The 242673-nt window shown below is 49.3% G+C and overlaps 7 protein-coding genes and 1 non-coding gene across 22 annotated transcripts; 2 read left to right on the top strand and 6 right to left on the bottom strand.

Annotated features, from left to right (window-relative positions):
* The first annotated feature begins 14472 nt into the window (after positions 1 to 14472).
* C5AR2 (complement C5a receptor 2) lies at positions 14473 to 25367 on the top strand. 3 transcript variants are annotated; one of them, XM_066271695.1, is made up of 4 exons: positions 14473 to 14611; positions 14783 to 14889; positions 15033 to 15113; positions 23776 to 25367. In XM_066271695.1, the coding sequence occupies exons 1-4, from the start codon at positions 14563 to 14565 to the stop codon at positions 24802 to 24804; spliced, it is 1266 nt and encodes a 421-aa protein (XP_066127792.1). In that variant the 5' UTR covers positions 14473 to 14562; the 3' UTR covers positions 24805 to 25367. The 3 variants fall into 3 exon arrangements, with proteins under 3 accessions (XP_066127792.1, XP_066127793.1, XP_066127794.1); XM_066271696.1 differs by lacking the exon at positions 15033 to 15113; XM_066271697.1 differs by lacking the exons at positions 14473 to 14611; positions 14783 to 14889; positions 15033 to 15113 and adding an exon at positions 18805 to 18946.
* DHX34 (DExH-box helicase 34) lies at positions 14786 to 69159 on the top strand. 5 transcript variants are annotated; one of them, XM_066271694.1, is made up of 17 exons: positions 14786 to 14889; positions 40704 to 41694; positions 44472 to 44783; positions 46541 to 46795; positions 49475 to 49577; positions 51104 to 51321; positions 53789 to 53963; positions 56243 to 56436; positions 57081 to 57182; positions 58858 to 59097; positions 59285 to 59452; positions 59826 to 59949; positions 61347 to 61453; positions 64009 to 64290; positions 65091 to 65267; positions 65471 to 65609; positions 66219 to 69159. In XM_066271694.1, exons 2-17 carry the CDS (start codon positions 40993 to 40995, stop codon positions 66350 to 66352), a joined length of 3432 nt encoding a protein of 1143 aa, XP_066127791.1. In that variant the 5' UTR covers positions 14786 to 14889; positions 40704 to 40992; the 3' UTR covers positions 66353 to 69159. The 5 variants fall into 5 exon arrangements, with proteins under 5 accessions (XP_066127791.1, XP_066127787.1, XP_066127786.1 ...); XM_066271690.1 differs by lacking the exon at positions 14786 to 14889 and adding an exon at positions 15040 to 15113; XM_066271689.1 differs by lacking the exon at positions 14786 to 14889 and adding an exon at positions 23812 to 23830.
* Positions 18296 to 18371, bottom strand: TRNAA-UGC (transfer RNA alanine (anticodon UGC)). Its single transcript has one exon. It is a non-coding gene; the product is annotated as a tRNA-Ala (tRNA).
* A 6892-nt stretch (positions 69160 to 76051) lies between the features above and the next one.
* On the bottom strand, positions 76052 to 87076 carry MEIS3 (Meis homeobox 3). Of its 5 annotated transcripts, none has more exons than XM_066265300.1 (14): positions 86671 to 87076; positions 84770 to 84951; positions 84397 to 84556; positions 84252 to 84302; positions 83249 to 83299; positions 82922 to 83071; positions 80622 to 80733; positions 80289 to 80437; positions 79363 to 79439; positions 79085 to 79143; positions 78894 to 78977; positions 78620 to 78718; positions 78478 to 78547; positions 76052 to 76490 (listed from the first exon to the last, which is right to left on the bottom strand). In XM_066265300.1, exons 1-13 carry the CDS (start codon positions 86680 to 86682, stop codon positions 78498 to 78500), a joined length of 1236 nt encoding a protein of 411 aa, XP_066121397.1. In that variant the 5' UTR covers positions 86683 to 87076; the 3' UTR covers positions 76052 to 76490; positions 78478 to 78497. The 5 variants fall into 5 exon arrangements, with proteins under 5 accessions (XP_066121397.1, XP_066121398.1, XP_066121399.1 ...); XM_066265301.1 differs by having other exon boundaries at positions 82922 to 83020; XM_066265302.1 differs by lacking the exon at positions 78620 to 78718.
* Positions 87077 to 101554: 14478 nt separating this feature from the next.
* SLC8A2 (solute carrier family 8 member A2) lies at positions 101555 to 131138 on the bottom strand. Of its 3 annotated transcripts, XM_066271686.1 has the most exons (10): positions 130893 to 131138; positions 125354 to 126044; positions 119560 to 120224; positions 114121 to 114543; positions 109932 to 110035; positions 109764 to 109781; positions 108384 to 108508; positions 107984 to 108083; positions 104296 to 104574; positions 101555 to 102922 (listed from the first exon to the last, which is right to left on the bottom strand). In XM_066271686.1, the coding sequence occupies exons 2-10, from the start codon at positions 126026 to 126028 to the stop codon at positions 102546 to 102548; spliced, it is 2766 nt and encodes a 921-aa protein (XP_066127783.1). In that variant the 5' UTR covers positions 126029 to 126044; positions 130893 to 131138; the 3' UTR covers positions 101555 to 102545. The 3 variants fall into 3 exon arrangements, with proteins under 3 accessions (XP_066127783.1, XP_066127784.1, XP_066127785.1); XM_066271687.1 differs by lacking the exon at positions 109764 to 109781; XM_066271688.1 differs by lacking the exons at positions 119560 to 120224; positions 125354 to 126044; positions 130893 to 131138 and adding an exon at positions 114957 to 114983.
* Positions 131139 to 131510: 372 nt separating this feature from the next.
* On the bottom strand, positions 131511 to 140471 carry KPTN (kaptin, actin binding protein). The gene is made up of 12 exons (XM_066271685.1): positions 140204 to 140471; positions 139749 to 139831; positions 139549 to 139633; positions 139404 to 139458; positions 138338 to 138413; positions 138170 to 138243; positions 137824 to 137933; positions 137665 to 137742; positions 136873 to 136948; positions 135963 to 136098; positions 135683 to 135874; positions 131511 to 133435 (listed from the first exon to the last, which is right to left on the bottom strand). Exons 1-12 carry the CDS (start codon positions 140424 to 140426, stop codon positions 133307 to 133309), a joined length of 1317 nt encoding a protein of 438 aa, XP_066127782.1. The 5' UTR covers positions 140427 to 140471; the 3' UTR covers positions 131511 to 133306.
* Positions 140472 to 143975: 3504 nt separating this feature from the next.
* NAPA (NSF attachment protein alpha) lies at positions 143976 to 172251 on the bottom strand. Of its 2 annotated transcripts, XM_066271682.1 has the most exons (11): positions 172011 to 172250; positions 157562 to 157641; positions 155315 to 155431; positions 149853 to 149899; positions 148344 to 148421; positions 148089 to 148144; positions 147903 to 147987; positions 146969 to 147073; positions 145931 to 145999; positions 145461 to 145511; positions 143976 to 144714 (listed from the first exon to the last, which is right to left on the bottom strand). In XM_066271682.1, the coding sequence occupies exons 1-11, from the start codon at positions 172106 to 172108 to the stop codon at positions 144613 to 144615; spliced, it is 888 nt and encodes a 295-aa protein (XP_066127779.1). In that variant the 5' UTR covers positions 172109 to 172250; the 3' UTR covers positions 143976 to 144612. The 2 variants fall into 2 exon arrangements, with proteins under 2 accessions (XP_066127779.1, XP_066127781.1); XM_066271684.1 differs by lacking the exon at positions 155315 to 155431 and having other exon boundaries at positions 172011 to 172251.
* Positions 172252 to 177178: 4927 nt separating this feature from the next.
* Positions 177179 to 234627, bottom strand: ZNF541 (zinc finger protein 541). Of its 2 annotated transcripts, XM_066265296.1 has the most exons (18): positions 234500 to 234627; positions 227050 to 227087; positions 214821 to 214906; positions 212945 to 213346; positions 208187 to 208430; positions 204176 to 206063; positions 201309 to 201367; positions 200882 to 201041; positions 200504 to 200671; positions 199198 to 199510; positions 193080 to 193143; positions 192350 to 192492; positions 191851 to 191954; positions 190094 to 190169; positions 189523 to 189611; positions 177812 to 177952; positions 177439 to 177620; positions 177179 to 177344 (listed from the first exon to the last, which is right to left on the bottom strand). In XM_066265296.1, exons 4-18 carry the CDS (start codon positions 213249 to 213251, stop codon positions 177179 to 177181), a joined length of 4104 nt encoding a protein of 1367 aa, XP_066121393.1. In that variant the 5' UTR covers positions 213252 to 213346; positions 214821 to 214906; positions 227050 to 227087; positions 234500 to 234627. The 2 variants fall into 2 exon arrangements, with proteins under 2 accessions (XP_066121393.1, XP_066121395.1); XM_066265298.1 differs by lacking the exon at positions 214821 to 214906 and having other exon boundaries at positions 234500 to 234621.
* Between the last annotated feature and the right edge of the window lie 8046 nt (positions 234628 to 242673).

Raw genomic sequence — 242673 nt, 5'->3', positions numbered from 1 at the left:
CTCCACCCTCCTCAGCCTGTCCTGAACTCCTGGTAACCACAGATTTGCCTCTATCTTTCTTTTTTTTTCTAGGTGAGAGGAGGGGAGATAGTGAGGCAGACTCCCACATGCACCCTGACTAGAATCCACCCAGCAATCCCTGACTGAACTCAATGCTGGAATCAATCAAGCTATTTTTAGCACCTGAGGCTGACATGCTAGGACCAACTGAGCTATCCTCAGTGCCTGGGGTGATGCTCAAAGCAATTAAGCCATTGGCTGCAGGAGGGGAAGAGGGAAAGGGAGAGAAGCAGACGGTCATTTTTCTTTCTTTCTTTCTTTCTTTTTTTTTCTTTTTCATTTTTCTGAAGCTGGAAACAGGGAGAGACAGTCAGACAGACTCCCGCATGCGCCCGACCGGGATCCACCCCGGCACGCCCACCAGGGGGCGACGCTCTGCCCACCAGGGGGCGATGCTCTGCCCATCCTGGGCGTCGCCATGTTGCGACCAGAGCCACTCTAGCGCCTGAGGCAGAGGCCACAGAGACATCCCCAGCGCCCGGGCCATCTTTGCTCCAATGGAGCCTTGGCTGCGGGAGGGGAAGAGAGAGACAGAGAGGAAAGCGCGGCAGAGGGGTGGAGAAGCAAATGGACGCTTCTCCTGTGTGCCCTGGCCAGGAATCGAACCCGGGTCCTCCGCACGCTAGGCCGACGCTCTCTTTCTTTTTTTTTTTTAAGTGAGAGGCAGGGAGACAGAGAGACAGGCTCCTGCATGTGCCCCAACCGGGGTCTACCCAGAAACCCCTATCTGGGGCTGATGCTCTGTCCATTTGGGACTGCTGCGCCATTACTCAGCAACTGAGCTATTTTAGTGCCTATGGTGAGGCCATGGAGCCATCCTCAGTGCCCAGGGCCAACTTGCTTGAACCATTTGAGCCATGGCTGCAGGACAGGGGAAGAGAGAGAGAGGAGGAAGAGAAAGAGGAGGGAGAGGAAGAAGAGAAAGAGGAGGGAGAGGGGTAGAAAAGCAGATGGTTGTTTCTCATGTGTGTCCTGACCAGAAATCAAACCTGGGACTTCCACACACCAGACCAAGGCTCTACTGCTAAGCCAACTGGCCAGGGCTGATCCACCTCTATCTCTATAATTTTTTCCTTTTGCGAATGTTCTATTAATGGAATCATACAGCATGTAACCATTTGACTTTTTAAAAAGCTAGGGGCACAAAGATCATGGCTTTTCAGCATTTGCCATATTGCCCCCTTAATCTATAGACAGACAGCAAATATTTACGTATGGTGTTCCCACTATAAACACTGCTGTCTTAGGGACAAATGCTGATAAACTATTTCAGCAGTTCCTCCTTCTTCAAAGACTTATATGTCAACATAGAGCTCCATGTTTCATAGGACATACTCAAGCTCATTCCATGCTCCCTGGAGCTTTAGCATAAGGGAATGCCCCCCCCCTTTTTTTTGTAGTATTTTTTCTTTTATTTATTTATTTTTTGTATTTTTCTGAGGATGGAGATGGGGAGGCAGTCAGACAGACTCCTGCATGCGCCTGACTGGGATCCACCTGGCATGCCTACCAGGGGGGAATGCTCTGCCCATCTGGGGTGTTGCTCTGTTACAACCGGAGCCATTCTAGCGACTGGGGCGGAGGCCATGGGGCCATCCTTAGTGCCCGGAGTGGCTTTGCTCCGGTGGAGCCTTGGCTGCGGGCGGGAGGAGAGAGACGAAGAGGAAGGAGAGGGGGAGGGGTGGAGAGGTAGATGGGCGCTTCTCCTGTATGCTCTGGCCAGGAATCGAACCTGGGAATCCTGCACACCAGGCCAATGACTCCGACGGGTCTACCATATCATGCTTTTTACTTAAAAAAAAATTTTACATTTCTTTTGAATGCTGATGAACAGGAGACACCAAATCTTTTTCACCTGCAAACTACTACCTTTTTTATTAGATCTAGCTAATAACACTGTTTTGTCTTTTTCCAAATAGCTCCAGATATATGGAAAAGATTTATATAGGCGGATTGGGATCCTCAAACCCCTCAGGGAGATCTTCTGAGAATGGCTTTTAAGATACCTAGAGGCAGAAAAAGCCCAACAGAGATCAGGGGAACTACCAGCTTTTAGGATACACCCTTAAAGGCTCCAACGCCCCAAAGGGGTCTCATAGGATGCCATCTGGGTCCTGCTTCAATAGTGGAAAGGAAGGTCATTGAGCTAAAGCCTGCCAGGCTTACTTGCCTCTGCTGTGAGGAAACAGGGACACTGGAAGGTGGGCTTCCCCCTCGCTCCTCTAAGGGAGGGTTCAGTCTCTTCCAGCCCTGCTCCAGCCACCTATGACCTAACCCTGCCCAGAAAGCTGGGGTTTGCCACTGAAGGCTGAAGGTGCCCAGGGTCGTTGGCCCCATCTGCGACACTGTGGACGAGCCTAGGGTATTTGTTCCAAGAAGCAGGTAAACTGATCTCATTTGCACAAGGGCCACTTAACTATGTTTTGCCGGATTAGTCAGGTTTTTTATTCTTCCCTCAAAGATCTCTGTTGTGGGTGTTGATAGTCCTATTTTCTGATGCTTTGCTTAATATATAGTGTTTCCTTTATCCCTCCTACCTCAATGCCCCACTCATATTTCAGGCTGGGACCTACTCCTAATTTAGAGCTCTCTTTCCTCCTTTTGCCAACTTGTATTATGAATTTACCTTTGCCACCCAGCTTAGTGTATCCCAAGGTTCTCTTTACCATGCCATAGTCACAGAGCTCCAGGGAAAAGCAACCTGGTCTCAACTCTCCAGGCAGAGGAGAACAGATACTCCATATCCACACATGCTGCAAATGGCTTTTTCCAGTCTACCTGAATCATTACCAGCTAGAAGCAGCGGTCATTGGGACTTGGACATGAGCTGCAAAGTATAGAATGGTGACAACAATTCCAGTGCCATGCAGACTTTTCCTGTGGGGAACTTTCCTGGACTCCTGCTCCCTGTGACAGCTCCTAACAGACTGAACTGTGGTTGGGTTGCATTTTTCAGGGATTTGGCATGGTGATGGGGCCAACTTGGACTTGGTGAACATGTTAAGGACACTACTCTTTTATGGATTCTTGCTGCATTGGCCAAGAGTTTGCTTAAAGGCTTTTAATCACTGTAAAAAAAAATAGAGGTCTGGATGAAGAAGATGGGGCACATATACACCATAGTATACTATTCAGCTAGGAGAAATGATGATATCGGATCACTTACAGCGGAATGATGGAGTCTCGGTAGCATTGTGCGGGGGTGAAATAAGCAAATCAGAAAAAAACAGGAACTGCAGGATTCCATACATTGGTGGGACATAAAAGCGAGACTAAGAGGCATGGACAGGAGTGTGGTGGTTACGGGGGGTGGGGGGAGGGAAGGAGGGAGAGGGGGAGGGGGAGGGGTACAGAGAGAACTGGATGGAGGGTGGCGGAGGACGATCTCTCTTTGGGTGATGGGTATGCAACAGAACTAAATGACAAGATAACCTGGAAATGTTTTCTTTGAATGTATGTACACTGATTTATTGATGTCACCCCATTAAAATAAAAATTTATTTATAAAAAAAAAAAAAGCTAGGATGCATCACTTGAATAATGAAAATAAAATAATGTTGAAATGTTATGTATATTTGACTTTAAAACATGTCTGTGGCCCCAGCTAGTTGGCTCAGTGGTAGAGCAACGACCCAGAGTGTGGAAGTCGCAGATTCAATTCCTGGTCAGGGTACACAGGGGAGGCGACTACCTACTTCTCCCCTACTCCTCCTTCTCTCTCTCTCTCATTCTCCCTTCTGCAACCATGGCTCAGTTGATTTGAGCATGTCAGCTCAGGCACTGAGGATGGCTCTGTCAAACCTCTGCCTCTGGCACTAAAAATAGCTCAGTTGCAAGCACTGACCCTAGATGAGAGTTCCTGGGTGGATCTTAGTCAGGGAGAACGTGGGAGTCTATTTCTCTATCTCTCCTCTTCTTACTTAAAAACAACAACAACAAAAACATAATCTGTTTAGTATTTTGTGTGTGTGTGCGAGTGTGTGTTGACTAGAAATTCTGTACAGACAAGCACTGGCCAACAGAAATATAATGTGAACTAAGTAAGTAGTTTTAAATTTAATTAAAAATTAAAAACCGATTAAAATAATAGTAATAGACTGAATAATGTAATAATATGTTATATTAACAATGACAAATGCTGTATTCATTATATATATATATATATATGGATATTGTATATTATGTGATTATACAGTGTGTCTGTAAAGTCATGGTGCACTTTTGACCGGTCACAGGAAAGCAACAAAAGACGATAGAAATGTGAAATCTACACCAAATTAAAGGAAAACCCTCCCAGTTTCTGTAGGATGATGTGGCAGCATGTGCGCATGCGCAGATGATAATGTAACACCGTGTATACAGCGGAGCAGCCCACGGCCATGCCAGTCGAGATGTGGACGGTACAGAGGAAAGTTCAATGTGTTCTGTGGCTCGCTAAATTTGAATCTGTGACCAAAGTGCAACATGAATATCGGCACGTTTATAACGAAGCATCACCACATAGGAATAACATTACTCGGTGGGATAAACAGTTGAAGGAAACCAGCAGTTTGGTGAAGAAACCCCGTTCTGGTAGGCCATCAGTCAGTGACAAGTCTGTAGGCTATACGGGATAGCTACCTAAGGAGCCCTAAAAAATCTGTGTGTGAGTCCACATCGAATTGCACTGAATAGGTATGAAACTGGGAGAGTTTTCCTTTTATTTGGTGCAGATTTCACATTTCTATCGTCTTCTGTTGCTTTCCTGTGACCGGTCAAAAGTGCACCATGACTTTATGGACACACTGTATATTATATGAACATCAATATAATATATAATTATATTAAGGATCAAACTGATGACCTTGGGCTCAAGCTGAAAACTTCAGCACTCCAGGTTGACACTCTATCCACTGCACCACTACTGGTCAGCACATTGGTTGATTCTTCTTCTTTTTTTTTACAGAGACTGAGAGAGAGTCAGAGAGAGGGATAGATAGGGACAGATAGACAGGAACGAAGAGATGAGAAGCATCAATCATCAGTTTTTCGTGGCGATACTGCAACACCTTAGTTGTTCATTGATTGCTTTCTCATATGTGCCTTGACCAAGGGGCTACAGCAGACCGAGTAACCCCTTGCTTGAGCCAGCGACCTTGGGTCCAAGCTGGTGAGCTTTGTTCAAACCAGATGAGCCCACGCTCAAGCTGGCGACCTCAGGTTCTTGAGCCTGGGTCCTCGGCATCGTAGTCCAATGCTCTATCCACTGCGCCACCGCCTGGTCAGGCTGGTTGATTCTTTTTTAAAATAAATTTTATTTTATTTTTTTTAGAGAGAAAGAGTCAGACAGACAGGAAGAGAAAGAGACAAGAAGCATTAACTCATAGTTGCAGCACCTTAGTTGTTCATTGATTGCTTCTCATATGTGCCTTGATGGGGATGGGTTTTTTTTTAGCTGAACCAGTGACCCCATGCTTAAGACAGTGACCTTGGGCTTCAAGCCAGAGGACTTAGGATAATTTTGATGATCCCATGCCCAAGCTGGAGACCCCACCTTCAAACTGGCAACCTTGGGGTTAACCTTGGGGTTTTGAACCTGGGTCCTCAGTGTCCCAAGTCTACACTCTATCTACTGCGCCACCCCCTGGTCAGGCCATTGGTTCATTCTTGTATGTGCCCTGACCAGAGATTGAACCTGTAGCCCTGGTGTATTGGGACTATGCCCTATTGAGCTACTGGTCTAGAGCCTTTTTTTTTTTGCACAACTTTTATTCAAAGATGCTGTCTGAGCAACTAGGAGGCCAGATACTCTGCTGGGCTTCCAGAAGAAGTGTGTGTGGTTTTGTTTGTTTGTTCTTTAGCGAGAGAGGCAGAGAGAGAAAGACAGAGAGAGTGACAAATAAGGACAGACAAACAGGAAGGGAGAGAGATCAGAAGCATCAATTCTTCGTCGCAGTCCTTAGTTGTTCATTAATTGCTTTCTCATATGTTCCTTGACCAGGGAGCTACAGCAGAGCAAGTGACCCCTTGCTCAAGCCAGTGACCATGGGGTTATGTCTATGGTCCCACACTCAAGCCAGCAACCCTGCGCTCAAGCTGGTGAGCCCATGCTCAAGCCGACAACCTTGGGGTTTTAAACCTGGGTCCTCTGTGTCCCAGGCTGACACTCTATCCACTGTGCCATCACCTGGTCAGGCATGATAGTAAATGTTGGTTGCTGTACAGATGCCCTGGCAGCAAGTTGTTGAGGGGAAGACCTGCGCCAGCTACTTTGTTTGGGGGCAACTGGTTCCCCCAGAGAAGATCCTGCATGTCCCTTCTACCTCCATTGTCAACATCCCTCCTCTGCCCTCTGCCCAGGCTGGCTCCAGGGCTGGCTAGTTCTCTGTGTGTGTGTGTGTTAGTGTGTGTCTCTCTCTCCCCTGTCTCTTTTTCTCTGTGTGACCCTTCCTCTGCAGTTTCCTCCTCTGCCCTTACATGTTGGCTTTTTGGAGTTCTCTCTTGAACACACTTCTCACTTTTGCGATGTCACCCAACAACTTCACCTCTCTCTTCAGGGTGTGGCTTCCACACCCACTCACCTTGCCCAAATTGACCTCAGCATCTTCTCCTAATCCTCCCCCTCCCCTTGCATCCCCATGCTGGATGCCACCCCCTTCCCACCCACTCCCTGCCTGTTCCAAGTCCTCTGTCCTCTCCCACTTGTGTCCCTGCCCCTCTTCCTGCCTGGTCACCCAGTTGCTGGGACTCTTCATTAAAGACCATCCCACCTGACCAGGCGGTGGCACAGTGGACAGAGTGTCAACCTGGGATGCTGAGGACCTGGGTTCAAAACCCCAAGGTCACCGGCTTGAGCATGCAGATGCCAGCTTGAGCGTGGGATCATCAAAATGATCCCAAGGTGGCTGGCTTCAGCAAGGGGTCACTAGCTTGGCTGCAGCCTCCTCCTCCCACCCCCCAGGTCAATGCATGTATGAGAAACAATCAATGAACAACTAAAGTTCCGAGATTACAAGTTGATGTTTCTCCTCTCTCCCCCTTTCTGTTTGTCTGTCCCTCTCTCTTGCTTAAAAAAAAAAAGACCACCCCTGTCCTTATTCTACCTTCCCTCCTCCAGGAAGTCCTCCTTGACTTCTTTTCTGCCTCCCCAACCTCATGCCCCATCTCTGTTCCTGGCCATTCTCTAGCTTTCCTGGTATGGGTAGTGAGCTGTAAGCAGTGAGATATTTCCCTCATCCTGATCCGAAAAGGAGATGCTGTCCCAAGAACGGGCCCTACAACAGTCTTCTAGAAACACTTGGAGGCCAATGAGTGGGATTTAGGTGACTTCTCTTCAGCCTCTGTTTGGTGTTGACCAGCACTGCCCAGGAGGGAAGTAGGCTGAAGGACCAGGCCATTGCCAAATTTGGGGCTTAAGAATCTGCTGGTTCAACAAATTGGAAGGGGAAGTGGTGGGAAAAGGAAGTAGATGATGGGTTTGGCTGAATCAACTGTGTTCTCCCCCACCAAATCCCCTGCCACCCACCCTCCTGTTCCTCAAACCCGGCTCCCCAAGGCCGGGTCAGGGCCTCCCCCGAAGCTGAGCCACATTACCTTTTCCAGAGATTTCACTTAAAAATTTTTTTTTATTTATTCATTTTAGTTAGAGAGGAGAGAGAGAGAGAGAGAAAGAGAAGGGGGGAGAAGCAGGAAGCATAAACTTTTTTTTTTTTTTACAGAGACAGAGAGAGATTCAGAGAGAGGGATAGACAGGGACAGACAGACAGACAGGAAGGGAGAGAGATGAGAAACATCAATCATTAGTCTTTCCTTGCGACACCTTAGTTGTTCATTGATTGCTTTCTCATATGTGCCTTGACTGTGGGGCTACAGCAAAGTGAGTAACCCCTTTCTCGAGCCAGTGACCTTGGGTCCAAGCTGGTGAGCTTTGCTCAAACCCGATGAGCCTGCACTCAAGCTGGAGACCTAGGGGTCTCGAACCTGGGTCCTCCGCATTCCAGTCCGACGCTCTGTCCCCTGCGCCACCGCTTGGTCAGGCAGGAAGCATCAACTCCCATATGTGCCTTGACCAGGCAAACCCAGGGTTTTGAACCAGTGACCTCAGCATCCCAGCTTGACAATTTCTCCACTGTGCCACCACAGGTCAGGCTCACATTTTTTTTTTTATACCAAGTCTTGCAAATCTGGTGTGTATGTTACACTCACAGCAGCTCTCACTGAGATCTACCACATTTCAAATGCTCAGTAGTAGCACAAATGGCCAATGGCTACCATATTGGAAATCTCAGAGGTAGAATTTCTTTTTCTTTTTTTTTTGACAGAGAATGAAAGAGACAGAGAGAGGGACAGATATGAGAAGCATCAATTCTTCATTGAGGCACTTTAGTTGTTCATTGATTGCTTTCTCATATATGCCTTGACCGGGGGGCTACAGCAGACTGAGTGACCCTTTTTTCAAACCAGCGACCTTGGGCTCAAGCTGGTCAGCCTTGCTCAAACCAGATGAGCCCGCGCTCAAGCTGGTGAACTTGGGATTTTGAACCTGGGTCCTCCACGTCCCAGTCTGACGCTCTATCCACTGTGCCACTGCCTGGTCAGGCAGAGCTAGAATTTCTTCACTAATGTTTAGACCAGGGGTCCCCAAACTTTTTACACAGGGGGCCAGTTCACTGTCCCTCAGACCATTGGAGGGCTGGACTATAAAAAAAACTATGAACAAATCCCTATGCACACTGCACATATCTTATTTTAAAGTAAAAAAACAAAACGGGAACAAATACAATATTTAAAATAAAGAACAAGTAAATTTAAATCAACAAACTGACCAATATTTCAATGGGAACTATGCTCCTCTCACTGACCACCAATGAAAGAGGTACCCTTCCAGAAGTGCGGCGGGGCTGGATAAATGGCCTCAGGGGGCCACTTGTGGCCCGTGGGCCGTAGTTTGGGGACCCCTGGTTTAGACCATCTACAAAATTCTAACATCAAACAGCTGGAGCCCTATACTTCTAACACTCTGAAATTCTGTTGAAACATTCTAGAATCCTGTGATTCATTCTATAACTAACTTTGTAGGATCCCTTGGGTCAAATAACTTATGATTCCATCGTTCTAAGAGTCTGTGATTCCAACACTCTTCAGAGACAGAATCTTTGACCTAGATCAAGGATCAGCAAATTCAGCCTGTGAGCCAACTCCCACCCACTGTTTGTTTTTGTAAATAAAGTTATTTTCTTAAGGTCCTATTTATTAATTTTACAGAGAGAAGGGGGGGAATGAGAAGTAAGTGCCTCACTGTAGCTGCTCACCGGTCACTCGTGGCATGTGCCTTGACCAGGCAAGCCCAGGGTTTTGAACCAGTGACCTCAGCGTTCCGGGTAAGCACTCCATCCACTGAGCCACCACAGGCCAGATTGTAAATAGTTTTATTGGAACACAGCCATGCCCATTCAGCCTGTGGCCACTTTATTCTACCAGGAAGAGTAGTTGTGACAGAGACCATGAGTGACCTCCTGACCAGTAAAGAACTAAAATATTTACTCTCTGTTCCTTTACCAAAAAAATTAATGACCCCTGATCTGGATATTTGAAGATGTTAAGACGGATGATGGTTTTTCAGATGTTTACTTAATTATTATACTTCATATGTTCCATTTATTCCTTTCCATGCGTCAAACATCACATAATAGTATATATTGTTCAAAAGCGACTGGTTTCACCATTTTAGCCATTCACCCTTTCAGGCTTCTAGAATTCCAATAAATTGCCGAACTTCATCCTATTTCGGTGCAGGGGTGTAAAGTTTCATTTATTTATTACTTTAAAAAGTTGTAAAATATGCATAACATAAAAGTCACCATTAGTGGCATTTAGTATGTTTACAATGTAGACAACTATCACCACTATCTATTTCCAGAACATAGTCATCAACCCCAAAGCAACCCCCCATACCTGTTAAGCAGGTATCCTTCCTCCCTGCCCCCCCCCCCAACTCCTGGCAACTGTTGATCTATTTTCTGTTGCTAAAGATTTGCTGTCAGAATTCAACCTGATTTGACTCACAGGCATGTCAATTTCATACAAGTCAATTTCATAGTTTTCTAGGGTGTACTCACTCCAGGTTTCTCCATGTGTGGGTATGTAAAGACCTGTCCTTGGCCCACAATATCCCCTAGACCCCCAGGAAAGGGTCCCCAGCTTCAGGGACACCAGAAAACCTCAGCTTTCCAGAACCTGAGAAATGTATGCCCTGGGACTCAGTGGCCCAGGAGTTTATTAGGATTAAGTGAGCTGAGAAACAGTTTTATAAACTTATCAGATCAAAGAAAATTTGAGCTGATAAAGTCCCCACGTCCCAACCCTCAGCTTCTTTCATTCTAATTATTTTTTCTGGCCAGAGTGGGTTCCCACAGAGGAGGCCTCCCAGAAGGTGGTGGAGGTGGGCAGATGGAGTGCTCATCTCCACAGGGCTCCGGGGCCAGTCTCAGCCAAGACAGGGTCACCCAGAGAGAGGCCTGGAGATGCCCCAGCTCACATAGCAATTTCCAGTCTCTTTTATCAGAAACAATTTTCTATAACAGCAAGATCTTATTCTCTAAATCAGTGATTTTCAACCTTTGTTTCTCACGCACTCATAAACTAATTACTAAAGAAAAAGGGGCCCTGACCTCTTCTTCTTTAGTAACTAATTTATTTGTGCCATGAGATGAAAATGGTTGTATTTAGTCAGGGGCACTGACCTTAGTAATTAGTGTGTGTTTGTGCCATGAAAAAAAAAAGGTTGAAAATCACTGCTCTAAATGATAAAGGAAGTGTAGAAATGTGTGCCTTCCACTTGTGAAGCACTATGGATGGAAAAAGGGCCACATATTAAACCTGACAAACTCAGGGGAGGACTGCATGGAGGCCCCCTTACAAACTCAGAGATGGAAAGGAACCACATAGGATGGTCTGAACATAAAAATTCCTAAGTAAAGCCCTGGCTGGGTAGTTCAGTTGGTTAGAGCATTGTCCTAATATGCCAAGGTTGTGGGTTCGATCCCCAGTCAGAGCACATATAAGAATCAACCAATGAATGTATAAATAAATAGAACAAATTTTTTTCTTTCTTCTTTCCTTCCTTCCTTCCTTCCTTCCTTCCTTTCTTCCTTCCTTCCTTCCTCCCTCCCTCCCTCCCTCCCTCCCTCCCTCCCTCCCTCCCTCCCTTCCTTCCTTCCCTTCTTTCTCTTTCTTTCTTACTCTCTCTCTCTCTTTCTCTCTCTCTCTCTCCCTTTCTCTCTCTCTTTAAAGTCATTAAATAAAAATAAATAAAAATTTCAGGCCCTGGCCGGTTGGCTCAGTGGTAGAGCGTCGGCTTGGTGTGCAGGAGTCCCGGGTTCGATTCCCGGCCAGGGCACACAGGAGAAGTGCCCATCTGCTTCTCCACCCCTCACCCTCTCCTTCCTCTCTGTCTCTCTCTTCCCCTCCCGCAGCCAAGGCTCCATTGGAGCAAAGTTGGCCCGGGTGCTGAGGATGGCTCTGTGGCCTCTGCCTCAGGCACTAGAATGGCTCTGGTTGCAACAGAGCGACGCCCCAGATGGGCAGAGCATTGATCCCCCTGGTGAGCGTGCTGGATGGATCCCAGTCGGGTGCATGCGGTAGTCTGTCTGACTGCCTCCCTGTTTCCAGCTTCAGAAAAATACAATAAATAAATAAATAAACAAATAAATATTCTAACCTAAAGCAAGTCACAACTGGTACTCACATCCTAAGCCCATAGATTCCTTGGCCAAGGTCAATCTTTACCTTAAGTGAATCTATCTATTGTCTTTTTGCATCTAAGATAATATGTCTTTGAAATATCAGAGTGATCTCTTTTTCCAGACCCCTCAGGGCACACCCACCCACCAGAGCAGAGAGACAGAACCCCTTATTGTTATCTTGTTCCCCAAATCCCATCTCTGTGTGCTGAGAATGTAAATTAACTTTCTTTACCCACCAATGTAAAGAAGTATGTGTCTGTTTTACTTTTTATCCAGTCCCAGAGATTTTCCCTCTTCGCTTTCTTCTGCCCCCTTAATCTACCATCAGTAGATTCCATGTCACCTTCTTAATGCCTCCTTCTTTGGTTGTAACATATAAAATAAACTGTGACCCTGGCCGATTGGCTCCATGGTAGAGTGTTGGCCAGCATGTGGATGCCCTGGGTTTGATTCCCACTCAGGGCACACGGGAGGAATGACCATCTGCTCCTCCACCCCTCTCCCTCCCTCTTCTCTCTTCTCCTCCTGCAGTCATGACTTGATTGGTTTGAGCACATGGACCCCAGTTGCTGAGGATAGCTCTGTGGAGCCCCACCTCAGGTACTAAAAAATAGCTCGGTTGTGAGCATCGGCCCTAGATGGGAGTTGCCAGGTAGATCCCACTTGGGGTGCATGTGGGAGTCTATCTCTCCATCTCCCTTCTTGTCACTTAAGAATAAGAATAAGAATAAGAATAAGAAGAAGAAGAAGAAGAAGAAGAAGAAGAGGAGGAGGAGGAGGAGGAGGAAGAAGAAGAAAATATAAGCTGACATTTTTGGGAGCATTTTCTCAATCCTTTGAGAGTTTGCTTCTTGGCAATTGTCGTCAGTTTGGCTCAAAAAAACTAGTAATAAAAATTCTCTACAGGTTTGGACATTTCTAGTTCTTTTAAATTTAAATTATTGATTAAGAGAGACAGAATGAGGAAGAGAGAGATAGAGAGAAAGAGAAAGAAAAGAGAGAGGGACAGACAGGCAAGAAGGGAGAGAGATGAGAAGCATCAATTCTTTGTTGTGGCACCTTAGATGTTCATTGATTGCTTTCTCATACGTGCCTTGACGGGGGGGGGGGGGTCTCCAACAGAGTGAGTGACCCCTTGCGCAAGCCAGCGACCTTTGGGCCCAAGCCAGCAACCATGGGGTCATGTCTATGATCCCATGCTCAAGCCAGCAACCCCCGTGCTCAAGCTGGATGAGCCTGTGCTTAAGCTGGTGACCTTGAGGTTTTGAATGTGGGTTCTCTGCATCCCAGTCCCACACTCTATCCACTGTGTCACCACTGAGCTATCTGGCCAGGGGAAGAATTTATATTATATTCTTTTTGTCGCTAATTTAACAAGCATTGAAGAAGGAGGGGCAGGCCCCCTCTTCCCTGAGAAGGAAGAAATGAAAAGAATACAAGGGAAAGAAGCCAGCAAGGGTAACTGAGTCAGCCAGTAATAAATTAACTACATCCCGTAGTTCTCTAAATGGGTGGTTATAGTCACTTACAATACAAAGCAAGAAAAGCAGGATCTGTATGTAGCTTTGACCGGTTATCTGGAAACCCTTTCCCCCTTGCTGACCCCACTGAAACTTTCCCTCCCCTCTGCTTGAGTCCTGGGAAATCTTGAACAAAGAAATCACATGCCCATTGCTTAGACTCTGTAAAGGTATATAACCTGTAAGAAAATCAACTTCGGGGAGCATGTGTCTTTGGAGCTACTAGTCCCACATGCTCTGTCGGCTTTTAATAAATTTTCTTTTCCTCTAATAAAGTTATATGAGTGTCTATCCTCTGTTGGGCCATTTTCTGCTACAGAATATCCTTAGCATAGTCTATGAACCAGGCACCATTGTATGTTTTAAATCTCTTCACCCATTTAATTCTTGGAGCAAAACATCCACTTTATAGGTGCGGACATAAAGTCTTTGGGGGATGCTTAGTCCTGAAACTTGTTCCTGGTGGGCCTGGAATCGGTCTTATTCTTCTGGCTCTTGAGTCCACGTTCTCAGCCTCTGGGCTATGCTGAGAGGGAGCTTGACAACCACTACGGTCAACATCTTCCCATTTTATTTTATTTAAAAAAATTTTTCCACTGATGAGAGAGAGAGAGAGAGAGAGACATCAACTTGCTGTTACATTTAGTTGTTCCACTTCAGTGTGTACTCATCACTTATGGATGGCTTCTTATACGTGCCCCAACCAGGGAACAAACCTGCAACTTTGGTGTGCCAAGATGACACCTGATGCACTGAGCCACACGACCAGGGCCCAACATCTCCCCATTTTATTTATTTATTCATTTTAGAGAGATAGAGAAGGGGAGGAGCAGGAAGCATCAACTCCCATATGTGCCTTGACCAGGCAAGCCCAGGGTTTTAAACAGGCGACCTCAGCGTTTCAAGGTTGACGCTTTATTCACTGTGCCACCACAGGTCAGGCTAACATCTTCCCCTTTTACAGTTTAAAAACTGAGGCCCAGGCAGGACAGCTTGTTTGTGTTTTGTATGCCTCTGAGGCCTCAGGCTCTGTGGTCAACAGCCTTGGCATTTTTGTGGAGGACATGACCCTGAGCTGTCTCCCTCAAAACATGAGAGGCAGGAGAAATATTTATCTGTCCTCCAGACTCTGTAGAGGGCAGACAGGAAGGGCTGGGCACATATTTGGAGTCTGGAAATGATCCCCAGGCCTCCTAGGTCAAACCACTCGCAGGTCTGGCTTCCGGGAAACTGGTGACACTGAGATTGTGGTTGGGAACATGGTCGGCTCTCCACCCACCGAGCCCTCTCTGACTTCATCCCTGCCGGGTAATTTTGGGAGGTGTGAGTCATGAGATGAAAACAGGACACACACACACCGTGGGAGCAGGAAAAGGCCACTTTCCCTGGTTATGAAGATTTGCTGGGGGCTGTGAGGTGGCAGGGCCCAGCGGTGTCCTAAGGCTTGGCAAATGGGACACACTTCAAAAAATCCAACAGGTGCCAGACGCTCCGGAGAGACCTCAGACCTCCAGGGTGGTGGCTGTGGATGCAGATTGTGCTCCAAAGAGGCATTTGGCCAAATTGGGACCCTCTTGCAAGAAACGGTAAGGATTGAGGGAGGTAGGGAGGGAGGAAGGGGAGGAATTCCACAATCTTGGCCTATGAGACTCATTCTTTTCAGAATCTGGGCATCAGAACTCGAATTTGAGAAAAGGAATCTTAATCACTATCACATTGAAATCCTCAGCTGAATCCCAGGCTCTCGGATTGTCTCGGGCAGCCCAACAGAAGAGTGTTCCAAAGGCTCCAAATATATCATCACACCCAGGTATCTAGGAAACAGTCACTCTCAAACTGCACCTTCTGGAAAATCCACTAAATGGTCACATGGCCCGTGTACAAGCCTTTCAGTTCAATGATTCCACTTCTTAAGGCCATTCAACTTTCTTTTCCTGTCTAACGCACCTCAAAGGCGCGCACATAGGGACCGGGCAGTAGAGCATCTTAGGCGCCGAGCACTCAGGTAACTGGCACCCGGGGTCAAGAAATAGTACGAGCCCAATCCCAGAGTCCCTTTAGGTCCCCAGCCCTTGTCACTACCCATTCTTGCATAGAATTCTCCAGCCTGTTTTTGAACTTTATGTGAATGGGGTGATTCAGTAAATTCTCCTGTGTGTCTGTCTCTCTCTCCTCTGTATGGAATCCATCCGCGTTCATTCTCATGGTCGTAGACTGACTATTCCACCACGTGAATAGCCTAGGTATGTTTATTTATTCTTCTAGGGGTGAAGATTTGTACACCTTCTCGTCTCGGGGGCTGCTACGCACATTCCAGGGCGTGTCTTTTGGTTTCGTATGTTCCGCCTTGGTAGACTGCCACGCGGTTTCCCGGAACAGCGGGTCTGGCCAGACTGGCACACAGACACGCTGGCTTGTAATTGCGAGGAACTGATAGAAACCCAAGTGACCCTGGCCCTGGCCGGTTGGCTCAGCGGTAGAGCGTCGGCCTGGCATGGGGGGGACCCAGGTTCGATTCCCGGCCAGGGCACATAGGAGAAGCGCCCATTTGCTTCTCCACCCCCAGCCCCTCCTTCCTCTCTGTCTCTCTCTTCCCCTCTGGCAGCCAAGGCTCCATTGGAGCAAAGATGGCTCGGGCGCTGGGGATGGCTCCTTGGCCTCTGCCCCAGGCGCTAGAGTGGCTCTGGTCGCGGCAGGGCGATCTCCTACCCCCCCACCCCTGGTGGGCAGAGCGTCGCCCCTGGTGGGCGTGCTGGGTGGATCCCGGTAGGGCGCATGCGGGAGTCTGTCTGACTGTCTCTCCCCGTTTCTAGCTTCAGAAAAATACAAAAAAAAAAAAAAAAAAAAGAAACCCAAGTGACCCCTTGGAGTATCTGTTCTTCAGCTTCCCTCTTCATCCTTTTACTTGCCAAATAACAACTAAGCACCTGCTGTGTGTCCGATGCCGCCCTGGATGCCAGGGGAGATCTGACACTGAAAAATGGGGATGATAATCATAATCTTGACTGACATTATTGACAATGGGAACAACAATAATGACTTATTTCATGGGGTTGGTATAAGGGTTATGCCTAGTGGTCCATACATGTCATCTATTATGTGAATTATTATAAAATAATAATCATGGTAAGTATGTTTCATATGTAGATATAAACATACAAATATAATTTATTGCAGGGGTTGGGAACCTATGGCTCACGAGCCAGATGTGGCTCTTTTGATGGCTGCATCTGGCTCACAGACAAATCTTTAATAAAAAAATAATAACGTTAAAAATATAAAAAATTTTCATGTGTTACAATCCATTCATTTCCTACCGCTCATGTTCATGGTTGCGGGTGGCTAGAGCCAATCACAGCTGTCCTCCTGGACAACACCAAATTTTTATTGGATAATGCGTAAGGTACATGGGTCATTGTATGGCTCTCACGGAATTACATTTTAAAATATGTGGCGTTCATGGCTCTCTCAGCCAAAAAGTTTCCCGACCCCTGATTTATTGTATAAAATAATAGTGCTACTCATTGATTATCATTAAATATCCTTTAGTTTGAGGCTGGTGAATGAGCATGACATGCCCAGACAGTGGACTGACCTTTTATTTTATTTTTTTAAAATTTATTGGTTTTAGCGAGAGAGGAAAGGGGAGAAAGAGAGAGAGAGGAACATCGATCTGTTCCTGTATGCGTCCTGACTGGGGGTTGAACTGATAACCTCTGCAATTTGGGACGATGCTCTAACCAACTGAGCTATTCAGCCCGGGCATTGTGGACTGACTTTGAAGCCATTGTGAAGACAGGAGGTGATGCACGTGCAGACAGGGACACAGACCTGAGCCACATTAATTGGACAAGATTAAGGGATTACAGTGGGTATTGAATGTTCCCATTTCTGTTTAATATATAGGGTGGGGCAAAAATAGGTTGACAGTTGTGAGTATGCAAAACAGTGTTTATTCTTTTTGTTTGTTTGCTTGTTTTTTGTTATTTTTTATTTTTTATTTAGAGAGGGATAGACAGGGACAGACAGTAATAAAGACAGATGAGAAGCATCAATCATCAGTTTTTTGTTGCGACACCTTAGTTGTTCATTGATTGCTTTCTCATATGTGCCTTGGCCGTGGGCCTTCAGCAGATCTAGCAACCCCTCGCTCAAGCCAGTGATCTTGGGTCCAAGCTGGTGAGCTTTTTTGCTCAAACCAGATGAACCCGCGCTCAAGCTGGCAACCTCAGGGTCTCGAACCTGGGTCCTCTGCATCCCAGTCCAATGCTCCATCCACTGTACCACCTACTGGTCAGGCAACAGAGTTTATTCTTGTATTATCATTTATTAATTATTAGTAATTAAATATTTTCCATACAAACAACTGTCAACCTACTTTTGCCCCAACTTGTATTAAAATGGAAATAACATACATAAACTGACTGAATTGCTTATGCAAAGAATTTCCTGGAGCTGGGGAGAGAGGGGACAGAGGGTGTGTCTAGATAAGCAGACAGTGGTGACAGCCACTAACACTTAGCTAATGTGAACCAGGTGTGGTGCTCAGCTCTTCACTGTAATTAATTTGGTGAATTCTCAAACACTCTCTAATGTAAGGATATTATTATTACCATTTTATGGATGAGGCTGCTGAGGCACGGAGAGGTTAAATGATTAGCCCAAGGCCACACAGCAGGTGAAGGTTTGAGGGTTTTTTGTTTTTTTTGTATTTTTCAGAAGTTAGAAGCGGGGAGGCAGTCAGACAGACTCCTGCATGAGCCTGACCAGGACCCACCTGGCATGCCCACCAGGGGGGTGATGCTCTGCCCATCTGGGGCGTTGCTCCATTGTGGCCAGAGCCATTATAACACCTGAGGCGGAGGCCAGGGAGCCATCCTCAGCGCCCAGGCCAACTTTGCTCCAATAGAGCCTTGGCTGAGGGAGGGGGAGAGAGAGATAGCGAGAAAGGAGAGGGGGAAGGGTGGAGAAGCAGATGACGCTTCTCCTCTGTGCCCTGGCCGGGAATCAAACCCGGGATTTCCACACGCAAGGCCGATGCTCTACCACTGAGCCAACTGGCCAGGGCCTTAAGTTTTGAGTTTTTAAAGTCTGCACATGTTTCCTCCAGGGATGACAAGTGTATGAAAACACAGTGCAAGACTTCAAACACATACAAAGTGGTTCGGCATCCCAGCGGCTACTTAGCTTCTACTTCACTTTAAGTAGGGTGGAGGACCAGAGGGAGTGCCCCAACTTCCCCTTTGCCTTTCCTGTTGTGCCAGCCCTGGCTGGAACTCTGGGCAGTGCCAGCTTGCCTTACATCAGCAGAGAGCCTCAGGCTGGTCCCTCTGACAGGTCCCTGGGCCCTTGTTCTGTGCCACGTGCTCTCCCTATATTATTCAAGTCTTCCCAGACCGGTAAGGTAGGTTCACCTTTGTGACTCACATTTGTCAGACAAGGACACCAAGAGAAAGACAAGCTAAACTGAAACTGAGTCACAGAGCCTGCGTCTGCTCAGAGCCACTGGCTGTGCTGCCTTCTAACTCTCCTGAATCTAAAATTTTTGGACAATAATATTCTGGGGCCCGGAGTCCTGGAGTGGGCCTAACATAACACAGTTTGAAACTCAGCTCTGCTACTTGCTTAGCTTAGCGATTTTAGGTAAGTTACTTGACTTCTCTACATCTTAGTTTCCTCATCTTTAGAACGGGTGTAACCATGGCATTTAAAATCAGAGGGTTGTCTGACCAGGCAGTGGCACAGTGGATAGAGTGGCAGCCTGGGATGCAGAGGACCCAAGTTTGAAAACCTGTGGTTGCTGGCTTAAGCATGGGATCATAGACGTGACCCTATGGTTACTAGCTTGAGCCTAAGGTTGCTGTCTTGAGCAAGATGTCACTTGCTCTGCTAGAGCCCCCTGATGAAGCATATACGAGAAAACAGTCAATTAACAACTAAGGTGCTGCAACTATGAGTTGATGCTTCTCATCTCTCTCCCTTCCTGTCTGTCTGTTCCTCTCTCTTAAAAAAAAAAAAATCAGGCCCTGGCCGGTTGGCTCAGTGGTAGAGCGTCAGCCTGGCGTGCAGGAGTCCTGGGTTCGATTCCCGGCCAGGGCACACAGGAGAAGCGCCCATCTGCTTCTCCACCCCTCACCCTCTCCTTCCTCTCTGTCTCTCTCTTCCCTTCCCGCAGCCAAGGCTCTATTGGAGCAAAGTTGGCTCGGGCGCTGAGGATGGCTCTATAGCCTCTGCCTCAGGCGCTAGAATGGCTCTGGTTTCAACAGAGCAATGCCCCGGATGGGCAGAGCATCGCCCCCTGGTGGGCATGCTGGGTGGATCCTGGTGGGGCGCATGCGGGAATCTGTCTGACTGCCTCCCTGTTTCCAACTTCAGAAAAATACAAAAAAAATTAAAATAAAATCAATCAATCAATCAATCAATCAATAAAATCAGAAGGTTGTTATAAGAATGATATTTAGCGGTGCTTGGAGCACATAACACAAGTGTTCAATAGATGATGGCTTTTAATAATAACCACACCAACAGCAATAATTATTATCATTGCTCTGATAGATCAGGTCACTCTCTGCTCTGTACCCTCCCATACCTCTTATCTCACGTGAAATAAAAGATTAAATCTTAAATGCCCCAGGTGGCCCCCAATATCTCTCTGTTCCCATCTCCCCGAACCTCTTTGTCTACTCCACTCTGGCCACACTGATGTTCTCAATGTTCCTTGAACATGGCCAGCATATTTCTACCTCAGGGCTTTTGCACAGCCTGTTCTTATTGCCTGGCACTCTCCACCCAAGTCCCCAGACAGCTCCCTTCCTCACCTCCTCTATGGCTTTCTTCAAATGTCACCTTCTCAGAGAAGCCCTTCTTGACCACTCCTTTATAATTTCAACATAAGGAATTAAAATTTCCTGTGTGATTTTTTTTTTCTTTTGCCATAGAATTTGTCACTTGGAAATACTGGATATTTTGTTTATTTATTCTTTACTGTCTGACTCTTCCCACTAAAGTGGCAGCTCCAAGGGTAAGGGCTTTTTGTCTGCCTTGTTGCCGCTGTGTGTCCAGTGACTGCTGTGGAGAAAGTGCTCAGGAGCTACGTTAAATGAATAAATGAATAAATGAATTTATAAATCATTTTAGAGAATTCAACATTTTCTCTTCCTGTTTTCCTAATACTATCATTACTTTAAAAAATTGCTCCAGTGGGATTCTAGAAATGTTCTGTTTCTTGACCTGGCTGCCAGTTACCCAGTTGTGTTCAGGTTGTGAAACCCAGTGAGTGTTAGCTGTGTGATAAGTGTGCTTTGACGTCTGCATGTGTCACTGTGATCTCATTTATCTTTGGAAAAAGATAAAAAAATTGCTCCAGAGGCACATTTCCTTTGCACTAAGATTTGAAGATACAGATGAAGAAGAACCAAACACTTTTGCTGTAACTACATGGTAACCTTTACTTCTTTTTTTTTTTTTTTTTTTAGTGAGAGGAGGGGAGGCAAAGAGAGCCTGGCAGGAGCCCCAACTGGGATCCAGCCCACAAACTCACTAGGGGACAGCGCTCTGCCTATCTGGGGCCCTTGCTCTGCAAGTGGAACTATTGTTTTTTTTAGCGCCTGAGGCAGAGGCTATGGAACCATCCTCAGCACCCAGGTCCAACTCACTCCAATCGAGCCATGGCTGCAGGAGGAGAGGAGGAGAGAGGGAGAGATAGAGATATGCCACGGACCAGCGCAGCTAGTAATTCTGGGTCATGAGGGAGAATGGGTGCAGAATTAAGAAAATAGACTCACCGAGAAAAGAAGATGGGATCGGGAGACCTCTTCAATGCTGATGCAATATCAGAGAAAGTGAGCTCCCGGTCTTCACTTTATTATATAGCATAGAAAATTAGAGCCTTTAATCCAATATACAAATAGGGAAGTCTCTGATACAAAGCCACTCATCTGAGGCATAGATTGGATTTCTCATAAGAGTGTACCACCCTACATCATGCAACAGTCAAAGGCAGGAGTCCCCAAACTACAGCCTGAGGGCCACATGCGGCCCCCTGAGGCCATTTATCTGGCCCCTGCGCACTTCAGAAGGGGCATCTCTTTAACTGGTGGTCAGTGAGAGGAGCATAGTTCCCATTGAAATACTGGTCAGTTTGTTGACTTAAATTTACTTGTTCTTTATTTTATTAATAAATATTGTATTTGTTCCCGTTTTGTTTTTTTACTTTAAAATAAGATATGTGCAGAGTGCATAGGGATTTGTTCATAGTTTTTTTTTATAGTCCGGCCCTCCAACGGTCTGAGGGACAGTGAACTGGCTCCCTGTGTAAAAAGTTTGGGGACCCCTGGTCAAAGGTGTGGAAAAGCTTAGTGTTGAAAAGATCTTAGTATTAAAAGATCTTAGTATTAAAAGAGTGGGAAAGGCTCAGTCCCAAACCAAGCCTTAGGCTACAACAACCCTGCCAGCCTACAGCCTGTCTTCCACAGAGATAGAGATAGAGATAGAGATAGATAGATAGATAGATAGAGAGAGAAGTGAGAGGAGGAGGGGTGGAGAAGCAGATGGGTGCTTCTCCTGTGTGCCCTGACCAGGAATCGAACCTGGGACATCCACAGGCCAGGCAGATGCTCTACCACACCAACTGACTAGGGCTGCCATTTCCTCTCCTTTAAAAAAAAATTATTTATTTAGAGAGAGAGAGAGAAAGAGAGAAACATCAATTTGTTGTTACACTTACTTATGTACTCATCTCTCTCCCTTCGAACTGCAACCTTGGCATATCAGGACAATACCCTAACCAAATAGGCTACCCAGCCAGGGCTTTATCTTTCCGTCTCTTGATGGATATTCAGATTCCAGTATTTCAAATTCTAGAATTTTATGTTGTTAATAGGTGAGTGTTCTAACATGTCAATGCTTTAGAAATTCATTGTCCAATAAGGTAGCCACTAGCCACCTCTAGCTATTTTTTTTTTCCTGAAGTTGGAAGTGGGGAGGCAGTCAGACAGACTCCCGCATATGCCCGACTGACCGGGATCCACCCAGCATGCCCACCAGGGGGCAATGCTCTGCCCATCTGGGGCGTTGCTCTGTTGCAACCAGAGCCATTCTAGTGCCTGAGGCAGAGGCCATAGAGCCATCCCCAGCGCCTGGGCCATCTTTGCTCCAGTGGAGCCTCGGCTGCGGGAGGGGAAGAGAGAGACAGAAAGGAAGGAGAGGGGGAGGGGTAGAGAAGCAGATGGGCGCTTCTCCTTTGTGCCCTGGCCGGGAATCAAACCGGGACTTCTGCACACCAGGCTGACGCTCTACCACTGAGCCAACCGGCCAGGGCTGCCACCTGTAGCTATTTACGTTACTGAAAATTTAGTTTCTCAGTTGTCCTGTCCCCGTTTCAAATGCTCAGTAGCCACCTGTAGACAGCACAGGTCCAGAACATTCTCATCAACACTGAGAGGTTGGTAGGGCAGTGCTGCTTTAGAATTCCAACTAAGAATTGGCTAGGGTTCTAATAGTTGAATATTTTGGAATTCCAAGATTTTTGACATGATTGTGTTCTAGCATTGTAATATTTCAGAATTTCGAGATGCTAATAAGCTGGGGTTCTAACACTCATGTTTTAGAATTCCAGTGTATTTACCAGCCAGTGTTCTGACACCAGTATTCTAGAATTCCAGTATTCTAACTTGGGTTCTAGGTTGGAATATTCTAGAGTTTCAAGATGCAAATGAGCTAGTTCCAACAGTATTTCTAGAATTCCAATATTCAGAAGTGCCAAAGTTCTAACATTGTCATATCTTAGTATCTAAGATACTGATTGGCCTTGGCTGGGTGGCTTAGTTGGTTAGGGTGTCATCCTAGTAGGCCAAAGTTGCGGGTTCCATCCAGCCAGGGCACATACAAGAATCAACCAATGAAAAACAACCAATGAATGAATGCGTAATTAAGTGAAACAACAAATTGACGTTTCTCTTTTTCTCTCCTTTCTCTAAAATCAATTAAAAAAAATACTGATGACCTGACTAGGTGGTGGTTCAGTGGATAGAACATCAGACTGGGATGCAGAGGATCCAGGTTTGAAACCCTGAGGTTGCCGGCTTGAGCACAGGCTCATCTGGCTTGAGCGTGGGCTCGCCAGCTTGAGCACAGAGTCACTGGCTTGAGCCCAAAGGTCACTGGCTTGAAGCCCAAGGCCAATGGATTGAGCCCAAGGTTGCTGGCTTGAGCAAGGGGTCACTCACTCTGCTGTATCCCACCCCCCATCAAGGCACATATAAGAAAGCAATCAATGAACAACCAAGGTGCTGCAATGAAGAACTGATGCTTCTCATCTCTTTCCTTGCCTGTCTGTCCCTATCTGTCCCCCCCACCTTTGTCTCTGTTGCAAAAAATATATATACCGATGGGCTGGCATTCCTATAACTGAGGATTCCAAGGGCCTGAGAGTTTTCATCACCAAGGTTTTATGGCTTTTGTCTCCCATCCAGGTGAGTGGGGCCTCGATGGAAAACACGTCACTCGTATATGATTATGAGCACTATGGTGAGATTCCGGACTTCCCTGTGGACTGTGCTGATGGCACCTGTGTCTCCCTCGGGCCCCTCCGCATGGCCTCTCTTTTGCTATATGCTGTGGTCTTCCTGATTGGGGTGCCGGGCAATGCCATCATGGCCTGGGTGACCAGGAAAGAGGCCCGCCGGAGGGTCAGTGCCACCTGGTTCCTCCACCTGGCCGTGGCAGATCTGCTCTGCTGTTTGTCTCTCCCACTCTTGTCGGTCCCCATCGCCTGTGGGGGTCAATGGCCATACGGGGCAGTGGGCTGCTGGGCCCTGCCCTCTGTCATCCTGCTGTCCATGTACGCCAGCGTCCTGCTCCTGGCCGCTCTCAGCGCAGACCTCTGCCTGCTGGCCCTCAGGTCCACCTGGTGGACTGTGGACCGACGAGCGTGCAGGGTGCGGGCAGCCTGTGGGGCAGCCTGGGCCGTGGCCTTGCTGCTGACCGTGCCCTCGGCCATGTACTACCGCCTGCACCAGGAACACTTCCCGCCCCAGCTGGAGTGTGTGGTGGACTATGGCGGCTCGGCTCTGGCTGAGAACATGCTGGCTGCCACCCGGTTTATTTTTGGCTTCCTGGGACCTCTGGTGGTCGTGGCCAGCTGCCATGGTGCCCTCCTGTGCTGTGTGGCCTCACGCCACTGGCCATTGGGCCTGGCTGTTGTAGTGGGCTTTTTTGTCTGCTGGGCCCCCTACCACATTCTGGGGCTGGTACTCACCGCAGCTGCCCCGCACTCTGTGCTCCTGGCCCGGGTGCTGCGGGCTCAGCCCCTGGCTGTGGGTCTGGCCGTTGTTCACAGCTGCCTCAATCCTGTGCTCTTTCTGTATTTTGGGCGGGCTCAGCTTTGCCGGTCACTGCCAGCCACATGTCGCTGGGCCCTCAAGGAGTCACAGAGCAAGGATGACAGTGTGGTCAGAAAGAAATCTACCAGCCATGACCTGGTCTCGGAAGTGGAGGTATAAGCTAGAGAGAAACCGGTTTGTATCATCCTATCCCATTTCACAAACTGGCTTCAGGCATAGATAGATCCAGGGGCTCAATGATATTGTCATGTATTCCTTTATTCCAGGGGTCGGGAATCTTTTTGGCTGAGAGAGCCATGAACGCCACATATTTTAAAATGTAATTCCATGAAAGCCATACAACGACCCATGTACATTACGCATTATCCAATAAAAATTTGGTGTTGTCCTGGAGGACAGCTGTGATTGGCTCCAGCCACCTGCAACCATGAACATGAATGGTAGGAAATGAATGGATTGTAATACATGAGAATGTTTTATATTTTTAACGTTATTATTTTTTTATTAAAGATTTGTCTGCGAGCCAGATGCAGCCATCAAAAGAGCCACATCTGGCTCGTGAGCCATAGGTTCCCGACCCCTGCTTTATTCACTCAACAAACATTCATTATGCACCTGCTGTATGCAAGACCCTATTATAGGCACTGGAATGTAGCAGTGACCAAAACAGACACAAATCCCTGCCCTCAGGGAGCTGACATTCTCGTGGAGGAAGACAGACAATAAGCAAAGAAATAAAGAAATATGAAATATGCCCCTTGAGTAAGATGATGTTTGAGCTAAGATCTGATAAAGGGAGGGAGGAGCCATGCTTAAATCTGAAGAAAAGCATTTCAAGCAGAGGGAACAGCAAATGCAAAGGCCTTGAGGTCGAATGTCCTTGGCATTCTCTGAGAACAGTGAAGAGGCCAGTGTGAATGGAGGAGAGTGGGCAAGAGGGAGAGAGGTGTGAGACACAGAGGGAGAGGTGAGGGGGTGAAGGGGGATGAACTTTGAAAGCCTTATAGACCATAGCAAACGTTTGGGAATCCAAGGGACAGTCCTGAGCTACCGTTACCATATAAAATACAAAACGCCCAGTTAAAGTTGAATTTCACATCCATAACAACAAAAGTTTTTAGCATGAGTGTGGCCCATGCGATATTTGACATATACTTATGTTAAAAAATTATTTGTTGTGGATCTGAAGTTTAAATATAACTGATTAGTCTATAATATTTTTGTTTTTTAAATCAGGCAACTCTATTCTGAGCAGAGAAGGACCCTGACTTAGATTTTTTTGTTTAGGTGAGAGGAGAGGTGATAGAGAGACAGACTCCAGCATGCACCCTGACCAGGATCCACCTGGCAAACATTGTCTGGGGTTGATGCTGAACTGAACAGGCTATTTTTAGCACCCGAAGCTGACGTGCTTGGACCAATTGAGACACTGGCTGAGAGAGAGGAAGAGAGAGGGGAGGGGGAGAAGGAGGGGGCGAAAAGCAGATGGTTGCTTCCCATATGTGCCCTGACTGGGAATTGAACTTGGCCTTCTGCACACTGGGCTCTATCCATTGAGCCAACCAGACAGGGCCAACTTAGTTTTTTTGTTTTTATTTATTTATTTTAAATAAGAGATAAAGATAGACAAGAAGGGAGAGAGATGAGAAGCATCAACTCATAGTTGCAGCACTTTAGTTGTTCATCGATTGCTTTCTCATATGTGCCTTGACTGGGGGGACTCAAGCTGAGCCAGTGACCCCTTGCTCAAGCCAGTGACCTTGGGCTCAAGTCAGTGACCATGGGGTCATGTCTATGATCCCACGCTCAAGCCAGCACCCCTGTGTTCAAAGAGGCGACCCTGTGCTCAAGCTGGTGAGCCTGCACTCAACCCGGTGACCTTGGGGTTTCAACCCTGGGTCCTCAGCATCCCAGGCCAATGCTCTATCCACTGCTCTACTGCCTGGTCAGGCCAATACACATTTTTAAAAATTTATTTATTTATTTATTTAATGGAGACAGAGAGAGAGTCAGAGAGAGGGATAGACAGGGACAGACAGACAGGAACAGAGAAATGAGAAGCATCAATCATTAGTTTTTCATTGCGCATTGCGACACCTTAGTTGTTCATTGATTGCTTTCTCATATGTGCCTTGACTGTAGGCCTTCAGCAGACCAAGTAACCCCTTGCTTGAGCCAGCGACCTTGGGTCCAAGCTGGTGAGCTTTTGCTCAAACCAGATGAGCCCGCGCTCAAGCTGCTGACCTTGGGGTCTCTAACCTGGGTCCTCGGCATCCCAGTCCGATGCTCTATCCACTGCCCACTGCCTGGTCAGGCCAATACACATTTTTATAAAGTTAAAAATTTAGTCCTCGACTGCACTAGCCACAGTTCAAGTGCTCAGTAACTATATGTGGCTGGTGGCAACCATGTTACGCAGAGCAGATAAAGAATATTTCCATCGTCATGGAAAGTTCTATTAGGCAGGGTTTCTCTGGAATCTCACCTGCTCAGATCTTTCAGACCACACAGTATGGCGCCTATGTATAGAGTCATTACTCCAGAACAACACATTATCCATAGTTTCTCCTTTCAAGTGATTCTTACAACAAACCAAGGAGGTGGGGGAGATGCTTCACTGTATAAGCTGAGGCCCAGCAAGGTGATGTCATTTGCCCAAGATCACACAGCAAGGAAATTACAGAGCTGAGATCTGACCCCACATTTACCTGACTCCAGTGCCCAGGTTCTTCTTTATTATGAAATTTTCCTTCAATTCCTTGTTCAAATGACACTTTCTCCAGTGAGCCAGCCCTGATTCAACCTCTTCCCATTTTCTCTTTTCCAAGTTTCTGGATCACAAGTTCCCAGCTGAACTGTAAATTCTCCAAGGGTGACATCTGGGCTGCTTCAACTTCTTTGATTGAGAGATAGATAGATTTTTTTGGAAGAGAGGAAGGGAGAGAGACAGAGACACACACAGAGAGAAATATTGATTTGATTTATTGCTCCACCCATTCATACCATCATTGGTTGATTCTCGTTTCCTGACCTGGGATGAAACCCACAATCTCAGTATGTCGGGATGACGCTCCAACCAACTAGGCACTTGGTCAGGGCCTCAACTTTTTTTGTGTGTGTGTGACAGAGACAGAAAGAGAGAGAGAGAGAGAGAGAGAGAGAGAGAGAGGGAGAGAGAGATTATTAGTATAAATTACTAAGTGATTTAAACTACCACTTTTTATACTATTTATACTATTTAAATAGTATAAATATTTATACTATATATTTATACTATTTATATTTATCACTTAGTTTAAATTACTAAGTGATTATCCTGATAAATCTCATGCCAATCTGGCACTATACATAGTTATTAGAATATTATTGAAATATATATATATATTTAGTGAGAGAGAGAGAGAGAGAGAGAGAGAGACAGGAAGGGAGAGAGATAAGTATCAATTCTTCATTGTGGGTCCTTAGTTGTTCATTAATTGCTTTCTCATTATGTGCCTTGACCACGGGGCTACAGCAGAGTGAGTGACCCCTTGCTCAAGCCAGCGACCTTGGGCTCAAGCTGGTGAGCCTTGCTCAAACCAGATGAGCCTGCGCTCAAGCTGGCGACCTTAGGGTTTCGAACCTGAGTCCTCCATGTCCCAGTCTGATGCTTTATCCACTGCGCCACCGCCTGGTCAGGCTCAATTTGTAATTCTTAATCCCTTCAGTTTTTCATTAATACCCCCCAACTCTCTTCCCATCTGGGAACTGTCAAAATGTTCCCTGTATCTGAGAGTCTTTTTCTGTTCTGCTTGTTCATTTCTTTTGTTTTTTAGATTCAGTGGTTCATAGATATGTATTTATTGCCATTTTATTGTTTATATTTTTTATTCTTTTTAGAGAAGACTCCAATATTTCATGTAATACTGGCTTGGTCATAATGAACGCCTATAACTTTTTCTTGTCTGGGAAGCTCTTTATCTATCCTTTGATTCTAAATGATGGTTTTGCTGGGTAGAGTAATCTTGGTTGTAGGTTCTTGTTTTACATTGCTTTGAATATTTCTTGACATTTCCTTCTGTCCTGCAAAGTTTCTGTTGAAAAATCAACTGACAGTTTTATTGGAGTTCCCTTGTAGGTAACTAATTGCTTTTCCTTTGCTGCTTTTAAAATTCTCTCTTTGTGTTTAAACTTTTGTGTTTTAATTATGATGTGCCTTGGTGTGGGTTTCTTTGGGTTTATCTCATTTGGTAAATTGCACTTCCTAGACTTTTATGTGTAGTTCCTTCACCAGGTTAGGTAAGTTTCCCATCATTATTTTTTTCAAATAGCTTTTCATTTTCTTACTCTTTCTCTTCTCCTTCTTGCATCTCCAGGCTGTGAATGTTGATATGCTTGAAGTTGTCTCAGAGGCTCCTTACACTATCCTCATTTTTAAAATCTTTTTTATTTTTGTTATTCTGATTGGGTGTATTTTGCTTCCTTATATTCCAAATTACTGATTTGTTTCTTAGCTTCATCTACTCTTCTATTGATTCCCTGTAAATTATTCTTAATTTTAGTGTATCCTTCATTTCTAACTGGTTCCTTTTTTTTTTTTTTTACAGAGATAGAGAGAGTCAGAGAGAGAGAGAGATAGGGACAAACAGAAACGGAGAGAGATGAGAAGCATCAATCATCAGTTTTTCATTGTGGCACCTTAGTTGTTCATTGATTGCTTTCTCATATGTGCCTTGACCGTGGGGCTACAGCAGACCGAGTAACCCGTTGCTCAAGCCAGCAACCCTGGGTCCAAGCTGGTGGCTTTTTGCTCAAACCAGATGAGCCCACACTCAAGCTGGCGACCTCAGGGTCTCAAACCTGGGTCCACCGCATCCCAGTTTGACACTCCATCCACTGCGCCACTACCTGGTCAGGCCTGACTGGTTATTTTTTTTTAAATTTTATTTTAGAGAGTAGTGAGAGAGAGAGAAGGGGGGAGGAACAGGAAGCATCAACTCCCATAGGTGCCTTGACCAGGCAAGCCCAGGGTTTTGAACCAGTGACCTCAGCATTTCAGGTCAACGCTTTAACCACTGCACCACCACAGGTCAGGTCTGACTGATTCTGGTTTATGGTTTCCATGTCCTTTTTTATGCTGTTGAAGTTCTCACTAAGTTCATTGAGCATCCTTATAACCAGTGTTTTGAACTCTGCATCTAGTAGATTACCTGTCTCTATTTAGTTTAGTTATTTTCTGGAGTTTTGTTCTGTTCTTTCATTTAGGACATGTTCCTTTGTCTCCTTATTTTGGCAGATATGAATTAGGTACAGCTGTTAAGTTTCTGGGGCTTGGTAGAGGGGCTTAGGGCTTAATGTAGTAGGTGTCTTATAAGGTCCAGTGGCACACCCTCCCTGTTCACCCAAGCTGGGCACTCCAAGGGTGCCACCCATGTGGATTGTGTACACTGTCCTGTTGTAGGTGAGCCTTGATTACTGTTGATATTTCAATGGGAGGGATTTACCCCTAGACTGGTTGGTTGCAAGGACTGGCTGTGATCATGTGGAGAATCATCTGTTTAGGGCCTCACCCCATGGAGCAGGACTTCAGCAGGGCTCTGGTGCCCAGTGAGTCCACCCCTTGAATGTGTAGCTTGTGGAGGTTATCGGATGGTGCTTCAACATGGTAAGAAGCTATCCACCAGGTGAGATGTCTCTGGAGCCTCCTGGGAGGTGCAGGCCAAGGTCAGCTGGTGCCTTTGTCCTGCCTGGGATACCCAGCATGAGCTACAAAGTGATCTGTAGGTAGCTACTACATGTTCTGGACTTGGAAGTGGCCAGGAGAGTCCAAGCTGTGAACCAAGGCTGGCTGCCACTAGTTCTAGGGGCTATTTAGCAAGAAATATGGGGTACATAGAGGACAAATGCTGCTTGATTGAGAGATATTAAGAAAGTCTGAAGCATGAGCCAAGACCAGCCATTTGTATGGGAAAACCACTGGAAGTAGCTTGGGTAGGCCTACAAAGTGGATAGGGTGGGGTCTTAGAGATTCCTCAGGGCAGGGTGAACAGTAATTAGGTTAATGGAGACTCAGACATGGTGCCCACCTACTGGCTCTGTGGAGAAAGGACACAGCAAAGGAACAATGGCTTCTGCCAGCACTTCTGTCTAGAGAAAGCTGCCTCTCCAGCCCTCACCTTACTGCCAGAGAATTCAGTTCTTCCCTGTGTGTCCCTGGTGCTCTTCAAGCTGCTGCCCCAGTGAGATGCTCTGCTGCTCAGAGAGAGTGAATCTGAGTAAATCCACGTGGCAGTCCTTTAAGGGGAACTGCCTGGGACTCAGGCAGCACTCCGTCTCACTCAGTCACAAATCGTCACTGGTTTTTACAGACAGAAGTTGTGAGGACTTCTCTTACAGACAGAAGTGTGGGGCCAGGACCCCTCGATCCTCAAGGGAGACCTCTTCAGCTGAGATATCCCTCTCTATTTTTATCGACCACACATGGGTGTAAGGCCAGCCCCCTTCCCGCCTCTGCCCCTCCTACCAGTCTGATCTGGCTTCTTCTTTAATTCCCTAGTTGTAGGACTTCCATCCATCCAGATTTCAGGCAGTTCTGAATGATGGTTGTTCTGAAGTTTAGTGTGGCCATGGCAGATGTCAAGTACTAAATTTACCTATGCTGCCATCGTGACGGGATGGGCCACTTTAATTTCTGTCTTTCCTCCACCCATCTCAGGTCTTAAAAAGAGCCAAACTATCTTAATTTGTCTACCTCTTATTTTCTCCCAATTGAACTGTGAGTTCCCTGAAGGTGGGGATCTCTATCTTGCTATCTGTTTTTTCTTTATGGTATTTTTAAAATGCTTTTATTTTTTACAAACTTACTTAATTGAAATGAACATTGAGCATCTACTATCTGTGATACTGTGCACTTCATTATTTGACAGCTACAAATTATGAACCTGGCTGGGTAGCTCAGTTGGTTAGACTGTCATCCCAATATGCCAAGATTGCAGATTCAATCCCAAGAACAACCAAGGAAGGCATACATAAGTGGAACAACAAATCGATGTTTCTCTGCTCTTTCTCTCTCTACCTCCCTCCCCTCAAATCAATAAATAAAATTATGAGAAAAAAGAAACAGCTATGAATTAGTCTCATATAATACACTTATGAGGTAGGTAATCCCATGTTACAAAGGAGGAAAATGAGATGTGACTATTTGCTAGTAAAAAGGCTGAAGTTTAATTTCTTAAAGATCATGCTTTCTTATTAGCCTGCCTAATTTCTTTCACAAATGAATAGGTCTGTTTCAAGTGGGGGAAGAGAATGGGGTATCTGTCATTCGGGTACATCTCAGAAAGCAAAGAGAAGTACCTTCTCTGTTAAATACTTAATTAAAAAATAAAAGTGTTGCCTGACCAGGCGGAGGCGCAGTGGATAGAGCGTCGGACTGGGATGCGGAAGGACCCAGGTTCGAGACCCTAGCTGAGCGTGGGCTCATCTGGGTTGAGCAAAAAGTTCACTAGCATGGACCCAAGGTCACTGGTTCAAGCGGGGGGTTACTCAGTCTGCTGAAGGCCCGCAGTCATGGCATATATGAGAAAGCAATCAATGAACAACTACGATGTTGCAACAAAAAACTGATGATTGATGCTTCTCATCTCTCTCCATTCCTGTCTGTCTGTCCCTATCTATCCCTCTATCTGACTCTCTCTCTGTCCCTGTAAAAAAAAAAAAAAAAAGTGTTTGCCTGGTCAAGGCACATATGAGAGTTGATGTTTCCTGCTCCTTCCCTGTCCTCTCACTCTCTCTCCTCTCTAAAATGTATAAATAAAATTTAAAAATATTAAAAAGAGAAATATTTAAAAAAATAAAAATTAAAAAAAAATAAAAGTGTACCTGACCTGTGGTAGCTCAGTGGATAAAGCATCAACCTGGAATGTTAAGGTCCTCAGTTCAAAACCCTGAGCTTGCTGGGTCAAGGCACATATGAGAAGCAACTACTATGATTTGATGCTTCCTGCTCCCCTCCCCCTTCTCTCTTTCTCTCCTCTCTCTAAAATCAATAAATAAAATCTATTTTAAAAGGGGGTAAAATGAGTGTTATAGATTACCTGAATGCATCTACCTAATAATCAATGGAAGTAACTAACAGAGAACTGCGAAATCCTCCAGCAACATGTTATTTCTTGTTTTTTTCTCCCTGAGGTCCAAACACTGTATCTATTTTCTTACTCAAAGACCTAAAATTATGATGTGAATTATAATTCTGATGACAAACCAAGATGAAGTCTTCAACAATACATATTTTCTTCCTTGGGATTTTGTTCTGAATTCTCATACATAAATTATTAAGACTAAGCCTGCCTTATAGAATGATTTATGTTCTGGGACAATATATGTAACTTCATAAAAAATGTGTGCGTGGGATATCCTGCTGTTAGTCCAGTGGGATGTACTTTATTTTTTTATTTTTATTTTTTTATTTTTTTCTTCTTTCTTTTTTAAATAAAAATATGTACTATGTCATAGCCCTATACCCAGTAATCGAAGACAGTGACATTCAAACCTTTTCAACCCACGGCACATGTAAACGAATGACTAAAATCCTGCAGCACACCAAAAGAATATTTTGTTTCTTGAAGATCTGACAACAATTATGTCTAATGTTAACTCATTCTCACCAGATTTATTGATTTTAGTGAGAGAGAGGAGGAAGGGGAATAGAGAAGAGAGAGAGAGAGAGAGTCAGGAACAATGAGCTGTTCCTGTGTGTGCCCTGACCGGTGATCAAAACAGTTAACTGGCAAGGGCGGGCAGTGGGATGTACTTTAAAAAGTTCTTCTTTGATACATTTTATTTGTTTTTAGGAAAGCATTTTATTTATTTTTTTTTAAATATTTTATTTATTCATTTTTATTGGTGAGAGATAGAGAGAACGGGGGGGAGGAGCAGGAAGCATCAACTCCTGTATGTGCCTTGACCAGGCAAACCCAGGGTTTTGAACTGGCAACCTCAGCGTACCAGGTCGACGCTTTATCCACTGCGCCACTACAGGTCAAGCCTTTGATACATTTTATAAAAGGTCTTGTGTTTTTAAAATTTTACTTTGATTTCTTGTTGCATCAGCCTTCCTTTTAGTTGAGAAGAATCCATTTTATGAAAGCTTTCAAGCATATTTTTGTGCAACTTTACATAGAAGTTCCTTGATCATTAAAAATAACCTTTCTTGCCTGACCTGTGGTGGCACAGTGAATAAAGCGTCAACCTGGAAATGCTGAGGTCACCGGTTCAAAACCCTGGGCTTGCCTGGTCAAGGCACATATGGGAGTTGATGCTTCCAGCTCCTCCCCACCTTCTCTCTCTGTCTCTCTCTCCTCTCTCTCTCCCTCTCTGTCTCTCTCTGTCCCTCTCTCTCTCCTCTCTAAAATGAATAAATAAAATTTTAAAAAAAGAAATCTTAAAAAAAACACCTTTCTTTTGTTTTTTGTAACTTCTGCTTCCCTGTTCTTAAACTTCTTTGTTTACTTTTTTTTTTTTTTTACCACAAATGTATTGTTTTTCTTAACTTTTCAAAGAACCTGGTCTTAATGTTTTTTCCAAGAATTAGTTTCAAGTTTGCTACTCAATAGTAATTTTGGAAGTTTGTAACTTTTTTCTTGATTTCATATTTGTTGTTTACTTCCTCCAAAAAAATTTGTAGTTCTCTTTTGCAGATTTGAAGCAGAGTGTTTAGTCATTTCTTTTCTATCTTTGGATAAAGATGTGGGAATTGACTTCTCTATATTCAATCTGCTTCCCAAAGTTTTGATATTTACATCTGTCAAAAGTTCAGAAACAATAGAAGTGAAACCAATAAACCACAGAAGGAGTAATTACTAAAAGCTTATAGTACACACATTAGAAATCAGTTTGCAAGGAAGCACTCGAACCAAACCGTGGAATGAGGCTTAGATGTATAGTCTCAGCGACTTGCTTATGATATTAGAATTGTCTTAAATAATTAGGAGCTGGTGAGTGGTTACCTAATACCCACCTTGGGAAATAGTTCAACTTTTGCTTAAAATTTCCGGGTGTAATAGCAAGAAATGATTCAGGTCAGGTTAGCCTTGCAAAATAAGCTCAATTCAGCTTTGTTTGTGTGATGAAACTGGTTATTTCTGCTTAGGGGATTTTCAAGCTTGGTCTCTGTTTTTTAATTTAATACATCCAGCTTTCCACTTGACACCCCAACTTGATGTCCAGCACATAACTTAAACTTCATATGAAGAAAATGGATCTCTAGGTTTTTCTTTCTCAGCCCTTCTCCTGCATCTTCCCCATCTCAACTGATGGCAACTCCCTATTTTCAGGTGCTCAGGCCAAAACCTTTGGGATCATCCTGATGTCTCTCTTTTCTCTCACATTCCATGATGAGTCTGTCAGCCAATCCCTTCAGGCTCTACCTTAAAATATCTTCAGAATCAGCCGCTTCTCACCATCTCCTCTGCCATCATCCTTGTCCAGCCACCACAACCTCTTGCCTAGTCCAGCAGCCTCCCCCCAGCCCCCCTTTCTCATCTTGGTCACCTACATCTGTTCCCATCACAGGAGACAGAGGACTCTGATAGAATCTAAGTCAGATCAAGTCTCATGTTCCTCCTCTGCTCAAATCCCCCCCCCCAGGGCTGTCACCTCACACAGGTTGGAAGCCAAAGGCCTGGCCACTGTGTCTGATCCATCCTCTTCCTCTCCTCATCTCATTCCCTACTATTTCCCCACCTTCACTCCAGCCACACAAACCGCTTGTTGGTCTTTGAACCAAGCAAGTTCATTGCCATCTCAGCTTTTTAAATGTTTATTTTATTGATTTTAGAGAGAGCAGAAGGAAGAGAGAGAGAGAGAGAGAGACCAGAACATCGATCTGTTCTTGCATGTACCCTGAACGGGGATTGAACTGACAATGTCTGTGCTTCGGTAGGATGCTTGGCCAACCAAGCTGTCCAATCAGGACAATCATCTCAGTTTTTTAAAGATGCTATTTATTATTTATTGACTTGAGAGAGAGAGAGAGATATCAAATAGTTGTTTTGCTTATTTATGCATTCATTGGTTTATACTTGTATGTGCCCTGACCAGAGATGAACCCGCAACCTTGGTGTGTGGGGAAAAGGCTGCAACCAACTAACCTACCCGGCCAGGTTGGCCACCATCTCAATCTTTGTATTTGCCGTTTCCTCTACTTAGAATGCTCTCCTGTAGGGGTCCTCATGGCTCCCTCCTCACTTTTTCCAGCTCTCTGCTCAAATGTTACTTTCTAGTTGTCTCTAACCATGACACTTAAAATTGCCTGCTCCTCACACCTTTCCTGCTCTGTTTTGCTCCATAGAGAAGGCAGTAGGCCTGAGAGTCTACTTACTTTGATCTCTGTGTCTGTCTCCCCTACAAAAATGGGAGATTCACAGGAGGAAGGCCTTCATCTGTTTTGTTCTCTGTGGTGTCCTTGGAGCCTAGACCTGACTCCGGAACTGAAGGCTATATCTTCTGAACAGCAATATTAAAAGAATAAAAATTTAACATTGGCCCTGGACCAGTGGCTTAATGGCTAGGGCATCCCCCTGTTTGCCAAGGTCGCAGGTTCCATCCTAGGTCCGGGCAGGTATGAGAAGCAGCCAATGAATTAGTGCACAACTAAATGGAACAACCAAGTGGAACAATAAATTGATGCCTCTCCCCTGCCTCCTCTCTCTTCTCCTCCCTCTCTCTCTTCTCCTCCCTCTCTCTCAAATCAATGGGGAAAAAAACCCTAACATTTCTTGAGCACTTATATGTACAGTAGTGAAAAAAGTGTATGTACCTCATGTATATTTTCATTTATTTTTCCCAACAATCTTGAAAAGAAGGTATAACTCTCGTTATAAATAGCGAAACAGGCTGGCTCTGGCAATGACTGGCACATCTAGGACTAAAGAGGACTCACTTTTCTCGTTCACTTAGTTCTTCATTCAACAAGCACCTGCTATCTAATCCCTATAGTGGATGCTGGAGAACACGGGACCTCCAAGGAAGAAATGGCCCCTGCCTTCAGGGAGCTGGGGAGTTGAATTGGGTTATTCATAGTTATTCTATACAATGAATAAATCCTGGGAGGTGTTTTAATAGTGTCTGGTGTCCGACAACCTCCCTCGTTGGGTTAAAATTCCAGCATCTGGTCGATCCCAAGATGCAAGTGGCTATTCAGGGAGCCGGTCTCAGAGCAGGTCTCCACCGCGGTGCCTCCACTGGCCTCTAGAGGGCGCAGCGCCAATTGAGGTTCCGCCCCAAGCTAGGTGAAGCAGGCGCGTGCGCAGGCGCAGGCGCGGAGAGGATGGCGTGCGCACGCGCAGGACCGGTTTTGGTCGCCTGAGGCGTGCTGAGACCGGAAGTTCAAGTTTTCCCCGCGGTTATTGAGGTGAGCGGGGCAAGGCGGCTGCGTGCGTCCGTGGGAGCGGCGCCCGGTTGTCGTTAGCTTTGGAGTGAGCTGAGGGGTGGAGGGAGATCCCGAGGTGAGGAAATGTATTGGAGGAGCCCGAGCGTCCCTGAGAGAACCTGGGGGGCTGAGAGGCTCCGGACCGAAAGACATGGAGTCACGAAAACCTGCGGAAAATTGAGAGACGGGGAGGTTCAGACTGGAGGGAAGCTGAACACTAGAGAGATCGAGGGCAAGAAGCGGATAGGCTCCACCGAGGGTCGCTCACAGAGACCGCAAGAGAAATGCGATTGCACCGGGGACTTGGGAGAAGAGGGGAGGACCACGGTGGAAACTAGTGAACCGATAGAGACCGGACAGGACGACGGTTGAAACGGAGGAACAAGAAGCCGAATCATGGGAACAGACCCAATAAGTGTAGAAGGAGGGAAATAGTGAAATAGGGAAAACCTGACATGAGCGGGATTGAGGGAAAGAGATTTGGAGAGAAAGCAAGAGATGAGAGTGGAATGAGATGGATGGGAGACGGGAGGTCAGGGTAGACACGTGGAGTCATCCTGTATGAAGGAATGGAGAGTCAACAGAACTGAAAAGACAGCGTGGAGTTAGAAAATGGAGGGATAAAGCCAGGCAGTGGAGAATCCCATTGAAAAATACAGAGAAAGGAGTAAAGGAAGCCTGAATTACCAGATTTGAATTTCTCACCTGCCACTTACCACTTATTCCTTCTCTGGCTGTGTAAAATGGTGACAATAGTACCTTTTTATTTTTTATATTTTTCTGAAGCTGGAAACGGGAAGGCAGTCAGACAGACTCCCGCATGCGCCCGACCGGGATCCACCCGGCACGCCTACCAGGGGGAGATGCTCTGCCCATCCAGGGCGTCGCTCTGTCGCGATCAGAGCCACTCTAGCGCCTGGAGCCATCCCCAGCGCCTGGGCCATCTTTTGCTCCAATGGAGCCTCAGCTGCGGGAGGGGAAGAGAGAGACAGAGAGGAAGGAGAGGGGGAGGGGTGGAGAAGCAGATGGGCGCTTCTCCTGTGTGCCCTGGCCGGGAATCGAACCCAGGACTCCTGCACGCCAGGCCGACGCTCTGCCACTGAGCCAACCGGCCAGGGCCAATAGCACCTTTTTAGATTGTGAGGAAAGTGTATATGTGTGTGTGTGCATATAACTGTATATGAGTCATTCAGAGTATACAAATAAGCACTAAGTAGATGTTAGCTATTATTAGATCTTCAGACAATTGGGAGACAAAATTTTAGATGGAGAAATGGAGAGAGAGGAAGAGATAGTCATAATCGAGGAAGAGAGTGATGGAGAGTGAGAACGAGAGAGACAAAAATAGGAGAAAAAAAAAGATTCAAACCGAGAAAGTCAAATGGAGTACAGAAGAGCAATAGGGTTTGTCAAATGGAGAAAGACCATTGGATGTACAGAAAAAAATCAGACTAAAATGTAGGAACAGTGGATCAGAATCTGATAAATGAAATGGGACCAGAGACTGAAAAAGGGAAGAGAGGTGTGGGTGGTGAACAAGAGGTACTGAAACAGACATGAGAGGCCTGAGGATGGAGTGCCAGAGAGGAGAGAAATAGGGAAGCAAAGAAAAATCTCTAAAAGCCATGAGCCTAGGAAAGAAATCAACAGATGGTCAGAGAAACTAGTAGATCCAGAAGGTCTGAAGAGTAGTTTAAGAGAGTAGACTCCTTTGGAGCCATGGGGATGCTCTCAGGCCCACATGTGTACACAGGCCTTCATTCTGAGAACCACTGGTTTAAGTATCGCAGGAGCCCTTCAAGGTTCCTTCTTCTCCCTAGAATAGGAATTGCTTCAAACCTGCTCTGGAATCACCTAGTCCAGGTGTTTAATAAGAAGTAATGTGCACCTGACTAGGCAGTGGCGCAGTGGATAGTGTGTGGGACTGGGATGCAGAGGACCCAGGTTCGATATCCCGAGGTCACCAGCTTGAGCGCGAGCTCATCTGGTTTGAGCAAATCTCACCAGTTTGGACCCAAGGTCACTGGCTTGAGCAAGGGGTTACTTGGTCTGCTGTAGCTCCACGGTCAAGGCACATATGAGAAAGCAATCAATGAACAACTAAGGTGTCACAACAAAAAACTAATGATTGATGCTTCTCATCTCTCTGTTCCTGTCTGTCTGTTTCCCTATCCCTCTCTCTGACTCTCTGTCTCTGTAAAAAAAAAAAAAAAAAAAAAGAAGTAATGTGCACTCCCCACAGGCTATGGCTCTATGGGAAATAACTCAACCATTCACAGGTTCCTCAGTTGAAACCCATGTCTGGCTCTGATAACTCCCAGGGTTGGCCTGCGTTCTTTTTGAGACCACAGAGAGCGAATCTTAGCCCTGTTTCCTGATGGCCCTTGAGGGACTGAATGCAGAGTAGGTGGAAGCATTGCTAACACCATTATGAAGGCGAATGTTAGTCATTATTGGGAGAAAGCACTGAACTTGAATACTAATTACCATTAGCTTTTCTGTACCAGGCTAGGTGGTAAACATTGCCAGGTTTTGAACTGGGTTGTGTCCCCATTTTATAGATGAAAACATCCTCAAAGAAGTTCATTTGCCAGTGGCCACACATCTAGTAAATGATGAAGCTGAGATTCAAACCCAGATCTGCCTGACTCCAAAGGTTTTACCATGGAGTGCTCTGGACCCTTTTAAGATCATAAACCCCTTTAAGAAACTGAATGATTGATTTACCTACAGTAAATTACACATACGAGGCTATGCTCTTTATTACTTAGGACTTATGCCCTGAGAGTCAGAAACCCAACTGTAAGCAGAAAGGCATTTTCTTGTACAACTCAGAAGTGGGGGGTTAGGAAATGAAGCCTCAAGCACTAAATGGTGTTGCCAAGCTTCTCCCCAGCTCCTTTCACTTCTCTCCTTATAGTAGCTCAGTGTGGGCCTTGTGGGTGCTTCATTGTGCCTCCATAGAGGTGTTTCTAGGATAAAAATCTAGGATTCATGTTCAAGAGCTATCGCAAATAGCTCCAAGTTTATATTGCATAGCCACAGTAGATAAAATGAGAACTTTCCTAGCAACCCAGTGTAAATTCCACAGAGAGGCCTCGATTGGCCCTCCTTGGCTCATGTGTCCACTTCCCAAACCAATCATTGGTTAAAGGGCAATAAGGTACCATGATTGGCCAGGCCTTTGTCTTTTGTCCAACCAATACGAGGTCTCTGACTTAAGGCCATTAGGAAGTTATGGAGTCCAGGAAGGGCAGCTCTCTGATGGAAGGTGTGTACTGTTAATCAGAGAAAGAAGGAGGGAATGTGTCAAGCAGGCAAAAACAATATATAACACTTAGAAAATTGTGCACTTTGTTTCAAAGGGCTCCCAAGGTGTCCTGAAGCTCACTAGCCCCCAGATTAGCAGCCCTTGCCTGTTCTTCATTATACCACACCTCTCGTGTGCTTTTGGTCAGGGAAGGCTCCCACAGCCCCCATCATGGATTGTCAGAGTTTGGTGACATGTCTCTCTTGCATGTGACCATGACCACTTGTGGGGGTTCAGGGTGGTCGTTACTCTCCCATCTAGTTCAGTGACTGCATCCAGCAGGCTTTCAGCAAATGTTAATAAAAATGAATGTCTTCTGTCTTTTCCCCAAAACATCAGGTCCTGAAAACCCAGGATGCACTTGTGTCCATCTCAGAGATTGCTGCAGGAATCATGAGGTGCTCTGTGTGTCACCAGCTTCATCCAGGCCCCTGGGCACTTACTCTGCCATCGCTTGCAGGGGGCCTGTGCCATCCATGAGGAGGAAGATTGGCTCTTTGAAGAGAAAGCGGTTCCTTATCGCAGGCACTGGCCTCTCCCTGCAGGAGGTGGGGAATGGATGAGGATGTTTGGCCCAGGCGATCAGAACTGAGGCGCATTTTGTGACGGCATTGTGATCACGTCTAACATGCCTCCTCCCAGAACAAGGGAGGATAGGGATCACCGGGACCGACACTGGGCTCCCAGTGAGGAGGAGGCCCCAGAGAAATGGGACTGGAGTTGTCCAGAGACTCGGCGGCTCTTCGAGGAGACCTTCTTCCGTGATGAGGACTACATCCGCCAGGGTTCTGAGGAGTGCCGGAAGTTCTGGACATTCTTTGAACGCTTACAGAGGTTCCAGCATCTCAAGACCCCTAGGAAGGAGGAGAAAGACTCAGAGCACCCCAGACACAGCATCCCTGCACTGGCCGACCTACCTCGCACTTACGACCCGCGTTACCGCATCAACCTGTCCATCCTTGGCCCTGACACTCGGGGCTCTCGGCTGGTCAGGCATCTGCCCCCGGAGAGAGTGTCCGAGTTCCGCCGAGCCCTGCTACACTACCTGGACTTCGGCCAGAAGCAGGCATTTGGGCGGCTGGCCAAACTGCAGCATGAGCGGGCGGCCCTTCCCATCGCCCAGTATGGACACCGCATCCTCAAGACCCTGAAGGAGCATCAGGTGGTGGTGGTGGCAGGTGACACGGGTTGTGGCAAGTCCACTCAGCTGCCCCAGTACCTGCTGGCTGCTGGCTTCAGCCATATGGCCTGCACCCAGCCCCGGCGAATCGCCTGCATCTCGCTGGCCAAGCGTGTCGGCTTTGAGAGCCTCAGTCAGTATGGCTCACAGGTGAGGGGGAGCTCGCACACCGACATGACCTTGGGCAATAAGTTGCTTGCCCTTAGCAGTAAAGATAAAGTTACAAAGCAGTAACTTTGACCCAGCAGTGATTGTTCTAGAAATTTATCTACAGATTGGCCTGGATATGGTCCCGATGATAAAGGCACTAGTATTATCCAGTACGGGCAGACGTTGTTTTATTGTGTTTCACTTTATTGCGCTTCACAGATGGTGCATTTTTTACAAATTGAAGGCAAGATCCTCCGCCAGCAAAAAGATCACAGTTCGCTTTATTGCTATATTCACCTTATTGTGGAGGTCTGGAACTGAATCTGCAATATCTTCTGCATAGCGCTTTAACAGTAGAAAAATTGGAAATGTCTTAAAGGTTCATCAATCTTTTTTTCTAGACAGCCATAAAATATGAATGAGGACACTTCCTAACTAATGATTTCTAGGGTTCTAATCCTGGCTGAACCATTTAAAAATTGTTGTTATTGAAGTTAAAATACTCTTAACCTAGAAGAATGTACGTATTATAAGTGTACAGCTCTGTGAATTTTCACAAGTTGAGTGTATTTGTGTAATCAAACTTACCAGCACCCCAAAAACCCTCCTTTTCCCCTTCCTGTTCCTACTTTGAGGCCCCTAGGGTCATCACTAAGTGCTAAATGATCATCTTACTGCTAGGTCATCATGCCTGAGTTAATGATAGACTATCACAAATTAATTTTGCCTTTTTATTTTACTTTTTTTTTTTTAAGTGAGAGGAGGGGAGATAGATTCCCGCATGCATCCTGACAGGTATCCACCTGGCAACCCCCATCTGGGGCCGATGATTGAACTAATTAAGCCACTGGCTGCGAGAGGGGAAGAGAAAGAGAAGGGGGAGAGGGAGGGGAAGAGAAGCAGATGGTCACTTATGTGTGCCCTGACCAGGGATGGAACCTGGGATGTCAGCACACTGGGCTGATGTGCTATCCACTGAGCCAATCACCCAAGGCCTTATCATTTTATAAATGGGATAATAAAATAGGTTCTCTTTTGGGCCTGGCCTCTGTTGCTCAATATTAATTTTGTGAGATTCCTCCTTAGTATAGCGTGCAGGTGAGCACCGTGTAGTCATGGTGCTGTATGGTGTCCCATTGTGAAGGCCACATGTATTTGCTCCTTCAACTGTTGATGGGAATATAGGGGCTTCCAGTTTTAGGCTCTTGTGAATGGTGCTGCTTTAAGCATTTTATAACTTCCCTTTGGTGATTCTTGGCGACTGTTTTTGTTGGGTATATATTTAGGAGTGGGGTATGTTTAGCTTTAGCGGGATACTACCCAACCAGTTTGCAACACGGGTGAACCAGTTTGCACTCCTACCAGCAATATGGTCCTGGTCATCACCAGCACTTGCTACAATTAATCTTTCCTGTTTTAGCTGTTCTGGTAGCAGTATAGTGGTATCACATTAATCTGCACTGTGGCCTGACCAGGCAGCGGCGCAGTGGATAGAGCATTGGACTCGGACACAGAGGATTCAGGTTTGAAACCCGAAGTCACTGGCTTGAGTGCAGGCTCACCAGCTTGAGCATGGGGTCACTGGCTTGAGCGTGGGATTGTAGACATGACCCCATGGTCGCTGGCTTGAGCCCAAAGGTCACTGGTTTGAAGCCCAAGGTCACTGACTTGAGCAAGGGGTCACTCGCTCTGCTATAGCCTCCCTCTACAAGGCACATATGAGAATGCAATCAATGAGCAACTAAGGTGCTGCAACGAAGAATTGATGCTTCTCATCTCTCTCCCTTCCTGTCTTTTCCTATCTGTTCCTCTCATTGTCCCTGTCACACACACAAAAATATCTGCATTGTGCATTTTAATTGCATTCCCCTGATGACTAAGGACATTGAGCACCTTTTCATTTATTTATTGGCCATTTGGAGGGCCTGTTTTATAAAGTGTCTGTTCCAAGTCTTCTCCCCATTTGTCATTTGTGTGGTCTGTCCTTTCATTCTGGATTTACAGGTCCTTATCGGTCCTGGATCAGAGTCCTTGGTAGGCTTTATGTATTGCAATCTGTTTCCTGCTTTGTGAGCTGCCTTTTATTTTCAGAATGGTGTCTTTTGATGACTGTGTCTTTTCATTTAAATAGAATTCAGCCTGTCTTTTTCCTTTTATAGTTGGCACTCTTTAGGCTCTGTTTAACAAATCTTTGTCTGCTAAGATCGTGAAAATGTTCTATTTTTTTCTAGTAACGTTTACATTTAGAACAATAATTCACCTGAAATTGTTGTGTGTACAATAATTCCCTGAAATTGTTGTGTTTGTGTATATGTGTGATGTGCAATACCACTCTTAAGCTGTGTTAGCTTGGTTGAGTGACCTCAGTTTCCGCATCTGTGAAATGAGGGTAAGAATAATTTTACACCCTGTCGTGCTTGTGAGAATGAAATGAGTTGATGGACATAAAGCGTTTATAATAGTTGGTAGTACATTGTAAGGTTTCCTAGAAAGGTTAATTGTTAGTATTACAATTAATTAGTGTCACATACCAGGTTCCATGCCAAATAATTTATGTGCATTGGCACATATAATTCTCAGAACAGAAGAACATAAGAGGGATGGAACTGCTTGCCCGACAGCCCACAGTGGCAGAGGTGGGATTCAAACCCAATGCAGCCTGTTGGACTCCACAGTCTGATGTGGGGCATTTGCTCAGATTTTATTTTGGGCAGAGTGAGGGGCTGGTGCTCAGGTCCAGGGTCCTCTCTTGACCACCCTCCTCCACTGCCCCCCAGGTTGGCTACCAGATCCGCTTTGAGAGCACGCGCTCGGCGGCCACCAAGATTGTGTTCCTGACAGTGGGGCTGCTCCTGAGGCAAATCCAGCGGGAGCCCAGCCTGCCCCAGTACCAGGTCCTGATCGTGGATGAGGTCCACGAGCGGCACCTCCACAACGACTTCCTCCTGGGCGTCCTGCAGCGTCTGCTGCCCCAGCGGCCTGACCTCAAGGTCATCCTCATGTCGGCCACCATCAACATCTCGCTCTTCTCCAGCTACTTCGGCAGTGCCCCCGTGGTGCAGGTGCCTGGAAGGCTCTTCCCCATCACGGTCAGTGCTCCCCTGCCCCCACCCCCGTCCTCTCCGCTGCTCTCTGGCCAGACCTGGACATGTCCCTTCTCTGCTCTGCTTCCCCTCCCTTCAGTTAAGACTGTACTCTTCTCTCTCTCTCTCTTTCTCCCTCCCCCTTTTTAGAGCTGCTACTTCTGACCATTTACCTGTGCTGGGAAGAGGGCTAAATGCTTATTAGGGTAGACCCAAAAAATGTAAAGGCTCAAATAACATAGAGGTTTATTTCTCTTATAGGACAGTCTTGCTGGTTCAGGCTGATGGGCAGCTCAGTTCCATGTGATCATTCAGGGACCCAGACTCCTCCTTTCTTATTGCTCTGCCATTTCGTAGGTCAGGTTTCTCAGATTCAGCATTGTTGACATTTTGTGCTGGATAAATCATTAGTTGCAGGGACTGCCCTGTGTAGTGTGGCATCATTAGCAGTATTCCATCCTTCACCCCCTGTTGTGATAACCAAATATATCTCCAGATGTTGCCAAATGTCCCCTGGGGGCAGCACCCTACCTGGTAAAGAAGCACTGTCCTAGGGGTTTGTCCTGGGCTGTATGGTTAGAATTTGTGGGACGAGGGAAGGAGCCCAGTTGTTTTGAAGTTGGATGTGACCTTGCAGTTGCTTCCATTCTCATTTCTGAACGTCCACCTAGCTGCAGGGGAGGCTGGAAAACATCATCTCTCTTTCTCTCTAGGTGACAGTGTGTCAGGAAAGACAAGAGCAGACTTTCCGGGGACCACTGTGGGTCTCCCACACCACTTGACATACACACTCTCATCCCATTCTCCCCGCAGTCCTGGGGGCAGGCCTGACTCCGCCACATTTCATTAGGTTTCATTCGCCATGCACCTGAGGTGCAGCTCTTGCTGAAGAAGCTGAAAATCAAAGGGCAAACCTTTTAGGTAAAAAAAATAGGGAGTTTGGTATTCATGAAAAATCTTTTTTTTTAGGTCCTCTTACATTTGCCCTCCTCAGGCTAGGTGGAGATTATTTTCAGCATCCCACCTCTTAGTCCTGAACTTTCAGTCAGCAACTTTTTTTTTTTAATTTATTGATTGATTTTAGAGAAAGGAAGGGAGAGAAAGAGAGACAGGAACATAGATCTGCTCCTGTATGTGCCCTGACCAGGGACCGAATCTGCAACCTCTGCACCTTAGGACGACGCTCTAACCAACTGAGCTACCGGCCAGGGCTCAGTCAGCAACTTCTCTCCTGAACTTCCCCCCGTTTCTCGACCTGTCTGCTCTGGCTTGGACATGGTGTTTGTCCATAACATTAATGATGCTCACAGCTCTGAAGCTCCTAGCACCAGGAAACTGCACTCCCCTTGTGACTTCCGGTTCTAAATGCCCATCAGTCTATCTTCTAAGTAGTCATAGAAACAGAGTGAAGGCGCTTTCTGAGAAGGGAGTTCTAGCTGCACTCCTTAAAAGTTTGTTAAAGTGAAACTCCAAACACAAAAGAATGCACGTATCCTGTGGAGAGCTCTCTTGATTTTCACCAGTTAATACCTGTATGCAGCCAGTGCCCAGATTAAGAAACAGCCCGCCTCGCCAGCGCCCCAGGAGCCCTCCAGCTACTCTGATACCTGTGCTTTCAGTACATCCTTCTCAAATTGTCCTGTTTGAGGTTGCTGTCCGCCTCCTGACTGACTCGGTCCTCCCTGTCTGTCTGCGGTCCGCTGCCCCCTCACTCTGAGCTGGAGTGACAGGCTGTGGTGACGCCTAGGGCTGTCTCCTCACAGGTTGTGTACCAGCCCATTGAGGCGGAGCGGACAGCGTCCAAGTCAGAGAAGCTGGACCCACGGCCCTTCCTGAGGGTGCTGGAGGCCATCGACAATAAGTACCCAGCTGAGGAGCGGGGCGACCTCCTTGTCTTCCTCAGCGGCATGGCGGAGATCAGCGCCGTGCTTGAGGCCGCCCAGACCTATGCCAGCCACACCCAGCGCTGGGTGGTGCTACCCCTGCACAGCGCCCTCTCTGTGGCCGACCAGGACAAGGTACCGGGGGCAGCCAGGCAGGGTGCGGTGTAGCTGCGTGGGGGGGGAGAAGGCGGGCTGGAGGGGATGTGACTCCAAAGATGCAGGGCTGTGAGCTGTGGGCTACAGAGGGCTGCTCACATCTTTTGGGTGGGGGGCACGTGCCAGGGTGAGCTTCCTGATGCAGTAGGAGGCATTGGAGCTTAGCTGTGAAGGGCAAGGAGGATTTTGAGTGAAAGGAGGAAGGCAGTCCAGGCAGGGGGACCAGCTTGAGCAAAAGTATGGAGATGGGAATCTGTGAGTTGGGTGTAGGCTGGAATGGAAGGTGTCAGCAGGAAGGCCTTTGTGGCTATTTATGCCCTGGAACAAATTACCCCAAAATGTAGAGCTTAGAACAATAAACATTATTTTACATAATTTCTGCACATTAGGAGTTTGGGAGTGGCTTTGCTGGGTGGGGGGTGGTTCTGGCTCAAGGTCTCTCCTGAGGTTGTAGTTGGCTGGGACTGCACTTGTTTGAACGTTTGACTGGGGCTGGAGGGTCCTCACTTACGTGGCTGGCTGTTGGCTAGGAGCCTCAGTTCTTCTCCATGTGGGCCTCTCTAGGGGGCTGCTGTATGTCCTTGCAACATGGTGGCTGGTTCTCCCCAGGAGACCAAAACAGAAGCCACAATGTCTTCTGTGATCTAGCCTTGGAAATCCCAAACCATCATTTCTGTAGTCTCCTATTAGCTAAGGCGGGGTGCCTTGTTCAGTGGGAAGGTAGTGGATGAGGATGGGAGTCCCAGGAGGTGAGACTCCCTGGGGCCATCTGGAGGCCGACTGTGTGGTTACCTTGGGAAAAATCCCTTCAGGTCACAGTCATTGTTTATTGATTGAAGATACAACCCTTGAGCACCTGCTTGGTGCCTCCCCTGGTGCTGAGTGGGCTCTTTGGGACACAGTGGGAGCCAAGATATGGCCCTTCCCCTTAAGTGGCTATTGGTTTGATGGGGGAGATAGACAGGTAACTGACAGTTTTATAAATGGGAGAGGAAAGTTCCTGAACTCTGAGAGCGGAATCTTGGTGGATTCAAGAAAGGCTTCCTGGAGGAAGGGACTTTCAAAACTGAGACCTGAGAAGCGGCTGAAAGAAGTGTCCCCCGGCGTGTAAGGAGCATTTGCTGCAAGTGACAGGCGTTCTGGGCTGTGCATGCTGGCCTCCGTTAGCCTTCCCTGCACCCCGTCTGCCAGGTCCCGCTGTTATTCCCCCTTCACAGATGCAGAAACTGAGGGGTAGGCCCTTGTGCTAAGTCACGTAAGTGGCAGAGCCAGGCTGTGGATCTTTATCATTTGGCACCAGTCCCCATGCTCTTAACTAGAGGTTGGCAAACTTTGCAAAGAGCCAGAGAGTCTGTATTTTTTGGTTCTGCAGGCCATATGTCTCTGTCACATGACTCTCCTGTTACAGTGGGACAGCAGCTGTGGACTGGCCAGATGAGCTGTGTGCCAATAAAACTTGATACCCAAAAACAGGTGGCAGGCAAGATTTGGTCCCCAGGCTGTAGTTGTTGACCCCCACTGTAAGCCACTTTAGTTGATTGCCTTTTGGGTCCCAGAGAAGGGCCTGTGCAAAGGGCCTGGGGTGAGAGAAAACAGGGCAGTTGGGAAACTCTATACAGGGTGGTTGGGGTCCAGATTATGAAGGGAAAGCCGGAAGAGATCAGATTGGAGAGGTACGCAGGGTTAGAGCACAAGGGTGCTTGAGGACCCAGTGTGGTGCTTGGGCTTTGGCGCAAGCGCACTGGGGAGCCGTGGGAGGGTTCTGAGCAAGGTGGGGACAGCGCCAGTTGTATTTTAACAGACCCCTCTGCTCTGCATGAAGAATGGACCGGAGGGAGTAAGTGTAGAGGCCAGGGACTGAGGAGGAAGCTGGAGCAGTGTCTGAGTGGGAAAGGAGGGGCCTGGGCCAGGGCAGGGACAGTGGGTTTGGGGGGGAAGTGTTTGAAATCAGGATATGTTCAAGATGTTGAGATGAGCCTGGCTTGTGGTGGCACAGTGGATAGAGCATTGATCTGGTGTGCTGAGGTCGCTGGTTTGAAACCTGGGGCTTACCCGGTCTAGGCACATATGAGAAACTATCAGTGAATGGATAACTGAAGTGAAGCAATGATGAGTTGATGCTTCTCGCCATCTCTCAATCTCTTTTTCTCTAAAAAAATCAATAAATAAAATCTTTTCTTTTTTATTTATTTTAAAGACTTTATTTATTGATTTTATGGGGTGGGGCGTGGAGTGAGAAGTATCTACTCATGGCTGCTTTACTTTGGTTGTTCATCAATTGCTTGTCGTACATAGCTTGACTGGTCAAGCCCAGGGTTTCGAACCAGCGACCTCAGCGTTCCAGATTGACGCTCTATCCACTGCACCACCACAGGTCAGGCAAATCTTTAAAAAATAAAAAAATAACGGTGTTCACATGTGTCTGAAGTGGGGAAGGAAGAGGGGAGGAAGGGGAAAGACCCACAACGGCCCAGGTTTCTGGTCAGGATGGGCCATTCCTCCAATGGAGACCTGAGGAGGAAAGGGTTTGGTGGCAGGCACTGAGGCTAGTGTAGACATGTGGGTGTGAGACAGCCAGGAGGTGTCCAGGAGGCCCCTGGTCACATGGGTCAATATGGGCTGAGTGAGCCCTGATGTCACCTATTTATTTTCCTTCAGGTATTTGATGTGGCCCCCGCTGGAGTCCGGAAATGCATCCTCTCCACCAACATCGCTGAGACCTCAGTCACCATTGATGGGATCCGCTTTGTAGCAGATTCTGGTAAGTGCTGCCCGGCCGCTACCCCAAGGACTTGAGGGAAGGGTAGGGTTTGGAGGTGTGCAGGTGTAGCAAGGGAACGCCAGACCTAAGCCCGGGAGTAGGTGGCATAGGGCTGTGGGGTGGTAAGCAACAACTTAATCTTTCTCAGATATTCCAAGGTTGCTCCTGCCTCAGGGGCCTTTGCACTTACTGTTGTCCCTTTTGAGAGCTGTCTTTCTCCAAATATCAACAGGGCTCACTCCTTCATCCCATTCCGGAGCCTGCATAAATGTCTCCTCTTTAGAGGCCCACCTTGTCCACTTTATCTCAGTGGCCGCCCCCTTCTCCTTTGCTCTCGCTTTCCTTGTGGGGCTTTTTCTTCCTAGTATGGACATCATGTTTTATACCTGTTGATCTGTTTATTTTCTGTCTTCCAAGTAGATTGTTCTCTGGAAAGTCAGCAGAACATAGTGGTTGAGGACACTGGTGACAGCCTGGCCAGGTTCACTGCTGGCTGTGTGACCAGAGTGGTGTCACTGACACTCATTTGTGGTTTTTTTGTTTTGTTTTGTTTTGCTTTTTTCAGAGACAGAGAGTCAGAGAGAGGGATAGACAGGGACAGACAGACAGGAACGGAGAGAGATGAGAAGCATCAATCATCAGTTTTTTGTTGCGACACCTTAGTTGTTCATTGATTGCTTTCTCATATGTGCCTTAACCGTGGGCCTTCAGCAGACCGAGTAACCCGTTGCTCGAGCCAGTGACCTTGGGCTCAAGCTGGTGAGCTTTGCTCAAACCAGATGAGCCCGCACTCAAACTGGCAACCTCTGGGTCTCGAACCAGGGTCCTTGGCATCCCAGTCCGACGCTCTATCCACTGCGCCACCACCTGGTCAGGATCTGACACTCATTTGTAAAATGCCAGTAATGTCAGTGCCTCTCAGCTTGTAAGGATTGAATGAGTTAATACACTCGGATACTTAGGATGTACCTGGCACAGCGGGAACACTCAATAAATGTTAGCAGTTACCTTATAGTATTGCATCTGGGATGCCAGCGATAAAACACTCAATAATTTTATGTACCATTAAGATTTTAAAACGCTGTCCATTAAATATGGGTGTGCTGTTGATTTTAAAATACATCAGAGACAATGCAATTTGGGAAAAGTTGATTTGAGAATTGCTGAGATACGGTGTTTGTTCAGCGGGGAGACCAGGAACTTGGTTTTGTTCATAGCTGTCTTCCTAGTGCCGTGTACAGTGCCAGACACACCGTTCTTAATATTTGTCAGATGTCTGAACCTCTGAATAAACAAAGGCTTGAGAAAATAAATGAAAAGATGTGTGAATGAGGAAATGAAAGATTACATTGACAAAATGTCGGGGTTGGGCCCGAATGGAATGCACGTGGGTCTGTCTGTGTTCCCAGACTCAAGGAGGAAGTGAGGGTGTGAGTGGGGTAAGGGTGGGGAGAAGGCCAGGCTCTCGCAGGCCCTGTGGCAGCCGCCCACTGAGCCTTCCCTCCCTGCGCACCCCTCCCCTCCAGGGAAGGTGAAGGAGATGAGCTACGACCCCCAGGCCAAACTGCAGCGGCTGCAGGAGTTTTGGATCAGCCAGGCCAGTGCCGAGCAGCGGAAGGGCCGGGCGGGCCGCACAGGCCCCGGCGTCTGCTTCCGCCTCTATGCTGAATCGGACTATGAAGCCTTCGCCCCCTACGCTGTCCCGGAGATTCAGAGGGTAGCCCTGGACGCACTTGTCCTGCAGGTGAGGCAGGGGCAGGGAGGAGCTGGGAGCATTTAGACAGGACGCAAACTAGGTTCAAAGCCCCTTGGAAATGTCAGATCCGGTGTTGAGGGGGAATTGTTCCCCAAATCCACAGGATCACAGGAAGAACCTCACGACCGAGAGTGCTTTCAGATGTAGCGGAAAACCCAACAGGAAGTGGCTTTTAAAACTGAGGTTTCTCGACAGCTGTGATGTCACAGCTCATATCTCAGTCGTTAGTTTCGCCTGGATTAGACAAATAGACCCATTCCCATAACAGCCAACTCAACAGACGTTTCTTTCACAGGTTGGCGGGCAGTTTCCTTTATTCGAGGACCCAGGTCCCTTCCTTCTCATGGCGCTATCATCTCCCTGGGGCCTCTTCATCATCTGTCAGCGTCGGGTGGGGAAGGAGCTTGGGCCATAGGTTTGGGGGCTTTCAAGGCCAGGTCTGCAGGTGGTGTCCTTCTCTTCCACTCCCCCTGGCCAGAGCTCTGCCCTGGCCACGCCTCACTGCAGGTGAGGCTGGGAAGTGTAGTCTCAGTGCTCTGGGAGGAGAGGCAAAGGAGAGTGGAGTAGAGGATGGCGTCCGCCACAGGCTCACATGTATATGCCTGGTGCACGCCTGGCACAAATCAGCTGCTTCCTACGGGTAGCACATGCTGATTGGTTCTGTGTTTGATTTCATTTTGTAAAAATGCTGGTTGTAACCCTCTGCATGGAGTTCCTGACCTACGTCATCTGCAGTTAAAAAAACACTGGCTTCAACAATAAGAAAAAGTACTGTTTCCGTTAACAAGGATCCCAAGAAGGGAAAGTTTCTGGCTTGGTTATTAAATGGGTCAGTAATGTTGTAAAGGACTGGAGCTTTTTCTGTCTTTGCAGCCTCAGTTCATCAGCAGCCCTCCTGAAAATAATGAGGATGACAATGATAAAATATACTTACCTAGTTCTTACTGTGGGCTAGGCCCTATCTTAAGTGTTTTATGCATATAACTGTTTTAATCCTCACAAAAACTCTGTGGGGTAGGTAATCTTATTCTGATGTATAGATGAGGAGTGGATGCACAGAGAGGTTAAGTAACTTGACCCAGGTCACAGAGCTGGCAAGGGGCAGAGCCGGGATTCCATTGAGGCTGTCAGGCTCCAAGCCTGCTTCCTGAATGCCATTTGGCTCTTGTAGCCGTGGGCATCACCTCCTCCTCCTTCACCATCTAAAGACAGAAGCAACCAACCACTCCTCTTTGTGGGCCTCATTTTTAAGTCCGAGGAACCTTTCCCAGAAGCCCTCTGGTCAATTCCTCAACCTGACTTGTCAGCAGAACTGGGTCACCTGTGCCCACTCTGTGACCTATAATTGTCCAGGGTCGTGGCATTATCAGACTGGGCAGACTGGGTGGTAGCCCTAATTCTCTGCCCTAGCTACACACTGGGTCACCTGGAGAGCTTTAAAAAAAAAAACCCATCCCTTACCCAGGGCTTGTGTGTGTGTATGTGTGTGTGTGTGTGTGTGTGTATGTCTTGTTTATTTTTAAATTAAATTTAACAGGCTGATATTAGTTAATAGGATTATATGGGGTTATTTTATTGACTTTAATTTATTATGTTTACATCAGGGCTTTTAATTTAAAGGTCTTAAAGGGTATTGGGTGGTCTCCTAGACAACATTAGGGTTTGGTGAACAGGGAGGAAGGTGGAATAGCTGGTTCCTGGGTGGATGGTCAGATGTTTGGTGGCTTCCAGATCGGGGCCAGGTGAGCAGGTCACCTCCCTGGGGGACTTGGGCTGAGCCTGCAGGCCCTCTGAGCTTTTTTTCTGTCTCTCAGAGTCACGTGAGTTACCATGCCAGGCCTCGTGATGGGTGTGTGTTTCACTTCATTCTCCCACCACCTGCTGCCCCTCTGGCCTCTGAATTAATGGGGATTCTTTGGTCCAAAGTGAGAAACCCAACTCAAACTCTTGTAAGCAGGAAAGGGGATTTTATGGATTTGTGTATCCATTGTGGGGGGAGGTCCAGCTTAGGAACAATTAAGGATTTCTCCATCTGTTTGGATGGGCTAATTTCCAGGCAATGAAGAGTAACCACAGTGGCTCTGAGCTTCTGTCCTGGCCCCTCATAACCAGAGAGGATGCCGGAGTTTCTCTTTCCCAGCTCCAGTTTGCAGAGTCCCAGGAAAAGATTCTGATTGGCCCAGCTCCTTTCATGTGCTCATTCCTTAGTTGTTATGACCAGGGACTGAGAAACCTCGGTTGGTCCAGCTTAGATCATATGCTCACTCCATGGTCAGGGTCTGGGAAAAGAGGTCCTAGTCAGACAGACAGACAATGCCCCCACCCCCTGCTCTGTTCAGTGGGCCTTGCAGTTGGTGGTTTTAAAATATCACAAGTTTGTGATCCCTGAGCCCTCTCAGTGCTCCACAGTAGCTCATGTGTCCCCGCTTCCCTGGGGCTTTGGTTCTCATTCCAGATGAAGAGCATGAGCGTGGGGGACCCCCGAACCTTTCCCTTCATTGAGCCCCCACCACCAGCCAGCCTGGAAACAGCCATTCTCTACCTCCAGGACCAGGGGGCCCTGGACAGCGCGGAGGCCCTCACCCCCATCGGGTCCCTGCTGGCCCAGCTGCCTGTGGACGTTGTGATTGGTGAGGACCCCCCCCCCCCCCAGTGACCATGCAGCGCAGGCACTGCTTGCTCTTTAGTGACTTGTGGCGAGCCTGTTCCTTCTCTAGGCCCTGTTCACTCATTCACAAGTCCTCTGTGTCAGGCACTGTTCTAGGCACCAGGGATATAGCAGCAAACAAACAGGCACCTCCCTGCACAGCCTGTCCCCAGCTCTACCCTGGTGCTGTCCTTGCGGTTGGTCATAAGGATTTCAAAATCTTGTCCTCTTACTCATTCTTGTGTCACTCCTGCCCCTCCTGAGGACCTTGCAGACTCAGGTGTATTCATTTTACCTGATTCTCCTGACTCAAGACATTTTATCTCTCCCAAAAACCCACAACCCACAGAAGAGTCCCAGCAGAACACAATCACCTGTGGCGTCATTTCCCAAGTATGACACTCAACAGAACCTTCTGCCTGTGCTAATGTTGTTAAAGCCCCATCATGGCAATACACGGGGGCTTTGTGCAGGCGTGTGGTGGGGGAGACCTCTATCTCTGAGGGCTGCGAGGTGGTTATTTCTGTTTATTTTAGAAGGAAACAGGGCTAGAGCGAGGAAAACCTAGTCTGAGAAGAAAATGAACGCTCCCTGAGCATTTCCTGTGTGCCAGTGAGAGGCTTTACAGACCTTGTATCATTCCATTCTTACATAGTCTGGGTCCCCATGTTGTACAGCTGAGGAAACTGGGGCTTGGCAGGGGTGGGGGCATCGGTCTGTGCTCAGGGAATGGAACAAGCCGGTGGTAGAGCCTGGCTTTGCTCCAGCAGGACACTAAGTGTATCGGGCACCCATCTCCTGCAGGATAGGAATGTGACACTTGCTTTCTGTGAGGAAGTGAGGCTCAGAGAAAGGCTGTCAGCCACCCAGGGCCATGCCGTGGGCAGAGCTGGGAGACACCTCAGGCCAGGCTGACACTGCTGCTTCCTAGGCCCTGCCCAGAAAAACACCGATGACTCAGTGCAGGGTGGCCTTGGGCCCGATGGCTCAATCCCTGGTCAGGCACAGTGAGCACTTGATAGTCTGAAACCTGCTTCATCCCCACAGCAGGTGGATGCCACTGTCGCCCCTTTCACAGATGGGGAAATGGAGTCATAGCGGGATGGAGGCACTTGCCCAGGGTGACGGAGCTAGGGGATCCTGTTTTACTGCCCATCTTTATCTTCCAAGGCTACATGTGGAACAGGAACTTTCTGGAAAGGCAGTCAAGGGGACCCATGGGGATGAATCAGACTCATGATGTACAGGCTACTGACCACAGGGCGGCCAGGAACAGCCTGAGCATCGGGAACTGGTTGTTCAACAGTTGAGATACTGTTCCTACTGCTTTTCTTCCTTCTCTCTGTCCTTCCCTGTCTCCCTTCTTTCCCCACTTCTGCTATGTCCCCTTCTCCTCTCTCCTTCCCCCCTCTTCTCTCCCTCCTGCCTCTCCTCTTCCCTCCCCCCTCTTCTCCCCTTCCTGCCTCTCCTCTCTCCCTCCCCCCTCTCTTCTCTCCCTCCCATCTCTCCTCTCTCCCTCCCCCCTCTTCTCTCCCTCCCACCTCTCATCTCCCCCTCTCCCCTCTCCTCTATCCCTCCCTCTCTCCTCTCTCCCTCCCCCTTCTCCTCTTCCCTCCCCCCTCTTCTCTCCCTCCTGCCACTCCTCTCTCCCTCCCCTCTCTTCTCTCCCTCATACCTCTCCTCTCCCCCTCCTCCCTCTCCTCTCTCTCTCCTGCCACTCCTTTCCCCCTCCCCCCCTCCTCTCTCTCTCCTGCCACTCCTCTCTCCCTCCCCCCTCTCCTCTCTCCCTCCCCCCCTCGCCTCTCTCCCTCCCCTACGCCTTCCCTCCATCTTCCCCTGCCTCCACCTTGAATTAATAAAGATGGCAGGGGAAGGTTTGTACTGACATAGGGGCAGCACTCAGCATCTGCTGTGTGCCAGGCAGACCAAGTTACAGCTGGCATGGTGGTCACATTTGGGGGAGGACAGGACAATACCAGGGCAGGTCAAAGTGAGTGCTGGGAACAAACAAAGCCAGGCAGCGGGTGAGGGGTGCGGGGAGCCGGCAGTAAAGAGAAACGCAGTCGCCAGTGCTCATAGTGCCCACCACAGGCCCGAGGAGGCGGCACCGTACTTGTCTCCAACCTACAACTGGGGAAACTGGGGCCTCACCCAAGGTCACATGACCAAAAGCACCATGTGTCCTTTTGGCTCTAGGGGCCCTGTGTGGTTGGGACGGAGGGAAGGAGGGTGGGGAAGCTCAGCTGGCTGCCCGCCCCCCAGGGAAGATGCTGATCCTGGGTGCCATGTTCCACCTGGCGGAGCCCGTACTCACCATCGCAGCCGCGCTCAGTGTCCAGTCGCCCTTCACCCGCAGCGCCCAGAGCAACCCAGAATGTGCGGCTGCACGGCGGCCCCTGGAGAGTGACCAGGGTGACCCCTTCACGCTCTTCAATGTTTTCAACACCTGGGTGCAGGTGAGGCTGGCAGCGGGGCTACCCTGTCGGACTGTCATTCAGTGTTCTGTGCAGGGTTGTCACGTGGCTCCTCATGCCCCACCAGCCTATGGCCTCTTCCATGCTCAGGGCCAGCGGTTGCAGAGCTCAGGCTGAGGGGGACCTGGGTTCTAAAGACCAGTTACAACCAGTGCCCTCTGAGGAAAGTCCAGGGTCTGAGGGTAGTGCCTGCTTATCCCACAACATGATCCCTGAGCCCCACTCTGGGCCTGGGCCTGTGCCGGGTCATGCTGAGGCCCTGGTCGTGAGCAAAAACCCTGGCCCTGTCTTCCCAGGGCTCACAATCCAGTACAGGAAGTCAGACTAGTGCCTGGACAGTAACCTCCCAGAAGGGCTTCAATGGGGAGTCCAAGGGGCTGAGAGAGCCTGGAGGGGAAGTCTGACCCAGTGTGGTCTGGGAGGGGTTCCTGTAGGAAGGGGGCAGTGAGGCTGTAACTTGGAAGATGGAAGAAAGCTGGTGTCAGGGAGGGCTGACAGGTCTCCCACTGCCTTGCACCCTCCCAGTGGCTGGTATTCAGACCCATGCTGGGTAGTCTGGCTGGGAGTCTGCGCCCCTTTCCCAGGCCCGATGGCCAGGACCTGACACCTGTGTCATCTCCACTCAGGTGAAAGCTGAGCGGAGCAGAAACTCACGGAAGTGGTGCCACCGCCAGGGCATAGAGGAGCATCGGCTGTACGAGATGGCCAACCTGCGGCGCCAGTTCAAGGTGAGGCTTGGGAGCAGGGCAGAGGGGAGGCAGAGCGGGTGCACCTGCACACACTCCGGAATACAGCCTCCTTCCTCTCTAACAGTGGTCAGGGTCCCAGCCTGCACCCCCCTCCCACACCATCTGATGGCCAGGAGTGGGGGTGGAAATCCAGGAGGGCGGCTGGAGGAGTACCGGGTCGTGTCCTGTGCTGTGTCCCCATGAAGGCCTTCGCCCTCTAGAGCAGGAGTGCTGAGATGGCGCATGGGCTGAGTGTTGGGAAGCAGCACAGGGCAGTAGTTAAGAGGATCAACTCTGGAGCCAGACGTCCCAAGGTTCTGTAGGCAAGGTTCTGCGCCTCTCTGGGCCTCAGCTATCCTCTGGGACCAGGGAAGGTGGTAGCGATCCTGTGCAGACTTACTGAGCACACATGGGAGTGTGTGCAATTTTCTTGCTATTGTTATGTGGTTCTGTGCCTTCCTTGTGTCGTTAATAGCCCGTGGCCATCTTTTCACTTGAGAACGAGAAGGTCTGCTACACACTTCTCAGTGGTTGTGTGTGTGCCATGGGATGAAAGGAAAATGCAGGCATCCCTGGGTGACCCGTTAACCTTTGGTGGCAGATGGGCGGATCGAGGCCCTGAGTAGGCAGGCACCCGACCAAGGTCTCCCATGCAATTTTAGGGGTCCCCATGTTGGGGCCCAGTGATGTCCTGACCATTCTATTTTTTTTTTCTTTTTAAGATTTTATTTATTCATTTTAGAGAGGAGAGAGAGGGGGGGAGAGAGAGCAAGAGAGAAGGTGGGAGGAGCAGGAAGCATCAACTCCCATATGTGCCTTGACCAGGCAAGCCCAGGGTTTTGAACCAGCGACCTCAGCAGTCCAGGTCAACGCTTTATCCACTGCGCCACCACAGGTCAGGCCTGTCCTGACCATTCTTGTATCTTTCAATGTCTCTGGCTTTTTAGAGCTGGGGTTCAACCTTCGGTGGGCCCCAGACACTGAGAAGCTAATGAAAGGTGGGGCCCTTTCTCTTTGTCTCTCTGTCTCTCTCTCACACACACACACAAAACATCCTACATCCTTCACTGGTTGAGGTTCAGTGAGAAACGAGAGGGTTTGATCCAGCAGCGTCACTCGGAGACCGTTGACAGAGGTGTGAGCCCAGCGAGGGGCGGGTGTCTCTAACTCAGCAGAATCCCCACAGGGGGTCTGGGTCTGTTAAATCCAGGTTCCCAGCCCCACCCCCATGGCCCTCAGTTATTTTCTGGGATGGGGCCCAGGGTGTGGCATTTTGACAAGTTCCCACTTGCCAAATGGTGCTGCTGGTTTCAGGGACAGGTCAGAGCCTCACCATGGGATCCCAAGGCAGACCCTGGGTGATAATCGCTGGCCTCCTCTCCTTCCTCCTTGTCCCCTCCTGTCCCTGGCCCAGGCGCCATCGGCCAACAGCAGCGACAGCACTCTTTCACAGAGCGGTCACCTACACCTGCACCGTGCAAAGATCGGGCGCATCTTAGCCTGCAGCAGCCTCAGTGGGGAGGTACTGGGAGCATCCCTGCTTTCTGAAAATTGTGGCTCAGAAGGGTGACATTGCTTGCCAGAAAGTGGCAGGCCACACTTGTACATGTGTAGGTCCAGAGCCCGCCCGCTCGGCCTGCCCTGTGTTCCTCATGCAGGCCTTATCTGTCCCCAGGAGCTGTTGGAGGACCACGGGCTGCTGGCCGGGGCCCAGGCCCGGAAGCCTGCAAATAGCTACAGCCGGCTGCAGCGGCGCCGGGAGCGCCGGGAGCTGTACCAGCTGAAGCGCCGGCACGAGGAGGGTGGGGCGCGCAGGCGCAAGGTGCTGCAGCTGCAGGAGGAGCAAGGTGGCTGCTCCAGTGATGAGGACGGGGGCCCGGCCTCCCGGGGGGCCTGCGACAGTGTGGACATCCAGGTTGGGCTCCATGGGGCCATCTGGGCCTGGGGTGGGTGGGGGTGGAGTTTACCAGCATGGGGACATGACCTGGCCTCACTTCGGGAGACAGGTTTCTGTGGACAGGATCTGGCCCCAGCAGTCTACAGAGCTCTGTGGGTCCCTGTGTCCTGGTACAAACCCCCACCTTCCTCCATGTTCCCACCAGGATGTGAAGTTTAAGCTGCGGCATGACCTGGAGCAGCTGCAGGTGGCCGCCAGCTCAGCCTGGACCCGGGACCAGGTGGCCCTGCTCAAGCTGGTGCTGGGCCGGGGCCTCTACCCCCAGCTCGCCATCCCAGACCCGTTCAACAGCAGCCGCAAGGACTCGGACCAGGTGGGCTCCGTCCTGCTCCCAGGCCCCGCGTGTGTTCTGGCATTCAGCACACTTTCGCAGCACCTGCTTTGTGCTGGGATGTGGCCCGGACTGAGACAGCTCTGGCCCTGCCTTCATGGGGCACTCGGTCCAGTGGGGGGAGGGGGGCAGACCTGTCCTGGATAGGAGACCCAGAGTGGTTGGCACTGGGATAGGGAGCCCAGAGGCTGGGGGAGCACAGGGGGCCCCTGACCAGCCTAGGGGGGACCTCTGAGCTGAGATGGGTAGGGGGAACCATGCGAAGAGGGTGGAGGGAAAAGTATTGTGGGCAACACTTGCGGGAAGGGCAAGTCTGAGGGCCTCTGTCACCTGGCGCTGCCTTTGGCCTCTCCAGATTTTCCACACTCAGGCCAAGCAAGGCACCGTGCTGCACCCCACCTGCATCTTCGCCAGCAACCCCGAGGTGCTGCACGCACAGGAGCAGGAGCCCAAGCCCAAGGGCGGCGGAGGGAGCCGAGGTACTGATCCTGAGTGGGGAGACATACCCCTGCCGTCTGCGGTCACCCCTTCATTTCTTCCCACACTCTGCTTTTGCTGGGGTGGCCGAGGTGAGAGCAGCAGGTGGGGAGGTCCCAAGAGCCAGGTCTGGCTGGGCGGCCTTGGCGAGTTCACCTCCACGGTAGCCTCGCCCTCCCCCTGGTTGGCGTGGTTGGACCTGAGTCCAGTGGCCATTCCCAGGACTGAGTGTTGAACCTGTCACGAAGTCTGTCCATGGGCTCTGTGAACTCTGGCTCCATCCTGCCCCGGCGGGGTGTGCGCTGGGTCTGAGCTCTGGAGCGCAGCTCATTTTCTCCCTTGTAAACAAAGGAACACACGTTCCTTATTGAAATGGTAAATATTAACTCAAAAAGATAAGGTTTATAATTTTAAACATCAGAGATAGAATTGGAAACTTTCCTAATGTTTAACTACTGGAAATTCCTAGCTAGTTTACCCTCTTTCTATTACATTGTTTTCCTTTGTTTCAAGCATGAGAGAGACAGACAGAAAGGGAGAGAGATGAGAAGCATCAACTCATAGTTATGGCTCCTTAGTTGTTCACTGATTGCTTCTCATATGTGCCTTGACCCGGGGGCTCCAGCCGAGCGAGTGACCTCTTGCTCAAGCCAGCGACCTTTAGTCTCAAGCCTGCGACAACGGAGTCATGTCTATGATCCCACGCTCAAACAGGTGATGTTGGGGTTTCAAACCTAAGCCCTCAACATCCCAGGCCAACAATCGCACTATCTACTGCACCACCGCTTGGTCAGGCTTTCTTTTATTTTTTAATTTTGAAAAACTCTATGCATCATCCAAGTAGACAGATCCTTACCAGCTTCTGTAGCTGCATTTGCCATCCTTACCTTTACTTTTTTAAAAAATTATTTTTATTTATTTATTCATTTTTTAGAGGAGAGAGAGAGAGAGAAGGGGGGAGGAGCAGGAAGCTTCAACTCTCATATGTGCCTTGACCGGTCAAGCCCAGGGTTTCAAACCAGCAACCTCAGTATTCCAGGTCGATGCTTTTATCCACTGCGCCACCACAGGCCAGGCAGTTACCTTTACTTTTTATTCTTTTCTTCTAGAGTACTTTAAATCATATTTCAGACATCATATCATTTAGTAATAATAATAGTGATTGTCTTTAGCATTACTGTAATGCTGTTATCACTCCTAACAAAATTAACAATATTTCTCAATATCACTGAATCGCCCAAGTCATATTTACTATGACTTTAAAACTAAGTCATAGACACATGTAAGTGGGTAAGTGGTCCTGGGGGACAGGCAGCCCCCAGGGGACAGATGGACATAAGGGGTCTGAGTGGGACATCAGCGGGCAGGTGGGCCTGAGCCATGCTGTTCATCTTTTCAGATGACAAGGACAAGATGAGCAGCAGGCACCAGCTCCTCGCCTTTGTCTCCCTGCTAGAGACCAACAAACCATACCTGGTGAACTGTGTCCGCGTTCCTGCGCTCCAGGTGGGTCCTGTCCCACCTTCCAGCTCCGAGGTGTGAGGACTGTTGCCAGGGCCGTGTGCATGGTTCAGGCCTGCCGAGATACCCCACCCCCACCTCCACCTCCACCGGCTGACTGCAGGCATCAGCCTCAGACTTGGTGGCTGGGGTTGTTTCATTTCACGATTCCCTGTTGAGTGCCTGCTGTGTACCAGGAGCTACTGAAGGTGCTGAGAACACAGCAGTGAGCTGAACAAGGCCCAGTCCCTGCTTTCCTGGAGCTGACATCTGGCAGGAAGGACAGAAAACAGCAATAAACATAGGACAGTGCTTAGTGAGGGTTAGAGGGTGGTAAGTGTTCCAGAAAATGAAAAGAATAGGGTCAGGAGATTAGGAGAGATGGGATGAGGGTGAGGATAGGAGCAGGTTCTAGTATGAAATAAGGTGATCTGGAGAAGGTACAATTGAGCAAAGGCCTGAAGGAAGAGAGGAGAGAGCCATAGGGATCCCTGAGAGAAGACTGCCCTAGGCAGCAGGAACAGCAAGTGCAAAGGCCCTGAGGCACACACATGCAAGGCTTGCATAGGGAACAGCTGAAGCAGTGAGTCGGTGGGGGAAAGAATTGCTGGAGATAAGGTCAGAGAAAAAGAAGGTCAGCAAGGCAGGTGGGACTAGAGCTGCGTCCTCCCTCCCTCCCCCCAGGTTTGGAGCAGAGCTGGGACAGGGTCTGACAAGGGGCTGAAACAGGGAGGTGGGAGCAAATGGTTGGACAGGGCTGGAAGCTGAGGACTTGCTCGGATTGCAGATATACTTGCATAGGTGCCTGTAGCCAGAGAGTGAGCATCCTAAGAACAGTAGCCACCCTGCGAGACCAGGGATGGCTGTGATTCCTGCTATAGAGCTGAAGATGAGGCTCGGGGGGGTCGGGCTGGGGCGGGGGGCACGTGCTGCTTGCCTTAGCCATACAGTGAGCAAGTGGCCAAGCCAAAGCGCCAGGGCCATGGGTGTCCCGTTACCAGGACCCCCTCACTATGACCCCAGAGAATGTTAAGGGAAAGTAGAAACATTTCAGGCTCCCTGAACTCAGGTGATTTTATTGACACTGATTTCCACTGACCCTGTGGAAGTCAGCTCTAAGGTGCTCAGCTGTGCTCATTCCTTCCTTCATTCTAAGCACTTGCCTTGGCCCAGGCAGTAATGGCTTGTCTAGGGGCTGCGGTTGTGGGGCTCACAATGCACGGGAGAGGCAGACGGTCAATAGAAACACAAATAAATACAAAGGGTTGGGTTGGATGCTCAGTCTGTGTTGGAAAGCAGGAACGAGCTAGCAGGGGCAGAGCGGTGCCCACCAGCAGCCTTGGGGAGGAAATGAAGATTTGCTGGTTTGGATGCTGCCTGGTAGTTCCGTCTCCCCCCTCCCTCTCCCCCTGCCCAGTTTGTTCATAACAGAATTTTTTTTTTTAGAGAAAAAAGGGAGGAAGAGAGAGAGAGAGAGAAACATCAATTTGTTCCACTTATTTATGTATTCATTGGTTGATTCTTTTTTTTAAAATTCATTTTAGAAAGGAGAGAGAGAGAGAGAGAGGAGAGAGAGAAGGGGGGAGGAGCAGGAAGCATCAACTCTCATATATGCCTTCACCCGGCAAGCCCAGGGTTTTGAACCGGCGACCTCAGCATTTCCAGGTCAACGCTTTATCCACTGTGCCACCACAGGTCAGGCCATAACAGAATTTTAAACATACCAAAGTAGACAGAACACATGTTGAACAGTCTTGTTCCACCATCCAGTCCCCAAAACATTAACCCCCGGCCAGTCCTGCCCCACCCACCTGCCCCCGCCCCATCCCGTAGAATTTCCTCGACATATTCTGATGACTTTCAGACAGGAAAGTTGAAAGAAGTGTATGGTGAGCACTCATACCCTCATTCCCAAGACCCTTCAAATGACATTGGCCTTTTGCTTGATGACATGTCTGTCCTCTGTCCACTCTCTACTCATTTCAGTAGGTGGGCTTGCTTTTGAATTTCTCAATGCATTTCAGAGTAAATTGCTGATATCAGTGCCCTTCACCCTTAATGCTTCAGCATGCGTCCCATTTATGTGCATCTGATGTTTGTTTGTTTATATTTTTGAGGGTAAAATGTATATAGAGTGTCATGTACAAATGTTAGGAACATTATTTGATGAGGGTTGACAAAGGCGCACATGCGTGTAACCCCAGCCTATCAAGATGTGGATGCCCCCTCTGCTGTCTGCCCCCAGCCCGGGTAATGACTTCCTTCCTTCTTAGAACATACCCTACTTGACCCCTCTTAGTCTGTCTCTCCAAGTAGAATATTAGCACCATGGGGGCAGGGACTCGGTCTGTCTTGGTCACAGTTGTATCTCCAGCCCCAAGTGAGTGCCTGGCACAAAGTAGGCATCTGGTAAATGTTGGCAGGGGTAGACGGGTACATCATATAGAAAAGTAGATGGAGGGGTAGGTGGATGGATGGGCAGGTGGATGGGTGAATGGGGGTCCCCTGAGATGGCATCCTGCCTTGCACCCACCGCCTGTTTTCTGCCCCCTCTCTCCCAGTCCCTCCTGCTGTTCAGTCGGTCCCTGGACACCAATGGTGACTGCTCTCGCCTGGTGGCTGATGGCTGGCTGGAGCTCCAGCTTGCAGATAGTGAAAGTGCTGTCCGGCTCCTGGCAGCTACCCTGCGGCTCCGTGCCCACTGGGAAAGTGCCCTGGACCGGCAGCTGGCCCATCAGGCCCATCGGGGGCAGCTGGATGAAGAGGAAGAGGAGGAGGCTCCTGTCAGCCGCCAGGAGGTGGTGGACCTGAGCAGGGAGCTGCTGCAGTTCATGGCATCCAAGGTACCCACCACTGCCTGGGTACCTGCACCACCCTTGCCCAGAAGGGGGTCCGCCATGGGGATTAAGGCTGGGTTGACCCAGCTTCCAGTTCACTTAATGTATGCACATTGGGAGTTTTCAGATGGGGGGGGGTGATGACGACCCCAAGGTCACTGCTGGTAAGGGCAGGAGCCAGGATTTGACCCAGTGCCTGGCTTCAGAGACCACACTGTTCACCTGTAGCCCTCAGTCTGCAGAGGCCTACTCAGTGGCTCCTGCAGGCGTCGTGCAGGGCCCCTCCCTGCGGCTGGGCTTGCAGGGTGTGAGAGGGTGCTGCGAGGTATCAGCCCATGGAGAACAGACAGGAGGATTCGGAGAGAGCAGATTTGAAACCAGCCCCCCTACCTCTTAAGTGGGAGTTGAGAATTTATCCTGATTTTACTGCGAGTGGCAGGGGTAGGGGATTAGGGCATGATCCAGATGACATCCTGGAGGAGTGGAGGGACCCAGTGAACCAGGGAAAGAGGAACAGGCTGACGTGCTGGGGGAAGGAGGGGCAAGGTGGCCAGACTCACAGTCTGGATGTGGTCCCACAAGTGGCAGGGAACAGGGAGGGGCCTGGGAAAGGGAGTTGAAATGGGGTGGGGGCATCAGGGCATGTTTTAGACAAGGCTGGTCATGAGTGTCTGAAAGCATGTTGTGATTGGCTTAAGAATTTGGCCTCCATAACAAAAAAGCCCAGGGGTGGGCTTCAGGCACTGCTGGATCCAGGTGCTCTGATAGTGTCTCCCTGAGTTTATCTCTTGTCTCTCTTTCCTCAGGTTCCCTACAGTCTCCGGCAGCTCACAGGGCTAGAAACCCAGAACCTCTATGTGGGACCCCAGACCATCACAACTGCCCCCAGTCTCCCCGGCCTCTTTGGCAGCTCTACCCTTTCTCCCCACCCCACCAAAGGGGGCTACACAGTCACTGACTTCCTCACCTATAACTGCCTCACGGTGAGCATGGACCCCCTTGGCCCTCCTACTCCTGCCCCTGAGGATGGGATTTTAGGGAGCTCCCCCAACCACATTTCAGCGTAGTCCAGGAATGCAGTTTCAGAATGGGGCCTGCCAGCCCCGAGGGGTTCTTGGAAGGGACCCAGGCTGTCTGTGGGGGGCAGGGACAGGGGCCGAGCCCTGACACAGCCTGCCTGCTGCAGAGTGACGCAGACCTGTACAGCGACTGTCTCCGCACCTTCTGGACCTGCCCCCACTGCGGCTTGCACATGCCCCTCACGCCCTTGGAGCGCATCACTCATGAGAACACCTGCCCAGAGGCCCCGCAGGACGGCCCCCCAGGTAAGGACGTGGTTGTGGGGGCATCCGTGCCTATCCGGCCATCTGTCCATCCCGTGGTTGTTTCCTGGGCTTCTGAGCATTCACTGGACACTCTGGGACTGACATCTTCAACCCTCTCATCCTGGCTGGGGCCACCATGGGCTTTGTCACTGGCCCAGGGCCCGGGTTGGGGACAGTCTGGAGGGCTGTCACTTTCTCATTTCTTTCTGTCTGTCTCTCTTTGGTCTGTCTGTGGGTCGCCTCTGTGTTTCTGCTTCTGCATCTCTTGTGGCTGTGTCTCTTGTTCTTTTCTGTCCTGCGGCTGTCCCTACCTTGGCCGCATCCTCTGTTTAGACGGGGATGCCGTAGCGGGCAGGCCCTGACCAGTGTCTGCCACAGTGCGTGGGCCCACCTGAGGGGGCTCTGGCTGTATCTTTCAGTTTTCCCGTCTCTCTCCTGGGACACAGACTAAAGACATGACTCTGTGTGCGTGTATTAATCAAGGAAGGCTTCCTGGATGAGGGAGAGCCAGGTTCCCCAAGGCCGGGAGGTCCCAGTCCCTCGGGTACCCAGGATTTGGGTCAGGGTGCGAGCCCGCAGCAGAGCACCCCTCAGCCTCCCTTCTCTCAGGAACTGAGGAAGCCGCCCTCGAGCCGCAGCAGAAGACTTCGGCCCTGCAGAGGCCGTACCACTGCGAGGCCTGTCAGAAGGACTTTCTGTTCACACCCACGGAGGTGCTGCGGCATCGGCGGCAGCATGTGTGAGCCCGGCTAGGCAGGAGCCCAGGGCAGGGCATGGATTCCTCCCTAACCCCTGTCCTGGGCTCAGAACTGCAGTCTGGTCCCTCCCCCACCAGTAAGGTCTGACATCCTGAGGCCAGCCTTAGCTGCTCCGCCCACCCTGGGGCAGCAGCTGCTGCTCTGTGGGCTCTCCTACCGGCTGAGGGCTCCTGGGATCCGTGTGGCCAAACAAGGACTTCAGATCCCAGGCCAGGATCTTGGTACCTGGGGCCTTGCTCTCCACCAGGTCTATGCTCAGGACCTCTGCTCTCCTTTGAACAAGGGAGACCCTGCTCTGGCCCGGAGAACTGGGGAGGGGGGAGGGTGTCAGTGTTCACGCCCTGCCCTGCCCTCGCTCCCTCTGTCCACGCTGGCCTCTGGTGGGCCCATGCTGGCCGGCCCCAGTCCTTCCCCACCCCACTCCCATGTCCAGCTGCCTCCTTGGCAGTGACACCTGCAGCCCAACCATCTCAGGTGTAACCCAGCCAGAATGACTTGGGGCCCCCGGGCTGGCAGTTCTCACCGAGTCCACTTATACCTGATGCACCCTTTCGCTCAGCGTTGAGCACTCACATATTGATCTCTTCCCTCTCTCTCCCCCCTTCCTGCCCGCCCCCACCCCACCAACCAAGGGGTTCGAGCATTACTGTGGGGAGTTTTGTGTTCCCACAGTTCTGAGGCCCTGAGTGGCCCAGAGCAGTGCCCCCCATCAGTCTGGCCATGCCCTTCACGAGTCCCCGCCACTCCCACCTGCACTCATGCTCATAGCCAATCCCATCAGCTCCCTCTTTAAAACAGACCCGGGCCCTGGCCAGTTGGCTCAGTGGTAGAGCGCCAGCCTGGCATGCAGGAGCCCCGGGTTCGATTCCCAGCCAGGGCACACAGGAGAAGTGCCCATCTGCTTCTCCACCCCTCCCCCTCTCCTTCCTCTCTGTCTCTCTCTTCCCCTCCCGCAGCCGAGGCTCCATTGGAGCAAAAGTTGGCCCGGGCGCTGTGGATGGATGGCTCTGTGGCCTCGCCTCAGGCACTAGAATGACTCTGGTTGCAACACAACAATGCCCCAGATGGGTGGAGCATCGCCCCCTGGTGGGCATGCCGGGTGGATCCCGGTTGGGCACATGCGGGAGTCTGTCTGACTGCCTCCCCATTTCCAACTTCAGAAAAATACAAAAAAATAAAAAAAATAAAACAGACCCAGAATTCGACCCCGGGCACTGCCATTCCACGCAGGGACTGGACCAGCTACCTCCTCACTGGTCTCTGGTGACCACGGGTCAGGTTGGCGTCATCCCATGGCACCTAGTATGACTATTCAATCAGGTACACATGGAAATGGAGTGTTTCCATTTTTCAAAACGGGATTATATGCCTGTGTTTCTGCAACTTGGGTTTGGTATGATTGGGAGAGCTTTTTGAAGAGGGATAGACCTGTTTGCTGTGCTGCGTGGCTGACGTGCTGCTGATGGGCCTGTGCAGAGGGACGGTTCATCTCGTGTTCCTACAGACAAAGCTGGCGTGAAAAGCCCTGTGCCTGTGTCATTTCCAGATCCTGTGTATCTGGGGTAGGTCCTGGAGGTGCTACATACAAATCATTTGGTTGATTCTCCCAGACGTCCTCCGGGCAGGCTGCGCTGACTTCATTACCTGATTCCGCGACTGCGGTGCGCCTGGTATCTCCACTGCTCTGGGCCGCTGTGGTTCCTCTTCTCTGTTGGCTCCAGCTCTTGACTTTTTTTTTTTTAATAAGGTTCTTTGTCATTTTCTTACTGGTTTGTAATAAGCTGTTCATACATTCTGGCTTCTCAGCTTCATTGTAGATATTAGAAACATTCTTTCCAGTCTGCTGCTTCTGACTTTGTTTATGGTGGCTTTACTCTCAAGCCTTTCCATTCTGCCTGGCCTGACCTGTGGCGCAGTGGATAGAATGCTGACCTGGAACGCTGAGGTCGCTGGTTTGAAACCCTGGGCTTGCCCGGTTAAGGCACATATGCCAATCAGTGAACGAAGCAGCTATTTCTCATCCTCCTCCCCTCATAAAATCAATAAATAAAATCTTTAAGGACCTTTTTTATTTTTTTGTCATCAAATCTCTACCTCCCGTCTGTGTTCTCCAACCCAAAGTAGTAAAAATAGAAATATAAATAGATGAAGGGAGAACCTTGGAGCTCTCCCTACCTCCATTCAGCCAAACCTGAGAACATCGTGGCTTGTTGGGACTGTGTTTTTTTATTTTTTATAGGTTTTGGAGAGAGAAAGAAGCATTTGTTCCTGGTTTCATTTATGCATTCATTGGTTAATTCTTGTCTGTGCCCTGACCAGGGATCAAACCCACAACCTTGGTGTATAAGGATGATGTTCCAACCAACTGAGCTATGCAGCAAGCCAGAACTGTTCTTGCTTTTCCTCTTTTCCGTGTTAAGACATAAAAAGTGTCCTGTGGGCAAGAAACAGTTCTTCATATTTGTGTTGGAGGCGGCGCTAAAGGTGAAAGCCATCCAGTGTCCACCGGGAAGCCTTAAGCATCTCCTGGTGTCTGACCCAATTAGTCCATCCTGGGGAGTGGGTCAGAAGGAGCTGTCAGGGCATCAGTGAGAATTGAGGAAACCCAGGGGTCACAGCCTCTCAAGGGTGAGCTCTGTGGCCCTTAACAAGCAATACAGAAGTTATCCTTTTATTACCTGGAGATGTTTGTTCCGATAAGCGCTCAAAACTCCCCGTGGGGCTGTCACTTTGCTGTTCTCACAAATGCATGAAGTAAACCCCTGGAGACATCACTTTTCACCCATCGGATTGGCCCAGATTAAAAGGATTGATGATGCTCACTGCTGGTGAGTTTGGGGAATGGGCACTTCCATCAGCCTTGAGGGAACTGGTCCAAGTTCTCTGGAAGGCAGTTTAGCGGGGTCTTGCAAAATGCAGAGTGTGGATGCCTTCATTCAACGGTTTTTTAAGACTCTCTCTTGAAGCATAACACAGAAAATTGCTCAAATCATAAGTGAACAGCTAGATGAATTTTTCCAGAAAATGAAATATGCCCTTGCCACCAGCATCCAGAACAGGAAACAAACCGTGAGCAGCCCCAGTGCCCTGCTGGGTCCCCTCGCCCCAGCCCCCAGCAGTGACCAGCAGTCCAACTTCTAACAGCATTGCCCAGGGTTGACCACTCTGGAACTTCAAAAAAAATGTACTCTCTTGTATGTGGCTTTTGCTCCACATTATGTTGCATGGAGCTGCAGTTTATTTGCTCTATTGTATGAATGAGTCACTGCATCTCTTCTTTTGTTGATGGGAGTTGATGTGGTTTGGTACCTGGCTTTGGGTGAAACACTGCATTTTTGTGGAGCGTGTATCCAGGAGCAGAACTGCGAGGTCACAGTATTGGATGTATTCAGTTTTAGCAGTCTTTGAAATTGGTTTTTAAAGTCGCTTTACCAGTTCGTGCGCCCACCAGCAGCGTCTGAGCGCTCCGAGCATGCTGCACTTGGACTTGGGACTGTCAGTAGTTGTTAGTTAAGCCATTCTAATGATATTTATTTTGGTTGTAATGGCATTTTTATGACTAATGATGTTAAGCATTTTTTCATGAGCATATTAACCATTTATATATGTTTTGTAGTTTATATTAAATATATTGCCTCTTATAAAGGGGCTGTTTATCTTATTGATTTGAAAGAGTTATATATATAATAAATATATAGCTTATATATTTAAATATAAACATATTTGTCAAATACATGTATTGTGAATATTTTCTCCAAATCTATACTTGCCTTTTCATTTTCTTAACAGTGTCTTTTGCAGAGTAGTTTTTAATTGTGATAAAATTTAGTTTATTATTTTTCTTTTATTTGTACTTTAAAATTATTATATTATTTTTATTATTGTGTGTTTTATTTTTAATAATTATTTTAATTTTTAGAATATACCTACTTTATATTATTTATATTTGTTATTTTTATTTAAAAATTTTTAATTTTTATTGTATTTTTATTATTTGTACTTTTTGCATGCTAAGAAATTTTGGCCTACTCCCAAGGTCATGATGTTTTATAGTTTTTATTTTACCTATAAGTCCATGATCCATTTCCAGTTAGTTTTTGTGTCTAATGTGAGTTAAAAGTCAAGGTTCATTTTCTGCATGTTAATATCCAATTGTTCCAGCACCATTTACTGAAAGGACTATTCATTTCCCTTTGAATTAATTTGACACCTTTATTGAAAATCAATTGACTAATCCACGTGGGTCCATTTCTAGGCTTTATTCCATTGATCTATTTGTTGCAGCTGTCCCTGAACCACACTGTCTCATTACTGTAGTGTTACAGTAATCTTGAAATCAGGTAGTGCCAAGCCTCCAACTTTGTTCTTGGTCAAAATAGTAGTGACCATTCTAGGTCCTATGCACTTCCATGTACATTTTAGAACCAGCTTGCCCATCTCTACAAATGCTTGCTGGGATTTCAACTGGGACTGTCTTGACTGCAGATATTTAGGGAGAATTGACAAGTTGACATTTCAACAAAAGCAAGTCTTGGAATCCATGAATATGGAACATCCCTCCTTTTTAAAAAATATATTTAGGGTCCTTTAATTTCTCTCAGCAATGTTTTGTGGTGCTCAATGTATTTATCTTTCACAACCACAGTGCCAGCCTGTGGGTTTGCTGGCCCCTGGCACTGACCACTGCTGCAGCAGAGACCCTCGAGGGCTGGGACTTGGCAGGGAGGACACTGTCGTCCCCATTTTATATGTTTCTTCACTTGTGAAATGTGGGTAATAATAGCCCCACCTCACGAAGTTCTAAGTGCCTCAGAACAGTGCTCAGCACATAGAAGTGCTCAGCAAACATAGCTATTCAATACAATTACACCTCACGCATAAGACGCAACCAAGATGTGCTCATCAGTCACTCACCTGTGACAACAGAGAAATGGGACAATCTCTTGAGGGAGAAACCCAAATACAGATATAGACTTTTCTTCCTTCTTACTTACTGCATCCAACCCCTAAGTCCTCCTTTCTGCTTCCTCTTTTTTAAAAAAAGAAAAGAAAACCAAACAAGATCTTTCTCATACCTGACTGGTGGTGCAGTGGATAGAGCATCAACCTGCGACACTGAGGTCTCACGTTTAAAACCCCGAGGTCACCAGCTTGAGCACAAGCTCATCTGGCTTGAATGTAAGGTCAAAGACGTGACCCCATGGTCGCTGGCTTGAGCCCAAAGGTTCCTGGCTTGAGCAAGGGGTCACTGGCTTGGCGGAAGCCTGCCAGTCAAGGCACATATGAGAAAGCAATCAATGAACAACTAAAGAGCCACAACAAAGAACTGATGCTTCTCATCTCTCTCTCCCTCTCTCTCTAAAAAAAATAAATTAATAAAATTTTTTTCTCATTTATTTGTGAGTCACCATTCCATCATTGGGATAATCTGGGATGGATCAGAATTGTCTGCTGATCATCACACAATACACCTGGGGTCATCTCCACGTTTCGGCAGAAATGAACCCCCTGTACCTACACCCTTGGGCACACGTGCAGCGCTCCCATCCTTACTTCCCAGCGTCCTCAGCCCCTCCCTGTCCAGCCTCTGTCCCCACCCTCTCCCCACTGAAACCACTCTGTCAGGGTCATTGGTGACCTGCAATTGTTATTCATTGGTCCTCATCGTCCACATCTTAGTTGTGTTTTGCCATTTTCCCACCTGCTATAAGCTGTTAGGGACAGCACATGATGACCTTGAGGTGACACATTAATTTTTCTTTTTATTGATTTTAATTTGTTGTGTTTACATAGATTCAAGTGTCCCACTGAATACAGGTAACATTAATTTGATGGCACTCTCCTCTCTGAAAAGTGGCCCTGCTTTCTAATATTCTTCCCCTGCGTGCCTTCCTAAGTAGTTCAGTGCCTGCCCTCTCCTGCCTCCCACATCCTGCCCCGGCCTCCGCCCACCCTGTCTTCCAGCTCCACCCTCACTCCCTGTGTCTGTTTCCCACGGCTGCCATAACCCAGGACCACTGAATGGATGACTCAGAACAACAGAAACTTCTCTCGCGGTTCCTGAGGTCAGAATTCTGAAATCAAGGTGTTGGCAGAGCTGTGCTCCCCTGAAGCCTATAGGGAAGCCCTCCCTGAGCTCTCCCAGCTCCGGCACTTTGCTGGCCAGCGTTGGAGCCCCTTGGCCTGTGGGTGCATCACTGCAGCCCTCCATCTTCACGTGGCCTTCTCTCTACATGCCTGTCAAGTGTCCAAATCTCCCTGTTTTATAAGGACACAGTCAGATAAGGGCCCATCTATGACCTCAACTTGATCATCAGCAAAGACCCTATTTCCAAATTAGGTCACATTCACAGGTTCTGGAATGAACTTCAGCACATCTCTTTGGGTGACACAATTCAACCAATGACATCCCCTCTAACCCACCCTCCCCATGTAGCCCAAGGGTCAAAGCACAAACCCAATTCTATCCTTTCTCTGCTCAAAATTCTTCCAAGACAATGGAATAGTACTCAGCCATAAAAAGGAACAAAGCACCGACACATGCCACAGCATGGAAAAACCTCAAAAACATGCTACGTGGGAGAAGTCAGACATGAAAGACGATGTATTGTAAGATTCCATTTATATGAAATGTCCAGAATGGGCAAATCCATAGACAGAACATGGATTGGTGGTTTCCTGGGTGTGGGGGTTGGGGGTAGATGGGGAGTGACTCCAGAAGGTGGAAAGTTTCTTTTTGGCTGATTGTGGTGATAGATGCACAACTCTGTGACTATTCTAAAGCCATCGAACTGCACACTTCAAATGGGTGGATTTTACTGTCTCTGAGTTTACATTTCAATAAAGGTGTTACCAAACGGACACCTTCCATGGCTCCCCAGCGCCCTCTGGAGGGCGCCTGGGCTCATTCTCTGCCTCACATTCTGATGCATCTGAGCTGGATGATCGATGGTCACATTGTTGTGGATACATAATTCACAAGATGCTACAAAGCCACACAGAGAGACACATAAAAAAAGGAGGCACACAGTTACAAAGACCCGCTTTGCCGCACAATCCCACCCAGAGCCACATAGCAATGCCCAGAGTCTCCAAATCACAGACGCGAGCGCACGCACACACACCCCCCCCCCCCACAAGGCACAAAGTGACAGCCAGCCAGGGACCAAACCATTCCTCAGGGACAGCACCCCATTCAGGAACAGGCTCGGCTGTGGACACACTCCTGGTGGCGCCCGCTGGACCAACAGCCCTCCCTACAGCCGGACACCGACCGCAGCACCCTAAGTCCACCTTGGTAGCCACAGCAGACAATGGTCACACATATCGGTCCCAAGACAGGCTGCCTCTGCCCACCCAGTGCACCCCGCAGACCCTGCTGGGGTCCCCACTTCCTGTCCTACTCAGCGATGCCCATCTCCTTCACAGGCCGCCCCAGAACTCACGAGTTCCTCACCCCAGGAAGTGGGGGAGGTATTTTTAGTTACAATTAACCTCCCGCCCAATTTCCCTCCTCCCGGAAGCACATCCAATTGGTTTAATTAGAAAGAATTAAGTGAGAGGCAGTCCAGGCAGGGGGAGAAGGGGAGAGAAGGGGAGAGGGGAGCTGCCCACTCCCACGCGCCAGCGTCCCACATTCCTCATTCTGACAGGCAGAGGTTGCATGCACCTGGCCTCCTCTTGAAGTAAGCCTCAGGCCTGGGTCCAGCCCTGCCCCCTCCCCAGAACCCCTTCCCAAATCCCTTCAAAGGAAAGGGGGTGTTGGAAGTCCTTCCTGCTGTCTATCCCTCATCCAGCCCACTTCAGTCCTGGTGTGTTTGGTCCATAGTGTCAGATAAACACTATGACAGTCACCAAAACAATAACCCGGAAACTAGTTAGTGTTTGGCCCTTTAAAAATCTTACCGTCTTAGACTCTATTTTGAGCGGCCAGTTGAGCAGAGTGCCAGGCAGTCTTGGTTCAAAGGAAGATCCACACTATCCACACGATCCCGCTGGGTGACGCTGCGTGGGCGACTTCACCTCTCTGGGCCCTGGTTTCCTCCTCTGGGAACTGGGGATAGTGATTGTCCCACCTCCAGGGACTCAGTGGTGGATAGTGGGTTTACCGCATTGGTAACATAAAGACATAGTCCCTCACGCAGCACGCACTGGATAAGGTTAAATAAAGGCATAAAGGTGCCCAAACCACCCTACCCGTGCCATCCCGCGGCATCTAACAGACCCAGTGATGTGCTCACTTACTCGGCCCACGCAGGTCTCCCCACCTCCCCACTGAGACGTCAGCTCCCTGAGGGCAAGGGCTTGCCTTGTTCACTGAAGTGATGAGCAGAGAGTGTGTACTCAGGAAATACCTGTGGCATGAATGAATGAATGAACGAATGAATGAATGAGTGAGTGACCGGTGAAAGCCCTTGTGCCTCAGGATTGCTTGCTCCACTCTCCACCTGTTCTCCAGGCAATCTGTCAGATCTGTCAGCTCTGAGCTGCAGTTTCTCTAGTTACAAATAACAACTCCTGCCTGGCCTGCGGTGGATAAGGCATCAACCTGGAATGCTGAGGTTGCTGGTTCAGACCCTGGGGCTCGCCTGGTCAGGTCACAGATGAGAAGCAACTATGAGTTAATGTTCTTGTTCTTCCCTCCCCAGCCTTTCTCTCTCCTTCTTCTCTCTCTAAAATCAATAAATAAAATCTTTTTAAAAACAAAACAAAAAAAACAAATAATGACTCCTGCCTGAGACGGAGTGCTTGCTATGTGCCAGGCACCATTCTCAGCTCTCCTTGGCGCACCTCTGTTAATCAGCACGGCAGACCTGTGAGGGAGGTGATGCTCCTCTCCCCACTCTCCGTGTGGAGCTGAGGCCCAGAGAGGTGATGTCACTTCTCCAAGGTACCACAGCTATTATGTTCAGAGGCAGGATTTGAACCCATGTCTGTTGGCACCATTCTCAGTGGGCGAGGCTGTTCATGCCCAGCCTGCCCATCTCCTATGGGACAGGTGGAGAAAGGAATCTGGGATCCAAGTGTGGAAGACTGATGCCAAAGTCCCCCCAATTCTTCATCCCTCCAGGTATCTACCTCTCTTGTGATGCATGTTTGCAGCCCCACCCAGTAAAGGGTGAAATCTAGTTCTCCTCCCTTGAATCTGGACTAGCCTTGAGACATGCAGTGGCTGAGAGAATGGAGCTGAGATAACCATGTGCCAGATCTCAGCCAGGGCCTTGAGTGGCCTTGAGCCCTTCTGCTCCCTCTTGGAGTCCAGTCAAGCCTCTATGTGAACAAACCTGACAGCCTACCAGTCAATGTCACTATGTGGTCCAGTCACTCCTGTTGCCCTTGATGCCAGCAAGTTGACCCCCAAATGCAGAGGCCCCTTGCTGAGCTGTCCCTGGCCACAGACACCCAAGAGAGCCCTGCTGAAACCACAGGCCCTGCCTAGCTTAGCCTGGTTTAAGATACCAACTCATAGAATAATTCGCTAAACAATAGTGGACACTTTGAGCCACAAAGTTTAGGGATTGTTTGTTACACAGCAATAACTGACTGATACACATGGAATGCCCAAGGACAGAGCAGGATAAAGAGTATAAATTATCATAGTAACCAGTGGTTTATAAGCTTCAAATCGATGAGAATTTAAGTCTTAGAGAGAAGAGACACAAGAACTCAAATTGGTGGCTTTTTCTTTTCAAGACTTTAACATTAAAAAAAAAAGTAGAAGACATCAGAGGAGGGAGGTGGGGGAGAGAGGAGAGGAGTGGGTTGGAGGATGAGGGAACCTCCCCAAATATCAGATCCGAGTGACCCTCCTCCTCTGACATCTTCAGCCCACCCCCAATTCCATCTCTGTCCTGGAGGTGGGGGCCCCCACCCACCATCTTCTGATGACTCAGGATCTCAGCTTGGGTTCCAGTCAGAGGTGAGGGCAGAAGAGGGGTACAGAGCCTAGAGGCCTTGACTTTGTCCTTGAGAGATCGAGTGGGCACTCAGGTCCCCCATGCCCCAGCAGGGCCCCAGGGAGGTAGGCGTTGAGTGGGAGGGCCATAGGAGGTGAGGTCCTGAAGCCAGAGGTGGGGACTGGAGCCAGGTGTTAGCCTGGTGGTAACAGTTCAGAGGCTGGAGTCTGTGGAGAAGGGAGGAGAGGCAACTCAGGAGGCGGGAGGGGATCGAAGCCCATGTCAGCCCTTCTATGTGTCCCCACCAGATCCGCAGTGAGAGGGATGTGGTGGGGTGGAGGAGATGGAGAATCAGACCAAAATGGAGGGAGAGATGATAAAAGAGATAAGGAGACAGTTAAGACAAAGAAAGAAAGACAAGAAGAGAGGGAGACAGAGAAAAAGATAAATTGGGTGGATGGGGGGACAGAAAAGGCAGAGAAAAGATAGCCCCCTAGGATGAGAAGCCCTCTCCATCACCCCTGATCCCACAGTCTTTGGACACTCAGACCAGACCACATCTATCCTGATTGGTCAGAGCAGAGCTGAGACCCCCACTGACCAGTCAGGCTCTGAACAAACTCATCACCTTTCCTTCCCAGGCTCAGGTCTCCAGATCTCCACTCATCTCCCAGCCTTTCTGTTGGCCCTGATTTTATTACTCACCCACCTGACAAACCAGAGTCAGCCCAGCTCAGTCCTCCCTCTCCTTCATGTCTGTGGGTGGGGAGGGGCTGTTTCATAGCTGTGAGGTTTCTTAGTGTGCTGGGCCTTTGCATATGCTGTTCCCTCCTCCCCTGCCTCACTCCTATTCTCCTGGTCTCAGCTCCAATGTCCCCTCCTCCAGGAAGTCTGCCCTAAACTCCACAGCCTAGATCTGATGTTTTTTCTGGGTTCCTCCAGTTCCTAGGTTCCCTCGTCCCAGCCCTGCCTGCTCTAGGTCACCACTGTTTGAGATGGGTATGTCTCCCCCACTAGATTGTGAGCCTCACGAGTGCAGGGCTGGGTTGTCATGGTCAGTGCTGTGTCCCCAGGACCACCCAGCACAGGGCTGGGCATAGAGGTGCTCAGGAAATATGTATTAAACGAATGAATGAACAAATCTAAACTAAAGCGTTTCAACTTCATCAGAGGACACTAGGGAGCCACAGAAGGGCCTGAATCCAGGAAGGGTCAAGATATGAATTATGCTTTAGGAACCCCAGGGAGCCTGTCAACCATCAGCCTCTGCCCATGCTGTTTCCTTTGCTTTTCTGAGCTGAGTAGACCTGCACACCTGACCTCTTCTCTCTGAGCCTCAGTGTTCTCATCTGCAAAATGAAAATAATAATAGTTTCTCCCTCTTGGGGTTGTTGTGAAGACTAAATAAGAAGATACTACTCTAAAATTGTAAGACCTGGAAGAATAAAAGAATGTATGTACTCTATTACTTTGCTTCTAACTTCTACTCAGTGGGCTCCTATTCATCCTTCAGTGTTCCTCACAGAAGCCATGACATCTTCCCTGTTATCTCAGAGAAAGCTGATGACTCCTTCCTCTGAGCAACTTGTTTTTTTTTGTGTGTGACAGAGACAGAGAGAGACAAAGAGAGTGACGGATAGGAACAGACAGGAAGGGAGAGAGATGAGAAGCATCAATTCTTCATTGCGGCACCTTAGTTGGTCATTGATTGCTCTCTCGTATGTGCCTTGACTGTGGGGCTACAGCAGATCGAGTGACCCCTTGCTCAAACCAGCGACCTTGGGCTCAAGCTGGTGAGCCTTCCTCAAACCAGATGAGCCCGCGCTCAAGCCAATGATCTCGGAGTTTGGAACCTGGGTCCTCCACATCCCAGTCCAATGCTCTATCCACTGCGCCACCACCTGGTCAGGCAGTAACTTGTTTTTTATTGTTTCAGCTGTTGCACTGGTTTCAGACGTCCACTTCCTCACAAGCCTGGAATCTCCATGTCAGGGCATGTATATATGCATGTATATATGTATGTACATACGTATGTATGTGTGTATATATGTATGTATAGATGGATGGATAAATGAATGATGGCCCGAGAATCCTCAGTTCAGGGACTGACGCTGCCCCTGGTCTCGGTGGTTCGCTTCTGGAGTCAACTGGTCTTACAAAGGTTTGAGAGCTGCCCAGCCCCCAGCCCAGCACCCCTCGACACTGGACACTTACACTTCTCCTGAATCCAGCCTCTACAGATAATGCCACTCCCCTTCTAAGTTCAAACTCATCCCCATTGATCCTGGAAGACAAAAGAGGAGGGTTAGTGGGTCTTCACCAGACACCCCCATATGCCCGAAAGTCCCTCTTGCACCTGTCTCAGGGGACCCTCTGTCAGGACAGACTGAGTCATCGTTTAAGACGGTGCTGATCATTGAAGGAAAAGTGGAGCCTTCCAATAAATGGGCGGAACCTCGAAGAAGCAAACTCTGTGAGGAAAATGTGGGAACCTGGAAATCTGCTCTCCTGTTATGCAAATGAGGCACTGTATTCATTATTCATGTAACCTTAGAAGATGAGGCATCTTTATTTAGAGGAGGGGCCTGGTGTGTTTGGGGGCGTGGCTTAGTTAAGGGGCGGGGTCTTACCTGGTGACCTGACAGTCATGTGTGGCTGTGTCTCGGAATATCCCCCCATGGGCTGGCCTTCTGGGTTGAAGGCTGCACCTTGCCCTGCGAGGGGGGTTGAAGTGTGCAGCCTGAGCCCCAGAATGCCTGAGGCCGGGCTTTGACACTCTCCCGGGAGCACTGGGCCCTTTCTCCACAACTTTTCCCTGTACCTGTGCGGTTCGATTGGTCTATCATCGGCTGCACGATGCGTCTCCGGGCGTTAATGAACCTGGGAGGTGGTCATGGAAATGGAGGAGGGTGTAAAGAGGGTGTAGGAGAGAGGCAGAGGTGAACACACAGAGACAGCGAGAGCTGAGAAGAGAGGGCTAGGATGGTAAAAGGCGCGAGGGGGAGGCGAGGTTCGGGGTCTCCTTCAGCACCGCGGACAGCGCCCGGCCTCCCATCCTGGGCTCCCCACGCACCCGCCCAAGACTCCAGTGCCCCTTACCAGTTGTTGACTTGCAGGATGGTGAGCCCCGTGTCCTGCGCCAGCTGTTTCTTCTGCTCCTCCGAGGGGTACGGGTGCTGTAGCCATCAGCAAGAGTCACCCCGCCTGCTGGGCCACCATCTGATCTCCACTGCCCGGCCCCAGGGGTCCCCCAGGGTCCAGCCCAGGCCGGGGGAGGGGCCGAGGCCGGAAGAGGCAGTTCATCGGAGCTTCTCCGTGCTCCCCGGGGCCCAACAGGGGGAAGCAGAGCCAAGCTTCGGGCAATTACGCCCGTGGGCGCCCCCGCCTCTTCCAGCAATTAGAGGCTAATTGGCTAGCTCTCATTCGGGAAAGACAGAGCTTGGGGACAGGGCTCCATTGCCAGGAAAGGAGGCAAAACCAAGCACCAGCCTCTCTGAGTCTCTCTGTCAAGGCCCCATGTACATCTCTTCCTGTCCCAATTTCTTTCTTCCTCTAAGCTTCTCTCTCTTCCCCTCCCCTACCTTGTCCCCCCTTCCCTGTGATTCAAGTCTCTCCTTGTCTCTATCTTGCTCTAATTTAATTCTCCCAAGACCTCTGAGCCTCACTCTCCTCCTCTGCGAAACAGAGAAAATACAGCTCTGCCGCCCTCAGAGTATGTTTGACTGGATGGTTGGATGATTGATGGGTGAATACATGGACCAAAGGTCAGATGAATGGGCGGGTGGGTTGGGGAAAACTCTTTTGGCTAAGAGCAAGTGAGCGAGTTAAAAGCCCGTGGCAACACCTGGCACATAGGTAGTGCTCAGGACGTTTTTTCTGGCTAGTCCCCATATTCTTGAAAATCTCCCTCAATATTCCACCTGTCTCAGTCTCCTATCTCTGGTCTCTCAGGGTCTCAGTCTCTGCGTGGGCTTTCTCCATCTCCCTCAGTGCCCATTCAGCCCCCCAGGGCAGCGGGCTCTCACCGAGAGGTGTTGAAACAACCAGGCTCTCATGATGTTAGTGGCCACCTTGGGGAAGATGCCCCTTTTCTTGTTCCGCCGCCGCTCCTGGTCCAGCTCTTCGTCCTCTCCTCCGGAACTGGGGGAGGCCACATTTGTGTCTAGACCATCTCCTAAGGGAGAGAGGCATGCGTGCTTGTCAACGGTGAGGGTGGGAAACCAGAGAAACCCATAACTTTCACCAGAAACACTACTTTCACCCCAGCTGTCCTTGATGCCTTGAAAATTCTACTTGCTGTCTAACTTCAATCTTCAGGCTGACTCCCACATTTCCCTTCTTCCCCCTAAGCTTCTCACCTTGGTCACTGGAGTTGTCCCCACTTTGGGAGGCCAGGCCTCCACTGGATGGGCCCGGGGTCCCCAAATGCACAGACCTGCTGTCTTCATGGTCTCTAATCCATGCAGTATTCTGAAAAACAGGAGTTTGGAAGTTAGTGCCAAGGCTTGGCATACAATTTAGCACAGTAGCTGAGATCATGGGCTCTGGAGCTAGGTCTTCTGGAGGGAAAGCCTGTACCTGCCTCTTTCCTGGATGTGTGACCTTAGGCAAGTCACTTCACCTCTCTGTGCCTCAGTTTCCTCATCTGGATAATGGAAGACAATTATGGTCCCCACCTCAGCCTGTAGAAACTATTCAATGAGTTCATTTACATGAAGGCACAGAGCAATCACTCAATAAAGATGAGTTTAGTTTACACAGATCTATGGCACCTTCTCTGAAATCCTTGGAGGCTGGAGGTGTTTCAGAATTGAGAACTTTTCACATTTTCAGATGGTAAGTCGGTGTACACACCGTGTATTTCATAACACCCCAGCAGGGTCTGGGGCACAACCTCGTCATCAAGCTCATTAACATTTCTGCGGCAAAATGGATGAATATTTAACTAAGTGGAATAAATAAAGGCTATAAATAGTCTCTCATTAGTTCAGGTCAGATTTTGCTGCCAAATGAGTTTGCATTAAACTTATGGGGGAGAAAATAACTTTCAGTTTTTAGAGATTTGGAGTCTCAGAACTGCAGATCAGAGTCCGGGACTATGTTTTCTTCATTCAAACACCTTGAGGGACTTGACAAGCCATTAGGTTCACCTTCTGCCCCAAGTTCATGTCCCAGGATGCCAACCCACCTGTATAGACAGTCAAGACTTCTTTGTCATTCAGTTTAAGGTTTAGATCAAGGTTGGGAGGCAGATTGAGTGTGGGGGTGGTGGAAACATCTGCCTGCACCCCGGGGTGCCCCAGCTGTGCCAGTGATGGCCCTAGACCCTGCCTGCTGCTTTTTAAAAATATTTAAGTCTAAACGATATTTTTTTTATAAATAAATTTTTATTTTAATGGGGTGACATCAATATATCAGGGTACATATATTCAAAGAAAACATGTCCAGGTTATCTTGTCATTCAACTCTGTTGCATACCCATCACCCAAAGAGAGATTGTCCTGGAATTGTGTGATTGAGTGTATTGGGGGACACTTGTGTGCAAACTGCAGAGTCATCAGGTCAGAAGGTTTCTGAACATGGATGTAACTATCACCCGTTCCAGTGCTGAATTCAATCAAATGCAGTGGGTGAGCCTCCTTGTTGGTATACCTGAAACTGTCCTGAATCTGTTGTGTGACACATAGTGTAAATGCCTACATCTGTGCACGAGGTGGCATGGTTGTCCTGGGCAGGAGGTGGCTGTGGCCTGTTGCCACACGGGTGGAGCTGAGACACGCAGTAGGCTTTGCATGTTGTTGTCACTCTCTGGATGGACAGGTGGCTATATCTGACTCACAAAGTTTGTGGTCATAAGTCAAGAGGTTGATTGTCCTATCTGCGAGAGAGTGAGTGTTGTCCCGATCCCTGCACAAGTGAGTGGGCAGCTCCGTGACTATATTGGGTGGCTGATGACCACAGGGAATGAATCTGAGGCTGTGTAAAGATAAGGAATATGGCTATGCCTCCAAGTGGGTTGTAACTGACTGTCACACGCGTGCGGCTCCACTGAGTGAGTGCATATTATGGGTTGTGGGCCAAGGGTCCTTGGGACCCAGCTGTGACTATAGTGTGAAGTGTGCCCAAGTCTAGTTGGGGTGTGGCAGTGTGAGCGTACTGGCTGCAGGCGTTGTAAATTTTATGTTGTAAAATTGCTGGGTGTGTTGAGAGTGTGGCCATCTTGAGGTTGTGGTCCTTGTTGGGATCCACAGGTGGGGCTGCTGTGTGGTTGTTGATGAAACTGTAGTTCAACAGTATCCAAGACTGAGTGGCATGGTGTGTGCACACCCACTGTGGTCAGACTGTGGGGTGGTTAATGTAGTGTGTGTGCGCGAGTGTGCAGGTGCTGTGGTCAATGTGAGCCTAAGTGTGGCTGTATCTGATTTGTGAGGCAGGTTTGGCTCACTCTCCATCTGTGTGGTTGTTGCGAGCATACTGCACACACATGCTCTCAGTGACGGTGTCTTGATCAGGCTGTCCTGTGCACTCTATGGCGCTACTGTGCAGCTGGTGTGTGTGTGTGTATGTGTGCGTGCGCGCGCACATCCTCATGCTGCAACCCAGCGGTCTGCCATGGCTTTGGCGCAGGGTGATGCCTGGTGCCCCACCGTGGTCCTACCTGGTCTGGGAGATTGGGGCAGGAGGTCGGGTAGTCCTCGAGGTCCTCCCTACAGCCGCCGTCCCGGTCCTCGATGACCAGGTCTATGGGCATCTTTCCCTTGAGGCAGGTGATGTAGCGGTGACAGAAGTTGTCGCACAGGTCGTGGACCTGAGGGGGCACCGGGGTACTGGGGGGGCCACCCGGGGGCCAGGGCTGGGTGTACAGGAACAGGGGTGGCATTCTGCTCCAACTCCAGTGAGGAGAGAGCCTGGGGTGGGAGTGGAGGGGTGAGATGGGGAGGATGGGGGGCAAGAGAGGGTGTGAGGGGAAGTGAGAAGCACTCACCTTCTCCAGCTCCAGCAGGTGGAAGCGGAGCACCTGAATGGCCTGTATCATCTGCAGAGACAGGAAGAAGCAGAGGAGGGGAGGGCGGGAGACAGAAAGAGAGAGAAGAAGGAAGAGGAGGAGGAGAAAGGAGGGATGAAAAGAGACAGAGGAACAAAAAATGAGTAAGATAGAATGACGCGGACAGAGAGACAGAGCAAAGAAAGTCACAAAGACAAAGCGACAGGAGTAGAGAGACACAGAGATCCGAGATGGAGACCCAGCATTTCGGGAAGAGAGTGTTATGTTAGAATGTGTTGGGGACAAAGAAAGATAAGAAAGAGGTGCAAGAGACAGAAAAGGGTCATCACAAGAGGAGTGAATGCAGGTAAACTACAATAATAACACTCTCTCCTTTGCCTGCTTGCCCTCTGCTCCAATTCCCACCCGGCACCTGCAAACTACATTACCCAGAGTCCTTTGCCAAAGGGTTTGGCCAATAGGAAGCCCTGGCGGGAGCTGGGAAATAGAAGAAGCCAGGGCATTCCTCCCTCTCTTTCCCTCCTCCCCCCTTCTCTTTCTTTTCTTTCTCCCTTCCTCTCCTTTCTCCTTTGCAGCTAATCTTTGCCCTCATTTTGGCATGGCTCTGTTCTCCTGGTAGAACAACTAAGGCGTATTGCATCTCTACTAGGCACTCTTCTAAGCACTTGACCCTCGTTAACTCATTAAATCCACACAATAGCCCTGCCAGATAGAAATTACTACCAGGTACACTTTATCAATGAGGAAACTGAGGCAAGGGAGATGGAACGGCTTGTCCTGGTTCACAGAGCTGGGAAATGGCAGAAATGGGATTCAAACTCTGGACATTGGTCTGTGTTCTCAAACTCTAGGCTACGTTGCATTACAAATGGGCATCAGTTATCACTAAGAACATGGGTTCCCCAACCAATCCCAAGGCTATGGAGGGCAGGACAGGAGACGCTCGTGTAGGAGGGGGCATCGTGCAGGGCCCAGGTCTCACCAGATTGTCCAGTTCTGGGTTGGAGGAGAAAAGGGGCCTCTCCGAGCGGACCTGGGAGGAAGAGAGAGGCCAGGGAGGGCACATCCTGTCTCCCGCCTGCCCTCTTCCCTGACTGTCCTGGTGCATGGCGGATGGGGGTGCCTACCTGCTTGGCAAAGGCTGCAATGTCCTCATTGAAGGAATCGGAAGAGCAGACATCACCGCCCATTGGTGCACCCAGCCCAGTCCCAGGCCCATCACGGGGTGAGCAGGTGGCCAGTTCACATTTCTCGAAGACTAGGGCCAGCAGTGGGAAGAGTGGGTGTCTGGAGGGAGCAGGAGAAAAGAGAGTTCATGAAGGGACAGCAGGGGTCTTTGAAACATAGAGCACCTGGGAGGGGACAGGGGTCCCAGAGGAAAGAGTTGAACACAGAGTGAGAGAGAGTCAGAGAAAGAGAAAGAGGTCTAGAGAGACCAAGAAACAGAAAGGGTCCCGCATTCTGAGACCCCATGGAGGCCTCAGCCCTCTCCTCACTCACCCATAGATCTCATCCTTCTCCCTCTTCAGACCATCACTATCCAAGCCTGGGGGCGGGGGCTGGGGAGGCCGGTGGGGGCCGTAGGGCCCAGGGGCTCTCGGTGCTGGAGGCACTGCCTCTGAGAAGCCAGCCAGGGCTGCAGTGCTGTCCACGATGCCTGGGTAGTGGGGCAGCTCATCATACTGGGAGGAGGAAAGAGGGAGAGGCCTCAGCTCTAGCAAGAAACCTCCTGGCCCTGGGACCCAAGAGAGTCCCTCTCCTTGCTACAGGAACCTTCCCTTCTGTCCCCCAAGTGTCCCAGATATGTCCATCAGTACTCTCCAGTCCCTCGATGTCTCATGGGGCTGTGTATGACTGGGGGCCCTGTCCCATGGACTTCTCTTGTACCCCTGGACTGTGACATATGTCCCATCAGAGATTCCTGAGGTGTGGGCAGGAAGGTCCAGAAGACAGAGACAGACGCAGGTCTCTGATCTGAGGGTGAGGGGTCAAGGATCAGCTGGCTGGTAACTGCCAGCTCCTCACAGAATGAGGAAGGGAGGGAGAAGGGAAGAAAGCCAAGGAGAGAGGTTCAGAAAGAGACAGAGGGAGGAGAGAGAGAGAAATGATGAGAGTGATGGAAGGAAAGGCAAAGAGAGAAAGAGACAGGAGATCAGGAGATAAAGAGAGAAAAGCAAACAGAAGAGAGAAGAGGGGACAAGACAAAGACAGAAGATTCAGGAGAAAGAGGCAGAAATGGAAGAAAGTGATTTTCACTCATACACCTCCCATAAAAACAATGCATTGTTTGTACATAAATGTACACAGTCTTCCCCGGTTCAATTGCACTTTGGTTCTCAAATATGTACATCTAAGTGTGTCTTAACAACTTGTCCATTCTACTCACCACGTGAGTCCAACACACACACACACACACACACACACACACCAGAACCAACCGCCAGGCATTGGAATGAATGAGTGAATGAGTGAGTGAATGAATGAATGAGACATTTAGCACATATAGGAATGAATGAGAAAGTGAATGAATGAATGAACGAACGAATGAAGTATTTCTCACAGTTCCTAGCACTCATTCAATAAACTCTTGCTGAACAAAAGAAACACACACACATGCAACCACACAACCCCACTTTTACAAACAGCCCCCAAGAGAAGCCACAGGCATCCAAGCTAGATTTCTGTGTCTGGTCATCACAGAAGCACACGCGCTGGGGAAGCCTGGGGACCTTAGATCACCTAAATCAAACCCTTTCCTTGGAGATGAAGAAACTGAGTCTTAAAGAGGCAAAAGGACTGAGACGAGGAGCGCGCGAGTTCCTGCGCCGTCCGCCTCGCCCCCGCGGGCGCGCGGAGGGCTCTCCGTGTCTTTGCTTCTCTCTTCGTTCACTTTCTCTTCTCCTAACTTCTCCTGAACCCCGAAGTTGCATTCAACCGCTCCTGGCTGTTCCTCGCACATCCTATGATGCCGTTAGAGTCCTCACATCCTGCTCCTTCTGCCCCCCTGCTCCCCCAAGGTACTACTCACCCCTTCGCCTGTCTCCTGCGATCTGGCCCATCCCCGGGACATAAAGGGGAGCTGAGAGGGGCCCTCCCGGTGAGACCCGCCTCTCTCAGCACTGACCCCACCCTGAACCCTCGGAGGACTTGGAACAAAGTAGAGCAGGGAAGAGGATAGAGATAGAAGGAGCCAGAAAAGGAAGTGGGGGTCAGGATAAAGGGCCTGCAGTGGAGGGGGAGATGGAGGAACAGAGTAGGGGGAGTGGGAAGGCAGGGCGAAGGAGGCGGAGAGAGAGACGGTGGAGCGGGCGGGATGGGCTGGACGGGACCAGAGCGCCCAGGTGGGGGGGGGGAGGAGGCGAAGACGGACTGGGGCACAGGGGCGCCCGCCTCAGACCTACCCTCCGGGCCATGGGCTGAAGCCGGCGGCAACTCCTGGGTCCCTCCAGGGCCTGGCCCGCTGACAGGACGCAGCCAAGGGCAGCGGCCCCTACGGCCCGCGGGGCCGACGCCAGGGGGTGGGGCAGGAGGCTGGGTGCCCGGCCCCCCCACCCCCGCCGCCGTCAGTGGCAGGCGCCGGGCAGATCGGAGGCTGCGAACATGGACCCCCAGCCCCCTCCCCCAGCGGGGGTCACTGCTGGGGGCTCATGCCAGCGAGGGAAGGGGCGAGAAGGCGGGGAGGGTCGCCCCAGGCCCCCTCCCCGGGGCCCCCGGTCCCTTCCCCGGTCCTGGGGGGACGGAACCAGCCTGAGAGAAACAGACCGAGAGACGAGGGATGGGGTGGGGGGAGAGGAGTTGGCCCGGCGGGGGGCGACGGGGGCGGGGGGCTCCCCGCGCGGGGGCGAAGTCCCGACGTGGGCGGCCCGGAGGGATGCTGGCGGCCCCGGCTGTCCCTCTCCGCCTTTCCCGGTCTCTCCCTCTCTGTGGTCACATCCGGAAGTTCCACAGCGAAGATGCTTAACCCGCTGTCCGCCGGTGGCGCGGGCGGCGGGCGGGGCGGGAGCGTCCGGGGCCTCCTCTCCCCTCCCCCCCCGCGACCCCCACTCCGGACGGGGGCGTGCTCCTGGAGCGAAGTCTCCCGGTGTCTGTCTAATCTCCTCGCCCCTCCCGCCTTCCTCTTTCTGTACCCCGCCCGGTCTGGGTTTTCTCTGCCTCCCCCTCCCCCGCGGCTGCCACAGGTCTCTGTCCCTCTGCACCCCTGTCCTCCGCGATCTACGCCTTTCTCTGTCCCTCTCTCTATCTCTTTGGTTCCCCTTTCCCCCTACATCTTTGAGTATCTCTCCATTTCTTTCTCTCTTTGTCTCTGTCTCTCTCCCATCTCTGCCCCACACATCTCTGCCTCTCTCGTCTCTCCCTTCCCCCACCTCCCACGGGCCCTCTCTTCAGCCGTCTCCCCCCCCACCACCGGCTTCTTGACTGAGAGACAGGAGAGGAGGGAACCAGAGGCTGAAAGTAACCAAACCCCCACATTTTAGTTCTCTTCTTGCTCTGACCCCCCTACCTCCCTTCTCCTGGGAAATAAGGCTACCCTGTGTCTGTGTCTGAAGCCACCTGTGTGTATGTGACTTGCTGTGTCTGTGCATCTGATTGTCTGACCATGCCTGTGTGTGTATGTTTACAGGAGCGACCGTGTGCCTTGTTTTTGTCTGAATGTGAGGTGAGTGTTGGGGTGGGGGGTGCCTGGGTCTGTGCATACAATATCTGTGTCTTAGATGGCAGAGTGTCACCACAGGTGTGTGACTGTGCACGCGCGCCTGGAAGTGTCATTCTGACTTTCTGCCTATTGCTGACTCCTGCCTGTTAGAAGGTACTTAGCCTGAAGTCTCCTCAATGCCTGACTCAGGGAGTTTATGGAATCTCCAAAAGTGAGAGTGAGTGGTGTGACTGGCCACAGAGACATTGGGGAGAAGGGCCACAGCTTTATTTGCGTCCTGGAGGAGGCTGGGACCCAGACAGCCTTCGAAACTGGTGTTCCAATGAGGTATACAGATGTGTGCAGCGAAAGCCTATTGAGCACCTATTATATGCCAGGCGGTGTTCTGGGGAAATAGCAGGGAAGAAGAAGACAAATTTTCTAGCCTCCTGGCACTCACATTCTGGTGGGCGTCGCGTGAGGGGAAAGACTAGTCAAGTAAATAAATGTGTAGGTATAAAATAATGCTTGGATGAGATGGGTGCTCTGAAACAAAGAAAGAGTCAGGATGTCGTGCATGATGTATAAAAGCTGGACAAGGAAAGTCCTCAGAGGAGGTGACATCTTAGTAGAGGCCTGAAGAGGGTGAGGGAACCATGCAGATATCTGGGGTAAGACCATTCCAGGCAGGGGTAACAGCAGGTGCAAAGGCCCTGGGGCAGGAATGTGCCTGGTGTGTTCTAGAAGGTCAGGGAGGGCAGGAAAGTGTGAAGGAGAGAAGAGACTGGGATTCATTCTCTTGCTGGCTTTTTATTTATTAAGAATCTTTTTATGCACCTGACCTGTGGTGGCACAGTGGATAAAGCGTTGACCTGGAAATGCTGAGGTCGCCAGTTCGAAACCCTGGGCTTGCCTAGTCAAGGCACATATGGGAATTGATGCTTCCAGCTCCTCCCTCCTTCTCTCTCTCTGTCTCTCCTCTCTCTCCCTCTCCTCTCTAAAATAAATAAATAAAAATTAAAAAAAAAGAATCTTTGTATCCTCTGGTGCCCTTGGATTTGGGGGGAGTTTGCACACGCATGTGCAAATGTTCATCAGGACACCTGTGGATTTGGTACTTGTGTGTTGCCCCCCCCAAGAAGATGGCTTATAGTATTCTTCACATTTTTACAAAGAGATATTTGCCTTCCCCCCTCAAAGGTACAAACCATCACTCCAGAGGGATAGTGACAAAGAGAAGTGAGACGGTGACCCAGAGAGAAGGGAACAGGAACTTAGGGGAGGGACAGTGACCCAGAGATGGAACAGAGAGACCCAGAGAGAGGGGGCACGGGACCCAGAGGAGCGCACAGAAACCAGAGAGAGAGGGAACACAGAGATCCAGAGAGGGGAAATCAGAGAGGGGAGAGATGGAGCAGGTGGCTGGAGCCAGTGCACCACCCCTGCTGGGCTCTCTAAGGATATTTTTACGACCCTCATAAACAGCTCTACCTCTGCAGCAACCTGCTTCTTCTTCATCCTCTTATCTTGTGGAAATGAACAAAACCACCCAGGCTCAGGCAGGGGGGAGACACAGCCTGAGAAATGGGGGTTAGGGCAGAAGCCCTGCCCACTGGGCGAGGGCAAGAGGGGGACTGTGACAGAGGGTGAGGATGGGTCCCCTCTGAGCCTCAGTCTCCTCATCTGCTGGATGAACAATGGGCTCGGGGGTGAAGGATGATGGGAAACCAGTTCAACTAGAGGGTGCCAGGGTTCGCTCCAGGGGCCTTGGCGCCCCCCCCCAGGAACGCTTGTATACAGCTGTCCTGCAGGTGATGCTGCCCTTTAAGGAAGGCAGAGGGGAAGGGGGTGCTTTAATCACCACCACACGCCCCCCCGCCCGCCCGCCTCCTAGATAGGGGTTTTGGAGCAGAAAATTAATTTAAATCACTTTTTAATTAAAGATGCAAAGCTCTTCTGTGTGTCCCCACCACCAAGGCCCTTGGCTGAGGTTCAGGGTCAGGGAGCCGTGGGCCTGGGTCCCCAGCCTCACTTTGTGTCCTGAGATGGGGGGAGCACGCTGAGGTCCCCTTGCCCAAGCTGATTCCAAAATCGAGTGAAGCCTGAGCGACATTCCCAGTGAGGGATGAGCCATGAGCAGGCCGAGGGATGGAGGGGACCGTGTCTTGACTGGGTAAGGGTCCTGGGAGGCCGAGGGAGGGGGTGACTGGGAGAAAGGAAGGTTGTTTCTTCCTTTCTGCTCTGGGCGCAGAAGGACCCTCCAGCCCCCTAAACAAGGAGGAGGAGGGGCTTGGACTCTTGGGCATAAATCTTTTTAATTAAAGAGAGAAGCGAGACATTGGAAAGGGAAAAAAATTGGAGTGTTGGAGAAAAATGGATGGGGAAGGCCAGGGACTGGAGGAAGGCGAAGGGAGGGGGCAGCCAGCTTTCTGACTCCAGGCCCTGGACAGTCTGTGTGGTGTGTGTGTGCGTGCGCGCGCGCGCGCGCACACACACACACACACACACACACACACACACACACCCTCCCCCCTCCTTTCTCTCTAACCTCAGGCCCCCTCTGACAAGCTGTTTCCCTTAATGGCCTTTGGGCCCTCAGACTCTTGTGTCCCAAAGGAGGGGGTAGATGGGGTCCAGGCGTGTGTCGTGTGTCCTTGCTTGCTGACCACAGGGTGGCTACATCTGTGAGGGTGGCTTTCAGCCCCTGTGTGCCGGATGGGACAACTGAATAGCCCCCTGCCCCATTTTAAAGGTAGGAAGGCCCCATCATGCCCACCTCATTGAGCCCTCCATGAGTACATCTGGGGACCTTCCAGGTGTCCCCAACACAGGTTCCCCCCACCTTGGCTGTGGACCTCTCAGGGGCCTGGGCAGGACCCCTTGCTCCCTCAGTCCCCCCATCCCCAGGGACCCCAGTGATTCCCAGGGCCTACTCTCAGGGCCACAGGAGCTGAGGATGAGCGAGAAGCTGCTCAGGGCTCCTCCTGTCTTCTCTTTGGGTCCTGCTAACTCTTGCCTCAGTTTCCCCTCTATCATCAGCTCTGGGTTTGCATCTTCCTTCCTCTGTAGCTCTGCCCAGGGGCAGGGATGAAAGGCTCTTAAATGAGGAGCCTTCTAGTTCTCCGCTTCTGGCCGGTGTGTGTGTGTGTGTGTCTGTCTGTCCCAATGTCTCTCATGTCTGTCCTGCACCTTCTTCTATCTCTGTGTCCTTTCTCTGTCTCTCATTTCCACTCAATCTCAGTCGCCCTGCCGCCCCCTGCCCCCCACTCCATCTCTGCCTCTCGGCCTTTGTCCCCCCCCCTCCCCAGCCCGTCCCAGCGTGTCCCGGGTCCCTGCCTTCCTGTCTCTGTCCCTAGCTCCCCCATCCCGCTGCCCAGACCTTTCATAAATGCATCTCCCGATCCCAGTCCCTCCCCCGCTCCCCCGCCCCCGCCTGGCCCGGCTCCAGGAGAAGGAAATATTTATCTTGCCGCTCACCCCCGCCCCGCCCCCGCCCCTCTGCCCGCCTCCTGGGCCATCCATCACCTGAGCAGCGGACTCGGGCAGCTCATTTGTCACCCGCTGCCTGCCGCCCCGCCAAGCAATCATACCATTAGCCATGGCTCGGCAGAGGCTACCAGGAGGACCAGGCCTGACCCGGGCGGGGGAGGGGCGCGGGGCTGTGACTCCCACCCCAGACCTTTCCCTTCCTGTCTCCCTGGCCCCCTCGGTGTCTGTCTGCCTCTGCCAGTTGCTCTTTGAACCTCAGTTCTTTTCTGGGTCTCCACTTCTCTTCCTCCTCCTTCTCCTCCTCCCCCCCTTTCACTGTGTCCCCCCCTGTCTTTGGTGTGTGTGTTGTTTGTCTGTCTCACGTGTCTCTCCCTCCACCTTGCTCTCTCTATCCCTGTGCCTCTCTTTGGATGACCTCTCTGTCTCTCTCGGCCTCTGTCTCTATTTCTAATTCTCATTTTCTCTTTCGCTCTCAATCTTTCTTTCTTTCTCTCAGTCTTTGTCCACCCTACCCCCACCCCTGCACCTTGCCTGTCTCTGGCTTTGAGACCTCTGCTCTCGTCCTCCCCCATCTCTCTGCCTCTGTGTGCCCAGCCCTGGGTCCCTCCTCTCCCTCCCCCCACCTCCCCCTACTCTGGTCCCGACTGCCGGCCCCAACGCCCTTTAATCTCTGGCCTTCTCTCCGTGCCTCTGGGCAGCCCCTCCGCTTTGTGTGCTGCATGGGCTGGAGGGTTGCTCAGACCTCCGCACTGTGTCTGCCCTGATTCGCTCTCCCCTCCCATCTCCCTCAGCGCTGCCTTTTCAAGTCTCTCTTGTCTAATTCTGTCTCCATTTCTGTTTCTGTTTTCTTCTGTGGCCCCTCCTCCTCCCTCCCCACTTTTCTGCTCCTCTTCTCCTCCAGCCCTGCGGTCCCTCCTCTGCTGACCCCAACTGCCCCCTCTCAGTCCATCATATCTGACATTTCCTTCCCTCCACCTCCGGGGAGAAATGGCCGGGGTGGCACAGGGTGTGGGGGAGACAGTGAAGGAGGCGTGGGGGGGGGAGGGCAAATACCTTAGGAGGCACTCAGGACAGAATCCTCATACCTTCTCTCCCACAGCCTGAGTGCCTAGAAGTCCTCCCTAGAGTCTGACTTAAATCCTCACAGGGCTGGCAGGATGCAGAGGTGGTGCCAGGAGCCAGCCCTTCCCTAGGCCTGGACCAGAAGCTGTATGCTTGGCTGGGGGGGGGGTGGCCAGGAGACGGGGCACCGGACACAGTTGTGCCTCTCCGTTGGTACTCATGCATTTTCCCATCAGGACAGGGAGGGGGTGGGGCCTGTGGGCTCTGCATGTCCATTTGTACCTCTAGACCCAACAGCAGCTTCCCCTACTGCCCCCTGAAATCCCCTCCCTTTGTGCCCTCCAGCACCTGTGGGGGTGTGGGGATGGGGGAGTTTGGGGAGTCAACCCCTGGAAGCAGCCCCCCATCAGCATCCAGGGGCCAGTGGATAAATACCCCAATTCCTTACCCTCAGGTCGGGCACCAAAGAGGGTCCTACACAATCCCCAGTGGACCTCATTGCCTGCAGGAGGGGCCCTGCTCATTAACAGAGCCCTTAATGGCTTCCTTCCCTGTCTCCCCTCTAGTGTCTCCTGGGGTCACCTCCCAAATAAATGACTTGTCTCCCATCCTTGCCTCAGGCTGGCTTCTGTGGAGCCCAATCTAAGACAGTGGCTGGGCAGGGATGTGGTAGATAGGCAGAGAGAGGGCACCAGGGAGATAAGATCCCCCTGTGATGATGAATTGTTTATGTCCACTTGGTACCCGGATGTTTGGTCAAACTTTAATCCAGATGTTGCTGCAAAGGTATTTTTCAGATGAGATTAGCATTTAAACAAGTAAAGCAGATCACCCTCCATAATGTGGGTGGGCCTCATCCAATCAGTTGAAGACCTTGAGAGAAAGAGGGGCCCTGGCTGATGGCTCAGTGGATAGAGCATTAATCTAGCATATGGACATCCCAGGTTCAATTCCCGGTCAGGGCACACAGGAGAAGAAGCAACCATCTGCTTCTCTCCCACCTCTCGCCCTTTCTCTCCCTCTTCTCCCACAGCCAGTGGCTTGATTGGTTTGAGCATGGTCCTGGGTGCTGAAGATAGCTTGGTTGGATGGAGCAGGTCAGCCTCAGGTGCTAAAAATAGCTTGATACTCAAGCGTTGGCCCAGGATGGGGTTACCAGGTGGATCTGGGTTAGGGCACATGTGAAAGTCTGCCTCACTATCTCCCCTCCTCTTACCTAAAGAGAGAGAGGGGGGTAATTCTGCTTCCAGATTGCCTTTGGATTTGAGCTGCAATGTCAGTCTCAGCCTCCTGGCCTGCCCTGCAGGATTTGGACTTGTCAGCCCTACAATCACATAAGCCAATTAAAAAAAAAATCTATCTATACATCTTATTGGTTCTGTTTCTCTGGAGGACCCTCATTAATATACCCTCAAAACCTAAAATGCTCTGAGCAGGTGAGACATGACAAAGAAATAAAGAGAAAGAAACAAACATGAGTGTTCAAGATTTAGCATCTAGCCTGACCAGAGGTGATGCGGTGGATAGAGTGTTGACCTGGGACACTGAAGTCTCTGGTTCAAAACCCTGAGGTTGCTGGTTTGAAGCCCAAAGTCACTGGCTTGAGCAAGAGGTCGCTGGCTTCGCTAGAGCCACATACCCCTCTGTCAAGGTGCGTGTGAGAAGCAATCAAGGAACAAGTAAAATGAAGCAACTACAAGTTGATGCTTCTTATCTCTCTCCTCTCTTTCTCTCTCTCTCTCTCTCTCAAAAAAAAAAGATTTAGCCATCCATCAACAGAAGAATAAACAAAATGTGGTATATTCATACAGTGGGATATATTATTCAGCCATAAAAAGGAATGAAGAATGACCCACATTACCACATGGATGAACCTCAAAAACATTAAGCTCAGCTTGACCAAGTGGTGGTGCAGTTGACAGAGCGTCAGACTGGGATGCGGAAGACCCAGGTTGAAACCCCGAGGTCACTGGCTTGAGTGTGGGCTCACCTGGCTTGAGCATGGGATCATAGACATGACCCCATGGTTGCTGGCTTGACCCCAAGGTCACTGGCTTGAATAAGGGGTCACTCACTCTGCTGTAGCCCCCTGGTCAAGGCACATATGAGAAAGCAATCAATGAACAACCAAGGCACTGCAATGAAGAATTGATGCTTCTCATCTCCCTCCCTTTCTGTCTGTCCCTATCTGTCTCTCTCTCTGATTCTCTCTCTGTGTCTGTCAAAAAAAGAAAAAAAGAAAAAGAAAATGTTTAAAATGATAAATTTTATGTTAAGCCTATTTTATTACAATTTTTTAAAAAAGAGGTCAAGGCCCTGGCTGGTTGCTCAGTGGTAGAGCATCGGCCTAGGGTGTGGATGTCCCAGTTCGATTCCTGGTCAAGGCACACAGGAGAAGCAACCATGTTCTTCTCCACCTCTCCCTTCTCTCTCTCTCTCTCTCTCCTCTCTCTCTCCCACTCCCACCGCCATGGCTCAAAGGGTTTGAGCAAGTTGACCCCAGGTGCTGAGGATGGCTCTATGGCTTTGCCTCAGGTGCTAGAATAGCTTGGTTGCAGAGCAATGGAGCAATGGCCCCAGACGGGCAGAGCACCACCAGGTAGGGGGCTTGCTGGGTGGATCCTGGTCCATCAGTTGTGGCACATGTGGGAGACTGTCTCTGCCTTCCCGTCTTTCACTTAATTAAAAAAAAAAGAGAGAGAAGAGTTCAAGATGTAGAGATGAATGGAGCTTGCATTCATTTTTTTAATTTATTCATTTTAGAGAGGAGAGAGAGAGAGAGAGAGAGAGAAAGGGGGGAGGAGCAGGAAGCATCAACTCCCACATGTGCCTTGGCCAGACAAGTACAGGGTTTCGAACAGGTGACCTCAGCGTTCCAGGTCAAGGCTTTATTCACTGCGCCACCACAGGTCAGGCAGAGATGAATGGAAGAGACAGAGGCAGTGGTGGATTAGCTCTAAAGGTGAGGCATAAGACTCCTGTGGCTGCTGTAACAAGTTAGCACCAACTCAGTGGTTTAAAACAAGACAAATCTATTCTCTCTCGGTTCTGGAAGCTACAGGCACAATATCAGTCCCTGTGGGTCGCGATTAGGGGCTGTGCTCCCTCTGGAGGCTCTTGGTGGGGGGATCTGCTCCTGCTTCTCCTAGCTCCTGGGGGCTGGGCACTGTCATGGGCACATTACTCCAATCTTCAAGGCCAGGATCTTCAAACCTCTGGTGCAGCTCCACATAGCCTCCTCCTCCTGTCTCCCTCTTATAAGGATCTGCCTGGGTGCATTTAGAGTCAACCCAGATCGTCCAGGATGATCTCCCTATCTCAAGATCTTTAAATGACACAAAATCCTTTTTAGTCATATAAGGTAACAGCCACAGGTTTAGGGGATTAAGACATGGACACCTTTGGGGACACTTTTATTCAGCTCCAAATGGCCACCAATTCCTCCCCGCCCTCCAGGCACACACTTCATCCCTCAAGAGTTGGTGTCTATTTCCACCCCTGCAATCTTGTGACTTGCTTGACCAACAGAATGTGATGGAAGTGACCCGAGGCCTTGCAGTTTCCACTCTTAGAACCCGCCATTCTGCTTTTAAGAAGTGGTTCTAGCCAACTAAGGGAGGAAGGGGGCTAGCCACAGGGAAAAGTGAAGTGGCCCAGGTCAAAGACAGCACCCCCTGCCGGCCATAAGCCACAGTACCTTGCACATCCCAGCTCCAGGCAACCCCACGTGGAAACCGACAACCCCTGTCAACACACAACATCTTGCAGAAAAAATACACTGTTCTTTAAAACACTAAGTTTCTGGGTGGTTTGTTACTCAGCAACAGATAACTGACAGACATACAGACACACACAGTCACACACAGACACACAAAGCAGTGGGGATACTGACATTTGGGAACAGATAAAGAGAGAGGGAGTAAAGGTACAGATGAGAAAGCAAAGTGGAGAGCGACATGCAGAATTAGGGAGACCGGGTCAAAAAGAGACAGAAACCTTTGGAAACAGAGACAGTGGGAGAATCAGCTGTGCAGAGATAAAATGCAAACAAACTGTCAAGAAAGACGGAGGGCTCCGGTCAGCAGCCCAGCTCTCAGCTGACAGCCAGCACCCGAATGCCAGCGGGTGAGCTATCTTGGACATCAGATAACTGTAGCCTTAGCTGACATCTGCCTGCAATCCTGAGTTCCCAGGGAAAGAGAATAATAACTTGTCATTTTAATCCATTAAGTTTTAGGGTGGTTTTTGTTATGTAGAAACAGGTACCAAAACAGGGTTTGAAGGGTCAGGGAAAGGTGGGGGAGGACTAGGAAATGGGGGAGGAGGAGGTCTAGGCTACAGATTTATTTGGAGGAAACAGGCTTAGGATTTGCAGAGCCATTTAGAAAGAGGAGGCTGAGGAGGTATGGACGGCAGAGTTTAGGGAAGGCTAGAGGATCAGGACTGGATTCAGCTGGGGACCTTTTTTAAAATATATATTTATTTATTTATTTATTTGTTTTTAGATTTTATTTATTCATTTTAGAGAGAGAGAGAGAGAGAGAGAGAGAGAGAAGGGGGGAGGAGCAGAAAGTATCCACTCCCATATGTGCCATGACCAGGCAAGCCCAGCTTTACGAACCGGCAACCTCAGCGTTCCAGGTCGACACTTGACCCACTGAGCCACCGCAGGTCAGGCTCAGCTGGGGACATTGATCTTGGAACTGGTGACGCAAAGGTCCTCGGGCTCCTTGGCATGGATTTCAGTGGTGAATTTGTCTGGTACATATAATCTGATTGGTTAGATTTCTGAGCATCACCTCTATGTGTTCCTTCAAACCTTTGGCAGAAGAGGCTGTTCATTGTCCTTCAACACCCAATCTTCCACGTTTCTTTAAAAATCTACCATTTTTAGCCCAATGACTTACAATAAAAACAACTTTCTTTTCCTAGATCCTCTGGCAGCTAAGTGTGGCCACGGGATTCAAGTTTGGTAATTGAGATGCAGAAGGACATGATATGGGGAACTCCTGGGTAAAAACTCATGGAGAACGGTGGAGCCTGGACCTCTCCTGTCTCCACCTTCCTGATTGGACAGGGGCCCTGGAGCTGAGCCGTCTGGGACTAGACTAGCTATGTCAGAGCAACAAGACAGAAGAAACCTGTTTTTATTTATTTATTGTCTTCATGAATTAGAGCTGACACACCAAATGTGGACTGTTACACGAGAGAAATAAATTCATCTTATTTAAACCACATTATTTCGGATCCCTGTTATTTACGTCTGTTTATCAGAATATTAATAGGAAGCCTTTACAAGGATTTACAGACAGACACCCTCCCCAGGTTCTGGGAGTTGCAACCTCTTGTCCCTCAGTCTGGGGCTGTTAACACCCCGCCCCCCGCTGCCGGCCCGGGGGGGGGGTGCTGCACCATCTCTTGCCCATTTCCCTACCCCCTGCACCCCTCTCTTCACATTCTTTTTTAAAATTTAAATAATTTATTTATATTTTTAATCGATTTTTAGACAGAAAGAGGAAGACAGAGAGAGAAAGTGAGAGGGAAGCATTCATTTGTTGCTCCACTTAAGTTGTGTGCTCACTGGTTGCTTCCTGTAAGTGCCTTGAGCTGGGATCAAACCTGCAACCTCATCACCAAGGTCTGTTCATATGCCTGTCTTACAGTCGCCTCACTTACGCAGTTCTGTGCCATCTGCTTCCTCCTGGGGTGTTGTTCCAGGGTCCTTGCCCTCACAAGTCCAAACCTGGCCACCACCTCTCGCACCCTACTTGGCATGTGCACCCACTGTGCTGTGTTCCTGGTGAGTCCAGGGACATTTGGGCCCCTGCAGTATCCTCAGCAGAGCACCAGGTACAGAGCAGGTGCACAATGAGTAACAGGAATCAAAGAATCCCAGGGGCTGGAGGGAGAGACTAGTCCCTCTCATCCAGTTCTCCTAGGGTTTAGTGATCTAGCAAATGGGACTCAGGTGGCAAAGTCATGAGGATGCTGCATTTCTCTACCCTTCTGATGCTGTTCACTCCAGGATGGTGTGTAGAGGGCTGTGTGCGCGCGTGTCTGTGTGTGGAGAGAGAATATAGAATAGGAACGTGAACAAGCAAGTTGGGAATACCTGGAATGTATAATTATTTTCCATCTGTTGAGCTCTTACTATGTGCCAGGTATTATTCTAATATATATATAACTTAATATAACTGTAATAAAAATATATAGAATTTAATACAATATATAATTCTAATAAATTATATTTTAAGTATGTTAAAATTATATAGTTTTAATAAATTATATATATTAAATTATAATTTAATATAACAGCCCTGTGAAATAGGTACTGTCAGCCCCATTATTATTATTGCTCCCATTTTTCAGATGAGGGCACTGAGGCACAAAAAAAATAACTTCATGCTGTGCAGCCTCCCATGACAAATCATCTCAATCACTCCCAAGTGGTCTCCCTTGGAGTTCCTGTGTCCAGACGGGAATCCTGGTGCTAGGGGCAGGATGAAGGACATCAGCTGGGTTCCTCATTGCACCCACATCCTAAGCTCTGGGGACACTTGACACTGAAACTGAGACCTTATTCATCTTTCTGCCACCAGACTCACACATTTTCAGCCTCCATGCCACTGAAGTGTGTCACTGTCCCATTGTGCATCCTAGTTGTTCCACCTCTCTGAGCCTCAGTTTCCTCACCTGTGAATGAGTGTGATTGCTAGGACAGGTGGTGGGTTGAACGAGGCTGTGCCCAGGGGAGTCCAGCATAGTGCCTGACATTGCAGGCCCTCTCTCCATAACTTCCGGCTGCTTTTCACGAACTTCAACCCCCCAGACGTTCTCTTACACCCTTGCGTTCAATGCCCCCTGCTTCACACCTGTCCCCACCTTGGTGGAAAAGCCTGCTTATGCCCCTTCCTCCTCCAGCAACTCCCTCTCCTTCAAGATTCTCCAAAGTGTGGTCAACATGCCCTGACTCAGTTTCCCCACTGCCAGTCCCTCCTCAACCTGACTTCTGCCTCCACTTAACATCTCTCTAGTCAAGTCCTAAATCCAAGTCACTTCTCAGTCCTCCTCCTCCACCTCCCCACAGCCTTTGATCCTACACTACAACCTCATTCTAGAAACTTCCTTCTTTTGGTTTCAGGTGCCCCATGTCCCCACCTACTGCTCTGGCAGGTCCCTCTCCATCCACAGGTCTCCCATCTTCCATGTGCCCCTTGGATGTTGGAGCCCCTCAAAGCACAGTTCGTGCCCCTTCTCACACACAGTACACGCTGTCCCTGGGCAGCCCAACCAGCCTCCTGAGGCTTGATGACACCCCATGGCCAAGAAACCTCAACTCCTAAGCACAGCCTCCTCTCCTGGGTTCCTGGTGTCCCCTCTCGGACATCTCTGGTTGTCCCATAGGCATCTCGCCCTCAGCATTTACTCAGCTGAATCCAGCATATTCTTCAAGCCTATTCTTCCCACTTACCCCCCTTGCCTCCCCCAGCCCAGAAAAGACCTTGCTTTCTGAAACCTCTCCTCATCGTCCCTTCCCGCATGGACTCTCCACCTTCCCGGTCCTGGTCTGTACTCCGAGCAGCTGAAGCCAGGAGTCCTAGCTTCAAGAGACTGGTGGGTGGGAGGAGAGTAAGGTGGAGGTTTTCACTCTCTGTCCCCCTTCTGTCCTGGGCGTGGGTGGCGGGTTGGCGGTGCCTGTACTCCTTCCTTTCTTACGGTACAGCTACAGCCTCAACAGTTCTGAGAACAGCTCACACTTTCAAGCTCAGAATCGTAACTGCTCCCTCTACTGCTAGCCCCGGGCACTGCACCTTCCCTTTTTTGTTTTCCTTAACCCTACTCATCCCTTAAATACTCCTTTCATTCAACGCTCCCTGGCTAGGCTTTTTAAGTGCACCATCTCTTTCCTGCCAGGGACCCGATACATTAGCTCTCTAAACCATCCCCTTTTCACCATCTTCCTTCCCACCATCCGACTTCAAGACTCCCTTCTCTGCTGTCACAGTCTACTCTCTGATCTCCCAACCTCCAGTCTCAGAGGTAGCCAGAGAATCGTTTGAAAAGGTAAATCAGATTATATCGATTGCCTGCTGTGCTCCCATCCCCCATTAAAATCCCTTCCAAATCTCCTCTTTGCTCTTAGGATAAATAACAAGCTCCTTAGCGTGGCTGATTAAGTCTCTTATAATTAGTCCTCTTGAGCTCTCTTCAGTCTCCAAACCCCCATACTCCATTCACTGCTAACCACTTGCACGAAAAAGCCAGTAACTCTCAAATCTGAACATCTTCCTGTAAGCTGTGCCCTTTATCTGAAGCGCACGCACACGCGCACACACACACACACACACACACGCACACACACACAACCCTCCTCCTTCTATTCCAGCCATTTGAAAAAGTTACTTGCTTTATTCAGGAAACTCCCATCAACCCCAGCTCCTGCTCAGGCAAATTTGAGTTCCCAGGATACCCTAGGAAGAGTAATACTGTGCTGCTGACTCCAGAGGCGTGGCTTGAAAACTCCCGGCGAGGATTGGGGGAGTGGCTAGGGAAAGCTGTGTGGACCTTTAGTGTGGCTGGTGCACGTGGGTGTGTCCTGCAGAGGATTGGGGCCCCCCCCCCGGAAAGAAACACAGATTACCTGGTCTATTTCACAGCTGTGGAAATCTCTGTCAAAGACCTCAGCAGCTCCCTCCTCTTGATTCCCAACTTCTCACGGGAAGGCTGTTTCCCAGGCAGAATTTCAAAGTTTTATGGCAACTTTTACAGAAATCACAAAGAAAAGAGACAGCGACTGGTGCTGATGAGCTCGGCGTAGAGAAGGAGACTGGGTAACAGGTCTGGGATGCCGACGCGTAACAGGACGACAGACGCTAAAAACCCGCGGGAAGCAGGGTGTCATGGGGTTTGCAGGGTCATCCTCAGGGTTCCCAAAAGTGGGCAGCACTCCCCACACCCCAAGTATGTCCTATGGGTGGGAAACATCAGTAAGAAAAATGCAGGCGGCCTACCAACAGATGGGTGGCCTCCAAAGTTAAAAATGCTCACCCAGACCCCCTGGTCCCGGTCCCACCCTCCCACCCACTCCTGCTCCCCATCAGGCAGAGATGTGGCAGCATTTGCTGGCTTGTAGCATTGGTCTTCTGGAACCCTCGGTCTCCTTTTTGAGGGTCCTGCCCAGATTGGCTGGCACTGAGAGCGAAATAAGCTTTCTAGATTGTTAGGGGAGATGGCTGGAGTCCTTTTGATTCCTGGCCTCCCCCCCAAAGTTGATTCTCATGGCTGGGGGATTCTGCTGCCCTCTCAAAAGGAAAGTCTGTCACCCCCTTTCCCAAAGACATGCACCCTCCCGCACCCCCACCCCCAAACACACTATATATACACACAGCCCCCTCTCTCCAAGGCATGGCTGGGCTCTCAGAGGTAGTGGAGGAGAGTGGGGGCGCTGGAATGTGAGAAATTGCAGGTTCCAAGTATGCCCCCCAACTCTAAAACCCCAGACATCTCCCCTCCCTTCTCCAAGCCTCGAGAATTAGTGTCCTCCCAAGGGCCTGAGTGGAGAAATCAGGGAAGGTGGTTCCCCTTGATGCATGCCCCCACTTATCCTCTCCCCTCCCCTCCCCTGGGGGCTGAACGGAGCTCCCTGAAGTTGGGGAAAGGGCTGAGACCCTTGATATCCTGGGATGGATCAGCCTCCTACAAGGCCCCCAAGGGAGGGCTAAATTCGGAGGTCCTGGGCCACACAGGTCCATCCATGGTGGTGGCAGTGGGGGTCCTCTAGGAAAGTCAAGGCTGGGTGTCTAGGGAGAGGGACAGTAGGTTCTCTAGAGGGTCACTGAGGGAGGTTGTGTGGGGAGGGACCTCGAGGCAGAAATTTCCCCAGGGGTATAGACAGAAATTAAGAGGGATGGGCAAGAGTTGTGGGTAACTGGTAAGAGGACCTGGGGACGCTTCCAAGGGGAAGGGAGGGACAGTGGACGGGGAGATCAATTTCCAGGAGGCAAGGAGTCCGTATCTCTGGAGGCTGGACGAGCCACGCGTGCAGAGCCGGTACCACCGTCTCCAGGGAGCGGCCGAGTCTCTGCGGGATCGCTAGAAGCCCCGGATGTGGCAGTAAGCCTCCAGGCTGGCGAAGAGGATGTAGAGGAACCAGAGGCCCAGGAAGAGCGCGGTGGTGGCAAGCTTGGGGCCGCGCGGGCCGCCCAGCTCGCCGCCGATGTGCGGCCGGCGCCGGTACAGCAGCACTGCGATGCCCACGAAGGCGAAGACGGTGAAGAGCGTGACGGAGAAGGCCAGTGTGCCAGTGCGCACCTCGAAGGGGCGGCCCTGCACAGCCCAGTACACGGCGGCCACCGACCAGGCTACGCCCAGGCCCAGGAACACGTTCACCGCGTTGGAGCCGGTCACGTTGCCGATGGACGCGTCCGCGCACTGGTCCTGCAATGCCGCCACCTTGCTGGCGAATGTGTCTGCGGGGGGCGGAGACACGCGCGGGTCAGGAGGGCTCCGTGCGCCGCCCCCAGGTCCTGCATCCACCTGTCCCGTCGCCTGCTTTCCATAAGACCCACACCATCCCCTTGGCCGAGTGTGGTGCAGGCACCACCTGCCTTCCCTGGAGCCCTGAAGAAGACAGTCATAAGGCCTTGACCCCCACCTAAGAAGCAAAGTCGGTCACCATCCCTACGCCTGCTCTCTACAAGACCAGCTGCCGGATTTTGCTGCCTTATTTCCATGGGACTTACTTCCTGCTTTATATGGGACTTGCCTGCATTCACCGGGATCCATTACCTGCTTTCTATGGGATCTGCTGCTTGCTTTCAGCGGAACTCAGTTTGCTTTCTGTGGGGCTCACTGATTTTTGTGGGACCCACTCTGCATTCTGTGGAGCCTGCGGCCTACGTTCTATGGGACGTGCTGCCCGCTCTCCGTGGAAATCACTGCCTGTTTTCCTCTGGGCCCAACCATCCTGTTGCCACCAAGCTGAACAAAGTTAAGTGTTAGGCTCCACCCACATGCAACCCCTTTCCTGTCAATTCCCCACTTGGTTTCTGTCAAGCAACGGCCTGGTTACTGAGGCCTCCACCCATTCCTCAACATCTCGCTGATAATTCAGGTCTCTGGTAGGGAGGGCAAGCATCAGAAAACCAACCATTCCCTGACGTTGCTTTCCACAGGACCCAGCTCCTGCTGCCTAGACGGGACAGCGCCACCTCCTGATGGGTGAACACACTGATGTGGAAAACAGGTATCAGCCTCCGCACCCACCGGGTCTCCCTACTCCTGTAGGAATTTCTGTCCTGGACACCTGGTTTCTGAGGGACTCTCGCTCGGGTGTATTTGGGAAGAGGGTATTTTAGCCATTGTGTTTCGATGGGACAGAAGCTACAGGCTCTGAAACCCTCGTTTTATTTCTATGGCAACTCCTCCTTCAGCCTCTGGTTCCTCCTCTGCTCCTTCATCTTCACTGAAGCTTCTAAACTCATCGGCCTGGCTCCTATCATGCCCATCGACATAGTTCTATGGAACCTTTCATCTGGTTTCTAGGCAGGAGTGGGGGAGGAGAGGAAAGTGACATCTTGTTTCTATGGAATCCATTGCTTGGCTTCTACTATTTGCCACCATCTTAGTTCTGTGGAACACTCCACCTGGTTGCTTTTGGGGAGGATTCCATCACACAGGACCCCACCCAGTTCCTATATGTCTCACCAGCATATTTCTCTGGGACCCACCACATGAGTTCTGCATGATTCCACCACCGAATTTCTGAAGGGCCTTTCTCTTAGGCATCACTGCCTGGCTTCTCTGAGACCCTACCCCACTAGGTGGTCTCCAGGGGGGTTACCGGGAATAGAAGTGCCCAGGGCCACGAAGACCACGGCGTTGACGGAGTCCTTGAGGCCGACGGTGCAGCCAAAGTGGGAGGCAAGGTCCCCGATGAGGGCGGTGAGCAGACCAATGACCAGGATGCAGACGCCAAAGCAGGCCCAGCCATGGCAGTACTCAGTGGGGGGCACGCAGGCAAACAGCACCTTCCAGAACACCGTCAGGAAGTGCATGACGTAGTCAAAGCACGAAGGCAGCCGCTCCTCCCGGGACCCGTCCTCCTCCTCCTCCTCGTCCCCTGTGGGCACATGACCCAGCTGGGGCACACACCCATGCCTCCTTTCTCACCTGAAGTCCCCATTTTGTTAAACTTCCAGACAGCCAGTCCCATAAAATGAATTGCTTTCCCAGAATCCCATGAAGCTAGGTGTGGCCAGGTCAGCAGTCAAAAACAGTTACTCTATCCCAGAATCTTTTGCAGCTATGTGAATGTATAGGCCCAGGTAAAAACATTTACTTTCCCAGAATCCCTTAAAGTTACAGGAGGCCATATGCCCAGCTAAAAATATCCAGCTTCCCAGGATCCCTTGCTGCTAGGGGTGGACATATCCCTACCTAAAAATATTCCTTTTTCCAGAAGCCTTTACAGCTACTGACAACCATGTAGAAATATTCACCAGTAGAAATATTCTGCAAGTAGAAATATTCACTTCCTCTCATTCACTGCAGCTAACAGTAGCTACATACACACTTAGCTAAAGGTACTCACTTTCCCCGAATCCCTTGCAGGTAGAGAGAGCCATGTACCCAGTTAACATTAGTCACTCTCCCAGAATCCCTTTAGGCTAGCAACAGCCATGTACTCAGATAAAATTGTTCACTTTCCCAAATTTCCTTGCAGCTAATAGCCTCATGCGAAACATTTGCTTTCCCAGAATCCCTTGCAGCAGTGGCCATGTGACCCAGTCTGACAATGAGGCATCAAAGGAGGGTCTCTGGAAAGCTCTCGCTTTCCTGATAGGGGCACTTTGTTGTGGATGTGTTTTCTGAGCTTTGTAAAGGATGCCTCATCAGTAGAGTTGTTATGTCACCTATTGTGACCATATTTGACCCACTTTTGACCTGCAGTGAGTGACTTGTGTAATGGGAAAGCACAAATGACATGTTGCCTACCTTGTCCTAAACTGACAAGCGTAAAGCAGTGAATGAGAAGCAATGAACACATGAGTGTGCCAAGCAGTACATCTGGAAGTACTGATAAGAGGCACTGTAACCCCTGACCAGTCAGTCAGAACGAGTCAGGGACTAAAAGCCAGGCCAACCACCAAATTATGAAGCCACTTCCCATGGTTCAACCCGAAATCTCCTCAGAATGTCAGCAACAGAGGATACCTGGTGGCAGTGGAGACAATGACAGACTGATAGATGGGGATTCAGGTTATATATTCCTTTCCCACTTTTTTTAGCCACTTGTCTTGTTAAAGAAATAAATGCTTGAATTTGTAAATGCTTAACTAAGTGGTTTGTGTGGTTTTTTGGTTCTGCATGTTACAACTCAATGAATGGGATTTTCGCTGCCACCCCAAGTAACGTGGAATTGGAAATTAAAACTGGAATGCAACAGGCATGCTTCCCCTTCCCGATCCCTTGCTTCCTCTTTCTTTCTGCCTGGAATACAGACTCAACATCTGGATATGCAGCAACTATCTTGCAATCATGAGGGCAAAACTGAGAAATGGAAAGAGAAAGAGCCTGGGAATTTATTGACATTACTAAGCTGCTGCTAACTATTGCCTTCTGCAGATTTTTTTTTTCTGTGAGAAAAATACTCTAGAGTGCTTAAGCCACTTGTGGTTGTGTTTTCTGTTGATTGCCACTGAACGCATCCCTAAATGACCACAAGGAGACACAGATAAGGTCAGAGCATAGAAGACACACTCTTCTATTTCCATTTGAAGTCTCAGCTCAGAAGCCTCCTCCTTCAGGAAGCTCTCCCTGACCTGCAAGGGTCAGATACTCCTTCAGCTCCCTGAGGTCCCCAGCCCAGCCCTCCTCACTCTAGGTTGTCACTCTTGTGTGACAGGTCTGCCTCCCCCACTGGACTATGAGCTCCATGTAGACAGTGCTAGAGATGTCATGGTCATCTCTTTGTCCCCAGCAATGTCATGCACAGGGCCAGGGCCAGGGACCCCTAAGAAACAGATGTCACCTGACCAGGCAGTGGTGCAGTAGATAGAGCGTCGGACTGGGATGCAGAGGACCCAGGTTCGAGACCCCGAGGTCACCAGCTTGAGCGTGGGTTCACCTGGTTTGAGCAAAAGCTCACCAGCTTGGACCCAAGGTTGCTGGCTCAAGAAAGGGGTTACTTGGTCTGCTGAAGGCCCATGGTCAAGGCACATATGAGAAAGCAATCAATGAACAACTAAGGTGCTACAACGCAAAACTCATGATTAATGCTTCTCATCTCTCTCTGTTCCTGTCTGTCTGTCCCTATCTATCCCTCTCTCTGACTCTCTCTCTTTTAGGGCTACAATATGATGTCTCTAGGCCTGTTACCTGGTATTTTTCTATCCCCAAAGCCGGTTTCTATCTCACCACTGACTAGTTCTTTCTTCCCTTCTTCCCTTCTTCCCTTCCTCCCTCCTTCCCTCCTTCCCAGAGAAAGAGAGAGACAGGGAGAGAGATGAGAAGCATCAATTTGTTTTTCTGGCACTTTAGTTGTTCACTGATTGCTTCTCATACATGCCTTGACCAGAAAAGGTCCAGCCAAGCCAGCGACCTTGGGCTCAAGCCAGTGACCATGGGGTCATGTCGATGATCCCATGCTCAAGCTGGTGACCCCACACGCAAGCCAGCAACCTCGGGTTTTCGAATATGGGTCCTCAGCATCCCAGGTCAATATTCTATCCACCGCACTGCCACTGGTCAGGCTGACCAATTTCTTTCTAACCAAAGTTCCTTGTGTTTTCAGTTCCCACCAGATAGACCTCCCTGAAGAAAACCTGATGCTGTGTAAGGGACAGAAGCCGAGTCCCACTTCAGCCCCTTCTGGATTCCTTGTGGGACTCTGTCTCTGGGTCTCAGTTTCCTCAATCTATATATGTCACAAAGGACCAAGTCTATGATCCAAGTGTCTTAATGTCTCTGGCCACAGGGGGACAGTAGGAAGCCATCTGAGGCCGAAAGAGGGTGGAAACAGATAGGGGGGAGAGCTGGGTGCTGTGGTGACTGTCTCCATGGCAATAGAGGAGCCCAGGCTCTGTCTAGGGAGGCCATGCCATTTCACCTGTTTCTACCTCCAATCTCCAGACCCCAAGAGAAACTCTGGGCAGGGACCACCCCTTCCCCACAGCCCTGCCCCTCTGTCTCTGCCCACATCTCTGCCTGGGCCCCTCTCAGGCCTCTGCAGTTTTCTGACCACATTCTTCATCTTGCAGCCTTCTCTGCATCCCTGTCCCTCCCTGTGATTCTCTGTGCACCTCTTTGTGCGCCTGTCTCTCTCTCTTGTTTGTATCTGTTCCCTATCTTTTCTTTTGTCCTTCTGGATGCTTCTTTTTGCCCCTCTCTGTCTTCCCTGTTCTTTTTCTTCTCTATACCCCGTCCTTCTCTCTTTGTCTCTCCTTCCCTCTGTCTTTCCATTCATTTCTGTGTCTCTCTCTGCCTCCCCACCCTTTTCTCTTCTCCCTCTTTCCTTCCTCCCCACTTACCTGCGCTCACCGTAATTGCCTCTAAAAACTGCTCCCTCCACGAATGGGTTCCAATCACCAAAGCCAAGTTTGTTTTCTTGATGAGTTTATCTACCGTGTTCTGGAGACGAAAGGGTGGGGAAGAGATCATCCATCGCCTGTGGTCATCCCAGAGTGCTCCATGAGGGTCGGGGCCCACACCCCATGCTCAGGGGTCCCCAACCTTCCATACTCCCTTGCTACCAGTGAAAGGGGGGAAAGGAGGAGTGTGCTGTCCACATGCTAATGGAGGGACATGGAGGACAGCTTCGGACGCTTGGTTACCCCTCCCTTGAGACCCTCAGAGTTGATCCCCTCTTAGACTCTCTTCAAGGAAAAGACTCAAGCAAAACTCCAAGAAAGTGAGGTCCCAGAAAATCACCTTAAAATCATAAGACTCTTCAATGATGACCTCTAGCCGACAGTTTTCCCCAAGGACCGGCTTGCCCATCTCTGCTATCCTTCGAGCCTCCTCCTCCTCTGCTGTCAGTTTCCTGTCCCCATCCCCTGCGGTGTGAGGGATGGGAGTTAGACTCCAGGGAGGCCTACCTAACTGGGCCTGTGATGTCTTCACTATCTGTGCCCTCAGGAAACCTTCCTTGGTGACACCCCTCCAGCCTGCCCCAGCCTCTAGCTGACCGCCATCTTGCCAGCTGGAGCCCCAGCTCCCATGGCTGACCCATGAAGTTCAGTTGGTAGGCTCTGGGATTCATGTGGTGGGAGCCATGTGACCTTTGCAATGCTTTAGCCTGTCTGTGCCTCAGTGTTCATATCTATAGAATGGGCACAGTAATAGTACCTACCTTATAGGGTGGTTGTGAGAGTTAAAAGGATTAAAAGTGTTTAGGACAGTGCCTGGCACATGATAAATGCTCAGAAATGTTATTTTCTTTACTGTTATCACCAATATCATCAACATCAGCACCAGCCTGAGGGAAGAGGCCTGGTCTCTACATCCAAGCTCTGAAAATATCCTAAAATATGTTGGAGGGGTGAAGAAAGAGGGGGAGACCCAATTTGGTGCAAATCTTGGACCTAGACTCCTTATTCCTGAATTCAATTATCTCCCTAAAGTATGCTAATTCTTTGCTCCAAGCCCAGCACCAACTTAACCCTAACTCTCAGAACAAAGCCACCCACCAGCCAGGCACACTCTCAGAAAAGCAAGAAATGACTTCTGTGTCGTGTACTGGGATTTGGGGCCTATTTGTTACAGCAGCTTGTATTATTGACCCTGACTATTATAATCTTTAATCCAGCCTTAATCATTACCCCAAATCCCAATTCAACTCTATCTCTAAGCCACTGACCCTAGCACCAACTCTGCCTCTAATCTCAGACCCTAGCCTCAATTCTAATCATAATTCCAGAAACCAACTTCCATCTTAACTCTAACCTTGACTCAGTCCCAATCCTAATCTCAAATTCTGACTCCACCCCACTACTAATCTATCCCAAGCCTGAAGCCCTCTGGCTCCACCATAAACCCAGATTGGATTCTATGATTCACTCTCCCCTCCCAACCTTAACTATAAACAAAACATAATCTTGGCTCTGAACCCCTAGCTGTAACTCCAAACTCAACTGGCCCTACTAACTCTAAGGCCAGCTCCAACCCTCACCCAGCCCCAAATCTACCTTGATCTCACCCTCAACCTGCCTCAGACCTGACCTGGAAGGATAGCTGAGGCCATGACTCATCCCTGAGACACCCTCTCCAGTGTCCCCTCTCTAGTTAAAGCCAGGAGGTAACTCTACTCACCTTGATTGAGCAGTAGAGCTGGGGAGAGACAGACAGAGAGAAAGTGAGATCACTTCCCTGGGAAGCTCGGATCCATGAGTTTGAAGGAGCCCCCACAACTGATCCCCTAAGGGTCCCATACCCTGAACCTCTTACCTCTCCCACAGCCCACCCCACTTCACCCCTCACCTGAAATCCCTCGCTTAAGCCACTGTGGCTGACCAAGCTCGATGAAGAAATTATCCTTTTTCTCGTATTCCTCATCATCAACTATCTTCACCTGAAGAGTTTTCCTGAGAGGGTGGAAGCAGGACACCCAGCATAAGGTCTCTCCCCTGAACCACCAGATAACATGTCTCTTAGCTCCCCAGTTTCTTGAGCACCCACTCCATCCCAGGTTCTGTACTCCCATTTTATTTTTAATGATCGAGCAAGAGACAGACAGGGAGAGAGATGAGAAGCATCAACTTGTGGTGCATCATCTTAGTTGTTCATTGGTTGCTTCTCATATTGCCTTGACGGGGGGCTCCAGCTGAGCTAGTGACCCCTTGCTCAAGCCAGCGGCCTTGGGCTTCAAGCCAGCCACTATGGGATCATGTCGATGAGCCCACGCTCAAGCCAGTGACCTCAGGGTTTCGAACCTGGGACCTCAGCACCTACTTCATCCCGGGTTTTATAATCTCATCTCATCCTCACAACCATCCTTGGAGGAAAGCTCTCTTTCTTATTATTCCCCATTTGACAGAAACAAGCCCAGAAACAGCTGAAGAAGCTGAGGTTTATTAAATAGCAACCTGGGGGATTCTGATAAAACCAAAGTTGGGTTGGGTCCTTGTTTGCTCAAGACATCCACACAGCTCCTATCTCACCCAGGACCAAAGCCAAGTCCACGCCACCTGGTCCTTGTTCCTTTTCCGGCCTCCTGCCCTCCCCCTGGCTCCCTCATTCTGGCTACACTGGCCTCCTCACTGTTCCTGACCAACCAGGCCTGTTCATGCCTCATGGCCTTTACACGGCTGTTCTTTCCACCGAGAACACTTTCCTCCATGCTCACTTCCTTACTTTCTTAGTTCCCAAACTCTGCCTTTTTTTCCAGTGAGGCCTCCTCCCACCACCTTCTTGAATATTGACATCCAGCCCTGTTCCACCCCAGCACCCCACCCCTTCCCTGCTCCATATAAATACACCATCTACTGTATTTATTTTGTTTATTCTTTGCCATTTGCCTCCTTGCACCAAAATTCCAGTTCCACCAAGGCAGTGATCTTTGTTCACTTATGTTCTCTGCTGGATCCCCAACACCTAGAGCAGTGTCTGGCACACAGTGCACGTTCCATAAACATTTGTTAACTTGAACCTTTCAGCCCAAGAGACCACCAGCTTCCTGTCCTCTGTCCTGGCCACATTTGGAGGGTTAACTGAGGGCTAATTGATATTCACAGCATCCCTGCTACTATGGTAACCAGGGGGTAGCAGGGGAGGAATAGCCAAAAGTTATCCCCCCCTTCAAGCAGACAACCTACCCTCCTTAGTGACAAAGACCCAAAACCTAAGAAAGCCGCCCCACTCTGCCACTGGTAGCACTTTCAGCTGCGAAAACCACAAGGCCCAGCCCCAGAACCCAGAAACACAAACACCCAGCCCACACAGTCACTCGGCAGAGGAAGCAGAGCCAATCATGCCGCCCACCTCCGCACACCATCGCACCGCACAGCCATTCCCTGTGCAGTGCAAAACTGCAGGGACCAGATGCCCGTTAGCAGGACGCCCCCACACAGCCTGGTGGCATGGCCAACCTGCAGACCCTCCTGTGGAACCATGCAGACTCTCCTCCCGTAGATCTCGCTCCTTAAACCTTTTCGTGTCTATTTATTCCCTTCCATGTCTCTCTCTGCATCTCGGTCTCTTTTAATCTTTCTCTGTCTCTCTGCCCATCTCTCAGCTTCTCTATGTCTTTATCTCTCTGTCTCTCTGACTCTGGCTCTGACCCTCTCTGTCTCAGTCTCTCCCAGCTCTCTGCCTTTCGTTATCTGTTCTTTCCCTATCTGGGTTTCTTAGGATCCATAGAATGGAATAGCGAAGATGACAATTCAAGCAAAAGGGTCTCATAGTCACTCAGCAGACCGATCTCAACATACAACTGCACAGGTCACAGTGAAACCCATGAAAAGGCAGACACACACAAGATGGTCAGGTGGGGACATATGCCTACCTCCACCCTCACCCTCTTCAGCTCTCAGGATATTTTAAACTGTCTGTGGGTGGAAAGAAAGGCCAACCCCCACCTCAGGAGTGGACTTGGAGCTGTCCGCGGTGCTGAAACACCGAGGGAAAGAGCGGCGTCTGCTGAAACAAGCTCCTTACAGACCCTGACACATGCAGACAACTGCCGACAGGGTGGCAGGCTGACAGGGTGATACACACACTGTTGAAGCTCACTCTTTTGCAGACACGCCATGACCCACTGCCATGCAGTGACTGAAATGCAGTGACACGCACACCAACTGGTGCCCTGACCAGTGTGCCTTCAGGGCACCCAGAAGGGGAAACCCAATTGGTAGGAGACAGCAAGAGGGACTAGAGCTAGACAAGGGCAGAACTTCTTGAGATCAGAGAAAGAAGCCTTCTTCCCCAGACTAACATTCCAGCACCCTCATGCCAGCCCTGCCCTCCATGTTTCCTGGAAACTCCACTCTCTCGCTTGTTGCAGCCTAGATCTCAGACCCATTTTCTTTTTCATGCTGCTTCCTGTTGTCTCTCTCTGACCTAAACTCTTTTATTCTCTTTGTCACTTTACAAGGACCTCTCCTTTGAGTCTCACTGAGTTTCTCTATCAGAATATCTCTCTTCATCTTCCCTGCCGTCTCTCTCCCTTCAGTCTTCCTCCATCTCAGTCTCTCAGTCTCTCCCTCCCTCTCTCCATGTATTTCTGCCCGTTTCCTTCTCCCTTTGTCTCTATCTCTAAGGTTCTATCTTTCATCTCTCCCCCACTCTTTCTTTTCTGTTTCCCTCTCTGTTACTCTGGCTCCCCTATCTCTATGTCTTTCTCCAGGTCTTTTCTATCTCTGGATGTCTGTCTGTCTGTCTCTTGCATTCTCTCCCCTCCATGGCTGCTGTTCTCAGGCCCCATTCAACTTCTCAACCCAAGCCAGAGAGAGCGGTGGAAAGGTATGGAGAATCCGTTACTGAAATATAACCTGAGACAGAGAGCTAGATACTGGGGACAGAGATCCAGAGATTAACAGAGACCCAGAGGGAGACTGCCGGGAGTGAGACACAGAGATGGGAAGGGAGAGATGGAAAGACGGAGAGCAGAGAGCGGTGAGAAGCTGGGCAGAGGCCAAGGCAGGAGGCTGGAAGGGGGGGAGGAGCGCAGTGGGAACACTGTTAGGTAGGAGGAACGTGGGCGGCAGGAGGAGGGAGACAGACGGGTGTGCGGGGGCGGCGGAAGGGAGCGGGCAAAGAGGGGGAGGCACCCACTGCATCCAGGCAAGCGGGTGGGGGAGGTGAGGCGGCAGGCACACTCGGGGGAGACTTGGGCATCTATGTAAGGCAGTGGTCGGGTGTGTCGGCATGACAACAGCGCTGTGTTCCAGTGTGTGTGTGTGTCTGGGACTTTGTATGTTGCTAGTGTATGTGTGTAGGTTATGTCTGTGAATGTGTCTACAGATGTATGCATGTGTATCCAGCCCACATTCCCCGACTCCAACTTCCCAAATCTCAGCCTTCCAGTTTCCCCAGACTCTGCCACCATCTTCTCAGGCCCCATATTCCCGCTCAGTCTTTCCCCAAAGCTCGCCGACATTTCCCTTAGGTTTATTTCCCCAGGTTCTTTCTCCTACCACAAGCCCCGCCCTGTCTCCTATGGCCCGCCCTCTTCCGTTTGTGTCCCTTCCCAGGTCCCACCCATTAGGCTCTTTCTCCATTCTACACACTTGCCCTCCTCAACAGGACCCTCCCTTCGTCGCCTTAGACCGCACTCCATTTCCACCAGCTACCAATTAGGCCCTCCACACTCCTCTGGCCAGGCTCTTATCCTACTCTCCTCTCACCTCTCTCTTCACTTGACCCTTCCTTCTAAGAGTCCCACCCTGCTTTCCCCAAACCAGCCAAGTTTTCCTAGGCCCCGCCCACGCCTCATCCCATCACTCCTCTCTCTTTTCTTCTCTTTCCTGTCCCGCCGGGCCTCTGGGCCTGGTCTACCCTCCCGGACCTTTCCATTTCACCTGCGCACTCAGGCCCCACCCATTTATAGGCCACGCCCACCTCAAGGTTACGCCTACGCGTCAGACCTTCCCCCTTATCCCTTCCCAGGCACGGCCCCGCCCCCTCTAGCAGGCCCTGCCCCCTCTCCCCGGCCACCGGCCGGTGCTCTCACATGGTCTCGTCATCGCCGAACTCTAGCTCGCCGCACGCGTCCTCGTAGTGCACACCGCCACCGCGCGCAGTGCCGTCCACCGTGCGGTAGGGGATACGCACAGTGCCGCGCGCGCCCGAGCTGCGCACGACGCGCACGTCCACGGTGCCCATGCACTCGCTCACGTGCAGCAGGCGGTCCTGGAAGGAGAAGATGCCCGCGTGGTCGTCGTCCAGGATGGTAACGGTGGCTAGCAGCGGCGCCACCAGCCGCCCTTTGGGCCTCCCGCCTCCGTCGGGCTCGAACATGCCCTGTGCATCGCCCACGCGTAGGTTCAGCAGCCGCACGAAGAAGTGCTCGTCCTCCTCGAAGATGTCGTCGTCGATGATGCCAATGCGCAGCTCCTTCTGCGTCTCGCCTGGCTTGAATACCAGCGTGCCTTCGCTGCAGCGGAGGAGCGGGAAAGAAAGGGGTGAAAGGCAGGCGGGCAACGGCTGGGGGGGCCAGGGGAGTCAGGACAGGCTTCCGGGAGGAGGGGACGGTGCCACGGGACAACTCACAAGTAGGAGAGTGGACAGGCATTTAGCAGATAATGCTGAGGGAGTCAGGGTGGGCGTCGAGCGGGGGAAGGAATGCAGAAGGGGAGCAAGACAGAGTTGGCCCTTCCCACTGTGGAACCCATAAGGATTAGGAGGGCCAGCATTATACAGAAAATGATGAGGGTGAGATCAAGGCGGGCTTCCTGGGGGAGGCGGGAGGCTTTAGTGGGCAGGAGTTCTCCAGGCAGAAGGAACAGGACATGCAGAGTCCCAAGGTGAAAGGGAATCTGCAGGGTTCCATAGTCACAAGTCTCAAACCTTAATGTGCACACAATCCCGTGGGGGATCCTGTTAAAATGCAGATTGTGGTTCAGTAGTTGCAGGTCTTAAAACTGCATTTCTAGCTAGCTCCCAAGGAATGCAGATGGTCCTGGTAAATAGACCACACTTGGAGTAGAAATGATGTCAGGCCCAAAACTGACCTTGTTACACTTCTGACAAACCCTTCTTTGTTCCCAGGAAATCCCAAGAGAACGACCACACTCCTAAACTTGGCATCATTCATTCCTTCAACAAACACTCCCTGAGCCCCTGCTCTGTGCCCTGTGTGGGTTGCTGCTGGGGACACAGTCATGAACGGACTCTGTCTTCATGGGGCTCAGCCTCATGGCAGAGCCATTAAACAGTGACAATTACACATGTAATGATTTCATTACAGTTGACTCATTCAACAAATATTTATTGAGCACCAGGCACTGTTCTAAGTGTTGGGGAAACAGCAGTAAAACCAGGTCAGAGGAGAGTCCTTGCCCTGGTGGAGCTTCTGTTCTACTGCAGGAGATGAATAATAAACATAAGACGCGGGGTGAAGGACAGTGCTATGGAGAAAAATAGAGGGACCGGGAGAGAATGCGGAGAGGTTGCTGGGTTAGGGTGGTCAGGGAAAGCTTTGCTGAGCAAAGACCTGAGGGAGGGGGCCAAGTGGAGGATATCTGGGGAAGGAAGAGTATTCATGTTAAAGGGAACAGTCAGTGCAAATATCCTGAGGCAGGGGTGGGCCTGAGGAACAGTGGAAAGGTCAGTGTGGCTGCAGTGGAGAGAGCAAAGGAGAGAGGGTGGGAGATGATGTCACAGAGGGAGCAGGGGCAGATGGCAGGCCTTGAAGGGCCCAGTGAGGACTTTGGCGATGACTCCAAGTGAGATGGAAAGAATGAGGCCTCTGAGCAGAGGGGGAACATGAGCTGGGTCAGGTTTAAAAGAGTGTCAGCTGGGTAAGGCTCTGAAGCACACATAAGATGCTCTGTAATGGGGTGGGGGAGGGAATGGGGCAGTAACATTAGTCAGGATGAAACTTTGAGGGGACAGGGAAATGAGCTCTTCTGGCAGGGCTATAGACAGCAAAGTGACTGGGGTGTTAGTGCATCTTGAAAATCTAGTTTCCCTCCCAACCACTCCCACCATGCACATCAGGGGCTCAGCTCTGGTTCTGAAATGCGCTATATGATCGATAAGTGTTCACTATCATTACTCCGCTTTCATAAGAAAGGGGTCCTGGGCTCCAGTTATCTAAGAGAAGCCCAGCTCTGGGGTACAGGCAGAGGGACCCCAGGTTCTGGCAAAGAGATGACAAGATCTGGATTGGAGGAATAAGGGTTCCCTGTTGCCAAGCCCACTGTCCACAAGAACACTGGCCATGGTCACTAAGGCACCCAGCGGGGGTAGGGGGGACAACCTGCTCCAAGCTGGTCTGGGCCCTTGTGCCAGCTGTTTGATCGTGGGCAGTTAAAATTCTGTAGCCTTTTGAACCTTAGTTTCCTTCTCTGTAAAATACCTCATGGTGGTGTTATAAGGATTGAGTTAATACAGAAAAAACACTCAACAAAAGCTAGCTAGTAAAATTTGCACATTAATATTGTAATTTTAGAATCTTAAAGTTGTGGGATGTTAGAAACGTAAACTTACCAACACACAACAAGCGTTGGCAAGGATGTGGAGAAAAGGGAACCCTCCCGCACTGCTGGTGGGAATGCAAATTAGTGCAGCCACTGTGGAATACAGTATGGCAATTCCTCAAAAAATTAAAAAAAAATAGAACGACCTGATGACCCAGTAATTCCATTTCTGGGTATTTATCTGAAGAAATCTGAAACACTAATTTGAAAAAACATGCATCCCTATGTTCACTGCAGCATTATGCACAGTAGACAAGATATGGAAGCAACCTAAGTACCTGCCCATCAGGAGATAAGTGGGTAAAGAAGATGTGGTCCATACATACAATGGAATCTTATCCACTAAAAAAATAAATAAATCTCACCATTTGCAACAACATGAATGGACCTAGAGGGTATTATGCTGAGTGAAATTAGAGAAAGACAAATACCATATGATTTCACTTATATGTGGAATCTAAAAACAAACAACAGAAACAGATTCATTGATACAGGGAACAAACTGATGGTTGCCAGAGGGGGGGAGGGATTGAAAAAGGGCAAAGAGAGTAAGAAGTACAGATTGGTAGTCATGGGGATCTAAAGAACAGCACAGAGAATATATTCCATAATATTGTAATGATTATGCATGGTGCCAGATGGGTAACAGACTTATTGGGGGGAATCACTTCATAAGTTCTATACATGTCTAACCACTATGATGTATACCTGAAACTAATACAATATTGAATGTCAACTGTAATTGAAAAAAAAAATGTACGCCCTGGCTGGTTGGCTCAGTGGTAGAGCGTCGGCCTGGCATGCAGGAGTCCCGGGTTCGATTCCCGGCCAGGGCACATAGGAGAAGCGCCCATCTGCTTCTCTACCCCTCCCCCTCTCCTTCCTCTCTGTCTCTCTCTTCCCCTCCCACAGCCGCAGCCGAGGCTCCACTGGAGCAAAAGATGGCCGGGGCGCTGGGGATGGCTCCTTGGCCTCTGCCCCAGGCGCTAGAGTGGCTCTGGTCACGACAGAGCGACGCCCCGGATGGGCAGAGCATCGCCCCCTGGTGGGTGTGCCGGGTGGATCCCGGTAGGGTGCATGCGGGAGTCTGTCTGCCTCCCCGTTTCCAGCTTTGGAAAAATATTAAAAAAAAAGAAAGAAAGAAAGAAAGAAATGTAAACTTAAGGGATAGTAGAATGTGATAATTTTAGCACCATCTTTATCAAGCATCACTAGTAAGGGGACAGTAGGTGTCATAAGCACTGAGGAGGACACAGCCTCACTTCCATGAGTTCCTGGCCAAAGCTCATCACCTGAATCTCGCCACCAGGAGTCATTAGACAAACCCAAACTGAGGACTGTTCCAGTAATGAGCTTATCTTCAAAAGTGTTGGGGTCACAAAAGTCATGGAAAGGCTGAGGGACTGATCTAGGATGAAGGAGACTAAGAAACATGACAATCAGACACAAGTGGAAGTGGGTGGGATGGGAAGAGGGGGAGGGAGTGAAAACACAGCCATAAGGGACATTTCGGGGACAAGTGGGGAAATGCAAACATGGACTGTACATTGCACAATAATATTGATTCAGTATTAAATGTCTTGAGTGTGACAAGTGTTTGTGGTCATGTAGGAGAATGTTACTATTCTTAGCAGTATTTATGAGTGCAGGGTCATGCTGTCTGCAACTCACATATAGTGCCACAACTATTAATATTATATATTAAAGCAAGAGTCTGACTGCAATCAGGACAGAACACGAACAGTTTGTGAATCTGGGTCAGGGACTGGCTGTTGTGTGATGACAGGACCAAAGATCTTTGAACAGTTCAGGGGGCGGATGAAAGGGAGGTGTGGCAGATGACAGCAGGTGGGACCTGTGAAAATCTCAGCCACCAACACTGTCTCGTCCTCTGCTTTACTTTTCTTCACAGCTTGTACCACTTGCTGACATTTTTATGTATTCAGCATATACTTCCTAATGACCTGTCTTTCCCACAGGAATGTTGACTCCGTTAGGGCAGGGACTTAAGTGTTTCACTCACAGCTGGTCTCCACTGCCCTGATCCATTTCTGACACATAGTAGACACAGGATAAGTGTTGTTATTATAGGAAACTGTGGGAGACTTGCACATCAGTTAACAAATTATACTGCAAAGCTACAATTCTGAAAAGAGTGTGGCACAGACAGAAGAATTAAAAATAACGAATTTTGTGGGCTACATGGACAGAAGCTATTTTGTTGACTGTTTCATGTGGAGCAACTAAAAAAAAAGCAGCTGGCACCTAGTAGGTGCCCAGTACGCATTGCTGAATGAGGGAAGATCACAAGTCTACTCAAAATGGGGGGATGAGGAGAAGGCATTGAGACTCAGTAGGGTGCAAAGGATGGGTTGCTTTATGGTGGAGCCAAAGACCTGGGGACAATTTTTGCATCTTCACTCTCCTCATCCTATTTAATTTTTCCAGGTAGCATTTATACCACCTGATGATTTTTATGTTTAATAGTTTACAGCCTCATTGTAACTGGAGGGTAGGGACCATAGATGTCTCGTTCACCATGATGTACCCATGGCATAAGGATAGGTGCTCAATAAACATTTTCACTTCGGTAATGGTGTGTGTGTGTGTGGGGGGGGGTACTTGTTCTACCAGGTAAGGATGCTTATAATGGAGCTACAGTGTTAACAGCATGGAGTCAGGCACAAGCACCCACAGGTATATAATGAACAAGGTAGGGACAGCCTGTGGATAGTGGCCACTCATGCTCTCTTGTCCAGCAGTGTGTGCCAAATGCCTGGATCAGCGTCCAGCACAAAGTAGGCTCTCAAGAGTAAGCGAGTGAGTGAATGAATGGATCCCAGGACTGCCCATAGCAGAGTGAGGACAGGCACCAGAAGTCGCTGGGAGACACATGAGCCTGGAGGCTGCTGGACGGTGGAGCCCACGGCCTGCGAACGGCCAGCCCTCCTCCCCTCCCCGGCACCCACCTGTACTCATAGTCGGAGCCGGCCTTGGCGGAGCCGTCCTCCGTGCGGTAGTCCACGTAGAAGGTGCTGTTGCCCTCGCCGCCCTGGCAGGTGACGGACAGCAGCACGGAGCCGCAGTTCTCCAGGCAGTGGTAGAGGCTGGGCTCGAAGAAGATGCGGCTGGCGCCGTCGTCCTCGTCCTCGCCGGGGCCGTCGGCCGGGGAGGCCCGGCGCGACGCGTCCACCGCGTGTCGCCGCAGCACATTGCCCGCGCCGGTCATCAGCCGCGTGGCCTGGATGCGGTAGAAGGCACGGCTCTTCTGTTGGTGCAGCAGCGCGTAGTAGTTGGCGATGCCCACCAGCTGCTCCAGGTCCTTGTCCGGGTGCTTCTGCTTGAGGTCCTTGAGGATCTGGATGACCTCCCGGCGGCTGGCGTCCAGCTCGCGGGCCTCGGCGGGGCCGGGGCCCAGGCCGCCCACTTCGACCGGCACCTCGGCGCCCACGAACGTGCCGTCCAGCTCGATGCTCTTGGGTGGGTCGCCCTCGGCGCCGATGATGATGCCGCTGCGCGGGTCGGTACGGTAGCGCTTGTACACGTACTTGTAGAAGAGCAGCCGCTTGTCGGCCATCCAGGCGAACACCACGCACACCGGGAAGAAGACGAGAGTCAGCAGCGCCTCCCACACCTGCGGGCGGCCGCGGGTCAGGACCGCCGCTCCGCCAGGGGGCGCGCTCGCAGCCTCCCGCCGGCTCTCGGCGCCTGTCTCCCCGTGCCTGGGTCCCTGAGCTCAGCAGGTGCTCTCTGTTCTGCATCTCTCCTCATCTCTCCCCATCTCCGATTCCCATCTCGGACTCCCGTCTCTGCCTCTCTCTTTGTCTCTCTCTCTATTCCGCTCTTGTCTCTGTTCATCTCTCCCTCCCCTATTTCTCTCGGTCTCCTTTCCTCCATCTCTCCCTCCCTCTCTTTTTGCCTCTCTCTTGATTTTTGTTTCTGTTCCTCTCTGTCTCTCCCCATTTCTTTCTGTCTCTGTCTTCAGAGATACAAGTAACTCAAATGTTACTTTTCTCGTTAAAGATAAGGAAGAAAAGATTAACGAGTATTTACTATTAGATGGCTCCAGAGGTATCTTTAAAATGAGTCTGGTAGGTAAGGTCTCTTTTCAGGTATCTCTCTCCCTCTCTTTTTATCTCTCTCTTGGCTCTTTTCTCTATTAGTCTCTGTCTCTCCCCATCTCTCTGTCTAGGTCTTGGTCTCTCTCTCCCTGCCTCTGTCTCATTTTCTGTGTCAGTTGGTTTTTTATCCTTCCTCCTGTCTATCTTCCTTTCTTGTTGCCTCTTGTTGACATGTTTACATGGTTTTTAATATACTTTGTATTCCCTTGTGAGATTCTTTGAAGTTTCTCTCTCTCTGCCCCCCCCCCCCTCCGTCTCCTCATTCATCCACATTTCTCACGCTGAGAACCATACCCAGCTGCCCAAGTGCCAGGAACCCAGATATTCTCAGCCGCCACCAAGGGAGAGCCCACCCTCCTCCCCCAGTCCCAGCCCATCAGGCCAGAGCTTGGCACTTTCTGACTCCCTCTCCCTCTCCCTGATCCATTCCCCGCCCCACCCACCCAACCTGGGATACCTCCACTTCTCCAAACCCCAGCTGTCACCCTGATCTGTGCTCTGCCCTCCTCCTCCCTAAACTCTCTGGATCCCCCACCCCCACCCCAACAGCACCAGTGAATACAGCCCTGCTAGACTCTCCTTCCTTAGAATTTGGCCCTTAGGAACAGGACTCTGATTCTAAAAGAAGCTTAAGTTTGGCTCCTCTCACAGCCTTGTGAAATGAGTTCCTATGTTTACATGCTGCCTCCCCACAGAGATGAGGCAGTGCCGGGTTCAGACTCTGGTACGTCTGGAGACCAGCCTCTTGTCTACGACATGGGGACATCCCCAAGGCTGAACGAGCTATGCACGCCTGGCACGCAGCATTGACAGTTTTGACACATGGAAAATACTCAAAACGTGAAATTACCATTATCATCATCGTCATTACTAGGGCTTGTTATCCTGGGCTCATTGAGGTCTGGGACTCAGTAGCCTGTGGACTGACACAGGCCTGGGCACACACAGGTAACATTCACCAGTACATGACAGTTTACTTTATAAAGGCTCAAACGTTACCTTTCTTGTTAAAGATAAAGAAGAAAAGATTAACAAATATTTACTAGTAGATGGCCCCAGAGATATCTTAAAAATGAGTCTGGTGAGGAAGATGCTTTTCAGAGCCAATCACCACATGCCCTTGTCCCTGTTTTTACTGATGGCTCAGTGAAAAGGCAGGGCTTAGAAATAATAAAACTGCACAAAAGCCACCTTGCAGGTTTGTGAAGAGAAGCTGGATTTTCTGCACAAGCTATAAAATGAACCCTTGCCTTGTGTTCAGTGAACTGGCCACTGTCTATATTGTGGGGAATTCTCTTCTAATCAGAAGACCATCCATCTCAAACCCCTGAGGTTGGCTTTCCTCCCTGTAGGTAAATGAAAGGAGATTCTAGCAGATTCCCGTCTTCCTCCTAAGGCACTCACTGTGAAAGAACACATGGACTTGCCCGACTTGGGAGAGGACACACCTCGGGCATCATGGACAGAAATGCCTCCAAGAGGGGATATCAGAAATCTAGCGGTGCTTATGGGTCGCCAGCATTGGGGATGGGGATACAATTCCAGCCTAGTGACATCCAAGTCATGTCCTGCTTGATTTTGGAACCTCCCACATGACATTCATGTCGTGAAAACCCTGCCTATAATAACTAGAGCCAAAATACAACTCTGTCTCACATATATATGAGGCATTTTCCTGCATGGTTTAACAGATGCTGAATATGCTCATTTTTAACCTTAAGGCTAACTGCTCCTCTGCTTGAATACTTGCATGGAATGGTCTTTGATCTTTTTCTTCCTTCTAAACCCAGACTTGTTCTTTATAAGTCGGTGCTGGCATCTGGCTCCCTTGTCATGACTTTGAATTCATGCTGAAGCATTTACACGTGGAAATGCACACTGTCTGATGAGAGATTCCTTTCCTCGATGCCACAGTTCAGGCATTATACTGACTTGGCGAAGCCAACAACATAGGCAAGTTCAAGTTCACTCATGAGAAGAAAGCTCACCATCACTCTGTTCCTGGCTGGATGTACTAATAAGCTCTTCCATATGTACCAATTTAGTTAATCCTCACATAGCCCTCTAAAGTTAGTACTATGATGACCCCAGACTACAGGTGGTGAAAACTGAGGCACAGAGCAGGTAAGAAACTTGCCCAACGTTCCACAGCTAAGAAGCCACAGAGGTGGCATTTGAATCCAGGCCCCTGGCTCCAGGGTCTATGCATCAAACTCTGAGGCTATTGTTATCTCTTATTATCTTAGAATTTCACATCAGCAGAGTAAAGGGGATGTAACAAAAAAATAATTATAAAAAAGGAGCATTGATTATAAAAGGTCAAAAACCAATGGTCTAGTTCAACCCCTTCAATGGTTCAAATTTGAAAACTGAGGCCCAGAGAGGGTATGGACTTTGCCTGGGATCACACAGCACATCTGGATAAAAATCCAGAGCCAGACTGATCTTCTCACTGCCTCAGTTCACTTGCATCTAGGAGGGGCTAGTGACATCTTTATCACGTCAGTTCCTTCAGTTATTTCACAAAAATGTCCCCTAATTCTGGGGTCTGTTACTCTCAAACGGACCCTCTGTGGCTACTTCTTCATCCAGAGCTGTGGATGAAGCTTATACTGTCTGTTCCCTACATCTGAGCCAGCTCCTTCTCTGGGAGATATCTCTCCTCTACCCACTCCTTACCTCTCCTCTCATCCATGGTGTCTGAAATTTTTTCACAGTTTTAGTGTAAATCCTCACCAAAGACCATTTTGAAAATTTAAACCAGGGCCCTAGCCAGTTGGCTAAAAGGTAGAGCACCAGCTTGGTGTGTGGATGTCCGGGCTTTAATTCCTAGTCAGGGCACACAGGAGCAGCAGCCATCTGCTTCTCTACCCCTCCCCCTTCCTCTCTCTCTCTCTCTCTCTCTCTCTCTCTCCAACTGTAGCCAGTGCTTGATTGGTTCGAGTGCATCAGCCCCAGCTGCTGAGGATGGCTCTGTGGAGCCTCTGACTTAGACACTCATGCTCTGTTGCGAGCATGGCCCCAGATGGGCAGAGCATTAGTCCTAGATGGGGGTTGCTGGGTGGATCCCAGTTGGGGTACATGTGGGAGTCTGTCTATCTCCTCTCCTCTTAATTGGAAGAGAAGAAAAGAAAAAAAAAGAAAATTGAAACCAGGAGACCATCCTCTATAATAGCGCCTGAGACACACCGCTCTGTACTTTTTGCCATGGCTGCCAGGAAACTCTGTGCCACAGTCATGGGTCGATCCCAGTAGCTGTCTCTCTCCCTCTCTCATCCCTATCCTCTGGTGCCACTCTCTCCTCCTTTCCTCTCTCTGCCTTCTTATCCTCCAGTTCTGCCTTTATATCATCTGCAAAGACTTTTCATACCTCTACCTTCAGATCCTTCCCGAAAAGAAACTATAACTGGTGAAATCTGACAGAAATGCAGGAACAGATTACACACGTGTGTGAAGGAATCTTGGGTAGCATGTGTGTGAATTATTTAAGCAGGCCCATAAGTAAATTATGCAAATATAGGCAGCAGTCTCAGGATTGTGGGAAATAAATTAGGCAAAAGCTTTAGGACTAGACAGTTATGCTGGTTAAGACACTGGACAAACAAGAGGCAAATGAGTATGTGAACGTGGGTATAAATTATGCAGCTGGGTCTCAATTTTGTCTCACTATTGGAATAAATTATGCAAAGTAGCCTTTGCTGCAGACTGGGCTTATACCTATGCTGGTGTGAGTATAAATTGCAGTGAAGTGGCATAAATGATCTTAACATCAGAAATCAATTATGTCTCTGGCTGGGTAGCTCAGTTGGTTAGAGCGTTGTCCTGATATGCAAAGCTTGTGGGTTTGATCCCGGTCAGAGCACATACAACAATCAACCAATGAATGCATAAATAAGTGAAACAACAGATCAATGTTTCTCTAACTCTTTCTTTCTCCCCCTTCCTCTTTCTCTAAAATCAATAAAAACATAAAGGTACCAATTATGAATAATGAGTGAATGGTGCAAACCACAACTGACTATGTGGTAAATACACAGATCACACAGTTGCGGGCAAGTATCTGTGCATGTTCATGGATAAATTATGCAAATTCAATAAGTTACCCAAATCAATTAGCACTGTCAGAAAACACGAGGCTGGATTATGCAACTGCAACATGAATTGTGCAAATGGGGGATGTCTTATTGCAAAAGAAGGAATAAATAATGTAAAAGGTAAGGAGAATAGGAAAAGGTGAACATTCCTAGCCAACACCTGGCTGGATTGTACACTGCAGTGTGCATTATGCAGATCACAAGGACCTTCTTAGCACATGTGGCCCCCTTGTGAGAGCTAAAAGGTGTTCCTTCTGGATGGGTAATGGCAAATGGCACCCCCCTCTGGGCAGACGAGCCCTTTCCAGGACCTGTAGCCATCCAAGACATGGCCTGGCAGCACCCACGGGACGCCAGTCCCAACTTGCCCTTTCCAGCGCAAAGCACTTGTGCAGCACGTGACCTACACAGCCGTACCTGGCGGCCCTCTCAGATGTGAGCATGCATTTTTGCAGATACATGAATGAACTATCCAAGCCCAGAGAGCCACCCCTCTGGGTTTTGTAGACACACATGCACCACGGAAGTGTCCATGGATCCTTGCTCACCTGGACCACACCTGGGGAAAAGACAGCAAGGATGAGGTAAAGCCAGACGTAGGCAAAGATGCTCCAAGATGCAGTGACAAAGAAGACTCTCAGGTGCTTGATCTTGCGGCTCTCGCCGGCCGGGATGACATAGATGCACACAGCAATGACCACAAACATGTTGAAGGCAGCGCTGCCTACGATGGTGCCTGGGCCCAGCTCGCCCGCCTGGAAGTTGTGGCCACAGACCTCAATGACAGACAGCAGGATCTCGGGTGCTGAGGAGCCCAGGGCCATGAGCGTGAGGTTGGACACCGTCTCGTTCCAGATGCGGACGGTGCCCACACTGGTCTCGCCGTTGGCCTTGGTGATAGTGATCTCCTTCTCCTTCGACGTGATGACCTCAATGGATGCCATGAAGCGGTCAGCAATGATGGACACACCCAGGAACATGTAGACCATGGCCACAAAATAAACTACTGCCCGTGCCGCCTTGTCACCCAGCGATGGGTCGTCGGGCTCCCAGACGGGCAGCAGGACCCCTGGCTGGCAGCGGTTGGAACCCTGGCAGACCTCTGTGCTGGTCTCAGTATCATTGGCAGGGAGAGGAGGCAGAGAGGGGGTTGGGGTGGCTGCCCCCAAGCATGGGGGAGTCCCCAGAAGGAGCACAAATCCCACCAAGGCCAGGGGAGCCATGGAGGGCGGCGGGGTCCTGTGGGAGAGGAGGAAGAAGTTTGGGTGAGGGGAGTACAGCCCTCCCTGACACACAAGAGTCAAGGCTTGTTGGGGTGGAGACAAAGGGGGAGCTGAGGACTAACACAGAAAGGATGGAGACTGAGGAAGAAAGACACAGAAAGATGAAGACAAACACGCAGCAGATGGGAGTGTAAACCGGGAGTGGAACTACAGCTGAACATTGTGCAAACTACGACTCAGCAATTCTGCTCCCAGTTACAGTATGTACCCAAGAGAAACAGATCATGTGTCCACCAAAAGACACATACAAGAGTGTTCACAGCACCTTTATTTATGGGTAGCTGCTATCTTGAAACAACTCAGATGCCTATCAGGAGTAAAATGGAGAAATATCGTGTGGAATGGTCACACCTGGAATATTATACAGCACTGAAAAAGGAGTGGGCTACTCATACACCCCACACTACAGAATAATCTCACAGACATACATATAATGCATGAATGAAGCCAGGCACGTGTGCGTACACACACACACACACACACACACACACACGACTGAATAATTCAGTGGCTGAGGCAAAAGGTTGGAGGTGATTCATTAGCTGATTCTAATGGTTTCCAACTTGGCCCTCCGAGCACTCCTGCTCAGAACCAGGGCTGTGGTGGGTGCTGGGGTGTCTGTCTCGGGTGGGGTCGGGGAGGAGCTGCTGGAGGATCTGTCACATCTTTCCCTGTAATGGCAGCAGATGTCTCTCTTCAGTACCTCTATCTCTGTGAGGTGTGTATTTCCTCAGCGGCTACGATACATGAACCCTGTTTTGGTTTTTTTGTCCCCTATGTGGGTGTGGGGTCTCTACTATTTCAATATTCCTCTTCCTGCTTCCGGTCCTGGGTTTGAATGGCTATATCTGTGTCTGGTCTAGGTTTCCTTTAAAAATGCAAATCAGTTCGTCTGACCTCTGGTGGCACAGTGGATAAAGCGTCAACCTGGGAACACTGAGGTTGCCGGTTCAAAACCCTGTACTTGTCTGGTCAAGGCATATATGGGAGTTGATGCTTTCTGCTCCTCCCCTCTTTCTCTCTCTAAAATGAATAAATAAAAATAAAAAATAAATTAAAAAATGCAAATCAGCTCTTCACTTCTTCCCTCTGCTCAGAACCCTCCATGGCTCCCTGCTCACCTGGAGTACCATCTCTGCGTGGCTTGTAAGACTTGGCGCAATCTGCCCTGGTTCCCTCTCTGGCCTCATTCCGCTCCTTCCCCTTGCTCACTTGGTCCCAGCCACACTACCTTTTCACTGGTTCTCAGACATACGGGGCAATTTCTTGTCTCAGGGACTTGGCACCTGTTGTTCCTCTTTCCTCAGACTCTCTTCCTTACACATCCACTTCTCCTCCTTAAGGTCCCCACTCAGATATTTCCTTCCCTGACCATTCTATTCAAAATGGCACCAACCCATTTTGGGGACTCCCTAGCCATCTCACAGGTGACCAAGGCTCAGAGAGGTTATATAACTTGTCCGAGGTCCCCCAGCAACAATTCTGTGGCTCCCAGTTTTTCTCTCCAATAATGACCCTGATTTACAACTCCTTTTCCATCCCCACCCTTGCATTGCCATGGTAACCCAATAGCCCCCCAAAAAAAACTGAGAAAGGAAGGGGGTCCTCTTAACCTCCACCAACCCTGACCCCTCTTTAGCCAGCAGCCTCATTTCTTCCCGCACCTTCCATTTCTGTCGGGAAAAAGTTCTGAGTCTAACCCACAGCCTGCCCCCAACATGCACCCACCTACTCACGTCCTCCTGGGTTGGGAGCTGGCTCCTCCAGGGAGGGAGGCAGAATGTTGGCAGAACCTCCCTGAGAAGGAGTGTGTGTGTGTGTGTGTGTGTGTGTGTGTGTGTGTGTGTAGGCGGGAGTGAGGGGTGATTCTTAAAGGGCCACCACACAATTAGCCCCCATCACCAAGTCCCCTAATGATATGTCTAATTAGCAGCCCCCTAATTAACAACGACTTAGGCATAATTACAAACCCACCAGGATCCAAAGCAAAGACTAATTCTCTTCTCCCTCCCCCTTCCCCAGCTGTCAGGAGGAACAACGGCCACCTGGGAGTTCAGAATTCATCTAAACCAGGGGTCCCCAAACTTTTTACACAGGGGGCCAGTTCACTGTCCCTCAGACCGTTGGAGATCCGGACTATATAAAAAATACTATGAACAAATCCCTATGCACACTGCACATATCTTATTTTAAAGTAAAAAACCAAAACAAAACGGAAACAAATACAATATTTAAAATAAAGAACAAGTAAATTTAAATCAACAAATTGACCAGTATTTCAATGGGATCTATGCTCCTCTCACTGACCACCAATGAAAGAGGTGCTCCTTCTGGAAGTGCGGTGGGGGCGGATAAATGGCCCCAGGGGGCCGCATGCGCCGGGCGGGGCCATAGTTTGGGGACCCCTGATCTAAAGCATCTAACTCCCTCTCTCACGGAAGGGCCTTGACCTGTGGAGTAATCCCTCTGGTCTAACAACCTGTCCCTCTGCTGTGGCCTTCTGGGAGGCCAGGGTCAGCGGGCTGTGCCTGCTCTCCTTGCCGACAGGCTACACAGAACAGCCCGAATCAATCCCTTTTCCTCAAAAACCTGGTTTCCTCTCACTGAGGCCTTAGAAGAGGAGAGAAAGCGCAAGATAAATATTTGTGAAATAAACGATCACGAGGTCTGAGCCTTGTTGCTGGGGACAGCTGGGCTCCCCCTTGCATAGGCTCCTGCCTCTGCCTCTCTCTGTCCATCAGCAGCACTGAAACCTAATCTGGGTTTAGCATCCAGGGGCAAAAGGATCAGGTTAAGGCCAGGGTGGGAGCCAGGAGGGCAGATGGCCGGCACAGTCTCCAGGGGCCATCTCTCTGTACTCTCGTGGGCCAGTGGCCAGCTGGGTCAGTGGTGAGCGCCCCAGTTCTGCCTCAAACCCTTCTGGGGACCCCAGAGATCTCATATATAGAGTGGGGGTGCAAGATTAAGGGGGGAGCCCAGTGTGGCATGAGGGAGGGGGGGTGAGACTCCTTCCCTCGTGTCCCTCGCACTGGTGAGGGCAGTGGTGGTTCCTGTGTCTGTGGCGGAAGCAGGGGTGCCCTTCTCCTCAGGTGAATGTGCGGGGTTGGGTGGGGCGAGAAATGTGCAAGGCGAGGACCTGGGCTTCTAAACACACACACACTTACTGCTCAGGCTGAGCCACTCAATGTCCCGGCCTGGGGATCTCTCTCTCTCTCATACACACACACTGCTCAGGGCTTTGATACTCCGCTGATGGGTAAGCTGAAGTCCAGAAGGAAAACAGCTTGGCCAAGTCACACAGCTTCAAGTCAGAGGCAGAGCAAAGGTAGAAACTCAACTGGTGGGACTCCTAACCTTTTTTTAAAAAACCCATCTGGAGCCCCACGCGGGCACCTGATGACTCACCCCATCACAGCATGGGTTGCTGTGGGCTGCGGACTCAGGCTCACACCTCTCCCCGGACTCAGGCTCACACCTCTCCCCGTCATTCACTCTTGCCCACCTTCTCTGGGGCCCTCTTCCAGGGACCTCTATACTCAGAAGGGCCTCTCAGAGCCACACAACGGGTGGTGGAGAAGCTTTTGAGATTCATCTCGTGGAGAAACAGGTCTGAGGCTGGTACCCCATGAGCAGGAAGGATGGAGGTGAGAATACAGGAGGGACCGGCCAGGGCTGACCTAGGACCTAGTGCTGTGCCTGGAGTAGGAAAGGTGTTCAGCAATTGTCAAAAGGCTGAATGAGTCGTGAATGGACAAACAACAAGAGATGTGAAAGTTAGACCGAAGGCAGGACTGGTCCATTCCATGTGAAGAGGAATGGGAGGTCAGACTGAAGAAAGGGCTGGTTTAAGCTCGCCTACAAAGGGTACAGTTTAGGCTGCAAGCACTGGCCCCAGAATGCAGGAACAAGGAAGGGTAGGACAGGAGCTCTGCCTTCAGGAGAGGGACGGGGTGGGTGCAGGCTGCAAGGACGGGAGGGAGCTCTGCTGAAGAAGGGAGAGGAGTTTGGGGGTCTCGCCTTCTGGAGGAGCCCACTCTGCAGGGCAGATCTTTTTCCTCCAGGTCCTCTTACCAGGGGCAGGGATGAGGTGTGTGGGAGAGTAAACGGGCTACCAGGGAGAGGAAGAGAGAGGGGCAGGGACCAGACATCTAGAGACCGATGGAAAGGAGCGAGGGGAAGGGGCAGGGAAGGGAGGAAGACCTGCTGACACGGGAAGAGAGGGAGACAGACACAGGAAAGCTGAAACGATAGAAACAGAGATGGCGAGACAGGAAGGCAGAGAGAAACCAAGGACTTACATAGAGACAGAGTGCTGGAAAGGCACGGACAGACCCAGGAACAGGCAGATACGGAGAGAAAGAGACAGGAGTGAGAGATGAGACAGGCAAACGGGAAACGGAACTCAGGGGCAGCCGGACTCTGCAGGGCAGACCCCCGAGAGATGTGCAGACAGGAGACCTAGACACAGGAAGCCGGGGGCGGAGGTAGAGAAAGCCAGAGGGGGGGCTTCCCCAGACTGGGTGGGCTGTTCTCGCCCCCACCCTCCCGCCCCGGGCACCTAGGAGGCACCCATCCCCAGCCCGCCATGCTCCCTGGAATTCAGGAGGGGCTGAGGATGTTAGCTACTGGTGGCGCCCCCACCACACAGAAGGGCCCCGGTATTCCCATCTGGAATATGTAGCCCCCCACCTGCCATAAACGAGTTCAGGACAAAGCGGCTCCTGGCTCCACAAACGCCCCCCTCCACCAGCCTGGGGTAACACTGTCCTTTTCCCACGCCCCCACCTAACTGAGGGTCTCTTACCTGCGGCTTCAGCCTGGAAAAGGTCCCCCAGCACGGGGCTGGCGGTGGTGGGCGCCTCTGCCCGCCCGCCAGAGAGAGAAAGAGAGAGAGAGAGGGAGAGAAAGAGAGGAGCTGGAGACTGAGAGGGAGAGCTAGGGAGAGGGGAGGGAGAGGGGATTGAGGGAGGAGAAGAGGAGGGGGTAGGAACACTAGGGAGTGGGAAGCTGGCGAGTGAGGGAGGAGGAGCAGCTGGAGAGGGGAGGAGGTAGAGGCGGGAAGGGGGGAGTAGAGGCAGGCGCGGGGGCAGGGGAGGCCTGGGGCGGGGACTGGGGCGGGGCGAAGCAGCCGGAGACTCCCACCCGCCCACCCACCCACCCACGCACCCACGAGGTTCAGCACCACGGGCAGGGACAGCGGCAGAGGGCGCTCTCTGTATGTGTGTGGGGGGGTCATCCAGAGGCAGCCTCCTCGGTCCCCATCCCCAACACACATATAATCCCTGATCCATATAAGGGCCAACAACGCAAAAAAAAAAAAAAAAAAAAGCTACAAATATAGTTACAGGCTCACAGAACTGGGGGGAGGACAAGAATGTTTAGCCAGTCAGATCCAAATTCACATGCCGTGCCAGTACACATAACCTCACCCAGCCAGAACAACCACAAAGGCACTCATTAATAACAGTTGTCATTCAGATGTTCCTTACCACACGCCGGTCATTGTTATGTCTTTATAAGCACTTGACACGTTTATACAACCCTCATACCAACCCTGTGAGGAAACATTATTAGCTGTATTTTACAGATATGGAAACTGAGGCAGAGCGGTAGAGTGTGGATTCAGGTTCTAAATCCTTAACCAGTACGCTATACACTGTCCTAGATCAAGTAGTCAGGAAGCGAACTGCTAGGCCCAGGTGGGTGGCCTAGACTGCTGAAGATCAACTCATGAGCCGGAAGGTGGACACAGAGGCCCACACACTCCCTTCTCCAGGGCCTGCGCGCCTCACAGCCCCACCTCAGCACTCACCAGCGGTCCCACTCCTGCCCAGGAGGAGAGGTGGGACAGCAGACAGGCAGAGGAGGGAGGAAACCCTCCTCACTGAGGAAATCGATCCACTCCCTTCCAATTTTCCAGTCTTGGGCCCAGGGTTCTGGGCGATGTGAAGGCAGGGTTGCCAAGACTTGGTTTCCCTCTTAAAAACCCATTGTGGAGAACTGGCAGCTTGGCCTTCACTGTCAGTGCAGGTGGTCAGACCAGTGGGTGGACTTCCATTGTAGGACGCAGATGGCCAGAGTGACCTCTCTCTCAGGAAGCAGGAATCCCACCCAACATCTGACTGGGGGAGGAAGCCCACCCTCCCCACCAGCCGAGATCCTGCTCAGGAATTACTCCCCAACCCTCTTGACCTGGATTCTATTCCTGGCCTCTGGTGGGGGAGGGCAGAATTTCTAATGTCACCCTGGCCCTCCATTGGCCCCTGTGAAGATATAGGCATCTGAATCTTTCTCCTGGTGCCACAGAAGGGGGCAGATCCTGCCGCCATGGGAGATCAGCCTGGTCTCCAACTCCTGGGTGCTCTAGGGTCTTCATTTCTGACTAACCTGTCCTTCCCAGCGTGGTATGTCCTGGGCCCTATCCCAGCATTGCCCACTGGGGATCTACCTCAATTACTTTGTGCTAGGATCTAACCTTGGCCCTTGGTACAGGGTCCAACCTCAGTATTATTTATAGGGGTCTAGCCTCAGCCCCTCTGCTGCAATGATAGCTCATCGACACAGGCACAGTGGTCCTTTCCTCAGAGGCTGTTTCCTTGTCTTCCTTTGGGGACCTCATCTCAGACCCAGAGCTTCCCACTGGGCTCTTCCCGCAGTCCTCCCCTGCAGGTCTAACCTCAGCTATGCCTCCTGGGGGCTAACCTCAGGCCTTTCCCTTACAGTCATCTTTTCCACAGTGGTTTAACGTTGGTCTTTCTGCTATGGCCCAAGCTCATTTCTTTCCTCCGAGGTCCACCCTATGCCTTCTCCTCAGTCCAGCCTCTGGGTCTAACCTTGGATCCCCTCACTCATGCCCCCTCCCTCCATTCTCCTGGGTGAGCCCAGCACCCTACCCAGGGTACCAGGCTCTCATCAAACACTTACTGAACAAAAGAATAAAGACAACAGAACATTACTTCCTCTGGACATATAAATAATTGGTGGCTGGACAGTTCCCACCTGGAGTGGAAGGAGAGATTGGGTGAGATCACCCCATTTTCAAAGGGGGGACACAGGCACAGAGGGGGAGCATGTCAGGCGAGGTCACAGGGCACCCTAGGGCAGAGCCAGAGCAGGACTCATAGCTCCACCACCCTGGGGGCCTGGGCGGGCATCCCCTCCTTCAAGATTCCTCCCCCTCCAGGAAGGGCTGGACGTGAGTGCCTCAGTGGTGCCTGCTCAGGAGCTGGGTGTCCCAGCAGGCCCTGGACCCACCCTGTCCCCGAGCCTTTGTGGCTGACATCTCTTCTGCTCCACTTGGTGCCGAAGCCGTGTCAGGACCAGCTGCGAGGCCTGGATCAGGCTGTGCTGTGGGAACAGAGAGCAGGAAGGGGGTGCTGAGAGAGCTGGAGGGGTGCAGGTTAGACCATGCAGAATGATCTGGAGTGAGACCATCCCACAGGCCGGGAGCGCAGCCATGGCGGGGAGTCAGAGAGCAAACCACAGCGTGTGGGGCTGGAGCACAGCGATGGTGGGGTGAGGGCAGACCCAGGGAACAGCCCTCGGTGACTTTCCAGTCAGAGAAGCAAAGCCTTGGACCCCAGACCCTGTACGAGTCTGAGGTTAAAACTCGCTGGAAGGGATAAGATGGGATGGATTAAAATATGAGACTGCTTGATCAATGTCTACCCTGTTAATGTTCACTTTCTAAATAAAATTTTAAAAAAGCCTGACCAGACAGTGGGGCAGTGGATCGAGTGTTGGACTGGGACACCGAGGACCCAGGTTCGAAACCCCAAGGTTGCCGGCTTGAGCGCTGGCTCACTAGCTTGAGCGTGGCGTTGCTGGCCTGAGCATGGGATCATAGACATGACCCCATGGTCACTGGCTTGAGCCCAAAGGTTTCTGGCTTGAGCCCAAGGTCACTGGCTTGAGCAAGGGGTCACTGGCTTAGCTGTAGCCCCCCAGTCAAGGCACTTATGAGAAAGCAATCAATGTACAACTAAGGAGCAGCAACAAAGAATTGATGCTTCTCATCTCTCTCCCTTCCTGTCTATCTGTCCCTATCTGTCCCACTCTCTGTCTCTGTCATCAAAAAAAAAAAAAAAAAAAAAAAGAAAGAAAAAAAAAGGAGAGAGAAAGATTGCATTACATGGGAGGAAGGTCTGACCATGGAGAGAGGCTGAGGTTAGACCACAGAGCAGACACAAAGGTGACAGCCCAGCAGAAAACGATAGGCCAACAGGACAGCAGAAGAGGCACAAATCAAAGTGGAAAAGAGAAATGCATCCCCCATGAGGGACCAAGTTAGATCCAGGTTGGTCGAGTCTGAGGCTAGACCCTAACATGTAGAAGGAATAGGTCACAGTGAAATGGCGTGAAATAGATCACAGTGCGGGATGACGGGACGGTGAGAGCGCAGCAGAAGGGAAGTCCTTCCTCCCACCGTCAAACCACAGCCTCTTCCACTGCGGTCTCACCTCAGCGCTTTCCACCGAGATGCACCCACGCCCTTTGTTAGGGTCTGACCTCAGACCCCTCCACTCAGTCTAACTTTATCTTGTTTTATTCAGGTCTAACTGCTGTCTCATCTACTGTGGTTCAGCTCAGACGTTTCCTCTGGGGTCAACCTGTATCTTTTCTCCGCAGGTCTAACCTAGGCCATTCCACTGAAGGAGAGACTGTCAGAAGAGCCCAAACAATGACTCAGAAGAGGCTGGAAGGTTAAGACTCCAGTAGGAAGAACCCAGACTAGACAACAAACAGCACAGGAAAGGATCTTGGAATTGGATCACAGGGAACAAGTTCACCGCCGTAGGGGATGGGGTCTGGGCCATGGGGAAAAGGTCAGAGGTCAGACTAGATTACTTGGAGGTTCAAGTGCAATAGAGGGTTCCAGGTTGGACCAGGGACCACTGGAATGGCTGGATAGGAGACTGTGACATGGGTAACGGCAGCTAGGGTGCTACGGGAGGGTCAGAGATCTAAGTACAGAGAAAGCCAGGGTGCAGGCTTGACCACAATAGAAAGTTCAGGGGTTGGAAGAGGGAAGGGTTCAAGGCTGCCTATAGCGAAAAGCTGAGACCGGCTGTTTAGGGCTGGAGGCTGCCCTGTGGGGAGGAAGGGCGGTGGGGCTTGGGAGTCAGAAACTCCACAGCGGCTGCTGTTAGATCACAGCCAGAGCGGAGCTGCTCACACAGCGGGAGGGGTGGTTGCACCCTGGGCATGTCACGCTTGTCACGGAGGCAAAGGGAAGGAAGGAGGCTAGATCATGGGGGCAGACCCAGGCCAGGCCACAGCGCAGGGACAGAGGTGGACAAAGCATGAGGAATAAAGGACAAAAGTTAAGGAGGCTGAGGGCTCTGGGGGAGACAGATACTGCATCAGACTCCCCTTCACCAGAGGGTGCTCCACCCCCACCTGGAAGCTGTCCTCGGCCAACAGGAACCACCTACCCCCAGAGGAGCCTGCAGCCAACCCCCTGCCTGAAGGTGGGGGAATCCCCCCCACACACACCGCACATGTGCCCTGAGAACACGCCCTCACTCAAGAAGGTGTGCAAAAACTCCATCTCAGGTTCTGCCTCTAGGGACCCGAGGCAAGGACCCTGGCTACCTGCAGGATGTGCACGCCCTTCAGGGAGACCACCGCGAGCTCACGCAGCCCATCCCCAGTCAGATCCACGTGCGCCATGGCCAGCAGCGGGCTGGGGAAACTCCTCTGCCACAGCAGGCGGAATCCACGCTCTCCATGCTCGGCCTCCAGGAGCCCAGCCTCGGGGCCGCAGTACTTGTAACAGAGCAGCTCCTGCAGCAGGTGAGTGGCTGTGGTCACACAGGGCGAGCAGGGGCAGTAGAGGGGACAGGTGAGTGTCCGGCCCTCCCTCAGGTCCTACCTGTCCGTAGGTGGCCACCAGGACTTCGGGTTGCCCATCCAAATCGACATCGGTGACCAGGCCACAGAGGACACTGTCAAACTGGTCACTGCCAGGCAGGAGAAGCTGGTCCTCAAGACCCCGGTTCAGCAGGCCCCTGAGGGTCCCCAATGCAGGGGAGGCTGAGGTTAGATCGCAGCATCCACCATCCTTAGTGCCAGACCCTGGGCCAGGCGTCCACACTGCTCCACTTCGAAGGTCTGGAAACACTGTTCCTCCTGAAGCCTGGACATCCCATCTCCAATCTGGGCATCTTCACATCCACCAAGGGGAACTCAAGTCCTTTCCTCAGCCTGTCCACCTGCTACTCCCCGATCTGGACCCCCACACTTATCCCTGTGGGTGGGACCGTGTCACTCCCAAATGTAAACCTACATAGTTCCCATGGGGATCTAGACACCCACACTGTCCCCATGGAGTCTGGAGAGCTTGGTCCCCAATGGGACATCCTCACTGCCCACCAGGTGTGTCTCAGCTGCTGTGTGTTGGCTCACCAGAGCTGACTGAGCAATTTCCAGAAGTTTTGCAAGCCTGCTGGCATCATGTCCATAGTTTGACATATTCCAGGTAGGAGTATTTACACCACAGAAATAGGCAAATGCTACAAATAAGCTTTTCTCCTGCACCAGAGGCAGTTGTTACACATTTGCCAGCATGCTTTGTCCCCCTCCTCCAGGGAGAGTACTACCCATTCCAAGTCCCCCACATACCCCCTACAAGTTCTAGACTTAGACACTTGCCCTCCTGCTCTGAGACACGGACACCGTTGGCTGCCTAGCCCTGAATAACCTCACCCATCTGCTGAGGACAAGGTTAGACTACAGGGCAGAGGCATGAGGTCAGACGGCACCTACGGCCCCAGAGCCCTCACCGGTACACCACAGCTGGCTCCAACATGCTGGCCACGAGCACACTGTATTCTTCCTGCTGTGGCCTGTCCTTGGTCTCTGGAGAAAGAACATGAATGGGGAGGCAGGTCTGAGGGGACAGCTTCTAGGCTTCTCCTCATACCTCCCTCCCTTCAGTGAGAGGGTCACAGGTTAGACCTCAGGAGAAAGACTTGAGGTTGTGTTATAGAGGGAGGGTCAAAGGTTAGACCATGAGGGAATGACTGAGGTCAGACACCAGAAGGACGAACAGTTTAGAAAATCTGAGGTTAGACTACGACAGCAGAAGAGACAAAAGCTGATGACAGGAGAGTCCAAGGTTAGACCATAGTAAGAATGACAGTGGGAGGAAAAAGAATGAACACCCGCCTGGGGGACAGACGGCAGACCGCAGAGGTCAGGCCCAGGGAGACACCAGTGAATGACCTCGGTCAGTGGGACAGAGCGACACGCAGGGGACAGGCGAGACCCGAGTGGTGGGACAGCGTGAGTCCTGGAGAAAAGCCTGGGGTTTGAGTGAAGAAGGAAGTCACTGTGTGAGGGCTGGGGGTCAGACCACCCAGGGGAAGGCAGAAGTTCAACTCCAGGTCTCAGATGAGCCCACAGTGGTGAGGAGCTAGAAGTGAAACCCGAGGGTGTGGAGGGAAGGGACACACTTAAGCTCCAGAGCCGGGGAAGAGACAGAGGGATGGGGAGCTGGGTGCTTTGGGAGCAGGGTACAAATATGAGTGAGGGGTAGCCAAGCCTGCAGAGTTGCCCCCACCCCCAGAGCTCACCCTCAGGAGCCGAGAGGCTGAACACGATGACTCGGGAGATGGGGCCATCCTGCAGGACTGTCCATGTCTGCAGAACCTCTGCATGGAGGACAAGGACTCAGGGCCCTGCCCCAGCCCTCCGCCCCCCACCTCCATGCAGGCCCCAGACCCTGCCATTACCTCGACTCTGCTGGTCCACATGGGCTACACGGACATAACCACTCTGACAGCCGAGAGCTGAGAGTCGCCGGGATGTGCCAGGGAGGTTGTGAATGTCAAGCCAGAGGACACTAGCAGGCAAGCGGGTGGACAGAGGGGCCGAAGGCCATCACGGGGTTCCAGTCCCATGTTCTACCTCCCCAGGAGCACAGAGCCCATCCCTGTAGCCCTGGGACCCTGCTGCTGCCTGATTTCTCTGCAGTAATCCCATCACCACCCAATTTCTCTAGGGGTCAATTCCCACCACCTGCTTTCTCTGAGGTGGCCTGCCCCAGTCCCATCGGGCTGCTTTCAGGGGCTCTCCTACCTACTGGTCAGGTTCGTGAGCTCTGGGAAGAGGTTTTCCACGGGCTGTTCCTCAAACTGATGCAGCCCCTCGTTCTGGGAGAACCAAGACCCAACCCCCGGTTGGAGTCAGTGGCCAGTGCATGACAACCGCAGCAGGGCTGTGCCCACCACGACTCCCCTGCCTCACCTCCTTATAGAGATGAATTGCTGGGTCATTCCCGCTCAGGAGAAACACGGTCTCCAGTTGATCTCCGACCTGGACCCTGAAAGAAGAGAAATCTAGGATCTCAGTGCGGCCCAACCTCAGTGTGGTGGAGTCTGTGTGTAATACCTTCTTGCAAAAACCTTTGCTGCAAGGAAAGAACCCTAATATTCTTGAATCCAGCCACTGGATCCAAGGCTAGAATCTCAGGTGCAGAATGGTATAGAAAGTTAGTATGCTAGAACCTTCCGTTTCAATAGCCTTCATCTGCTAGAATCTTCATTCAAGATGTGGTTCAGCAATGGAACACAGAGTTCTAGAATGGGTCACAGAATCCCAGACACTATTGAGAACTACAGAGTCCCAGTTCCACCAAAGATATTGAGACTTTAATGGTAGAACATCCAAGTCCTAGAATCCAGAATGTTGGTTTCTAGTAGACCAAAGGTTGGCATACTATAATCCCACAGCCCAAATCCGACCCACCACCTGTTTTTATAAATAAAGTTTTATCGAAACACAGCCATGCCCATTCATTTATATAGTCAAATGGCTGCCTTCTTGTTACAATGGCAGACGGGTAGTTATGACAGAGATTGTCTGGCATTCAAAAGCCTAATGTTTACCATCTGGGCCTTTACAGACCATTGGTGTTCTAGGATGGAATCCAGAGCTCTAGAATGGAATTCTCAAACTTCAAGGTTCTAGATGGTCTGTATTATAGCTCCTTGAAATATGACAATGTTTTATCATTTATCAAGGGCTTTATCATGACAGGACCTCAGAATTATCAAACTGTAGAACCTTCAGATCTTGGAATCTCAGAGCTTGGGTGCTCAATTAACTCTGATTATCTAGTTTGGGGATAACAAAATGATAGCTCTTCAGCCATGTCTGATCCATAGATACCTTAAACACAAGACACAACAAAACTAGAATCTGATTGTCTGTGGGCAGGTTTGTGGTCTCATTTGTGCCAGTCCCTCCCCTCCCCCACTGACGCACGCACTTCCTATTGTGTCCCTCTGTATCACATCTATGGCTTACTTACTCTGCGTGGCATAGCTGGAAAGGAGTGAACCGGAGCTCCAGGTTCAGGCAGCTCTCTGTAGGGAGCACAGGCAGATGGGCACAGGAGACTGGACAGGCTCCCCTCCCACCCTCTCCAACCCTTCTTCACTCTAAAGCACACTTACGAGCAATGGAGTCAAGGTTGTACTCAGAGCCTGGTTCGTAGTCACAGTAAATGTTAAGGAAGGGGCTGCCTTTGTCCCCTGAATCCTGGAGGGAGGAAACGGGCCTCAGGGGAGAGTAGAGGCAGGATTGATTTGTATCAGTGGGATGCACCCTGTATGTAAGGAGGAGGGAATAGGTAGGGGGAGAGGGCTCTGGGTACCTTGATGAATGTGATCCCCACAACCAGGCCCCGCTTTGGGGGCGACTTGTTGAAGGTGTCGATGGAGACAATCTCGGCATCCACTGAGAGGGGATAGGTCAAAGTTCGAGGTTCAGTTAGACTTCTGACCACAATACCCTCTAGTCCTAGTGATCCCTGACCTTCTAGGACTCAGTAACCATTAACCATTGCAATTATCATGACCTCTGGATCCCAACGAGTCCTAATCACCATCACCATGGTAGGAGGAATCCTGAATCCTAACCACTTCCAGGTCCGTATTATCCCTGTTCTTCTGACCCCAAAACCTCTTGATTATCAGCTTTGACCCCTTTCAATCACTGTGGTCCCATTTTCCCATCATGGTGATCCGGCTCAGACAGAGCCTCAGAAGTCTTCTTAACACACCCTCCCGCTGCTCCCTCCTCCCCTCCCGGCCCCATAGCGCCACGCACCGGGTATGTAATTAAATTGCAGCTCCTTGGCCACCGGCCGGATTTTCTGTCGGAGGTCTTGGTAGCGGAAGCCCAGCACCTTGCCTTTAAGGGTAGCGGCCAGCAGCTCTCCACGCCCGCCCGCGCCTCCCGCCAGCCCGTACACGTTGCTCTGCGACGAGAAGCGCGTGAAGCTATCCTCGCGCAGCGGGCAAGGTTCCGCGGCCACGGCCACTTCTCCCATCACGGACCTGACCCACTCACCCCCGCAGCCACTGCCGCTGCCCGCCCTCCCCAACCCTACCCCACCCTCCGCTTCTGAAGCGACCTGGACCTCCGGGTGCCCGCTCGTCGCGCAGATTGACGACGCACGGATTGCCTTCGCTGCCCTTTACCAAGATGGCCGCAGACTGGGCTAGCCGGGCTTCCTATGCGATTTTTGTCCCAACGCGCCTGCGCGCTGGGTGGATGGTAATATGTATACATATAACCACCATAAAGCTTAAGGTGTCAGGAACTGTTCTAAGCGCTTTCCATCAATCAATTTATTTAAACCTCACAAACAGTCTGAGGTAGTTAATGTGTTTTTGGATGAAGGAATTGAGGCACAGAGATGTAAAGTAACTTGTCTAACATCATACACTAAGAAGCAGTATTAAGACCCAAACAAGATAGCTTCATATTTTATTAACCACATCACTTTTAAAACGGCGAAATGCATTCTTCTTATTCCAAAGAAAAAAGATATAGGTACCTGTCCTGACAGATAACCTCATCCTTTACTTGAATGGCCTTGTGCCAGTCATGTTGGCCCTGCTATTCCTATTGAATCATCACAACTGCCCTATTGTAACCCCTCATTCATTTGTTCAACATTTATTGGGCATTTCCTATGTACCAACACGTACTGTCCAAGCTTACCTCAGTAACCCCTGCAAGAACCCTGCAGAGGTTTATTCATTAGCCCAATTTAGAGGATGAAACTGAGGCTCAGGGAGAGTTAAGTCCCTTGGCTGATAGGCTAGGAAGTGGTGGACAGGATGTTAACCAGGTGTTTCTTACTCAGGGTCTTCAGAGGTTCCTGTGTGTTTTGTCCTTAGAATGGCATCAGGGGCTTGGGGACTGTTGACCTGTATATTGTTTCCAGAGTTCATCAATTGTTCTGGCCACTGTGAACAATCTGTCAAGCCCCTCCATGCAGAGAGAACACATGCAAACATTGCAAGATCTATGATGGCAGTAAAACACCCAGTACCTGAACTGCAGGGCCTGACACAAAGCAAGCATCCAACATATGTGTGGAAACTCCACAAACTATGTGCCAGGCCCTTTGCCAGGCACAGTTACATAAGCAACATAAAAGGAAAAGTTCTCAAAGGTAGATTGGATGTGGAGGGTGAAAAGGAGTGTGTTGATTTCCGACTTCTGCATTTGGGGAGTAAATGCTACTAGAGGGCAGAGTCTAGCTATATTGTTTAGTGCAGCACTCCCAGGGTCTAGACCAGGGCGACACATAGTAGGTGCTTAATCAATACAGAGTGACTAGAATGTGGGGTCTAGTTCCACTTCTGAAGAATGCTTTCTTTAGCCTTCTACATCTAAATCATATTCTTTTAATATTTGTCAAGCACTTAAATAAATGAAGTTATAAATTGGAAAGAATTGTCCTGTTCAGTGGTTTCTAACGCTAGCTGTACATTTGACACTCCTGTGAAACTTTCAGGAACAACCCCCCCAAACCCCAAAAGGGTGGGGAACATCAAGCAAACCACAATTTATCAGGGTGCAACCTAAACTTGGGTACTTTTTTTTTTTCATTTTTCTGAAGCTGGAAACGGGGAGGAAGTCAGACAGACTCCCGCATGCGCCCGACCAGGATCCACCCGGCATGCCCACCAGGGGGCGATGCTCTGCCCCTCTGGGGCGTCGCTCTGTTGTGTCCAGAGCCATTCTAGTGCCTGAGGCAGAGGTCACAGAGCCATCCCCAGCGCCTGGGCCATCTTTGCTCCAATGGCGCCTTGCTGCGGGAGGGGAAGAGAGAGACAGAGAGGAAGGAGAGGAGGAGGGGTGAAGCAAATGGGCGCCTCTCCTGTGTGCCCTGTCCAGGAATCGAACCCGGGACACGCCGGGCCGCCGCTCTACCTCTGAGCCAACTGGCCAGGGCCCAAACTTGGGTACTTTTAATGAGAATTACTCTTTCAGTTACAAATGGGAGAAATAGATTCTTAAACCATTCTTCAGCCTGTGCCCAAGGCAGGCATCGGTAATCAATCTCAGGTCTCAGGAGTCTTTTTTATTTTTATTTATTTTTAGTTTTAGTTTTTTTTACAGGGACAGAGAGAGTCAAACAGAGGGATAGATAGGGACAGACAGGCAGGGACGGAGAGAGATGAGAAGCATCAATCACCAGTTTTTCCTTGCAACAAGGTAGTTGTTCATTGATTGCTTTCTCATATGTGCCATGACCGCGGGCCTTCAGCAGACTGAGTAACCCCCGGCTTGAGCCAGTGACTTTGGGTCCATGCTAGTGAGCTTTCTGCTCAAGCCAGATGAGCCCGCGCTCAAGCTGGCAACCCCCGGGTCTCGAACCTGAGTCCTTCTGCATCCCAGTCTGACGCTCTATCCACTGCGCCACCGCCTGGTCAGGCAGGTCTCAGGAGTCTTAACTGCCATTATCAATCGATAGTGTTCTGGGATGAAGGGAACTGAGGAGCAGGGCAAAGTGCTGTTTGATATGGTGAACATCTCCCAAACTCCATCCAGGCTCTAGGCTGGAGCACCCGAGAAGCCTAGCCTGATTTCCAGGCAGCCCCTCCTCTGCATTATTCCTGCCCCATTCACTCCAGACATTTCCACGGTGTGAGTCTGCTTCCCAGTACTGAACCTCCTCCAGCTGCCCCCCCTCCCCCACCAGGGGTGGAAGCACAGGCATATAGGGCGGTTCACCTCAGTCCCACGCATGGAGTGCAGTGGGTGGCTCTTGGCCTTTCCTGGGCAAATGGATTGTCACCGCTCCCACTCCCTATACCCAATCGGTCCTCTATTCCACCACCAAAGCTGTTTTCTCCCCCATCGTGCAACACAGAACAAGCGCCACAGAACTATGCTCCCTCTAGGCCAGGGGTCGGGAACCTTTTTGGCTGAGAGAGCCATAAACGCCACATATTTTAAAATGTAACTCCATGAGAGCCATACATTACGCATTATCCAATAAAAATTTGGTGGTGTCCCGGAGGACAGCTGTGATTGGCTCCAGCCACCTGCAACCATAAACACGAGCAGTAGGAAATGGATTGTAATACATGAGAATGTTTTATATTTTTAATATATATATATTTTTATTAAAGATTTGTCTGCAAGCCAGGTGCAGCCATCAAAAGAGCCACATCTGGCTCACGAGCCATAGGTTCCCGACCCCTGCTCTAGGCCAACATAAATGTTGGTGAAGCTGGGAGATTCCGTGGGCCTCTTCCATTCCTCAACTAACAGCTGCATCCACCCTCCAGCCAGCTCAGTGGTGGCACGGACACCCATTGACCCAGCTGAGGAAACAAAGGCCCACAGATGAAGATGGGTGTTCCCAAACTCCCAACTCCACGGTCCCTCCCCAGTCCCATCACTGAACTGCCTCCCTGAGGCCTCCAACCCAGCCCAATCTCTGGGTAAATCCTACTCTCCTCTTCCCAGATAGCATCACCAGAGCCCAGTGGGGTGACCAAGAGAAACAGGAAAACCGGACTGCAGCCCCAAAGGAGGAAGGGGTAGCAGAAGTGACGAGAAAGAAAGACTCATGCAAAATTGTTGTTTTTTATTTTCTTTTTTGGGCCAGCTGCAGCTCCCGACCAAAACCTCAAAGCACTAGGGCAGGAACAGATATGGGGCGGTGCAGGATGACCCTCTGAGCCCCAGGGCCTGGGGTCTCTCCTGGAGGTCGGGGCTGCAGGACGCTGGGGAGTTCCCCAGCACTGGGGGTGGGGAGGAAGGAGCCCATCCCCAGCGGTGAGAGCAGATCTTAGCAGCTACACGTGCTCAGAGCTCAATCGAAGGGCAGAAGTGGGGAGACAGGAACCAACCTCGCACCTCAGCCAGTTGGGACATAGGGGACCAGATGCTGACCCCACCCCCAGCAGCACCCCCAGCAAACAGGTCTACATCACAGATTCTGTGTTCTGGGGTGGAAAAGGGTACCTCTGGGGCTTAAATAAATGGGCAAGGGCAGGGTGCAGCGAGAACAGAGGGTAACTGCCTAGCCAGCAGGCCCGGCCTTAGGAGCCCTAAGGCAGTGTGGAGCCTGCACTGTGGTCTGCGAGGCTCCCGGGAGGGGGGAAGGCCCCAGCCCAGGTCGTGGGCCACCTCTCTCTGGGCTCACACTGTGTGGAGGGGCTGCCAGGAAGAGCAGAGGGGCAGGAAGATGTGCCAGGGACGGCGGCTTAGCGCAGGTCCTCCTCATCACCCTGGATGGTCTTCTTGATGCGCAGAAGCATGGTGGTCAGCCACTGGTCCAGCCGGGAGATGGAGTCGTACTCCTTCACCTGCGGCACGCCGGCTACAGTGACTGGGGTGCCAGGTGGCCAATCCCACACTTGGCCCTGGCTTCCTCCCTGTCCCAGCCCTGGAGTCCAATGTATCCGGTCCCAAGATTCTCTAGATGTGTCCCTGAAAAGCTGTGCTCTGAGGAGAACCAAAGGCGGTGTCCCTTTTGTGCCTTCACTAGCCAGAGAGTAAGGCTTCCGTACAGGAAGGAAAATTTTGTAGCTTAAAAAAAAGGGTCTAGGCCTGACATGTGGTGGCACAGTGGATGGAGTGTAGAGCTGGCATGCTGAGGTCGCCGGCCTCCCCCCTTTCTCTCTCTCTTTCTCTCACACACTCTCTCCTCTCTAAAATGGATAAAAAAAAAAAGGGTTCAGCTTCCCTTCCTTGCTTTATGGATGGGAAACTGAGGCCTGGAGACGTGACAGAGGCCTGTCTCTGGGTCACCCAAGGCGCCGAATGAGAGGTGGTTTCAGCTGCTCACCCAGGGGGACTCCGAGTGGCGCAGTCCTTGGCTTTCAGAGTCAAACAGGCGTGGGTCTGAACCCAGCTCTGTCCCCGAGGGGCCAAATCTCCTCACCATTCTCAGCCTCAGTGCCCTCATCTCTCAAACGGGGAGAATACTCCCCGCACCTATTGGGTAACTGGGGAAGGAATTCACAGACAAGGGCCATGGCCAGACAAAAAAGGGATAAAATTTCATGGTAGAACATGTCTGAGAAGGGCGGCCACCCTGCCAGCCACTCACCGCCTCAGTGTAGCTGTCCACATTCTGCTCTTCATGGGCTTCTAGCAATTTCTGTAAAAAAATAGCAGTAGGGGTCAGGGGCCACTGCTGGCCTCAGCCATGGCTTGGGTTAGATCCATGCACACACCATGTGGGCAGATGAAAATCGGGGACTTCTATGCTGAGAGGGAGGAAAGGTCTGTGTTCCAATTCTGCCATGTCAGAAGTCGCTTGTGAGCTCATGGAGACGTGTGTATGTGTGAGCCCCAGCTCAGCTCTTTTTAGCCCCAGTACTGCCTGAGTCTGGTCTCATTTGGAAAATGGAGACCCAAAAGGCAGAAGAGGGAAGACAAAAACCCTTGAGAACCACTACTCAAATCTTGGTAATCGTACTACCCAGAGCCAAGCCTCCAGGTTCCCGACCCCGGCTCCCAACCACCCACGTCCAGGCCCAGATGCAAAGGAGGCAGCGAACAGGCCCCCACACTCACCTTCATCAGCTTGTACTCCCGGGAATCGGAGAAAGCAGGGAACAGCTCCTCGTACTTCTGGACAGCAAGCTGAGCATCGAGGGTAGAAGGAAGGAAGGGGACAAGCTAATAAAAAGGGGCTGCTGGAGCTGCTGGCCTGACAGAGAAGGGGATCTGGGGATGGCTGGGCCGAGTCAGCTCTCTGTGCCCCTCCCCCAGCCTGCTTGGCGGTACCTGCATGGAAGCTGAGCTCAGTACCAGCCTGGCTGCAGAGACAGCTGTCGGGGAGGGAAGCAGGGGGAAGGTTTCCCGGGCCGGTACCCAGTGCTCCTTCCCCAACCTCGTACCTCCTACATGTCAGGCCTGGTGCTAGGCACTTCGCACGTTTATCTGCCCTAAGGATCCAGGCAGGGTCAAATAATGGTGACCCCCATTTTGAAAACAGGGAAACAGCCAGAGAGGGCAGTGAACTGCTCAGGGCACAGGGTAGTGGTGGGGCAGGGCTAGGGGCTCAGAGGTGCCAGGATGAGGGCAGGGTGGCTGGAAACCCTCAAGAAATCCTGGGTTTTGGAGTCCAGCTCCTCCCCTGGCCATTCCCTCCTTCCAAGAGGCCCCAAAGATGGGTGGGCGGACATGCAGGCGATGGCTCAAATCCTGACACTGGGAATGAGAAAGGTTTGGAATCTGGGCTGCTGTTTATTAGCCACGTGGCCTTAAACAAGGGACTCTGGTCTCAGCCTGTGTCTTCATCTCTAAAATGGGTGACAGTGACACAACCTCCCTGGGAGCAGTAAGGATTCAAAATGCGCTCTAACGGAAGAACGAGCCTGGCTCCAAGTGAGCCAGGAATGGGGAAACCCGAATGCTAAGGGCTGGTGACATCGGGGACAGAAACACAGCAATGAGAACAAGCACTTCTCACCCAAGGCCGACTGTCGGGGCTAGACGTGAGTTAGAGGCTTCCCCCTCTAAGGGTTGAGAGGGGACTTGGCCTAGGGATAGTAGCTCCAGTGCTCCAGGGGTGTCCCCTGTGGGTGGGCAAGCTCTGGGTGGGCTCACCTTGGCATTGAGCATATCAATACAGAAGTGGCAGAGGGCTGCCTTGAAGAAGTAGTCCTTGGCGCTGTACTTGAGGAGGGGGCTGTCCATGGCGTTGGTCCCCACCTGTGGACACACGAAGGCTACACTGTAAGTCACGGCAGTTAGCCAGAAGGCCAGGGTTGCTGCCGGGCACTTGGGGGCTAGCTGGAGGCCGGTCCATACCCAGATGAAGACCTGTTAACCCAGGACCCCAAGGGCACAGAGGCCAGAGGGACCAGCCACAGGGAAGTTGGCCAGGTGAGTGACCAAAGACCAAGACAGGACAAGGGTGGGGGAAGGGGGTGTTGCCACTGGGCCAGGTCCCTGTGGGCCTTCCAAGGTGCCCAAGATGGAGAGAGGAGGCAGCCCCACTGTCAGGTGCAACAGGAGGCTGGCATGTCGGGGGGCAGAGGGGCATCAGAGGTTGCAGGAACATGAGAGGCGCTGTCTGCCCCTCTCCTCTGAAGCCAGCTGCCTGCTTTTCTCCTGGCACAGCCCTCCCTACACCGCAGGAAGGAGCCTGGGCAGCCATGTGACAGTCCCTACCTCCTACCTGGGAGGAACCCGGTTTCCCTGACCCCCTTCCTCTGGGACCATCGGCTGCCTCAGACCACCCAGGACTCGGCAATTCTTCTTGTTCCCTCCCCAACTGCTTCCTCAGAGCCAGTCTCACTCAGGGTCAGCAGGGAGCCCTGTGTGAGGACTGCGGGGCGCCGGGGAGGGGCAGAGGTGGAGAAAATGTGCCCCTGGATTAAGTTCTGCGTTAGGGCGAGGGGATGATGGAGAAGAGGGAGAAAGGGAGTGAGGAAGGGGGCGACAGAGAGGGTGACAAGTGGGGAAGGGGTCACTGGCGCACAAGATGGGGGGCAGCAGTGCCCTCTGCAGAGCAGGATTGAAGCCCCCCTGTCCCCACCTGTTCGTAGATGTCAATAGCCTTCTGATACTGCTCCAGCTGTGCAGCGTAGCCAGCCACCTTCAGCAGACACTTGTTGGCAGAGCTGTGTGGGAGGGTGGGGGTTGACGGGGCTGGTCACAAGCCTACTGGGGGCTGGGATAGCAGGGGTGGAGCACCCCCTACCCCCACCCCCACCCCCCATACCTGTTAGACTCCTCGCCCTTGTAGTAGTCTGCAGACTGCTCGTAGTGGGCGATGGCCTGGGGAGACACAGGGAGGAGGAGAGCACGGTGCCAATGCAGCCTCTATCCCTGGGGCACACCGGAGCCCCCATCCAAGTGCTGCTAGGGCCCCGTGTCCCCTTCCCGGTGCTCAGACACTAGAGGACTCCTAGTCCCAGAGCACAGGCTGCTGCAGCCCCTGCCCTGCCATCAGCCAGGGGACCTGACGGCCACTAACCTTCTCGATGTCCACCAGCTCTGTTTCGTAGATCTCGGCGATCGAGATGTGGTGCTTGGCAGCAATCGTGAACCGGCCCTGTGGGTCCCAGGAAGGGAATGTCTGACCAGTGCCCCACACCAGCTCAGCCATGACCCACCCTAGTCCCCAAAGCTGTGCTTGCTGCTCCTCAGCCACACCTGTGAGGGGAGGTGTGCAGAAGAGGACACCAAGAGGCGGGCAGCATGGGGCTTACAAGGCAGGCTCTGGAGTGAGAGGCCCGGGTCTGAGCACTGCCGCCCGGTGACCTTGGGCAAGACACACTTGTCCAGCCTCAGCTTCCGTCCTGTCCACGGTGCATAGGCGGAGGGCGGCACCAGGGACAATATGTGCAGAGGGACCTCACGGATGCCTGGCCTGAGCGCGTATTTAGTAAGTGGTTCAGAGAGTCCATGGTGGGACCAGCCCAGCATCTCTTGGTAAAAATTCAGGAGAAACTAGGGCTGAGGGCCCAAGCATCCTCACTGCCCAAGGCCTCCTCAGCCTACCCTCCCCCATGTCACCATTGAGGTGGCCCTTCCCACAAGCCAATCCCCCATCCCCACTCTCCACCCTCCACTGTGGAGGGCCAGAGCTTTCCTCAAGGAGGCATCAGTTCCCAGAGGGCTGTGCCATGGCCACGCCTGTGCCAAGGGCAGGAGGGCCAGGCCCTAAACTCAGCCAGGACTAGTTTTGAATCACAGCAACTTCTGTTTGCAGGGGCGTGTCCCAGTCCCTGGGAGTCACATGACTTGTCTGTGTCCCCCTCTCCTGACTGTCAAACGGATTCACAACAGTGCCCACCTCAAGGGCTGCTGTAGGAGAATGAAACCACTCGGCTGTCTGGGTCAATAACTGGCAGCTGCCATCACTACTGTAACTGTAATACTGACAGCATCGCCATGGACCCGGCAGGGGCAGGAGCCTCTGCCTGCCTGGGGGAGGGGTCTGATGAGATGGTGGAACGCGAGAGGCAAAAATAGAGTTCATAGGAGCCCGAGACTGATGTTGGTCCATGGTCCCAGCTCCCTGGCCTTGGGTCAGCAGCCACCTCCGTGGCCTCATCTGTCGATGGCAATGTTCTCTGAGGCAGGGCAGGGGCTGTGCCCACTCTGGGCACTGCCTACATCCCTCTCTGGCCTGCCATCAGCTGCTAATCAAATAGGATGCTGGTGAAAAGGCTGGGCATGGGAAAAAGGACATATGCCCCCAATAACCTTAACTTTTACAAATGAAGACAACACTGGCCTATAGGGAGGCTGAAGGCAGGGCCTAGGGAGGGGCCTCGGTGACTTCCCGGAGGCCACGGCCAGGAGCCAGGCTGGTGGGGAGCTGGGTAAGGACTCATCCAGGCCAGCCCACTGCAGGTGACCAAATTTTCCTGGCTCCCACTCCCCCTCCCTGCCTGCTCTCAGTGCTGGAGCTGGCAGGGTGGTGAGGCTGGAGCAACATGGTGGACCAGTTGCCGGACAGGACAGCAGTGACCCTTACCATGTCTGTGTAGATCTCGATCGCTCTCATCAAACAGTTAATGGCCTCTGGGGAGAGATAAAGGGAGGCAGGGAAAAGTGAGAAAGTGAAGTCATGTCAGCAGAAGCAGGGAGAGAGGGCTGCAGGCTGGAGGCAGCCTGCAGAGAGATCAATAGGCTCTCGGAATCGCCAGGGCTAAATGCTCCAGGCTGAGAGCGAAGATGAAGGAATCCCTGAACCCAGGAAACTTGGTCAGACTAATTTATTCTGCAGAACGACTTGCTGGGCACAATCCTAGCTTATGGGGCTGCCCCTCTCTCAAGCTGCCACAAGGCCACCACCTTCCCAGTAACCCCAGGGACATAGGAGGTGACAGGTCAATCTGATGGCCAGGCTTCCATCAGTGTTTTGAGCCAGATCTTCCAAGGTGTCATCCTCAAGGACAAAGCTGCAGACAAGGGGAAAGGTGAGGCCAGAGGCGGCCAAGCCTGACACTTGAGGGACACCTGGTTCCTCCTAGGCTCTGTCACCCTTTCACTGCAGGACCCTGAATCAGTCACCCCCCCTGCACCAGTATGGCCTCCACCTATGGCAGGAGGAGGTGCGACGTGGTGACATCGGGGCCCTCCAGCTGGCGCCTCCATCACTCTCCCGTCCCACCTCAGCACATGGCAGAGCCCTGTGCCCTCCCTAACCTGCACCGACCCCGCCAGCTCCTCGAACCACAGGTCTGCCAGCAGAACACACTGGGGTGGTTGGTGCTGGAGAGCAGGAACTGGGCTACCTTTGTTGTACTATCTCTTGCAAGATTTTAAATTTAGGAATGGCTTTTTTCTTTTGACAAGTTATTTGGAGAAGAGAGAAGCATGAGTGGGAGGCATTTTCTGGCAGATATAGACAAGCGCTTGGGTAGATTTTTTCAATACTGTTTTAATGCATCTCAGGAGGAAAGGGCGTGGGGAGAGGTCGAGGGGGAAAAACAGAGAGCCTGGACAGACCACAGGATGAGAGTCTGAGCTGGGCTGAGGCTGAAAGTTCGCGAGGCTGTGCAGGGCATTTGAAAGGCTGCTGCTGGTCTGCTTCCAGGGTTTCCAGGCAGCTGGGCCCACAGGGCTGAGATGCTACAAAGAAGTGTAAGCCTGGCCGACTGATCTCAAGGAGCTAATGGCCTCACCAGCCAGGGAGACATCTGAACATGGCTCTTCGCTCGGGGCTGGGCTTTCAGGGAGGCCAGAAGCTTCCTAAACTGACACGCAAGATGTGTGTCTGTGTGCACTGTTCTAGAAGTGAGGGGGTCTAGAGGTTTTGTCTAATTCTGAAACGCCCCTAGGGACCCCAGAAAGATTCAGGAAATGTACAGTGTTCAGGTCAGGTTCTGAGGTTGCCAGCTGGGAGTTGGAGGCAGTAGGGAAGAGGGAAGGAGGCAAAAAGGGGGCAGAGGAGGACAGGCAGAGCGCGCACACACACACACACAGAATTACAGCCACTAACAGTAAGTGTGACTTGAACACATACACATGTCATAACAGCATTTCTGGAAGTAACTGATGAGCTAGCAAGTGGTTGCGACACAGGTTACAATACCACGATGAAGACAAGGAGGAGCGAGACAGCCGGGCTGCGGGGAGCAGGCTCGCACCGCCCCCCTGGCTCCAGCCTCCGTCCCAGGGGGTGGGTGTGACCAGTAGGAACACCACAACTCACCCACTCCCTCTCCTGGGCTGCAGGGAGTCCACCTGGGCACCTACACACAAGCAGAGGTGGCAAGACTGCTCCCAGTGTGACCAGCAGCTGGCAGTGGGAACAGCTGGAAGTGCCCCTGCAGCTGCTGCCTGGCCTCCAGCATGGGCCCAGGAGCCCTGTTGGCAAGGCCGCCCTTGCGGTGTAGCAGGGCAGGCTGCCCATGGGGCAGCAACATGGACTCCCAGGGTTAAATTCCCTTCGTGCCTGCTCTTCCCTGCAGGACAGCTGTCCCTGAAAGTGGCAGGCCTCCAGCTGACACCCTGGCAGGAGCGCAGGCAGACAAGTCCCGACACACTGGTTACAACCTGCTCATCAGCTCACAAGGACCCCCAGGCTGAGCAAAGCGAACCTGCCCTCACCCGCCCACAGAAAGCTGGAACTAAAAAGGGACTCTGGGAATGATCTAGCTCAGGATGGGGCAGGGAAGGGGCTGAGGCTCGGAGAGGGAGAGGGGAAGGTCCCGGCTCAGGGAGACGAGGAGTCTGCAACCCAGGGCCCTCAATTACCTTCTGGGCTCCAGTCACCTCCCACCCCATGCCTGCAGCCCATCCCCCCGACCAACTCAGTCTCCTTGGTAAAGGGGGCAAATCCCAGAACAGCACAGGCAGTAGAAGAATTCCAGGAAGATGCCAGGGCCTGGAACACAGTAGGCATTTGGTAAACGGCAGTGGGGCACGGGATACAAGGGGAAGGGAAATGGGGGTCTGGTCACCTTCCTGCCCTGGTAGCTCTTGCATATACCCACAGATGCAGTCCTGGGCCCAGCTGTCAGGCAGGCAGGGTACGAGCCCTCCCCAGCCTGAGTCCACCCAGAGAGACAGACAGTGGCCAAGAAACTCTGGGGAACACTGACAATTAGGGGTATCACTTCCCTGCCCCACACCTCCCCAGCTGGCAGCAAGACGCCCACTGACTCACACTGAGGGCAGATTCTGCAGAGGGAGAGCGTGATGACAGGAGCCAAATCCTTTCCTTCCGCCCTGGGCAGCTCTAGCAGGCCTCAGGCCCACGGCTGGCACCAGCTACCTCTGGATGGGAGGGCCCTCCAGGGCCCCTGCAGAAGTGCTGACACAGGACGGAGCCTGCAAGGCAGGTGAGGTGCTCAGCAGGGCCCCGGGGAGCAGGTCATCTGCTTGGGCAAAGTGGGCCAGGTTCCAAAGTGGCCTTCCAGCTGTTTCACAGGGCACGGGGCCAGGGTTAGAGGCTCAGAGCACAGGCCAGGCCCGTCGGGTGTCAGCTGAGGGCTGCCCCTCACTGGACTTTTTTTTTTTTTTGAGAGTGAGGCAGGGAGAGAGAGACAGGAATATTGAATTGCTCCTGTATGTGCCCTGACCGGGGAATTGAACTGGCAACCTCCATGCTTCAGAATAATGCTCCAATCTACCAAACTATCTGGCCACAGCTTTATTTCTTTTTTATTTTCAGAGAAGCAGAGAGGGAGGGCAAAGGGAAGCATTCATCTGTTGTTCTACTCCATTGTGCATTATTTGGCTGCTTCCCATGTGTGCCCTGACCGGGGATCGAACCTGCAACCGTACTGTTTTGGGATGACGCTCTTAACCAACTGAGCTATCCAGCCAGGGCCTCACTGGACTTTTATCACATACCAGACGCCAATGTGACCGTATCTGTACCTATCTCACGTGTGGTCTCTGCTTTATCAGACTAGTAAATGCAAATCCAACAGATTAAGTGACCTGTTCAAGATCACAGGAGAGCAGGATCCTCCCGGACCTCTAAGACCACACAGAGCCATGCGCAGCTGCCACGGACTCTGAGACTGGACTGGCCCCAGACAGAAAGCAGTGTCACCCCTGGTGCAAATGTGCCTTCTCCCCTGACTACAGTTGGGATGGTCCCCAACTCAGAGCTGTGACTGGGTTGGCAGTCACGAGGCAGTGGTGCTGGGAAGCCGCTCCAATGGCCGGCCCCACCCCCACCCCCACCCCCAGCACCAAACAAGGCATCCTTATTTGGGCTCCAAACAAGGCACGGGGCCCCAGCTCTGCCCAAGTTATGCAGTTCTCTGCCCTTCTTGCTCCCTCATAGGGTTCTCCCACCCTAACCCCACCCCCTCCTTCCTCAGCTCCCAGGGCAGCAAGCCATGCTCACTGAGCCCTGGAGAAACTAAGTCGGCCTCCGCCCTGCGAGGTGACCATCACCTGACCTAACACTGCCGCTTTCCCTCGGCCTGAAACCACTCTGCATCGGCCACCCTCTGTACTGCCTAAGGCCAGGCGCCAGGCCACACACAACACACACCCAGCAGAGCCTGAGAGATGAGAAGACTAGATGAAAAGCCAGGCAAGGACACGACATCCATCACAGTGCCAGGTGGGGCCCGTCCCCGGGAAGCACTGGGGCTGTTTGAAGAGCAGCTGGTGCTGTGCACGTCACGTGGCCTGGCACTCTGCTCCCGCCCCAGAAACAAGTACTTCTAGTCACTGGGAGCAGCAGCTAATGTCACAGATGCTAGGGCAGCATCTCCTGGTCAACCAGTTCCCCAGGGAGCAGAAGGAAGGATGGGGGCAAGGGGGAGGGGCTCTGTGTGGAGGGCACAGACTTCCAGAGTGATTTCAGCTGAAAACCAGGATGGCCTGGGTTATCGTCACCTCACCCAGTGGCTTAGTGCAGGGAGTGACAACAACACTGCAGTCACAACACCTCACCCAGTCACAAGGCCTCCCCTCAGGTTCTTGCTGGGTCTAAGCCTACCACGTGACTGCTTAAGCCAACATCTGTGACATATCTGATGGCAGGAGCGACTAGTCAAGTCTGTGGACAAAGAAATGCTACTTGGTCTATAGACATAGAGATCAAATGCTAGGAATTAATGTCCCCAACAGTAGTGATGGCCCTACCAGCAATCCCCAGCACTGGCATGTGAACCAGTGCTCACTGATCCTCACAGAGACCTCTGTGTCCTGTTGCCAACTGTTCCCTCTTGGGAAGGACAGGCCTTTATTCTAAGATTATACATCTTTTAAAAAAATTTTTTGCATGACTTTCCTATTCTCGTAAGACAGGAGAGTGACAATAAATGGTCTTTAAAAAAAATGTCTTTGCCTGCTAAAATTAAAAGTTAGCAACCTATGTCTGGCACCAAGATTTAAAAAGTAAATGAAAATTCCAGGTCCATGAAATTGAAAGTCTGGTACCCACTGGGCTTCCACTTCCAGATGAGCTCAGTAAGACAAAATGGTTTTCTCAGGATGAGTCAGACCCAATCAGGGCTTCTGTCCCCAAACAACTCTCATCTTGAAGAAATTTGTTCTCTGGCAACTATACTGCAGGCTCTTTGCTTACCCCCACCCCCTGCTGGGGTAGCGAAGCCAGGTTAGGATAACTTACTCTCCTTTTTGGGCAGTGACTCCTACCTGGCTGGTCTCAGCAGCCCTCCCACCCCCTCCTACATGTTAATTCTGACAACAGAACAGATTTTCCTCTCCCCTTGGCATGCAGTGGGGCTGAAATGTAACTCCCACTCCCAAATGCTCCCAGCTTTGGGAGGGGAATGATCTGCTGTACACACACAGAAGGGGGAGGGGGAGGCTTGGAGCAGGATGCAAATGCCAACCGCATGGAGCTAGCTCTGAAATTAAAGCGAGCGTACTGCCCTGCCAGCCTATCATGTGTCGGCCACAGCAAAAACCAGAGCCCAGTGGAAACCTGAGGACATCTCTGCAGAGAGCTCAGCTGGTGCTCTGGGCAGCCAGCCACAGTGGCCCACAGGCCCTCACCTTGGGGGTCAGCCTTCTTGAACGCGTTGCCTGCGTCCACAAAGCAGGTGGCCGCATCATGCTTGCTCTGGAGCTGCAGATGCAGCTGGGCTGCCTGGCAGAACGCGTTTCCGGCAGCTGGAACAGAAAAAAGTGATCCGGGCCTGAGTGGGACTCCACGCTTTGCAAGCCATACAGACACTGCCCTGGGAGCTGTCAAGAATACAGAGTCCCGGAGGAAGGAGGAGAGCGGCCTGGCTGAGCGGAGGTCTAGACCCAACTTGAGGCCTTCTGAACCCAGGGGAGCCCCCGGAGGACCAGGAAGCACAGGGCTGGGAACCACCACTCAAAGGCAGAGGGCAGGCTGAACCATGGATGGGCCAGCCGGGGGTGCTGGGAAAGAGAGGGGCAATTGAGACTCAACACCAAAACAATTCCTGATTCACTCCCGCTTTCCAAGTGCGATCTCTCTCCCCAGTGACTCCCAGCTCTTCCTGTCTAACTCCCCCGACTCCTCTGCCTCCAGCCACGTCCCAGAGTCTTGTGCAGTCACTGCAGGTTGTGTGGGCAAGGCACCACACTAGCCGTGAGGTACACGGGAAGAGGGGGATATACAGGGTCTGCTCCCAATAGGACCTTCACGTCCAGAATGGGAACAGGATGTGGATACCAAGATCTCGAGTAAGCGGGGACAAAAGCCCATGGATGGAGGGCACTGGAGACCACACACCTGAAGCCCAGTCCGCCCTGTACTCAGCAGTACACTGTCACCTTCCATAGGTCCCAACCCATCTGGTTTATGTGTCTCATCTCCTAAACTGACTCGCAGCAGACACTGGGTCCTTCCTGCCCTGGGGGCGGGGTCTGAGGCGGCTTCCCTACATTCTCCGGCGGAGTCCCAAGCACAGAATCTGGGCTGAAGGGGTACAAGGGCCTAGCCACCATCCTGTAACTTTAGAGTAGTGGGATAGACAAAGCCACGCAGGTTTTCAAAGATGTATGAGTTCTCTATTATTTGTAAGGGCAGGAAACTTTTATTTTTTAAATAAAAAATATTTATTGATTTTAGAGAGAGGAGAGAGAGAGAGAGAGAGGTGGAGAAGGAAACATCAGCCTTAGCCTGTATGGTATGTGCTTTGACTGGGCAAGCTCAGGGATTTGAACCAGCAACCTCACCTTTCCAGGCTGACACTTTATCCACTGCGCCACCACAGGTCAGGCAGGGCAGGAAACTTGAGCACATAATTTCCAGAAAAGGTAGTATCATTGGGTTAAAAAAAAAAAATGGCCTAGGTATTTTGATTATTTAGGGGAAAGGAATACAAATTTTAGAGGAAAAGCAACATCCATGTGATTGAAAAATAAGTATTATTCCTTTTAAGGCACTTTATAAACTTAGGAACAGAAAAATACACATAGCACCCTGGCATTATGCACAATATACTTCGTGGAAGCTCAAACATTCTCAGAAAATGACAATAATCGACTTCACCCCATACCTCTACACCCTGTCTCCACAGTCCCACCCTAGGTTTCATCTCCTTCACGGTCAGAAAGTTTGTTGCTCGCTTCCAAACCGCGTCTTTGTTTAGTTCCCCTGATCCAATTGTACTGATGCTTGAAATTATATTGTGAAACCCAAGTCACTTGGCTCCAAAGGTCACGGAACAACACAGGGGCAGGTTAAACACTCGGGCTCTGGGGTCAGAGCCCTGGCTTGTGAATTCTGTTCTGTCACTATGCAGTCCTGGCACCTTAGGCAAGGGGCTGAGAAAGGCCTCAGCTTCTGAGACTACTGTATCAAATGGGGAAACTAATGAATGGTACAGACCCCTCACAGGGTTGCTGTATTAATAATTATTAATAATTAATAATGCATGTTTGGTGCTCAGTACAGTGCTCGATGAACTGTGATCAATGATATTGAAACCACCTGAATGAACGTCCCCTTAGTCAAGAACTCAGACTCCGAGTTTCTGGGGAAACCCACAATTCTGAATGTAAGAAGAAAACCCTTGAAGAGCTCATCAATCCATGTGGGTCTACCTGGATCCAATAATCTATCCATCTTCATCCCTTCTGTCTTCTCTCCAAGGCCCCGTGTTCCAAGTAAAATAACCCAGGGGCCCCTGATGACCGCACAGCAGGCCCCAGAGAAACCTAAAGCAAGAGGGGGCTGCAGGGCCAACCTCCCAGCCCAGCTGTGGAGGCTGCAAGCTGAGGGCAGAGAAAAGAAGGAAGAGAGGAGCTGTAGCGGAGATCACATACCACTCCAGTTTTTGGCCATTTTGAACATGTTTGCTGCTCTGGCGTAGATTTCACAGGCTTCCTCTATTTTGGATGAGCCTCTGGGGAGAAAAGGAAAGGGATAAAAAGGTAAGGAGAAGTACCTGGTCTGGTATCAAAGAGGAAGCAAGCAGAGAAAGTGGAGATGTGCCCCTGCACTCACCCCCATGATTTCCTTGGGGAGTCAGCTTCCGAGGCCAGCTGCAGCTGAGGCCTCCACTCCGGGCTCTGTACAGAGCCAGTCTGCGGCTGCCACCCCCTCACACAAAGGCTGCGTAGGCCCTCCCTGGGGAAGGGGTGGCCTTCCTGACCTCCCCACAGACTTTGACAGCCGCTTCCACTTCCTTCCAGGGCTGCTTCCAGGCTCCCCACAAGTCCCTTTCCCCAAGAGACCGCAAAGCATCCTGGGGAAAGGCCCAGCTTTGAACACCTTGTCCCTTCCCTAATGACTGAATTGCGAGCCGTGCACACTGCAGTTGTTCGTGCAGACCTCTCAGTTCTCACAGTGTCCACTACCAATTCAGGACTGGGCACACACAATATAAACACACAGAGAAATACTATTTTCAAATGTGTATATAAAAAGTTCCCACTTGTGTTAAAAAAAAAGGGGAGAGGGGGGTGAGAAGAGATGAATATACATTTATGTAAACAGAATATTTCTGGAAAAACACACCAAAAACTAGCCACAGCATTTTTCTCTAAGGTGGGGTCTGTAGAAGTGGGGGTCAGGTGTGGGAGACAGACTGACATCCTTCATTTGTACTGTCTGAATTTTTAAAATCACTTGCATATTTTATTCAAAAAAGAAATATATATATTTTAAGTACCAGAGTTTACATTGGGTCCTGTGATCCAGCAATGAAATACATTTCTAGTAATTTATCCTAAGAAAGTAATCAGAGAAGCTAGCACAGCATTATTTAAAATGGCAAAATCACCCTCAGAAAACTTACTGTGTAACAGTAAAGGGACCAGGGAGATACAGAGAAGTACTTTTTTTTTTTGGAGAGAGAGAAGGAGAGAAAGAGAGACAGACAGGAAGGGAGAAGGGGAGGAGAAAGATGAGAAGGATCAACTTGTACTTGCTTCATTTTAGTTGTTCACTGATTGCTTTACATACATGCCTTGGTGGGGAGGGGTGGGGGGAAGCAAGCCAAACCAGGGACCCCTTGCTCAAGCCAGTGACCTCTGGGCTCAAGCCAGCGACCTTGGGATCACGTCCATGATCCCGCACTCAAGCCAGTGAGCCTGCACTCAAACTGAATAAGCCTACACGCAAGCCCACTCTTGACCTTGGGGTTTTGAACCAGAGCCCTCAGTATCCACAGTCAACACTTTATTCACTGAACCATCACCAGTCAGAGGAGTACATTTTTAAAAAATAAAGAGTGCCCGTGCCTAACCTGTGGTGGTGCAGTGGATAAAGCGTCGAGCTGGAAATGCTGAGGTCGCCGGTTCAAAACCCTGGGCTTGCCTGGTCAAGGCACATATGGGAGTTGATGCTTCCAGCTCCTCCCCCCTTCTCTCTTTCTGTCTCTCTCTCCTCTCTCTCCCTCTCTGTCTCTCTCTCTCCTCTCTAAAAATGTATAAATAAATTTAAAAAATTAAAATACTTTGCCTTAATATTAAAAACAAAACAAAACAAAACAAAGAAACTTCAAGCTCCTCTGGTGAGCATTTAAATAAAGAGTGCCCTGGCTGATTAGCTTATTGGTTAAGAGTGTTGTCCAGAAATGACAAGGTTGTGGGTTTGATCCCCATCAGGGCACACATGGGAAGCAAACAATGAATGCATGACTGAGTGGAACAAGTGAATACTTCTCTTCCCCCTCTCCTTTCTCTTTCCTCCTCTCTCTGTCTCTCTAAAAATCAATAAAAACTGAGCCCTGGCTGGATAGGTCAGTTGGTTGGAGCATTGTCCTGGAGCACTGACGTTGCTCCCACCTCTCTCAAAAAACACGAAAGAAAAGAAATAAAGAGCACCCTGTAGGGACAGCTTTAACCTGGCATCTGACCTCTAACCAGTGCATGTGAACCTCTTCCTGAATCAGAGGACCCTCATTAGGACCTCACCAAGTAAAGGTAAAGTCAATCCACCTCCAAAACTCCCACCAGGCTGAGGCCACAAGGTCTGTGGTCTCTGTTCAAACCCCCATGGCCCACAAAAATCAGTAAAATAAAACCCACATACTCAGGAAACCTCCAAATGGGAGTTCAAATTCTCTTCACTGACATCAAACAATGTTCCATTTTGAAAGAAGAGAAAAGGAGTTATTTCCCAATTAAAAGCCACATAAATCATCTTCACGGTCCCAGCCCTCACCTGTGTGCCACCGGACCCTGGAAACTTGCCACACTAGCCAGCTGGCAAGGCCTTTGCTATCATTTGGGAGCTGTGTTCAGAGCATGCCTTCACTGCCCTAGTTTCATCGTTCATTTTGCCAATTCTTTTGAATCACATGAAGGGTTCTTTAATAATAACCAAATCAGAGCCCACAGCCACCCTCCCTGGAGGGTGGTACGGGTGGGGCTAGGGTCAAGATTTTTTAAATGTTTAATTATTTGAGAGAGGTGGGAGTGGGGAGAGGAGGTGAGGGGAAGGGGGGGGAGAGGGAGGGAGGGAGGGAGAGAGAGATAGAGAGAGAGAGATAAATATCGTATTTCCCCATGTATCATATAAGACATACTTTTTCCTGAAAAATTTGGGGTCTAAAAACTGGGTGTGTCTTACACAGTGGTTGTAGATTTTTTACTTGCATTTCTTGCTGGTTTTTGCACTCATTGTTGAAGACAGTGATTCATCATCAGACATGGATAAGGACAAGCTAATGGATGGGAATTTTGACAGTGATGAAGAGTTGTATGAATTTTATGATGAATAAAACTTGAGTTCAATAACTTTATGTAATACATTCCCCCCCCAAAATTTCCGGCCCCAAAATTAAGGTTCATCTTATACATGGGAGTGTCTTATACATGGGGAAATGTGGTAGATAGAGAGAGACAGGAGCTGCTACTGTATGTGCCCTGACTGTGGAATCCAACTGACAATCTCTGCGCTCTGGGACAACGCTCCAACCACATGAGCTATCTGACCAGGGCTTTCTTTTTAAGAAGAGGGAGGGAGAGCGGAAGGGGAAGGGAAGCATTCATTTGTTGTTCCACTCAGTTGTGCATTTTCTGGTTGCTTCCTATGTGTGTTCTGACTGGGGATCAACACCACAACCTTGTTGTTTCGGGGGGATGCTCTTAACCGACTGAACTAACCGGCCAGGGCCTTATTAACTTATTTTTAAGATTTTATTTTATTGATTTTGGAGGAGAGAAAGGTGTGGGCGGGGGGTGGGAGGGCAGAAGTATCAACTCATAGTTGCTTCTTGTGTCTTGACCAGGCAACCTCAGGGCTTCAACTCACTAACCTCGGCATTCAGGTGGATGCTCTAACTTCTGCACCACCATAGGCCAGGCTTATTGATATTTTTAATTGATTTTTTAGAGAGAAAGGAAGGGAGACAGAGAGAGGAAAAGAGGGAGAAAGGGAAAGAGAAAGAGAGAAAGAGGGGGAGAGAAAGAGAAATACCAGTTTGTTGTTCTTATTTATGTATTCATTGGTTGATTCTTGTATGTGCCCTGGTTCGAGGCTGAACCAGCAACCTTGGTGTATTACGATGATGCTCTAGCCAACTAAGCTACCAGGCCAGGGCCTAGAATCAGGATTTTTAACAATGGTCCCAGATAATCCAATCACGTGAGTCTGGGAGGGGAAAAGCTGACCGTGACAGCTTGAAAAGCAGCCAGAATTGGCACGTCCTCGGTCACTGGACTTCAGTTGGCAAATACCTCCCAGGCCAGCTGAGTGAGGGTTCAGGGCAAAGGTGGGGGAAGAGGGATGGCTGGAACTGGAGTTCTGGCCTCCTGAATTCAAGTCACACAAATAAGGTTCTTATTCAGATGAAAAGTCTAGCCTTTGCCTTCTGGGGCTGTGCTGACATTGTCCCCCTGACCCTCTGCTGCCCCAGGAAGTGTCTCTGAGCAAGGCACTTCCCCTCTCCCCAGATCAAAACCCAGCTGGCTCAACATATATATGTAACCTGAGGCCCCTGCCCCACATGACTTCTTTAGAAACCACTCCTGGCCTTGGAGAGGTGAGGAGGCACTTTCACAAGCTTCTGGCAGAAGAGATTTCAGAAGGTATCCTTGGGGCCAGGATACAAACCCACCAGGTGACCTTCTCTGGAATATTCTTTTTAAAAATTTTTCCCGGAAGTGAGAAGCGGAGGGGGGTGCGGAGGTATACAGGCAGACTCCCGCATGCGCCCACCCGGGATCCACTTGGCATGCCCACCAAGGGGCGACGCTCCCCATCTGGGGCGTTGCTCCACTGCAATGGGAGCCATTCTAGCACCTGAGGCGGAGGCCATGGAGCCATCCTCAGTGCAGGGGCCAACTTTGCTCCAATGGAGCCTTGGCTGCAGGAGGGGAAGAGAGAGATAGAGAGAAAGGAGAGGGGAAAGGGCAGAGCAGATGGCCACTTATCCTATCTACCCTGGCCGGGAATCGAACCTGGGACTTCCACACGCTGGGCCAACACTCTACCGCTGAGCCAACTGGCCAGGGCTCTGGAATATTCTCTTAAAGGAGATTGATGCATTCACAGCTGCAATCATAGTTCTGCTCACCCATGTGGCAGGGTAGACACAGAACACAAAGCCTGTCAGCTGCTGGGCTGAGATTCTATGATCCCAGACTAAGCTAGGCCAACCCTGTGCTGGGTTAATGATACCAACCACGGGGTGGAAAAGCCAGAGGGATTACCACCTGCTCAGGCCACTGGGCCTGCCTCCTCCTTGCCATTTTCACTGCAAAGGCAGGAAAATCTCTGGAGTTCCATCTTCTTCTTTTAGAGATGGAAGTAGAGTCCCCAAACAGGGAAAGTGACTTGCCTATGGTCACTGGCAGATCCTGAAGGAGAAGCTGTTCGTTCACACAGCCATTTAGTCATCCGGGCAACAAATATGTGATTTTTAATGTGCCAGGCACTAGACATAACAGTAAACAAAGGAGAAAAACTTGGTTCTCAATAAACAAGAAATCAGCAAGACAATTTCAGAGTGATTAAGCAATAAAGGGGCCGGGGAGGAAGAGCTTCTTTAAATGGGCAAGTCAAGGATGAGGTTTGAGCTTATTCCCCAATGTAGACAAAGGAGCCACTCATGAAAAGAGGAAGAGCATTCCACACAACAGACAAAGCATGTGCAAAGGCCCTGAGACTGAACAGGCTTGGCCAGTTTGAGAAGTGGGCCAGGATGGCTACAATGCAAGGACTGGAGGCAATGAGGCCAGAGAGTCAGGCAGGGGCCCCCCATGCTGGAGCCAAGAGGCCAGGAGAAGGGTTTAGGCCATATTCTAATATAACAGGAGGGTCTCTGGCAGGCAGAGTGACCAGAAGAAAGAAGTTTCCAGCTCCACTGCTCTACCAAGCTGTCTCCTACACAGGAAATCTGCATGGTTTACCACAGACTCTCTTCCCAGCCAGGTCAGCTGATGTCACTCATCTAAGGGTGGCCTCCATGAGGAAAACCACAAACTCCTTGAGGTGGAAAAACCAAGCCTTCTCCCTTTGTTCCCTGCACAAGATCCAGAAAAGCGAACTGAGCCTGCCTCTTGTGTAGAGCTGCACCCAGCACATGCAACAGCTGACTGTCCCTCCCCCACTGACCTCCCCCAAGCTTGGCTCTCCTCAACCAGCGGCTCCGAGCCATGCCCAGGAATAGAGGGAACTGGTTTAGGCCAGCCTGGTGCATGGTTGTCTATAATTACTCGCTCAGCTTTGCTTTCTCCCCCCTTCCAAGGCGGAGGAAGCAGTCTCAGGTTTCCCAGGCGTAGCCACCAACCTCCAGTGACTGCCATATGGAGAGGAGTGAGCAGTGCCAGGAATGCAGATGGCCAGGTGGGACCCCGGCCAGGGGGTCTGCAGGGCAGTCTCAGCTTCCCTCCCTCCTTTCCCCATCCCAGGGCACATTCTGGCTCCCACCAATATGCTACCTACCCCACCTGCAGGTTCCTAAGGACCTCAAAAGGCAGGGCACATGGAGTTAACTCCCATTTTAGGTCCTTCCCAACAGTCTCTCTCTCCTGTTCCCTTGTGGTGCCACAGTCACCAGTCCTCAGTCCTCTGGAGACTTAAGGCCCCTGCCCTGATTCTCCTTGGTGCCCCTGGTGAAAAGAATGGGCCCAAGGCCTGTCCTGCCCTTGCTTTCTCCCATCTGCTCTACATCTGAGTTAAACCTTATATTGGCTAATGATAGCCTTCCAGGAGCTCTGCCCGAGACAGGTTCCTCACAATAACCCTTCAGGTCCTGCCAGGTTGTTTACACACCCTCCTCCTTTACAAAGGAGGAAGCTGGCTGGGGCTCAGGGACTTTAAGGAGCTTGCTCAAGACCACACAGCCAGGAAGTGGTGGGTCCCCAAAGGGGACTTGGCCCTGGGGATCCCGTCTTGCTTTGCCTCTTCCTCACTCAGTGATCTGGGAGGCTTCCTTCCACCTCTAAGAATCTTCTGGAAAATGAGACAAGGTCCCTGCCTGCTCTCACCTCTCCAGTAGATTAAACAGCCAACGCTGCTCAGGTTTCCCTCATCTGACAAGCAGACTGCTCTCTGCTGGAGGCTGGCTGGGCTTCCCTAAGCCAGCCCTCCATGGAGGCCTGGCTCACCATACAGTGCTGCAGGCAGGAGGGATGTCAGTGAACATAAGAGGTCCAGCCAGCACAGGGGCAGGCAGCCACAGCCTGGCTCTGCTGTCAACAGCTGGAGCTGAGGGATCCCTCCTGCATCTCCTGCAAATGCTAAGCGACACACTGCCTCCCTGGCTCTGCAGTGACAGGCAGGGCCTGAGCCCCCAGTGAGTGCACAGGCTTCAGTAACACAGAATAAAGCTTTACATACAACTGCCTAGCACTGAAATCATTGCAGGACACTCTCCTGACATGCCTGTACGGGCAAGGGGTAGAGAGAGCATGGCCCTGGAGGCTGGGACACCGGGCCAATATTGGTCTCAGCAGTTTGCTAACTGTGTGACCTTGAACTAGCAGTCCCTGAGCCTTGGTTTCTTTATCTATAAAATGGAGACAATGAACCTGACCTGGGAGGAGACTGTGAGGATCAGAGATTAGCTGGCACAGAGGGCAGCACATAGTAGGCACTCCGACAGTTGCTATTAGACAAAGGAGGAGAAACACACTCTAAAGGCCACCAGACTCTTGGCGGTGGGAATTCTAGAATCACTTGTGGGCAGTGCAAAAATCGCAGACTATAGTCAGACAGGCCAGCATTCTATGCCAGCTCATGGCTCACCAGTCTCGGTCTCCTCATCTGTAACTGGGGATACAACTCCACACCGGACAGAGTTGCTAGAAAGATGAGGCTGTGACGTAACAGGAGAGTGCCTGCCACACAACAAGTGCTTAAAAAATGAGAGCATCACTCTTATCAGACTGATAGAGAGAACAGATTCTAGAAATGTTTCCCTACTTCAACACCTCAGCGTGGGCTTCACCTCCCCCACCTTCAAACGACTAAGTGCAGCCCCTCCTCCCACGAGTGATACCCGCTGTTTGTAAAGGTAAAGGCAGGGGCAGTGCCAGCCAAGAGGCCCGGCAGGCACTCCTGTAGTTCTCTACCAATGCCCTCTGCGCCCCAACAGTATTACTGTACCCCAGCCAAGACCTGAATGTTTCCTTTTCTTGAAATACGTTTCTGAAAGACCTTTGCCTCTCTATAACCCCATGCCAAACAGAAGCGTTGAAATCTCTGTCTGACCAGGCAGCAAAGTCCCAATTATCCTGGAGGACAGAACTTTCAACTGTAGAACAATCATGCCTGGTTACCCAAAAACTGTGTGTCCCCTCAGGAAAGACACGGCTTGCAGTCTGGGCAAGAAACGCCAAGTTTTCAGCTGTAGGTCTTGGCAGCTGGCAGGGCAGTGCTAACCGCCTTGGTGCGGCTGGAAACGACACCAGGGGTTCCTGCATGCTCTGTGCTCTCTGGGAGGAAGGCAGCCTGGAAGTAAAGCTGGAAGTTGTCATTCCCACACCAGCCCAGCTAAAAGCCAGGTCAGTCCTGTCCCCAAACTTGTCAGCAATTCTTCCCTCAGGAAAACCACCCTCCAGGGCTCCTGGGGTTGTTGGTGCATAAAGGCAGTTCAAACAGAAACTGAGTTGTCAACATTTGATCTTTAGGGACTATGCTATTGTATACAGAATAACTTGTCGTCTTTTCCTCCAGGGCCTCCAGCTCAACTTCCAATAACTATACCTAATAATAATAATGATGATGATGGTGATGACAGCATTTAATAAGCACCTACCAGCATCAGGCACTGCGTTCTCACCACCCTATACATATTCTCACTTATTCCTTAGAAAAACCCCATGAAGTACCTATTACTATGATTTCTATTTCACAGATTAAAAAACTTCCTATACATGTTGCTATCCAAGCTGAAAGAAATTTGTATTTTGGATTAGGGAGGAGAAAAGCTCTAGGGGGCCCAGCAGGGAAGTCTGCATCCATCTCCATCCAGGGAAACGCCCAGCAGGAGAGAAGAGAAAGTGCCAGGCACACTGCACCACCCTGCCGTGCCCTGCCAGCCTGGCCCCTCTGTTTCTGCAGTTCTACAGTGCTTTACTCAGGAAATCTCCACTTTTTGCTTCCAGAGAGATTTGGGCTGCTTCTCACCTCAGCTTCCTCCCCAGGGGCTTTGCCCAGCTGGGGAGTTGGGAGGGGAGAGAGGGAGCTGGAGGGAAGGGACAGAGGAGCTGTGATCTACTTACTAACTGGCTGTTTGGAGACTGGTGCACCAAAGCCCCCTAGCGTCTGGCAGCTCAGAAATAGTGAAGAGCAAAGAAAGCCCTAACATCCAAGAATAAGGGGCTGCCCCAGATGGGGGGGGGGCGTCCAGTTTGGCCCTTTTCACATAAGCAGAGACCTCTCAATTTAGATGCTGTCATCACTGAGGTCCCTGAAAGGGAAAGAAGCACAAGGGACAAGCTGAGCCCCAGTACTCTCTCCTTCGAAGCCACCGAGAGCCTTGAGAAAGCTAGGTTGAGAAACATTGAACACAGGCGACCCCAGCCCCAGACGCCATGGCTGACCTCTTGCTGCACTCCCAGCCCCCAGACGGACAGGCTCCAGTCAGGCAGATCCCCTATCTTCTGTCCCTGCCCTGTCTGGCCCTGCTAATGCCCATCCCAGCACCACTTCAACTGCTCTGAGAGGTGGAAAGGGCAGGGATGAATACACCAGTTCTCTCTCAGATGTTAGGAAAACTGCCAAGGGGGGAGAGGAGGGAGGAGGAGTTAGAGGGAGGGAGCTTCCTAAGACACCTAGTTTGCCAATATCCTTAGTGCCCAAAGTGGGCCCAAGCTTCAAGATAAACTAAGCATAGTAGAGAGAGGGCTTTGGGATCAGACAGGCCTGGGTGTGACCACAGACCCCCGTCACTAGGGGACTGGGCAAATACCTCAAGATCTCTATGTCCGCATTTGTCCACCTCCACAGGCATGCGGTGAGAACTAAATCTGAGGATTCAGGTAGAGTGGCTGGCCCAGGTCTGGCTCAGAGCCAGAGCAAGCACATAATAAACATTATCTGCTTTTATGTCACTGCCTTCACTCTTCCTCACTCGACCTCTCCCAACACCAGCTGCTGCAGTCTTTTCTTTATTGTTTTTTTTGTTTGTTTGTTTGTTTGTTTTAAGGTAAGAGGAGGGGAGATAGTGAAGCAGACTCCTGCAAGCACTCTGACTGGAATCCATCCAGCAACCCCACCTGGGACTGATGCTTGGGTACCTAGCTATTTTTAGTGCCTGAGGCTGACATACACAGGCTATCTTCAGCACCCTGGGTCAATGCTTGAACCAATCGAGCCACTGGCTGTGGGAAGGAAAGATGGAGAGAAGGGGAAGACCGATGGGCAGAGAAGCAGATGATCACTTATCCTGTGTGCTCTAACCGGGAATTGAACCTGGGATGTCCACATGCTGGGCTGATGCTCTATCCACTGAGCCACCAGCCAGGGCCAGCTGCTGCAGTCCTTTCTAAAAGGCCAATGGGAACCCTCCAGGACTGGCCCTTCTATGGACTGAATGTTTGTGTTGAAATCTTAACCTCCAAGGTGATGGTATTAGGAGGTGAGGTCTTTGGGGGTAGTTCTGTGTCTTTTTTTTTTTTTTTTTGTATTTTTCTGAAGCTGGAAACGGGGAGAGACAGTCAGACAGACTCCCGCATGCGCCCCACCGGGATCCACCCGGCACGCCCACCAGGGGGCGATGCTTTGCCCCTCTGGGGCGTTGCTCTGCCGTGACCAGAGCCACTCTAGCGCCTGGGGCAGAGGCCAAGGAGCCATCCCCAGCGCCCGGGCCATCTTTGCTCCAATGGAGCCTTGGCTGCGGGAGGGGAAGAGAGAGACAGAGAGGAAGGAGGGGGGGGGGGGGTGGAGAAGCAAACAGGCGCTTCTCCTATGTGCCCTGGCCGGGAATCGAACCCGGGTTCCCCACACGCCAGGCCGACGCTCTATCGCTGAGCCAACCGGCCAGGGCCGGTTCTGTGTCTTTATAAAAGAGATTCCAGAGAGCTAGGTCATCTTTCCATCATGTGAAGACACAGTGAAGGGACACTGTCTACGAGAAAGTGGGCCCTCACCAGACACCAAATCTGCTGGCACCATTTCTTGGCCTTCCCAGCCTCCAGAACTATGAGGAATAAATTTCTGTTGTTTATAAACTATCCAACTAGGGTACTTTGTTGTGGCGGCCTAAACCGACTGTGATAAAACTCCTTCTTAAAATCCTCAACACTCGCCTGACCGGGCAGTGGCGCAGTGGATAGAGCATCGGACTACGATGCCGAGGACTGAGGTTCGAGACCCCGAGGTCGCTGGCTTGAGCGCAGGCTCATCTGGTTTGAGCAAAAAAGCTCACCAGCTTGGACCCAAGGTTGCTGGCTCGAGCAAGGGTTTACTTGGTCTGCTGAAGGCCCACGGTCAAGGCACATATGAGAAAGCAATCAATGAACTAAGGTGTTGCAACGAAAAACTAATGATTGATGCTTCTCATCTCTCTGTTCCTGCCTGTCTGTCCCTGTCTATCCCTCTCTCTGACTCTCTCTCTGTCTCTGTAATAAAAAATAAATAAATTAAAAAAAAATCCTCAACACTCTCCAGCAGCTCTAGCCCAAGCCCCTTCTGGAAAGACCCTTCCCCCCAAATGGCCTCGTCCTTGCTGAACTTCACCTACCACTGCTGTTCTACGAACTTTATGTGCTGATATGGAACTCCATGTGAAACTGCACAGGCCTAGGCCTTTCGCAAGCTGCCCCCTTTGCCTGGAGCAGTGCTCCCCACCAAAGGGCATCCCCGACCCTGGAACTTGTGCTCATCCTCCCGATGGAGGCCTCTCCCCCAAAGCCATGCCTGGTCCCTTTGAATCTCTGGATCTCATGGAACTGTCCCTTTGACAGTTCCCTGTCATTCAGGCATAATGTCCCCTAAGGCCACACCTCTGCTCCAGTTTCTACTGCCTAGAACACCTTTCCAGGTACTGTTCCCTTAGCAAGTTCTGGGGTTCCCTGGGGCACAGCTCACTCCTCACCCACAGCCTCCCTCCAGATCAGTGGTTCTCAACCTGAGGGTCGCGACCCCGGCGGGGGCAGAAAGACCAAAACACAGGGGTCGCCTAAAGCCATCGGAAAATACATATTTATTATACAATACATTTTTAAATAAAATATGTATTTCCGATGGCTTTAGGCGACCCCTGTGTTTTGGTCCTTCAACCCCCGCCGGGGTCACGAGCCACAGGTTGAGAACTGCTCGCTGCTCCAGATCATGCAACTTCCTCCCAGCTCAGGAACTGCACACAAGTGACAAAATCTCTAGCCCTTACACCTGACAATTTTGTTTTACTAGTGTTTGCCAAGTGTTCATCTTGTGTCGGGAGGAAAATTTTTCCTCTGCCTTTGAAGGTTCTTCTGGCTGGTCTAAAAATCAAATTGACATGAGGAAGATTAGCAGGAGAAGAACAAAGTTTAATAACATGTATATCTCCTATATACATGGGAGAGACCCAGGAACACTAAATAACTCTCCAAACTGGCCTAAGCCATCAGGTTAAATACCCACTTCTGGTAAAGACAAAAGATGTTGAGGTAGGAGAGTCAGTTACGAGAGGTTACCAGGAAAAGCACAGTAAACAAGCGTAAGATTGTTATGCAGATTTAAGTCTATACCTTTTCCACTAGACAGTGAAAGCAAGCCTGGTAGTGTAAGGGAGACAGACACCCTTATCAACATAAACGTCCTTTATAAAGAGCAACTGAACTAACTTCTACTGGGCTTTCAGAATTTCTCCTAAAATTAAGCAGCATAAAATAACCAATATCCCAAAAAGGCATATTTTGGGATAGAAACTCTGCTCTCCTTCACTTGCCTTCCCAACCAGGAGACAAGTGTCTCAGAGGTTGACTTGCTGCTTCCTCCAAGCCCAGCCCAACAGTACACTGATCCTCAGCCCAAAGCGACTAGACACCAAAGCCACCCAGGAAAACTGCTAACTGAAAACTGAGCTCTTGGGCCCACCCTAAAACACTGCACTTGAACTTCTCCGCTCCTGAAGGAAGAAACACACATACCTCTCTCTGCCCTCAGCTTCTAAAACAAAACATTCCTCACTAATCAATACATCAGCCTGGATGTTTCTTCACACCAGCGATTCTCAGCCACGGTATTAATGTCTTTTAGCTAAAACATTATCCAACCTCAAGTCACAATGGACAGTCCACCTCCTCTCCTGGAAAGAACACTCCCCTTCCTTTATTACCAACCTCCTAACACCATCTCTTTCAGCCCCCTGGGCCCTCCCAGTGCTGCAGCCTTCCCAGTCTCTGCCTCCCAGGCTCTGTGCCTCTCTTCCACCACTGCTCTTCCTAACTCTCTGCCTCCCAGGCTCTGTGCCTCTCTTCCACCACTGCTCTTCCTAACTCTACAGACCCACCCTCCTTCTCCAGTCCAAGAAACGCAACTGTCCCTGTCCTCCCCAGCTCTCTGGCTCTTCTTCCTCCACCCAAGACCTCAGGCCCCTTTCCCTAATTTGACTAAGTCCCCAGGGCCCAGAGTCCCTTCCCCACTCCCTTCCAGCTCCCCTCTCATCACACAGGTTCTCCTGTTCTGACCCCTCCAGCCCCCTTCCCCTGGGCGCCCACCCTCCCCACAGCCCTGCCCAGTACAGTTCCCAGACCTGTTTCCATCCTGGAAGTAACACTGACGGTAGCTTACCCCTTTCAAACTAACCACGTGCCAGGCTCAACGCTAAGCACTTTACACGCACACTGATGTAACACTAGTGGCAAACTTCTGAGGTGAGTTTTACTAGCGATCCCCTGAGCCGTGGAGTGGCAGAGTCACACCGCAGACTCGGGGCGTCTGACACTCTTAAGCCACAGATTCCTTAAGGGATGGTCATGGCTTGTATGCGCTAATGCGGATTTTGTGTGAAGATGCCTCCTATGTTTGTGTGAAATGGCCCCCTTCTCATCACACCCCATCAGGAGCGACCACTGCTCAAGGGGCACACAGCAGGGGTCCCGCTCCCTCTGGTTGGTATCATCTCCCTCATCTCTCTCATCCCTCTGTCTCCTAAACAAAGTCAGCATCACTTCTGCCCCCAGCCCAGGGCTCCATCTGATCCCATCACCCCGCATTCATCTGTTCTGAGCTCACTGGAATGTGAGGTCCTCCTACACTGGTCACCATTAGTCAGGGCCATCCTCGCCCCAGGCACCTCACATACCGCACACCTGAACTCATCCCACCCATGGTCACCTGAGCCCAAGTCCCCTGATGCCGCTGCCCCGCGTTCAAGCAAATCCACAGCTACAGGCCTGGGAAAGGCCAGCCGCTGGGGCAGGTGTCCTTGGCCCAAGCCCATCTCGCCCGCTCGGGATGCTTCACACAGGCTGTCCTACAGCTCCCAAGGGCTTCTTACCTGGCTGCTCTCTCGGGTCCCCTCACTACCCCCAGGCCGGTCCCCTTCAACGCCTCAGACCGCATGCTCTCGACCAGGTTCTCCTCCGGCCCACTGGTCCGCCTTTAGCCTGAGTCCCCTTCCAGCCTCATACTGATGTCACCACAGCCTAGGCGTCCTCAGCCCAGGGCCATTCCGCCATCTCAGACCGGTCTCTCCTCATACCGTGTGGACACAGCCTGGGTCCCCTGGCCCTCAGACGGTGGCCCTTCTGCTCCCTTAGACCCTGACACCTCATACCGAAATCCCCTCTGTCCTCTCGGCCCCAACCCTTCTTTCCTATCCCGCCGCCTCAGGCCATGACTCCTTCGTCCTCTCAGCCTAGGTCCCAGCCTCAGTGCGGTTCTTACCCAAAGAGGCCCGAGAAGAAGGACTGAGAGTTCTTCACTTTGCGCTCGGCCTCGGCCAGCAGCGCCATTGCCTCCGCTTCCTTCCCAGAGTTGTCCATGGCGGCCGCAAAGGTACCCAGCAAACTGCCCGACCCGGGCCCTCGGAGGACTCAGCCGGGGCCGGGCCGCGGTACACAGGTCAGGGGAGCTTAGCCGGCTGCGTTGACGTCGCACCAGCGCGCACTGCTGGCTATCCAGAACCACGTGATTAGTGCTGGCCAACTAGCGGCCTCGTAGCGCGGCGCGCGCCCACAGGCCACGCCCCCAAGCGGCGCACACCGCCCCCGTGACTCATGGCCTCCAATCGGCGACCCGGTGCTCCAACGCATGCGCATACATTTCGTACGGCATCCCACTTTTTTTCCGGTTGCTCCGCGTAACACCCAGGGTGATGCCGTATAAACTAATTGTATTTCCTACCGCCGAGGACCCGCCCCGCACCCTTTCTGGCCCTAGTCGGCTCGATCGCTGACCCTCACGTGACAACTCCTAGCCTCTGTCGGAAGACGTGGCCCGCCTACGCCCAGATTTGACAGTTCTCTTGCGCAGAACTCCGCCTGCATTCCTTATCTGGAGTCGTTCTCTTTCACTTTGCAAGAAGGAAACCTTTCTTTGCGCCCTCTGCTGAGGGATGCTGAAACTGACTTGGGAAGGCCAGGGAAGTACTTGACAGCAGTTTCTCTTAACTCTGGTTTCATAAAAAGAAAAATAGCTGGAGAATGTTAAAAGAAAAATTCAGATTCGAGCACACTAGTGCCGAGATCGTAGTTTTTAATACCATTCTCCAATAAAAGGAACCAGGATTCCTTGGATAAATGACTGATTCTAGGACTGGAATATCTTGTGGTGCCAGAAAGGAAGTGTGTATCTGTGCCTGTGTCTGTCTGTCTGTCTGTCTCTCTCTCTCTCTCACACACACACACACACACACACACACACACACAATGGGGTATGTCAAGAAGACACAGGAGCCAACCAGAAAAGCTCCTAATGGCCAAAGCTGGAACAATTTGAGCAAAATAAAGTAGTAGTGGATTATAACTCAGTGTATAAAATATCCATGAGTCCCTGCTTATATAAATGACTAACTGGGAAAGATCAAATATTCCATGCAGAATAATTCCAAATAAGGTGGAGCATAATTCTTCGATTCTTAAGTGTGGACTGAGCAGCGACTTACTTCCACAGAATACAATATGAGAAGAGGGGAGTAGAGGGGAGGGGACTAAGTTTACAGTGGAGATGCCTGATATTGTCAGCCAGGTGATTGAGGTTAACATCAACAGCGATATGTCACATAAAAATGTAATAAAAATGGTATTTCACTTCTGTGGTCTTTCTTCCAGTCTAATAATGAGAAAAGTATTAAACAAATTGAGGCACATTTTCCAGGATACTTGATCAGGACTCCTCAAACTGTCCTAAAAAGTAAAGTCTGTCATAGCCACAAGAAGCCAAAGAAAGCATGACTACTAAATGTACTGTGGTGTCCCAGGTGAGATCCTGAAACGGAAGAGGGACATGAAGTAAAAACAAAGGACATATGAATAAAGTATGGACTTTAGTTAATGTAAGATATTGTAACAAATATACCATACTAATGGAAAATGTTCATAATAGGACTGGGTGTAGGGTATATGGGAATTTTTTATACTATTTTCCTAATTTTTCTGAAATTTCTAAAAACTATCCTAAGAAAGGTTTTTAAGAGAAGAACTCGTGCGGAGGACCCAGGTTCGATTCCCGGCCAGGGCACACAGGAGAAGCGCCCATTTGCTTCTCCACCCCTCCGCCACGCCTTCCTCTCTGTCTCTCTCTTCCCCTCCCGCAGCCAAGGATCCATTGGAGCAAAGATGGCCCCGGGCGCTGGGGATGGCTCTGTGGCCTCTGCCTCAGGCGCTAGAGTGGCTCTGGTTGCAACATGGCGACGCCCAGGATGGGCAGAACATCGCCCCCTGGTGGGCAGAGCGTGGCCCCATGGTGGGCGTGCCGGGTGGATCCCGGTGGGGTGCATGCGGGAGTCTGTCTGACTGTCTCTCCCTGTTTCCAGCTTCAGAAAAAGAAAAGAAAAGAAAAGAACTCAAGCCATGGTGCAGTGGATAGAGCATTGGACTGGGACGCAGAGGACCCAAGTTTGAGACCCCGAGGTCACCAGCTTGAGCGCAGGCTCATCTAGTTTGAGCAAAGCTCACCAGCTTGAGCCCAAGGTCACTGGCTTGAGCAAGGGGTCACTTGGTCTGCTGTAGCCCCCTGGGTCAAGGCACATATGAGAAAGCAATCAATGAACAACAAAGGTGCCACAATGAAGAATTGATGCTTCTCATCTCTCTTCCTCCCTGTCTGTCCCTCTGAAGAATTGATGCTTCTCATCTCTCTTCCTTCCTGTCTGTCCCTCTCTCTGTCTCTCTCTTTGTCACAAAAAAATTAAATTAAATTAAAGAAAAAGAATTCAAGTCCCAGGGCCCTACCTCCAGTGATGCCAATTCTGAAAGTCTTCGCAGGGTGCAGGAATCTATCTGTATGTATACACATATGTTTTGTTTTGTTCTTTTATAGAACCTTTTCCCTCTTCCACCCCCACCCAGATTAATTAGAATGTAGATAATTCGGGGACTGCTGGTTGATAAAACTATTATCTGGGGGCAGGGCTGAGGATTGGGCTTGTCTGAGGAGGGCAAGGCACAAGAAACCTTCACCCAATTCTGTTCTTAGACTCCCAGACCACCCACTTGTGGTTGCCATTGTCTGTCCACAGATCAAGTGGGGGTGAGTCTGGATTACCACAAACAGTTTCGGTTCCGTGTCCGTCTAAGCAGAACTATAATAAGAGCTCCCATTTGTTTTAAGCTGTTACATTTCAGGGTAATTTGTTATATGGCAATAGATAACACCACCCAACCCCTTTAAGCCAGAGTCTTTTATTTCCAGAGACATCAAGCTTAACTTGTGGTTTAGGGTGGGATCCAAACAGTAATAGTATTGCCTGAGTGCTCATTAAATAGTAGGTGCTCAGTTCCCATGGTGCACCCTGCCAAGTACTTTACATTTTCTCATTTAACAGATACAGGGGGGTAGGTACTGTCCATCCTATTTTATGGAGTGAGAAAACTAAGGCTTAACCAGGGAAAGTGACTTGCCCAAGGTCACAGGAGGAGGAGCCAGATGGTAAGTTCTGGTTCACCAGACACCTGAGCCCTTTCCCTTAACCACAATGCCCCTTCTGCTTCAAACACCACTTCCGCCTCTGCCCCTCCTCCCTCATCTCTAAACATTCGCTCCACTGTGGCCACTCTGTGAAACCTCCTGACACACTCCTCTACCTTCCGTTACCTGCTAGTCCCTGAGAACACAGCACACACTATTAGAGACACAATCATGTGCTCTGATGAAATCAGTCCTCTGACATGTCCCTCTTCGCCATCTGAGTTAGTGACGTGTACTAGCTGTTCAAGACCACACCTCCCACTCTGGCCTTGGTCTGTCCTTTCTTTACCACCTCTCCCCAAGATGTGTGACCCATCAACAAGTCTAAGTCTATGTCTAAGATGCATTCTGAACACCAGCTGAAGTCACCATCATCCTACCTTGACCTCCTACCTTCTAGGCCTCTAATCTTGCCTACTCCAATCTCTATGTGGTAGCCCGGGAGGTTCTGCTGAGACACGGTCTGCGGGTTTCCTGCAGCATTTTGTGCTTTGCTGTTCCATTGCCTGAATCCACGCCTCAGCAGCCACCTCCGAGGGGCCTTCCCTGGCCACCCTCCCAACAGTGACTGCCACACGTAGGCCACTCCCTAGGATCTCGGCCATGCTTTATTTTCTTCATGTCACTTTGTGGTGGTCTGCCTGCCCAGTAGTCATTTCTGCAGCCTCTTCTTTTCCTGGCAAACAGAATTTCAGCAGCAAACTTGAGGGAGCATACTGGTTTTCCCCAGTCCTGAAGACACATCCTGAGAGTCCAGGGTAACTGTGGCCATTGCCTTCCCACTGTTTCTCAGGATCAGTTTAGAAATAAGCACGGGCTACGGTCTGGCCGATGAGACATGGGGGCAGCCTGCTGGGGACTGCTACAGCTTTCCTCTCTCTTAAAAAGGGACACAAGGAAGGCAGGGACATGCTCTCTCCCCTGTGTGGGAAGATCGGTTCTTGCGACTGCTGCAGCCACATGCTGAGGCTGGCCACTCCTGGCAGTGCTCATTTCACCGCTGGGCTGCTGGAACCAGCGTATGGCCGACTGCTTAAACCTATGCTCACTCTTCTGTTATTTGTGGCCAAAAGCACACCCATGATCAATATCTAAAAATCTCCTTTTTGCTTATTTACTTCTGCTACCGTCCTGCTTCTAAAATGTGAGCCGCATGGGCAAAAAGGGACCTTGTCCGTCTGGTGTCACTGCATCCCCAACACTTGTATTGGGCACTGCCCGGTACACATGAGGGCATGTGTTTTCTGAATGAATGTACGAGGCCCCGGCTCCTCCAGGGCAAGGGCCTAGTTTGCTCTCCGTGGCCCCCGCAAGTGGCAGGGACTCAAAAGCCTCTGTTGGATCAAACAGCCAGGGAACCCAGAAGACAGCTGCTCAACAACCCAATTTAATAAGATTTACAAGTCGACACGTACAAAAAAACCTAACAATGTACAAGTCATTGCAAGACTAGGGACTGAATTTGGAATGCAGAGAGACCCCCCCGGTGGAGGCCCCAACGTGGTGGCCATGAAGGTATCTTCTTACTGATTCTCTACAGCTGGGCCTTCCCTAACAATAGAACCAAACCCCAAAACTGAAACTAAGATTTGAGAGCTACCCAGATCTAACCTGTTCACTCCCCCCGCCTTCCCGTTCATGAATGGAACTGAAAGAAGGGGAGAGACCATTACTGTAGAGACTGGAGCTTCTGGCACCGGCCGACAGGGACTTCACAGCTGTCTGATGGCTGTGTGCTTCTCCTGCCTACTCATGGCCAAACACCCACTGTGTCTGCTTGCTGGGCGGGCCCATGGCAGACAGTGAGGGTTGGAGGAGGAAGAAGGGTGCTCCAAACATCTTGGGAGAGGCCAAAGGGAGACATGACAGGGCTGGAGGTCCCCATCCTGACTGCTGCTTGCCCCGACTAGCCATTTGTCCAGGAATCACCACTGCAGGGGGCTGATGTCAGCTCCTATCTCCTCTTCCTCTCCCTCCTCCTTCAGCTGGAAGGGCTTCACTGGCCACTTCACCCTGACGACGGGCTCCATGTGGTCCTGAAGCCGGTGCCGCTTCATGTGGGCATTTCGACTCTTAATCTTGTCGAACACCCTGGGAAGTCAGCAGAGGACACGGGTCAGGAGCAGGGGGAGGCAGGGTGCCCCGAGGTCGGTGGTGTGAGTACAGCTAGGGAAGAAGCTGGTACCTCTCGCACTCTCTGCAGGGAAAAACGCTCTGGCCCTCTGTGCTCCCGGGATGCTCGGGGACCCGCTTGGGGCCGGTGTTGGGGCTGGAGTTGAGGATGGACTCCCTCCTGTAACTCTTGGTCTTTATCTTTAACTCAGGGGTTGGACGGTGGCTGGGTCTCTCTCGAGGGCTGCAAGTGACCTGCAGAGGGAACAGAAACCACGTACCTAAGGGTGCTGACTCCACCCTTACAAGGCAGGTATAGGGATCCGGGGCACAAGGGTCCTCTGCAGGGAAACCATTCCCACAGGGCACCCTCTCCAGCTCCCAACTTGGGTGGGCAGGGGACACTCAGATCAGCACTGGACTCCAGACCCCCCACGACCCTCTACCTTTGCTTCTGTTCTGTCTGCTTCATCCAGCTCTCTCCTGAGCCTCTTTTCCAGCCCTGGGGCTCTGCCGCAGTCAAATTTGATCATTTTTTTCCAGATGTAGTAATACTCAACACACTGGGCTACAGTCTTTGTCTGGATCTAGTGAGAAAAAAACAAAAACTGGCCCTGGGCAGCCCCCAGCCGCCACTTGGAAACCCTCCCTCTTTTGGCTTGGCTGGCCTATTCACTACAAGGGGCAGAGATCACAAAGTCCTCCCAGGTGAGGAGAGCTTCAGAGTGAAGCCACCAGAGACCAGACATCTAGCTCTGTAAGCTCTGAGTAGCAAGGCCATCCCAACCCTTCCCTGTGAGAAGATGCACATAAAGGCACACTATAGGATGCTCTCTGTGACATCATGCCTAAGGGCCACATGTTTATCAACCAGGACTAATGAAAGCAAATGCCCTCACGCAGTGGATATCACGCAGCCTCTGCAATAGCCAAGCAGAGCCCTATTGTACTGAGGAAAGCGGCCCTCGAATGGAGGAAGAAGTTTTGTTAAGTGAGAGGCAGGGCGGCAGGAAGGCGGGGAGGCAGAGATACACACTCCCGCATGCACCCTGACTGGGATCCACCCAGAAAGCTCCCTAGGAGGCGATGCTGTCCATCTGGAGCTGCTGCTCTGTTGCTCTGAACAGAGCTATTTTTAGTGCCTGAGGTGAGGCCAGGGGAACATTCTCAGCTCCCGGGGCCAAATTACTTGAACTATTCGAGCCATGGCTGCAGGAGGGGGACAGAGAGAGAGAAAGAAAGAGAGAGAGAGGAGGGGAGAGGGAGGGGTGGCAAAGCAGACGGTCACTTCTCCTGTGTGCCCTGACCGGGAACTGAACCTGGGACATCCACACACTGGGCTGACGCTCTACCACTGAGCCAACTGGCCAGGGTGGAAGAGGTTTTGAAGGTATGGTTTGATCCTGGGGCATTCAGACCCCACCAGTTGCTCCTCCTTCCACTAAGAAGTGATCTCATTAACAAAATTTTCTGTAAAAACCAAAACAGAATGGAAATGTTTAATTGCTCTAGAAAGAAAATTCAGGAAAATTAAATCAGCCATCTCATCACTTTGGAAAATACTTTCTCCATCTGAATTTTTTTCAGCTTTGTGTGTGTTCACAAACTAGGAGTCAAAACAGTACATCCTCTGACTAAGAGATATCCCTAGGTTAAAACAAAGTTGGATGTCTGTTTCCAAATAAGATGAGACAACAGAACCAGACTTACTTTCCCATCCAAAACAATTACAAAAAAGTCAAAGCATATTAAACAATGGTTGGTAAGACACTAGGCACTGCTCAAGAAAAGTATTTTTCTGTGAGAAAGAACTAAAATATACTGCTTGCAAAAATAAGGAGATATTTTATCACTTCATATTCATTTTGAAATATCCCGATTTTTGTAAGCAGTGTGCCACAGTCCCAGCTTACTACCTTGAGCATGTGTTCAGGCCATGGGCCAGGGAGGGGAGTCCAGCAGGAACAAGCAGTAGGACAGAGCATCTGGGGAGACCATGGTGGTGAGAGTCCACAGGAAAAAGTACAGCAGTGGAGGGAGCTGCACGGAGAAAAGCTCAAGAAGTCTGGAGAGGGTTCCCTTCTTCCCCTCGAGCATTCAACAAAGTGCTGACCAGCACATGCACAAGAGGGGATGACCCAAAGTTGGGTAAAGAATCACCAAGCAGATTTGAGGAGAAGTCACCCCTCACTCACACAGGGCCAGGAATAGTACCTGTTCCCACTAGCAGGGTGGAAAACCTCCCAATTCTTGGGGCACTGATAGTGTAATGAGAAGGGTCTAGCTCAGTAATGAGAAATAATAAATTCTAGACAAAGAGCTGTTCTGATCCCATCTTTAAAAAATTCTAAAAGCAATACTCAAAAGTAAAAAGTTGTTTTCAAGTAAGTATATCACAGAACCAAGTTCAAGAATATTTATAAGAATGCAGAAATATCCAGAATCCAAACAAGCTAAAATTCAAAATGTCTGGAATCCAATGTAAAATTACCTAGCTTACAAAAACGAAACTATGACATGTAATGGGGAGAAAAATCAATCCATCAGAATCAACCTGGAATGAACAGATGGTAGAATTAGCAGGGAAGGACATTAAAAGTTAATGTAACTGTATAATATGTGTTTAAAAAGTAAAGACATAGAGGATATAAAAGAGATCCATATAGAACTTCTAGAGATGAAAACCATACTGCATCGGGAATTAAGAACAGAACAGAAACTGCAGAAGGTAAGATTAGTGAACCTGAAGATACAAAAACCAGAAGCCTTTCAAAATGAAACACACAGAAAAAAAAGAATCAGTAAAAATGAAAACAGCATCAGTGAGCTGTGAGCTGTGGGCTATGGGACAGCTGCAGGAAGCCCAACACACACCTAAGTGGAGTCTTCAGAGGAGAAGGGAGGGACACAAGAAATTATCTGAAAAATAATAAAGTTTCCCCCAATTTAATGAACACTAAAAAGCCACAGGTCTAAAAAACTCCACAAACCCCAAGTACAAGAAAAGAAATAAAGAAAACTACTCCAAACTATATCATAGTAAAATTGCTCAAAGCCAGTGGTAATGAGAAATTCCTAAAAACAGCCAGCCAGAGAAAAAAGATGTTATATATACAGAGAAGAAAGAAAAGAAAATGAATACATTTATTGTTGGAAATAAAAGTAAGAAGAAAATAGGCCCTGGCCGGTTGGCTCAGCGGTAGAGCGTCGGCCTGGCGTGCAGGAGTCCCGGGTTCGATTCCCAGCCAGGGCACACAGGAGAGGCGCCCATTTGCTTCTCCATCCCTCCTCTCCTTCCTCTCTGTCTCTCTCTTCCCCTCCCACAGCGAGGCTCCATTGAAGCAAAGATGGCCTGGGCGCTGGGGATGGCTCTGTTTGTGGCCTCTGCCTCAGGCGCTAGAGCGGCTCTGGACACAACAGAGCGATGCCCGGATGGGCAGAGCGTCGCCCCCTGGTGGGCATGCCGGGTGGATCCTGGTCGGGCGCATGCGGGAGTCTGTCTGCCTGTGTCCCCGTTTCCAGCTTTGGAAAAATGAAAAAAAAAAAAAAGTAAGAAGAAAATAGAGGAACATTTTTAAATTACTGAGAGAAAAAAATGTTAAGGTAGAATTCTATATTTAGTAAAGATATCTTTCAGAAATGAAGGCAAAATAAAGACTCTTTCAGATATATCAAGCTGAGAGAATTCATTATTAGCAAACCTGAACTACAGTAAATGTTAAATGATTTCCATTAATTTGCTTCTGGAAAATGCTGCCAGTCAGAAGTACAGACCTACACAAAGGAATGCAGAGCAACAAAAATGGTGACTACATAGGTAAATGCATGAGGCTTATTACTTAAATCTCTCTGAAAAACAACTGACTGATTAAACACAAATAACAGTAATGTATTGTGGGGTTAATAACATGTAAAATAAAATGCATAACAACAACAGCATAATGGCCAGGAGGAGAAATGGAAGTACACTATTATAAGGTTTTCATTCTGCAGATGAAGCGTTAGCAATCGCTTGAAGATAGACTGTGATAAGTTAATGAATCAATAAAAAAACTTTTAAAAATATTAATAAAAATGAAAATGCAACATAGCAAATCAAAGCAGTACTTTGAAGGAAATTCATAGCACTAAACACCTATCCTAGGGAAGAAGGATGGTCTCAAATCAGTGACCTTAGCTTCTGCCTTTAGAAACATAAAAACAGCAAATTAAACCCAAAGCAAGCAGAAGAAAGAAAATAATAACAGCAGAAATCAGCTAGAAAACAATCAACAAAACCAAAAGTTTGTTTTTTGAGAACAATAAATAAAGTTGATAAGCCTCTAGCCAGAATGATCAAAATAAAAAGACAAATTACCAATATGAGGAATGAAAGAGGTGACATCACTATAATCTACAGATACAGAAAGGGTAATATGAGAATATTATGAACTTTATGCTACTGTATCAGACAATGGAGAAAAACATATCCACATTCCTTGAAAGACAAAACTATGAAAGCTCACTCAAGAAGACACTGGTAACCTGGATAGCCCGGGATCAATCAAATGAATTGGAACTTGTAATTAAAAACTTTCCTATAGAGAAAACTCGAGGCCTTGGTGGTTTCACTAACAAATATTTAAGGAAGAAATAAAAGCAATTTTAAATAAACTTCCAGGAAATGGCGCAGTGAGTAGCGCGTCCGACAGCTCTCCCCTAAATCACAACAAATTTATCAACTAGAAACAGAAAAATTTATCCTCGGAGCATTCCGGAGTTCCACACAAACTGAAAGCAAAAGGACTGTTATCACTTGAATCTGAGAGACGAGGGTGTGGAGGAAGCTACCGCAGCAGTGACGCTCATTCAAGCCGCGAGGGAGTGCGCCTGCGTGCTATCAATAAGACCACCCTCAGATGCCGATAAGAAAGAGGAAATCAAATATTATGGATACAAAAGAAAGAGAGGTAACACAAATAGATGTGGAAAAATCTATGGAGAAAAGACTTAACATATTGGAAGCCTTGGAGCTAAATGACAGAGAATTTAAAATAGAAATCTTAAAAATACTCAGAGATATACAAGAAAACACAGAAAGGCAATTTAGGGAGATCAGAAAACAACTCAATGAACACAAAGAATATATTACCAAGGAAATTGAAACTATAAAAACAAATCAAACAGAAATGAAAAATTCAATTCACGAGCTGAAAAACGAGGTAACAAGCTTAGCTAACAGAACAGCCCAGATTGAAGATAGGATTAGTGAAATAGAAGACAAACAACTTGAGGCACAACAGAGAGAAGAAAGAGACTCAAAAATAATAAAAAATGAGAAAGCCCTACAGGAATTGTCTGACTCCATCAGAAAGAATAACATAAGAATAATAGGTATATCAGAGGGAGAAGAGAAAGAAAATGGAATGGAGAATATACTCAAACAAATAATAGATGAGAACTTCCCAAGCCCGTGGAAGGAACTAAAGCCTCAAATTCAAGAAGCAAACAGAACACCAAGTTTTCTTAACCCCAACAAACCCACTCCAAGGCACATCATAATAAAGATGACACAAACCAATGACAAAGAAAAAATTCTCAAGGCAGCCAGGGAAAAGAAGAGTACAAAATATAAAGGAAGGCCTATTAGATTATCATCAGATTTCTCAGCAGAAACTCTACAAGCTAGAAGAGAGTGGACCCCAATATTTAAAGCCCTGAAAGAGAGGAACTTTCAGCCAAGAATACTATACCAATCAAAGCTATCCTTCAAGTATGAAGGAGATATAAAAACATTCACAAATACAGAAAAGATGAGAGAATTTATCAACAGAAAGCCCCCACTCTAGGAAATACTAAGGGGGGTTTTCCAACCAGATTCAAAGAACAAAAGAAAACAACACCACAAGTAACAGCTCCACCAAGAACACAATAAAACCAAACTTAAACTGTGACAACAAAGGAAAAAAAGGGGGGAGAGGATGGAGATTAACAGTAGCAAAGGATGATGAAGTGCAGAAATACTTATAAGATAGGGTACTACAATGAATATGGTAGGTACCCTTTTCATTACTTAATGGTAACCACCCTTAAAAAAACCACCACAAAAACACTTGACTTAAAAAAGGTAGCAACAGAGGAAAGAAGTATAGAACACAAACAAACAAAAACAAATGATAGAAAAACAAAAGAGAAGAATCAAACTAGATACAAAACTAACAGAAAGCAATTTATAAAATGGCAGTAGGGAACCCACAAGTGTCAATAATTACACTAAATGTAAATGGATTAAACTTACCAATAAAAAGACACAGAGTAGCAGAATGGATTAAAAAAGAAAATCCAACTATATGCTGCCTACAAGAAACACATCTAAGCAACAAGGATAAAAACAAATTCAAAGTGAAAGGCTGGAAAACAATACTCCAAGCAAACAACACCCAAAAAAAAGCAGGTGTAGCAATACTCATATCTAATAATGCTGACTACAAGACAGAAAAAGTACTCAGAGACAAAAATGGTCATTTCATAATGATTAAGGGGAAGTTGAATCAAGAAGACATAACAATCCTTAATATATATGCACCAAACCAAGGAGCACCAAAATATATAAGACAGCTACTTATTGACCTTAAAACAAAAACTAACAAGAATACAATCATACTTGGAGACCTCAATACACCGCTGACGGCTCTAGATCGGTCATCCAAACAGAGAATCAATAAAGATATAGTGGCCTTAAACGAAATACTAGAACACCTGGATATGATAGACATCTACAGGACACTTCATCCCAAAGCGACAGAGTATACATTTTTCTCTAGTGTACATGGAACATTCTCAAGAATTGACCATATGTTGGGCCACAAAGACAATATCAGCAAATTTAGAAAAATTTGAAATTGTACCAAGCATATTTTCTGATCATAAAGCCTTGAAACTAGAATTCAACTGCAAAAAAGAGGGGGAAAAACCCACAAAAATGTGGAAACTAAACAACATACTTCTAAAAAAATGAATGGGTCAAAGAAGAAATAAGCGCAGAAATCAAAAGATATATACAGACAAATGAAAATGAAAATACGACATATCAGAATCTCTGGGATGCAGCAAAAGCAGTAATAAGAGGAAAGTTCATATCACTTCAGGCCTATATGAACAAACAAGAGAGAACCGAAGTAAACCACTTAACTTCACACCTTAAGGAACTAGAAAAAGAAGAACAAAGACAACCCAAAACCAGCCGAAGAAAGGAGATAATAAAAATCAGAGCAGAAATAAATGAAATAGAGAACAGAAAAACTATAGAAAAAATCAATAAAACAAGGAGCTGGTTCTTTGAAAAGATCAACAAAATTGACAAACCCTTGGCAAGACTCACCAAGGAAAAAAGACACAGGACTCAAATAAATAAAATCCAAAATGAAAGAGGAGAGATCACCACAGACATCATAGAAATACAAAGAATTATTGTAGAATACTATGAAAAATTATATGCCACCAAATACAACAATCTAGAAGAAATGGATAAATTCCTAGAACAATACAACCTTCCTAGACTGAGTCATGAAGAAGCAGAAAGCCTAAACAGACCAATCAGCAGGGAGGAAATAGAAAAAACTATTAAAAATCTCCCCAAAAATAAAAGTCCAGGCCCAGACGGTTATACTAGTGAATTCTATCAAACATTCAAAGAAGACTTGTTCCTATTCTACTCAAAATCTTCCAAAAAATTGAAGAAGAAGCAATACTTCCAAACACATTTTATGAGGCCAACATAACCCTCATACCAAAACCTGGCAAGGATGGCACAAAGAAAGAAAACTACAGACCAATATCTCTAATGAATACAGATGCTAAAATACTAAACAAAATACTGGCAAACCAAATACAACAACATATTAAAAAAATAATACATCATGATCAAGTGGGATTCATCCCAGAATCTCAAGGATGGTTCAACATACGCAAAACGGTTAACGTAATACACCATATCAACAAAACAAAGAACAAAAACCACATGATCTTATCAATAGATGCAGAAAAGGCTTTTGATAAAATACAACACAATTTTATGTTTAAGACTCTCAACAAAATGGGTATAGAAGGAAAATATCTCAACATGATAAAGGCCATATATGATAAACCATCAGCCAACATCCTATTAAACGGCATAAAACTGAGGACTTTCTACCTTAAATCAGGAACAAGACAGGGTTGTCCACTCTCTCCACTCTTATTCAACGTGGTGCTAGAAGTTCTGGCCAGAGCAATCAGAGAAGACAAAGAAATAAAAGGCATCCATATCAGAAAAGAAGAAGTAAAGCTATCACTTTTTGCTGATGATATGATCCTATACATCGAAAACCCGAAGGACTCCACAAAAAGATTATTAGAAACAATAAACCAATACAGTAAGGTCGCAGGATACAAAATTAACATACAAAAGTCCATAGCCTTTCTATATGCCAACAATGAAATATTAGAAAACGAACTCAAAAAAATAATCCCCTTCACGATTGCAACAAAAAAAATAAAATACCTAGGAATAAACATAACAAAGAACGTAAAGGACCTATATAATGAAAATTACAAAGCATTGTTAAGGGAAATCAAAAAAGATACAATGAGATGGAAAAATATTCCTTGTTCTTGGATAGGAAGAATAAATATAATCAAAATGGCCATATTACCCAAAGCAATATACAAATTTAATGCAATTCCCATCAAAATCCCTATGAGATTTTTTAAAGAAATGGAACAAAAAATCATCAGATTTATATGGAACTATAAAAAACCCCAAATAGCCAAAACAATCCTAAGGAAAAAGAATGAAGCTGGGGGCATTACAATACCTGACTTTAAACTATATTATAGGGCCAGGATAATCAAAACAGCATGGTATTGGCAAAAAAATAGACACTCAGACCAATGGAACAGAATAGAAAGCCCAGAAATAAAACCACATATATATGGTCAAATAATCTTTGATAAAGGGGCCAACAACACACAATGGAGAAAAGAAAGCCTCTTCAACAAATGGTGTTGGGAAAACTGGAAAGCCACATGCAAAAGAATGAAACTCGACTACAGCCTGTCCCCGTGTACTAAAATTAATTCAAAATGGATCAAAGACCTAAATATAAGACCTGAAACAATAAAGTACATAGAAGAAGACATAGGTACTAAAATCATGGACCTGGGTTTTAAAGAACATTTTATGAACTTGACTCCAATGGCAAGAGAAGTGAAGGCAAAGATAAATGAATGGGACTACATCAGAATTAAAAGTTTTTGCTCAGCAAGAGAAACTGATATCAAAATAAACAGACAGCCAACTATATGGGAACTGATATTTTCAAACAACAGCTCAGATAAGGGCCTAATATCCAACATTTACAAAGAACTCATAAAACTCAACAACAAACAAACAAACAATCCAATAAAAAAATGGGAAGAGGACATGAACAGACACTTCTCCCAGGAAGAGATACAAATGGCCAACAGATATATGAAAAGATGCTCAGCTTCATTAGTTATTAGAGAAATGCAAATCAAAACTACAATGAGATACCACCTCACTCCTGTTAGATTAGCTATTATCAACAAGACGGGTAATAGCAAATGTTGGAGAGGCTGTGGAGAAAAAGGAACCCTCATTCACTGTCGGTGGGACTGTAAAGTAGTACAACCATTATGGAGGAAAGTATGGTGGTTCCTCAAAAAACTGCAAATAGAACTACCTTATGACCCAGCAATCCCTCTACTGGGTATATACCCCAAAACCTCAGAAACATTGATACGTGAAGACACATGTAGCCCCATGTTCATTGCAGCACTGTTCACAGTGGCCAAGACATGGAAACAACCAAAAAGCCCTTCAATAGAAGACTGGATAAAGAAGATGTGGCACATATACACTATGGAATACTACTCAGCCATAAGAAATGATGACATCAGATCATTTACAGCAAAATGGTGGGATCTTGATAACATTATAAGGAGTGAAATAAGCAAATCAGAAAAAAACAAGAACTACATGATTCCATACATTGGTGGAACATAAAAATGAGACTAAGAGACATGGACAAGAGTGTGGTGGTTACCAAGGGTGGGGGGGGGAGGGAGGACATGGGAGGGAGGGAGGGAGAGAGTTAGGGGGAGGGGGAGGGGCACAGAGAACTAGATAGAGGGTGACGGAGGACAATCTGACTTTGGGCGAGGGGTTTGCAACATAATTTGATGACAAAATAACCTAGACATGTTTTCTTTGAATATATGTACCCTGATTTATTAATGTCATCCCATTACCATTAATAAAAATTTATTAAAAAAAAAAAACTTCCAAAAAAATTAAAGCAGAGAAAATACTTCCCAACTCATTATATAAGATCAGCATTACCCTGATACCACAGCCAGACAGAGATATTAGAAGGAAAGAAAGTTACAGACCAGTATCCTTCAAGAACATAGATGAAAAATTCTAAACAAAATGTTAATAAATAGAATTCAACAATATATATATAAAAAGGACAATACACCATGACCAAATGGGTCATAAGTATAATGGAAAACTTAAAATTATAAAACTTCTGGAAGAAAACATAGGGGGAATCTTTGTGATTTTGGGTTAGGCAAAGATTGCTTAGGTACAACACCAAAAAGCACAGTCCGTTGATGAAAAATTAATAAATTGCAATGAGACACCACTGCATGCTCATTAGAATGGGTAAAATTAGAAAGACTGATCATACTGTGTTGGTGAGAATGTGGAACAACTGAAACTCTTGTACCCTGATGGTGGGAAAATGAAATGGTACAACTGCTTTGGAGAATAGTTTGGTAGTTTCTTAAAATGTCAAACATATACCGACCATATCATCCACTCACTCCCCTCGTAGGTGTTCACCCCACACACACTGGTACATGTCTATACAAAGGCTTGTACGTGAATGTTCACAGCAGCTTTATTTATCATCACCAGTAACTAGAAACCACCCAGATGCATTAACGGGTGAATGATTAACCAAATTTCCCCACTGGAATACCCCTCAGCAATACAAAGTGAAATATTGGCACACAACATGAAAAATCTCAGTTATGCTGACTGTATGAAACCAGATAAAGCAGAGTACATACTGTCCAATTTTCCATTTATATAAAGCTCCACAAATTGCACACTAACTTATAGTGACACAAGGTAGATAAGGAGCTGACTAGGAACCAAGGGCAGGAGGATATTTTCAGGGTGACAGATAGGTTCCACGGTGGTGGTTTTACAGGTACATAAGTATGTCAAAACATCAAATATTACACTTGTGTCCATCAAGTTTTTAAAGAGAACAAAAAACCAGACGGATATAAGTATAGTATGACATCTTTTTATTTTTTTATTTTTCTGAAGTTGGAAACGGGGAGGCAGTCAGACAGACTCCCGCATGTGCCCGACCGGGATCCACCCGGCATGCCCACCAGGGGGCGATGCTCTGCCCATCTGGGGCGCTGCTCTGTTGCGACCAGAGCCATTCTAGTGCCTGAGGCAGAGGCCACAGAGCCATCCTCAGCGCCTGGGCCAACTTTGCTCCAGTGGAGCCTTGGCTGTGGGAGGGGAAGAGAGACAGAGAGGAAGGAGAGGGGGAGGGGTGGAGAAGCAGATGGGCGCTTCTCCTGTGTGCCCTGGCTGGGAATCAAACCCGGGACTCCTGCATGCCAGGCCGATGCTCTACCACTGAGCCAACCGGTCAGGGCTGTATGACATCCTTTTTAAAGCACATATAAGTGTGTAAGATCTGCACAGGCAGAGAAACGCCTCCAGTGCACAACCAGAGGCTATCACTCAGTGGCACTGTGTGGCGGGGTGTGCGGGACTTTATTTGAGCATGTGATGCATTGCTGTACTATTTGGAGTTGTTCACAACAATGGCTTTTTAAAATAAAATAAAAAATGTTTTTAAAATTGATTTTAGCAAGAGAGAGGAAGGGAGAGGGCCAGAAACACCTGTTCCTGTGTGTGCCCTGACCAGCTCTGTGCTGCAAACCAACTGAACTATCCTGCCAGGGCGGCTTTTTAAGATTATAAACAGTAAACAGTCTGAGCAAAGTGTCATCCCGACAGGTTCGTCAGTTCTAGCTCAGCTCAGCGGTGTGCGGCAAGGCCTTGTCTACACCCGCGCCTTACCGTCTTGTGTATCAGGTAGAAGTCCTTCTTGTGGGCACAGTACGCCTTCTTAAAGAGCCTCTTCTCCATGGCAGTCCAGACGTCGGAACCTATCAGAGAAAGTCAGGAGGAGGAAAGACATTTTTCGTTTGGGACCACAGCCATGGCTGAAACGCAGACCACTCTCTTGTTTTAACTACTATTGCTGAGCACCAATGACCTGTCAGGCATTCTGCTGCTATACCCCTTACCAGCCTTATCTTGCACAGTCCTCACAAAAACCTTAGCAGGTAGGGACCGTACCATCTCCACTTTACAGACACAACAACTGAGGCTTCCAGTGGTTTAAGAGACTTTTAAAGGTCCAGTGGGGGCCCCTGGCCCCGACTCCAGAGCTGGTGCACTCAACCACTGAACCTAAGCCCACCTTCACCTCTCCGTGGTCAGGAGTACCCCGTTCCTGGCTGGGCCAAGCCCTGGAGAGGACAGGCCCTTCTGGAAAGGGAGGCAGAGCACCTAAGAGGCACAAGCAGCTAACTGGTTCACGGGGTCTCAGCAGGGAGAAAACCACGCGGCACCTTGCTCCAGTCACCTGTGTAGCGATAGTCGGTGAGTGGGTGAGTCTGCGGCTTCTGGGGTCCTCTGAGCAAGAGGGTCTCCAGGGCAACCTGGAACAAGAGGAGTGGCCAGTTACTTACTACTGAGGGAGGGAAGGTGAGGTAGAGGCCCACCTTCCTGTCTCATTTACTCAAAAACTACTTGCAGCCTTCCCCAGCCCAGGGCTGCTTAAAGTGTGGTTGGTCCATGGCCTGGACACCACCTGTGAACCGTCTGTGGGCACCCTGACTACATCAGTAACATCACTGAGTATATACACTGTAGGGTGCAGCTATTTTATCATAGCAAGATTTTCTTTCTTTTTAATTTTTTCCATTGATTTAGAGAAACGAAGAAAGAGAGAAGGGAAGAGAGGGTGGAAGGGAGAGGGAGGATGGGAGAGAGAGGGGTGATGAGGGGGGGAGGGAGAGAGAGAGGGGAAGGGAGAGGGGGGGAAAGAGACAGAGGGAAAGTGGGAGAGAGAGAGAGGGGACAGAAGAAAGAGAGCATCAACTCATTGTTCCACATAGTTGTGCCATTTAGTTGTGCACTCATTGATAACTTCTCGTATGTGTCTTGACTGGCAGTTGAATCCATGACTTCTGGTGAGCCGGGATGACACTTTATCCACTGAGCCAGGAACATAGCAAGAATTTCTTTTTTCTTTTTTTTTTTTTTTTTTTAATAAATTTTTATTAATGGTAATGGGATGACATTAATAAATCAGGGTACATATATTCAAAGAAAACATGTCTAGGTTATTTTGTCATCAAATTATGTTGTAAACCCCTCGCCCAAAGTCAGAAAGAATTTCTTAATGAAGGTTTAGTGCATGGATTTAATCTGCACGAGCTCCTTATTTCTTTAAGCACCAGCATTTTGAGTAGCACTGACCTTGCCCAATGCCCCACTTTATTTTCCTCAGAGCACTACTCATTATTTAAAAATTTTAAAGCATATTTCCTATTTTGGCTCTCCCAAATCATCAGCTCCGTGAAGAGGATTTATCTGAATCATCATAACCCAGTCCGGACTAGCTGTGTATTCCACAGGACCCAATGGAAGATGAAAATGTGGGGTCCTTTTGTAAAAAAAATAAGTATTTCCAAGATCGCAGCATCGAACCCTTACACCAAATATGGAGCGGGGTCACACAGCATCAGCAACTCAGTGGGCCCCAATACGTATGTGATGCTCTGCTGAGTACCTACTATGTGCCAGCCACCGCCTCTCAGCTTGAGGAAAAGCAGAACTGTGGCATTGCCTCTTGGGTCCCTAACTTGACCATTTGACTTTTCCTCTCCCACTCCTCAGAATTGGACTTTTATTTTCTAAACCTCCGGATTGCAAGGAGGAGCCCTGGAGGAGGGAGAGGTATTTCTGTTGCACCAGAGGTTTTCATATTTGGGTTTCTGATAAAATGATAAAGCTCAATAGATAAACCAGACAGCATAAGACCTGAGTCTGGGTCCACCTGGCTCTCCTCCCCGGCCCTGGAGCTCTCAGAGGAGACAAGGCTCCCAGGTCCCCAGATAAGTAACTGGTTTCCTCAGCCCATATCTGCTCATTTCCCCTATGGCATTCAAGGGCCACACCAATTCCAGAGCCACAGGGGAAGAATGGGTGGCCTTCCTCCCATTTTCACAGCTGCACCCCCTCCCCCAGAAGGCACATGGCCTGCACCTGGAGCCCCAGCGCCAGGAGAGCAGGGAGCTTCTCAGGGCTCTCCGAGTCCTGCCATGCCTCCCTCACCTGAATGTTGCCCTGGGCTTCATGCAGGCAGTGCAGAGCAAGCTCCAGATTGGTGCCCCCTCCTGGCATTACACTGGAGCAGGCCACGTTGCAGAGCTCAGTCACTGTTTCCAAAAAGTGACCCCAGCAGAGCACAAGGGAGAGGAGATACGGGGAGTGAGAAAGGGCCAGGGAGGAGGCTCTCCGACAGCACAGAGAGGGGGCTCCTTGTCACCATCTCCTTCATGTTTCAGTTAAAAGCAGGCTGAAGGAAGGGAGGGACAAAGAGGAAGGGTAGAAACCCTGATCTGGGCACCTGCTTTGGACAACCTGGCCAGCTACTGTGTGAGGAGAGGTGGAGGCAGCAGACAGGAGCATGAGAAAAGCCATACTGGACTAAGGCCTCGACCCTCCCACACCAGGGGACACTGTTTCTCAGTCAGGGGGCAGACTAGAAGGAGAAACTCCTTGGAGATGGGGATGGGGGCCCTGGGGAATTTGGCCCCAACGTCTCAGCCACCTCGATCCTGCGTTTCCAGGTTGGTCATCACATCTCCCCACGGCTTCCAAACCAGAGAAGCCAAAGGCTCATCAATTGCAGCCAGCGATCTGTCCTGGAGCTCCGGGATCTCAGCCTGAAACCGGCTTCCTATGTTGATGTGTCTAAAATGAGGTCACATACACAGACATGCAAGACATACATGTGCCCAAGGTGGGAAATAAAACAGAGATGCCCAGTGTGCCCTGATCGGTGGAAACCCTCTACCATCTCAGACGTGCTCAGTTTTGGTCACCCAAGAGATCCGTGCAGGATTCTAGAAACCTCTCAAGAAATCCTACCTTCCTTCCTCCAATTTCTTTTATTGCCAGATTTCTGGCCTCAGGTGTCTCTTGGGGTCTAGGACAGAGGGGGCTCATACTGATACCTGGCATATCCTACATCCAAGGCCACATTTCACAGATACTTGAGGGCTCTGCACTATGCCATCATCAAATCTGCCTAGAACCCCAGGGTCTTGGGCCTTCTTTCCCAATGGGCCTAACTATGCTATGTCTGGACAGAGGAATACTGAGGAAATGTCCCCCTGTACCTAGAGTAATCCACCACTTCTCTCCTGGGGAGGCTCTGTAGCCACCTGACTCCCCTGTGACACAGGAGCCCTTGGGAAAAACTGACACTGGACTGCAAGGAGGGTAAAGGCAGCCCTGCTTTGGAAGGACACTTAGGTTCTGAGTCTGTTTCAACTCACGGTTCAATGCTGATCTTGGTGTCATCCTTCACTATACAGATGCCAAAAGAGCCATCCACTCGATCTAGGAAACACACAGCAAAAAGCCTCAAGAAGATTGTAAAGTGACCCATGGGGCCCCTTCTGTCTGCCTTCCCAGAGCAGCTGAAAGCAGGCCGCTGAAGCCTGCATGATATAAAGGTTCCTCAAAAAATTAAAGACAGAGCTACCATATGATCCAGCAATCTCACTTCTGGGTATTTATCCAAAGGAACTGAAATCAGGATCTCATGAGGTGCCTGCACTCCCATGTTCACTATAGCACTACTCATTACAGTCAAGAGGTAAAAACAGTTAAATGACCATTACCAGGTGAGTGGATAAAGAAAATGTATATATGTACAATGGAATACTATTTAGCCTTAAAAAGGAAAATTTTGAAATATGTAGCAACACAGATGAACCTTGGGGACTTTATGCTAAGTGTCCAAGCCAGTCACAGAAAGATAAATACTATATGATTACACTTATATGAAATATCTAAAATATAATGAAAGAACAGAATTTTGGTTTCCAGAGACAGAGAGAGTGGTAAATGGATAGTTACTAACCAATGGACATTAAAGTTTTAAGTAAGCAAGATAAGTTCTAGAGATCTGCTAACAACATTGTATCTATAGCCACCAATATTGTATTGCACACTTAAATGTTTGTTAAAATGGTAGATCTCATGTTAACTATTTTTATCACAACAAAATAAATTTAAAAAATTGCATGGAAGGTAGATAGAACTTCTTAAAAGGTATAGTAAGGAACTCAGTAAAACAACAAATTAACTGATAAAAATCAAATTATTTTTAAAAACCCAGTAAGTTAAAGTCTCTGGAAGTTGTCCTAAAGGCACAGAGCTGTTTAAAAAACACAACTCAAGAAAACTGACCAAATCTTAGTAAGCAGTGAAAGTCTGTGACATCTGGGCCCTGACCCACCTGGCCTCCAGCTCTGTAAGACTCTACCCAGAATACTCTATTCCAGGTCAGTGTAGCCAAGGAGATGGGGGCTCCCTCTCTCCATTCCTCCAATGTTTAAAGAGTGAAAGGAAGGTACAATAATAGTTTCTCATCAAAGAGAATACCATTAAGAGACAAAAATTATATATTATAAAAAGAACCAAATGAAAATTCTGGGGTTAAAGAAGTACAATAAGTGAGGGTCAACAGATGTGAGCTGACAGGAGAAATGAGCAATAAACTTAAAAAATTGCCAACAGATGAATGGAGATTATGAAATCTAAAAGAAAGAAAGAAAGAAGAAAGAAAGGAAGGAAGGAAGGAAGGAAGGAAGGAAGGAAGGAAGGAAGGAAGGAAGGAAGGAAGGAAGGAAGGGAGGAAGAAAAATGAAGAAAACTGAAGAGTGCCTCAGAGAAATGTGGAATATCATTAAGTACAAAAAAACAAACTTGTAATGGGAGTACTAAAAGGAGAGGAGAAAGGGGCAGAAAACTATTTTAAAAGAATTAATGGCTGAAAATTCCCCAAATTTTGATGAAAAACAATATATTGCCCTGGCCGGTTGGCTCAGCGGTACAGCATCAGCCTGGCGTGCGGGAGTCCCGGGTTCGATTCCCAGCCAGGGCACATGGGAGAAGCGCTCATCTGCTTCTCCACCCCTCCCCCTCTCCTTCCTCTTTGTCTCTCTCTTCCCCTCCTGCAGCCGGGGCTCCATTGGAGCAAAGTTGGCCGGGGCGCTGAGGATGGCTCTGTGTCCTCTGCCTCAGGTGCTAGAATGGCTCTGGTTGCGGCAGAGCGATGCCCCAGATGGGCAGAGCATCGCCCCCTGGTGGGCATGCCGGGTGGATCCCGGTCGGGTGCATGTGGGAGTCTGTCTGACTGCCTCCCCGTTTCCAGCTTCAGAAAAATACAAAAAAAAAGTGAAAAAGTAATTAAGGGATTAAAATGTAACACTAGAAAATATTCTCTTAATAAAAAAAAGAAAGCAGGAAAGGAGAAAAAGATATGAGACACATAGAAAATAAAAATCAAAATAGCAGGTGTAAATCCAACCACATCAATAAAACATTAAATGAGAATGGATTAAACAAACCAATCCAAAGGCAGAGTTGGTCAGACTGGATTAGAAAACTTATGCTCCAAGTAATGCTGTCTACAGAGATATGTTTCATTTTCAAAGACACAAATAGGTTAAAGCTAAAAGAACAGAAAAATATATACCAAGCAAACAACAACTGTAAAAGAGATGGCATGGCCCTGGCCAGTTGGCTCAGCGGTAGAGCGTCGGCCTAGCGTGCGGAGGACCCGGGTTCGATTCCCAGCCAGGGCACACAGGAGAAGCGCCCATTTGCTTCTCCACCCCTCCGCCGCGCTTTCCTCTCTGTCTCTCTCTTCCCCTCCCGCAGCCAAGGCTCCATTGGAGCAGAGATGGCCCGGGCGCTGGGGATGGCTCTGTGGCCTCTGCCCCAGGCGCTAGAGTGGCTCTGGTTGCAATATGGCGACGCCCAGGATGGGCAGAGCATCGCCCCCTGGTGGGCAGAGCATCGCCCCCTGGTGGGCGTGCCGGGTGGATCCCGGTCGGGCGCATGCAGGAGTCTGTCTGACTGTCTCTCCCTGTTTCCAGCTTCAGAAAAATGAAAAAAAAAAAAAAAAAAAAAAAGAGATGGCATGACTATACTATTGTCAGACAAATTAGACGTTAAAACAAAAAAATATTACACAAGATTATATAATTATTGTAATGATGGTAAATTACTATATATCACAATATTATAATATTAAAAAGACAAGCCATCAGGAAGATATGACAATTATAACCATGTACGCTAAAAACAGAGTCTAAAAATACAGAAAGCAAACCTCGACAGAATTGAAGGATGAAATATACAACTCAAAAATAATGGTTGCCAGTGTCACCCTAATAAATTCAATCAAAAAATAATGCTTAGAGATTACAATACTTTCAATAATGGATAGGACAACTAGGCAGAAGATCAATAAGGAAAGAGAAAACTTAACACTATAAACCACTAGACATAACAGACATCTACAGAACTTTCTACCCAACTTCAGTAGAATACACAATCTCCTCGGGTGCATATGGAATTTTATCTAGCTCATGAAGCATGCCTCAATAAATTTAGACATACTAAATTCATACAGAATATGCTCTCTGACCACAACAGAATTAAATTAGAAAGCAATAAAAGAAGGCAATTTGTAAAATTTGTAGAAATTTAACAACACACTCCTTAGCAATAATCAATGTATTAAAAAAGAAATGAAAGAGAAATTAGAAATAGAGATGAATGAAAATAAGAACAAAACATACTAAAACTTACAAAATGTAGCTAAAGCAATGCTCACAGGTAATCTGTAGATGTAAATAAATGCACTATTTAACAAGAAAGACAAATCTCAAATCATTTATGATTAATTGAGTCAACAAGGGTGCAACACAAATTAAAAAAGAAAGGTCTTTTCAACTAATAGTGCTGGAACAATAGAAACCCACATGCAAAAGAATGAATTTGGCCCTGGCCAGATTGCTCGGATGGTTACAGCATCGTCCTGAAGTGAGGAGGTTGCTGGTTTGATCCCCAGTCAGGGTGCATACAGGAACAGATAGATGTTCCTGTCTTTTTCCTGTTCTCTCCCTTCCTCTCTCTAAAATCAATAAAATATACATTTAAAAAAAGAATGAATTTGAACCCCTACCTCACATAGATTATAAAAGTTAACTTAAGATGAATCAAAGACCTAAAGGTAAGAGTTAGATTTATAAAACTTTTAGAAGAAAACATGGGAGTAAATCTTTGTGACCTCTGGTCAGGCAAAACCTTAGATACAACACCAAAATCATAGGTTACGAAAGAAAAAATAAACTAGACTTCAGCAAAATTAAAAAGTTTTGTACTGCAGGCCCTGGCTGGTTGGCTCAGAGAGTCCCAAAATGCTAAGGTTGCAGATTCAATCCCTGGTCAGGGCACACACGGGGGCAACCAGTGAATGCATGGCTAAATGGAACAATAATAAATGCTTCTCTCTCTCTTTCCCTTCCTTGCTCTGTCTCTCTAAAAAGCATTCAATAAAAAAGAAAAAAATGTTTTGTATTGCAAATGTTATCACAAATAAAGTGAAAAGGCAACTAACAAAATGGGAGAGAATATTTGTAGGAAAATCATATATCTGACAAGGAGTTTGCATTCAGAATATATAAGGAGCTCTCACAAGTCAAAAATTAAAAGATAGCCCTGGCCGGTTGGCTCAGCGGTAGAGCGTCGGCCTAGCGTGTGGAGGACCCGGGTTCAATTCCCGGCCAGGGCACACAGGAGAAGCGCCCATTTGCTTCTCCACCCCTCCGCCCCGCTTTCCTCTGTCTCTCTCTTCCCCTCCCGCAGCCAAGGCTCCATTGGAGCAAAGATGGCCCGGGCGCTGGGGATGGCTCTGTGGCCTCTGCCTCAGGCGCTAGAGTGGCTCTGGTCGCAACATGGCGACGCCCAGGATGGGCAGAGCATCGCCCCCTGGTGGGCAGAGCCTCACCCCATTGTGGGCGTGCCGGGTGGATCCCGGTTGGGCGCATGCGGGAGTCTGTCTGACTGTCTCTCCCTGTTTTCAGCTTCAGAAAAAAAAAAAATGAAAAAAAAAATTAAAAGATAATAACTCGAATTTTAAATGGCAAGGGATGAATAGACATTTCTCTGAAGGCGATATACAGACAATCAGTACATGGAAAGATGCTCAACATCATTAGCCATTAGGAAATGGGAACCAATACCATAAAGGGATACCACTCTGCACCTACTATTATGGTTATAATAAAAAACATAGACAAGTACTGCCAAGGTTGTAGAGAAATTGAAACTTTCATGCAATACTGGTGGGAATCTAAAATGGCCCAGCCATTTTGGAAACAGTCTGGCAGTTCCTTAAGTGGTTAAACACAGAGTTACCACATGACCCAGCAATTTCACTCCTAGGTATCTACCCAAGAGAAATGAAAACATACATCAACACAAAAGCTTTTTCTTTTTTAGAGAGAGAGAATAATAGTAGTTGCTTCTTGTATGTGTCTCAGCCAGGCAAGCCTAGGGTTTTGAATTGGCGACCTCAGTGTTCCAGGTCAACGCTTTATCCACTGCATCACCACAGGTTAGGCTCACACAAACACTTGTATATAAATGTTCATAACAGCATTATTTATAATAGCCCCAAACTGGGAGCAGCCTAAATGCTCGCCAACTGATAAATGGATAAATAACATATGGTCTATCCACACAATGGTATATCATTCAGCCACATAAAGGAGGGAAGCACTGATCCACATTACAACACGGATGGACTTTGAAAACATTATGCTGAGTGAATAAACACAAAATGTCACATATGAGTCCACTTATACAGAAATCTCCAGAATATCCCTGGCTGGGTAGCTCAATTGTTAAACCATCATCCCAATAAACCAAGGTTACAGGTTCGACCACTAATCAGAGTACATGTAAGAATCCACCAATGTATTGATCAATGTCACCCTTTTAATTTTCTAAATAAAATGGAAAAAAAAATGAACCAATGAATATATCAATTGAAACAACAAATTGATATTTCTCTCTTTCATATCCCTTCCCCTCTCTCTAAAATCAATTATTAAATTTTTAAAAAGTTCTAATGTCAGAATAGGCAAATATACAGTACAGAGAAAGTGGCTCAGCAGTTTCCTGGGGCTAGGGAACTTGGAGCTCTGGGGTGACGGAGTCTGCAACAGGGCTTCGTATGGGGCGCAGAAAAATGCTCTAACATTGACTGTGATGAATGTACAACCCTGTAAATATACTAAAACACTGTACATTTTAAATAGTGATTTGTATGGTTTGTAAATCATATCTCAATAAGCTGTTTAAAAAGTTACACAGAAGGGTAGTCAGGCTACATGGCCTCTACGTTTTCTTTCTGATTGTAAAACTCTAAGCACCCAGATGGCTGCTGATCACACTCAGGCCTGGGAAACTTACAAACAGCAATGGGCCCTATGGCCATAGGCCGGAGAGAATCTCTGGACCGAATGCTACAAGGGAGAGTGAATCAGGAGGCCCGCCCTGTGATGATGAGGGATCTCCAGCCTCACTCACCAAGCTTGGTGCTGATGAGCTTGTCGGGACTGGCCTGAACTGACATGGTACAGAGAGTGTTGAAATACAGCCCAGAGCCCTCCCGGATGGGGCTGAGCATTGGGGGCGGCGTGTAGGGAGGGCACTGAAACAATCCCTTCAGGAGGCGGTCCACCAGGAACACTGGAGACCGCAGGCAGCTAGGGTGGCATCTTCCCGGGGCTGGCTCCATGTGAGGAGGAGGGATGAACAATGCCTTGGGCTGGGGATGCTTTTTCCGCTTCCTATTCTGGCTGCTTTCCTTGTCTCTCTCTTCCATGTCTTTCTCTTGTCCCTGGGGAAGAAGAGAGTTCAGAACCACAAGGGGTCACTTGAAGGCACCCTCCACCAGCTCAGTCTTCAAGATGACTTGAGAGCAGAAAAAGGAAACTGATCATGGAGACAGAGGGGAGTATGACATACACACTGCATGTCCATGCCTGGAGCCCCCAGCAGAGGAGGCTGAGTAGGGTCACTGCTCCTGAGTGGACCCCAGAGCCTATGACTGTGATGTTCGAGGCTGGACCCTTCTCATGCATCCAGATCCCAAGGCGCGGAGCCCTGACTCACAGGATTTGGGAAACATCTGAGGTCACTTGTTAACATGATTGGCATTTAAACTGTGGGGGCCAGAGACACAGTATAAGAGTGTGATAAAATGAAAACTTGCTCCCCTCTGAATGACAACAGCTCTTGTGAGACCAACAATGAGATCCATGCTTCCTGTCTCCAAGTCCAGCTTGCGCTGTTCTGGGTAGGACCCTCTAGTGCAGGCTGAAAGACTGACTGCCTGAACTTACCATGCTCTCTCTTACCTCCTTGCAATCTCCCCTCCTATCTTTTAGGAGTTTTACTTTTTCTCATCCTCCAGATCTCAGCTCCAATACCTCCTCCTCCAGAAAGCCCTCCTTGACTTCCTAAGGCTAGGTCTCCAGTACCCCCTGAGGGCTCCCACAACATCCTCTGCTCCCTCCCTAGCTCCCCAACCCTGCCCATTCTGGGTCATCACTGCCTGGGGACAGGTCTGCCTACTTCATTGGTCTGGGAGCCCCCGGAGGCAGAGTAGAGGCTGTCGATGTTTACCGCGGTGTCCCCAAAACTGCCAGCACAGGGCCAGGCCCAGAGGAAACTCAGTGGGCACTGAATGAATGAATGAATGAATGAATGAACATGTGAACCAAGCTCTTCTGGAGTCAGGGATTCCTGTGGCGTTTGTTTGGGCTTTTCCCACAGCTTCCCCAGCAGGCAGGGAAAGCAGCAGGAAGAAAGTGGACTGACCAGCACCCACCTTGGCCGTGCTCCCCAGGGTTTGGTGTGCTGGAGCCACAGGCACTGGCATGGGCATCTCCAAAGGGATTATGTTGTCCAAGGACTTCTTGGCTCCTGGGGGACTCTGCCCATGCCCCTCTGGCCTCAGCAGCTGTTTTGTTGGCTTGAAAAACTCTGTGTCAAACACCTGAATGCAGAGGAGAGATAGCTCTTCAGGAGAAACAGTAGGCAGGGAGAAGAGCTGCGTAAGCCTGAAGTTCCAACTCCTAGTCCTTCCCCCGGCTCCCCAGAGGATGGAGAGCATCTCCATCAGGTGATAAATGACACCCAGTCATTTACTCCCCAAAGCCTGTCAGAAACCCCAAAAGCACAGCACCTACTGCCTGTGTCCCTTCACCTGCTGCTCCTGCTTCCCTGGCGGTGACGGCCACTGGTCACTGTGAAAGCACATGTGGCTGCCCAGCCCTTTCTCGGTATAAAACATCTGGCTGCAATTCTTGCAGACATAAGTGCTCCTTGGTTCTGCCCAGTCTGCAGGGCCCCCGGTTTGCTGGTTACTGTGGGGAGACATGGCAGGAGGAAAGAATGCAAGATGGGACTCTGTCCTTCATCATTGACTCCTTTGTTAAGTCTGATCCACTGACAACTCTAGATGAACCCTCAGAAATGGAGATGACACCCCATCCTTCAGGGTATAGTGCTTACCTCTTCAGCACTCATGCATCCAGGACTCACTTACCCAGGGCCAGCACACAGAAGCCACCACAGGACTCCTGAGGGGTTGCACTCCCCCAGGTAGGGTGAGGAGGGGCTTCTGAACTTACCATCCACCTGCCATCTTCTCTTCTTTCATCAGATGGGGAAGTTGGTAGATGTTTCCATCCTGAAGATAAAAATACACCTGAACCAACATATCAGAAATGAGGTTTGCAAGAGCTAAAACTCTAAGGCTCCTAAGAGAAAACACAGGCATAATTCTTTGTGACCTTGGATTAGGCAATAGTTTCTTGGCTAACACAAAAGAAAAGACAGAACAGCCTGACCAGGTGGTGGTGCAGTGGATGGAGAATCGACCTGGGATACTGAGGACCCAGGTTCGAAACCTCAAGGTCACCAGCTTGAGTGCGGGGTCACTGAGTCACTAGCTTGAGTGTGGGATCATCGATATGATACCACGGTCACTGGCTTGAGCAAGGGGTCACTGGCTTGGCCGGGGCCCCCAGTCAAGGCACATATGAGAAGCAATCAACGAACAACTAAAGTGACACAATTATAAGTTGATGTTTCTCATCTCTCTCCCTTCCTCTTTCTCTTTCTCTCAAGGAAAAAGAACATAACAAAGTAGACTTCATCAAAACATAAAACCTCTGTGCTTCAAAAAATACCATCAAGAAAGTGAAAAGAGGCCTTACTGGTGTTGGCACAGTGGATAGCGTGTTGGCCTGGGACGCTGGGGACCCAGGTTTGAAACCCAAGGTCGTGGGCTTGAGTAAGGGCTCACCAGCTTGAGCACTGGCTTGAGCATGGGATCACAGACATGACCCCATGGTTGCTGGCTCAAGCCCAAAGGTCACTGGCATGAGGCCCAAGGTCGCTGGCTTGAGCTATGGGTCATAGCTCTGTTGAAGCCCCTACCCCCCAGTCAAGGCACATATGAGAAAACAATCAGTGAACAACTAAGGTGCCACAACTATGAGTTGATGCTTCTCATTTCTCTCCCTTCCTGCATATCCCCCCCCTCTAAAAAAAAAGGGAAAAGACAACCCATAGAACGAGAAAAAACTGTTGAAAGTCATATCTGACAAGAAATTTATATTCATAATATATAAAGAACTCTTATAATAAAAAGTCAGACTCTGCCCAGTTGGCTCAGTGGTAGAGCATCGGCCCGGCATGTGGAAGTCCCGGGCTCGATTCCCAACCAGGGCACACAGGAGAGGCACCCATCTGCTTCTCCACCATTCCCCCTCTCCTTTCTCTCTATCTCTCTCTTCCCTTCCCACGGCCGAGGCTCCATTTGAGCAAAGTTGGCCCGGGCACTGAGGATGGCTCCGTGGCTTCTACCTCAGGTGCTAGAACGGCTCTGGTTGAAACATTGCAACAGCCCCAGATGGGCTGAGCATCGCCCCCTGGTGGGCATGTTGGGTGGATCCCAGTTGGGCGCATGCGGGAGTCTGTCTCTCTGCTTCCCTGCTTCTTACTTCAGAAAAAATACAAAAAAAGTCAAATAACCCAATTTAGAAATGGGTAAAGTATCTCAAGCAACACCAAACCAGAAAGGATGGTGTTGGCCAATAAGCAAATGAAGAGATGTTCAACATCATTACCCATCCGAGCAATGCAAATCAAACCATAATGAGAGACCACTGCACACCCACTAGGATGGTTACGATAAAAACTGGACAAAAAGTGTTGGAGAGGATGTGGAGAAACAGGAGCCCTCACACGCTGTGAGTGGAAGTGTAAAATGAAGCAGCTGCTTTGGAAAACAGTCCAGCAGTATCTCAAATCAATTCCATGCCTAGATATTTCCCACGAGAAATGAAAACATATGGTCCACACAAAATCTTGTACATAAATGTTCATGGTAGCACTATTCACAATGACCAAGCAGTGTAAACAAACCAAATGGCAACTGGTGAGTGGATAAACAAAGTGTGATATATCTGTACAAAGAAGTATTATTCAGCCATAAAAATGAAGCACTGGCCTGACCTGCAGTAGTGCAGTGAATGGAGCATCAACCTGGGACACTGAGGACCCAGGTTTGAAACCTCGAGGTTGCCAGCTTGAGCATGGGATCATCTGGCTTGAGCACAGGCTCACTGGCTTGAGCATGGGATCATAGACATGATCCCATGGTTGCTGGATTGAGCCCAAAGGTTGCTGGCTTGAAGTCCAAGGTTGCTGGCTCAGGTGAAGCACCTCCCCCACCCCACTGGTCAAAGCACATATGAGAAAGCAATCAATGAACAACTAAAGTGACACAACTACAAGTTGACGCTTCTCATCTCTCTCCCTTCCTGTCTGTCTCTGTCTCTCTCTAGTAAAAAAAAAAAAAAAAAAAAAAAAAAAAGCACAAAAAGCACTGGCACATTCTACAACAGGGGTTCCCAAACTACGGTCCGCGGGCCGCATGCGGCCCCCTGAGGCCATTTATCTGGCTCCCGCCGCACTTCTGGAAGGGCACCTCTTTCATTGGTGGTCAGTGAGAGGAGCATAGTTCCCATTGAAATACTGGTCAGTTTGTTGATTTAAATTTACTTGTTCTTTATTTTAAATATTGTATTTATTTCAGTTTTGTCTTTTTACTTTAAAATAAGATATGTGCAGTGTGCATAGGGATTTTTTCATAGTTTTTTTTATAGTCCGGTCCTCCAACGGTCTGAGGCACAGTGAACTGGCCCCCTGTGTAAAAAGTTTGGGGAGCCCTGTTCTACAACATGGATGACCTTTGAAAACATTACCCTGAATGAAAGAAGCCAGTCACAAAAGCCACGTAATGTATAATTCCAATGATATGAATTGTCCAGAAAAAGCAAATCCAGAGACAGCAGGTAGATTCATGGTTGCCAAGGGCTAGGGGGAATGGAGAGATTGGGGGTGACAACTAAGAGTGTGGGGTTCCTTTGGGGGCTGAAAATGTGGTGATGGATGCACAACCCTGTGATTACACTAAAACCACCAGTACCTGGATTCTGTTGAATATTGTCAGCTTGGACTTCGAGTCTCTGGGGGCGTCTGCCAGAGGCCCAGCAGATGAGAAGGAGGCCATGGCCACCTGGCTGGGAGAGGCCGTACAACACATGTCCATTTTCACCTTCTCTTTCCGGAAGCCTGAGAAGCGCTGGGCCCTGGGGTTGCTGGAGAAGAGCCTGTAGCTTCCGCCCCGTGGGCAGGCAGAGCCCTTTTCTCCTTTTGTGACTCCTGCTGCCCTGCCATTCTCACCCTGGGCCTGCTTCCTGGGGACCTGTGGGTCGTCCCCACCTGACTGGATCTGCTGAGGGCCACCAGGGGAGAAGATGTCCCCCAGATCCAAAGACCCTTTTGCAGATCTCAACTTCTTGGCCAGAGAGATGTCTGGATTCCCAGGAGGGTCCAGAGATGATGCTGTGAGGGATGGTGGAGCAGTGGCCACTTTTGGTCCTCCCTTCAAGTCCCGTCTAGTGCTGCCAGGAGAGGCTGCCCTGGGGAACGCAGGTGTGATTTTCCTCCTGTGGGCTGGGGATCCCCCTGGCTCCAGGTGCCCCGGGTCAGCACGGGGAGAGTCAACACTGGGTGCCAGAGGCAGGAGCTGCTTTGGCCACGGATCTGACTTCGGGGCAGCCTGCTTGCCCTCAGGCGTGGGGAGCTGGGAGGATGCAGGGGCCACCTGGGCATGAGAGAAGATCCTCTGGGACTTGGTGATCATCTGGAACACCTGCGTCTGCTCGGGGCTCACCAGGGACTCCTGCGACTTTAGGAATAGCTGCCGGAGGAGTGGGCTGGCGTCAGACGGGAGCCCACCCGGCGTCTGCACATCCTGAAGGCCAGGCTCCCTGGGGTGCTGCCATGGGAAAGTGTCACAGTCAAACTTGCTCTTTTTGGAAGCCCAGGAGTCATCTTCTGCACTGGCATGTTTGGGGTCACCTGAGGCCTCCCCGGGCACCTTCAGGAGTGACAGAGGGAAGGGCATGACGTCTTCCAGACCATGACCCAAGCTGGGTGAGGGCTCCCTGGTGGGGGAGGTGCTGCTGGGCCCAGGGTCAGACTCAGGGCCCTCTGGGGACTGCATCGCAGGGGCCTTGTGGACCACAAACACACTGCTCCCTTTGTTCTTGGGGCAGCCTGGCAGATTCTGGTTCCGGAGCCACTGGAAGTTGTGGCTGGATGGTTGGGAGCTGGAGGGGACGGTCGGTCCTGGCTGGGAGCTGGAGGGGACTGTCTGTCCTCGGAAAGTTGGCAGGCAGGCTGGCAGGGGGCCGCTCTCAGGCCAGCCCTCCAGGGTGGGTGAGAGCTGGAGCAGCCATGGCTCTGACTCAGATGGGTCGGGGCCTCCACTTTCTGTTGCCAATGAATGAATGGCTGAGAACATGTCAATGACAGGCTCCTTCAGTGGAGGATGCAGCTCCTCAGGAACCTCAGGAACCTCAGTGCCCACGGTTCCTGGGGCTGTTGGGGTGCTCACTGGGGTGCAGGAGGAGGACCCTGAGGGCAGACAGGGACCCACTGTGTTCCTCCCTTCGCTGCCATCTGAAGGCCCTGCTGGGGCCGGGCAGGGAGGAGGGATCTTCTGGTGGACAATGCTGCTCACGATGCAACGTAGAAGGTCTCTGTTGGGCAAGAGGGAGCTAGGAGACCGGGCTTCTGGGGGCATCAGGGATCGCAGGCTACTGGGTGCTGGCGGGCCAGCCACCTCATGGGGTTGGGGGGAGTCCCCGCAGGCTTCTTCCTCCACTGGGGCTTCCTTCAGGATGCACAGGCCGTGCTGGACCTCGTAGTGCCGGCGCAGGGAGCGGTAGTCACAGTAGCTCTTGCTGCAGCCCTGCTCGATGCACACAAACGGTTTGGTCTTCTGGTGGGTGAGCATGTGCCCAGTCCTGCAATCATGTGTGAGAAGGAAGTCAAGGGCGCTCCGCTCGGGCCCTCCACTGAAGGGACCTGGATGCTGCCTCACAAATCAGAAATAGCCCTCAATCAAAGCAATTGGGAAGGGGTGCTCCTCTCCCTCACCTTTAAGTAAACCACTCATTTGAGAAAAAAAAAATCAGTAGAAGCCTGGCCAGAGTTCCCCAAAGTGGGTTCCCAAAGAACAGCAGTCCTCCAGAGTTGCTCCCAAGAAGTAAATTTATTTGCTCAGCTGGCAAGTAAATTTTGAAAAAATAACTATGTGTTCCTGGGAGGTTCACAGCACAGAGGAGCAAATTTAAAAATCCACATAGAAAATAGATAAAGAGGCATCTGTTTAACTTTCAGTGTGTCTCAAACTTATTTGCCCGCAGAACTGTTTTCTCAAATAGCCTCTTTTAGTGTTCCTGAGAACCAGGGTGCTGCAGACACGCTGGGGAGACGCTACCTGCGAGGCCCCTTCCTTTAACAAAGGAATGAGGCCTTCCCTTGCATTCCTCTAAGGAGACAGCTACCTAGCACCCCCACAGCAAAAAGAAAAAATTTACAGATGCCCAATCAGAAAAATTTACTAGAAAACAGCCAAATGTGCCCATAATTTCTGCATATATAAATGAATACAAATGTGTACGATATTTATGTATTTATATCTACATTAATATGTTATAAATATCAGCAAATGAGTACCCTCTGGGTTCCCAAGAGCCCTACTCTGGACTGTTGTACGTGTGGCACGTGAATATATCCCATAAATAACAAAGCCCTTCACAAGGTCGACCCTTGGCTTCCACCGGGGAGAAGCAGCAGAGAAGGAATCAGGAGACTTCATTTCTAGCCCCAGATGTTACCAAGTTGTGACATGAGCAAATTACTTCCCTTCCTTTGGGTCTGGGTGGGCAAAACAATAAATTAAAAGATAATTAATCAAAACCTTCTGTAAAGATCAGGAGCACTATAAAAATGCAAGGGATTGTACCTCTAACTTGCAAGTCTCTTGGTTTAAAAATAGTCTGTCTTGCCTGACCAGGCAGTGGTACAGTAGATAGAGCACTGGACTGGGACGCAGAGGACCCAGGTTCAAAACCCCCAGGTTGCCAGCTTGAGCGCGGGCTCTCTAGCTTGAGCGTGGGGTCACTGGCTTGAGCGTGGGATCACAGACATGCCATGATGGTCGCTGGCTTGAGCCCAAGGTCACTGACTTGAGCAAGGGGTCACTCACTGGCTCTGTTGTGGCCCCCTGGTCAAGGCACCAGGTTTGAAACCCTGAGAAAGCAATCAATTAACAACTAAGGAGCCTCAATGAAGAACTGATGCTTCTCATCTCTCTCCCTTCCTGTCTGACTGTCCCTCTCTGTCTCTCTTTGTCTTTGTCACACACACAAAAAAGATGTCTTTCCTTCATCACTAGCAAGAAAAACTTATTTCCAAGACATCAAGAACAAAGGGAATTCTGCTCTTAACTCTTATAATGGGCTTTCTTTGTGAAATCAAGAGTTAAAAAAAAAAATCAGACACTTGAAACCATGTCAACACACTAAATTTTAAAAAAATATTAAATTTTAATAAAAATAAAGAGTTAATAAAAAAGGAGTTAAAAGAGAAAAACAAGAGTTAATGCTCCATTGCTGTGTTCTAGAAACCGGCGTTTCAGAAACTCTCATGCCCTGGGTCATCCCAGTACACATCCCTCACGGAATGCAGTTCCGTCTCCTTCACCAGGGACTCCAGATGTTTTTCTACCATCAGCCCCATTCCTCTGTGTAGGAACTGCCTCAGGAGCGACCCACGGTGTCTTTAACCCTCAAGGGTACTGGCTGCAAACTGCAGCAGCGATTTCCTCACTGGTGTCAATTTGGGGGCTCGGAGGAGTGACCCGTCCAGGGCAGTGCCAGCCTGGCCCCAGAACACTGGAAGTGTGAGGAGAACAGGGTCTGTGGCTAAGCACAGGTGACATTCACCTGGGGACCACGGAGGTGAGACAACCCAATGGCAGGTGGGACAAGTTGACCTGGGAGGGGACAGAAGAAACACAGGAATGCCCCATGCCCTCCTCCAGCCCCAGGAAGAGCCATTCCAGGACCAGACTCCTACATACAGGTGGTCCTGCCGCTTAAAGGCCTTGCTGCAGATTTTGCACACATGTTTCCGCTCCTGGCTGTGTGTCAGGTAGTGCTTGCTGAGAGAACTGGCGCTGCTGAACACCTTTCCGCAGAGGCTGCAGTCCAGGAGCGGGTTCTGAGGGGAGCTGTGCGGACGCTTGCCTTTCCTCGCGCTCCCACCGGCGGCCCTGCCTCCCTCCTCAGTCTCTTTAGGCGCCTTGAGCACGCTCAGCCCCAGGTCTGAACAGAGGAGAAAGCACAGGTTACTGACATCCGGGGAAATCAGGGAGCATGGCTAAAGCATGCTACAACTTAGAGCCACAGCGGACATGAAGGGTGGGCCTAGTCTGCCCCCGTACCTTCAGCAGTTTCCCTTGCAGAGAAAACAGGGTTTAGGACGAGGCAAGGGAGAGAGGGCACCCAGTCTTGGTGCCATACTCAAAGGAGACAGCAGCCATCTGACGCTGTCCTAGGACACGGTGACCAAGACGGCAGGGCTTGACAACTGTACCATCAATGGTACCCTCGGAAAAGCAACCCAGGAATATACTGTATAATCCAAAACCTTAGAAAAAGTCTAAGTCCTTTCTTCCAGTCCGTTATACTTTTTGGTTTTTAATTAAGGAAATAAACGTAGATTCGTACAAAGAGCTGCGAGAGACTTGACAACAGCACTGTCTTTCCTGGTGAAATGTAAGAAACAACCCAATATCTGACAAGAGAGCATGCAGGCCACTGTATTGTGAATTCAGTGGTGTGACATAGGCATTTATGATAAACTGTAGAAACACACCTGATGACGTGAAAGGGTGTCCATGCCATGCTAAGTCAGAGAACAGCAGCTTACTGCAAAACAGCACTGTCCTCGTCTTAGAAAAAAGAAGTGTATACAGAAATCAGACTAGACTGACTGTTAGGATTATGGGACATTTCTACCTTCCTCTTTCTGAGTATCTGAATTTTCCATGTTTACTGTATCCTTTGGGTAAAATGATAAAAGCTATTTTTATGAATTATGTCAGCAGAGGTACGGGTGAAGGGGCTGGGAATGTTCAGGGGAGACACCTTCCACTATCCAAAGGGCCAGCAGGTAGGGGAGAGAATGGTCTGCTTCTGTCTCACTGCAAGGGGCAGAGCTGGGTTTTGTGACTAGCGTAAAAGGAAGCTAAAACTAAGCAAACAAACAAAGAATAAAAGAAAGCTAATTTCAAATCACCAGAACTGTAAGGGTCATAGACACAGGGACTCTGCAGGCTCACTGCCATGTCCCAGTGCCTGGACGCCCCGTCCGGGCCCTTGCCGGCACTCAGTAACCGCTGGGTGGATGAGTCATGGGAGAGTTTTTACCACTCAGACTGGTCTTCAGAATGGGCTGGGCACTCATGAGATGGCAAACTAAGAAATCCCCACTGAGCTAGGATGCTGCAGAGGCAGGATCCATGAATCCAATAGGCCAGGGATGGGGGAGAGGGGGGTACAGCGCTCAAGGACCCTAAAAGGCAAGTCTCTGTGGCTGAGATGTAGCATGAGAGACACAGAAGAAAGGAGCCAGACTTTTGTCCCAACTCTGCCTCTGGTTATAAGCCATCTGTCACTTAACTTGCCTGGTCTACACCTTCTTCATATGAGAATCACTGTGATGGTCAAATGGTTTCAAGTTTAAATGAGGAAAAACAGACCTCTCTCAGGGGAAAGTCTTGGCCTTGCTAAGTTACTTTAAAAATGCTCATTAGGGGCCCTGGCCAGTTGGCTCAGCGGTGGAGCGTCGACCTGGCGTGCGGGGGACCCAGGTTCGATTCCGGCCAGGGCACATAGGAGAGGCGCCTATTTGCTTCTCCACCCTCCCCCCTCCTTCCTCTCTGTCTCTCTCTTCCCCTCCCACAGCCAGGGCTCCATTGGAGCAGGGATGGCCCGGGTGCTGGGGATGGCTCCTTGGCCTCTGCCCCAGGCGCTGGAGTGGCTCTGGTCGCGACCGAGCGACCCCCCGGAGGGGCAGTGCATCGCCCCCTGGTGGGCAGAGTGTTGCCCCTGGTGGGCGTGCCGGGTGGATCCTGGTCGGGCGCATGTGGGAGTCTGTCTGACTGTCTCTCCCCGTTTCCAGCTTCAGAAAAATACAAAAAAAAATGCTCATTAGGGCCCTGGTGGGTTGGCTCAATGGTAGAGCGTCGGCCTGGCGTGCAGGAGTCCCGGGTTCGATTCCCGGCCAGGGCACACAGAAGAAGCGCCCATCTGCTTCTTCACCCCTCCCCCTCTCCTTCCTCTCTGTCTCTCTCTTCCCCTCCCATAGCCGAGGCTCCATTGGAGCAAAGTTGGCCCGGGCGCAGAGGATGGGTCCATGGCCTCTGCCTCAGGCGCTAGAATGGCTCTGGTCGCAACAGAGCAATGCCCCAGATGGGCAGAGCATCGCCCCCTGGTGGGCATGCCGGGTGGATCCCGGTCAGGTGCATGCGGGAGTCTGTCTGACTGCCTCCCCGTTTCCAACTTCAGAAAAATACAAAAAAAAAAAGAAAAAAAAATGCTCATTAGCCTGGCCCTGGCCGGCTGGCTCAGTGATAGAGTGTCGGCCCGGTGTGTGGAAGTCTCGGGTTTGATTCCTGGCCAGGGCACACAGGAGAAGTGCCCATCTGCTTTTCCACCCTTCCCCCCTCTCCTTTCTTTCTATCTCTCTTCCCCTCTTGCAGCCAAGGCTCCACTGGAGCAAAGTTACAGGCTTTAAGGACGGTTCCATGGCCTCCACTTCAGGTACTAGAATGGCTCCGGTTGCAACGGAGCAACGCCCCAGATGGGCAGAGCATTGCCTCCTAGTGGGCATGCTGGATGTATCCCAGTCAGGTGCATGTGGAAGTCTGTCTGTCTGCCTTCCCGCTTCTCACTTCGAAAAAATACAAAAAAGAAAAAAGAAAAAAAAAAAGCTCATTAGCCTGACCAGGTGGTGGTGCAGTGGATAGAACATCAAACTGGGACGCAGAGGACCCAGGTTTGAAACCCTGAGGTCACCAGCTTGAGCACGGGCTCATTTGGTTTGAGCAAGGCTCACCAGCTTGGGCCCAAGATTGCTGGCTTGAGCAAGGGGTCACTCACTCAGCTGTAGCCCCCTGGTCAAGGCACATATGAGAAAGCAATCAATGAACAACTAAGGTGCTGCCATGAAGAATTGATGCTTCTCATCTTTCTCCCTTTCTGTCTGTCCCTGTCTGTTCCTATCAGTCCCTCTCTCTGTCTCTGTCTCTGTCATACACAAAAAAAAGATTAAAGATTCAAGTTTAAAACACATTAGGCTCTGGCTGGGTGGCTCAGTGGATCAAGCATCATCCCAGTGTGCTAAGGTCAAGGGTTCAATCCCCAGTCAGGGCACATACAAGAGGCAATCAATGAGTGTACAACTAAATGGAGTGACTAAGTAGAACAAGTTGATGTTTCTCTCTCTCTTTCTTTCTCTCTCTCTCTCTCTCAAATCAATGGAAAAATAAATTAGGAAAAGCTGGATTAGACTAATGATTTGTAACACTGGGGGAAGGGTGCACAGACCCCTATGAAAATCTGGTGAAAGCTACAGGTTTTCCGCCAAGCAAAATGTACTAACCAGCATTTTCCAGGTAATTCCTGCATCCCAGGTTGAAAAGCCTCATTACTATTTCCGAAGGTTGGCCTGGTGCTCACAACACTGCGGATGTCCCAGGAATCTAGGATTTCATGGTTAGCCATTGGTCTTACACGGTGACAAGACTAACACCCTGGCTCTTACATCTTGCATGGAATAAGGGCCTCAGAAGGTTTTAATTTTAGCAAGTTTTCAGGACACATTTTGAGCTGCTTATTCCAATTAATGTTAATACCTGTTTGCAGGGCTGCTGTTTCAGATGCAGCCTTCCACGTGCCCAGCAGGACCACAAATATCCAAGAGTTCTCAGTCAGCCCATCTAAGCAACTTACCCAAGAACCCATGAAGACAACTGAAAACAAAAACTGAATTTATCTGGTAGGGGAAGTCTGAAGGCAAACTGAAAAAAGATTTGAACGGATCCCTTTGTTCCGCCACTGCTGAGGAGAAAGACTTAGAAACGAATCAATGCACTTTCTGAAGTTAATTCTAACAATATGGGTAAAAGCAACGATTATCTGTCTAGAGCTTTCCAAAGTGCTTTTATGTCCATTTCTTCTTTTGTTTCTTCCTACTGTTACTCTGGCGGGGGGGGGGGGAGAAGAGTGGGTGTTATTCAGAGGTTGCCGGTTTGATCCCTGGTCAGGGCTCACATAAGAACAGATTGATGCTCCTCTCTCTCTCTCTCTTCCTCTTTCACTAAAATCAATAAATAAACATTTAAAAAAATTATTTAAAAAATAAAAAAGAGTGGGTGTTACTGTCTGCCCCCCCCTCTAATGAGGACACTGACGCTTGGGACGTTTAGAAGAAGCAGAGGGACAGGATCCCAGCGCATCCTGGAATGTGAAAGGAGTCCCTGAGATGTGGTAACAGACAGGGAAGTGTCCCGTAAACTCAAAGGTCTGCCCACGCCACTCACAAGATTAGAATATTCCCTAACATCTACATTTCTCAACATTATTCCCTAACAGTGTTCAGTTTTCTTGACTAGGAAGTTGGGAACAATTCCCAAGTGGAAGAAAAGTGACAGCTCCTTACCCCTCTGTGGAAGAGAGAAATTTGCATAACCAACCTGTGCAGAACCAAGCCCTGGCTGCAGCAAAAACCATCAAACAGCCTCCAGGCCCTCAGACCTGGTGAACAGCTTTACCTCGTAAGGAAGCCTGAGATTCCGGATCTGCGTATTCCTCCAGCAGCTTCATGGAGTCACCGTCCCTACCCGAGTACAGGGACACTGCATCTAAGCTGTCCTCCAAGACCTCGCTAGGCACGTTGGGCTTTGGCAGGCTGGGGTCCAGGTCCAAACCACTCAGGCCAGCATTGAGCAGGTCTCGTGTGCTGGGACCCAGGCCCTGGTTGAGGGTGTCACTGCAGTTGAGTCCTTGGTTCTCAGAAAATGAAGGAAGGTGCATCTTTGATGGAATGGCACCCTCATCCCCAAGGCTGTACTGGTCCATGGTAATCTCCTCCAGGTTTTGGCCAACAGCTACTCTCCAGACGAGCAAAGCCGTGTAAGGATTCAGGGAAGAGAGAGCCCTTGGTGGTCTAATTCCTGAAAACAAATGAGGGAAATCAAAACTATAGGATGGTAACACAGCATGGTGAATAGGATATGGACTTGGGATTCAAACAGACCTGTATTCAGGTCTGTTCTTTGACACTTAATAGCCATGTGTGACCCTGGGAAAGTCAGCTAAGCTCCATGAGACCCAGTTTCTTCATCTGTAAATTGGGCATAGAGTACTTTCATCAAAAGTGGTTGTGCCCTGGCCGGTTGGCTCAGCGGTAGAGCGTCGGCCTAGCGTGCGGAGGACCCGGGTTCGATTCCCGGCCAGGGCACACAGGAGAGGCGCCCATTTGCTTCTCCACCCCTCCGCCGCGCTTTCCTCTCTGTCTCTCTCTTCCCCTCCCGCAGCCAAGGCTCCATTGGAGCAAAGATGGCCCGGGCGCTGGGGATGGCTCTGTGGCCTCTGCCTCAGGCGCTAGAGTGGCTCTGGTCGCAACATGGCGATGCCCAGGATGGGCAGAGCACCGCCCCCTGGTGGGCAGAGCGTCGCCCCTGGTGGGCGTGCCGGGTGGATCCCGGTCAGGTGCATGCGGGAGTCTGTCTGTCTCTCCCTATTTCCAGCTTCAGAAAAATGAAAAAAAAAAAAAAAAGTGGTTGTAAGGAGCCTGACCAGGCAGTGGTGCAGTGGATAGAGTGTCAGACTGGGATGCAGAGGACCCAGGTTCGAGACACCGAGGTTGCCAGCTTGAGCGCAGGCTCATCTGGTTTGAGCAAAGCTCACCAGCTTGGACCCAAGGTCGCTAGCTGAGCAAGGGGTCACTTGGTCTGCTAAAGGCCCGCAGTCAAGGCACATATGAGAAAGCAATCAATGAACAACTAAGGTGTCGCAACGAAAAACTGATGATTGATGCTTCTCATCTCTCTCTGTTCCTGTCTGTCTGTCTGTCCCTCTCTCTGACTCTCTCTCTGTCTCTGTAAAAAAAAAAAAAAAAAAAAAAAGTGGTTGTAAAGAATAAATGAAAGGATTTATGGCAACATGGTGGACTTAAATGTCCTCCTTTCCAGCTATAAATGCAGAGAAATATGAGAAAAGACAATTCTTAATTCATAGCCAAGCTCAAGAAACAGGTAAAACCCCAAGTGCCAGCAGCAGTGAGAAAACTCAAAGCCAGAGGTGTAAGTGCAAGTCAGCCTCAGGGGGAAATCAGACTGAGACAGGGCCTGGAGCTGTTGTCCTATGTGGCAGCCACTTGTAACATGTGGCTATGAAGCACTCAAAATGTGACTAGCCCCAAACTGAGACATGCTGTGAGTGTAAAATACACATTGGATTTAGAAGGCTTAGTACAAAAAAATAAGTTTTGATACTGATTATATGTTACAATGATACTACTTTAATGGGTTAAATATAGTGTGTTATTTAAATTCATTTCATTTGCCTCTTTTTTTTTAATGTGGCTATTAAAAAATTTTAAATTATATATATGACTCACAGTATATTTCTGTTAAAGAGCATTACCTTGGAGGCTGAGACCCGGGGTTATAAAAGACGCACAAGAAAAGGAAACAGCACCTTGAGGTGACAGGAAATGTAGACCAGGGCCCCTGGAAGAGCAATGCCATCCACAGGAAAACTAAATAAAATCTCTGCACACAAACCTAGAGAAACATCTCAAGAATTAGAAAAAAAATAAAAAGGACAATCAGAGACAACAAAATCTAGCATAAGAAAAGAAGTTGGCCCTGGCCAGTTGGTTCAGTAGTAGAGCGTTGGCCCAGCCTGTGTACGTCCCAGGTTTGATTCCCAGTCAGGGCACACAGAAGCGACCATCTGCTTCTCAACCTCTCCCCCTCCTTTTCTCTCTCTCTCTTCCCCTCCTGCAGCGATGCCTCGATTGGTGCAAGTGCACGAGCCCTGGGCACTGAGGATGGCTCTGTGGAGCCTCCACCTCAGATGCTAAACACAGTTTGGTTGTAAGTACCGCCCCAGATGGGCAAAGCATCCATCCGCCCCAGACAGGGGTTGCTGGGTGGATCCTGGCCGGGGTGCATGTGGGAGTCTATCTATTTTCCCTCTTCTCACTTGGAAAAAGAAGAAGAAACAAAAGAAGTCAGTATGTGACAAGAACAGAAATTCCTAAAAATAAACAAATGGAATTTCTAGAACTGAAAGACATTCAAATTAAAAACTCACTGGAAGGTTAAACAGCAGATTAAACAAGAGCTGGCAGAGCAGTCTGAGGGATTCACCCCTCCCTTGAATTCAGCACAGAGATGAAGAAATAGAAAATATAAATGAGAAGTTGAGAAGCTGCCCAATAGGTGTCCCAAAAGGAAAGAAGAGAGAATGAAGGAGGGACAGTATCATAAAGAGATAATGGCCCTGGCTAGGCAGCTCAGCTGGTTAGAGCATTGTTCCAATACGCCAAGGTTGTGGGTTCAATCCCTGGTGAGGCACATACAAGAATCAACTAATGAAGCATAAATAAGTGGAACAAATCAATGTTTCTCTCTCACACACTCATTTTCTCTCTCTAAAATCAGTAATTTAAAAAAATTTTTAAAAAGAGATAATGGTCTCCAGAACAGCAGAAACACATGAATACAGACTTAAAATATATGGTTCTTGGAGGGTATATGGTTGATAATCAGCAAGCATCGCAAGACCAGAGCAGAATAAACAAAAATTGGTTACTCCTTGACCCACAGCAGAACTGCAGAACACTAAAGACAAACAGAAAAGGCTAAAAATAAAAACTACCAGAAAAGAAAACAGGCAGTCTATAACAAGATGATGACTAGACTGATAATGGCAAATTTCTGAACAGAAATGAGGCTAGAAGACAAGAAATAACATCATCAACAGACAAAGGAAAGAAGAGACTCAGCACAGAGCCCAACATGGGAAAACCAGCCTGACCAGGCGGTGACGCAGTGGATAGAATGTTGGCCTGGGATACTGAGGACCCAGGTTCAAAACCCCAAGGTTGAGCAAGGGGTCACTGGCTCAACTGAAGTCCCCCGGTCAAGGCATGTATGAGAAAGTAATTAATGAACAACAAAAGTCCTGTAACAAGTTGATGCTTCTCATCTCTCTCCCTTTCTGCCTGTCCCTGCTGTCTCTCTGTCTCTCTTCTCTCTCACTTAAAAAACAAACAAAAAACAGGAAAACCAGTGTTCAAGAGAGAGAGTAATATAGGCCTTTTCTGACAAAGCCTCCGAGTCTACCTCATAGACCTTGCCTCGAAGATTACCACAGTTTTGAATTGTTTGAAAAAAGTAGATAGTTAACTTTATACTCTAAGTATGCATGCTAAAATAACCTAAATGTAACTACCAAAAAAAGAGAATAAACTATGGAACATACAAACTAGAAGAATTTATCCCAAAAAATAAAGAGAGAAAAAGACTCAATATTCAAATTAGACATTAAAGAGAAGATATCACTAAATGATCTTATAAAAATAAAAAGGGGTGTAAAGGACTATTATGAACAACAGCATGCCAAGAGATTAGGTAACTTAGATTAAAATGGACAAATTCCTAGGAAAATTCAAATGACCAAAACTGACTGGAGAAGAAACAGACTATCTGAATAAATCAGTGTAAGAGTAAAAAAACTGAATTAGTGATTTTAAACTTCCTGCCACCGGCCCTGGCCGGTTGGCTCAGCGGTAGAGCGTCGGCCTAGCGTGCGGAGGACCCGGGTTCGATTCCCAGCCAGGGCACACAGGAGAGGCGCCCATTTGCTTCTCCACCCCTCCGCCGCGCTTTCCTCTCTGTCTCTCTCTTCCCCTCCCGCAGCCAAGGCTCCATTGGAGCAAAGATGGCCCGGGCGCTGGGGATGGCTCTGTGGCCTCTGCCCCGGGCGCTAGAGTGGCTCTGGTTGCAACATGGCGATGCCCCAGAGGGGCAGAGCATCGCCCCCTGGTGGGCAGAGCATCGCCCCTGGTGGGCGTGCCGGGTGGATCCCGGTCGGGCGCATGCGGGAGTCTGTCTGACTGTCTCTCCCTGTTTCCAGCTTCAGAAAAATGAAAAAAAAAAAGAAAAAAAAAACTTCCTGCCACCAAGAAACAATAGTGTAACTCTGGAAAATAGTCAAGGGTTTATAGCAACCAAGTGAACCCTTATCAAGAAAAAAAGTAGGCCCTGGCCAGTTGGCTCAGCGGTAGAGCGTCGGCCTGGCGTGCGGGGGACCCGGGTTCGATTCCCGGCCAGGGCACATAGGAGAAGCGCCCATTTGCTTCTCCACCCCCCACCCCCTCCTTCCTCTCTGTCTCTCTCTTCCCCTCCTGCAGCCAAGGCTCCATTGGAGCAAAGATGGCCTGGGCGCTGGGGATGGCTCCTTGGCCTCTGCCCCAGGCGCTGGAGTGGCTCTGGTCTCGGCAGAGCGACGCCCCGGAGGGGCAGAGCATCACCCCCTGGTGGGCAGAGCGTCGCCCCTGGTGGGCGTACCGGGTGGATCCCAATCGGGCGCATGTGGGAGTCTGTCTGACTGTCTCTCCCTGTTTCCAGCTTCAGAAAAATACAAAAAAAAAAAAAAAAGTAATGACTTGAAATTTTACAAAATTATGTTGATAATGATATTTCTTTTGGCATTGCCTTTTACTTTGAAGTTTCAACACTGTTTTGTTGTTAAAAATGTTTCTCATTGTTATGGTTTAGAAATAAATATTAGAATTTGGTAAGTACCTGTTTTAGCTTTTCCATCTATTTTCATTACAAATTTATTATGAGAGTAGTGTTTATATAGCTCTATCACCTTTTGCCATATCATTTTAGCTCAACGCCAGTAAAGGCTGTCATTCTTACAGAAAGGAAAGAAAGGAAAGAAGGAAGGAAAGAAGGAAGGAAGGAAGGAAGGAAGGAAGGAAGGAAGGAAGGAAGGAAGGAAGGAGGGAAGGAATGGGGAAGGGGAAAGGGGGAAGGGGGAAGGGGGGAAGAGGGAAGGGGAAGAGGGGAGGGGGGAGGGGGGAGGGGGAGGGGGGAGGGGGGAGGGGGAAGGGGGAGGGGGGAGGGGGAAGGGGAGAGGGGGAAGGGAGAAGGAGAGGATAGGGAGAGGATAGGGAGAGGATAGGGAGAGGATAGGGAGAGGAGAGGAGAGGAGAGGAGAGGAGAAGAGAGGAGAAGAGAGGAGAGGAGAGGAGAGGAGAGGGGAAGAGAGGAGAAGAGAGGAGAGGAGAGGAGAGGAGAGGAGAGGAGAGGAGAGGAGAGGAGAGGAGAGGAGAGGAGAGGAGAGGAGAGGAGAGGAGAGGAGAGGAAAGGGAATGACATCCAGTAGGAGCACCCTGTGGCATTTTAACTCACCCCTGCCCCTTCCCTGTCTCCAGCATAGCAAGGTTATGAAAACAGTGCCCATATTCTGGTGTGGGTTCCTCGTGTGGGAGGAAGCAGAGAGGACCTCGTTCTCAAAGAACTGAGGTCGTCTGAATTCACCTGTCCAATGGCTTCTCAAGGTCTAACACAAAGGTCTTGCTTTGATTTTGCCCAATTTGGAACTCTCACAGGGCAGAGTAGCTATAGGGGGCGGGGCATTTGCTGAAAACATTAAAAACAATGATCCGTTTGCTGTAGTTTGGGACAAAGGCTATTATCTAGGGCCAACCAGCCCCCAAAAGCCAGGGAAGAGAGGATGGAGATTGAGATGCTCTGGGAATCAGGGCATTGGAAAGCTTCCACACTGGCCATTTCTTACAAAGTTACACATGGTCTTACTATACAATCCAGCCATCAACACTCCCAGATATCCACCCTAATGAATTCAAAACCTACGTCCGCACAAAAATCTGTATACTAATGCTTATAGCAGCTTTATTCATGCTGCCAAAAACTAGAAGCAACTAAGATCACCCTCAAAGGGAGAATGGATAGAAAAACTGGTCCATCCATACAATGGAACATTCTTCAGCAATAAAAAGCAAGATCTCAAGCCATTAAAAGACACAGAGGTACCATAAGTGTCTATCACTCAGTAAAAGAAGCCAGTCTGAAAATGCTATGTTATTGTATGGTTCCAACTATATGATATTCTGGAAAAGGCAAAACCATAGAGGTAATAAAAATACTGGTGGTTGCCACGCTTCGGGGGAGTGGAGATAAACAGGTGGAATATGAAGGGATATTTAGGGAGCACAATTACTCTGTATGATACAGTAATGGTAGATACAGCAGCCCAAATCCACACAACTACACAAAGAGTGAAACCCAATTTAAACTGTGGACTTTGGTTAATTAAAAAAAATAAATAATTTCTTTGTTTTGTTTTTTAAATTTTATTTAGAAATAGTTCAATTTAATGGGGTGATATTGGTTAATAAGAGTACATAGGTTTCAGGTAAACATTTCCATAGCATTTGAACTGTTGATCGGAGTAAAATCATTTTACGTCACCATATATTTGTCCCTCTTTACTACTCTTTCCCCCAACCCCTCAACCCCCTTCCCCTGGTAACCACTTCACTTTTATCTATGTCCATGAATCTCAGTCTTATAAAATAAAATTTAAAAAACCTTCTATATACTTCAGGGAATCTAGAAGGCCAGCTCAGAAAAGACCCCAGAGGCCCTGGCCAGTTGGCTCAGTGGTAGAGCATCGGCCTAGTGTGTGGAAGTCCTGGGTTTGATTCCCAGTCAGGGCACACAGGAGAAGTGACCATCTGCTTCTCCCCCCTCCCCCCTCCCCCCTCTTCTTTTCCCCTCCTGCAGCCAAGGCTTGATTAGAGTGACTTGGCCCCAGACACTAAGGATGGCTCCCTGGCCTCCGCCTCAGGCACTAAAAAATAGCTCTGGTAGCAACAGAGCAAGAGCCCCAGATGGACAGAGCACTGACCCCTAGTGGGACTGCCGGGTGGATCCCAGTCAGGGAGCATGCAGGAGTCTCTCACTAAAAAAAAAAAAAGAAAGAAAGACCCCCAAAGGCTCTAAGCTCGCACCTCTGGCTGACCTTGGTTCTGCGCAAGCAGGAAGTGAAGTCTGTAAACTGCCAACCGAGTGCTGAAGGCATCCCAACACACACACAGCCCAGCCACAAAGACTGGGAGATTTCTGTTTCATTCTGGGAGGTTAAGGAAATCTCTATCAAATTATTGACCACATTGACCACACATGACAAAGAATGTAGTTGTTTTTTTTAAGTCTAGAAAAGTCACTAAACAAACAATTATAACCCAGAAGGAATAGCAACAACAAATCCTATGGTGGGGGTCGATAATATTATTCCCAGAGTCACACATTATACTATTTAAAATGACCAGTTTTTCTTTTTTTCTTCTTTCCTTTTATTGATTGATTTCAGAGAGACAGATAGAGGAAGGGAGAGGGAGAGAGAAGCATTCATTTGTTGCTCCACTTAGTTGTGCACTCATTGGTTGCTTCCCGTATGTACCCTGATCAGGGATCAAACCCACAACATTAGTGTTTTGGGATAATGCTCTAAGCCAGGGGTCCCCAAACTTTTTACACAGGGGGCCAGTTCACTGTCCCTCAGACCATTGGAGGGCCGGACTATAAAAAAAAACTATGAACAAATCCCTATGCACACTGCACATATCTTATTTTAAAGTAAAAAAAAAAAAACAAAACAGGAACAAATACAATATTTAAAATAACGAACAAGTAAATTTAAATCAACAAACTGACCAGTATTTCAATGGGAACTATGCTCCTCTCACTGACCACCAATGAAAGAGGTGCCCCTTCCGGATGTGCGGCGGGGGCCGGATAAATGGCCTCAGGGGGCCGCATGCGGCCCGTGGGCCGTAGTTTGGGGACCCCTGCTCTAAGCTAACAGGCCAGGGCCTCAAAATGTCCAGTCTTTCAACAAAAAATTATGACGCATGTAAAGCAAAGAAAGCATGGCCCATTTAGAGAGCCATCATTTCATTCAAACAAAACCAAACAATACGCAGCCTTTTATGTTTGGCTCCTTTCACCAAGCACAGCATCTTCAAGGTCATCACACTGGGGCATGCCCCATTACTTCACTCCTTTTGATGGCTGAATAATATTCCACTGTCTAGTTATACCACGTTTTCTTCATCCATTCATCTGTTGATGGGCATCTGGGCTGTTTCTATTTTTGGCTATTATGAATAATTCTGTCCACACTTAGGCACTTAATAATGAAACCTTAATGACTCCCTGGTAGCAAATCTAGTGGATCCCAGCATCACTGGAGTTTGGATCCAGATTCCTAGGCTGTCAATATCTATTGTTTGTAAAGTTTTCAAGTTGAGATGTAATGGAACAGCTAAGCCCTCCACACCTGCATTTCATACTGCATCCATCTGCGTGTCTGTGTGTAGCCTACTGAGATCGCTCAAATGAAAGTTGAACACAGGTCCACAGTGCTGAACCACAAATTTGGGACCTGAGTAACAGAATTCAAAATTTGAAGGATTTAGAAAGGCAAATCAATGTATATGCCATATTTCAAGTAGCCCCCAGTGGGTCTGGGGCAGCACCTGGTAGCCAAACTATTATTTCTGCACTGACACCTACAACTAGAGTAATGGAAAAAATAAAGACTATAAAGAGCAACAGGCGAGTTCAGATTTGGCCACTAAATGAGGTTTGGGACATATTGGCATTGTCAAGAGACTTTTGGGCTTCTAAATTGCAGAGAAGGGAGTGTGGACTATAGAGGTTTATATTCTGAGGCAAAAAGAATTTCTTCACCGATTCTAAAGTTCTCCTACAGCACTACTATGAACAGTTTTCAGTACTCCCAAGGGGAAAGAACCCATCTCTATCTTCCCTTCACCATAAAAACAAAGTATTCCCTGACCAGGTGGTGGCACAGTGGATAGGGTGTCGGCCTGGGATGATGAAGACCCAGGTTCAAAACCCTGAGGTTGCCAGCTTGTGTGCAGGGTCATAGGCATGACACCATGGTTGTTGGCTTGAACCCAAGGTTACTGGCTTGAGCAAGGGGTCGCTGGCTCTGCTGGAGGCCCCTTGGTTAAGGCACATATGAGAGATCCATCAGTAAACAACTAGAGCCTGACCAGGTCGTGGCACAGTGGATAAGTGGATAGAACATAGGACTGGGACGTGGAGGAGCCAGGTTCGAAACCCCAAGGTCACCGGCTTAAGCGTGAGCTCCTCTGGCTTGAGCACAGCTCACCAGTTTGAACCTAAGGTCGCTGGCTTGAGCAAGGGGTTACTCGGTCTGCTGTGGCCCTCCAGTCAAGGCACGTATGAGAAAAAAAGCAATGAACAACTAAGGTGCCACAACAATGAATTGATGCTTCTCATTCCTCTCCCTTCCTGTCTGTCCCTCTATTTCTTGCTTTAAAAAGGTATTATTTAAAATAAAATATTAAGCCTCTTCTTCTGTTGGTATCACACCAAGTGCTTTACATGTATTAATTCACTCCTCACAACAACCCAGAAGTCAGTTCTATTATTTCTTCCATTTTGCAAAGCAGGAAAGGAACTCTGAGAGACTAAGTGATTTGTCCAAAGTCACACACCTAACAAGTAGTTGAGCCAGATCTTAAACCCAGATATTTTGACCTTAGAAGCTGGTGTTCTACTCACTACACTATACTGATAGCCTATAAATTAAATTGTATACTGAACTGCACCAATTAAACTGGAACAAAAAACATGCCAGGTCAGGGCAAGGACAGAGAGAGAATGTCTCTGGAATCCCCCAAATTCTAATCACCTGCTTTCCATCAAACTCCCACAGCCCAGAGAACTGGTCTGCTCACAATCTCAGGCAGGCTAGCCAGAAGTCCAAAGGCCACACTCTGATATTTACATCCTTTACCAGATAGTAAAGCAACCCCCATCAGCCAATATTGAACTTGCTCTGTTAATAGATAAACTCAATTCTACAGTTTTAGGACCTTCTGTGTGCAGAGCTCCTTGCTAGTCCCTGTTGGGTAGGGTTTGTGGTCCCCTGGAACTCTGTAAGGCATTGCCAAGAGTCCTAAATACTCTTTCCAATAATTTTTTCATTTTTATGTTTTAATATAAACTAAAAGGAGAAAATTGCTACATTTGGATAATTGGATTTCCACCTTATAACCCAGTACAGTACTATCATTTGGTTTCAATGTTCAGGAAATGTTTATAATGCACGCATGTCAAAAAGGACTACTTTACTTGCCATGGGCTAACCAGAAAGGCTGAGGTGGATTTAGCTCACAGTAATGCCTTGGGGCTCAACTAAAAGCCAACAGACATCATGGTACAAATGGAGGTTTGTCTGCAGTTCACAGAAAAGGGATGGGAAAGCTGTGAGAGCACTGGGCCTGCTAAACCCAAAAGGGCCCCACGTGGCAGTCTGCAAAGTCCTTGTTGATAGGGTTGCAGGCGGGGGCCATGACCCCCTCCTCCCTTAAGTGGACGAAGGGACATTGACAAACTAGACGTTCCAGATCACCTTCCCCCAGGCATCTGGACTGACTCACTTGGGTGTGGGAGGTCCCCTAGCTTACTTATGGTTAATCTCTGCCCCCCCCAATGACTACCAGCCCCCAACCTTGAATCCCCTATTTAACCCTACCTGTTAAAGAACCGGTTGCTGACCTCTGCCTAAGGAGTCAGCCCAGCAGATGACCCCCTAATATACTTTTCTTGCCTGAATTCGGGTGTCCTTCTTCAGTCAACCTTACATTTTGGTGCCTAAACCGAAACCCAGGTGGGGCGCCTGCCAAGACCTGCTGGATCACCCTTCTCTCCTGCTTCCCTTCCCCAGGGCTTGATCCGCCTCCTAGCCGCCCCTCCTGGACCTTCTGAGAGGACGCCCTTCTCTAGGGTTTTCCACCCTTGCCATTGCTGACCCTGCAAACATCACCAGCCTAATTTCTTCTCTCACGGGTGAGTAATGAGTTCTCCTAGTTCTCGGGTCTCCTGCCTCTCTCCCTCCCCCCTCTCTCTCTCTGCGCTCCTGGCCTCTCAAAAGTCCTAGGACTAGGCCAGGAAGACTCTCTCAGCCTCCTCACAGATCTGGGGACGCCCAATTAGTGAGTGATCCTCTCTCTCGCTCTGGGAGGGAACAGGAACACCTCTCCCCTTGGCCCATTCTCCTTCTAGGATTTCTTGCACTTACCCTTCATAGCCTCCAACTTCATATCATGAGACCATTGCAATCTCACCCTCAAAAGGGCATCCCATTAGGACACCTCCTTCAGAATCTTGACTTCTCGATCTCTGAGGAGTAGTCAGACACAAAAGACTTACCTATTACCGTAATACTGCCTGGTCCCAATATCAACTACATAACGGGTCTCAATGGCCTGGAAATGGCATTTTTGACTTTAACACACTTCAAGACCTTGATAACTTTTGTCAACGCAATGGCAAGTGGTTGGAAACCCCCTACATTCAGGCCTTCTTTGCTCTCTGCTCTCATCCCTCTCTCTGTCAAACCTGTTCCACATATCAGATCCTCCTAGCACACTCCAAACTTTTGCTCCTGCAGATTCCAACCCTTCTTCTTTTGATCCAACTAATCACGCTGTCCCTCCGTCTGCTCCCTTTCTTCCTCCCCCCTATGCTGACAACCCCGCCATCTGGAGATCATTCAAGCTCCGGATCAGATACTGACCCCCCCAGACCTCCCTACCCCCCCATACTCGCTCCCATCCAAGGTGACGTACCCCCCAGGACCCTCTGGCTCCCCTCCTCCCTCTCCAGGAGGTAGCAGGCACCAAGGGAATTGTTAGAGTCCATCTTCTGTTCTCCCTTTTGGACCCATCCCAGATAGAGAAGAGACATGGTGTAAAGCCAGTAGCCACGGCCATCATCACAGCCACCTGGCCCATGCAGGTTCGCATTTGATTTGGACAGTCGGTAATGAAACAACGTAGCCAAGAACTGGTGGGCCATTAGCTTTAATCCTAGCTTGTACCCAGCGGGCAAATAAAAACACACACGGGGCTCTAAAACCCACTCATTCAGTGCTCACAAAGCTACTGACTTATCTGAGTTTTCCTAGGATCGAAGGTTTCTAACCTCACCAGTCTTATTCACCTCTGTTCCCCATCTCCTTCTCTCTGAACAAACTCTGCACAAACTGGCTTCTCCCTCAGCACTCCACCATCTTGGCTGCTTCTCCTGGCCTCCTCTACGTGGCCTTCTCTGCTCTCCTCTCTAATGCTAATCTCAGGAACCGAGAGAGAGCAAGCTCCGGGTCTGCCTCATTTTATAGTGTAGAAATCCAAACCTTTAATGCAATATACAAACAAAGAAGTCTCTGATACAAAGTCACTTATCTGAGGCATAATGGAATTCCTCATGAGAGTGTTCCACCCGCTCTCATGCAATAGTCAAGGTTGTGGGGAAAAGCTTAGTCTTAAAACTAAGACTACGGCTATAACGACCCTGCCTACTTACAGCCTGTCCCCCACACACAATAATATAATCACGCCCTTCCCAAGCAAGAAGGGCAATTAATATTATCACCTGGGCGACGGGCTTCCATGTGGGCGATGCCATCTTTAACAAAGTGAGCATAATATATTTTATCTGCCCAACACATGGCTCCTTCTCCACCGACCCCATCACCTACATAAAGGAATTCAAATACCTAACCCAGTCGTATGATCTGACCTTACACTTGTCTCAAGGAAGCACTTAAACATCAGCAAAAGAGCACCCCACTCATTACATTAAAGTTTGTAATTTAAATTACATTGGTTTGGTTGCTTTGTTTATATTTAATTTGCAAATTGACCATCATTTATGCCTTGTTTAATATTTCTTTTTCAGGTGAGAGGAGGGGAGATACTGAGGCAGACTCCTGCATGCATCCTGACCAGGATCCATCCAGCAACTCCATCTTCGGCCAATGCTCAAGTACTGAGCTATTTTTAGTGCCTGAGGCTGATGCGGATCATGCTCGAATCCATCAAGCCACTGGCTGCGAAAGGCGAAGAGGGAGAGAAGGGGGAGAGAGAGGGGGAAGAAGCAGTTGGTCACCTTTTCCTATGTGCTCTGACTGGAAATTGAACCCGAGACATCCATATGTTGGGTCGATGCTCTATCCACTGAGCCACAGCCCAGGGCCTGTTAATAGTTTAAAAAACAATTTAACTCTGGCCAGGTAGCTCATTTGATTAGAGCATTGTGCCATTATGCCAAGGTTGCAGGTTTGATCCCTTGTCAGGGCACATAAAAGAATCATCCAATGAATGCATAAATAAGTAGAACAACAAATTGATGTTTCTCTCTCTCCCCCTTTTCTCCCTCCCTCCTTCCCTCCCTCTCTAAAATTGATAAATAAAATTTTTTTAAATAAAAAACAATTTAAATCAACAATGAGGGACTGGGTACCTAAAACCTGTAAATTATGTTAAGCAGTGTCACCCCAATAAATTTAATTTAAAAAATCAATACTGGGGATCCAAAGCAATTTTAATTTTTTTTCTTTTAAAAAAGACAAATCAATAAACAACAAGTGCTGGTGAGGATGTGGAGAAAAGGAAACCCTTGTACACTGCTGATGGGAATGCAGACTCATGAAGCTGCTGTGGAAAACAGTATGAGATTTCCTCAAAAATTACAAATGGATCTGCCTTTTGACTGAGCTATCCCACTTCTAAGAATATATGCTAAGAATCACAAACACTAATTCAAAAGAAGATATGCACCACATGTTCACTGCAGTGTTCTTTTCAGTAGTTAAGATCTGGAAGCAGTCCAAATGTCTGTCAGTAAATGAGTGGATAAAAAAGCTGTGGGTACATTTACACAATGGAATACTGTGCAGCCACGAAGAAAGAAGGGAATCTTACCTTTTGTAACAGCATGGATGGACCAGGAGATTATTATGCTAAACAAAATAAACCAGGCAGAGAAAGTCAAATACCAGATAATCTCACTTATATGTGGAATCTAATGAACACAATAAACTGAGGAACAAAATATCAATAGAAACAGAGGCATGGGCACAGGGAACAGATGGATAGCTCTCAGAGGGAGGGGGCAAGAGGAGACTGGATCAAAGAAGATGAAGGGATTACCCAAACACATATACACATAACACATAGATACAGACAACAGAGTAGCAATAGCCGAAGGGAAAGAGGGGTAGAGGTTGGGGAAGGAGGGCAAAGGGGACAGAAAGAGACTTTGCATGGGGTGAGGGGGCATGCTGTGGGGTGTAGATGGTGTCATATTGAGTTGTATACTTGCAAAATATATAGTTTGGTGAACCATGTCAACTCAATAAATTTAAAAAATAAATGAAAAATATTAAAAAGGGCACATCAAAAAATTTAAAAAGTAAACATAAGTAAAATAAAATAAAATAGGCTCATCATTCCAGGACTGGGAGGGGTAGAAGAAAGGGATTCTCCAGCGAAATCTACAACCTCTTTGGAAAGTAATCTGCCATTCAGTTCTAGACTGCGGCACGAAGTCCACAACTAGGTAAATAGTACATATTTACTGTGGTATTTGGAGGACAGGCAACAATTTGAATACGTCTGCCTCTTCTACAAAGCTGATTTAGCTTGCAAGAAATTTAAACATTTTTCAATTAGTTATCAAGTTGAAAAAATCCATCAGAGTTTCTTCGGCCAGAGCATCACTGTCCAAAAGAATTTTCTGTGCTGATGGAAATGTTTTAAATCTGTACTGTCTAATGATAGCACCAGCCATAAGTAGCTAATGAACATGTAGAAATGCTGTTGGTACAACTGGGGAACTAAATTTTTTATTTAATTTCCATTAAATCTAAACTTACATAGCTACAAGTAGTGGATACCACCTTGGACCCTGCAGCTCCAGAGATTTCTCATTAAGGTAAGGCTTTCCAATTTTTATTTAAAAAATGGGTGGGGGTGGGTGAAATCTGAGGATCTGTCAACACTGAGTCCACATTCGTGCAAAACAATAACTGGCCGCTGCAGCTGCCTTCAGACAGAGCATGCACTATCCAATTTGCCATAATCTCCACCACTCTCTATTCTCTCACACCCTCCTTCACCTCACTCATTTACATGCCAGGTCCCTGGAGACATCTGAGTTTAGGTCCCTGATCTGTGCAGTTTCTCTTGACCCACATCTGTTCACTCAGCTTTACCAAATGCAACTCTGTTAAATCAGGCCTAAATGCCTTTCTCGGGTAGAGAATACTCCCAATACAACAAAGCCTGAGGCTGTTTCTCCTTCCTCAGAACTCTGATAAGCACTTGTCTGACAATCCACTAACGACTTATCCCAAATGGCCCCAGAAGTTAATTAACTCCCAGGTTCCTCTATTTCCCCTAGTGAGACCATAGCATCTTGCCTGGCACAGAATTCTGATCAAAGGCTCTCAGCATTCATTTCATTGATGAGTAACAGGATTCCATTGTGCCACCTCTTTTCCCCTTTGAAAAGTCCCAACCTGTTGCTCCACCCCCCCAGTACCCCTTTTCCTGTCCCTCTGTGCATCAGTGCTACTAGGGAGAGAGAGATCACACCTGAGTAACAGCAGGTTGTTGGGAGCTGGGAGAAAGCAGAGACTTGCAGCTTTTACCCTAGCTATGCAAATTCTTTCCTCCTTTTCCAACCTCAAACATTATTGTAAACTTTAGGCCTGTTTTGTTTGACTTACACAGAGTTTTTATAAAATTGGGTTAGCCCTGGCCAGTTAGCACAGTCAGAGCGTTGTCCCGAAACACCAAGGTTGCGGGTTTGATACCTGGTCAGGGCACACAAGGGATGCAATCAATGCACAAATAAGCAGAACAATAAATGAATGCTTCTCCCTCTGTCTCCCTAAAACCAATCAATAAATTGTTAAAAATTGGATTAGTCACCAACACTTTTTATTTTACCTTATTTATTTACAGAGACAGAGAGAGTCAGAGAGAGGGATAGATAGGGACAGACAGACAAGAACGGAAAGAGATGAGAAGCATCAATCATTAGTTTTTCGTTGTGACATCTTAGTTGTTCATTGATTGCTTTCTCATATGTGCCTTGACCTGGGGTGGGTGGGGGGGTTACAGTAGACCTTGCTCAAGCCAGCAACCTTGGGTCCAAGCTGGTGAGCTTTGCTCAAACCAGATGAGCCCGCACTCAAGCTGGCGACCTCGGGGTCTCGAACCTGGGTCCTTCACATTCCAGTCCGAAGCTCTATCCACTGCGCCACTGCCTGGTCAGGCTTACTTTACTTTTTAAGACTTTATTTATTTTAGAGAGGAGAGAGAGAGAGAGAGAGAGAGAGAGTGTTTTAAGGGGGAAGGAGCAGGAAGCATCAATTCCCATATGTGCCTTGATCCTGCAAACCCAGGGTTTCAAATTGGCCGACCTCAGTGTTCCAGGTCAACGCTTTATCCATTGCACCACCACAGATCAGGCAACCAACATTTTTTTTAAATGGAGAGATTTCAACTAAATATATGGGTTTCCAGCTTCTCTTAAAAAGTATTAGATTTGCTCTTGCCTGACAGTTGTCAAAAGGATAGAGCCATCTCCGGATAGGGCTATGTCTTCCATTTCCCATTTTCCTCATTTATCTTCCTACCTGGGCCTTATCATATTCCTCATTATAATAACAGTGCCAACAAACATTTATTGAAGCTTTATCATGTGCCAGGCACTTAAATACCATCTCATTTAATTCCCACAATACTCGTTTGAGGCACATACTATATTACTAACCCTATTTTAAGTAACTTAGGTAAAATCAAGGTTAGAATTCAACCCCAAGTAGTCTGACTTCAAAGCCCTCATACTTAAGCACTCCACACTGTTATGACTCCACACTTCAGACTAGACTCCTGCTCTAACTCTACACCTACATTCTTAAGTTGAACAATCAAGGAAGACTCCCTTGTCCTGCCATATAACCAATCTATAATTTTACCTAAAGGTTAACTCATTTCCTCTTATCACTCATTATAAGAGGAGATTTACAGCTTATATTGGGAAAGAGAAAGACAGAGAGGAATGAGAAGGCTATGGTTGTACCTGCCAGGGAGTATCCTTACACTAAATGAGAAAAGAGATTCAAGTGTCCCACTACAAAAGCGGGTCCTAGCAGAAAATGCAAATAAGCATTAAAATCTAAAATAGCAGTTGTTATACTGAGGTGTATGTTGAGGGAGCCCTGGGGTCCTCAAAAGTCTTCTAGGAAGTTGTGAGGTCAAGACTATTTTCATAGTAATATTCAGATATTATCTACCTCTTTAGTCTCAGTGAAACTTTCCAGAGGCTACAGGACATAACTCAAAAGGCTGAATGAAGAAGATTTAAGAATCCAGATGACTCTAAAAATGTAAAACAATGCCACTATTCTCACAAAAATTATTTTTGTTTTTTTTATTACTTTGTTCTTTTATCTTCACTAAACATTTTTGTTTCCTAAAAAATATTTTTAATAAAAATACTAATTGTGTTACTCTATAATGGACTTATTGTTATTTTTAAGTAAATTAATAAATACCCTGGCCCAGTAGCTCAGTGGATAAAGCATTGTCCCAGCATACCAAGGTTGAGGGTTCGATCCCTGATCAGGACATGTACAAGAGGCAATCAGTGAGTGTACAAATAGTGGACTATCTAAGGGGAACAATGAGTTGATGCTTCTCTTTCTCACTCTCTCCCCCCTCCCTTCCCCACCCCCTTCTCTTTCCCTTTACTCTCCTCTTTCTCTCCCTTCCCCCTCCTCTTCCCTTCCTCTCTCTGACTTTCAAATCAATGGGAAAATTTTAAAAATTAAAAAATAAAATTAATAAATATTTTAAAATTTATTAAACTTTTTTTTTTTTGCAACAGAAACAGAGAGAGAAAAAGAGAGAGACAGAGAGAGGGACAGACAGACAGGAAGGGAGATGAGAAGCATCAATTCCCCATTGCAGCTCCTTAGTTGTTCATTGATTGCTTTCTCATATGTTCCTTGATGGGGGGGGGGACTGTAGCAGAATGAGTGACCCCTTGCTCAAGCCAGTGACCATGGTGTCATGTGTATGATCCCATGCTCAAGCCAGCGACCCTGCGCTCAAGCTGCTGAGCCTGTGCTCAAGCCGGATGAGCCTGCGCTCAAGTCAGTCACCTCAGGGTTTTGAACCTGGTCCTCTGTGTCCCAGTCCGGCACTCTATCCACTGTACCACCACCTAGTCATGCATTAAAGTTTATTAAACTTCTAATGCAACAAATATCAGCAGATATAGTTCTCATGCACAAAAACTCTCTGGGCTATCAGTGATTTTTAAGTGTAAAGGGGTCCTAAAGCCAAAGTTTGAGAACTGCTATTCTAAAGAGAAAAAGTTCTGATGGGCTCTGCCTCCCAGGGACATACCGCACCTTTGCCTTCCCTCTCTCTTTCCCCACAGGTGAGCATCTCCTAAACTCTGTGGGTGCCCATGAGACCTGCAACCAGGGGAACAGCAGGCAGCAGCAGTTCGTCCTGGTCTAATCCCCTGAATCCATCTCCAAGGCTCCTTTTTCTTCCTTTTTTAAAATTTTTATTTATTGATCTTAGAGAGAGAGAAATGGGGAGAGGAGTGGGAAGCATCAACTCATAGTAGTTGCTTCTCGTATGTGCCTCGACCAGGAAAGCCCAGGCTTTCGAACTCGTGACCTCAACATTCCAGGACAGTGCTTTATCCACTGCGCCACCACAGGTCAGGCCAAGGATCCTTTTTTTGACATCTCTGTGAGCCAGAGCACCAGGCCCAGGCTCACTTCTTTCCTATAACACTTAGAGCAGCGGTCGCCAAACCCCGGGCCGCGGACTGGTACCAGTCCGTGGGCCATTTGGTACCGGTCCACAGAAAAAGAATAAATAACTTACATTATTTCCGTTTTATTTATATTTAAGTCTGAACGATGTTTTATTTTTAAAAAATGACCAGATTCCCTCTGTTACATCCGTCTAAGACTCACTCTTTTTTATTTTTATTTTTTTTAAGATTTGATTTATTCAATTTTCAGAGAGGAGAGAGAGAGAGAGAGAGAGAGAGAGAGAGAGAGAGAAAGGGGAGGAGCAGGAAGCATCAACTCCCATATGTGCCTTGACCAGGCAAGCCCAGGGTAGCAAACAGGCAACCTCAACGTCCCAGGTCGACGCTTTATCCCACTGCACCACCACAGGTCAGGCAAGACTCACTCTTGACACTTGTCTTGGTCACGTGATACATTTATCCATCCCACCCTAAAGGCCGGTCCGTGAAAATATTTTCTGACATTAAACTGGTCCGTGGCCCAAAAACGGTTGGGGACCACTGACTTAGAGAACCAAAGCCACCTTGCTTACTTTCTCTCCTTTTGCTTCTTTCATCCTAGTCCCTTCCTTGTTTCACCGTCCCCAGCTTTAATAAACATCCTCTCAAAATCAAAAAAGAAAAGTTCTGCATGTACACAAGCAGGTGTATATCTGTGTATAAAGAAACCCTAAACCAAAAAATTCCGAACTGGTGGCCAGCAGGCTTTGTAAGGGCCTTACACTATCTCTAAATACTCATGAAGTTTGTTGTCAGCATTTAAAGATCAAAAGGTTTAAAACTTTTAAAGAGAGGGGGAAAAAACATGAAAAGGTTTTACATAAAGACAGTGTTCAGTTCTCCCCCACCCCCTGAATTAAGTTCTAGCAACACTGTCGGGCGTTTCCACGTGTCCATTTCCACTGGCTGACATCACTTAGAGTGGATACACAATGTTTGGTTCGCCACACTTGGGATCTTGAGCTGCCGATCCCCTGTATGTATCTAAATTGTTTTGCAATAAACAATGATACAGCAACCTAATAAATGTCTACATTCTTCCAGACAGTCAACATGCACAATAAATAACCCTTTTCCTTATGTGACTTCCCAAAGCAGCAACTTGTAATGTTCTCCCCATTGGGATAGAGACTCTTGGATGGATTAGAAATCCTTCTGAGAAAGAAAGGAAACCATCTGACAGAGTAGGTGTCTCTGGACAAGTACAAAGGGAGGAAACTCACCAAGAGAGAGAAGCGAATCTCCAGGGACAGCAGGGACCAGGTTAGACCCCACAGGGAGGGGAGTTCAGGTGACAGATCATTGGATATCTCCTCCCCCGAACGCTGGGTGGTAAATATAGGTCACTCAGCCAATTTCTTTCACCCTGGAAGCAGGTGGTGGGGTGGATAGGAAGGGGCAGTCAGATCGTGTATCCCCAAAGAAGCAAAGACGCAGGTGTGAAATTAGGGGAAATGGTCAATTTTGGTTAGAAAGAAGAAAGCAGTATTTAACAAGGGGGGGGGGGTGATCCAGGTGGAAAAAAAAGTTTTGTTATTAAGGGAAAGTTATTTTTCCTTTCTTTCCTTATTTTCACCTGCAATCCCCCAACCAAGAGAACCAAAGAGTTTGCTGGGAGAAGCCTGAGTGGGGTGAAGCTGGTGACGAAAGAGCCTTTTGTTGGAGATTTGAGGAAGAGGGTTGGAAAAATAAATACTAGAGAAAATGGAAGGATTGACTTGGCTTGTTATCAGTGAAAAGATATTCCAAAAGGGGACCCTTGATGGAAAGAAAGGATTTTTGCTGAAAGTGATCCTGACTGGAGGAAAAATCTGAGAAAGAAAAAATAATTTTTTTGCTAGAGGAAGTTCCTAAAAGGAGGGAGAGGGGACTAACCAAGGAAGAGAGGCGAGATTACTTGTTTTTGCTGGAAGATCCTAGAAAGAAACAAATCTGAGTTCCCCAAGGTGGGCCTATTTCGGAGGCGAGAGGACTTCTAGCAGAAGGGGCTGGAAGCGGAGAGCGAATGCAAGGCCGAGCTGCAGAAAGTGCGGAGGTCGGGTAGGGCTCGCGGCGCGAGCTGGGGAGCTGCGAGGGAGCAGTTGGGGCCCGGAGGGGGCGGGGTAGGTAAAAGGGGGTGCAGCGGTCCAGGCGCCCCTGAGGAAGGCCTTCTCCAAATCGAAAGGGGTTGCGGGGGTGCAGAGGGGCGCCAAGCTGTTGGGGTGCAGAAGTTGCGTGCGTGACGCAGAGTAAGGGGCGCCCGCCGCGCCCTTCGAAAGGGAGATGGGCCCTCCCAAAAAGAAATATAAAAACGAATTAGATTTTAAAAGCGGGGAGGGGTTAGAAATGAGGAAGGGGCAGGGAAGGGGAGGTAAGGAGGATGGGGAAGGGGTAGGGGCAGCAGCAACCGGGTTTTACCCGCCCCCGGGGGCTCGCGCGCCGGGCCTCGCGCCTGCGGGCCTCCCAGCGGCCTCCAGCCTTCCACGCGCTGCCCGCCAGCGGGGCACGCACGCGCAGCCCGCTCGCCCCCCGGAGCGCCCCGCTCACCAGCGGCGCGAGCGCGCGTGCGTGGCCTCAGGCTGCCTCGCGCCGCCGGGAGCGGCCAAGCGCGAGCCTCGCGCCCGCCTCGCGCCCGCCTCGCGCCGCCCGGGCTGCCGGCGCGTGCCGCTCGGCTGTGCAGTCTCGGGCTCCCGGGCGTCACTGAGGGGCGTGGCCTGGCGCGGTCAGGTGACCATGGCGGGCGGGAGAGAAGGCGGTTGGCCGCTATTTTGGGAGGTGGGCAGTTGTGGGGGAGAGCTGGAGAAGGGCGGCTCCTCACGTCCCACCCAGGAGCCGGCGGCCCTGCGGCCCTGCGGCCCTGGCCATTGTTCATTATGGGCGACATTAGATTGCAGCGCGGGGAACTCCAGCGCCTGCTGGCCGCTCAGAGCCGCGGGCTCCGCGGTGGGAGGGTGAGAGCCGAGGCCGCCCTCGGAGGGTTGGGGGGCCCAACCAGGCAGCCCCGCGTGTTCCGAACCGGGAGCCATTCTCTGTCCATCAGCGGATGGGCAGACGTGGGGCTGGAGAACCACGAACAGAACTCGGACGGCTGCGCCTTTGTTTCTGCAAAAACTGAGCCTCCTGTGGGTCCGGTCCTGGGCTGAGCGAAGGGTGGAAATCGGGCAGAGCGACGGCCGAGGTGCGGCCGATGGAGGGGTTTGCACCTGGGAACGACTTAGACGGGGAGTTCATTCCTTAGAAACTGAAAATCGGTGGCGACAGAAAACTCATGAGTGGGTTATCTGGGGGAGAATCGGGGGTCGACTGGAAACTGGCAGAAGGGGATCTGATTGGGGCGATGGAAATACTCTCAAAATAGGTTATGGTGATGGTTGCACAACTAAAAGTCGTAGGATTGTACCTTTAAAAAGGGCGACTTTCATGTAAATTATACCTCAATAAAGTTTTCTTTTTTTTCCCCCTCAAATTGATCCTTGAGGTAGACAGAGGAGAGGCAAAGCCCAGCATTCTACTTTTGGATTCCTTCATTGAAGAAATACTACTGAGTTTCTGTTCTGAGATACAGCAGTGTCCGAGTCGGACGGACGTCCCAGCTAACTCTCCTCTAGAGCAGTGTTGTCCGACAGAAATACACACGCCCCAAATGCCAGCCCTGTAATTTTACATTTCCTAGTAGCCATTTTTTTGAAAAAGGTTTAAAAAACCAGGATAAATTAACTTTATTTAACCCCAAGTGTTAATTTAAACATGTAACAATTTTTTACAGAGCCAGAGAGAGGGATAGACAGGAACAGAGAGATGAGAAGCATCAATCATCAGTTTTTCGTTGCTCATTGCGACACCTTAGTTGTTCATTGATTGCTTTCTCATATGTGCCTTGACCGCAGGCCTTGAGCAGACCAAGAGTAACCCCTTGCTTGAGCCAGAGGCTGGTGAGCTTTTTGCTCAAACCAGATGAGCCTGTGCTCAAGCTGGCAACCTCGGAGTCTTGAACCTGGGTTCTTCCGCATCCCAGTCCAACGCTCTACCTACTGCGCCACCGCCTGGTCAGGCTAACAAAAATTTTTAATGAGATATTTTACTCTTTTTTGGACTCTTCAAAATATGATATATATTTTACATGCCACATTTCAAGGGCTCCATGGCCACATGTAGCTAGTGGCTTGAGAACTGAACAGCATACCCCTAGATAAGCAAATATATTTATAATGCAACCTGATTATACTTTAATGAAAAATAAAGGGAAGAGGATCATGTTAGAGGATGCTATTTTTTAATACAGGTCAATAAAGGCCTCTCTAGTGAGGAAGTTATACTGGGCAGAGACCTGAAGGAAATGAGGAAGGGACCTACAAAAATACCTGGGGTAAGAGCAAGTGCAAAGGCCCTGAGGCAGGAAGGTGTATGGGCCCACTTGAAAAACAAAAATCAGTGTGGCTAGAACCACATGAGGAAAGAAGTAAACTAGGGGCAGATCATACAGGTTATGCCAAGCAAGAATTATAAATACCTGCCTTCAATTTAGGAGGAGTTTTTCATTTATTTAGTAAACATTAAAAAATACTGAGTTTCAGCAGTGTGATCTATATACCCTTGGGGGAGGAAATGAAGGACCTGGCCAATGGATAGATGAGAAGTTGAAGAACAGGACATACACTCCTGAAAAAAAAAGTCAGCATCTTTCTACCCTTTGCCAAACACTAAACACTTGATAAAGACAGAAGAAGCTTACATAACACAAAGAATTAGCATTCAGAAAGTATTCTAAAAGTCTACAAATTGTGACAACCCAATTAGAAAAAGAATAATCGATATAAAGAGACACTTCATAGAAGAGGAAACATGAAAAGAAGCCTAACCACAATAACAAAGGGAATGAAAATTAAAACTGCAAATATCATGTCACGCCTATCAATTTGGCAAATTTTTATTTGTTTTATACCTTAAATTTTTTTTTATTGATTTTTAGAGAGAGGAAGGAAAAGAGAAACATTGGTTTTTGCCCCATTTATTTATGCATTCCTTGGTTGATTCTTGTATGTGCCTTGACTGGGGATTGAACCTGAAACCTTGGTATAAAGGGATGACACTGAACAACTGAGTTGCCTGGACAGGGCCAGTTTGGCAAGATGTTTTAATTTTTTTTTGCCGTTGATTGCGAGAGAAGCATCAACTCATTTCATTTAGCTGTCCCACTGAGTTGTGTACTCACTGATTGCTTCTCATATATGCCCAGACCAGGGGTCAAACCTGCAACCTCTGGTGTACCTGGTCAATGTTTTATCCACTGAGCTACCAGAGCAAGGTGAAAGGACCAAGACTCAGGAAGGAGGTGGTCCTAAACAAGTCAGTCCACTGATCAAGATGGGACTGAGCCTGACCTGTGGTGGCGCGGTGGATGGAGCATTGACTGGGAATGCTGAGGTCGCCGGTTCAAAACCCTGGGCTTGCCCGGTCAAGGCACATACAATAATCAATCAATGAACAACTAAAATGAAGCAACTACGACTTGATACTTCTTGTTCTCTCCCCTCCTCTCTCTGTAAAATCAATAATAATAATAAAAATAAAAAAAAGACTTGCCTCTGTGACTTAAAAAAAAAAAAGGGCTGAGTTTATAAAAAAAAAAAAAAAAAAAAAAAAAAGATGGGACTGAACCTCTAGGAGTGAATTAACGAGGATTCTTACATTTATTTAACAGACATTAAGAAATATTGAGTGTTTGTCTATTTCCTGCTCAGAATTTATGCTGGAGAGATGAAAAATAAAATTCAAGGAGCCTGGTGAAAAAGCTGGCAATGCCCTGGCCGGATGGCTCAGTTGGTTACAGCATCACGCAAAAAGGTTGCTGGCTCAGTCCCTGGTCAGGGCATATCAAAAGCAGATAGATGTTTCTCTCTCTCCCTTTATCTCTCTCTAAAATCAATAAATAATTTTTTAAGTGACATAAAAAAAATGCTGGCAAATCTTCTAGAAGAATCCATGCCCTTGCTTTACCTATTGGTTGGGTAAGTGATTACTAAGAGCTCAGAGTAGACTTACTCTCGCAAAGGCCAGACAGCTCAGCCCCTGATGACACCTACAGGTGGAAACAAGTGGAGGGGGGAGGGAGGAAGGCCACTGGAACCTGCCTCAGAATGGCAGTCTTGTCTGGAGGAGACACTGGCATCTGAGCAAAAGACCTTTGGCCCATATTGTTTTCCCTTTTACCCCTATTTTGAAGTGGAGACTTGTGGGTAAGGTTTGTGTGCAGAAGGGCATGTCCCATCAAGGCAATCCTTCCAGATAGCAGCACCTTAACCTCTAGTCAGCACTAAATCATAGCACCCAGAAGGTGGAAACAACCTAAATATCCATCGACAGATGAAAGGGTAAACAAAGTGTGCTCTATCCGTGCAATGGAACATTACTCAGTCATAAAAAGGAATGAAGCACTGATCTACGAATGAACCTTGAAAACATTATAGTAAATGAAATTAGCAAGATACGCAAGGCCACATACCATATGATTCCATTTACATGAAATATCTAGGATAGGCAAATCCACAGAGACAGAAAGCATGTTAGTGGCTGCCTGGGGGTGGGGTCAGGCAGTGGGGAGGGACTCTTTAATGACCATGGGTTTCCTTTTGAGTGATGAAAATGTTCTGGAACTAGACAGAAGTAATAGTTGCATGACATTGTGAATGTACCAAATGCTACTGAATTGTATACTTTATTTTTTAACTTTTATTAATTTTAGAAGGAGAGAGAGAGAAAGAGAAACATTGATTTGTTGTTTCACTTATTTATTCATTCATTGGTTGATTCTTGTGTGTGCCCTGAATGGGGACCAAGTCCGCAATCTTGAAGTATCGGAATGATGCTCTAACCAACTGAGCTACCCAGCCAGGGCTGAATTGTATACTTTAAAATGGTTAACTTTATGTTCTGTGAATTTTACTTCAATAAAAATTTTAACTTAAAAATGCATCTCTTGCCTGACCAGATGGTGGTGCAGTGGATAGAATGTCAGACTGGGACACAGAGGACCCAGGTTCGAAATCCCGAGGTTGCTAGCATGAGTGCAGGGTGGCTGGCTTGAGCATGGGATCATAGACGTGACGCCATGGTCGCTGGCTTGAACCCAAAGGTAGCTGGCTTGAAGCCCAAGGTCACTGGCTTGAGCAAGGGGTCACTTGGTCTGCTATAGCCCTCTGGTCAAGGCACATATGAGAAAGCAATCAATGAACAACTGAGGTGCTGCAACAAAGAATTGATGCTTCTCGCCCTGGCCGGTTGGCTCAGCGGTAGAGCGTCGGCCTGGCGTGTGGGGGACCCGGGTTCGATTCCCGGCCAGGGCACATAGGAGAAGCGCCCATTTGCTTCTCCACCCCCCACCCCCTCCTTCCTCTCTGTCTCTCTCTTCCCCTCCCGCAGCCAAGGCTCCATTGGAGCAAAGATGGCCCGGGCGCTGGGGATGGCTCCTTGGCCTCTGCCCCAGGCGCTAGAGTGGCTCTGGTCGCGGCAGAGCGACGCCCCGGAGGAGCAGAGCATCGCCCCTGGTGGGCAGAGCATCGCCCCTGGTGGGCGTGCCGGGTGGATCCCGGTGGGGCACATGCGGGAGTCTGTCTGACTGTCTCTCCCCGTTTCCAGCTTCAGAAAAATACAAAAAAAAAAAAAAGAATTGATGCTTCTCATCTCTCTCCCTTCCTGCCTGTCTGTCCCTATCTGTCCCTCTCTCTGTCTTTCTCTCTCTCTGTCCCTGTCTCTCTTGCTAAAAAAAATAATAATAAAATAAAAATGCATCTCTTTTAGAGGAAGGTCCTTTGACTTTCTCTAGCACACTGGTTCTCAAAACTGAGCCTGCATCAGAACTACCTGGGGACTGATGCCGGAGTTCCCTGCTTATGCGGCTTCTACTGGACTGGAGACCACACTTCAAGAATCACTACTGACCAGTGGTGGCACAGTGGATAGAGTGTTGACCAGGGACACTGAGTACCAGGTTCAAAGTCCAGAGATCACTGACTTCAGCCCAAGGTCACTGGCTTGAACCCAAGGGGTCACTGGCTGTACTGGAGCCCAGCCCCCCCCCCATGAGAAGCAATCAGTAAACAACTAAAGTGCCACAACTACAAGTTGATGCTTCTCATCTCTCTCCCTGTCTCTCTCTAAAGATAGAAAGAAAAAAGAGAGAGAGAATCACTACACATTTTTGTGCTACTAATCTACTAAAGTTTTGGGGTGCTTAGTTAGACTCTTTCAAGAGAAGGGAGACAGTCCCTCCACCGGCTCAGCAGTGCACTCAGAACCCAGCATACATTCACCTTTGTGAAATGAACCAGCAGGGTGACTGCATGATAAAAATTACTGTTTCTCCCCTACCCTGAAATACAATATTCAGAAACATTGGCAAGATGTTTCTGGGTGAAATTGGGATTTGAATAACCCTGACATGAAGAAGAAAGCCAGAGAAGGAAGGAAGAAAGGAAGGCAGGCAGGCAGGCAGGCAGGCAGGCAGGCAGGAAGGAAGGAAGGAAGGAAGGAAGGAAGGAAGAGAAGGAAGGAAAAAAGGAAGGAAAAGAAAGAAGAAAATAGAAAGGAAAAAAGAAAGATCTGCTTACTACTATTTAGCCATTAAAATGACAGGCTCAGGCCCTGGCTGGTTGGCTCAGTGGTAGAGTGTCAGCCTGGCGTGCAGGAGTCCCGGGTTCGATTCCCGGCCAGGGCACACAGGAGAAGCGCCCATCTGCTTCCCCACCCTTCCCCCTCTCCTTCCTCTCTGTCTCTCTCTTCCCCTCAAGGCTCCATTGGAGCAAAAGATGGCCCGGGCACTGGGGATGGCTCCTTAGCCTCTGCCCCAGGCACTAGAGTGGCTCTGGTCGTGACAGAGTGACGCCCCGATGGGCAGAGCATCGCCCCCTGGTGGGCATGCCGGGTGGATCCCTGTTGGGCGCTTGCGGGAGTCTGTCTGACTGCCTCCCCGTTTCCAGCTTCGAAAAAATGCAAAAAAAAAATGACAGGCTCACAGAAGTGGACACCATGTCTTTGGCTCAGTGAACAAACAGTAACTGGTGCCGATCATGGAGGCGAAAAGGAAGCGAGCAGCGGCTCGGGCAAAGTACTGCCAAGTGCTCCCACAGCTCTGTTCTGTTTGTGCCTTGTCCTCTTGCAAGTCATTCGGCAGGTGCCTGCGATTGTCTGTTATACGCAAAACTCTCTTTGGGGCACTGTGTAAAAATTACAGCATTCTATTTCTTAAGGTATGTATTTATATTTAGAGTAATCTTTCTAAGAATTTCATACGTTATAAAACATAGTTCATAATTCTAATTTTGGTATGGGGTGTTTTTTTGGTAATTTTTTGGGTAACAAACAGACTATGTGCTTCTTTGAAATATGGTCTGGCCTCATTCAACAGTCTGTCCCCCATCAGGAAGACATCATCATTTATAATAATAATAATAATAATAATTGATACTATTAATAACATATACTTATATCCGAATGACCAATCCATTCCAAGTTTCCCAGAACTTTCCTGATTTTAGCATCAAAGGCCCTGTATCCCTAGAAACTCAATTCCAGGCAAACCATGACTGTCAGACACCCTAATTATAATCTATAATATAAACAGAAAACATTTATGGAGCTCTACCTGTATTAACTCACTTCTCACAACATTCTGATGAGATAGAAATAATATGATTGTAACCATTCTCTAAATGAGGAAACTGACAGGTTAAGTAAATTTCTCAGGGCTACACAGCTAGGAATAAGCCATCCTTTTTACCACCACAGGTTCAGTAGGTTCAGTAAATATTTGCGGATTGAGTGAATAGATTAAGACTCCTTAGTCCCTTAGTATTTAACCATAAAATCAGGTAAGACACTTTGTCTCATCTTTGATCTCCAGTAACCTGGCAGGATCTGGCACAGAGAAAATCAAGATTGTGAAATCACACAAACAGTCAAAAAACAGTCAAAGCCCCAAACAGTCAAAACACACCAGCAACAGCATTTTGGCTAATTACCAAGAAGCTGAGCTTCCATGGACTGTAGGAGGAAGAAGGAGGTTCTGTGGACTGGAGTAGATATAAAAAATTTCAGCTCCAATCTGTGCTTTAAAGGTTAAGTGGATTATGGATTCAGGCAGTCAAAGAGCTGATTAGTTGTTTATCATGTGCCAGACACTTTGCTAAAAAGTCTCACGGGAGTGTGTGGAGGATCTTCCTGAGCAAAGGGTATGAAAGGGAAAGTGAGCCCTGGCAGGTTGGCTCAGTGGATAGAGTGTCTGCCCAACATATGGACGCCCTGGGTTTGATTCCTGGTCAGGGCACACAGGAGAAGGACCATCTGCTTCTCTCCCCTTCCCTCTTCCCCTTCTCTCTTTCTTCCTTTCTCACAGCCAGTGGCTTGATTGGTTTGAGTGTCAGCCCTGGGCACTGAGGATGGCTTGGTTGATTTAAGCATCAGCCCCAGAAGGAGGTTGCCTGGTGGATCCCAGGGCGCATACAGGAGTCTATCTCCCTTCCTCTCACTTAAACAAACAAACAAAAAGGGAAAGTGAGCCTGGGAACTGCAGACCCCCAGAGAGAGAGGGCTGACATGGGAGATCAAGGAAAACTTCAGCATTATCATTAAGGGTTTTAATTTTCTTCAAAATTTCAAAATATAAATATACTAACTAAATTAAAATAAAAACTTGATTAATTTTTTAAATTAACTGATTTTATTAG

This window comes from Saccopteryx bilineata, chromosome 3 (genome assembly GCF_036850765.1).
Source record: "Saccopteryx bilineata isolate mSacBil1 chromosome 3, mSacBil1_pri_phased_curated, whole genome shotgun sequence".
In the NCBI taxonomy this organism is placed as follows: domain Eukaryota; kingdom Metazoa; phylum Chordata; class Mammalia; order Chiroptera; family Emballonuridae; genus Saccopteryx; species Saccopteryx bilineata.
The sequence above is the reverse complement of the archived record's forward strand: the minus strand, read 5'-3'. Positions and strand labels throughout refer to the sequence as shown.

What these genes read in the sequence shown, in the direction of transcription:
- C5AR2 (XM_066271695.1), top strand. Translation starts at nt 14,563, where the DNA reads ATGGTCGGCTCTCCACCCACCGAGCCCTCTCTGACTTCATCCCTGCCG. An exon ending in GGACCCTCTTGCAAGAAACG is followed by an intron (nt 14,890 to 15,032) that starts GTAAGGATTGAG and finishes TGAAATCCTCAG; the next exon opens with CTGAATCCCAGGCTCTCGGA. An exon ending in AAATATATCATCACACCCAG is followed by an intron (nt 15,114 to 23,775) that starts GTATCTAGGAAA and finishes TCTCCCATCCAG; the next exon opens with GTGAGTGGGGCCTCGATGGA.
- DHX34 (XM_066271694.1), top strand. Translation starts at nt 40,993, where the DNA reads ATGCCTCCTCCCAGAACAAGGGAGGATAGGGATCACCGGGACCGACAC. An exon ending in GCCGCAAGGACTCGGACCAG is followed by an intron (nt 59,453 to 59,825) that starts GTGGGCTCCGTC and finishes TGGCCTCTCCAG; the next exon opens with ATTTTCCACACTCAGGCCAA. An exon ending in TGCAGTTCATGGCATCCAAG is followed by an intron (nt 64,291 to 65,090) that starts GTACCCACCACT and finishes CTCTTTCCTCAG; the next exon opens with GTTCCCTACAGTCTCCGGCA.
- MEIS3 (XM_066265299.1), bottom strand. An exon ending in GAGAAGGATGAGATCTATGG is followed by an intron (nt 84,557 to 84,769) that starts GTGAGTGAGGAG and finishes TGCTCCCTCCAG; the next exon opens with ACACCCACTCTTCCCACTGC. An exon ending in CATGACTGTCAGGTCACCAG is followed by an intron (nt 78,548 to 78,893) that starts GTAAGACCCCGC and finishes TTTGTCTTCCAG; the next exon opens with GATCAATGGGGATGAGTTTG.
- SLC8A2 (XM_066271686.1), bottom strand. Translation starts at nt 126,028, where the DNA reads ATGGCTCCCCTGGCCTTGGTGGGATTTGTGCTCCTTCTGGGGACTCCC. An exon ending in TTTCCCCAGGTGTGGTCCAG is followed by an intron (nt 120,225 to 125,353) that starts GTGAGCAAGGAT and finishes GGCCGCCCGCAG; the next exon opens with GTGTGGGAGGCGCTGCTGAC. An exon ending in GGCTCCGACTATGAGTACAG is followed by an intron (nt 114,544 to 119,559) that starts GTGGGTGCCGGG and finishes CCTCCGCTGCAG; the next exon opens with CGAAGGCACGCTGGTATTCA.
- KPTN (XM_066271685.1), bottom strand. Translation starts at nt 140,426, where the DNA reads ATGGGAGAAGTGGCCGTGGCCGCGGAACCTTGCCCGCTGCGCGAGGAT. An exon ending in TGTGGACCAGCAGAGTCGAG is followed by an intron (nt 137,743 to 137,823) that starts GTAATGGCAGGG and finishes TCCTCCATGCAG; the next exon opens with AGGTTCTGCAGACATGGACA. An exon ending in CAGCCTCTCGGCTCCTGAGG is followed by an intron (nt 136,949 to 137,664) that starts GTGAGCTCTGGG and finishes TTCTTTCTCCAG; the next exon opens with AGACCAAGGACAGGCCACAG.
- NAPA (XM_066271682.1), bottom strand. Translation starts at nt 172,108, where the DNA reads ATGGACAACTCTGGGAAGGAAGCGGAGGCAATGGCGCTGCTGGCCGAG. An exon ending in AAGGGCGAGGAGTCTAACAG is followed by an intron (nt 147,988 to 148,088) that starts GTATGGGGGGTG and finishes CCTCCCACACAG; the next exon opens with CTCTGCCAACAAGTGTCTGC. An exon ending in GGGAGTACAAGCTGATGAAG is followed by an intron (nt 145,512 to 145,930) that starts GTGAGTGTGGGG and finishes ATTTTTTTACAG; the next exon opens with AAATTGCTAGAAGCCCATGA.
- ZNF541 (XM_066265296.1), bottom strand. Translation starts at nt 213,251, where the DNA reads ATGGACCAGTACAGCCTTGGGGATGAGGGTGCCATTCCATCAAAGATG. An exon ending in ATCTCAGGCTTCCTTACGAG is followed by an intron (nt 208,431 to 212,944) that starts GTAAAGCTGTTC and finishes TCCTCTGTTCAG; the next exon opens with ACCTGGGGCTGAGCGTGCTC. An exon ending in CAATATTCAACAGAATCCAG is followed by an intron (nt 201,368 to 204,175) that starts GTACTGGTGGTT and finishes TTTTATCTTCAG; the next exon opens with GATGGAAACATCTACCAACT.